Below are 241,175 nucleotides of genomic sequence, written 5' to 3' on the forward strand. Positions count from 1 at the left end.
ACTTAGATAACAGAACTGTAACGCTAGTAAATGTTTGCCAAAAGTATTTCAAGTTTAATTTCCAAATAAATAAGTAAAATCTGATCCAACGCTGAAAAAGTATTAACATTTTAATATTAATAAGCAGCAATTTAAATTGAGCAAGTGGTAATAAAAACGATATCTTACGCAGCATAGCCTGTTTTGAAACTGTCCTCTGGCCAAATATCTCAGAAGACATTAACTTAGAACTGGAGCCTGATTCTTTCAGCCTCCAAGATTGGAAATGAGCATCCCAGAAGCGCTGAAAGCTGCTCAGCATTCAAGGAGCAGAAAGTGAAATGGAAAGTCTGCACCACCTCCTTTTGATTCAACTGTGCAGCAATGCTAACAGACAAAAAAATTCAACAGCTTGCCTGCTTTTATGGATCCTTTGTTTATATGACTGTGTGTGCGCACTTCTGTGTACAGATATTTATATATGCAGATAATGATTGAGAGTGAAAGAAAAAAATGCTCCCCATGGAAACGTCTAGAGCATTCTGGTACAGTCAGGACTTCTAAAAAGAGACACAAATAAGACTCAGCTACCGAGCTGTTGATGTGACTGCAAAAAAGGCAGCTAGGGCTATAACTGGTAAAAAGGAGTGTGATGCCTTTGTAGCTGCATGTAATAATTTATGAGTACTGTATCTTGATTGGGCTATTGTGTTTTGCACTTCATGCACATATTGTGTTAAGTCATTAGCAACATTGTCAGGAAAAGTTGCCTAGGAGGGGGATGGGAAATCCGGATATGCCACTCTTCAAACACTTGAGGGACAATACGGGAGCCGTTGGCCATGATGCACTGGCTAGATCCCCGACTGGGCTTGCTAAACCAGTTTCTCCAGGAATGTCTGAACCCCCGTTGAGGGGGAAGAGATCAGTGCCTAAGAAAGGTTTAAAGACTGCAAGCTGATCTACACTGAAAATGGACATTGGCATAGCTAAATCCATACCGCTCAGAGATGTAACTATGCTGATCTAACCCCTGCTGTAGACAGAGCACAGATGGTGGAAGAATTCATCTGTTGACCTACCACCTCCTGGGGAAGAGAATTAACTACAGTGATGGGAGAACTCCTTCCATTGCTGTAGTGCTTTGGTGTTGACACTCACTATAGCAGTGTAGCTGCAACTATGACCTTGTAACGCTGTAAGTTTAGACATAGTCTAGATAGTCTCCTGAAGATGTTAGATGGTTAAAAAGGAGACTAAGCCAGAGACTGCTGGGAAATAGTCTGACCCCTAGACTCCAGGGAGAAAGAGGTCTGGCGTTAGATATGACTACCTAAATCTTTTAAGTAAGATAGAGAGGCGTACACACTGTTTCATGATTTTAAAAATCCCTTTCTCTTGTTCCTACTGTTAAGATTAAACTATACTTAGTTTTAAGAAGGCTGTTTGGGGTTGCCATTTCTCACGGCTCCCACAGGGAAGAATGATAGGTACTGAGTCCAGTTGGACCTGCTGAGTAATCACAGTTAGTATGCAAGGTACTGTACTACTGGGTCTGGTCTGAGAGTGGGAAAATCCCAGCATTCTGCCCCAGAGACTGAAGACCTGTAGGAGTGTACTCAGAAGAGACCAGAAGAGGGGACAGAGGAGCAGCCAACCCTTAGCTTTGGCAAGGAGCTTAACAAAGAATTGACAAAGCAATTCTCCAGAAAGAAAAACACACCACTCTACATTAATTTGCATTATATCTCCATTGGCTATTTCTTACAGCTTTAGTGACAGGTATGGATCATCAAGTATCGTTTTTCTCATTTCAGTTTATGCTATTTCATTACCTAGTCAAACTGGAGTAATTCATATAAGAATTCACTATATATATAATCTCTTGTGAGCTGTTCAGATTTGAACTAGATTGTACAAACAATCTCCATGTATGCAGTTTTACTGTTTAGATCAATACCAACATCCTACAGAATGCTGCTAGTAGTAATTTAATGTCATTATAAAATTAGGAAGCCCAATTCTGCCCTCTGCTTTTCATGCATAGCTCCCACCTAGATTAATTGGAACCCCACCCCTTGCAAGTTCATGTCAAAGCAGGATTTGGCCAGGAAAGATGATACAGATTTTTAACACTGAAAGCAAAATATCAGTATCACTTGTAGGAAATGAGCTCAGAATTACACCTTAATGTCAGGCTCTCTACCTGTAAAACCATTTTCAATTTTAAGAAAGTGATTCCTACAAAGTGTAAATTTTGTCATAGCAATAATGATGAAAAGAGTTCTGAAATAGAAACATTTGGGTTGGTAGCTACCCCTAGTCATCTAGATAATCTTATAGGATGATGAATACATTTTATTATTTCTAAACTATCTCTAGAAGATGGAAGTCTAGCTTTGGGCCTCGGACCAGCAAACACTTATTCTTGTAAACATTCCTTTTGAACTCAATGAGACTTTGGAGGCATTATCTTGGTCCTACTGAAACCAATGGAAATTTTGCCACTGACTTCAACAGGGCCAGAATTTTACCCCTCGTGCATAAAGTTACTCATGTGTATAAGTATTTGTGGGCTCTAAGCCTTGATAGTTTGTCCCATCATTGCCTAATAGTTCTTGTAGTTAAAGTATATCCAAATTATATTTAATATTTAACTTAGACTTGAGCTGCAGCAGGGAAAACCTAAGTACTTCTTTTTCTGTCCTCTAGACCAGGTGATAGTAACTGATCCCTGTCCCCTTCACAGAGTGACAGTTGTGATTTAGTAAACTGAGCTTGGGATTGGGAGACAGGGGAACCGATTTCCCATTGACCTGCACTTTATGCAGCTATTTAAATCAGTGTGAGGTGGGTATAAAACTCTACCATTCTCACTTGGTAGATTTTATACTGGTGTAAATAGCTATATCTGGTGTCGGGCAAGGGATAATGTTCTAATCCTGGTTCTGTCATTAACTTGCTGGATGCTATTGGAGTGACAAGGTAGGTGCAGGGCAGCCCTAGACTAGCTACCAGCAATTGGCACCCTAGGTGAACCATGCAATCGGCTCCCCCAACCCCCAAATCCCAAGGGAAGTTCTAGGCTGAGGTTTTTGGTAAACTGGGAAACATTTTGCCACTTTTTTCCTTTTAATGTTTAAGCATTTTGTTTTGTTTTTTAAACAGAGGCTTAATTATTCGGTTTGTCCATCCGTCCATGTCCAACTAATGTTTCTGAGATCAGATAAAATAGAGATACGAAATTTTCAGAATAGATTTGTACACAACAGCTAGATGATATTTCAGTCTGATTTCAAATAAAAATGCATTAAAATGTTAATTATAATTTTTATTATTACAAATCCAATCTCATCCATTGTGCTACCCTGCTTTAACTGCCATTACCACCACATCCAATATAGAAAGAAATAAGAAAACTCTTCAATGAACTTTAACCTGTATTTACAAAACACTCCAAATAAAAAACACTCTGTGCTCTTAAAACATGACTTTTCTTGATTTAAGTTTTGAAAATTCAGTCACTAGTTCTTTTAGATCCAGTTTTCCAGCTATTTCATGCTCTATTGACATTGTGGCAAGTCCAACAAGTCTCTCTTGCACCATGGTTGAACACAGATATGTTTTTATCAATTTTAACTTTGAGAAGCTATGTTCCTTACTAGTTATGGAAACTGGCAAAGTTAAAAGAATGCGTAGAGCTATAAAAATGTTGTGAAAATTGTCTATGAGTTTATTTTCACAAACAAACTTCAGTACTTCTTCAGGAGTGGAATGTTTCTTAAGTCATCTTGAAAAAGCCTGAAACTCACTACAAGCCTGAAGCTCACTTTTGCAAGCTGTGGATATCATATAGAAAGCCAAATACTGACTCTAGCTGCTGCATCTATTGAAATCTTTTGTCAACCGCGTGAATAGCAGTATTAAGGACTGTGAAGTAGAAATTCACTTTGAACCTTTATTTTGGGTTCTGAATGGGTGGGTCTCATCCTTCATATGAAAACTGCTGTTTCTTTTGCCGAATGTGAACTGGCTCTGGTTCAAATTTTGTTGGAAAGTCTATTTCTTCAGCAAACTCGAGAGAATCTACCAGTGTTCTTTCGAACCCTTCATCTATTCTGAATTCCTCCAGAATATTTTTAGTTTGCTGAAGTTTTTTGAATAGCACAATGTATATTCAAGTTTTTTCCTGAAGTTGCTTACTAGTGAGGTTAATCTCAAAAAGGATATTATACCTCAAAATGAGTGAAGTCACAAATTTGAACTTGGAAAGGCCATTTGCAAGAGCTTTTGCATCTGAAAGTGCTGTATTGCCAGATGATCCAGTAAAGATAGTATCATCAGAAATTTCAATTAGGGCATCATAAATATTTCCAAGTTCATAGCAAAGAGGCTTCAAAGCATCAGTGCGACTCTCCCATCTTGTCTGACTAAGTGGTTTCACAGTTAGAGAATTCACATGGCAAGTCAGAATCTCTCAACGGCATGTTGAGCCTGAGAAAAACACATAAACACCTTGCTCCAGGTCAAAGAAACTACTTTGCCTCCAAACAGTATCTAGAAGCATCATTGACAACCAAGTTCAGAGAATGCAAGCTGCAAGGAATGAAAAAGGCCCTAGGATTGATTTCCATGATTCTCCTTTGCACACCATTGTCTTCACCCTTCATATGACTCCCATTATATCATAGCCTTGGCCACGTAAGTTTTCAACAGATAATGACATTGTTTCAAGCTCTTGTAGAATAGTTTCATTCATAAATGCTCCAGTTATCTTCTTCAGTGGTATGAAAACCAAAACATGTTCCTTTATGAGCATTTCAACATTATCTTCATCTGCAGACTTTTCCATATCCACAAAATGAATGATCATTGTCATTTGTTCAATGTGACACATCTGGTGTATAGTCCAGTATTATTAAAAAGTATTTTGGGGAATGGGCTGCTTCTATGATTTTCTTTTTAATGGCATTTGCTAGGATTTCATAGAATATCAGGGTTTGAAGGGACCTCAGGAGGTCATCTAGTCCAACCCCCTGCTGAAAGCAGGACCAATCCCCAGGCAGATTTTTGCCCCAGATCCCTAAATGGCCCCTTAAAGGATTGAAGTCATGACCCTGGGTTTAGCAGGCTAATGCTCAAACCACTGAGCTATCCCTCTCCCTTTTGAAGGGCTTCATTTTGCATATTTTTTCTTAAGTAATGAACCTGTGTTTCATGATCAGTTATTTTACATAGATGATCCTTCATGACTGGATCATATAAAGCTAGGTATTCAACAAATTTTAAAAAGTTTCCATTACCTGAAGTGTATAATTTTTCATTTCTACCATGGCCGCTAAATGCTAAATTCTGCCCACTAAGAACTTTCACTAAAGCAATCAGATGCTTTAATATCTGTTGCCAATATTCTTCTTTTTCCTTGATTACATGTAAATTTTCTTTATCAATAGTTTTTCCTTTTTTCAATTGTAATTCAAGTTCTTTCCAATTTTGAAAACATTCCAAACATTCTGTACTTCTTTCAAGTGAAGAGAGAATTGAAGATATGTTTTTTCAGTCCTTCGAACTATTTTCAGTAAGTGATGTACCAATTGCTTGATTTCTAAACCACTTGCAGCAAAAGCAAAACATAGAGTCCTTCGACATTGAATATTGTAACCAGTTTCAATGAATTTCCTCCCCATGAGTTTCCTCTTGTAATGCTGAGCAGAGAATTTTCTTTTATTTCCATCCTTAGGGAAAGGAAATTCATGAACTTGTTCGGGTCCATGTTCCACAAGAATTTGCCGCACATGGTCATCATATATGGGCCATGAAGCTGGGTCCCCATACTATAACTTGTTTGTAACTTCATCCTTTTTCTTTCTACTTCATTTACTTCAATTTCTGCATGTGTCTCTGAAGGTAATAAATTTTCTCCACTTCCATATCAATCTGATGCTGTGAGTGGCCTTCATCTAGAAGTAAGTTTCCATCATCTTGAGTTTCCAAACTCCTTTTTTGTGGATGTGAGCTACTCTCATCTCAAAGTAATATACCTTCATCTTGATGTTCCAAACTGCTTCCATGTAGATGTGAGCTAACCTCCTCTCCAAGTAAAATTCCTTCATCTGGAAACACGGAAACAAAATGACCTTTTTCAACGTTATAATCCAACACTGGTTGTTTGGAAGGCAATCCCCTTCCTCATGGTTATCCAGCTGGAGTGACGTCTTCACTTTCGTAGTCTATTAAGCATTAACACTGTTAATTTTCTTTTATGGGCCTTATTTATTACATGTGAACCAGTTATAACAAAGAGAAGTTAATAATTATATAGCCTGATAATAACACTAAGGTTTAATAACACTTAAAGATACTCACATTTTGGATTTGTAATGCTGAAAGACATTATTCTTTATTCTTTGGCACCAAGAAACAATTTCCCACAGCATTCGCTCAATTGTTAACCATCTACTGCAATGTGTGTTAAAATGACTGTTTGACATGTATCAACTCGCAATATCTCCACTCTACATGAATTTCTGGCTATGCAACCTTGATGTATATTTGAGTTAGATGTTGCTAGCATTGCAGCTCTTGCCGCTGGTGGATGTGTTTCACTGTGGCTGAATTATTGCTTATTAAAATTGCGGAGTGGGCCATCTTGACCCTACATTGCAAATTGAAAGTTTTTTTAGCTAAAATATTATTTTTGCAGTAAATAAAAGATTTGACATAATAAATTCTCAGAAATTTAGAGAAATTATAATTCCTATTCCCTCTGTATGTGCACAGGAATTGAAATAATGACATCTTTGTTATTTTATTTCTATTTTTTTCATCTTTTTCTTTTTTTAAATTTGATTTTTTCCCCTCAAATTTGGCACCCCATTTAATTTGGCACCCTAGGCAACCACCTAGTTCACCTATATGGACGGGTTGCCCCTGGGTAGGTGAGGTAATATCTTTTCACTTATTCTCTTGTCCTTATTTTCCTCATCTATAAAGTGGGGATAATTCTTAGTTACACACTTCACAGGAGTGTTTGGAGACCTAATTAGTTACTGTTTGCATAATGCTTGGAAAATGTAAAGTGCTGTATAAGTGCAAAGTATTTTAATCTCTTTATGTTTGTGCAGACTATGATGGCTGCTCTCAGTTTTCTTTTGTGTAGACAGAAAATACAACCAGTTCTTGTAATTCACAGAATACAGCAGTATTTGAGGAAAATGTTGTTCTCAAAAAGTCTGGAAGGGTCCATGAGATTCTACAAAGGCCCAGAATTTTCTAGGAAGTTAGTGAAAAATGAATCTGCATACAGAATACCTAAAACATTTTACTTCAAACATTCTATTTTCCCTTTTGTCGCAAACAAAAATAACACCCTGAGACCAGCGCACCCCAAGCCTGGCATCCCAGGCGGCTGTCTGGGTTGCCTGCCCCTAAATCCAACCCTGCTTCCAAGTGAAAAATGAGGCCATGCTCATGACTTAACAAGATGAACCTCTCCTACTCTGTTTATCCAGTTCTCTGTACTGACTGGTGACAAGGAGTGATGGGGCCATGACCCTATTTTCTCCCAGCATTTTTTGTGCTGGTTAGCACCTTCAGAACACTAAGAGGAAGTAGCCTGTACACTGCAGGAAGCACAAAGAATTCAATAGTCCCTGATGACTGAGTGGGTTATTCTGATCAATAAGTATGGTAGAACTCACTATGTGCAAGGTGCTTTCCAAACACTCAGAAAGAATGGCCTCTGCTCTGAAGAGCTCCCTCACTGTCTATGAGAAGGAGGGTGTGAAAGGCGGGGGGAGGCTCTTGAAATCACCCTCCTTCCCATGTGCTCAGGAGTAAGGCACAATATAGCCTTAAAACTTCTGGCCAAGATTTTAAAAGATGAGTGCCTAATGTTAAGCTTCTAAATGCATAGTTAGGTGTCTAATGAAGAAGCTCCCAGTTTTTTTGATCAGATGTTCTGAAGGTTAAATATAAAGAACTTATTAAATTTCTTTGGTGTCTATTCCTTTTTCTTGAGACATTTTTATTGGCTCAATTTTGGAGAGGCTATGGAGAAATGGGTTTCCATCTGACTGTTTGGGGGCAGTGTCCACTGATTCAGGACTTTGGGGACAAGTGGTTGCCATTATATGTACTTCTCAGCTCCCCTGCAGACATACACTGCCAATCCCTATGCCCAAAGAGAGTCCGTTATTAATTATAGCTGTTGGAGCAATGGTTGTGAGTGAACCTAGGAAGAGGAGTCTCCTGTTGCGGATCAGTGCGTTTACGGTGGAGTAGGGAGAGGACTGCAAACTTTCTAGACTCTCTCGCAGACTGACATTCACGCTACATAAAGGAAAGGAATAGAGAGATGATACAAGACACCATAAAGTCCCTGTTGGCTCCAGCAGAATCCCTTTCTGTGGGGCATGGGGAGGGAGAGAGGAGCACAGAAGTTTGCCTTGCTTATCCTGTGTGTGTGTGTGAGAGAGAGAGAGAGAGACCATGATCCTGTGCTGATCCATGCATGACTCCCCCAAAGCCAGCTAGCCCCAAAAGTAAATGATTGAGGTTGAAAAATTTGGAGAGGGAGGGGGATTGAAATCCCCAGATAAGACCAACCTACACTGAGACTGGCTTCCCCTCTCAGCCCAAGAAGGAGGGGCAGTCCCTGCAGGGCAGGCTCAAGATCCATTATGGGGGCAGTGTCAGAGCGTGCTGGGGAAAGTAAAGCTTCCATGCCTTTACAGCTTACAGCCCTCCATGGCGGATGCAGTATCTCGCCCCTCCAGGGCAGTGGGTGAGAGAGGCGCAGTGTTGCTGGGCAGCCTGGAATGCTGGGGCTGGCAGTTTAACTGACGGATGTTTGGCAGTTTAACTGATGGATAGAATTGCCTTGTGCACCCCATGCACAGAGAGCAGGAGGACGGAGTGTGGCCAGAGCTGACTCACGTTTCGCTTTCCACCCCCCAACACACAAGCTTAGGAGAGGAGGTGACTATAACCCATTAGTCGGTGTGGAGCCTTAGTGGGTTCTTGAGATTTGCTGAGGCAGGGGTCGCATGACCCAGCCCGCTGACAAGGGAGGGAGGGAGGGAGGGATCTCTGGGGAGACAGGATCAGGGCTGAGCAGCAGTGAGGGAAGAGCCTTTAGGGCAGCTAAGACTAAGGAGAAGCCAGGTTGGGTGCTACCTTGCTGGATATTTCTGAGAGCAGGAGGGGTGAGCGTGGCCAGAGCTGACACACACATCACTCCCCCACCCAGCACAGCCCGGCATTAACATCCTGACATGTTACAGGGGGGGTCCGTCCTCTGTTGGCCTAAAGCAGTGAAACTCACTGGCCCACCAGAGATACCTTGAGATTAACTCCCCTTTTTGCTCCCATTGCTGAGGGGTCCCATCCCTGCAGGGCAGGGCCAGGAGGAAGTGGGATGAAGCTCAGGCGAGAAGCTTCCACTGAGGCCCAGTCTACTCTTAAAACATAGGATGGCCTAGCTCTGCTGCTCAGGGGTGTGAAATATCCACACCCTGAGAGAGATAATTAAACCAACCTTCACCCTGCTGTAGACACTGCTAGACTGATGGAAGAATTCTTCCATCAACCTACCTACCACCTCTGGAGGGGGTGGATTTACCACAATGATGGAAAAATCCCTTCCATTGCTGTAGCAAGTGTCTGCCACTGCGCTATGGCAGCATAGCTGCAGTGCCATAGCTGTGTTGCTGTAGCACCTGTAGTGTAGACATACCCTGAGAGACCACTGTGTGTTTGGAGACCACAGTGTTTGGAAACACTGTGTGTTTGGTCAGTGAGTGACCTGTGTTTGCACTGTATGGCCTCGAAGTGTCCCATTGCAGAAGCAGTTTGGAGGGGTCTGAAAGGGTGACCTGTAACCTGACTCATAAGACCCTAGCTATCATGGGGATGGGTGCCCATTACATACATAATATAAAGGGACAGACTGTAGTCAGATAAAATCAGGTAAATATTCATTTTGGATGCTGTGTACGTAAGAATCCCCAGAGGAGAGGGAGGAATCCTATGGTAATAGCATGATGGACCTGGAAGTGAATCCTAGGAGTGAGGTTCTGTTGAGGGAGCAGGGTGGATGTTGGAAGGATGAAACCCTATCAAATGGGAACCTATTGGGTGATTAGTGTAAAGCCCCTGGAAAATGATGGAAGCAGTGCACGTGCCTGCCCGCAGGGATGAATCAGAAATGGGAGGAGGTCCTATCAGGGGAAAGCCAGGGAGAGGGGGCATCATTTTGGAGTAGCCAGGAGGGTGCTATGAGGATAAAGTCCAGGAAAAGGGGTGTCCACTGGGAGAGAAGTTTTTTGCTCTGTGTTTGTGCAGCACCTAACACAATGGAGTCCTAGTCTGTGTTTAGGCGTCTAGGTGCTATGGTAATACAAATAAAAATAAATCAATTTGAGGAGAGAAATGCTAGTGCTGGGGGTTGAAGATCAGAAAATAATGATTTATCTTAGGGAAGAGTCTGTGTAAGCTGAGGGGAAAAGCAGGTAAGTGAGGTCTTACTGGGCTTGTGCAGTGTATGTTTGTGTGCAGGTATGTGAATGAAGTACAGCTGGGAGATAGCTGGATGTGAACTGTGGTTAATCCAGGAGATGTCTGGGAGAGGCAGTTTTACAGGGAACACATTTTATATGTTATGGGGGAGGGGGAGAAAAGGATGGTGAATTTGAAGCCTAGGACACTGCAGCAGAACAGCTCACCACATATTCAGCCTTTCTTCCTTTGTTTCTCCCAGAAATTGTTCTTCCAAAAGGTTCTACTCCAATTGCCCTAGACCCCTACCACTTCAGCCAATGTGAAGCCAGTTCCACTGAACTCACTCCACTCCATGTCCACAATATGCAGCATGGAGATGATTCTAAAAGCCATTTGGTAGCTCCAGAGCAGCTCGAGGATGAGAATGGGATACCATTTCATATCCACCAGGCAAATGGCATCAGGATCTGTGACCGCTTTCTGCTTGGCCTCTGCAAAGAACGGGAGAGGTGCCAGCTTCACCACACACGCTACCCTTACCACTGGCAGGTGATGCGGAAGAAGAAAGGAGTGTGGCAGAGCGTGAATGAATCAGCTCAGCAGCACCTGGAGAAACTTTACAGCAATGTAAATGACTCACTAGTTACACTGGTGGAAAAGTAAGTGATAGAAAAACCTCCAGACCCAGCTTCTCCCAGAAGGCAACTCTCAGAGGCTCTTGTCCTAGACAACTCCCCCCCTCCCTCACCCCCAACTGGAATAGTAGTGCTTCAGAAGTAGAAAGTTCATAACTACTCCAGTCATACCCAATCCCAGCAGCGGCTGCTTATGGAATAGTGCAGGAGCAATAATTCTAGGGAGATCATAGCTAAGGCTAAGATTTTTTCATAGTTCTTTTTAGTAAAAGTCACAGACAGGTCATGGGCAATAAACAAAAATTCATGGAAACTGTGACCTGTCTGTGACTTTTGGTGCTGCAGCTCCACGGTTACCCCCACCACCATAGTGAGTGGGAGCTGCAGGGTTCCTCCTCCCTCCCCCCACACAAGGCTGTCGCCAGTCACTGGAACCCTGAGGAGGCTGTCGCCTGTGACTGGAACCCTGTGGGGGAACCCTGAGGAGGCTGTCGCCTATCACTGGAACCCTGCCAAAGATCTGCTGGTTGCCAGCTTCAGTCCCACCACGGCCCCAGGGGCTGAGGCAGAAAATGTCACAGAGGTCTCTGGAAGTCACAGATTCTGTGACTTCAGTGACTTCCATGACCTAAATGACATGACATTGATCATTGCTGCTCCAATCTCAGCCTTTCCCAGCTACAGATGCAATATGGTACAGGGCAACTGTCTGTAGACTCAGACCATGTCCACACAACAGCTACAACTGCAATTTTGTTACTGGTTAGAGGCATGCTCCATTTAATCTGTTACAATGTAAACAGTTTGGGTTGATCCATTCAACTACTTTTCTGCCATCACAACTGTGATTTTTTGTTTTTATGAACCTATTCTTGGAAACTACACCACAGTGCCCAAAATGCAACAGGGACACCAAGGCAGTGGGTATTTTTTAACCCACACATACTTTCTGAGTAAGATTATCAGATTTCATATGCAAATCTCATAATCCTACTTCAAAGGTTGCAGTGTTCATTTTCCATCATGGAAACCAACCAAGTATTTCAGTGAGATCTATCTTCCAGCTTCTGGAGATTTTTATTCTTCCAGACTGTCAAGCACCAATGATAACAGAATACAAAACACTCTGAGGTGGTTTCTGAAAAGGAGGCAGAGCTAAATGAATTATATACATTACTTGTGGTTTAGGACTAAGAACAATGAATGTCAGGAAAGTTCTCCATGGTCCCAGATGAATATTTTAAAGAAGCTGCAAACCAGGACATCATTTGTATATTGGCCAAGTCATGAGACTCTAGTAACAGACTCTGCAGCAGCAGCAGTTAGCACTAGTGTTGGCACCCTGACCCCATTACCTAAATAAACTGTAAGCTAACTCATCAATCAACTACATCACATTTTTAAGTGTGACTTGTTTGCAGTATTATGGAGAGATGGGAGTAATGGGCCAGCAGTATCAAAAGGCACATCCATCCTTAACTTGTATTTTGGGTATATGTAAACTGCAGGTATGGAGAGAGAAAAAGTGTTTTCTGTGCTGGACACTTCGGGGTGGGAGGGTGGAGTTTCCATGCTCACATGAGGACAGTTCTGCCAGCACAGTAACAGGACCACTGAACATGCACCAGGAGCCACTGATATGTTACTGCTCTACCCCAAGTGCATCCATACCACAAATTGCATTTACAAACATGCAATAGTAAGGGTGTAAAAATAATACCTGAATCATGTGTTCCCTATCCTCCAATAGTTCCTCTGCTTTGAGTTCCTGGCTGTCCAAAAGTTTCACTAATTCTGTGGGTCAGTCTGGTTAGGAGCACTCACACTAGGGTGACCAGATGTCCCGATTTTATAGGGACAATCCCAATTTTTGGGTCTTTTTCTTATATAGGCTCCTATTACCCCCCACCCCATCCCAATTTTTCACACTTGCTGTCTGGTCACCGTAACTCACACATAGTTGCCAGAAACTGGATTGAGCCTTCAAAGACTTTTTCCCAGCAGTGCATGGCAGTCTGTCAGATATCTACCACTCTCTGCAAGATGATCAAAGATCTACTGTTATATCTTCTGACTGAGTTTTGCTAAATTCAAAATGGGCAAGATGCCCTCCTCTTTCCAATACCTAGATATCCTTGGTCCAAAGTAGGGATCAAGACCTATGTCTTAACTTTTCCACAATAGAGAAGTAGTAGATGCTCTTAGATATTAAGTGAAGGGAGGCAGCAAATAACCCTAATATAGATAGATGCAGTAGTTTTGTAATTCATGAATCTGAATAGTGTGAATTCTATGTCCAGTAAAACAAATTACAAACATTTTTTAAATCAGTCTGTTTCCAGCTGACATAGCCATGGAAGAGGTAATCAGGTAATTAGTGACTTGGACCACACAGCAAACTAACTAGCAAAACTAACATAAATCTAATTAGTAACAGGAAGGAACAGATCCTTCTGCCAGACCAGGAAATTAGCACGGATAGTACCCAGTTCAAATTAACACACTATTAACTAATTATTAACCTTGTGCTGTTTTTAGGCAACTACATCCTCTAACTGGTTAAAAGAAGGGTAAATTTTGTTGTATGAATTAGGGCTGCCAGGTATCTGCTTTTTGACTGGAACGCCCAGTCGAAAAGGGAACCTGGCGGCTCTGGTCAGCACTGTTGACCGGGCCGTTAAAAGTCCAGTCGATGGTGCTGCGGGGCTAAGGCAGGCTAGTCCCTACCTATCCTGTCTCCACACTGCACCCCAGAAGCAGCGAGGCCCTGTGCTGTGCCCCAGAAGCGACCAGCAGGTCCGCCCTAAGCACTGTCTCCACATTCCCATTGGCCAGGAAGAGCTGTGAGGGTGGTGTCTGCAGGCAAGAACAGCGCACTGAGCCTCCTGGCCCCCGCCCTTAGGAGCTGGACCTGTTGGCCGCTTCTGGGGCACAGCACAGGGTATGAGCAGGCAGGGATCCTGCCTTAACCCTGCTGCACCGCCAACCAGGAGCCACCTGAAGTAAGCCCATGCCTCAAGCCCAAGCCCCAAGCCCCGACCCAGCCCTGAGTCCCCCCAAACCTGGAACCCCCTCCCACATCACCAAACCCCTCATCCTGGCCCCACCCCCTCCTGCACCCCAACCCCCTGCTTCAACCCACAGCCCCCTCCTCAGGGCCGGTGCAACCATTTAGGCAAACTAGGCGGCCGCCTAGAGCGCCTAGTGGTTGGGGGCGCCTGAAAGTCCCCTCAGGCGAGGAGGTGGAGTGGATGTGAGCTGGGTGGGGGGGGGTGTGCGGGGAGGGCTGCCCACAGTAATGGGGGCAGGCACACAGAGGAACAGCTCCCCACCCCAGCTCACCTCCACTCTGCCTCCTCCGCTGAGCACACAGCCCCCGCTCTAAGTCTCCGCCAATCAGCGCCGCAAGCCTGGGCGGGGAGGAGAATTAGAGCAGCGCTGGCATGCTCAGTGGAGGAGGCGGAGCTGAGGTGAGCTGGGGAGGGCTACCCAGGCAGGGTTATCTTCCGCGGGGGGGGGGGGGGAGAGGGAGAAGTCTCCCCAGGCAGGGTTAGCTGCTATGGTGAGGGGGTGTGGGAGTCTCCCTGGGCGGGGTTAGTTGCCGTGGGGGGCCATGGGGGGTTAGCTGTCGTGGTGGGGGGGTAGCTGCTGGGGGGGCGCTCCCTGAGTCGGATGTTGAGTTAGCTGCCGTGCGGGGGGGGGTTAGGTGGGTGGGGGGTGCAAGGTGGAAGTTTTGCCTAGGGCATGAAACTTCCTTGCACCAGCCCTGCCCCTCCTGCACTCTGAATCCCTCTGCCCCAACCCCCAGCATGGAGCCCCCTCCTGTGCCCCAAAACTCTCATCACCAGCCCCACCCCAGAGCCTGCATCCCCAGCAGGAGCCCTCATCCTCTCCTGCACCCCAACCCCCTGCCCCAACCTGCAGCTCCCTCCCACACTCTGAGTCCCTTGGCCCCACCCCCAAGCCTCATCCTGCACCCCAAACCCCTCATCCTTGGCCCCACCCCAGAGCCCGCACCCTCAGTTAGAGCCCTCACCCTCCCATACCCCAGTGCCCTGCCCCAGCCCCAGCCCAGTGAAAGTGAGTGAGGGGGGGGGACAGTGAGCCACAAAGGGAGGGGGAATGTAGTGAGTGGGGGCGGGGCCTCGAAGAAGGGGCTGGGCTAGGGTATTCAGTTTTGTGTGATTCGAAAGTTGGCAACCCTAGTATGGATGTGGTTTCAGATAGTCCAACTTTGGTAATATTCAACCATAAAAGCTAGAAACTTAAAAAAGTAGTTTCTATGCTGCAGATTCTGATTGTATTGATGTGTGAGAGCAGCTTGTCCCACTACCCCAGCCTGAAATCTTTTACTGGTTGTACATAGTCCTATAAGAGCATATTCTTTTTGGATTGCTGTAGGAAGCAATGCAGGAGCACTGGCTGAATGGGGAACTCCAAGCTACTCTGTTCTCAGCATCTCTCAGCAGGAGGTGCTGTGGCAGATGGTGCAAGAGTAATGATGCTTGCTCATGCTTCAACACCAGTTTCTTTCAGCAGGAAAATCTCTTGCAAGTTCTGTTTCTTCCACAGGGATGGTTCAAAAGGCAAAGTCAACCTAAATGCGATGGAACTGTACTCCTTTGGTCCTTATGGCAAAATACGGAGACTCTCCAACACCCATGATCCACAGCATAACCCACATCTCCACACAGAGTGGCACATGTATTGGCTTGATGAAACCAATTGGAAGGAATATGAGGAGGTCAGGAAAGAAAGAGGCAAAGGTGATGCCCTCCGGGGCAGAGCTGGGAGTTGCAAAGTGGGAAGTAGTGTGTACAAGAGTAGAACTGGATTATTATAGGCCAAGTGTCAGAAAGGAAAACTGGCTTCTTCCTTATTGTATTCTGATTCCATCTCTTCTCCCCCTACCCCCAATTTCTCTCTCTGCACAGCCAATTTCCCAAGAAATAATTAATGCCTTTGAGAGTGGCTTACAGAGCTACAGCTTCAGTCATGAAGGGCAACAGTACACTCTAGATTTGAAGAACCTTATACAAACTAACTCAACAACAGAACAAAAGTCATCCATTCAGCGCCGTCCTGCCTACCACACACCTATCGACATGGTACCACATCTGCAGTAAGCAACTCCACCTGCAATACTCCCTCTAAAAAAAAATGTAAATGCCATTCAGATAATTGTATAGGGAACTGGTGAGTGCACCAATATATTTAAATTGCTTAACACTTTCTATTGTAAAGGATTATTGTGATGTTTTGAGAAAAGTTCTCACATATCCATTGTTTTCAGCAGGCCTTTGATAGAAAGCAGGGAGAAAGCCCTTGGGCTAGAGAAGTTCCTTTCTTTTCTCTCTCAAATTTCTATTCAGGTTTAGCTTATTTACAGACTGTCTGCCATTTCCCTTCTCTCGCTTGCCTTCCTAAGGAAAATGTTGGCAGTATGCCATGATAACACCACAAATATTCCAAGGACAGGCCCATGCCACTGGTAAAGTAGCAGCATCATAAGCTCCTCTGGGAGCTACTGGAGGAGCAAGAGGTGGGAAGAAGGCAAGGCTAGGCTTCCCCCCACAGCCATCTCTCTCCCTGGACTCAGTGTGAATGACTGTACATGACAATGAATGGTTACTGTGTGAAGGAACAAGGGTGACAATGGTTTTCCCAGTGGCTAGGACACTCACCTTGGATATGGAAAGCTTACGTTAAAGTCCCTGCTCCAATGACTAATCAATTATACAAAGTGGAACAGCTTCAACAGAAGAGCTTGACAGAGACCTATCCTGGAATACCTATAGCCCATTTGTTAGGGTGCTCCAAATTCCTTCCCCACATCAGGCAAACCCAGTCTCCCACATCTGGGCTAAAAGTCATAAGGTATTGTAGTGCATTGTTGTGTTGAATCTCACCCTTTAAAAATGCCCAGAAACAAAACACTTTGGACCAAAGAAGATGTTTAATTGGACCCAAAACGTCTTTATGATTCACCAAAATTTTTCACAATTTTTAGATTTGGTTCAACCAAACCAACTTTTTTGGGAGGGAGTGGAAGGGTAATGCCAGCAAACTGAAAAAATCAGTTTTTTGCCCAGCTCTAGTTGCAAAGTCAAGAATTTGAAAGTTATGAAAGCCTGTGCAACCTTAATTCATCCTCTTTGTACATATGCATTACGATCAGGTTCTTTATTTAACTTTTTATTAAGGCAGTTTTTACATGATCACATACTATTTTTTTCACAGGAACCTGTGTCACTCAGTGCACAGGTTGAATGCACCAAGAGACAAAATTAGGTTTGCATGGCAACTGTAAATCTATATTTCTTAACTTTTAAGTGCTTGATTTTGCAACTTAACTAACTTTGTGAATTAGTTTTTTTGTAAGTAATTATCATATATAATACAGTAGTGCCGAGATCAAGATTTGGGCCCCTGTGCTAAGCACTCTACAAACACAGTAAGACAGTCTCTGCCTCAAAGATCTTATAGTCTAAATTAAAACAAGATGGAACATGTAGTTATGGGTATAGGATAGGAAAATGAAGGTAACCAGAACATATTAAAACCAAATAAATATTTGTTCTGTTCTCTTCTTAGGACACTTCCAAATGGTTGTAAGGGACATCTCAATCCTTATGCTTCCAACATCCCTGGGGAGGATCCCACTGATGGGTACTTTGGACCATATCCTGCATCATGGATCTCATGCTCCCCAGAAGGACTCACTTATGTGCAACGTGAAATAGCACCATCAGAAGCAGTGTACCGCACAGTTTATACTCTCTTCCACAAATCTCTCTCAGAGGATACATTTCTGGTGTTAGGGATTTACAGGATCAGGCAGGAGTATCTTTGGCAAAAATACAGCAGGTATAAAGAGGAATACAGAGATGATGATAGGCATAAGCAGACTAAGCAATTGCTTAGGGCTCTGAGCAGCTCAACGAGGCCCCCCGTTAATTATTAGTATGTGTTGGGTGGGAAAGGGGGATATTTCTGCTTAGGGCCCCCAGTGGGCTAGCCTCTGCACTGAAGGAATACATGAGGTTATAGAATGTACCATGGGATCTAGGTTGGGAATAGTGCATTGCAGATCCTGGTGCCCTCAAAAATCTTGGAACCTGAATCTCAGATGTGCTAGTACCCTAGAATGAAGATCCTGCTGTGCTTGGTGGCAAACCATAGATCTTATCATTAATGAACTGAATGCAGATCCCACTGTACTAGAGTGAACATATTTGTCAGTGGGTGAATCTTAATGCACTGGTGAGTGCATCATGGTTTTTGATGGGCGATCTTTGAGCTTGGGTGGAGTAGAACTTGTGCACAACAGTGATCACACACAGGTGTGGGTGTGATTAGTTGTGTGGGGTATCCTGTACTCTCTCAAATTATAGGTAACTGAACCCTTGGTGCTTCGAATTCAGGATTGAGTATTTTAGATATTGAGTAAGCAGAGAGGAATGAGAACACAAAAGTAGGACTAGGTCTCCAATTCTCTCCCAGCCCCTTAGCAAATGTTCCCTCACAGCAGTAACCCTAACTCCCCTGTTTCTGTGTTCTTTTCTCTGCTCAGTCAGAAGGAAATAATGTCCCGAGGACTCTCAACAGAAGAGAAAAAACAGCTAGAACGCCATCTCTTCCATGGCACCTCAGCAGACAGCAAGAACTCCATTTGTCAGATGGGCTTTGACCCTCGTCTCTCAGGACAGCATCTTGCAGCCTTTGGCAAAGGCAGCTATTTTGCCAAGAATGCCCAGTACTCAAATGGATTTTGTACAGCATGCAAGGCTGGGCTGCGCTATATGTTTCTGGCAAAGGTCCTGGTGGGAAAGTCTGCTGTAGGGAATGCTAGTTATTGTCAACCCCCAACAATAAGGTCTAATGGCCCACCCTTTGATTCATGTGTTGATTCCACTTACAGTATCTACGTGATCTTTAACAGTAGCCAGTCCTACCCATATTTCCTGATCCGCTACAAGCTGTTTTCCGACCCTGTTGCAATAGATGGTTCATAATTAGAGCTGGCCAAAAAATTTTGTGCACAACCTTTTTTTTCCACTGAAAAATGCAGATTCAGGTCAACTGAAACAATTTGCAAATTCAGGTCAGTTTCAGTGAATTGTTTCAGTCACGAAAAAAGAATTTCAGAAACGTCAGAACAGTTCATTTCTGGAATGAAACTTTTCAACTTTTCTTTTTTGGAAAGATGTTTCATTTCAGGTTTTTCCTCAATGGTATTTAAAAACACTTCAAACCCCTCAAAAACAAAATGAAACATTGACATTTTGGTTCATAGAAACATAGAAGCAATTCCCGCCCCCCATTTTTTTGGTTTGGCCACTGAATCAAAAATCAGTTATTTATACTGTTCTATTCATAAAGCATTTGATACAAAGAACAACCGTCATGGTGGCTTTGCTGATCAGAACAACCACCCCAGGGGTCTAGGGATCTGTTCTGTGTCCTCCACACTCCTCCCATTAAAGCATACTCCTAAAATGTTCAGTAAAATATCCCAGGGGCATACACAGCAAGGGTTTGCTACTGGTGCATGTGATCTTTCCAATATACATTATCAGAAAGTCTCCCTTTGTTCCTCTTAGAATCCTGACAGTCTACTCCACCCCTTCCCACCCTGACTTCCACTTCATTGTTGGTATCTCTTTGGGTATGTCTACACAACAGCTGTTTAAAATAACAGTTTAATTCCCAGCTCAGGTATAGATACATGAGCTAGCACACTAAAAACAGCAGCATAGTTGCCGTGGCACAGGTGGCAGCTTGGCCTAGCCGCCCGAGTACACGCTCAGGAGGTTGGATGGGATTGTATTTGGACAGCTAGCCCAAGCCGCTGCCTGTGTCACCATGCCACGCTGTTAGTTTTAGGCACTAGTTCAAGCAGAGCTAGCCCATGTATGTCTACCCACACTGAGAATCACACCTCCCAGCTACTGTGTAGACATACACTTTCTGTGTTAGCTACATTCAGATGAGAACACCTGCACAGGACCCACCACCAGAAGCCATTCAAATGCTGTTTTATTCACAGGCCAGAAGAAGGAACCCTTCCCTCCTGGATTTCTTGTGGGTTTTAAAGAATATATTTTCCCCAACAATTGCAACATAGAAGAGTTCTGGCTTATAAAATACTATTCTCCTTCCCTCCCACACATGCTCCAAAATACTCCCTTGCCCTGCTCTTTACTGAACACAGTTACACGTTGTCATTTTGCTTGCTAAGGTCTCCTGTTTCAGTGGTTGTTTTAAAAATACTGCTACTCTGGTATTTAGAACTGTTTGCATTTTTTTAGCTTTTAAAACAAGTAGATGTGTGATATTTATTTAAGGAATTGTGTGAGAGAGAGTGAGAAAGAGAAAGAGAGACGGTGTGAGGACAAATACAAGAGATTATGTAGGAGTGGATGTTAAGTGATTTCCTGTATCTGGTGGATCACATGGAGAGCACAGGCTGGACCTTTGGCTTTTTTCCAGCAGCCATAGGAACAGGCAGGTCATGACTAGCTCTAGCCAAGTGCTCCCTCTCACAATTTCTGGAACTTTCCCTTGTGCTAGTTCCCTCTACCTGAGCCACAAAACCTCTTGCAAACAGCCAGAGCCTGACTGTTAGGAACTGGCCAGTGTCCTGTGGGTTACTCTATTCATTTTTAAACACTATCTCTAATTGTAAAGAATTGTTCATTGATACTGTGTATTGTAAGTCTAAACATTATCATATGTTATACTGGTTTCTGGTATTTAAAAATAGCTTTCAAAATAGTATTAGTTTGATGCTTAGAATTGTGGGTGACAATTTAAACATAAAAACATATTTTAAACAGATAAAAACAGCTTGATCTGATGAAAACAAAGCATGCCTTCCACTCACCACCAGACTGGCACCTCCTCCTGGTAGCTCTGGGGATTAGCTCAAGGCCGATGCACCTGTCCATGGTCTGCACACCATCCCTCCATCTCTGCATCTGCAAGCCCCTCTCGCAGCTTCAGGAACTGCAGTGCTCTCTTCGCGACTCAGCCCTCCAGCTGTGCCATCATCTGTGTTTCCCCCTTCCAGGGATTAGTGTCACAGTCCAATAATAATGCCACTTCCCTGTTGCAAGTGGCAGGGACCCAGGCCTGCCCACCACTCCGGGTTCCAGCCCAGTGAATCTGTGAGATAGCAGCCTCCTGCTGAGCATCTAGATCCTCTCAATGTTGCTATGATCCCCTGGGCTACTTCCCCATGGCCCCAGCACCTTCTTCACCCTTGCCTCAGGGCATTCAGTTGCTCAACCCCTGCAGCTCACCAGGAGCTCCCCCAAGTCCCTGCCACCAACTGCTCTGTCCAAGGTGCTTCCTATTGTCTCAGTCTCTCAGGAACACAGTACCCACTCCCTGAGCACCCAGGAACCACTGACCTCAACTCTGACCTACAGCTCCTTTTATGTAAGCCTGCTGGGCCTTGACTGGCAGCTCCTTACAGCCTCTCTCCTATTGGCTGTACCCCAGGCAGCCTCTCTAGGCCACTCAAAGGATTCATCTCAACTGCTGCCTGTTGAGGTTGACCGTTTTTACTCCTTTGTTGGACAGATGCCCCATCACAGGCTGGAAGAGAAAGTCTCCTGCAGCCAACAAGGGAGATATTATTATTGGATTTCCAGACCAAAAATAAATAAACAATAAAAAAAACCCAAAACCTAGAATTATTTCTTATAATTTTAGCATGCGATTTCCCTGCCAACAAAAATGCATTTTTGAATCTTGACTAACAGCAAACTGGGAGGATTTCAAAGCACTGTATAAATTAGCATAAATATTATTATAACATGAATACTAACAACAAAAAGGACAAATTGAAAAAGTACTGTAATGCTATATCCACTCTCCTTCAAAATATAGCAACCACCTCAGCCAACAACAGACCCCAAGAACTTTAATACACAGAAAACAAGGTAATTATACAGCTAAATACAGCACAATAATATCCCCTCAGTAGATTATTCTCATTAGAGCTTTGTCCCAAGTAGTGAAACTTCCACCTTTTCCTAAGAATCTCACTGATATTTCACCTCAATTTTGCTTTGCAGAATTTCCATAGTTATTGTCTCAAGTAGCTTATTTCCCCCCTCTTATTTGTTTTTATCAGGTTATCTCTATAAATGTGTAGAGACTGTGGGAAACTGTGTGAGACTGAGGTCCAGGAAGCAAGCATTCAAGAAGCAATAGAAGAGCCAGACTGTTTTCTGCCCAGAATAATACCTTAATACAGGAAAAACCAGAGTTCAAGCATGTTCACCAAATAGGTGTTCCTAAACTCCACTAACAATAATTACAGTGAGTGCTGAGAGAATGTATAGTTTTGCCATTGCAAACCAGAGCCATCTTTTTTTTCTTCCTCACTGTCAAATTACAATATCTGTGTTCACAACACAAGAATATAGACAGCAAAAGTGTATGATATGCCATCTATTGCAGGGCTTTAGCTACCCATAAAATTTGGAGAGTAGCATCAGATTTGTCACAGCAAATGGCTCCAGCTGTTCTGTGAAGATTTTGTTTTTAAATCCTAAGAGGTGTTCCTAAAGAAACCCTGGATTTGAATCCTTTTGCCCAGGGGAATATTTACAAATATGCAGTTGGTAAAAGTGTTTTGAATACTTTGCTTATGCACTGTGCATAATGACTGGCTTTTCTATTTTCCTCTTTGTTCCCTGCATAAATAGATCTAGCATTTTCTAACTATCCTTGCTGAAAATCTCACAGGCCATTTGATACTGTTGAAAAGCATTAGAGGTAGTATGGTTTTTCTTTAAAGGAAAGGGAAGTCTCAGCTGAAATAATGATAATTAATTGTTAGATTAGCAGGCACTAGACATGATCTTTTTCAGGCCTAAACAAGTTATTAGAGTTTCATAAAACACTCCAATATGTTATTTTACCTTATTAAAATATTGAGAGAGACCAAGGGGGCAGAGGGAGGGAGGTAACGCAGAGCTGGAAAACAGAATGTACATGTTCCTGGGTGCTCTGAATTTCAACTTACTTTTTCACTTTTTTTAACTTTATTGTTTCTTTTAGCTGAGAATGCAGGGACAGTAATGTGCCTAAAAGGGGAGTGGTTACAAATTGCCGTATAATTAGGCTTAGCAGAATTCAGTTTTTGTTATACTTTTGACAGATGATATCAATGCTTATTTTTAAGCAATTTTTTTTTTAGATTTTTATCAATTTATATTTTCATAGTTGCAGGAAATTATGGGGGAGGAGGGTCAGATAATTAAGGATAGAAGAGGTTGAAATTCAAAAAGTCAAAGCTTTATAAACGATTAACACACAAATTGTCAACATCACATGTCAAAATATACAAAGTAAATATCCTTAAATCAACAAATACCTTTTTTAAATTATTCATTTGCTTGTCCATTTGTAAGAAGCCTAATACAAAAGTCTAAGTCACTGGATTTTGACTCTAAGAAGTTCTCAAGTTCTTCCTTTGTCCATCTATAAATTTCAGTTACTATCAATAGAAATATTTTTCGTCAGTTATGAGAGTATAGGGAGAGCAACATTTACCGATAATTTATTCCAAGCCTACATATAATACAGATAAGTAAAATTCAGTTTGGTTTTGTTTTGAATTAAAGCACTCAACTTTCACTGTATTTTGTGTGCCTCCCCCTTCCCATGTTTCCTGTGTGCTCACACCTGTACTGGCTTTACCTTTTATTGCTGAAGCCTAAGCCCCAGAAACAGGAAAGGATGAGAGGTCTTTCAGGCTACTCCCCTTAAAGGAAAGTCCACTGGTTCATAATCCGCCTGTTGAAATTTTCACCTTCAAAAGAGGACCAGAAAACCTGACAAAGTCCATCTTTTGTAGCTGGTCAATAGTTTTCTAACAGAATAGTTTTCTATTGGAATTTGCTGATTCCATGAATCAGAAATGTTTGGGGAACTATGACATTCTGGGGTGCAATCCAGACCAGTGAGGGGCTGTGTCACCCCTACTCAGCAACCTGGGGTGCCTCACAATGATTTTCTGTTGTAGCGTCCAACTTGGGTCTCTCACAAACAGGCAAAGAGCATTCAGGTCACACCCTGAGAGTCTGTGTATTGCTACAGCTCTGGTCCAGTAACTCTGACCCCAGCAGCCTGTCAGCAGCACACCAGCCACACTCTGGCTTCCAGCAGCCTTGATTACTACCTGCAGGGTGCCCCCAACACATTCCTAGTCCCACATTTTTTTAAAAAAGTGTGTCCTGCACTGTCCAGCCCACTCCTGGGCAGTTCAGATATTTTTAAGTTCATTGTCCTTTTAAAGGGATTAATATACAACAGTTTGCTTCCTTAAATTGACTTACCCCCAAAATTCAGTTTAAACACAATATTGGATTAGTTTATTTAACTACAAAGAGATAGGTTTTAAGTGAGTACAAGTACAAGGCATTAAAGTTAGAAATGGTTACAAGAGAAATAAAAATAAAATGCTTCTTAATATTTAGCTTAACAAACTAGACTTGGTTCAAGATAAAATTCCTACCATGTGCTCCCAGCAACAAAGCTGACCAATTTTCAGGCCAGGATCTCTCCCAAAGTCAAATGGGCCTGTTTCTTTTGTCTTCTTAGGTGAAGGTGCAAGAGATGGATAGAGAGAGATACCTTGAAGTGTTTTTGCCCTGCATGTTATAGTCCTTTGAAACACATTTTCCTGAGGGTTACCCCTAGATAAAGTTCATTCCCATTTTGAGATTGTAGTGATGGAGTCTCATGGTGAAAGAGGTTTCATACTGTTGTTTGCTAAGATGCAGATCTGTTTGTTCCTGACCATCTTCCTTGCCAAAGAATGACCACTTGATAGGTGATTACCCATCAACTTTCATGACATCTGGCTGGAGCACCAGCTTATCCTTTGTCTTTGAGAAACAGATTTACCCACTCCCCAGACTTGTCTGATAAACACACTTCAGTCATGACTTCAGATTATATACATAACGTTACATATACTGTTGCTACACACATTTGATCAAGATATTGACTAGTGATTATTATTGTTCAAATGATACCTCACAAGGCATATTTAGTATAAAGATTATTACAATAATGTATGGGGTGTGAATACAGGGGTGCATTCAGTCACAGAAATGTATTGAATGTCAAAATGTTCACAGAAAATTATCAAAACATTTAATGTTGATGTTATCATTACAACTTTTTTACATTATAAATGTAATATAATATAAAAGTTGAGATGATAGAGTTAAAAGAAAATGTTTCAACCTGAACAAAGCATTTCATTCTTATTGTTTTGATAAGATTGAAATGCAATATTTTTTGAATATTTCCTTCCTCTAAAAATTCCAAGATTTTGAATTTTTGTCCCAATTCAAGACAAAAACAATTTTTGAAATCTTGGAACTAGTTTTAGGGAAAGCATCAAATCCCAGTGGAACAACGTGGAGTATAGGGAGGCACTTGCTAGCTGTTGGCATTATTTTACAGAGGTACCAACCTCTTCCCATCTCAGAGTGTATACCATACCATGCCATAAAATCCATGATCCATACCTTGCAACCTTTGATGGTACCTGATGGGGTTGAAGGAGTGGTACACATAAGACTTATTGAAATATTTTACATCACATCACACCAACAAAAGGCTGTGAAATCTCCAGTTAGTCCATTGGGTGTTATTGGAGCAGTTTCCTTTAAGCAATTTTATTTTTTTTAAATGCATAATCTTTTCTCTTGCCTGTCTTCTTTCGGATGAAGAAACCTCAAAGTCTCAGCTTGTTTTATCTTTCCTACCTCAAGTGCTTCTATATGTTTAAAGCTCTCTGCTAATGATCAGTATCAAGGGAGAGCTGTCATTCAGCCTTGGAGATTCTGCCCTCAACTGTATATATAAACTCCCTGAGCCTTCCTTGGAGGAGGCATATTTAGAAGTCTGGAGATAGGAATTGCACAGGTTGAACTATTAGATGGTTAAAACACTGTCTGATATGAATGAGATACAGTTTTTCACCTTCCTCTGCAGCGTGGGGCACGGGTCACTTGCTGGATGATTCTCTGCACCTTGAAGTCTTTAAACCACGATTTGAGGACTTCAATAACTCACACATAGGTTAGGGGTTTGTTACAGGAGTGGGTGGGTGAGATTCTGTGGCCTGCATTGTGCAGGAGGTCAGACTAGATGACCATAATGGTCGCTTCTGACCTTAAGTCTGTGAATCTATGAATCTATGTGAATTTTCCAAATGTTCACTCTGCAAAACTTAATTTTTCACATTTATCAGAAGTGTAAGTAATAATCTAATGATCAGAAGTGTGAACTAATGACCCACACACCAGTGTGTCAATTAGGTATTCCTAAATTTTACCCCAACCTTTGCCACTGACTTCCTTTGTGACCTTGGGCAAATTACTTCCAGACAAGTTTTCAAAAATGGCCATTGATTTTGAAAGCTGAAACTGAGAGACTTTGGGCCTGGTTTTCATACTAGCAGAGCACTCACAACCTCCATTATCTTAAAATGACATCAAAGTGGAAGATATAATGGTAAGTTTTGGCTGATTCTAGGATATTTTAAAAATATGTTATATCTGAAGTACATATAGTTTTCTGCTGATTGAAAGCATTCAACCAGGATCACACTGCTCCTGCTTCATGATCCCAGATGCTCAGAGTCAATGTAAAGACCCCAAACTATTGTGCTGCTTCTTTCTGAGCATGATTGATTCAAGCAAAATTGCTTTTGTCTTTGTGCAACATTGGGTGTCAGGTGAGATCAGTGTCTTGCGCATACTATTAACTAAGGCTTTCACAGCCTGTCGGTTTCAGAGTCTCCTCAGATGTTTGTGCTCTTTAATAATTATACACAGCAATAAAAATCAGTACAGAACTCAAATGAGACAACTGAAATATATGGGAGGTTGAAATGAATGCAGACTCTGATTGTGAGCAATATCCACTGCATATATCTTTCCTGTGATTTATACAATGGAAGAGCATCTTATAGGGGAAAAAAATTGTAAAAAAATAAAACCTAAACGGCAACTTTGTAACTTTACCGTCTGGACCTGTTGTAATAAGGTACATCCTGGGCAAAATTCAGTTCTAATTTAAGTAAAGACAATCCCAATGAAGTCACTGGAATTCCGTGGAATCACACCTTCTTACACCAGAGCTGAATTTAGCCCCTGGTGATCTACTGTCTAGTTTGTATTTTTCTCAATTACAAGATCAGCACCATTATAAAAGAAATGTGTAGAAGACAGTACGGTTTCACTATGTTGCCATTAGAAGAGCAGCACATACATACCATTTCCTTCTGTTCAGCTACTCCCAAGGGATCCCTTTAATGCTTAAAGTTACTTACAGTTGTAGTTTTTTTCCCCTGGGGAAGGTCAAGGAGGTCATAGTAGCTCTGTGTTCTCTCTTGTATCTTAACGGAATGCATTAACAATGAAGTACTGTATTCCTTCCAACCGGAATTTGACAAGGGTGTTTTAAATCATGATGTGTTACACCCCTTCAGAAACAAATGTGTTAATTCCTTTGATACAAGCTGTAGCCATACAATTTGGAGTTCTATACAATGCAGTAAGAGAGAGAGAAAAGAAAAAAACCCTGCTGTAGTCCTAACACAAGGTGAGAAGCCGTATTCTTATAGGACTTTGTTACCACTCCTGGCACGTACAAAGTTTCTTCCAAAAATCATGCATGTTACACATTTTTAAAGGATTTACCATCAGTATCAAATTCTTTGTCTCAGCCCACAGACTGTGTATTAAGAGACATAACTGCACCAGTAAATTCATGACAGGGAGGTGCTTCCAAGTATGATTATCATACCATGCCTTCTGTTCAGACAGTCCTGTTTGTTCAGCATTTATTGTATTTTTCAACTCCTTCCCATACCACGGTATGTGTTCAGATACAGGTTTTCCTTCCTCTTTAGTGTTTTGTTCAGTATTCCCCTCAGTAAAGGTTCTTAATTCATGTATGTCTTTGGGGTTCTGGAAAGGAAAGGGTGTAAGTAGACCTTGCATGTTACTAGCCCTCCCCCGTGGAGTTGCATTTCATCTTCAGGGCTAAGCCCATGTGAAGAATCCCGCCTCCCTCAGTGTTCTTTTGTGTTTCTCACTCCCATTATCCATGCTTAGCTGTTGGGAGGAGTTTACCTACCTGGTAAATGGTTGCCTCCTCCCCTTTGTCAGATGGGTTATTAGCCTTTTCACTGACACACAAGTCATTAGAAAGACCCTCATTCTGCCTTTAAGAGACAGAGTTAGTTTTCACAAGTACATCAGGAACAACATTGTGTAAAAGTGGGAACTGGATTGGGGTACCCTCTGTCTCCCCTCTTTCTGTTCCTGAGAGGTCTGTTGTATGACTGCTCCCCTCCGGGATACCAGTTACACAGTTCCTCTTAAAACCTGAGCCACCGGTAGGGTGCCTGGAAACCCAGATACCAATCCAGCAAATTTCTACTGGTAAATCCTCCCATGTAATCAGTGAGGAGACATTCCCGCACTCTTCCACATCCCTTTCTAACTTGCTTCTCTGGGTCCCCTTCTAAGGCACACACCTCTGTGTTCTCTAGAGTGGGATCTATCCCCTGTTCAACTGTGCGCTCACAGCTAACAGTCAGAACAGTTCTTTCACTAGTAAGCACTACGCCCTCCTCCCACTTTTAATTGAGTTTGCTTCCAGTTACAGGGCCAATGGAACCCTCACCTACTTCAGCAGTCCCTAGGATTCCATCCCTCTCCTCTGGGCTTCCCTCTGGGTGACATCTCCCTAAGCATTCTAGAGTGAGGTCCATCCCTTTCTTATTTGCAACCTGGACAGGTAGGCAAAACTTTCCCTTTCCCCTGGAGAAAAACCTGTCTGTAGCCACCAGGTAGGAGCTGGTCTCAACCACACCCACCCATGGCAGCAGGCTATTTTCCACTACTGCAGAGGAATTAAAGAGACACTCTCCCATTTCCCCAGAAGTTTCTGTAACTTCAGTCTTTCCCTCTGGGGCTTTAGCACAAGATTCCTTCTTGTTTCTGACAGAGCCCTGGATAGTCTGAGCCACATTGAAAAAGTCATTTCCCATTAATATTTGGGCTGGGTTAGGGGGAACAGCAGCAACTGTAAATTTAGCTTGCAAATTCTGTTTCCATATGCACTTTAGCCAAAGGCACAAGGATTTTGTGACCCCCGCTACTAACAAAAGCTCTACCATCTGTCCTGTCAGTATGTTTTTCCTCCTGAACAAGATCTCTCCTGACTACAGAAATTTCTGCACTACTATCTTTCCAAAGGAACATAAACTCTGGCAAGTCAAGTATAAAAGTATAATTAGTTGGCCAAAAAAGAATTTGAAGAGCAACAAGTCAAAGATTGAAAAAGTAACAACAGTTTTTTTTAAGTATATCAGAAGCGGGAAGCCTGCTAAGCAACCAGTGGGGCCACTGGATGACCAAGATGCTAAAGGAGCATTCAAGGAAGATAATGCCATTGCATAGAAACTAAGTGAATTCTTTGCATCAGTCTTCACTGCAGAGGATGTGAGGGAGATTCCCACACCTAAGCCATTCTTTTTAGGTGATAAATATGAGGAACTGTCCCAGATTGAGGTATCTTTAGAGGAGGTTTTGGAACAAATTGATAAATTAAACAGTAAAAAGTCACCAGGACAAGATGATATTCACTTAAGCGCTTGAAGGAACTCAAATATGAAATTGCAGAAATACTGAATGTGATATACCTATCATTTAAATCAGTTTCTGTACCAGATGACTGGAGGACAGCTAATGTTATGCCAATTTTTTAAAGAGGCCCCAGATGTGATCCCAGCAATTACAGGCTAGTAAGCCTAACTACAGTATGAGGCAAATTGGTTGAAACTATAGCAAAGAACAGAATTATCAAATACATAGATTAACACAATTTGTTGGGGAAGAGTCAACATGGCTTTTGTAAAGAGAAATCATGTCTCACCAATCTGCTAGAATTTCTTGAGGGGGTCAACAAACATGTGGACAAGCCTTTGACAAGGCCCCTCGCCAGACACTCTTAAGCAAAGTAAGGTGTTGTGGGATAAGAGTGAAGGTCTCTCATAGATCAGTAAATGGTTAAAAGATAGAAAGGAGAGAGGTAAACAGTGGCATCCCCAGCGGTCTGTACTGGGACTAGTACTGTTCAACATACTGATAAATGATCTAGAAAAAGGAGTAAACAGTGAGGTGGCAAAATTTACAGATGATACAAAATTACTTAAAATAGTTAAGTCCAAAGCATACAGCAAAGAATTACAAAGGGCTATCACTAAACTGGGTGACTGAGCAATAAAATGGCAGATGAAATTCAATGTTGATAAATGCAAAGTAATGCATATTAGAAAACATAATTCCAACCATATATACAAAACGATGGGGTCTAAATTAGCTGTTACAACTGCAGGAAGGGATCTTGGAGTCATTGTGGATCGTTCTCTGAAAACATCTGCTCAGTGTGCAGCAACACTTAAAAAAGCTAACAGAATGTTAGAACTCATTAGGAAATGGATAGATAATAAAACAGAAAATATCATAAGGCCACTATATAAATCCGTGGTATGCCCAGATCATGAATACTGCATGCAGATCTGGTCATCCCATCTCAAAGGATATATTGGAATTGGAAAAGGTTCAGAGAAGGAAAACAAAAATGATTAGGGGTCTGGAATAGCTTCTGTATGAGGAGAGATTAAAAAGATGGAGACTTTTCAGCTTGGAAAAGAGACGACTAAGGGGGGATATGATAGAGGCCTATAAAATCTTGATTGGTGTGAAGAAAATGAATAAGGAAATGTTTACTCCTTTACATAAAACAAAAACTATGGGTCACTAATGATATTACTAGGCAGCAGGTTTAAAATAAAACAAAAACTAGGGGTCACCAATCATATTACTAGGCAGCAGGTTTAAAACAAACAAAAGGAAGTATTTCTTCACAAAACACACAGTCAACCTGTGGAACTCTGTCAGGGGACATTGTGAAAGCCAAACGTATAACAGAATTCTAAAAAGAACTAGTTAATTTCCTGGAGGATAGGTACATCAATGATTATTTTCCAGGAAGGGCAGGGATGCAACACCATACTCTGAGTGCCGCTAGCCTTTGTTTGCTAGAAGCTAGGAGTCGACTACAGGTGAAGGATTACATGATGATTATCTGTTCTGTTCATTCCCTCTGAAGTACTTGGCACCGACCACTGTGGGAAGATCGGATATTGAGCTAGATAGACCATTGGTCTAACAAACTATGGATGTTCTTATGTTCTGTTATGTGTGGGGAGTTATATGTGTGAGCTGTGGGAAAGGAATTGACAAACAAGTGACTTTATATATATATATAGAAGTAAAAACTGCAAACTAGACAAGAAATAACTAACTGCACCTTAAACAGTCTGAGGAGCAAAACATTTTCTGCCTTTCTGTGCCTCTGATAGGCAGCTGGAGTTGTGTGAGTGAGGGAGAGTGTGTGGTCACTTTTTATGTTCATGACTCTTGTAATTGTCTCTTTTGAAAAATAAACAAATACAGAGTTTCTCTTTACGGGGCTTTGAGTTTAGTGCAGATACCACCAACCTCTCTACTGTTAAATTAGAAACAACAACAGCAACAAAAATTACCCCACTCTTTAATGTCCAATTACAATGACACTAAAAACAAATAAGCCTAGAGTCACACTGTTACATTCATTTGCTGTTGTTTGTTTAATCTTTTCGCTGAGTCTTTGATTGCAGTTCTGCTAATGGAGTTTATTGCGCTGACAAAATAAGCAGTGGTGCTGGAAGAATGAATATAATCTCCCTGGTTTTCTTTTCCCTTGGAGGCAACTGGTCAAATAGACAAGCCTGTTGTACTGCAACTTCCTGTAGCTATTGTGAATTGCATTTTCCACTCTGGTGCTACAGTAAGAATTAAACTGCTGTCTCTGGAGCAGAGTTCAAATGCTCTCCTGAAGCACAGTGAGCCTCTGAAACACACAGAATGACACACACAGCTGTGATATTTCATGTCTAGTGGAATCATTATTGGAGTGAATTTTTAGTGTTCATGAAAGTGAGGGCCTCGTAAACTTAGTAGGAGGCAGATTATGATGCTGCTACACTTGCCTCCTTCAGCTCAGACCTCAAGACCAAATGCTTCTGTAACACCTTGTGACCCTAAGGACACCCCTATTCTAGATGCCAGTGGGCTCCCTGGTGTGGAACAGTAAATCTCAGCTGGCCTGGCCAGCTCAGTACTTACTTGTCATATTTATTTAAAAGATGTCTTGTAATATACCATTTGAAAACTAATAGCACACTCGTAATTACTGTCACCATGAAATGTATGTGAAATTATTATGTGTATATTATGTTTGAGTTAGTAAAAAGACAAAGCAGGCATGGGATCAGGGGCGGCAGGTTATATAGGCCAGTGGTGCCCGAGCACTAGGAATATTCAAGGCTGGGGGCTGTGCTCCACCAATATTTGAAGCTGGGTTTCTCCCCTGGCCCTGCCTGGAGCGGCCCTGCTCCCCTGCCTCAAAGCTTCCCTGCCTGAAAAAAAACAGCCCCTGTCCCTCCCTTGCTTTTGCTACCTGCTTCCTGCCGCTGCTTCTGCCTAAGGCTATAAAGAGCAGAGGGGCAGACTGTTGGAGCTCCTCAGGAGGGGGAGGGGGAGAGGGAGAGAGAAGGGCGGAAGAGGCACGCACGTGCTTGGGAGCCCTCTCTCCCGTCCGCCAGCACCCACCTGGAGGAGACGCCAGGGGGACTTCCGGCCAGGAGATGGACATCTGGAGTGGACCTCACTCACCTGAGCAGCTGCTGGGGCTTCGGTGAGGTTTGACCCTGTGATCCACCCCTCCCCCCCTGCAGCCCCCACTCCTGCCCCACGTTGGGCAAGGAGCAGCCTTATCCCCCATCCCCAGTGAGGCTAGGGTGAGGGGCAGCAGCAAGGGAGGCCACACATGATGGCAACCCCTCCCCCCGGTACCCACCAGGCAAGTGGGCTTTCGAGACCTGAGAGAGGCCCTAGGAGCATGTGCAGTGACCATGGTGCAGAGTGAGTGTGCTGCCGGGGGGAGGGGGAGAGGGAAAAGGAGGGGTTCCTCCCCTGAAGCTTGCTGCTGCCAGTGGCGTGGGGGGGGGGGGGGAAGAGTCCTCTCTGGCCCTAGCCCTGGGGCAGCCCCCAGCACCCCAACCCTGAGCACCCTCCTGCACTGTGAACCCCTCATCCCCAGCCCCACCCCAGAGCCCTCACCTGAGGGGGGAAAACATGCAACTTAAATTTGCTGGTCAGTTTGGAGTATCATTGTGTTTAGCATAGTACTTGATTATTTTACACCCTTTAAAGTATATAACTAGTCGTATACAGGTGTTACGAAGTGGGAATGTTCTTAATGTTTTCTCTGAATACTGTCTGGGTGCCTCAGTTTCCCCTGTGCATTTCTCAAGGATCTAGATGGTGGGATAAGGGTGTGTGATTGTTGTAGAGCCCTAGAGGGCCAGTGTGATGCCATCTGCACAGAGAATGGCTGAAACCCTGTCTCAGGGCAACTGATGGCCTGGGCTGCTCTCCTGCAAGGTGCCAACTGAAGATGTTGGAGAACAAAGAGATCAGGTGGCCTCCTAATGCCTGGAAAAGAGACAAAGGCCAGAGGAGGGAGTGTCAGTGCCTGTGCAGACTTCCGCGAAGTGCATGGTGTAGAAGGGGATGCTGGGATTCTTTGGAACTACTCCATACAAAGCCAGTTAGGACTCTGGGGGAGCTTTCTCTCTCTGAGCATACTGTCTCCAGAGCAAGAAGCTTACACCTTCCTGGATCTGACCTCGGAGCATTCAGCATACCCTTCCACACCGTGCGCTTTCCTCAGTGAGTCTGCCCAGGCAGATCTTCGGGCAACCAGAGGTCCCTGCACCCCAACTCTGCAGTCAGACTTGACTCTCAGCCAGCCAGTACAACAGAAGGTTTATTAGACGACAGGAACACAGTCTAAAACAGAGCTTGCAGGTACAGAAAACAGGACCCCTCAGTCAGGACCAAGTTCTGGGCCTCTCCCTATTTCCCCAGCCAGCTCAAAACTGGCAGTCCCTCCTGTGGCCTTTATGTCTCTTCTGGACAAGAAGGACACCTTATCTCTTTGTCCCCAACACCTTCAGTTGGCACCTTGCAGGGGAAACTGAGGCACCCACACAGTATTCAGAGAAAACATAAAGAACATTCTCACTTTGTCACAACAGGTGCAACAAAATATAATACCATATATTGAAGCAGGCAAGTGCTGCTTTTGACTTTCCACTTTTAATTGACCCTTGTAATCTTGTGGTGCCCATGCATTGTAGCTTCATTTTATATCGGCTTACAGGGCAGGAGCGGGGGGACACCACCATTTTGAGCACCATCAAAAATTATACAAACCTGCCACCTATGCATGGGATGGGAGGGATTAGCAAGGAAAGCTACTTTATTGAGGTCAGAACATGTAGGGATAAAGTGAGAAAGACCAAAAGCCATGTAGAGTTAGACCTTGCCAAGGGAATTAAAACCAATAGTAAAAGGTTCTATAGCCATATAAATAAGAAGAAAACAAAGAAAGAAGAAGTGGGACCGCTAAACACTGAGGATGGAATGGAAGTTAAGGATAATCTAGGCATGGCCCAATATCTAAACAAACACTTTGCCTCAATCTTTAATGAGCCTAATGAGGAGCTTAGGGATAATGGTAGGATGACAAATGAGAATGAGGCTATGGAGGTAGATATTACCACATCTGAGGTAGACGTCAAACTCAAACAGCTTAATGGGATGAAATCGGAGGGCCCAGATAATCTTCATCCAAGAATATTAAAGGAACTGGCACATGAAATTGCAAGCCCATTAGCAAGAATTTTTAATGAATCAGTACTGTACGACTGGAGAATTGCTAACATAGTTCCTATTTTTAAGAAAGGGAAAAATGGTGATTTGAGTAACTATAGGCCTGTTTGACATCTGTAGTATGTAAGGTCTTGGAAAAAATTTTGAAAGAGAAAGTAGTTAAGGACATTGAGGTCAATTGTAATTGGGACAAAATACAACATGGTTTTACAAAAGGTGGATCGGTCCAAACCAACCTGATCTCCTTCTTTGAGAAGGTAACAGATTTTTTAGACAAAGGAAATGCAGTGGATCTAATTTACCTCGATTTCAGTAAGGAATATGATACAGTTCCACATGGGGAATTATTAGTTAAATTGGAAAAGATGGGGATCAATATGAAAATTGAAAGGTGGATAAGGAACTGGTTAAAGGGGAGACTACAACGGGTCGTATTGAAAGATGAATTGTCAGGCTGGAAGGATGTTACTAGTGGAGTTCCTCAGGGATCGGTTTTGGGACCAATCTTATTTAATCTTTCTATTACTGACCTTGGCACAAAAAGTGGGAATGTACTAATAAAATTTGCGGATGACACAAAACTGGGAGGTATTGTCAATACAGAGAAGGACTGGGATATCATACAGGAAGATCTGGATGACCTTGTAAACTGGAGTAATAGTACTAGGATGAAAAGTACAAGGTCATGCATTTAGGGATTAACAACAAGAACTATTGTTATAAGCTGGGGAGGCATCAGATGGAAGCAGGGCCGGCTCTACTGTTTTTGCCACCCCAAGCAGCACGCCAAATTGCCACCGTGGACTGCGGGGGCAGTCCGTGTGCAGTTAGGGCGGCACGCGTTTCCCTGAGGAACTCCACTAGTAACCTCCCTCCAGCATGACAATTCACCTTTCAGTACAACCCTTTGTAGTCTCCCCTTTAACCAGTTCCTTGTCCACCTTTCAATTTTCATATTGATCCCCATCTTTTCCAATTTAGCTAATAATTCCCCATGTGGAACTGTATCAAATGCCTTACTGAAATTGAGGTAAATTAAATTCACTGCATCTCCTTTGTCTAAAAAAATCCATCACCTTCTCAAAGGAGGAGATCAGGTTGGTTTGGTACGATCCACCTTTTGTAAAACCATGTTGTGTTTTGTCCCAATTACAATTGACCTCAATGTCCTTAACTACTTTTTCCTTCAAAAATTTTTCCAAGACTTCACATACTACAGATGTCAAACTGACAGGCCTGTAGTTGACCGGATCACATTTTTTCCCTCTCTTAAAAATAGGAACTATGTTAGCAATTTTCCAGTTATACGGTACAATCCCCAAATTTACAGATTCATTAAAAATTCTTGCTAATGGGCTTGCAATTTCATGTGCCAGTTCCTTTAATATTCTTGGATGAAGATTATCTGGGCCCCCTGATTTCGTCCCATTAAGCTGTTTGAGTTTGGCGTCTACCTCAGATGTGGTAATATCTACTCCATAGCCTCATTCCTATTTGTCATCCTACCATTATCCCTAAGCTCCTCATTAGGCTCATTAAAGATTGAGGCAAAGTATTTGTTTAGATATTGGGCCATGCCTAGATTATCCTTAACCTCCACTCCATCCTCAGTGTTTAGCGATCCCACTTCTTCTTTCTTTGTTTTCTTCTTATTTATATGGCTATAGAACCTTTTACTATTGGTTTGAATTCCCTTTACAAGGGAACTCTACATGGCTTTTGGCCTTTCTCACTTTATCCCTACATGTTCTGACCTCAATAAAGTAGCTTTCCTTGCTGATCACTCCCAGCTTCCATTCCTTGTAGGCTTTCCGCTTTTTCTTAATCACCTCTCTGAGATGCTTGCTCATCCAACTTGGTCTACAACTCCTGCCTATGATTTTTTCCCCTTTTCTTGGGATGCAGGCTTCTGATAGTTTCTGCAACTTTGACTTGAAGTAATTCCAGGCTTCCGCCACTTTGAGTTCCCCAAGTTCTTCAGTCCAATCCACTTCCCTAATTAATTTCCTTAATTCTTTAAAATTAGCCCTTTTGAAATTAAAAAACCCTAGTCACAGATCTATTTTTGTTTATTCTTCCATTTAGTTTAAACTGAATTAGCTCATGATCGCTCAAAGCAAGGTTGTCCCCTACACCCATTTCTTCTATGAGGTTCTAATTACTCACCAAAACCAAATATAAAATGGCATCCCCTCTTCTTGGTGCAGCAACTACTTGGTGAAGGAATTCATCAGCTATTGCATCTAGGAAAATCTGAGCCCTATTATTATTACTAGCACTTGTCCTCCAGTCTATATCTGGGAAGTTAAAGTCTCTCATGATCACACAATTCCCATTAGTATTTACTTCATTAAGAACATTAAAGAGGTCTCTATCCATATCCAAATCAGATTCCAGCGGTCTGTAGCACACCCCAAGCGCTATCTCAGGGGAGGCTCTAGTAGCTTTCTTCTCCAATGTGATTTTTGCCCAGATAGACTCTGTCTTATCCATTCCATCCCTTCTTATTTCTTTACAGTCTACCTCATCACTGATATACAATGCTACTCCACCACCTTTGCCTTTATTTCTGTCTTCCTAAACAGCACATACCCTTCAATACCTGTACTCCAGTCCTGACTACTATTCCACATGTTTCTATTATCCCTATAATATCCGGTTTCACTTCCTGCACCAGTACCTCTAGTTCCTCCGTTTTGTTACCTAGGCTCCTCACATTAGTGTACAAACATCTTAATTCTTGCTGTTTGGCTTCCCTCACATTCTTTACCTGATTAGGCCCAGACATTCTACTGCCAGTATCACCTATTAGAATTGTATCTACAGTACCTTCCTTTGTATGTCCATTCTCCTACCCACGACAGTATCCTTTCTTGCTTCGTTTTCTTCCCTCTCAATGTTAAAATCCGGCGTAGAGATTATCTGGACATCTCCCAACCATCTCCCCCCAATTCCTAGTTTAAAGCTCTCTTAATCAATTGTGCCAGCCTCCATCCTAAACTCTGGTCTATCCCCTGTTCCCTCTGGCTGCAAGTCCTCTCGATTCCTATTCACTCTTGCAATTCTCTGCAACCCATCCCGTATCCTCCTGGGGCTGATGTTTGGTGTCATCTCCATTGACTCGTCCCCTCTCCTTATAGGGCTAGCTGCTCTTCTCTTCTTCCTTGCCCTCTCACCTTCAGCGACCACCTGCTGTGTCCTTTCATTTTCCAACTCCGCAAACCTGTTCCTGAGCTCTATTGCTCCATCACTAGCCTGTCTTTTCCTCTGCCTGGTTCCCTTAGTGACATGCTTCCACCGTCCACTTTCCTCACCCAGCAGTCTCCCCTCAGAGTTCTTTGGTCCTGCTTCTATCTGCAAGTCTGAGCTTTCCCTTCAGCCTCATCAGGTCTTTGCTCCATCATCCACTCGAACCCCCTTCTAAACTCGACCAGAGTTTCCACCTGCATCTCCAATCCTCGGATCTTTTCTTCCATCAGCTCTTTCAGGTGGCACTTCATGCAGACAAAACTCTTCAGGTACACTCCCCAGGATCACGTACATGCCACAGCTTCCACATCCAGACACAATCTTCATTGTGTCTTCCACTGCTTGGGTCACTACAACTGCTGCCTCTGTATCTGTCATAGGTTTCCCACCTAAATCCTGTAAATCTGGGAAACACAAACCAACTCAAAACACCACCACCCACAGCAAAACAAACCCCCAACAAGCACCAAGACACTGCTAGAACACTGCACACTCCCTTCAGTAGCCTGTGTGTTCCTCTGCCTGCCTCTCTTAGTCTTCCCCCAAACTCCTCCTGTAAAGTCCCACTCAAACTCCCCTGTTTACAATTCTATTTGCTGGCTCCTGTACCACTGCAGCTGTCTATGCTGCTGCCTAACTACCTTTATAGGACCCCTATTCAGAGAAGCCCCACCCCCTAATCAGGGCTCAGCTTCTCCTCCAGCACACTGCCCCTACCAGACTCCACACATACAAATACAACACGTCACACATTTTGTTTTCACGTGTCCCACAGCAGTAGGTTTGAAGGTTGAGCCATACACCGCACAGTGGCTGGGAGGGGGGAACCCAGAGGCAGAGGGAACACAGTAGATAGAGACCTGCTTGCAGAGTGCAGGCAAGCACTTTGCTGCTGAAGCCATTCCTGGCTATATCCAGTTTCCAGGCGTGTAGGAGAGGCTGTAGTGTTCTTTGGAAAGTGAGTGCAGACTCATTCATGGTCCTTCAGCCGCTGGGCTATGTTATCACTGATAAATATGGCAGGTTGCTCTTGTGGTACTTCCTTTCTGTAACTTGTAAATGGTGATAAAATGTTATACATGCACAGACCTTCTTAAGGCACAACACAGCCTCTCTCACCCTTCAAGGCAGTGGATACAGCCAGCAGTGGGATTGGCTGTGCAGTTTCCTTCTGATTCCCTTCTAACTCAGTAGGATCCTGGTTCCTGCATGCCCCTCAGCTGAGACTTAGCCCTCAACAGGTTCCTGCCCCACCAGATCCTTCTGCTCAGGAGCTCTGGACAATTGCTACCTTCCCTCTACCTAGTAAGCTCCCTTCCCAAACTCACCCTGGGTCAGCTCAGGCTGTCTTTATAGTCCCTCAAAAGCCTATTTTCTACTCACAGGCTCGTCTTTGTCACGTGATTGCTGCTGTCATTTCTTTTACCTGAGGAGAAAGGCTAAGCCTGGTACAAGTGAAACTGAGCCCCAACCCCTATAGAGGGCCCGCTCCCCTGTGACAACACCTTTTAATTTAATTGAATGATCCCTTGTTCTTGTGTTATGAGATAGAGAGAATAAAGTTCTCTGTCTGCCTTATCTACACCAGTCATTATGTTACACGCTTTATCCTGAGAGGGACAAGATTCCACAGAGCTCTTCTTCAGGTCTGGAAAAGTGTGACAGCTAAATAGAAGGATGGGACTGATAAAGAGTTAACACATGTTGCAAGAGAGTGGGCAGTTAACACCTCTATAGTGGCAGGACAGAAGAGGCGTAGTGGGTTACAGATTGCTGTAATGATCCATAAAACCAGTATCTTTATTAAATCCATGATTTTTAAGGCTCAGGCCTGGTCCACACTACAGCGTTAAATCGATTTAAACAGCGTTAAATCGATTTAACGCTGTACCCGTCCACACTATAAGGCACTTTAAATCGATTTTAAAGGCTCTTAAAATCGATTTCTGTACTCCTGCCCAACGAGAGGAGTAACCCTAAAATCGATATTACTAAATCTATTTAGGGTTAGTGTGGATGGAAATTGAAGTTATTGGCCTCCGGGAGGTATCCCACAGTGCACCAGTGACCGCTCTGGACAGGTAAATGAACTCTACTATACTGGCCAGGTATACAGGAAAAGCCCCGCGAACTTTTGAATTGCATTTCCTGTTTGGCCAGTGTGGAGCTCTCAGCAGCACAGGTAACAATGCAGTCTCCTGAGAATAGGAAAAGAGCTCCAGCGTGGACCACACGGGAGTTATTGGATCTGATCGCTGTATGGGGAGAAGATTCTGTGCTATCAGAACTGCGTTCCAGAAGACGAAATGAAAAAACTTTTGAAAAAATTTCTAATGCCATGAGGCAGAGAGGCCATATCGGGGACTCAGTGCAGTGCAGAGTTAAAGTGAAGGAGCTCAGACAAGCCTACCAGAAAACCAAAGCAGCAAATGGCAGATCCGGATCTGGGCCAAAAAACATGCCGCTTCTACGCTGAGCTGCATAAAATTTAAGGGGGCTGCGCCACGACAAGCCCCCCCTTGTCTGTGGATTCCGAAGTGGGGGTAATAATCTCACCCATGGCTGAGGATTCAGCGGAGGGGGAAGATTACGAGGAGGAAGAGGAGGAAGACCTTGCTGAAAGCACACAGCACTCCATTCTCCCCAACAGCCAGGAGCTTTTCGTGACCCAGACAGAATTAAACTCCCAGCCCTCCCAAGCCACTAGCCCAGACAGTGAAGCCATGGAAGCGACCTCTGGTGAGTGTACCTTTTTAAATATAAAACATAGTTTAAAAGCAAGCGTTTTTTAATGATTGATTTGCCATGAGGGCTTGCATGCATTAGCTGGCATTAAAGTTACTGGAAAAGTCTGTTAACATGTCTGGGGATGGAGCGGAAATCCTCCAGGGACATCTCTATGAAGCACTCCTGGAGGTACTCCAAAAGCCTTTGCAGAAGGTTTCTGGGCAGGGCAGCCTTATTCCGTCCACCATGGTACGAAACTTTACCATGCCATGCCTGGAGCACAGAATTGAGTATCATTGCATGACAAAGCCTAGCTGCGTATGGTCCCGGGGATTGCTGGCATTCAAGAAGCATAATTTCTTTCTCTCTGTCTGTAATCCTCAGGAGATTGATATCGTTCATGGTCACCTAGTAAAAATTAATGTATTTTATTAAGGGGACAGAGATGACCATTCCTATGGTGATGCTTTCGTGAGGCTTAAAAGAAATCCTTCCCTTGCAGGTAACCATGCGGGGAGAAGGGAAAAAGCTGCCCATTTCTACAGGGAGGTGTCTTTAATGGAGCTGAGCTTTTTAGCATTTGGCCAGCAGGAATTTTCCCTGCTAATAGCCACGCGGTGGGGGGGGGGGAAGGAGGAGGGGAGAGGGTTTCAGTGATCTGCCATTATAGCAGACATGCGGAGTGGGGGGAACACAATTCACAGTATTTCCTCTGCTGCTCCTTCTGAAGGCATAAGAAAAAAAACAAAAGATGTGCTTTTTAGCAGTTGGCCGGCCAGCAGGAATTTTACCTGCTAATAGCCACGCGGGGGGGGTGGGGGGTTGCAGGGGGAAGGGAGAGGGTGATCTGCCATTTTAGATGTAGGCCTTACCATGACCGCCTGCAAGCTGAATTGTAATCCACGGACCTGTGTCTGTGTTGATCTGTTACACCACAGCCGCAGGCACTAAATACTAAAAGAATCCAAAGGCGACCTTGTAGTGAAGTGACATGTGCTATGTATGGTGAATAGTGTAGTTAACTGTGAAAGAGAGTAACCATTGTTCTGTGAAATGTATCTCTTATGATCCTTCTATCACTCTTTTCCCCTACTCATGCAGCTGCAAATTTTTCAAGCCTCCCTACTCCAGCCCGAAGGCTAGCTCAGATAAGGAGGAGGAAGAAGAGAACACGGGATGAAATGTTCACAGAAATCATGGCAGTAACCCGCAATGAAAGAGCTCATCTGGGGGAGTGGAAGGACATGGTAGCAAACTACAGGAAAGATGCCAGTTGAATGTGACGACAGGAGGGACGCTCGAGATGAGATGTGGCGGCAGCAAGATCAGCGGTGGCGGGATGCAATGCTGCAGCTGCTGAGCGATCAAACTGACATCCTCCGAAGTCTGGTGGAAGAGCTGCGGGGTCACAGAGTGCCACTCCAGCCCATGTTTAGCCTCCCTCAGTACTCACCATGTTCCATATCTTCCACACCCAGACGTGTAAGAACGCGTGGGGGAAGGCTTTCTGCACCCGCCCACTCCACCCCCTTGGACAATCCAACCAAAAGGCTGTCATTACATTGAAATGTCCTTAATGGCCTTTTTCTTCCCTCCTGTCCTCCTCCCAAACCACTCCTGGGGTACCTTGTTATTTCTCTTACTCTTCTTATAATTACATGCTTTTCAAAGCAAGTGGGAGGGTGGGTTGGTTACAGGGAATGACTTTATTTCCATAAGCAAGCTGTAATGGAAGTGGGGGGTAGGTTGCTTGCAGCAGGAGTCAATACAGGGGGGAGGTTCATGAAGGGGAAACAAACACAGAAGTCACACCGTACCCTGGGCCATGATGAAACTCGTTTTCAAGGCTTCCTTAATGGCCTTTTTCTTCCCTCCTATCCTCTTCCCAAACCACTCCCGGGGTACCTTGTTATTTCTCTTACTCTTTTTATAATTACATGCTTTTTAAAGCAAGTGGGAGGGTAGGTTGCTTACAGGGAATGACTTTTAATAAAGAATACAAGCTTTTTAAACGATAGTAACTTTATTTCCATAAGCAAGCTGTAATGGAAGGGGGAGGTAGGTTGCTTGCAGCAGGAGTCAAAACAGGGGGGAGGTTCATGAAGGGGAAACAAACACAGCAGTCACATCGTACCCTGGCCCATGATGAAACTCGTTTTCAAGGCTTCTCTGATGCGCACCACTTCCTGGTGTAATCTTCTAATCGCCCTGGTGTCTGGCTGCGTGTAATCAGCGGCCAGGTGATTTGCCTCAGCCTCCCACCCCGCCATAAAGGTCTCCCCCTTACTCTCACAGAGATTGTGGAGCACACAGCAAGCAGCAATAATAAAGGGGACATTGGTTTGGTTGAGGTCTGAGCGAGTAAGTAAAGTTCTCCAGCGCCCTTTTAGACGGCCAAATGCACATTCTACCACCATTCTGCACTTGCTTAGCCTGTAGTTAAACAACTCCTGACCACTGTCCAGGCTGCCTGTGTATGGCTTCATGAGCCATGGCATCCAGGGGTAGGCTGGGTCCCCCAGGATAACTACAGGCATTTCAACATCCCCAACTGTTATTTTCTGGTCTGGGAAGTAAGTCCCTTGCGGCAGCCGTTTAAACAGAGTAGTGCTTCTGAAGACACGAGCGTCATGAACCCTTCCTGGCCATCCCACGTGGATGTTGGTGAAACGTCCCTTGTGATCCACCAGTGCTTGCAGCACCCTTGAAAAGTACCCCTTGCGGTTTATGTACTGGGTGCCCTGGTGCTCCGGTGCCAAGATAGGGATATGGGTTCCATCTATGGCCCCCCCACAGTTAGGGAATCCCATTGCAGCAAAGCCATCCACTATGACCTGCACGTTTCCCAGAGTCACAACCTTTCGTAGCAACAGCTTAATGATTGCTTTGGCTACTTGCAACACAGCAGCCCCCGCAGTAGATTTTCCCACTCCAAATTGATTCCCAACTGACCGGTAGCTGTCTGGCGTTGCAAGCTTCTAGAGGGCTATTGCCATTCGCTTCTCCACTGTGAGGGCTGCTCTCATCCTGGTATTATGGCGTTTCATGACAGGGGAAAGCAAGTCACAAAGTTCAAAGAAAGTGCTCTTACGCATGCGAAAGTTCCGCAGCCACTGCGAATCGTCCCACACCTGCAAAACTATGCGGTCCCACCAGTCTGTGCTTGTTTCCCAGGCCCAAAATCGGCGAGCAATGAGTAGAACTTCCCCCATTACCATCAGGAGCTCCAAAGCGCGAGTGCCCGTGATTAGGGAGAAATCAGTCTCCAGGTCCTCATCACTCTCGCCCCCGCACTGCCATAGCTGCCTCCTCCTCTCCTGCGTTTGCAGTTCATGGTTCACCATAGACAGCACGAGAATGCGTGAGCTGTTTACAATGTCCATGATCGCAGTACTGATCAGAGCAGGGAACATGCTTGATGTGCTATGGCATTTGCTCTCAGTACACTCAGTAAAAAAAGGTGCGAAATGGCTGTCTGCTGCTTTCAGGAAGGGAGGGGGTGAGACTGTACCCAGAACCATCCACGACAGTGATTTTTGCCCCATCAGGCACTGGGGTAGTAACCCATAATTCCAAGGGTCAGGGAAGACTGTAGGAACTATGGGATAGGTACCCACAGTGCAACGCTCCGGAAATCGATGGTAGCCTGGGACCATGGACGCACACCACCGAAGTAATGTGCCCTAGTGTGGACGCGCAAAATCGATTTTATAAAACCTGTTTTATAAAATCGATTTTAATAATTTCGATTTTATTCTGTAGTGTGGACGTGGCCACAGCTACACTAGAGAGCTCACAGCAGCACCAATGAGCCACTGTAAGCTCTCTAATGTAGCCACTCTAAACTGATGGGAGAGAGCTCTCCCATTGGCTTAACTACTCCAGCCTCCATGAGCGAGAGAAGCTATGTCAGTGGGAGAAGCTCTCCTGCTGCCATAAGGCTGTCCACAGCCACACTTATGGCGGTGTAACTCATGTCGCAACATAAGTTATACCAACATAAGCTGTAGTGTAGACATAGCCTTAGTGTTTTGCAGTATCATGAATTTAAGCTCATAGGTTTGTTTTTTGAAGGTGTCATGGAGGTTTCCTTCGAGGATGAGGACTGAGGGGTCAGATATAGAGCGGTCATTTTGTACCTCTGTCTAGATTATTGTGTTGTGAGTGCCTGCTTTGTCACAGCTGTAAAGTCCACACTTGAATGGCCTACTAATAAATAAAAAGTAATAAAAACCACAATGAGTTAGCCAAGCAGTTTGGCAGAGCCAAGCAGCAGTCTGAATGCTAATGGGAGGGAGCTGGGTTCAGCACGAAGTCACTTCAGGTCTCTTTCTCTCAGGGCCTGGAGGAAATATTTCTCACACATACATATGAAAGATCACAAGTATTTACAGGAGCCTGCAAAAACATTCATTTACATAAACCTTGCAATGTGAGATTCACTGAGAACCAAACAGCCATGCAAATACCTGTATGCCATTAGGCACCGCAGTAAGCAGTCCACTTCCTGTGGATCATGAAGTATCTATCTGTAACTTTGAACCAGAAAGTCTGGGTTCTGTGTACATTAGGCAGCTAGTTGATTAGCCCTGGCCAAATAATTAAACAAGTTTTATTTTAATACATTAATCCACCGATTAATTGAATGATGGGAAAGAGCAGTAGAAAGAAGCCTTTCCTTTTGCACTTCTTGAGGCATCTCCCCAAAATTTTTCGAAGCTGAACCCCACTTACGGAAAATGAAACTAATCACAATCTCTCCACATCCAGCTACCCAGCAGTCAACTCACAGTACATTGTGTAGATCTTCATAATAGGATACTTTCTCTCAGGTTTGTAGTTAACCATATTGACATTTAAAGGATCATTGCTGGCATTTGGGTTAGCACCTATTGAAATGATTGGGGTGGTTCACGCTTCAGAGCTATTGGTTCAGTCTCTGTGTAAATTCAGGATGATATTGCTGCATCAGTTCCATTTCAGTCATGTCTTGTAGGTTTTCTTCACAACCATAACAGCTGGAGCATAGGAAAAGCATAGGAACACGCTGCCACAGTGGGTATTCTTAGTAGGCCATCTGAATCCTCTTCATCTTACTCAATTTACTTTTATTTTACTTCAGTTTAATTTAGCCAAATTCATTTCCAAAAAGCTCTCCTCAAGCTGCAAGCCCAAAATGGAGGTTAAGAGATGCACCACTTGACCAGCAATGTAGCCCGAGTCCAGCGCACGCAGTGGATGTTTGATGTGCCTAGGGGAGGCTTATATGTCCTTGTGATGCTCACTTTGTTGGGTGTTCACCCCTAGAGCATCAGCAACTGGGGCTACAGGCCTGTCTTTTCGTTGCTATATCTACAGAGAAAAAGCTATATGCCACCTAGCCTACCTGCATCGGCTTGAATCCAGCTAGCACAAATAACAAGAGCAGCGAAGGCAGAACAACGCAGGTGTAATGGTCCTCACTTGGGATCTGGTTGGGGAGCATGGCCTAGTGGTCTTTGCCGCAACCCGACTGCCAAGGGGGTTGACGGGATGGAAGCCCAGGCCCTCCCACTCCACCAGGCTCCAACCCAGGGTCCTTTGGGCTACCAGTAGTTTGGCAACCAAGGCTGCTTGAGGCTGTCCTCCTCCCTCTCCTCCAGGGTCAGCTCAGTCCAAAGCCTTCCCCTGGTGGGGAAAGCCAAACCAAAAGAAGTAAGAGAGAGTTACCAACATCCAAGGTCACAGGATACTTCTCTCTCTGGTTGTCTCTGGGATGAGTCCTCCCTCCTCAAAGGGAGGGCCCCTTTGGGCAGTTATGTCAGAGCCTTTAGGCTTCCCTCGGCTCTGCTCTGTTGGATCTGTGGGCTGCAGGTCTGTTCTCCTCCAGCTCTGAGCAAATGAACTGAGCAAACTGCACCCTCTGCTGAATTAGTCCCTACAGTATATTGTAATGAACTGGCTAGAGTGTATGTGCCCCTTTGGTCTCTAATGGAATCAGAACCACTTGACTATGTATCATTAGGGTGACCAGACATCCTGTTTTTAAAGGGACAGTCCCATATTTAACCCCCACTGCAAGTGTCCCAACCTTTTCTTAAAAATGGGCAAATTGTCCCATATTTTCTGTCTTCCACACCATCAGTATTGGCTGGATCCCTGCTTGCTAGCCGCTCACTCACCAGTGATGAATGGGGGGGTCCAGTGACCAATGATAGGGCTGGTGGCAAGGCAAAGATGCAGCACACTGGGCTGGCCGCTCGTCCTGCTGGTCTGTCAGCACAGCCCCTGTTGTGTGCCAGCTCTCAGCCAACAGAGCGCTGTCCTGTTTCTGCCGCACTGGCTCTGTACTGCGAGCTGCGGTGGTTGGTGAGTGCGGACAGGCAGCAGGGCCGGTGCAATTACTAGGTGAACTAGCTGGCCGCCTAGGGCGCCTCGTGTTTGCAGGGCCGGCTTTAGGCCGATTCGACCGATTCCGGGGAATCGGGCCCGGCACCTAAGAGGATCCCACGCCTTTGGCACCTTTTTAATTTTTTTTTTAACTTACCCTGGTCCCCGGCTGCGGTCTGCTCCGGGGTCTTCCATGGTCCCGCTCCTTTGAGCGAAGCGCCGGCGGAAGTGCGGCGCGGCCCCGCTCTTCCAGCTAGGACTCCAGCTGGGGCGGCGGGGCTTGCCGCACTCCGGTCGGGGCTCCAGCCAGGAGAGCGGGGTGGCGGGGCTTTGCCGCGCTCCAGCCGGGGCTCCAGCCGGGAGAGCGGGGCGGTGGGGCTTTGCCGCTCTCTGGCCGGGAAAGCGAGGCCACGGGGCTTGCCATACTCCAGCTGGAGTGCGGCAATCCTGGTGGCTTCGGCTGGAGTGTGACAAGCCCTGCGACCCCGGCTGGAGCTCCAGCCAGAGCGTGGCAAGCCCCACGACCCCGGCTGGAGCTCTGGGCCCTTTAAATATTCCCCAGAGCCCTGGGGCAGTGAGGGGCTCCGAGGGCTATTTAAAGGGCCCGGGGCTCCAGCTGCCTTTGCCACCCCGGTCCTTTAAATAGCCGCCGGAGCCCCGCCTCCCCCATGCATTCCCCAGCGCTCCCGCAGCTATTTAAAAGGTCTGGGGTGGGATAGAAGGGGGTTTGGGGGCTACTTAAAGGGCTGGGGTTCCAGCTGCCTCTGCTGCACCCCCTGACCTGCCCACACCAGTCCGGCCCCCCTTGCCTGCAGCCAGTCTGCACCCCGTGCCCACAGCCAGCCCCTGCCAAACCCCTGTCCTGTCTCCAGCCAACCCCTGCCACACACCTCTGTGGCCCTGCTCAAAGCCAGCCAGACCCACACACAGTCCTGCCCACACCAGCCCTGCACACGCTGCCCGTCCTGCCCACACCCATCCCCGCACCCCCGTCCTGTCTCCAGCCAACCCCTGCCACACACCCCTGCAGCCCTGCCCAAAGCCAGCCAGTCACACACACACTGCTGCCTGCACCAGCCCTGCACACCCTGCCCAGCCCGCACCCTCTGCGCTGTCTCCAGTCAACCCCTGCTGCACCCCACTGCCTGAAGCCAGCCAGTTCCACACTCCGCTGTCTCCAGACCTGCCAACCCCTGCTGCACCCCGCTGCGGCCCTGCCTGAAGCCAGCCCGCCCCACACCCCCTGTCTCCAAATAGCCCCACACCCCTTGCCCTGCCTGCAGCCAGACCCTACCACCAGTCAGCCCCTGCCCTGCCTCCAGCCAGCCCCATGTCCACTGCTGCCCTGCAGTTTCCAGGGCAGTAACCCTGCACACTTGCTTCAATGATGGGGGCAGGGAGCAGCTGGGACCAACACGTGCACACCACCAGGGAGTGGCAGGGACCCACACATGTGAAATGGCGGTGATTAATAGCCAATCAACAGCATATATGATGCAACGTATATAATATATAATTTTATTATTCATATAGTTATGGAAAGTAAATAATACATGAAAGAAATGAAAGGCTTTTTTTTCACTTTTTTTTTTAAGTCATCTCTGCCAGGGCCCTGCCGAAAATATTCGAATAGGGCCCCGCACTTCCTAAAGCTGGCCCTGTGTGGTTGAGGGTGCTTAAAAACCCGCTCAGGCGAGGAGGTGGAGTGGAGGTGAGCTGGGGCGGGGGGGGTGTGCGTGGGGAGAGCTGCCCGCAGTAACTGGGTGGATGCACAGGGGAACCGAACCGCTCCCCACCCCATATCACCTCCACTTGGCCTCCTCTGCTGAGCACACAGCCCCCGCTCTAAGTCTCCTTCGATCAGCCCACAAGCCTGGGAGAGGAGAAGAATTAGAGCAGCGCCAGTGTGCTCAGTGGAGGAAAGCTGGGGCGGCTCCCCAGGTGGTGTTAGCTGCCGTGGAGGGGGCGATGTTAGCTACTATGGATGGGGGGACTCCCCGGGCAGGGTTAGCTGCGGGGGTAGGTAGCTGCTGCAGAGAGGGTTCCCTGGGTGGGGGGTGGCGGGCTCCTCTGGTGGGAGGGGCGGGTGGGCATGGTTAGCTGCCGTGGGGTGGGCAGTGGGTGGAGTTAGCTGGGTGGATGGGTGGCATAAGGTGGAAGTTTTGCCTAGGGCGCGCCGGCCCTGGCAGGCAGGAGACAGTGACCAGTTACATGTCGCCTCTGCTATCCACCCATTAGCCCTTTACATGCTCCCCCTTTCATTGTCCTCTCCCTACTTTGCCCCTTCATTTCTGCCCTGCCCCCCACCCGCCCCAGCCATGCTGGTCCTCCATATCGCACACAGCAGGGCATGTCCCGCACCCAACACTGTGCAGAGATCCAGCCACTGGTTGGAGTGCCCAGATCACCAAGAGACTGGCCCATGGGTGGCAGGTGAACACTCCTGTGGGGGAGGCTAGCCGCCAGCCCCTCCCCCTCTAACTGAGGCCCCGCCTCTTCTGATCCCCTGCTGGAGGCCAGAGTGCCCCACCCCCCACGGCCACTGCTCCTCCTCCCTCCGTGCATCCCCAGCCCCAGTACTGGGCAGGTGGGCAGCGCTGTTGGAGCCCCCCCCAGCCCCAGTGTGGTCCCAGCGCTGGGAGGATGGGTGGCACGGCGTGGTTTGGTCTTGAGCACCATGGTGCCTAGCCTTCCTGCCCCAGACTCTCGGCCACAGAAGGTAGCAGCAGGAAGGAGGAGGCCTGGTGGAGCATGGGCAGGGCCACACTAGGCTGTTTGGGGACTTCCACATTTTTGTAAATTCCAACTCGTCTAGGAGCTGGTTTAAAAAAAAAGAGAGAGAGAGAAATTTGGGAAAAGGTTTGAAAACATTTTGTGCAAAGTTTTCATTGAAATTTCAAAAATTCACAACCAACCTACAGTTGTCACAAACTTCTGTTTACTACCAAAAGGAATTAACTGTATGCATGCCACACATCACTGCTAGATGAAACCTAGCAAACTCCCACCGTGAAGCAACATTCACTTAGAATCCCCTCACCTTTGCTTTTTGCCACAGAGAGTATGAAAAAAATGGAGGACTTGCTTCATTGGCCAGAATTCTGTCCAGATGGATGACGGAGCGGGGCAGGGAAGTATAGTGAGCCAATACTTCTTAGCCATCTTTCTTCTCCCATACCCAACCCTGTGGCAATCCCTCTGTGTGAACCACATCACTATTCTCCAGCTAGCCCTCAGGAATTTTCCTGATTCCTCTACAGTCTCAAACCCAGATTGAGGTCGGGTTACAAGGTGGCCAGGGTGCAGCTAGGGAAATTGTACTAAGAAGGGAATGTTGAGGTCCCAGAATATAGTAGGAAGGTGCTAGTTCTCTGAGCATGTGCCCCGAGATCAGCAAGAAAATCCAGTAGATTTAGGGGCAGCTGCACAGTGGTTATACAATAGATTTGGAAGTTTACAACACTAGTTCTACCACAACATACATAAACCACTGCTTATGACACTGCTGGATCCATTCGCTAAACTACAGCTTTAGAAAACTTAAGAGACATGAATTGATACAAAAGCTACAGAACTTAAAGCATCTAGGAAAAGCACTACTATTGCAATGCTGTGCTGTTTAATTCACATCGTCTCCAAAGTTTTCATGAGTGCAAAGCAATATTATACAGTTCAGCGGAGCCAACCTATGCAGTTTTATTTAAGGATTCATTCATTGCTTTGGTCCTGTATGAAAGACAGCTATATATTTGCAGACTAGAATATTCTGCTGGTGAGGAATATTTTCTCTTGGCAGGAACCCAAGCATCAAAATGTAGGTTTTTGCAGCTGTGGTGAGTAATCTGTCAGCAGGGAAACCATGACAGCCTAGAGGGGGAGAGAAAAAAAACCCAATCATATTGGAAACAGACACTGCCAACAAAATAAACAGAGAAAAATATTTTTGAGTTCCAAGGGTTAGTGCTATAAACAATTTTTCCCAGCAGAAACTGTATGCTTAGATTTATTTTCTAGAATTTCCAATGGCGAAACATCAAAAAGTCTAAATATTAGAGTGCTCTGTTTGTATTCAATTGGTTTCCTCTGTGCACACCATACATGAATGCACAGTAGCGGAGGAGTTCAGAAAAACAATGCTAGAACCAGTATCAATACTGGACCAAATCCTGAAGTCTTTTAAACTGAATTCCGTCTGCAGTTACTCCTGATTCGTGCTTGAGTATGTGGGAGCAAAATTTGACCCCCCCCCAATGAAGACATGAGCAAAATTTCCATTGACATCAATAGGAGTTTTACTTGAGTAAGGACCTCAAGATTTGACCCAGTTTAACCGCAGTTGTTGTTGCCCCATAAAATAGAAAACCCTGGCTGTATTGTGTGTCATGCAACTTTCTTGTGCTTCGTACTTGCTGACAATTTTTAGGTATATCAACCGTAGAATGAGACTATTGGAAAGTGACAATCAGAAGTAAGATTGTATCTCATCAGATTTGTTTTTATCTACGTGTTTGTATACACAGACCCTGCACTTCTGTTTTTTATCTATTTTTGTCCAGGAATTACTCTAGTTTATATTGCCACAGTTTTACAGTAATATTTGATTGGAAAGGTGTGCTTAGAACAAATGCAAGTTCCTCTGAGAGTGCTGGTGACTCCATTTCTGTTTTCTCACTTCGGGGAGGTCAATGTTTGTCAGCATGACTGTTCTCAATCCTACAGTAAATAGTAGTTGTGAAAAATATGACACTGGTAGGAATATTGAGGATGGAGTTACAATTTGTGTTTAATTCTGAATATATTCTTGTAGCTCGCATGGTACACTTAGTGTTATCCAGGCCATAGCCCAATATGTAAGTAAAGAGCACATACTTTTACTTCAAAGGCTTCATTTTGCAATCTTTCTTCAAACAAAATTCCCACTACCTTCTGTGGCAGCTCTGATAGCCATCTCTGATGCCATCTGCTATAAACATTTTGAAAACTGTAGCCTCTGTAGCACCATTCTTGGGATTGGTATTTGGAGTGTTTGAAAGAGGTGTATCTAAGGGATTGTCCACACTACTGAGGTTATAGCAGCATAGTTATGGTGCCGGTGCCGTAACCCTACAATGCAGGCACACACTACAGTGACAGAAAGGTTCTTCCATTGCAGTAGTAACTACACCTCCTCAAGCGATGGTAGCTAGGTCAATGGAAGCATTCTTCCATTGACCTACCAGCATCTGCACTGGAAGTTTAGATCAGCATAGCTGCAGCACTCAGGGGTGTGGATTTTTTAGACTTGAGTGCCAAAGGTGTGTCAACCTAAGTTTTACACGTAGACAAGGCTCAAGCTAATTGCTAGTGTAACTCAATGATTTCCATATAATAAATTGCAGTTAAAAGAGTAGATCTCACTCGATTAAAACAATCTGGGTCAAGTAGGAGCAGATTAAGATACAAACAGGAAAGAGTTGACATTTAATGCACTTAAGGGTGGGGTTTTGAAACATTTATATTAAGGCATGTGCTTTCCTGGGGAGTCATGTTAAATCCAAATCTGGATTGAAGAGTAGAACAATAGTCAACTACTGCTTAACCCCAAACTCATGGGCGGCAGGTATCGTAGGCAGGGATAGGCTGTGCCTCCCCAAACAGCCTAGCATGGCCCTGCTCACTCTCCACCCCCAGGCCAGGCTCCCTCTCTGAGATTCCCAGTGCCCTGGCTGGCCGTCTTGCCTCCTGTAGGGACTCAGAGTGGCTGGGACTGGGGCTGCTCCGCTCGGCACACTGGGCTGGGGGCGCTGCCACCCCGTGCACCAGGGCTGGCTGCGCTGCCGCCTGGAGCACTGGGGCTGAGGCCTTGCCCCCCAGCTGCCGGGAGTTGGGGCCGGGGTCCACGGTGGGGGTGCTCTGGGCTCCTGCAGGGGAGGGGGGCAGAAGGGGAGAGGAGAGATGGGGCCTTGGGCACAAGGGGAGGGCCTGGGGACTAGCATCCCCCAACACCTGGGTCACCGGCCACCCATGCCCAAACTGTTCTTATTTGCTTTTCATACCATAATTGTCCATTTTCTGTTTTCAGCCTCCTGGAAAACCAGTGATCGTGGAGAATAAAATACTTCATCATCAACTTCTTCTGGCTTTCTTGGTAAACAGTGTAAAAAGGTCCAGTCAGAGGCCGCTTGTTTTCCCATCTACAGATAAAAAAGCGTGAAAAAGTTGAGTGATGTGATGGTACATTAGCAAGATCTTTAAGTGGTGAGAAACTGGTTTGGGCCAGATTCTGATCTCATCTACACTTGGTGTGAACCCGAAGTAATTCCACTGACATTAGCAGAGTTAGTCCAGATTGATACCAGTGCAAATGAAATAAGAATCCAGGGTGAAATCCTGGGCCCATTCAAGTCAATGGGAATTTTACCACTGATTTCAGTGGGGCCAGGATTTCACCCCTAGACTTTTGTCTTTGAAAGGAGAGTCTGAATTGTGATGAAGCAGCAGATCAATCAATAAGTACACTCTGGACAGTAACGCCACATGCCAGCAAAATATATGGACAATGGCAATAACTGCATATTAAGAGATGTATAAAAAGGCCTTGGTCAATTCTTTTGATATGAGTAACTCATAATACGTCAACCTAATAGATGAACAAAGGATTATAACATGGGTCGGCGACCTTTCAGCAGTGGTGTGCCGTGTGTTCATTTATTCACCCTAATATAAGGTTTCGCGTGCCAGTAATACATTTTAACATTTTAAGAAGGTCTCTTTCTATAAGTCTATAATATATAACTAAACTATTGTTGCATGTAAAGTAAATAAAGTTTTTAAAATGTTTAAGAAGCTTCATTTAAAATTAAATTAAAATGCAGAGCCCCCAGACTGGTGGCCAGGACCCGGGCAGTGTGAGTGCCACTGAAAATCAGCTCGCTTGCCGCCGCCGCCTTCAGCACACGTGCCATAGGTTGCCTACCCCTGGATTACAGAATTTTAAGCAAGTTGAGCCATGTCTTCTACTAGCATTCTGGGGACCTAGAGTTAATATATGGTCAGTGAGATCACCGATGCTAACAGAGACTAAAATGTCATTATTTATATTCTAATCATTAATATTTTGTTTCCATTTTCTCTAGCAGTTGTTGCTCTGATAACTATTTCAGCTAAATGGGTTTTTAAAGATATTTATTTAAAGCTTTGCCCATTTACAGATACATGCAAATCTGCCCAAAATGGTGCCCTGGTCATGTTCTCTATGAATGGCAATATGCGCATTATTGCGATTTAGCCTGAGAACCATTCAAAAGATCTTCTCTTGCAGTGTGGCTATAACAAGGTGGGCTGGGCTGGGAGGAACAAAAAGTTAAATACAGAGTCCTTGAGAAGGAGAAAGCAAAACCTTCCCTCTGTTTGTGCCCTAGATTTGTGTGTCCAGTAAGGACCCATCCAGAAAGGCCAGACTGAAGGAGAAAGTTTGGCAGGGTAAGCCTCAGGTAACTCAGACAGCAATTGTGTTGGTTAGGGGGCTTTGCATTGGTGTGGAGTGTACACCAATACCGGTGACCCTTCCTCATAAGAGCTATCAAATGAATGCTTTGATGGTGTTGATCTTTAAAAATGGAATCTACAGAAGTGGACCAGAACAAATAAACTCAGTACTGCCAACCACAGGAGATAAAAAATCATGAGTCTGACACCTCTTCTGCTGCCCCCAAAAAATCAGGAGATATTTTTAAAAAAAATATTATATTATGGTTTTTGGTCTTTTCTTTTGATTTTTGAACAACCCCCTGCCCATCCCCAGTGTGTTTGTGCATGGCCACTAGTGTCCACTCTCCCAGATGTATTGAGTAAGATGATTCTGGCTTCTGCTGCAGGAACTCTCACCCCTAATCTTCCCACCCTCTACCCAGCAATTAATCCTGTCCCCTTCCCCCCTCAGTTTTGCCCTCACCCAGCCCCTGCTCCATCAGCCTCCACCCCGCTCAGTCCAGCCCACCCCGCCCCTCAGCCTCAGCTCTGCTTCTCCTGGTGTTCTTCATTCCTTTTTCACAGACCTGCGGGGGTAGGGGTGGGGAAGGGGCTTCTTCCCTTACCAGGCTGGAGGGGGCAGCTCTTGGGACTCTTCACCCCCACCCCCCCGTGCCCCTTCCCAGGCCAGGTACTACAGGGGAGAGAAGTAGAGGCACATCCTGTCTGTGTTTCTTGTGGGAGGAGGGAGCGGAGCTTTCTGAGCTACTGGGCACTTTGCTCTCCCCTTCCCTCTCCCATGAGAACAGCAAGGGAAGGGGAGAGAGTCAGTCAGCTTCTGTCAGGGCTGAACTTTACAAGCGGGGAGGAGCTTCTTACATCATCACAAGACCAGCTCCAAAGCCCTCTGAAACCCCATTACTCACAAAGCATTCACAAGAGTTGGAACTTGATCTTTACCTGCATTGTGATCTGGTAACCTTGGAATGCCTTCATTCGCTCTGCCTTCTCCTTTTCTTGTCCCATGCTTATCCATGTGTCTGTAACTAGGACATTGGTTCCACTTGCAGCTTCCAAGGGATCAGTCGTGAAAAACAATTCGGTGCTATACTAATGTGAGTAAGGCAAGGGAGGTCAGACAACTTCATTCAAAACGTAAAGTAAACCATATTTAACATATTGGCTCATACCTCTTTAGAGTACTCTTCAGCTACCTTAACTACGTTGGGGTCCGGTTCAAAGCCCTGTCAAAAAGACGATAACATTACAATGCACATTTACATTATTATTTTATTGAGCTGGTTGGAAAAACTTTGATGGAACCATTTCCCATGGGAGAATGCTATTCTGTCAAAATCAAAATGCTCCACAAAACTGTGTCGACTTTTACTGAAATTTAATTTTGGAGAAAAACTGGAGAAAGGTGTGTTGGAATTCCCTTTGAGAACACTTTCCACCTGGCCTCCCAAGAACTCTGTTCTACTCCAGACTTTGTCACTCAGATATTTTTACTTGGCATACAGTAATGCAAAGCTGAGTTGATCAGACTCAAATGCAAAGGGTGCATAAGGCATACCACACACTCAAAATTACCCAACAAACCACTTCTTTTATATACAGTTACACATTACATTGCATTTACTTGCATTACACGTTTTGAGATTGGTTTGGCTACGTTGCATATTCTGTCCATATATTGTTATTCTTGTTCCTAGTAAATGGTTCTCCCTCTTATCTTATCTGGCTCAGACATTCTGTCTTTTTAGCCTACTGACCTATTTACTTATCTTATTTAGCACAAATGTTCTGTTTTCAGCCTATTGATCTCTTTAGCGCCCTAATCCTATCCTCCAAGAAATGTTGAGATCTCCCTCCAGGAGTTAGTTACTCATGCTAGGCCAGGCCTCATCAACAAGGTGTTCCAACAATGTTAAAACATTCCATTCTGACACTTTTGAAATAGATTTATTTCAATTTTTCATTTTGAAATAACTTTGTCTTGATTTTTTTATTCTGTATTATTCTATATGTTATCAGATTTTTAAGTCAAAATTAAAACAAAACAATTTTGTCTTAATGAAACATTTCAGTCAACGCAAAGTAAGAAGTTCTTTGCAATTTTCCTTTCCAGAGAATTTTGAAACTTTCAAGTTTCATTCCAATTTGGAACAAAATGAAATTTTGAATTCTTTTGGGAAGCCCAATGTCCATCCCCTGCACAGTTCTATTATTCATATTTAAGTAGGTGCTGAAAGGCCCCAGTCAGGATCAGGACCTTATTAAGTAGAGTGCTGCACAAACACATTGTAGAAGGGCAGTCCCTGCCCCAGTGAGTCATTTTATATTTTAATTATTTTTATATATAAGCAAATCTATGTAAAAAGTCTACCAAACAAAACATGCATATCCATTGAGATTAAGGCAACTATGATACCAAATAGCAAAGGTCAGGAGATTTATATTCCAGCTTGACACCCTCTTCCTCTGCATCTGCTGTGCCTAAACCAGTGTTTCTGAACTGATTAATCAGAAAGGAAATCAGGGGCATCATGAGATGTTGAAAATTTTATTATAATCTAAAGCAAAGAAAATCTCGCTCCTCCACTCCCCACACACCCTTACCCTTCAGGGGAAGCATTCTCTGTCAGCCTTTCAGGACACACACAAATAAATTATATTGGCTTAGCATTGTTCTCATGGATATACTTTAAGGTAAATATAAAGTGGTTTGGTGTTTGTTTGTTTTCTTTGAATAAGTGGTTGCCAACTTGAAAAGGTTGTGAAACACTGGTTTAGCCTATGTGCTATTGTAATCCACACACTGTCTGGGTGTGGTGTTCTGTCCCATCCAGTGGCACCAAGACCATTTAGAGATAATTAAATGAGTCTGGTCTACTGCCTTAGTTAAGAGCCAGTTGGATTTTCGCTTATGCTGTAGACAGGGCCAGCTTTAGGCCAATTCAACCAATTCCCCTGAATCGGGCCCTGCCCCTAAGAGGGCCCCACGCCCAAGCCCCAGTACGGCATACCGGCAAAAGCCAGTGTGCTGTACCAGTGTGGCCCAGCTTCCCCAGGGGGCAATTTAAAAGGCCTGGGGCTCCCAGCAGGGGCTGGAGCCTCAGGCCCTTTAAATTGCCACCAGAGCACCACTGCTGGAGCCCTGGGGTGGGGCTGTGGGGCTCTGGGGGCTATTTAAAAAGTCCGGGGCTCCCGTCGCTTCTACCTCCCCGGCCCTTTAAATAGCCACCGGAGCCTCACCACTTCCCCAGGTTTCCCATGGCTATTTAAAGGGCTGGGGCGGTAGAAGGAAGGGAGCCCTGGGCCCTTTAAATACCCCCAGAGCCCTGAGGTAGCGGGGGGCTCCGGGGGCTATTTAAAGAGCCGGGGCTCCAGCTGCCTCTGCCGCCCCGGTCCTTTAAATAGCCACCGAAGCCACATCGCTTCCCCAGGGCTCCCTCAGCTATTTAAAGGGCTGGAGCAGTAGAAGCAGGGGAGCCCCGGGCTCTTTAAATAGCCCCCAGAGCCCTGGGGTAGCGAGGGGGAGGAGAGCTCCAGCTGCCTCTGCTGCTCTGGTCCTTTAAATAGCCCCCGGAGCCCCGCCACTTCCGCGCTCCTGCGGCTATTTACAGGGCTGGGGCAGTGGAAGCAGGGGAGCCCCAGGCCCTTTAAATAGTCCCTGAGCCCTAGGCTGCTGCTGCTACCCTGATAGGGGAGGGAGGGGGAGGGGGCACTCACCATGCAGGATGAGCTGTACCCCCTGTACCTGCACCAGCTGCCTGCAGCCAACCCCTGCTGCACCCTCTGCCTGCACCAGCCCCGCCGCTTCGCCCTGCCTGCACCAGTTCCTGTCTGCAGCCATCCCTGCACCCGCTGCCCGCAGCCAGCCCGTCTCCAGCCAGCCGCATACATCCTGCCCGGCCCGCACCAGCCCCTGTCTTCAGCCAGCCCCGCACCCCCTGCCTTGCCTCCAGCCCTGCACCCCCTGCCCTGTCTCCAGCCAGCCCTTGCCGCACCGCCTGCCCTGCCCGCACCAGCCCTGCACCCCCTGCCCTGTCTCCAGCCAACCCCTGCAGCATCCCCATGCCTGAAGCCAGCCAGTCCTGCACTCCTTTGTCTCCAGCCCTGCCAACCCATGCCGCACCCCCTCTGTGGCCCTGCCTGAAGCCAGCCAGCCCACCCATGCCCTGTCTCCAGCCTGCCCCACACCCCTTGCCCAGCCTGCAGCCAGACCCTACCTCCTGCCCCCTCCCCCCTCACCTCCAGCCAGCCCCATGTCCACTGGTGCCCTGCAGTTCCCAGGGAAGTAACCCTGCACACCTGCTTTAATGAGGTGGGCAGGGAGCAGCTGGGACCCACACATGTGCACCCTAGCACACCCTCAGGAAGTGGCGGAGCTTATTTCTAGTTCAGGCCCATCTTTTTAAAAAAGAACTTTAGGCAGGGTTAACATACATCTGTATTTTCCTGGACATATCAGGCTTTTTGGTTCTTAAATCGCCATCTGGGAGGAAAATATGGATGTATGGTAACCCTATTGGTACAAAAAATACATACGGTGGCAGAACTTTTTATAGGGAACCAGTTGCTAAGAAATGAAAGGCTTTTTTTTACTTTTTTTTTTTTCAGGCATCCCTGCCGGGGCCCTGCCGAAAGTGTTCGAATTGGGCCCTGCACTTTCTAAAACCGGCCCTGACTGTAGAGGCTGATGCACTAAGCTCCAAAAGTCCCAGGTTCAATCCCCCACCGACGAGTGGGGTCCATTGGTTTTACACTACATCTTCCTAGGGATCTCCTTAAATCAAAATACTAAGACCCAATAGTGAAGCACATAAATGGGGTTCTTTGTTAGACTACAAGCAACGTGGGGTAGAAAGCTTATCTCTGTCTTTGCATGAAACTGCACTTTAGCCCATCTAGAAATAAATAACAATTCATCATGTTTTCACTGTGGGCTACATTGTGGTGGCAAAGGAGGGGGGAGGAACCTCTTCACGCTTGCGTGGCCTGTGTACAGGCTAGCCAGATTCACAGCTTCTGGGAGGCATGCAAGTGTCTGAGAATAGAACTTGAGCCTTGGTTAGTTTTACTTCCCTTCCTCCAAGTGCAGGGCTCTCTTACCTTTGGAGTAGCAACACGCAGATGCATCCCAAATTTAGCAGCACTCATCAGGATGGAATTCAGGACATTGTTTCCATCACCAATCCAGCTTATTGTGAGCCCCTTCAGATAGCCATAGTGTTCCTGACAAACAAATAACAGTACCACAGTGAGGATTTTGGAGATTTGGTAAACAAGTGGCAATAGGTGCCAGGAGTGGTGACAACACTAGGCTGAGTCAGTGTAACTTTGCCACCTTCAGTTATGAGTAGCTGTCATGTGTGGAGCATTGCTTTGATCAAACCTGTAGCAGACACAGAAACAAGCAATAAGACTTTACAAAGCTGAGCAGAAAAAAAAGCATCTTACAGCTGAACTTAAATCCAAGAAAAGACAACTGAATGAATGTACCTCCTTGTCTTACACCAGCAGTTCTCAAACTCTGGGTTAGGACCCCAAAGTGGGTCATGATGGGGCTGGCATTAGACTCTCTGGGGCCCAGGAGCCCAAAGCCAAAGCCTGAGCCCCACTGCCTAGGGCCAAAGCAAAGAGCTTCAGCCCTGAGCAGTGGGGCTCAGGCTTTGGCTTCAGCACTAGGCGATGGGGCTCAGATTACAGGTCTCAAGCGCAGGGCTGAAGCCCGTGGGCTTTGGCTTTGCCCCCAGGTTGTGTAGTAATTTTTGTTATCAGAAGAAGGTCATGGTGCAGTGAAGTTTGAGAACCCCTTCTTACACTATAGCAGAGTGTTATTGATTCACCTTGACTTAAACTTTGATTGTAGAATTTTCAAAGCAGAAATATATGTCTCTATCAAAAGGTAAAGGGCAGGATTTTCAAAAGCTCTTAGGTGATTTTGAAAGAGAAGTTGTATTGAAAGCCAAGAAGAATTGTGCTCCTATGACACTTAGATGCTTTGAAAATCCCACTCCAAGTCTATTGGGATTCAAGTGGGGTGAAATTCCTATTTCTTTTTTTAACTTTGCTAAAACTTTTGATACAATGTGCAAACATCAATATTTTAAAACCAGCTATGGGCATTCACTGTTAGGCCTGGTCTGCACTGAGGATTTGCCCCAGTTACGGTCATTGGTGTAGCTGCAACAGTAAACATTTGTATAGTTAAGGAAAGCCACATTTAGCAGTGGTAAAGGTTTCAAACTGGGGTAAATGCCACAAATACAGAGTCTAGTGGCACCTTAAAGACTAACAGATTTATTTGGGCATAAGCTTTCGTGGGTAAAAAACCCATCTCTTCAGATGCATGTAATTTTCACTCCATGCATCTGAAGAAGTGGGTTTTTTACCCACAAAAGCTTGTGCCCAAATAAATCTGTTAGTCTTTAAGGTGCCACTGGACTCCTCATTGTTTTTATGGATACACACTAACTTGACTACCCCTCAGATACTTGACACCAGTGCAAATAGTGGCTTTGCCTGTTTACACTTGGGGTTTGTACCAGGGCAGCTATACCAGTAGCTGGCCATTAATGGCTGAAAATGTGGGCAACTACTCAGTATAGGCAAGACCCAAGAAGGAGCAATTGGAAATGAGCTCCACTTCTCTGCTGATCAGACCAATTGAAGGTCCTTTTCAAAAAGGGGCTTGTTTAAAATAAGCATATCTAGATGTACCACAGTAACTACTGGGCAATGTGCTTTTTAAACAAAGATAAAACCAAATATGTTCACTCTTTTCCCTGGGCCCCCAGTATAGCTGAGAGGACTTGACACATGATCTAGAGCCCTTTATTCCTAGGTCACCAGTTCAGGCCCAGCTTGCTGCTGTATTATAGCAGCCAAAAGGCCTTGCCACTGAACAATTGTTTGTCATTAAATTAAAAGACTTGGGGTTTGGCACAGTGGATAAGCATCCATTCAGCTAATTAGTATCCATGTGGACAATCTCAGCAGAGACCACAGAGGCCTGAACAAGAATAGGGAAGGAGCTCCCCTTTCTCTCCCAGAGATGGCCTCTCCAAAGCAAATTTTTGTGGACTTGCTCCAGGGTAAAAATATCATAATTTCTGCCAGTGACCACAGTTTTCTGGGTCAAAAAATAGCAACATTTGGGATATTTAATGTATTTCAAAGAAAAGTACTTGAGAGCCAATTTCTGGTGCCTGATTTCACCCCTGGCCCCATATTGTCCTTTGAGGGGCTTCACAAATCTTCAGTAGTAAGCCCAGCATTGTCAATTCTGTTTGTCCTTGTAGCTGGCAGGCAATTGCATCTCCTCCCAGAACAGCTACAACCATTTCACCAGCTGGAATCATAATGCAAATAACGCCTATGCAGAGCACTGGTTGAAAGGATATTTCTGGCATACTATTAGGTGTTTACAAAAGAACAGGATAGGACTTGGTGGATACAGAGTATTGGAGAATAACAGCTAGACAGATTTTCCAGCATCCCCAAAAGCCCCATTGTATCCCATTCTAGTGGGGTCCTTGGAGGAGGCCATGCCAAGCCTGTAATTTCAGGGGTTAATTCTCATCTAGGGTACAGCAGCAGCAGGATGGAAGTACCAGCTGGGAGCTAATTAGTTGCAACTGAGCCTGTTTGGGCTCATTACTTTAAAACAGAAGTTACAAATTGTAGAGTGTGAGGCACTTGCTGATGGGCCATGGAAAGCTGGCCATTCCTATGGTGCCTGCAACTTGTTATTTCCAGATGCTAAACTGCATTCAAAGAAGCAAACATATATTAAATACTTTCCCATGTGATATTCCCATGTAGCCAGTTTGCCAAAGAGATGCTATGAGATGGCAAATAGGAGTGGAGATGGTCCACACAGCCATCTTTATATTAAAATGTGGCCCATGCTAAAACATTGAGAAATGCAGCCTTAAAAGATGGTTGTGAGATACAAGGGGGTTGTGCTGACCCAAACCCAGAGGAAAGGAGCTCCGAGGAAGCTTAGGAGCTACCCTATATGGTTTGTACTTCTCCTTTTTCTATTTTAGAGGTCACTGCCTGCTTGTAAAACTGCACAGAAGGAATACAGCGAGAGACTTTTGCTGTAATGGTAACAATCTAGGTTAAATCAGAACCATGACAGCGAAGCCAGAGAGAGTGACACGTTCATACCTGAACCTCAGGTGACTTTTCTCCTGTCATTCTGCCCCCAACCCTAGTACGCTGCCTTAGGCATTTTATCCAGTTGGCTAAGATTGCACTACAGTTTCTCTTCACATTTTAGGTATGACAACCAAGTATTTTGGTTTTTAGTATAACCAGAAAAACTGAATGTTGTTAAAGTCTGGAGCCCTTTTCCCCCACATGATTGCCTCCTGTTGGCAGTCTGGGAGTGCTCTGAAATGCAACAAAACTTGGCTTCTGCTCTTTACTGAAAGACTCACCTAAATGATTAAAGTTGCCCATGCAATCTATTTCTTTTCATGTCGATACTTAGTTTCCAGGTTTCATTCAGTCCCTACCCTGGCCTGCAGTTTATCAGAAAATTTCAGAAAAAACACGAACTGAAATAAGCTTGCTTATTTTAAAGAAGGCCAGGCTGCAAGTCTCTCCTTCTGAAAGTAGAAGAGGCTAGTTTAATTAATTAGGAAGTTTCAGGTCTAACTCATCATCTGATCTTATTTCTAGCCAACCACAAAATGTGACACCATCTTGAGTTGATACTGTAAATTATTGACAATATTAACCATACAGGATTCAATTATAGCATGCATTAGAATAATGAGTCAATATTTTGGCATAATTTAAAAAGTAAATCCAGGGGGGTAGCCAGAAAACATATTTGCACAGGAGGTAGTGTGGTTCAATGAATAGTGCTTCAGAGTGGGAGTGAAGAGACCTGTCTTCTATTCCTGGCTCTGCCACTGACTTGCTGTGACACCCTGGGCCGGTCACTTCACCTCTGTTTCCCATCTTGTCTGTTTAAATTGTAAAGTCTCCAGGGCAGGGACTGTCTTTTACTATGTGTATGTACCACACCTAGAACAATATGGACTTGGTTTTGTTGGGATCTCTAGGCAGGGGTGGCTCCAGGCCCTAGCATGCCAAGCACGTGCTTGGGGTGGCATGCCACTGGGGGTGCTCTGCCGGTCGCCGGGAGGGTGGCAGGCAGGGTCCCTGTGCAGGCATGCCTGCGGGAGGTCCACTGGAGCCGCGGGACCAGCAAGCAGCAGAGCGCCCCCCGTGGCATGATGCCATGCTTGGGGTGGCAAAATGTCTAGAGCCGCCCCTGTCTCTAGGTGCTAACATAATATAAGCACTCATCATTTGATAGATCCATCAGTGGCTATTAGCCAGGATGGGCAGGGATGGTGTCCCTCTAGCCTCTGTTTGCCAGAAGCTGGGAATGGGAGACGAGGGTGGATCACTTGATGATTACCTGTTTTGTTCATTCCCTCTGGGGCACCTGGCACTGGCCACTGACAGAAGACAGGATACTGGGATATATGGACCTTTGGTCTGACCCTGTACAGCCCTTCTTATGTTTTTATGAGGTGAGTGACAAGAATCTCGTAGTTTGAGTTCTGTGGGCCACATAGTTTATGGCAAAAGAAGCTAACTGGGACCATATGGCAGCTGTCTTTGATTGGCACTACAGTGCAACAACTCATGCTATTGAAAATACTTAAAGAGGAGCTTCTCATAAAGTCTACAATAACAAAGGTATAGAAAACTTAAAGGGGGAGAAGGACCATGTTATGTAAGGTTCTGAAAGAAAACAAAGTCAAAACTAGGAAGATAATAGAGTGATAACAAACAAAAATTAAAAAGCAGCATGGTATTTGTATTTCCTGACGTGCCCAGCATTCACTATCTATGAGGATAGAGCAGTCACTCAGCAATGGCAGAAATAGACAAGCAGGCTCCGAAATCTGTCAGCTGTACTTGATATTGAAATTCCAAGTTTCACTTCTGCTACTCTGTGGACAAAGAGGTCAATGACATTTATGTATCTGGTCAACTAACCAGCTAGCAAAGGTGAGGATCGCTTTGAGAAAGAGTGAGCTTTGTGCCTGACCACCTCTCTCCAAAAAGGATTGAGGTATAGGAAACATTTAACTTCAGACGAGAGATAAAAGAACCAAGTGAGGCATTGACAAACTGACCCACACATATGTCAGCTGACCTGGACAGAGTGATCAAGATCTAAATTGTGCAAAATTGTTCATCGGTCAAGCATCACAGAACAACCCTTAATAAGCCAGAGCTTATATTTAAGAGTGTTAAGCATTGGCTGAACTATGGAAGTGACAATCATGGGCCTTAAGCATGAAAAAGAATGGAAAATCTGTGTGTACGCTAAAGGCATACAAGCTGATAGTCCTAAAAGGCCAGGTCTCAAGAACACCCAAAATTGGGTCTCAAAACACTTGCAGAAGATCTGGTGGGTCATAACTATATCTAGGAGCAGTGGTGAGCTCCAGCCGGTTCTCACCGGTTCACAGGAACCGGTTGTTAAATTTAGAAACCTGTTTAGAACCGGTTGTTCCAGGACAACCGGTTCTAAAAAGCTTTTAAATTTAACAAAGGCTTGGGCAGCTGTCCACTGGGCCCCAGCTCACCTCCCTCTCTCCCCTGAATGCTCCACCCTCCTTCTCCTCCCCCTCCCCTGCTTCCCACGAATCAGATGTTCACGGGAAGCCTGAAACAAGAGACAGGCAGGTAAGCAGCCGGGGGGGCATGACGGCGCGCACGTAGCCCAGTCCAGCTCCCCCTGGCCCCAGCTGAGCGCCCCAGCCTGGTCCCGGCTAAGCACCCCTGGCTCGGGCTGGTCCCAGCCGAGCAGCTCCGGGTCGACTCGGGGAATCGGATACTGCGGTGCTGGTCCCGGTGCCAGCTGAGTGGCTCCAGCCCGACCCGGCCCAGGGAGTCGGATCCTGTGGCGCTGGTCCCGGGGCCAGCTGAGCGGCTCTGGCCCTGCCTGGGGAGTTGGGTCCCACGGCGCCAGTCGCGGTCCCGGCAGAGCAGACCCAGTCCCAGCCCCAGACAGTGTGATAAGGGGGCAGGGAGCGGGTGTTCGGTGGGTTGTGGGGGGATGGATAGGGGTTGGGGCAGTCAGAGGGCAGGGTACAGGGGGATTGAATGGGGGCAAGGGTCCTGGGGGGCAGTCAGGAAGGAGCAGGGGTTGGATGAGGTGGTGGGGGCAGTCAGGGACAGAGAAAAGGGGTGGTTGGATGGGGCAGAGGTCCCGGGGGGGCATCAAGAATGAGAGGAGGGGTTGGATGGGGCTGCAAGGGGCAGTCAGGGGACAGGGAAAGGGGGGGATGGATCAGGGGTCCCGGGGGGGGTGTCAAGGAACGTGGGGGGTTGGATGGGGCATGACCCCCAAGGGGGGCACAACCCCCTCGTGAGGTGAGGAGGAGGGAAATTGTTGTTAATATTTTGGCAGCTCATCACTGCCTAGGAGGATACTCAGCTCACCAACTGATTGGAAAAGAAGGTCATAGTTGTGGCAAGAAAAAAACCACTTCATTGCACAATGCCTATTCTAGGTGACAGAGTTAAAGCTGAGCACTGGAAAAGGGAAAGCTGTCTCACAGAGTCAATGTGTGAGAACTCCAGGTTAGTCAGGCAATGGCTAGAGAATAAGAAGACACTGAATCGGAGGCACCTGAACACAGTCTTCGTAACTGGAGAACAACTCAGCCTGTCAGAAATGCAGTGCTCTGTACACAGGACAGGAATAGAGAAAGCTCTAAAAGTAAACAAGAAGCATTGTCTGGAGTATGTGTGCTTAAATGAGTATAGCAAAAGTGTAAAAAAGAAGAACAAATTAACTGGAATTATAACAGAGAAGAGTAAAATGATGTTAAAGCATGCAGAGATTTGGGGAAAATGGAGATCCACTGGCACACACAGAAAAAAGAAAAGTCAGTCCTCTGTTGGAGGAATTCTGATGGCATACTGACAAAGGAGAAATTGCAGAAAAATATTTATAAAGCTGAGGTAATAGATGTTATTAAACAAAAAACCTTCCTGAAGTTAGACTTGTTTAGATACGCACTTACTTTAATGTTTCTCTGTTTCTATTGCATTTTGCGTGTACATCTGTCCAACAAATTTCATATGTACACAGCCTATCAATTCAGATATCACAAAAATGCCATTTTAGCTGATTTTAAAAATAACTAGGAGCATGCTAGGTGTGATATCCTACCGCTATTCTTGGAACTGGTGAAATTCATAGAGTTATTAAAATACTGTTTTTTGCAACCACAACACGGTACACAATATGCCAATATGTTCCCCGCTACTGTCTGGTGCATGAGAGAACAAAACCAAGGAAATTCCACAGCAGAAGTGCCAGACAGAGAAGAAAAGAGGCTATGTGGGTAGCCACCACCAATAGTCTGTGGGTGAGATTTTTATCCATGCTCCACCTCTTTTATTCTGGGTAAAAGGGCCAGAGCAATATAAGGGGAGGAGGCCAAAAGTCCCCGGTCTGGCTGGGGGAAGATTCACCTGCCACAGGCAATGTGGGAGACAGTGGTGAGTCTGCCTTCTGAAGAACCTCTTGCAAACCTTGGTATGGAGGAAGTGGTGGAGAGGTTGGGGTTGGCAGGGGTGTATCAAGGTGGGTCTACATTTTGGGCAGCCCAGTAAGGGTGAAGTAACATAAGCAGGCCTCCAGACTTGTTTAAAAAATGTGGATGGATGCAGAACAGTCCAGAATCAGGAGAGTACTAAAATGGCTTAGCTCACACTCCCCCTAGGCTGCAAGCTGTGTACTACACCGCTTAGAGGCAAAACACAAAATCTCATCTCATCTATCTACCTCTAACCCAGGGATGGGCAAACTTTTTGCCCCGAGCGCCACACTGGGGTAGCAAAACTGTATGGAGGGCCAGGTAGGGAAGGCTGTGCCCCCCAAACAGCCCCCTCCCACTTCCCACCCCGTCATAACATTTTTTCCCTGATCTGGACCTTAGCGTCCAAAATAAGGGTGTTAACATGAAAACCTCCAAGCTTAGTTACCAGCTTGGACCTGGTAAAGCTGCCACCAGCCTAGCTCACTGTGGTCTCCCCAAAACCTTCCCTGGGGGACCCCCAGACTCAGATGCCTTGAGTCTTACAACAAAGGGAAATAACCTCCTCCCCTTGTTTCCTTGTTACTTCCTCCCAGGCTCCCCTCCCTGGACGACCCTAAGAGATTCCCTGCTTCCAGTCCTGGAAACACAAGTACCGAGAGAGCTAATCTCTCTCCCTCCCTCACCCAGAGGGTATGCAAAGTCAGGCTTAGTAAATCTAACACAAAGAGATTTTCCCCCTGACTTCTTCCTCCCACCAATTCCCTGGTGAGCTGCAGACTCAATTCCTTGAAGTCCCCACTAAAGAAAAACTCCAACAGGTCTTAAAAGAAAGCTTTATAAAAAGAAAGAAAAATAGATTAAAAATAGTCTCTGTATAAGGTGAAAATATACAGGGTCAATTGCTTAAGAAAAAAAAGTGAATAAACAGCCTTATTCCAAAAGAATACAATTTAACACATTCCAGCAACTACACACATGTAAATACAAAAGAAAACAATATAAACCTATTGTCTTGCTATCCTTGTACTTACAACTTGGAAACAGAAGATTAGAAAGCCAGGAGATAGAAAAATCACTCTCAGAGTCGAGAGGGTCAGACCCAAGACAAAGAACAAAGAACTCGCACCCAAAACTTCCCTCCACCCAGATTTGAAAAAGTCTTGTTTCCTGATTGGTCCTCTGGTCAGGTGTTTTTTGTTACCCCTTTCCAGGTGAAAGAGACATTAACCCTTAGCTATCTGTTTATGACACTCCCTCACTGCCCCCCTCAGAACCTCCAACCCATCCAACTCCCCCAGCTCCTTGTCCCCTAACTGCCCCCTACTGAGACCCCCGCCCCTAACCACCCCCCGAGGCCCCAGCCCCTATCCAATCCCTCTGCTCCCAGTCACCCAACTCCTATCCACACCCCCTGCCCAGCCTTCCAGGACCCCACGCCTATCCAACCCCCCCATTCCCCATCCCCTGACTGCCCTCCCCCCCGGCAGAACCTCTGCCCCATCCAACCACCCCCTTGCTCCCTGACGGCCCACTGGGACTCACCTCTTATCCAACCCCACCCCCCACCCCCAGCCCCAGCCACCTTACCATGCTGCTCAGAGCAGCATGTCTGGCAGGCGTGCTGCCAGGCCAGAGCTAGACATGCTGCTGTGCTGCTCAGCAGGAGCTCGCAGCCCCAGTGCCCAAAGCGCTGCCCACACGGCAGCATAGCTGTGGGGGAGGGGCCAGGAGCTCAAGGGTCGGACAGGACGATCCCGCAGGCAGGACGTGGCCCACGGGCCATAGTTTTCCCACCTCTGCTCTAACCTCTCCCAGAAAAACTCGGCAGGGCTGTGCAGAGCGATGGAAGTCAGGAACCAGCTACCTATGTGTCATATTTTTCTCTCCAAACCACAGACCTGAAGTCAGAAAGAAACATGGAAGTTAATACTGCGTGCTCTCTAAGCTCCATCAGAAAGGCATCCCAGAGTACAGGTGACAGTGTAGTAGTGAGTGGCAGCGTAGCTGGTAAGTAGGGAATATAAATACCGTTACATAAAACATATGAGTCATATATGACTATTGAAAATTTGCTAATCTCTGGTGGGAAAATAAGTGCTAATAGGTAGAGTGTTTATAAGACAAAAAATAAGAGCCCGGATGAAACTGTTTTACAATTACACTCAGCATTTAAATGAAACAAATGACTTTTTATCATTTCCAAAGTTCTAGTTATGACTCACTGCCTTACATAAATTAAGCTGCACACAAAGGCCAGCTGAATGCATCTCTCTCAAGTGTTCCTCATTCTGAGGATGACTCATTTCCGTCCCAAGGTTACCTCTGTTCCATAAAGACTTGGTGTCCCCTCACTTTTATAGCTGAAGATGACTTCCAACAAAAACAGGGTCATCAAATGTAGAAGGAATCATTTATGCTAAAGCAGTGATACTCAGACTGAGGCTCCTGAGTTGTAAACAGCACATAACATGTCTCCTGTGGATCTTTGCAGCACATATTAAAACAGTGTGACTTAATTATTAACCAGGCAGAATGCTTTTACTATGTTATTAACCAATTGTAGTTGATAAAATAGTAATACTTGATCAGTCAATTTGCTGTGAGAATAATATACATCAATATAAAAATGAAATATTTCCCCTGTCATACTGTTTAAATATGAATACATAGTACCATAGTAAATGTAACAATGAATTCACACTACTGGGGCTTTTTTGGGTAATGTTGATTACTAACTTGGCTCCTGAACTACTGAGGTCCGAGTATCACTGCACTAAAGGAATGAGCCTGACAGCATGTAAAGTTTCCTGCATGAATAATTTTTTCTCCCTCTCATTCAGGGTATTTGCCACATACTCTCCTACAGTTAGGCCTTCACAGACTGAGAGATGACTGAATGATCTAGGAAATGGATAAGAACATAAGAAGGGCCTTACTGGGTCAGACCAAAGGTCCATATAGCCCAGTATCTTGTCTGCCAACAGTGGCTAAAGCCAGGTGCCCCAGAGGGAATGAACAGAACAGGTAAGCATCAAGTGATCCATCCCATCGCCCATTCCCCACTTCTGGCAAACAGAGGCTAGGGACACCATCCATGCCCATCCTGGCTAAAACCACTGATGAGCCTATCCTCCATGAACTTATCTAGTTCTTTTTTGAACCCTGTTATAGTCTTGGCATTCACAACATCCTTTGGCAAGGTGTTCCACAGGTGAATTGTGCATTGCGTGAAGAAATACTTCCTTTTGTTTATTTTAAACTTGTTGCCTATTAATTTCATTTAGTGACCCCTCGTTCTTGTGTTATGAGAAGGAGTAAATGACATTTCCTTATTTACTTTCTCCACACCAGTCATGATTTTATAGATTTCTATCATATTCCCCCCTTAGTTGTCTCTCAATCACATCCATACAAAGTAGTTTCTATTAATTCAGAAAGTAAGGAAGCATTTGCCAAAATTTTCATCCAGCCCTACAATGTACTAATGAATTTTATAAGCCAGTTCTTTACCTGTTTGTAAATTGGCATAGCTCTATTAACTTCAGTAAATGTACATTGATTTGCATCGGCTGAGGATCTGGCCCTGTATGTGTACAATGTTATTTAGTTGTCACATAAAATACCATATTAAAATCAGAACAACAAAATATGATCCTAATTCATTCCCTCTCAATATATGGGGGAAGGGATATCTCAGTGGTTTGAGCATTGGTCTGCTAAACCCAAGGTTGTGAGTTCAGTCCTTGAGGGGGTCACTTAGGGATCTGGGGCATAAATCAGTACTTGGTCCTGCTAGTGAAGGCAGGGGGCTGGACTCAATGACCTTTCAAGGTCCCTTCCAGTTCTAGGAGATAGGTATATCTCCAATTATTAAATATAAGCAAGATTTAATGTATCCTCATTAAGGATTTACCTTTCTAATATAGACAAGGTCTCAGTCTCAACTATAAACAGGTTAGGGCAAGGACTTCAGAATGAAACACTGGCTCCATGGCAAATCTCTCATTGACTTCAATGGGGACAGGACCTCACCATTATCTTAATCTGTAAAGCACCCTGCACATTTTTTTTTTGCATCATGGGCTCAATTCAGCATGTAATTTAATTATAATCTTAACTTCATTCCTACATAAACTGATGGGACTACTCAGCTGCTTAAAGTGTATTGTCTGATGGAGGCCTCTATAATCAACACATATTCCAAATTACTTATCAGTTCCATCTCAAAATATCTAAGGATAAACTGCTTGGAATAGGACTTTTCCCAATATTTAGCAAGACTGATTAGTTTTCTAAGAGCTGTGTTATTATAAAGAGAAGGGTATTATTACCTGGAGTGTAAGGTAATCAGCTAAAATCTGGATAGGATGGTATGAATCAGACAATCCATTGACTATTGGGATTGAGGCTTCTTTTGCCAACAGGTCCAAATCAGATTGTTTATAAACCCGGGCCAAGACTGCATTTGTCAAGCTAGACAGCACCCTAAGGTAAAGCAAAAGATATCAAAGTCAAACATCATAAATATATTGCTACTTTATTCTTCAATGTGCAATGTATAAATATTAATAAGTGGTGGTAATGAATAAATTTTTTCCAGTTGCCTGAATAATATACTATGCCTGCATAATCCACTAAAATGCAGACATTTAACAAGCTGTAAGAAGTGAAAGGAAATTCTTGCTCCACACACAACCCCATTCAATGATTTTCTATTTCATTTTTGATTGTCACTAAAGCAGAACTAATGATGCAACATTAATAAATGTGCAGGTAACAGAGGCGATTGTTTGATAATATAAAATTATAGGGATTCGATAACTCAAAAGGAATAAAGAACAACAGTACCATCCTAATGTGTAACATATATAAATAATTATATTTTGTGACACACACAGTAACACTATTAAAGTGGCATCAAGGTTCTAAATTAAATGATAAGGATAAAGACATTTGGCATTCATTACTGGCACTCTAGCTACAGCTCATGGTTTTGTGCCTTGGAAGTAGGGATTCAGGGATGTGTCTACTATGAGAGCACTGCATTTTCTATATCATATGGATATTTTTAGGCAAATCTAGCATGAAATCGGAGGCTTAGCTTTGCAATTCTGTGCTTTTGTGGAAGTAATCAGGCCTCAAGTATTATTCTTTTGAATTATTTTGTATGTTTTAATGTTCTCTAGTAGCATCTTAAACCAAATAGGCAAAACTGTGAACAGAAGGGTATGGAACTGTGACACAGAGGCCACTGGTGGTTCATTACTCTGTCAGCAACTCTTGTCAGGCCTGGCATACTCACTGCATCTCCCACAGTTGTCATAATCTGTACCTAAAAAGTGTCATGTAAGGTATCATACACAAATTAGTTTCACACTGGTCCCGAAAATCATTGTGTGGTGTATGTGCAGGATGTGTACAAATAGTTATAAATATGCACTAGAATTAGTTCTTAAAACGTGTTTGGCAAGCAGTGCATATGCCCAGTCTGCCCTAAAAAGAGGAATGTGTATTTGCTTGTCTGCCCAGCCTGGTCGTCTGTCAGAGACAATGAAGCTACATTTACAGAAGAGGGAAACAAAGCCATCAAACTAGTGAGCTGGGGAGATAGCCTCTTAACTATCACAACTGGGGCAGGAGACTGCAAAAATGAATATGGTGTCAGCTCCCTGATGGACACAGCAAGCTGAGCTCCCAACAAGGCTCCCTGGCTCCTGAAGCAGCCCCATTGAACTCTGGGAGGATATAAAGAGAGAGAAAAGGCCATTCTGGCATCTTTCACCTAAGAAACAAAGGAACTGAGCTCTGTAAAGGGTTCTGGTCAGCTATGCTGGAAAAGAGACTTAGTGAGAAACACTTCTTTGAACAAGAGAGTCTAATTAGATAAATAAGGTTTTAGTCATAGAAGCATATTTTTATTTTTGTTTGCATGTAACCTATCTTTATTCGTTATACTTGGTATCACTTAAACCTATGTCCTTTTCTTAAATAAACTTGTTTTACTTTTACTATAAACCAATTCGGTGCAGGGTGTGTTAACCCAAGTTAAATTAAAAGGCTGCAGTGTATTGTCACTTTAAAGGAGCAACAAACTTTAACAACTTCTGTAAGGGTTCAGTGAGAGGGCTGGACACTGCAGGGCAGATGTTATTGGGGAAATTCAGGTCTGGGAGGGTGTTGGAGTCACTCTGCAAAAAGGAACTGAGCAGTGGGAGCCAGGGTGTTACCTGTTGGCATCAGATCTGGGAACCCCAGCAGCATAGCATGTAAGGCACCCACAGTTGCAAGGCAGGCCCTACAGTGTCACAGGAATGCTCTTACAATTGGTGGATTGCTGACTTGCCATGATGGATTCTTACATCTCCTCTGGAAAGATAGGTCCCAGTGTCAGAGTCCTTACACCAGCGGGTCTCTCATTGAAGTCAATTATATTGTTGTTCCAACTGAAGTCAAACATTCCTTATTCAGATAAGATTCCCATTAAGGGAAATCATTGATGCCACCTATACAGGTAAAGAGGAAGAACTGAACAGGATAATCTGTAAGGTTGACGTCTGTGCCATTATTTTTTTCTAGCTACAAGTTATAAAGGCGTTACTTTTGTTTAATCTACCTTGGATGTGTATTTAGGGGAAATGTGGTTTTATCCAAACTAGTCATCATATGACTGATAAAGAGCTTCCAAAAGATGGATCCCTTTCAATGTAAGGTAGTTACAGGGAACTCAGCCATAACATGGCCTGATGCTAGATTTCTTGCCTAACCTGTTGAAAAGATAGCTACTGCAGTGAGTACTGGAATCAGTGAATACTGACCATGTGCCTTACGATTAAGGTATCACCTTTTGTAACCCTGACTCATGTCACAGAACTGGAGCCAGGAAATAAAGGTCAGTCTCTTACCAACATTATGGTGTCAAACAAACCTTTATTATACTGCTAGAAAGCCCAACTGAGAACTGAAGGTCCTGTTAGAATCTAGACCAGAGTGAAGTCACCAGGAAGCTGGAGCCAGCCTGAGAGAAGACCAGGTTCACTCATAGCTGAATCAGACTGAAGCTAATTTGAAAGAAAGAAATAGCAGACAGCTGGGTTTGCCCAGAAAGAGAGACTTGGACTGAATCGGAATCATCTTGAGAGAAGCTTGGGCCAATTAGGGTATCTGAGTTTCTGAAGACAATTGGAGGAACAAGGTCCGTGACTCTGGGGCTGACTATCAGTGGTTACCCTGTATCTGGGGAAGTAACCAGGATTCCTATGTTGATACTAACTCAATGTAACTCTTATGATTTTTGTGAGTTTTGAGATGTCTGGTGTTTTTCTTAGCCTCCAGATACGTGATTATGTGTGAACCTCAACTTTATTTTAAACTTTAAGTTTCTAGCCCTGATGGGTGTGGAGGAAAGCTTGAAAATGTGACCCAAGTGCACCTTGAAGGATTAAAAACCAAAAGGCAAAGAAAAAAAACTCCACAGTTATTTTTTTAAAATCTTGTGATTTTGAAGCTAATCTGCACTGGGTCTGGCAATAGTGCAGACTCATGTAACAGCTCCCAAAGAACCAAGGAGATAGGGAATAGTTTCTATCCAAAATGTATATCCCTATTATTTAAAAATGCTTATTGAATAAATGGTTTAATCTTCTAATTCAATGCTACCACGTCACTAGTGGGGTTGTTAATATGGCTTTGGGGTATATTTGTTCTTGTATAAGTGGTGGGTAGGTCAAGGGCGCAAGCCTATCCCTTACAAATGTAGGAATTGACCCCTGATAATATCTGTGGACTATCAAGTTTAAAGACTGACTGCTTCAATGCCACTGCCACAGCTCAGCATCTGTGCTGCCGTGATGTGTGCTGGCATGCACTGATGTCACAGTAGAAGAATATGGCATAGCAGGTACATGCTGCCAGTGTTTCAGTTTGCCTGATACCCAGACACACTAAGCAGCAGTGAAAGTGTTAAAGACCCTTCATAGGCTAGAACTCTGTTATTGTGTAAGTGTATGTCTTTAAGAGCTATTACACAGCACAGAGGAGCTTTGTTATGGCCAAATTACAAGTCACTAAAATGTGTTCTCAGTGGAAACACTGACAAACCCCGACCTGCACCGGGGCTGTATTTCAACTATAATAAAACCTGTGGGCCTTTTATAGCCCTCTATCCCCCTTTACATTAAGCCTCAGCCTCCACTATTTCTAAGCCTTTGGAGCCATAGGTATGAAGCTGTAATTATTTGAAATACTCTCCAGACTTGTTAAAACTCCAGTAGTCCTTGTTTTTTATTGTCTGTTTATTTTCATGCTCCTTGAACTAGGCTTCTATATTGGTACCTACCTATATGCTAATAAAACATGCAAAAGCATTACTAGGGAGGTGACTCGCAATTTTTCATTTGTTCTTTGTGTGAATGGCTCAGTCCTGCTTCTGGGGAAGTCAAAAAGGACTTTGCTATTGACTTCATTCAGAGCAGTAGCAGGCCCACTGTATCTATCAGAACATCTTTGTTATGTAGAGTAGGGTGACCAGACAGCAAATGTGAAAAATCGGGATGGGGGTGGTGGGGTTAAAGGACCCTATGTAAGAAAAAGACCCCAAAATCGGGACATCTGGTCTCCCTAATGTAGAGCAGCCTGCCTGTGAGGTCAGTAAATGACCAACAGCCTCCAAATTAAATACAAGGTCTGTGTTTTTCTGGTGCGGTATTGCCTGGGGATGGCTCTCTTAAGTGGGGGGGGGTACTCTCACCCTTTCCCCCACCTCATCCCTGGAACCAGTTGCTAACAGCAAAGTCTATACTCCTCATCTTCCCTGCCAAACCATCCTCTCTTCCTCCCTCTATCACGTTCGCCAGCTTCCCTACCCTCCCTATCAGTTTGGTTTGCAGGCTGGAGCCATCTTCCACTTCTCTCTTTCCTTTGACCCCCTACCTTCATGCTGCCACCACATCTTGCTCTTCTCCAAAATCCATCCATTCCTTAAGCAAAAAACTTTAGCCCCACTGTAAACAATTCTCACTTGAATTACTGCAATCTTTCTTCTCTGCCATCATGGACCCTCACCTCAGTCCATCCACAGTGCAGCTGCAAATACCTTTGCTCTGACCACATCCAGTCCCTCTTTAAATTCCCCCACCTTTGCCTCAATCAAATTGGTCTTCACGTTCCAGCTTTGGCAAATATCTCCCGGCTGCCACTGTGATTTTTGTGTCCATCTGATCCCCTTTCCCTCTCCCAAGCCTCTTAACTATCTCCTACTCCTTGCTTTTCAAACCCTCTTAAAGGATGTTTCTCACTTTACTGCTAAACAGTGAGAAAACAGCAGGTAGGAAGGGGCTGGGAGAACAGTGCTCTCTTGAGCTGGGGGAGGAGCTCTTCATCTGCCTTTAATAGAGCAGAGGAAGCTGTCCCCCTTCTATTGTAATACTTCCCTGTTCCTAATGTCACTGGAGTTACAGTAGGGATGAATGTGGTCTGGTGAGTGTGAATGGCCTACCTGCATATAACAATAACTCCTTTAGCAGCTTCATTTGAGGCAACATTCTTAGGTGCAGAAAGAAAGTGACTTTGGGGGAATGAGGCTGAATCCCATTGTAGCATTGGCATTCAAATAGAAGGAAGATGAAGTAGGACAAAGGAACAACCCAGAGATGGAATCTGAGACTGTACTGTGTCTCACTGACAGCTTAGGCTGCCTCTCTCTGCAGCTCTTATCATTCAATGGGTGCTAGAGACCTACACCTATAGCTACCAAAGCAAGCCATTGGGTGGTGCTTTAACTAAAGCAAGTTAACATTAATTACAATTAATGTATATTCTGGTGTCTTCAATATTGTGCGTTTAGTGGGACATAGGAGGAGAGTGAGCTAAGTATCCAGCCTGAAGAGACTGCAAGCCTGACTTTCTTTCATCACTGCCCCATATCCACTCTCCTTCAACAGATGAAGGTGGAAAAGGACACTCTAAAATGTCCAAAAGTTTGGTCTTTTTCTTATGTTTTCCTTGGATTTCATTGCAGAGGGGAAAGCAATGCAGTATTGAGAAACCATCACTCTAGTTAATGACCACAAAGAACATAGTCAGCAGAAGAGAAAAAACCACAGCTCGCTGATTGTGTTTCTTGAATTGAGCTTGACAAGCCTGAGGTTCTGTGTCTTTCGACGGAGCAGAAAGGACCTTTTGAAAGGTACTAACCTTGGAGCATCTGAGCCCTGACATATTAATCTTAAACTACAGAGGGGCTTCTTAGAAAGCAGCACAAGACTCCAGACTGGTTGAATCATTAATAAAGGCTTAATGAGGAGTGAGGCAAAGTGACAGCATCTGCAAGAAATAGCCTCACACTTCGGTGGTTTTTAAAGCTCCGGTCAACTTCCCATAGAATGGGGGTGGGGAGGGGAGATCCAAGGGCTCAATTCACCTCCACTGGATGGAAAAAATGCAAAAAGGTGACAAGTGAATTTTGCAAACTGGAAAATGTGGAGAATTTTGGGTGCCTTTGAAATTTCATGGAAAATAAATACTTGGGGAGTCTAAAATCATGCAAAAAGTTATCACCAACCTGGTGTGTTTATTCCACAACATTTTCTCACCAATTTCAGCCAGATCTAGCACTTTCACATATATAAAACAATTCTATGATATTTTACCAACCATGCTGTATCTGTGAGACTCTCGTTAACGCCCAAATGTATATCCTGGGTTGTAAGGAAACAAGGATGTCCCCCAAGGAGAGCAAACCCTGCAAAGATTAAAAACAAAACACAATCTGAATGGTTACAACTTGAGATTTAAAAATAAATCCCGGAGAACAGGTATTTGCAACAACAACAGCAGTAAGGGAGGCACCCTCTTGTTTGGGACATTTAATGCCAGACTTCACAAAACACTGGTAAATGCACTCTAGGGTGAAATCCGTTCAAGTACAGTCAGCCCTCCTAAAGGCCTTTAGACATCACTTCAGACCTATGTTCAAGGCAAAACCCATGCAAGTTCATGCATGGTAATAACCATCACTGAATCCCCACATTAAGGGCTGGGTTATTCTTTTCTCACACTAGTTTATAGCCACTGATACTAGTGAAGGTACACATCTGTATAAATCTAATTTAAGGAAGATTAGGATCAGGCCCTAAGGATGAAGTTCACCCCTGTGCAGGCATGAGACCTATGCACCATTTTAAGTGGGACTTAAGTACTGGGCCTCTGTACTGATGTGAATTTTACCTTATGGGCCTGTCATAAACAGATGGTTAAGGGGTAATGTCTCTTTTACCTGTAAAGGGTTAACTAGCTCAGTAAACCTGGAACACCTGACCAGAGGACCAATCAGAAGACAAGGTACTTTCAAATCTCCGTGGAGGAAAGCCTTTGTTTGTGCTTTTTGGGTTTTTTCTTTGTTCTTTCTGGGGTCTGGGAGGGACCAGACATGTATACAGACTCTCCAATCTTCTGAAAAAGTCTCTTCTATTCAAATAGTAAGTAATAGGTAGAAAGTGGATTAGATTTGTTTGTTTTCTTTATTTGCAAATGTGTATTTTGCTGGAAGGATTGTATCTCTGTTTGCTGCAACTTGTATTTGTGCTGGGGGGAGGTTTCTCTCTAGTGTCTATAAGCTGAAAGACCCTGTAACATTTTCCATCGTGATTTTACAAAGATAATTTTTATTTTTTTTCTTTCTTTAATTAATAGCTTTTCCTTTTTAAGAATCTGATTTTTTTTTATTCTTATGTGAGACCCAAGGGGAGAGGGTCTGCACTCACCAGGGAATTGGTGGGAGAAAGGAGAGAAGGGGGAGAGAAAAAGCCTGATTTCTCTCTGTGTTAGGATTACTGTCTCTCTCTCAGGGAGTGTCTGGGAGCGGAAGAGAAGGAGGGGGAAGGTGAATTTCCTCTCTGTTTTAAGATTCAAGGAGTTTGAATCACAGTGATCTCCCAGTGTAACCCAGGGAGGGGAGAATCTGGAAGGAAGAAAGGAGGGGAATGGTTTATTTCCCTTTGTTTGGAGATCCAAGGGGTTTGGGTCTGGGGGTCCCCAGGGAAGGGTTTGGGGGCCAGAAGGTGTCCCAAAACACTATATTTTTGGGTGGTGGCAGCTCTATCATTTCTAAGCTAGTAATTAAGTTTAGAAGGGTTCATGCAGGTATCCCATCTTTTGGACCCTAAGGTTCAGAGTGGGGAAATCATACCCTGACAGGGCCAGATCCTGGCCTCTGTTCTGCCTGCTTTTCACTGCTCCAACTATCTTAAAGAACTGGTTGAAAATTATCCCTGTGGCGGGTTGGATCACCGAAACTCCCTTGGGAGCTGCCAACTTATGTGCCAAGACTAATTCTGCCCCTGCTTTCGCTGCCCACTCATGACCCCAGCACCCTGTCTTGCTGAGCCAGACATACTTGTCTGCTCCAACACAGACCCAGTGTCTGAATTACTTGCTCTAAAGCTGCAGACTTGACTGAAAGCAGCTTACAGAAGTGTTCTTGCCTTTAAAACTCAGATGCCCAACTCCCAGTGGGGTCTAAACCCAAATAAATCCGTTTTACCCTGTATAAAGCTTATACAGGGTAAACTCCTAAATTGTTTGCCTTCTATAACACTGATAGAGAGAGATGCACAGCTGTTTCCCCCCCTTCCCCCCCGTATTAATACATACTCTGGGTTAATTAATAAGTAAAAAGTGATTTTATTAAATACAGAAAGTAGGATTTAAGTGGTTCCATGTAGTAACAGACAGAACAAAGTGAATTACCAAGCAAAATAAAATAAAACACGCAAATCTAAGCCTAATACAGTAAAACAATTGAGCACAGATAAAATCTCACCCTGAGAGATCTTTCAATAAGTTTCTTTCACAGACTGGACGCCTTCCAAGTCTGGGCACGGTCCTCTCCCCTAGTACAGCCCTTGTTCCCAGCTCAGGTGGTAACTAGGGGATTCCTCATGATGGCTGCCTCTCTTTGTGCTGTTCCACCAATTTATATACCTTTTGCATAAGCCGGGAATCCTGTGTCCCTCTCTTGGTTCCCACCCCCTCTTTCTCAATGGAAAGACACCAGCTTAAAGATGGATTCCAGTTCAGGTGACATGATCATGTCACTGTAAAACTTCATTACCCACTTGCCAACACACACATCTACAGGAAGACTTACAGGTAAAACAGCCATCTGCAGTCAATTGTCCTGGTTAACGGGAGTCATCAAGATTCCAAGCCACCATTAATGGCCCACACTTTGCAAAATGATAATAGGGCCTCAGAGTTATATTTCATATTTCTAGTTTCTGATACAAGAGCGATAAATTTATACAAATAGGATGACCACACACCATAGATTATAAGCTTTGTAATGATACCTTACAAGAGACCTATTGCATGAAGCTTATTCCAGTTACATTAGCATATTTTCATAAAATCATATAGAGTGCAATGTCACAATCCCACCATAAGGGAAAATCATCACCCTGGGCATAATTTAGCACCACTCTGACAATGTTCTAAATGATATGCTTGAGAGAGCACAAGGCTGGTTTAAAGCCATATTTATGCCTCATCTGTTCAGATGCAATGACTCTAGCTCTAGTGCAGCTGAAGGTCTGGGCCTAAGGGTTTAAGTTGGGCTTAAGTGGCCCTGTGAGGCTCCTGCTGCACTGGGGTAAATTTCATTCACTAGAGAACAGATCTTCCCTGGCAGGAGAATCGACTGGGTGATCTAGCAAGTCTTCCCATCTCCTGTTTTGATTACAGGAAGTAACCAAACAAACCCTAGTATTATCATAGCATCCCACAGGCAGATCAGCATTATCACAGTAATTTGCTATCCTCTGGAGCAGAAAACACTTCTTCAGTAGTTTAGAGGGGAGCATGGATCAGTGTTCATGTCACAATCCCGGTCAGTACCTGGCCCCGGGCAGAGGAAGCTAAGGATCCAACCAGTGGACCAAATTCGGTGATGAATTCTGGTCACATGCCACTTGAGGCACATTTCACATATGCTAAGAAGTAGTTTAAACAGCATTTTTTGGAAATAAGCTGACATTATTTTTCATTTGGGGTGAAGACAGGGCCACATAAAGTGTAGAAGAGTTTAAACCCTCTTGTCTCGGAAGCTGTGATCCAAAAGGTGCTGGGAAACTGTTGCTTTGTTAAACCTCAAGGAAGTTTAAAGTAGATCAGCTTTGTTCTCACCAGCAGATAGCAATGCAGGCACCGCCATTACTACAGCTTTTTGCATATGCTTTTGCAAGCATATTAAATATTAAAAGGATAACACCACAACTATTGTTCTTCACAAATGACTGATCTTGGGGTGAATATCAGTATTTAAAACAAAACAACTATCATGAGGCTCCGAGTTCACACTGGAAAGTAGAGACAGGTAATGAAGCCATGCATATGCTTCTCACTGTGGCCAGTTTTAAAAAGGAAGCAAAGACGTGTGTAGGAGGCAAAGCATATGTCCACAGAGCAACATGTGTGGCTTTTGTAAAATATACACTTAGGTGAGATTTCATGGAGCATAAGTCAGAGCAGAACGTGTCCTTCTCCTTAATACCACTCAACATCTAGCAGAGTGGTTTGCCCCTTTAAGGGTTGGAAGGCCTGGGGCTACCCAACCCTGATTACTAAAGATGCAGCTCTTTGTGGAATCAGGTAGTTCCCTATAAAGGACAGCAGGTGGATAGTGTGAACGGGAGAAAGTTCATGAAATAAGAAAGATGCTTGTAGGAAAGTACAGGCTAGTGCTGACAGAAGAATGAAGATGGGGATTGGCAGCTTTGAGTGGAGTAGACTGGGACAGAGGAAGAGTTCTGTGTGTGGCAGAAGAACAAGGATAAATACTGTATTGACTTTTATGTTATGGCTATGGACTTTATTTGGGGGATTTTGAAGACAGCTTGAACTATTTCTGTTATTAAACCAGCCCTAGGGGGAGGTGCTGTTAACCAAAAGAGAGATTATGTGGTGTTCTTAAGGGACCTGTGAGAAGGGGCTTACAGAGTAGGGTGCCTGCAAAGTGACCCCTGCCTATGAGGGGGCACTCAGTAAAATGACCACTTGGTTACAGTCTCCTATAAGAAGTTATCTCGGGGCTTGTTACAAAATGAGAAGTCAAGGCTGGACATCCATGGACCACATTCCAGTACACATGGTGGAAGAGGTACGAATACTCCCCAGCCTGGTGCAAATATACTGCAAAAACAGTGATTGTTTTTGTTACTTTATACAGAGTCCACCTATGCAATCCATTTCTACTAAGATTATGAATAATTGGTGCAAAGAGTTGTGCATGCCTATCATTGTTGAGTCATGGGCTGAGATCCTCACCCACAGACCCCAACAGCTTACTCCTCTCATGGAGGGCCTGAGGAATAGTCTCTCTGAGTGACCAATTCCCTCATTGCTCTTCCACTTCTGACTGTGAGTTGGCTGCCACTGCCTGACAGAATTTGGCATGTAGCGTAAAAAATGCATTTTAAAGATTTAAAAATTAAAAGCTCTACTTAACAGCAATTAGGGGAACATTCCTAAGGGCTGCAGTCTGAAACCTAATGACTGTTTTTTAAGGATAGCTTTGGAAGAGGATAATAAGGTATCAGAGTAATCTACCTTGGTAGTATAGCCAGTTTAGACAGTATCCACTACTTGGCACTCTAAATGCCAAGTAGTGTATTCCCTGATATGTTTCACTCAGCCATTAGGATGATATAAAATGATGTAACTTGTGTGAATATATGTACATGGTGTGTGTTTATACCATTATGGACCTCACTTTTCTTTCACAGTGGTGTGAACTGGGAGTAACGGCTTTGTAGTCAATAGTGGAATTCCACTATAGAGGAATCAGGCCCTGGGTCTCATGACATGAAAGAATATATCTGAAGTTACCATCAACTTTGAGTATTATTTGTGTATCCCTCCCCTATTTCAAACTTGCAGCATATTGTCCACATTTCAGTGTCTGTAGAATGGCCTTATTTACTATCAATACCTCATTGATATTTAAGTGCAGTTACAACTGGGGAGGCAAGGCATGATTGAGAGGTGGCATGATTTATGCCAGATATAATGGAAACATAGAATGGCATTCACCTTTATATCACGACAGAGGGGAAACTTTATTTTACGGACAATATATGACCATGTGGAATGCCCTTTTTTCAACATACACGGATGATGTGTATGTTTACATAGAATGAGCATGGGACTGTGACGGCAAACAGATGACATTTCCCACAGTAATAGGAAGTTATAGTAATACATTTGGTAGGCTCTGAAAAAATAGGTTTATTTTACAAACGCTGAAAGTTACTGACGATTCTTAACTTACACTAATAGTTTTAATCTTAATAACATGCTAAAATAATACATGTACTAGAAATCTTCCATATCAAATTAACGTCAAGATTGTATTTGTTCAAAAGAACACCATTTCTCCATTACATTTCAAATCCTATCAGAATATTGAGTTAGAAATAATACATGTTGGAAGAACTACAAATATAAAATATGCTCTCATACAGCACTGCAAATTAACATGTATTTATTTTTCAAGAACTGAGTTCTTTAAAAATATGAGAATGGAAGAATTTTTATTTTATTTTATTTTTTTAACAATTCCACAATGTTAACACACCAGTTTTCTCTTAGATATTGCACTGTGCAATAGTGAAACACAGTCATTTCCAGCTCAATTGTCTACCAACTTCATGGAGTGTTGCAATGTTTGCTTATGCAAATCCATGAGGACAGATTATCAAAGACTTGGGACACACGTGACCTTTTCCAAGACCTCAGGGTGATTTGTGCCTGAGAAATGCCATTAGAGATAATGTGTGCCTCTGAAGTCTTGCAAATAACCATTGTAGGACTCACTTATGCTTTAGAAAATTGTTAGGAAATGAATTTATTTCACAACACAGGAGTGTGAGGCATTTTGTTATGATTTCAGAGGAAGCTGCTTTTTCACCTTAAATAGCAGCTGGGATGTACAGAATTACTGTGGAGGTGGAGGGAGGGGGAATACTTGAATCTGCTGTAGAAGCCAGATCTTAGAAGCAAAGGACAACACGATGCCTGTATCTGTGCTAGATGGAGGAGGGAGTGCAGAGAACAGTCTGAAACATGCCTGGTGCACGAGTGCAGGAGACCAACACTAGATGGCTCTAGCAGGTCTGATGTATAAGGGGGACGGCTGACCTTAAAGGGAGTTGTCGGTACATTGGTCAGGGGCTGAAACCCCTCTGAAGCTATGCTGATCATGATCTGGAAGGAGGATTAGAGAGGGGCATGGAGCCAGCAGGAAGACACAGGACCTCCATGTGGACACCTGTGGCACCACAAATTACTTAAGGGTCATATGTATATTGGGGCAATCTTCAGACTTGAGAGCAGAACAGTCTGTTCCTTCTTCCTGTGTTCTCCCTTGCTTCTTACAGAGAATCTGGATGAAACTCAGTGAGAGAGGCCTCACAAAGTTACCTGTCCCTTACATGGGACAATTCTACTTGAGGGAGGTTGGGCCTGGTACAGTTTACTTCAGTGTAAATGTGGGAAGAGAAAAGATTTCCCCACCTAGTGGGTATAAATGTCTTCATAAAGAGGACACCAATCCTAAATGATTTCTTGGATGCAAAGATAGAATGGTTGGGTCTGTGCAAAAATATTATGGTCCCAATCCTGCAAACATGTAAGCATCTTCTACGTATATGAACAGAATTATGTAGATGTTTATTCTTTTAGCATCCACGTCTACAGTGCCTGGTATTATTAGACCAATATCCCCATTTTTCCATCCCATCCCAAGCTTGTTTCTCTAGAGGTAGTCATGGGTTTTTTCTTTTTTCTCTAATTTAAATCAAGATGTTGTTATGATTCTCGGTCTAAATACATACTCTGAGGGCTTGTCTAAATGGATCCTGAGTGTGCAGCAAGCCAGTGTGTGAATGGACAGTGCACTAGCTTTCTGCACACTAACTAGTTGTAGGGACCTTGCTGCCACTCACTAAAAATTCCATATTGTGCTCTGGCATACCGCTGTGTCAAACAACAGTATGTCAAAGCACACTACAGAACCTGTAGTGCACAAGAGCAGGGTCTACATGGCGACTTAACATATGGCAGGCTTGCGTTCACATCCTGGCTTACTGCATACTAAGTTTCCATGTAGACAAGCCTTGAGATTGACGACAGTCATGCATAATAAATTAGAAAGATGTTAGTTATGACAGCCTGTGCAGAATTCAATTGGTGTTACTTGCTAAAATGAGTGAGGGGAAAGTGTACAGCTAGCTAATATGGCATGAAACTTACATCCGAAAGCAGAAGGTTTTCATGTTGTTTTATTTCAGTTCTAACTTGTTTAGAGTTCACCCTGGGGGATTTTAGTGGTCAAAGAGCTGTGCCTGTAGTATTAATGAGGCATAATGGAACAAGATACAGCTCACACTGTCGAGTAAACTGCCATTCTCCTCAGACTTGACTTTCATCCTTGCTGCTTTCCAACCTCCCATGTCTCTACGTAGAAACTGCTAACTACATGATTAAGTAATGGTTTCATGATATGGACAAATGTACTCTGCAGAGAAAATATTTATTATAACATGGTTTTGTCTAGATTTACCTGTTTCTGTGGATAATCTTGTTCGGGTACTTCTTTTCTCAAAAATCATGGCTAAAGATTTTCCTTGCAACAAAGGCAAATACTGAAAAATAAGAACAGAAAGGGATTTGGAAAATTGTTCACTCATTATCCATCATCTAACATTTGCTTCACAGTTTAATGGTCGCAGGAAATTAATAATAAAAGCACTCACTGTATCGTTTCTAATCCCCTGGCCCTCCAAAGCCGTCATTAGCATTGGGAAGCGTTTGGGAGAAACAGAAAGTTCTAGGGGCAAAAAGCATCTTCATTTTTGTTTTTGTTTTGTTGTTTTAAATAAATGAAAGAGATCTCCGATTCTTATCTTGCTCCTACACTACATACAGAATAATGCTCCTATTCCTGTAAACCTTTACTTCTGCATGTAGCCCAAGTGAAATCATTGGGACTACCCAATAACTGGGAATTAGATAAGGGGTATACACTTTTGAACAGCATAAATCCCCTACTGCATCCAAAAAACAACATTTTGCCTTTTACTGGCTGGCCCTTCATTTGATGTATACAATTTACACTAATTAAGGGTTGAAGTGGTTGTTTAGGACAAGCCAGTTTAGTTGCTGATTCACGTTATCTTGTATGAGAATCTTGATTTGGTGAGCTGAGTGACTGAACAAGCAAAGTGGATTTTAATTGAAATTTTACATACCTCTCCCTTGTCCTTTATTCTTTGTTTCAAATCTGATGCTGTCCATAGCAAATACTTTATTTCTTCTGCTGTGTAATTTTGCAGAGTTAGGAGGTCACGACCTTTCAGATTAACATTAGTTTGAGTTGGTTGCCCAGACCTACACCAAAAACAGGCTCTTTGTCATTGGGTATTAATTTGTTACGCATGCTAAAGCTAACATACAACCAGCTAACCTTCTTTCACTACCATCATTTGATGCAGCAAGATAACCTTCATGGCCTGTGATAATTAGTTTGTGACTTTTCATCTCACACTAGGGTGACCAGATAGCAAGTGTAAAAAATCGGGATGAGGGTGGAGGGTAATAGGTGCCTACATAAGAAAAAGCCCCCAAAATCGGGACTGTCTCTATAAAATTAGAACATCTGCTCACCCTATCTCCCACAGCCACAACACTGCACTGTTCGCTATATTGCTCACCATTGTAACCATCTCTCTTATTATCATCCATGAAACTGATTTTTTGTCCTTGTAACTTCTAATATTTGAATCTGGGTTATATAATCAAATAAACTCTAATGTAGAAAACCACTCAGGGTCTGGTTAAACACTTAAGGCTGCATTGTAGCTTGTTTTGAACAGGAGTGCAAAGAATCGGGGCAAGATGGCTCCCTGTGCTCTTTTTCCCAATCCCAACTCTGGGGTGCTGGCCCAGGACTGCTCCTATGGATATAAATAATGTTTGCTTTGTGACCCACTCATACACATTTCAAATTCATTTCCAGAAACTGATATTGCCAATTAAAGAATCCAGCAGCTCATTGCTCAATATTTGATGAGGGGGTAGGACTGAGGGCTCATTGATGAAATGGAATGTTTATAGTCTCCCACCGAAGTGACACTGCAAAGTTCATGTTATCTTAAATGGCATATGACTTGATCAAACAGCCAAGTTAAGCCAATATTTCTTTAACCTTAAACCAAATAATGGAGACTGATATGTAATTTAACTCTTTCTCTGCTAAACAGAGACTGATTATATCTGCAACTCTCTTTATTGTAACACAACTTGCATTTCACTAGTACTAAAGTTTAGAAGGTCCTAAGCCAAGTATGTCTTTCTCATTAACTGCAGTGACTTTAATTAGATCAGAGTCAAAACACCAAGAAGAATAAAGTAATAAATGAATGGAGTTGGTGGGGTTTTATTTGCAAATACCTCCAACTCCAGTTCATTCCTGAGTTCAGCTTCAAGCCAATGCTCAGTTGCAACTGCTTCCAGCTGACAAGTCTTTGAGGCTAGGAATTGCAGAAAAAAAATTCCCAGGAGTGCTACTAGCAGTTGAGCTGAGTGGGAGCACCAGTGCCTAATGAAGCTGTGGTGGCTTCTGCTGCCTTTACCATCATGTCAAAATGGTGGGACTCTTTTTCTACAATCCCCCTGGCATAGGCAGGACATGGAACACACAAGTAGCCTTATGACAGTATTTACCAAAGAAAAAATGGGACTCCATGTGGGGTTAGCCTGAGTGCCCTCCAACCCCCATGGGTCTGTCCTGAGCCATTCGCCCAAGTCCCCGTACTCCCTCCACATGGGGCTGGCCCGAGCACCCATACCCACACAAGGCTGGCATCTCTGTTTGCAAGCCCTGTCTGCCCCCTCTGTGCAAGGCTGGGGCTGGTGTGGCTGCTCGCTTGAGCCCTGCCTCCCCCATATATAGGGCTGGCATCACCGCTTGTCCCCTCACACGTTCAGGTGCACCCCACTTTTTTGGCAAAACGGGGCATTTGTCCCATTTGCTCTTGCCAACTGACAGGGCTTAAAAAAGGAACTGTCCCAGCCTAAACAGGACGTATGGTCACCCTAGAGTAGCCCATATTATTTTTTAAATCTGACACTGACGGGTTGTATAGGATGGAATTTTCATAAGCATTGGTATAACTGTGCAAAGTCAATGGTAAAACACTAACTGACTTCCGTGGGAGCAGAGAAAGGCCAACCTGGAGCACTTTTGGAAACCTCACCCATAATTATTTTACATTTTCTTAGTAACAAACATCTATTAGCTGTATTTTAGTAGCTCTGAGCCAGGTTTACAAAGATGGTTCCTAAAGACATGTGTAGTAGAGCCGGTTGAAAATTTTCTGACAGAACTTTTCCTCCAGAAAATGCTGCTTTGTACAAACATTCTGTGGGAGGTACTAAGCCCATTGAAACTTTCCATAGAAACCAGCCTGCCTAGTTTCCTGCTAGCCCAGGCTCCCCAGCCTGATGGGCAGCTGCCACCTGGAGCGTCCTAACTCTGCAAGCCGACAGCTCTCTGAGTAGTCAGGAAACTGTAAAAGAGGCAGCTGCCCTGGCAGTCATGCAGCCAGGAGCAGGCTGAAAGCTCCCATTTCTGGTTCTCCCAGAAAGGAATTTTTTAGAATTATCCTCTCCAGAATATTTTTTATTTTTTTGACATTGCCCTGACTTGGAACAATTTTGTTCACTCCAAAACATGGAAATTTCCCACTCAGAGAGAAATTCCATTTTCCTGCTAGCTCTAATAGTCATCTAGTGCAATATACAAAAGCACCTAACTCTCATGGTTAGGAGATTTTGTAAATCCCACTAGATGCCTAGCCATATATCTAGATGCTTAAATCCCTTTGGAAATCTGGCTCTTTGAAGTTCACAGTATTTGTTAACAGACTAGTAGATCCTAATTTTTAAATCTATATGTTCTGTTGGTCTTAGTGAGATATTTCTGAAGGGATAGGTTTTGTGAGCTAACAAGATCTATTTATAACTTTGTCTAGCAAAACTTAAAAATAAAATACTATAACAATAAAACAATAAAATAAAATTTCAAATTGAACAACTGAGAAAACAACTAAAACTCACACAAAGCACTCAGTGCTATCTTTGCAACCAATACAGGTTATGGTATAACCAGCAAAATCCCTGACTTGCATGTATGTTCAAGTGCTCTAGCTGATTTTACAAGATACACACTGATATATACCCTGATGCTGAAGAGCAGATTTGACTTTTTGAAAACTATCCAATGAAGGCTCAGTCTCATGAAAAATAAAATAGCAAGGCAGATAAATAACAGCTTAAATGTGATTCTGCTTCTAACTTTTATGGATATATACTGTAAGGAAACTTTGTTTCTTAATTGTTTCTCTTTTTTTAGATTAGGGCAGGGTGAGCAGGTCACTGAGCTGATTGGAACATAAAGAGATAGCATGGGTTTTGTTTGTTTGTTTGCTTTTTTCTGAATGGCTCTGGGGAGCAAATGGAAATATTCAAATATTTAACTCCCAGATCTTCTTAAGCCTAATGTTAAATGTCACCAGACTTTGGGGCCCATGCATTAGTTCTACTTCAATGGCTCTGCAACCTCTTGCTGCTCAGTCACTCCACTCTCCCTCACTGAGTTGTCTCTAACATTTTATTGTTTCCAGCCCTAAATAAATTTCATTCAAATTCTGCATGACCCAATACTGCTTTCCGAGATTTATTAGCTATGGTCTTCAGCAATGTGTAGTGTTCCTTTCAGGGCTGCCAATGTCTTTTCAAATGAGGCATTACTGACCAAATAAATACTAGTGGCAGTTGGTATACAGGGAAGCAAAATTAAAGTGTAATGTGAAAAATCATAAGCCAAATAGTTTTTCTCTCTTCAAATGGTAATGGCAATTTCCTTCAATCATTATAATAACTGGTTGACTTCCTTGCGCTCTAAACCATCATTTGGTTAGCTGGCATTGATCCGAGCTTATGGTGATATCTTATGTTTGTAATGGTTGTGTTAACATAGTCTCCCTTATAATCCGATTTAGAAGGTAGTTATGGCTCAAAAAGTGAGTCTGTAAAAATAGCATAGAGAGCCCAATTAAGATAGGTGGCCACATTTAAGAAAGGGGAGCCACTATAGTTATTTCCCCATAATGACTTCCATATCAAGTTTGCTAACCAAAGCAAAATTTTGCTAGTCACCAGCAATGCATATGCAAAGCTGGACTACTACATGGCATCCTTCATATGAGGGGACGAATAAATCAGAGAGCTCAGAAAATATTTTCAAACTGGTCCAAAGGAGAAAGAAGACAAATGAAAATGTCTTTTATGGTTTAATAGGATCTGTGCATATGTAACCCTTGCATACAGTTTTTGAACACTTAAAACTTGTTACAGCCTGTTCCCATTGGAGTCAATGTCAAAACACCCAAAGATCTCAATGATTCAGAGTTAAGCCCTGTCTCTAATTTTAACTTGTTCCTCAGGTTGTGACAATGATTGAAAACAGTGTAATTAAATATTGTCATAGATGTATTTTTCAGAGGCCCACACGAGATGCCAAATCTACACTGTTGAAACAATTACAGCAAAGTGCTGCTCTCAGCTCTCCAGATTTAGTCTTGACCCTGGTATTATGCTCTTCCTGCATGCATGGATTATATGGAGAGAGAGCAGAACACTAAAGCTGAAATTCACCCTGAAGCTGTGAAAGGAGAATTTTCCCCTTCAGTATTTGATCAAAATACTTGTCTGTAGAAATTACAGTCCCTTACATTATATTCAGATATGTGATTGGATGTTAATGATACATGATGATGGTACGTCCAGAGATTAATTGAATTTAAGAAAAAAAATATTTCAGTGTGTGCTGCTAACTATTTGCAAAGAATGTAACCTGATTCCACAAGGACTGAAAAGTGAAAGGATAAAAACCCTCCAGTCTCATGTGCAATTACAGTCTGCTGCCTGAAAACAAAGGGCAAAACAGCTCTAAGAACGCTGAAGGAGGCCTTTAGCTGAGGTACTGATTTCTCTACAGAACTCATTACTTTAGTTTCCAGGTTTATGATTCAATGTTGCTAACGGAAGGACAAATATAAATGATACACTTACCGAAAATGTTGCACCAGTTGCTTGCTGCTCTTTCTTAAAGTTGCAGCATTGAGCAGGTTCCTCAAATTGAAGAGCATTTTCTTTTAGAATGAAAGTTGCCTTAATCCTGGAAGTCAACTGATCTGAAGTTACACGAAGCAGAGAATGCCTTATGCTTCAGAGAGAGAGCAAAGGTAGTATTATGATGAGGCGACCTTATCTTGCATTTTCCTAGTTGTGAAATTTGAGCCAGCTCAGAGCTGAGGTTGAATCTCCCCTTATTCAGATTCTACAGATAGATGTTTCTCACAAGGTCAGTTGCCCAACTCATTGTGTATTTGCATGAGGGAGCATTACATTATGGCAGTATGTATCAATATTATTTCTTAACAATACCATGCTATTAGAAATTTGTACATGAGAGTAAGATGGCAGATAAAACTAAGAAGAATGTGGAGGAGCTAAATTTCTTTTTATGTATTCTAAAATTGTTTGCCTTTTAGGAGTAAACTTTTCAGTTGTGCCACGGCGATACTCTACATGTAAGATTCCCAATGAGGTTAAAGAGTTTAATCATTTTGTTTGTCTCTAGAAATTTACCCCTTCATCTTAAGCTGCTTACAATATTTGGTTAGGGTAACCATATTTCCTAAAGGGAAAATGGGACACTGCATGGGGCTAGCCCAAGGTGCCCCCCTCCCCACCTGCATGGCTGGCCCAAGCTGCTCACCTGAGCCCTGGCCGCCACCCTCTCACCCCTCATGAGGCTGGGGCATGATCATCACTAGTTTGAGCCCTGCCTGGATGGAGCTGGCATTGCCACTCACCTCCCCTCACCCCGCACATTCCTCCACACCATACTTTTTTGGCAAAAGTGGGCATTCTGTTTGCTCTTGCCAGCTGATCAAGTTGGCAAAAGCAAATGGGACAAATGCCCACTTTTGCCAAAAAAAGTTGGGATGGTCGGGACAGGGCTTAAAAAATGGACCGTCCTGACCAAAAACGGGATATATGGTCCCCCTATACTTGGTGAATTATGGTACTGAAAAATGTGCTCCTCTGATCACATTTTTTTATCTGCTACATTCAGAAATTCACCTAGAAGCTTCATATATTCTTGGCAACTTTGGTTTTATCCTGACTCAACTGAAAATAATGGGCATTTTTCCATTGACTTTAGAAGAAGAATTGATCCTCATTTCTTTGTTTTTTAATCTTGTTCCAATTTTCTGTTTTTCATGATCACATTTGTTTATTATTTTGTAATGATCCCATAAACTAGTCCAAACCTTTCTAAAGCTTCCTAAGTAATCAACAAGAAAAATGTCTTTTTATTTAATGGCCTATAGGTTTCTTTATGTACAGTGTTGTTCTAGCCTGTTGGTCCCAGAATATTAGAGAAACAAGGTGAGTGAAATAAATCTTTTATTGGACCAACTTCTGTTGGAGGGTAAAATGCTGAAGAAGCTCTGTGTAGCTCAAAAGCTCGTCCTTAAACAACAGAAGTTGGGCCAATAAAAGATATCACCTCACCAACCTTGTCTCTCACTGTTTCTTTGATATTCTCTATAGAGGAGGCAAGTGGACATGTCATATGCCCAACCTAGTTGGGGCAATGCTCTATAAATTGCTAAAGTGTTTTTGCAAGGAAAATCTGCTTTATTTCTTTGCCCTATCATAGTGAAGTATTGCTGACAGCAGAGAAAATAATTTAATGAAAGAGGCAGAATGGTGCAGTGGTTAGGGGGGTTAGGCTGGGACTTGAGAGACCTGCTGGATTCAATTGCCTACTCTGCTACTGATCTCCTGTGTGACCTTGGCAACCCAATTTGGGGCTAGATGTTCAAAGTACCTAAGCTGATTAGGTGCTTAACTCCTATTGAAATAAAATGAGAGTTAGACACCCAACCTTCTTAAGAATTTCTAAAAATCCCATTAGACACCTCTCTCTGTCATTAGGCACCTAAATACCTTTGAAAATCTGGCCATTAATTTCTCAGATCCTCATCTGGGAAGTGGAGATAATAATACTTCTCTACCTCATAAGGGTGTTGTGAGGCTAAATAAAGACTTTAATGATTATGAAGTACTCAGATGCTACAGTGATGGAGGTTGGGGGGAGGGTGTATTAATACCACAGACGGAAAATTAAGGCTCGTATACATACAGTCATTTGTTCCCTCAGCATTTGGCAGCAGTATTTTACAGCTATAGAATGCAATGTGAACTGGCAATAAAAGGGCCCAGTCCAAAGTTCACTGAAATCAATGGCAGGACTACAGCTGCACCAGTTCCAAGCTCAATAGTGACAAGAGTATTTCAGTTTGGCCTTGAATACAAATATAGCAGCTGAAGGGTATGCTCGTGTTCATTTTAAATAAAATGTGATTTACTAGGTATGTATGGAGAAAGAAGCATGCTGTGGCTCACCACCCTAGGAACATTCTAGAAAAGGCCCAGGGGAGAGGGGTGCGATCAACATGTGGAGTGAAGATGTATAAGCATGTGATGAACAAATCCATGTATGGAAAGGTTAAATATGATTGGTTAGAGGTTTGTGTTATGTAGCTTGTTATGTAAGTGCCATGTGCTATCAAATAGCAATGGGAGGGGCTCCTCGCTGGAGGGACTCTGGCTGATTTTTGTACCAGGGGCTCTCCCTTTGTGCACATTGAATAAAGCCTTGTTGAATTGAATCTAACTGAATCGAAGACCCTTGATTCTGCCCAGAATCTGACTCATTTGGGAACCACAAAATCCTTAGGTGCAATCAGGTAATGTGTAATAATAAAATATAATAATTAATAATATAATAAAGTATAAAAATATTTGTTTCCTTGACAAAACTACTTTGTCACTAGGCTTCCCCTTTAACTATTACTTTTTAAAAAATACTGAAATGAAAGCAGAATGACCAGCAAACACATCTTTTTATTATATTATTTATATTGCAGTAGAATCTAGCAGCCTTAGTTACGGGCCAGGACCTGCTTGTTCCAGATACTGTACACGCACTTTTAGAGTACAGATTACTATATTTTTCTTTAAGCAAGGCACCGTACTAGTTACAGCTGAATACAATATGCACTGTTGCCAACTCCCATGATTTTATTGCAAATTTCATGATAGTTAGTCTTTTACTTAAAGCCCAGCTCCTGGAGTCAGGAGATTATGTGAAAATTTCAGCATTCATTTTTTTTAAAGTAAGATTGTAACCCACATGACTATGGAGAAAAGCTTAAAAATATGCCCTAGGTACACCGTGAAAGTTCAGGAATTATAAAGCAAGTAAAAAGAATGTGAAAATATAAATATATATATTTTGCAATCTCATGCTTTTGGGATACCTCATGATTAGTGAATACTAGGGTTTGGCAGTGCTGAGTATGTGCGTACATATTATGCACTAGTCAGCTATGAACAAGAACCAGTCTGGATTCTGATCACTCCAGAAACCACTGAAACTTAGTTCTTTGTACCCTGTCATCTGACCTCTTTGATGATCAGGCAACGTTATAGACTCATAGACTCATAGACTTTAGGACTGGAAGGGACATCGAAAGGTCATCGAGTCCAGTCCCCTGCCCTCATGGCAGGACCAAATACTGTCTAGACCATCCCTAATAGACATTTATCTAACCTACTCTTAAATATCTCCAGAGATGGAGATTCCACAACTTCCCTAGGCAATCTATTCCAGTGTTTAACTACCCTGACAGTTAGGAACTTTTTCCTAATGTCCAACCTAAATCTCCCTTGCTGCAGTTTAAGCCCATTGCTTCTTGTTTTATCATTGGAGGCTAAGGTGAACAAGTTTTCTCCCTCCTCCTGATGACACCCTTTTAGATACCTGAAAACTGCTATCATGTTCCCTCTCAGTCTTCTCTTTTCCAAACTAAACAAACCCAGTTCCTTCAGCCTTCCTTCATAGGTCATGTTCTCAAGACCTTTAATCATTCTTGTTGCTCTTCTCTGGACCCTCTCCAATTTCTCCACATCTTTCTTGAAATGCGGTGCCCAGAACTGGACACAATACTCCAGTTGAGGCCTAACCAGCGCAGAGTAAAGCGGAAGAATGACTTCTCGTGTCTTGTTTACAACACACCTGTTAATGCATCCCAGAATCACGTTTGCTTTTTTTGCAACAGTATCACACTGTTGACTCATATTAAGCTTGTGGTCCACTATGACCCCTAGATCTCTTTCTGCCATACTCCTTCCTACACAGTCTCTTCTCATTCTGTATGTGTGAAACTGATTGTTCCTTCCTAAGTGGAGCACTTTGCATTTATCTTTATTGAACTTCATCCGGTTTACCTCAGACCATTTCTCCAATTTGTCCAGATCATTTTGAATTTTGATCCTGTCCTCCAAAGCAGTTGCAATCCCTCCCAGTTTGGTATCATCCGCAAACTTAATAAGCATACTTTCTATGCCAACATCTAAATCGTTGATGAAGATATTGAACAGAGCCGGTTATGAGTCGCATTATTTACCATGTGTGTCTGCTCCCTATCTCTTTTTGTCTACAGTAACATGTGATAATGTATGAAGTTTTCCTTGATGACCCAGAGTGCGTTCTGAGGCACGAGGCCCAAGCTGGATGGTGTCTGTTTTATTAAAAAATTCTTTCACATTTTAAAATGAAGTGTAATTTTAAAAAGTGACTTAGAAATTGGGTTTTAAGTTAGGAACTATATTTTGAGTACCATAATTGTATTTTTATTTACAAACACATTTGTATTAAAAACTGTTTTTTAAAACAAAATCACTGCAAAATGTAAGAGCCAAGGCAAACATCCACAAAGTTATTTAGGTTCCTAACTTCTAGAAAACAGCATTTTCAAGTTTCAGCCTAAACTGAAGTTGGCAAGGTTTCTAATTTATCTTCAGGATCTCACATATCTTTTCAATTTTCCTCCTTCTTTTACATCTGATCTGACCACTCTCAAATGACCCCTCTATGAAAACTTTTTTTCAACTTAGGCAAGCTGGACACTGCTCCTTCTAGGGCCTTTTAATATTGCCCCATACATCATCAAAAAGAGCTGCTGTTGTCGTCCTTTTCAGCCTGTTTGCCCAGAAAACAAGGGCTAGCCCTGAGACTGTTTTAAAAAATGTTTTCTTTTATTCATTCAACCTTGGAATCAAAAGCTACTTCCTTTTAATGTTCCCAATTTCATCCCTTTCATAAGCTGTATTTGGCATCTGACGTACCCTCTTTACTTTGTTAAGTAAGTCAAGTTGCAAAGTAACTTGTGTTCGTTTATTTGCTTAGTTGAACCTTTGATTCATGGGCGGTGGGTATAGTAGGCCAGGGGAAGCCTCCCCTGGAGCTGCTGCAGCTGTTGGACCCTCAATTGTGAGGTTTTGGGGGGATGTTTTTGATTTATTATGCCCCATGAACTCCCAGGAGATTACTGATGAACCCAGGAAGCTGAATAGCAAATACTGCATCCTCAGCCACCCTGGAACCTGCATGGGACATATCAAAAGCTTCTTCCAGACATTAGAGACACTTTCCCTCAGGCAGCTTGGGGTCTGGGGAGGGCAGGAAGGTAGGTGCGGCTGCAGCTGGCCCGGGATTCCTCCAGGGGGAGGGGAAGGTTCAGGGCTTCGGCTGGCCCGGGGCTCCCCTGGACAGGGGGGCTCTGACCGTGGGGTAAGGGTGCAGGGGGTCTCAGGGCTCTAGCCGTGGGGAGGGCGGCATGTGGGCAGAAGGAGCCGAGCGAGGACTAGCCTCCCAGAAGGGGGACTCCACCCACCGCCCATGCTTTGATTGCTTTTTCTCATTTCACCAATGCATCCCATATGTTTTAATCAAGAAATTCCACACCCTAAAAATATTCAAAATGTTATGAGATGTGGCATGTTTCAGGTGTCTCTGAGGATATTTGTACTGTTTCTTTAAAATGTGGAGTCTGTGTGAGGTGCAGGAGTGGGAATGATTCTAGGCAGAAGCTTGAGAGAGAGAAAATACTGTGTTCCATATTCTAATAATTCTTCTGGTTCACGGAGGCTGTGGAAAAAGACTCCTTCTCTGTTTCTGTACCATTGTTGCATGACGTTTATGGTCATGGAGCTGTTCTGTAATAATTTATAAATACTGTATGTTGACCTGGTCATTGTGATGTTTACTATATGAATAGATTGGTTCAGTTTATTGGGGGCTGTAAGGAAAAACAAGCAGAAAGGAAAAAGAATGACTCAAGATAAGCCACCCCTCAGCAAACACTTGAGAGGTAAAAGACAACACCTGGCTTTTTAGCTTTAAAGATTTTACTTCTGCCTAGTCAACCTGCAAAACTATGTTTGTCCTGAAGGACCAAAGCTCTGGAATTCAGAAGAACAAAAAAAAACCTCTGACAGTTTACAAAGGATCTCTCTCTCTCTCTCTCTCTCTCTCTCTCTCTCTCTCTCTCTCTCTCTCTCTCTCTCTCTCTCTCTCTCTCAAAAGAAGGGAATAGTTGTTTAATGAGTTGTTTGGAGACCAGACTAAGGTGCAGGAGTGTCTGAAGAAGTTAGGCTTTCCTAGGCTACCGTCAGGATAGCAGGGGTTTAGGGCAAGGCAGATGTGTGTATACTGAAAAGCCTTTATCTCTATATACAGTATTTTGTTCCTACACATAAAATAAACACTACTTTGGTTTTTAGAAGACTGCCTGATCATTGTGTACCACTGATCACACACTCTCAAAGTGTGCCAAACCCTGCTGGATCTGCTGAGCAAGAAGAGTTGATAAACAAGGTAATGTAGCCCAGGTCAGAGGCTAAGAGAGGGAGAATTATGGAATTCCCTCTGGGATAGGTAAAGGCATAAGGCCTGACAACTGAGGGGGAGCACTCAGAGACCAGGGAAGGGAAAGAGGTGCAGCTAGCCCTGCAAATGTGACTATATCCACAACTTCATGAAGCAGATATCTGGATTTAGCAGGCCTAATTCTCTTCTCACAGCATTGACTTCAGTGGTGTTACAATTGATTTACACTGGTGTTAGAGGAGGAGAATCAAGCCAGGTGATTCCAGAAGATGACTAAAGAAAGCTTTACATACTCTACACATTTTCTCACTTGTGATAGGTTTGTGAAATGCAATATTTTATTACTCACAGATTATACTACTCTCTTTACAATCACCAGTAAGAGAGCTAGAGTTACCATCATATTACTCTAAATGTCTTCTGCCAAAGGTTACATTGTATGTTATGGGAATGTCCCCTTATTCATATCTTCTGGACTCAAATCCACAAACACTATTTGGCCATAGATTGAGAAATTCTGTCATGCTCTAGAGGGACAAAGCAGCCCTAAAGTTGACTTATTTGGCCTCTGGAGGATTGCTCCTCACAGCAGAATTCTCAGGTGTTTCAGAACCACCACAGGAGCTTCTATGCCACACTCATCCTGGCCACCAATTCAGAGAGTGCATCTTGGGGAAAAGAGGCCTGGCTAGGGTACCCCTGCTTTCTGGTGATCCTCAGATACCAAAATAGCCCTGTGTACCATTGGGAGTGACATACTTTAGAGCAGTCCTGGGACTGGTCTAATTTATTTTGTGATCTGGACTGGTGGTCTGATGGCCCCAGGATTAGACGTGAACCCAAGGGACCATTGTGTCCCTTCTGCTTGGCAGAGCTGAGTGCTCCTCAGCTGCGGTTTAGAATCTGATCCTATAGTTCAGAAACACTCAAGCTAAGGAAATATTTCAGTAAACAGAAATGGAGGCTGAGACGCAGAGCCAACCCTCAACATTTTGGCACCTGAAGCAGGGAGCTCAAATGACACCTTCATGCCCCCTCGCTTGGGCCAAAGCTTTGAAAGATGTCAATTCTGCCTTCTTCCTGTTCTACTCCTCTCAAGGTACTGCTCTGCTACCTACTCCAATAAAGGAGAACTAACAACCCAGGGACAGTTTGGGAAGGGAGCTTACTAGGTAATGGGAGGGTAACAATTGTGCAGAGCTCTTGGGCAGAAGGATCTGGTGGGACAGAAACCTGTTGAGGGCTAAGTCTCAGCTGAGGGGCATGCAGGAACCAGGAGCCTACTGGGTAAGAAGCCCCAGCTAAGAGGATTGTAAAGGATTGTGAGCCTGGAGGGAAAGCTTTGAAAGGGGAAACTGAGGCAGCACCTGAGCCTGAAGCTGGACAAGGGAAGCCTTGCTATAGATGTTAAATTCAAAACTAATAAAAAGAAAAAAAATCAGCACAATGCATCATTAGATTGTGGAACTCATTGCCACAAGAAACCACTGAGGCCAAGCACTTAGCGAATTTCAAAATGGATTTGGTACTTCTATGGGCACCAAGTATATCCAGTTATGGTTGCTGCTGCAAACAAATTTGGGAAGAGGTATTAAACCTTATCCTTCAGGGTTGAAACCAATCCCAACTATTAGCAATTAGGATGAAACTTAATGTATGGGACAGACTATCCTACTATGAGGTTCTTGCACCTATTTCTGAAGCATCTGGTGCTGACTGCTGTTGGATACAGGATAGGGTACTAGACAGACCTAAGGCTTGATCCAGTCTTCCAGTTCCTATGTAGGAGAGTGGGAGGACTCATTAGGTTTCTATCTGCATTGTTTGACCACTGGAAGTTATGGGGGAGCTCAGTGATGTAGGGAAATCCCTGGATTAGTGGCTTTCAGAATTTGTTGATCACTAACTAAATGACTTACCAAACAACTTTACCAGTTAAAGCACAAACACACATGCAGGTCAAATTGGCAATCATAATGGCAATGAGCCTTTTCAGAACATTTTGCCAGTAAAGAGACTCTGACGCAATCTTCTCTTGATGCTGATCATCTATGGTGGCCTTTAACCTTACTCTCATCTCAAGCTCTTTCCACCTATGGAATGCTCTCTGGTGATTTGCTACCTTCTCATGGCATGCCAGATTTCTAGCCAGATTTTTCCAGTCCTTTGTTCCTGTAGAACCCAATGTGGCTGGAACATTAGACCGGAAGAGTTTGCAACAAAAACAGTATGCAGCATTCTGGGTTTTTTGAGTACATAAGCCACGGCCTCTCCACTTTGTCACCATTAGGGATTTCATGCCAGTAATATGTTGTATGGAAACTTCAATTTTCATTGTCTTTGGGGAACATGAAGTTTTTCACTTGCTATGGCCCTTGCAGTACAAGGAAGTCCCTCAGTCTATTGCTCAAGTGGGTCCACAGTCCTGGATCATCTAGACTTAAGGAACTAAACTCAGCAGTGGCTGTTTCTTGCACCTCCACCACACTCTTCTCTGATCTACACTTTTCTTCAGGAATGTGCATGGTTACATCCATCTGAGATGGAGATATGGATGCTGTAGTTGCTGTCAGGCCATGTGCACTCTGATTAACTGGAAGATCAGGCATCTCCTCACCACTGACATCCTCACTGGGGCTGGAAGGCTCACTGAGAACATTTGTGTCTATGTATCTCAGGAAGGCTCCTTCCTGCTTAGATGGAAAAGCTTCCTGTGCTTGCTTTCTTTTTCTGAATGCTCCCCCAGAGGGGAGTTTTCTTCTCTCACTCATGACTGCTGTTCTGTGCGAGCTATAGTGGCTCTCAACACTCAGTTGAAGGGGACAAATAAGCAGGCTGGTAGCAGGGTCTGAGTGAGGGAAGATCTCAGCATCTTAAAGGCCTAACTGGCTCCTACTACTTCATTTGACTGCCTGTTCTCCTCAAGTGGGTTAAGGGAAGCAGCAGGAAACAGGAAGCTCCCTGAGAATCTGGTGTTAATCAGTTCAGGCTCATGGGTGTGCTAGAGAGGTACATAAGAGGCTCCTCCTCCTCTAATCCCTATAGCTCCTGCTGCTTTCTGTCATTCTCTCTTACCTTTTCTCCTGCCTGCCTGTTGTGTCTCTTGTGCCCTCCTTCCTCCAGCACAGCACTCCACATTTCTGTGCATCTAGGGTAGAGAGAATACATATGCACCAGCAGCAGACACAATTTTCCACACTCTGGGTCCTAGTGGCATGCCCCCCGCACAGTCTGGCACCTGAGGCCTCAGTTCACCTCATGGTAAGGTCAGCCTTGCTGAGACTCATCAACAGAAGTAGCATTGACTGATACAATAATAACTTAATTAGAGACCGAGTGACAATGATGAATGAAATATGGGAAGTTGGCCTCAATGGAAAATGTCTTTGCTTTAAAGCTTGAGTCATATGTAAAAGTAGCTCAGCTGCCATCAAAAGTCATGGAGCATGGAAAAGGGCAAGACAACCTCATCAACTGCTTCCCCTTCTCCTTGCTTGTTGACTTCTTGCTGTAAGTAATCTTGTTCCAAGAAAACTGCTAATTCTACAGCTGTCATACATGTCAGGGGGAAGCTGATGATTGAAGAACGTGGGCAACTCTGTGAAAGTGTTCAGAGACTCTTCTGATGCATGTGATGGAGCTATTTAATTAAAATCAAAAGTGGGAGAGAGTATTTGTTAAAAATGTATGTGTTGGGAAAAAACCCTATCATAACCTATTCTGCTACAAGTTGTCTCTAAAGTACCTTTTCCATTTTGTTTTCACTCAATTTTTAGTGTTGCTGAGATTGAAAATTGACATCTTAACAGTTGGAAAAGTAAATCTTTCTCACTTAATGTACAAGCTCAATATTTGAGAATAACAGGAAAATAAATCTTCAAATGAGCAATCTGGCTAGATTGGAAACACCTTTTATAAAATATGAGCTCAGAACCAATGGGCAAAACTAAGGCTACGTCTTCATTGTGCACCTTACAACAGCACAGGAGAGCTCTAAATAAAACCATCCCCAATGAGAGGTAGTAGCGTGCTTGGCAGGAGACCGTCTCCTGCTAACATAACGCTGTCCACACTGATGCTTTTTGTCAGTAAAACTTTTGTCAGTCAGAAGTGTGTTTTTTCACACCCTTGACCGACAAAAGTTTTACTGACGAAAGTGCAGTGTAGACATAGCCTCAGATGCATCTAGCTACTACAACCTGAAAACACGTTTGGTTAGTGTTAGTGATTGGACTAGCAATTTATTATGATTTGGTAGTGCATTGTGCTCACTTTGCATAAGGATGAAATAACTGCTCAGTCTGCAAAACACTGGAGAATCAGGCCCAATGATTCCAAATTAAGCCATTGACCCAGCAATAACTTATATGTACATGAGCACTCAATTGAATTCAAAGGGATTACTCATATGTGTAAAGAAGTTAAGCATGTGTGTAAACTTTGCAGGGTTGGACCTATGACTGTAAAAAAATACTTATTGTGAATCTAAAACCTATGGAAATCTGAAACATTTGTGAAATGTCAGGGAGGGAGAGGGAAGCGAAGCATTCCATAAATGTGACCAAAACCTGTCCTTGTGTTTGAGCAAAACCTTCACATTTGTGAAATTTCAAATGCTGAAATTTTCTTACAAAGAAGATCAAATGATTGGACAAAAGTGTGCAATTGTGCATGTGCCAAAATGGCTATATTGCAAATGTTTTTCAAAAAGGAACTTATGACATGCAACCCATAAATTTTACAAGTACTTTTTTGAAAGACTGTCAAAATCATTGGCTATCTTCACTCAGCCCTCCTGTCTTCAAATTCTGTTTCTCCAGTACCAGGTCTTGAATTGGGCCAAGCCATGCAAAGTTGGCAACTGCATTTTTCCTTTTTGGGGGGTAACCTCTTACTTACTGTTTTTTATAAAATAAAAGCTGGAAAATGTTATTAGCCCATACAGTTGCAGAGAAATGATGCAGTGAAGTCTGCCTACAGCTCCAGAGATACCGAAACACTAGCTATGAGAGTTGTAAACTACTAAATGAGATGTCAACTCAGATGCCCAAGCTTGAAGATGTAAATGTCCACATGCTTAACTCTTCCACTGCTGTCCAAGCATACATGAAAGCAGAGGGAGGATCATATTATGAATCTACTATAGCTCAGTTTGGTGCCAAAAACGGTGAGTGTGTGGGAAAATACCACCTCCCTTTTTATACCAATCTGACTAGACATCTGAAAAAAGCCATATGGGAAGGATAAAACCAAGGAGTGCATCCCATCAGTGGGAGATAATCTCTTAGGATTTGTCTACACAGCAAAGAAAAACCCAGAACTGCCACGACTTGGGCTCAGGCTGTGGGGCTGTTTCATTGCTGTGTAGACTTCTGGACTGGTGGGAGGGTCCCCAGAGCTCAGGACTCAGCCTGGAAATCTATACAGTGTAAGCAGAGTCAGGATGAGCTCTACCCTGACATCTGCTGGAAAGAATTTCAGAGAGTGTATTTGCATAGGCACGCCTACCCCATCCCAGGCTGCCGAGCTGTGGGACTGCTTTGTGACAGAAATGACTCAACCTCAGTTGGGTGGTACTTACTAGACAAGGGACATGGGTTCCAAAACCCAGTGAATTGAGAGGGGCTGGGGACAGGTATCTGTGCCTGGTGGTGTAGGCTCCTTGTGGAGCCAGAAGCACCAGTTCCACCCCCTCCTCTCTCCAGTGTGGAATGCCAGAGTTGATTTTTTATTCCCTTAAGAATCTCGATATAGGTTACTGAGCTGAACTCACTTTGGGCTAATGGTGCACTAGCACTGGGGCTCCCCTACTATGAGCTGAGATCACTAAGAGTTGAAATCACTAAAGAGCTGAAATTACTGAGCTGAGAGCACTAAGTACTGTGCTAACTAGTGGGGGGGCCTGAAGCTATACTGCAGAACAGAGCAGCTGGCGGAATGGAGCAGTTTGTGGGGATGGCTGGAGCGGATCACGGGACAGCTGGTGGAGCAGAGCGGAGTAGCTGTGGGATGGGTGGAGCGGCCCACGGAGCGAGCAGAGCCGAGCAGTTTGCAGGGACAACTGGAGCAGCTCATGGGACAGCCGGTGGAGCAGAGCAGCTGGTGGAGCGGAGCAGTTTGTGAGGATGGCTGGAGGAGCAGAGTGGAGCAGCTGGTAAAGCAGAGCAGTTCGTGGAGAAGGCGGAAGCAGAATCCCACGGAGAGGCAAGGCAGTTGGCCCCAGACCACGTAAGGGCCCCTTTCTACCCAGGCTGGGGGGAGGGACCTCTGCAGATAGACTCTCAAACTTTGGGGCTGCACTGACCAAGGACAGAGACTTTTGGATTGTGGGACTTTTGGGACTGTGGGTGATTTGGGGGTTGCTGGACTCAAGAGCCCAGGGAAAAGGACACAGCCCAATTTCCTGGGGTGGGTCTTTGCTCACGGTTTGGTCTAGGAACTCTAGTTGAGGTGTTTTCCCAATTTAGTGCTTGTTGTTTATCTCATGTAATTAAACCTTTTCTGCTACACCGAGACTCTGTGCTTGTGAGAGGGGAAGCATTGCCTCTCTGAGGCACCTAGGGGTGTGTGTAAGATTTTCCCAGGTCACTGGGTGGGGGCTCGAGCCGGTTCTGCATTGTGTCATTGAAACGGAACCCCTGGATACTGAACCTGGCCCTTGTTGCTGCCAACTCAGAGGGGCAGAAGGGTTACATTTTGGGGGGCTCGTCCGGAATCCCTGGGTCAGTACCCCTCGCAAGCACCTGTTGAGTGTTCCACTGTATTGGGAAATAATTGTGTTTATATTTTGAGGAAACTACTGTTTGCATAATGGCTAATATGTCGGGTGTGTTGGGCCCCAGTCCTGCAGCCTCTAGTTCAGGGGCAGCAGATGCAGCCTATGATTGGGCAAAAGCACTGGGGCATATATTGGAAAAGATTGTGTTGGCCTATGCTACATCAGACTCTTGTCGTAAGTTAAGGTTATTTGCTGGGGAAGAGGAGTTTGAACCCTGGTTGGAGCACACTACTGAAATGCTGCGGGAGTGGGCCGTACTCGATGTAGAAAAATGGCAATGTCTAATAGAGAGCCTTAGTGGCCCAGCATTAGATGTAATTCGCACCCTGAAGCTCATTGACCCTGGGGTCAGTGTGAAGGACTGCCTAGAGGCCCTTGATAATACCTTTGGGAGCGTAAAGGGCCCTGAGGACAGTTACTGTAAATTCCCTAATTCCTGACAGCAAAGGGTGAGAAAATTTCAACCTATATACAGAGGCTGGAGAGACTACTTCAGAGAGCTGTTATGACGGGAGTAGTGACTGCTGAGCAGATGGATCAGAGCAGACTGGCTCAAGTCGTAAGAGGGACTCAGTATCAGAACCCGATCCTACTTCATCTCCGACTAAGAGAACGGCAGGAACATCCCCCAAGTTACTCCCAGCTGATAAAGGAAGTCAGGAAGTCAGGGAAGAGGAAGAAAGGCAGGCGGCCAGCGAGTGTTGGGAAGCCCAAACATTGGAACCAGCCAGCACAACGCCACTGCCAATGGACAGCACCACAGAGGAACTTGCCCAACAAATGCAGGTCCTGATGGAACGGATAGCTGAGCTGCAAAAGATCATTGACCGAGCTAAGATTTCCAGGAATAAGGAGCCTCAGACTGTGACGAGGGAGAAGTCAGTATCTAGAGTCACCGTCCCACCTCGGCAAAGAGGGAAAAGACAATTCTTTTGCTACCGGTGTGGTCAAGATGGGCACAGTGCTGCTAACTGCAATAAGGAAGAGAACCCCTCCTTAGTGTATGAAAAGCTGAGGATTAGTTGGAAGAGATCCAGTAGCTGCCAGAAGGTCCGGGGACGGAGACCACCTAGGCCTACAGGATTTGAAGATTCCCCCAGAAGAGACCATCCAGCTGGGATCCCTGCAGGACTGATAGGGCCTCGAGCAGAGGTCATGGTGAGGATTGAAGGGGCGGAGTGTAAAGCCGTGCTTGACACTGGATCTCAAGTGACTATTATATTTCAGTCATTCTACCAACAGCTGCTTAGGCTCCTGCCTATACAGCCACTGACTGGCATTGGTCTGTGTGGCCTCAGCATGGATGAATACCCCTATCAAGGGTATGTTATAGTGCACCTGGAATTCCCAGAGAAGGTTGCTGGGGTAAAGCAAGAGGTAGACACAGCTGCCTTAATATGCCTGGACCCGAAAGGGACCTCTGATGTGTCTTTGCTGATAGGGACCAACTCCAGCCTCTTCAAGGTGCTCACGGATTACTGCAGACAACGGGCTGGGGACCAGTACCTGAGTACCCTGATGATCCATACGCTTTGTGCTGAAGCCTATAGGAAGATTGAGAGTGCTAAAAAGGAGACATCCGAGCTACCAGTTGGGGCACTGAAGTACATGGGTACAACCCCTTTAGTAGTGCCTGCAAGGACGGAGCAAGAAGTACTTGTCATGAGTACCAGGCTGAAAGGCAGTAAAGGGGCATTAGCAATGACAGAGCAGCCGGCTGAAGGAGAGCTCCTGGAAGGAGTGCTGGTCCCCAGTGGAGTCATAACCCTATCTGCTGAAGCCCAGGAAAAGGAAACTATACTGATTGCTAATGAAACAAGTAGAGATGTTGTTGTGAGGCAAGGACAAAAGATAGCAGACCTCTTTGAGTCTGAATCAATTGTAAAACCCCAGTGTGAGACTCAAGTGCCAACAATAGACCCAGCAAAGTTTGACTTTGGAGATTCACCATTGTCCGAGGAGTGGAAAGATCGCCTAAGAAGGAAACTTTGTGAAAGATCCAAGGTGTTCTCATTGCATGAGTGGGATGTGGGATGTGCAAAAGGAGTAGAGCACAACATCAGACTACATGACTCTCGACCTTTCAGAGAGAGATCTAGGAGGCTTGCTCTCTCCGAGATGGAAGATGTGCGACAACATCTTCAAGAGCTGGCTGCAAATGGCATCATTACAGAGTCCCGCAGCTCATACGCCTCACCCATTGTGGTGGTCCGTAAAAAGAATGGGAAAATTCGGATGTGTATTGACTACCGCACCCTAAACCGCCATACTGTGGTTGACCAGTACACAATGCCTCAAGTCCAAGATGCCTTAGACTGTTTGCTGGGAAGCCAGTGGTTCTCTGTGTTGGATCTTCGGAGTGGATACTACCAGATCCCGCTGGGTGAAGGAGATAAGGAAAAGACAGCCTTCATGTGCCCATTAGGGTTTTATCAGTTCGAACGCATGCCCCAAGGGATTTCTGGAGCACCTGCCACATTTCAATGTCTTATGGAGAAAGTTGTGGGAGACATGAATTTATTGCAAGTGTTAGTTTATTTGGATGACCTGATTGTGTTTGGAAGAACTTTGGAGGAGCATGAAGAAAGACTACTTGATAGGCTGGAGGATTATGGTTTGAAGCTTTCAATTGACAAATGCCAGTTCTGCAGGACCGCGGTGAAGTATATGGGTCACATCGTGTCCCAAGAGGGTGTGAGTACTGATCCTGATAAAATAGAAGCACTCACTACATGGCCACGTCCAAGCAACTACAGAGAACTCAAGACCTTCCTTGGGTTTAGTGGCTACTACCATAGATTTGTGAAAAACTATGCTACAATTGTAAAACACCTCAATGATCTTACCAGGGGATATCAGTCCAGCAAGGACAAATCTAAGACCAAGAATAAAGGGCCTTCCATGCAGACACACTATGGCCCCTACGAACCCTTTGGGCCACGGTGGGATGAGAGATGTGAAAGGGCTTTTTGAGAAATCATTACTTGCCTAACTCATGCCCCAGTCCTAGTCTTTGCTGACCCAAGCAAGCCATTTATCCTGCATACTGATGCCAGTTTGGAGGGTCTGGGGGCAGTACTGTACCAGGGGTGGAAGGCAAGCGTAAACCTGTAGCTTTTGCCAGCCAAGGACTGTCTGATAGTGAAACCCGCTATCCCACCCACAAGCTGGAGTTCTTGGCCTTGAAATGGGCCATCACTGAGAAATTTCGAGACTACTTGTATGGGGCACCATTCCAGGTGTGGACAGACAACAACCCACTGACTTATGTGTTAACAAGTGCTAAACTGGATGCTACAGGGCAAAGATGGGTGGCCGCTTTGGCTAGCTATGACTTCAGCATTCAATACCGATCAGGGAGAAGCAATGTAGATGCAGATGCATTGTCCAGGCGTCCACACGCACCAGAAGTTGCTGTGATACCCACGGATGGAGTGAGAGCTATTTGCAGTGTGAGTCGCCGAGAGCCAGAGGCCCATGATGTTGTACCAATTATATTGGACCAGTAAAAACCAGCAGGATCTTATTAAAGGGGACAAGGCAAAGATGCCACATTTATTATGATAACAATTTATGACTAACTAATATCTTAATTCTTATACACACACATTATACCTATTACCTATACACACACACATTCACATTATACCTAATACCTACACACACACACACATTCATCAGGTGTTCTGCAGCTGCTGCATAGTTACCAGTCCTGAAGATAGCTTAAGTTCATGGCTTGATTTTGCAGCTTAGGTTCGTAGCTTGTGGCAGCTAACTGGCCAGGAAAGCTGGGCACAAGGCTGAGCTGGATCTCTGTTGGGCAGGCACCGATGTTCTTCCATGTTGGCAGCAGAATGTTACCCAGAGTCTCTCATCTCACCCTTCTTTTTTATAGGCTTTTAGTTTGGATTCAAAGTCTATAGGTCTTGCTGTGTCACGCTGCCTCTGGGTTTAGATTGATCACCCATCAATTGCAGGCGTGACTTTCAGCCTTGGACCTGGCTTTGATCTTCCTTCTGTTGTTCTGTTGTCCTTTTCTTTTTAGGGTGGATGCTTCTTACTTTGTTTAGGGCTGTTGTCTAGGTCTTCAGCCGTTGGTATTTGAACTTTATCTCATCAGGACAGGCTGGGGCTGGAGGTTGATTCCATCATTCATACATACCTCATTCACACATTTAAACTAAACTAATAAGATTACAGCAGGGTTTCCAAAAATGAAGGTTGGAGGAAGCTTTTACAAAATGGATTGAGTGTTTTAAAATGGGGTTTGAATTACACTATAGAACAGAAGTTACATGAACAATTGAAAACAATTTCATTTATCAGTTCTACATTGTCCCTCTTTTGACCCTTCAATCCAGGGGCATTGAATGGGTCACACTTTATGTAATTGTTTTAAGGCAGAACCAACATAACAGTTAGGATTACTAATAGGACAATGAGGGGATGAAAAATTATGTTTAGAACTGCTGACCAGGTGGGCTGCTTCTACAACACTTTGCCCCTTGATTTATGACCATTACAGTAGTTGTTGACATTGTAGGGCAAGGTGATCTGTTGCAAACAAACCAAATAATTATAACTAGGTGAATATAACTAAACCTATTACAATTGACTAAACACCAGATATAACCTACACATAAATGAAAACAATTATAGTTATAATAATTGGGAATACAATAAAACCATTACAATCATTGGGTACATTGACAAATAAAATGAGGACCAAGTTTGATGCTGCAATAGCCATTAAACAATAAAAGTTACTGAGTTCAGGACCTCCTTAAGCACACACAACAAATAAGATTTTGTAGGAGGACCACAGTTGTTATGCAAGGTTAAGCTGATTTGGACTTAAACTAACATTTTATTGCTAAAATGTTGCAGAATCCCCTATTTTTAACAGTTGTTTTTAAGAGGTTTTTGGGGACCTGAAAGATGGGGCCTTACAATTATGGGCCAAGGTCTTACAGGTTATGGGGGCCCAAGAACTACCCTTTAGGGCTTGGGGGAGTAGAACCAGAGTGCATAGAGGAAAGTGTGGAATTAACAATATAAGCAAATGTAACTAACAATACAAATGTATTAATAACAAAAATTAACAGCAAAATGACTATTAGATAACCTAACAAAAAATAAACCTGATGCACTAGGGACCAAAGTTTTTTGGACACAAGTGGTGATTGCTAAGTTGGATGGACTGGGGGAAAGTAGAGAGAGGAAAAGACATTTGTCCTGTCTAGTGTAGTATTTCTTCTTTCTTTTCTGGACCCAATGCTAGCACAGGACACCACTAGAGACAGACACAGAACATGCAACACAGAACACTGAACACACACCACTAGAGACAGACACAGAACTTGCAACACAGAACACTGAACACAGACTTTGTCGCGACACTATAACCATGGTATTTTATAACTCTTCAGCTGGTACCAGCTCTCCTGATGTTCTGGTTCAGAGCCTGAAAAATAGAAGCTTAGAAACAAATTAGCACAGTGCTCCCACATGGCAGACCCTGCTCAGTCTTTGCCACAGTGTGTTTGGTACTTGGGGCTGCACAAATGCTAATTAAGTGGTGCATTTTTTTTTAGTTTAAATTTTTTATTTTAAAATCCGCAGCCACTTTGCCATGGCCTGTAGGTTTGAGGCAGAAGCAGGCACTGTTGTTACTGTTGCAATGGCATTTTGGCCCTGGGAGGAGGAATCTACCCAAATATCCCCCTTCCCACTCTCCAGAGGGGTCCCAAAAGTCTGCCCCTTCTGGGGTCTTTAATGTTTCTTTTTTTTTTTTTTTTATTAGTTGGAATAGTTTCTCTTTTAGAGATATTTTTTTCTTTTTACAGGCTGTTAGGTGGAGGTAGCTGTTATTACAAGCCTCCCACAGCAGCCAGATCCCTGCAGCGTCTTTTTTTGTTGCATTTGGGGGTTTACATATGAGGATATATTGGGCCAAGCTATTCTTTAGATTCAAAATGGTGCAGATATTTGCAAGGGCTTGTTCAGTCTGACTGTGCCCGTATCTTTGCAGGATTTGTTTAGAAGGCATTATTTTTTTAATAAAAGGTGAGGTAGAAGCTACTTTTGACTCCATTCCTTCCTTTGAGACTGTTTTTCCTTGCCTTTTTTTAAACATTTTTAATTTTGTTTAGCAAGCAGCACTGCTAGCCCCTGGGACCCTCTTGCTGCCCCTGATTTTTCTTGCTTTCTTTCTGCTACCTCTTCGGAGACCAGCAGGTTTTGTTAACAAAATTTTTTTTTTCTACTACCTCTTCGGAGGCCAGCAGATTTTGTTAACAATTTTATGTTTTCTGCTACCTACGCGGAGGCCAGCAGGTATTTGTTAACAATTTTATGTTTTCTGCTACCTATGCGGAGGCCAGCAGGTTTTGTTAACAATTTTATGTTTTCTGCTACCTACGTGGAGGCCAGCAGGTTTTGTTAACAATTTTAAGAGCTCTTTATTTTCCTGCTACCAACACGGGGGCCAGCAGGTTTTGGTTAACCAAGAATAGAACCGTGCTCTGTAGAGCCGGTTGTGTGCACACAGATTGGTTTACAATAAGTGAGGCAAAAATACCAATAATCCCCCTTTCGCTATTCTCCACCAAAATGTTGTACCAATTATATTAGACCAGTAAAAACCAGCAGGATCTTATTAAAGGGGACAAGGCAAAGATGCCACATTTATTATGATAACAATTTATGACTAACTAATATCTTAATTCTTATACACACACATTATACCTATTACCTATACACACACACATTCACATTATACCTAATACCTACACACACACACACACACACACACACACACACACACACATTCATCAGGTGTTCTGCAGCTGCTGCATAGTTACCAGTCCTGAAGATAGCTTAAGTTCATGGCTTGATTTTGCAGCTTAGGTTCGTAGCTTGTGGCAGCTAACTGGCCAGGAAAGCTGGGCACAAGGCTGAGCTAGATCTCTGTTGGGCAGGCACTGATGTTCTTCCATGTTGGCAGCAGAATGTTACCCAGAGTCTCTCATCTCACCCTTCTTTTTTATAGGCTTTTAGTTTGGATTCAAAGTCTATAGGTCTTGCTGTGTCACGCTGCCTCTGGGTTTAGATTGATCACCCATCAATTGCAGGCGTGACTTTCAGCCTTGGACCTGGCTTTGATCTTCCTTCTGTTGTTCTGTTGTCCTTTTCTTTTTAGGGTGGATGCTTCTTACTTTGTTTAGGGCTGTTGTCTAGGTCTTCAGCCGTTGGTATTTGAACTTTATCTCATCAGGACAGGCTGGGGCTGGAGGTTGATTCCATCATTCATACATACCTCATTCACACATTTAAACTAAACTAATAAGATTACAGCAAGGTTTCCAAAAATGAAGGTTGGAGGAAGCTTTTACAAAATGGAGTGAGTGTTTTAAAATGGGGTTTGAATTACAATATGGAACAGAAGTTACAGTATAGGCAAGTGTAGTGAACGGGGAACAGAAGTTACATTAATAAAGTGAACAATTGAAAACAATTTCATTTATCAGTTCTACAATGAGAGCCTTCATGGATGTGTTGCTGAAACTTTGGGCCGACCCCCTGAATGCGTGCCTTCTGCTTCAGTAAACTATATTGCTTTGGACCAATCTCCCTTGCCCATGCTCAATGCGGCTGACTGGCAGGAAGCCCAGCTGCAAGATATTGATATTAGTGATACACTACTTGCCAAAAGCGAGGGGCAAGGCCCAGCTGCGGTTGTCCCACCTACCCCAGAGGGCAAACTACTATTGAGAGAATGGAACAAACTAAAACTGATTCAGGGAGTGCTACACCGCACGACCACAGACCCTCTACAAAAGCAACGGAATCAACTAGTGCTGCTGAAAGATTACAGAGCCCTGGCCATGAGGGCTCTGCATGATGACTTTGGACATTTAGGTATGGAGAGGACCCTGGAACTTATCTGCAGTAGATTCTATTGGCCACGGATGGCTGAAGATGTTCGCAGGAAATGTGAGACCTGCGCGCGATGTGTTCAAAGGAAACCTCTGCCCATGAGGGCTGCATATCTGAAGAACATCACCAGCAACAAACCTCTGGAGCTGGTTTGCATTGATTTCTTGTCTTTAGAAGTGGACAAGAGGAATATTGGGAACATCCTAGTAGTGACCGACCATTATACGCGATATGCGCAGGCATATCCCACACGTGATCAGAGGGCTACCACTGTCGCTCGAGTACCGTGGGAAAAATATTTCTCAGTTTATGGATTCCCAGCCCGGATACACTCGGATCAGGGACGAGACTTTGAGAGTCACCTTCTGAAGGAGGTGCTGAGGATAGCAGGTATTAAAAAGTCGAGGACAACGCCTTACCACCTGCAAGGTGACCCTCAGCCAGAGAGGTTCAACCGAACCCTATTAGACATGTTAGGGACTTTGCGGTCAGAGCAGAAGGCAACCTGGAGCCAACATGTTGCATTTTTGGTGCACGCCTACAAAGCCACAAAGAACGATGCTATGGGAGTCACCCCATATCTCTTGATGTTTGGGCGAGAACCAAGACTGCACATAGATCTGTGCTTTGGTGTATCAGAGGATGGCGATAGCTATAAAACCCATCAGCAATATGTATCCCGACTATGCGAAAAGCTGCGGGATGCTTATCACTTAGCTACGTCTGCAGCTCGGAAGAACGCAGACCGCAACAAACATAGATATGATGCTAGGGTGCGCCTGCAAGAGCTCCAGCCAGGGGACAGAGTCCTGCTGCGAAATTTGGGTATTGCTGGCAAACACAAGATAGCTGACAGATGGAAGGCAATACCTTACTTGGCGATGGAAAAGCTAGGAGACCTGCCGGTCTACAAGATGAAACCTGAAGAGGGTCCAGGGCAGACCAAAACCGTGCATAGAAACCTTTTGCTCCCTGTGGGGGAATTGGTAGGCAGCCCTTATGAGATGGGCCACAACAGGGCAACTGGGCAGAACGAAGGTGCTGTACCAAAGCCGCCTTCCAACCTGGACAGCCGGCTCCCTGCAGCTAACCTACCCCTACTCAGCACATCTGAGAGTGAGTCTGAGGAGGAAGACACAACCATGGTGTATCCTGGGATGAAGACAAGATTTCAGTCTCGATCAGCTGAATCAAAAGAGAGCACATCCTCTTCTGCCCTAAACCCTATGGCAGAAGTATTTAGGCCCATTCCTGACACTCCTGAGCCACTGGTGGGACCCCCGTGTAATGACATACACAAGCTATTAGACAGTGGCGACATACAGATGGAGGATGTCCAGAGACCTGCGACCCTCCACTGTTAGAACTAGAAAGGCAGGGGCCTATGCCAGTATCCGAGGGGAACTCACAGGAAACCTCCCCATCTGTCACTCAAGAGGATGACCCCTCTACCACAGCAACAGAGATTCTCAGTAGGCGAGACAGGGTAATAAAACCAGTGAAACGGTTAACTTACGATGCACCTGGGGTGATTAGTGAGGAGCCTATATATTTAGCACACAGGTTTGTAGAAGCTAAAGTGGGCTATCTAAGGCCCTTTGGAGGGGACCAATAAGTTGGTATAGTAGGGAATGTGATTTGTCGGGACGACAAATTCTCGGCTGGGGGGAGGATGGAGTAGAAACCAGAGTAACGGGTGATGCTGGTGGCAGACAGTTTGTGCACGACGGGGGAAAGAATGTCACTGACGCCAAACGCCGAAAATTAAAAGGTTTGTACACTAACGCGAGGAGCCTAGGTAACAAGATGGAGGAACTGGAGTTACTCGTGCAGGAAGTGAAGCCGGATATTATAGGGATTACCGAAACCTGGTGGAATAGTACTCATGACTGGAGCACGGGTATTGAAGGCTATGTGCTGTTCAGAAAAGACAGGAAGAAAGGCAAAGGTGGGGGAGTAGCCTTGTACATCAATGATGAAATTAAATGTAGCGAAATAAGATGCGATGGAATGGATAAGACGGAGTCCGTCTGGGCAAAAATCACGCTGGGTAAAAAAGCAACTAGAGCTTCCCCTGAGATAGTGCTTGGGGTGTGCTACAGACCGCCGGGATCGGATTGGGATATGGATAGAGACCTCTTTAATGTCTTTAGTGAAGTAAACACAAAGGGGAACTGTGTGATTATGGGGGACTTCAACTTCCCGGATATAGACTGGAGGACGAGTACTTGCACGAATAATAGGGGTCAGATTTTTCTGGATGTGATTGCGGATGGATTTCTTCATCAAGTAGTTGAAGCACCTACTAGAGGGGATGCCATTTTAGACTTGGTGTTGGTGAGCAGTGAGGACCTTGTAGAAGAAATGGTGGTAGGGGACAACCTTGGTTCGAGTGATCATGAGCTGATTCAGTTCAAACTAGATGGAAGGATAAACAAATGTAGATCTGCGATTAGGGTTTTCGACTTCTCGAGGGCTAATTTTAAAGAGTTAAGGAAATTAGTTAGGGAAGTGGATTGGACGGAGGAATTAGTGGATTTAAATGTGGAGGAGGCCTGGAATTACTTTAAGTCGCAGCTGCGGAGACTGTCGGAAGCCTGCATCCCGAGAAAGGGGAAAAGAACCATGGGCGGGAGTTGCAGGCCAAACTGGATGAGCAAGCAACTCAGAGAGGGGATTAGACAAAAGCGGAAAGCTTACAGGGAGTGGAAGGAAGGCAGGATCAGTAAAGAAAGCTACCTTGCTGAGGTCAGAACATGTAGGGATAAGGTGAGGAAGGCTAAAAGCCGCATTGAACTGGAACTTGCAAAGGGAATCAAAACCAATAGTAAAAGGTTCTACAGCCACATAAATAAGAAGAAAACAAAGAAAGAAGAAGTGGGGCCGCTATACACTGAGGATGGAATGGAGGTTAAGGATAACCTAGGCATGGCCCAACATCTAAACAAGTACTTTGCCTCGGTTTTTAATAAGACTAGTGAGGAACCTTGCGATGATGGAGGGATGATAAACGGGAATGTGGATATGGAAGTGGATATTACTGCAACTGAGGTAGAGGCCGTACTTGAACAGCTCGATGGGTCGAAGTCGGAGGGCCCGGACAATCTCCACCCGAGGATATTAAAGGAACTGGCGCGTGAAATTGCGAGCCCGTTAGCGAGAATTTTTAAGCAATCGATAATCTCGGGTGTTGTGCCGTATGACTGGAGGATTGCTAATGTAGTTCCTATTTTTAAGAAAGGGAAAAAGAGTGATCCGGGTAATTATAGGCCTGTTAGCTTGACGTCTGTAGTATGTAAGGTCTTGGAAAAAATTTTAAGAGAGAAAGTAGTTAAGGACATAGAGGTCAATGGTAATTGTGACGAATTGCAACACGGATTTACTAAAGGCAGATCGTGCCAAACCAATCTGATCTCCTTCTTTGAGAAGGTGACGGATTACTTAGATAAAGGAAATGCGGTAGATATAATTTACCTAGATTTCAGTAAGGCGTTCGACACGGTTCCGCACGGGGAGCTGTTAGTTAAATTGGAAAAGCTGGGAGTGAATATGAAAGTTGTAAGGTGGATAAGGAACTGGTTAAAGGGGAGACTCCAGAGGGTCGTATTGAAAGGTGAACTGTCGGACTGGAAGGAGGTCACCAGTGGAGTCCCTCAAGGATCGGTTTTGGGACCGATCTTATTTAACCTTTTTATTACTGACCTTGGCACAAAGAGCGGGAATGTGCTAATAAAGTTCGCGGATGACACGAAGCTGGGGGGTATTGCTAACACGGAGAAGGACAGGGATGCTATTCAAGAAGATCTGAACCACCTTGTAAACTGGAGTAATAGAAATAGGATGAAATACAATAGTGAGAAGTGCAAGGTCATGCATTTAGGAACTAATAATAAGAATTTTGGATATACGTTGGGGGCGCATCAGTTGGAAGCGACGGAAGAAGAGAAGGACCTTGGGGTACTGGTTGATAGCAGGATGACTATGAGTCGCCAATGTGATACGGCTGTTAAAAAAGCAAATGCGATTTTGGGATGCATCAGGCGGGGTATTTCCTGCAAGGATAAGGAGGTGTTAGTACCGTTGTATACGGCGTTGGTGAGACCCCATCTGGAATACTGTGTGCAGTTCTGGTGTCCCATGTTCAAGAAGGATGAATTCAAACTGGAACAGGTTCAGAGACGGGCTACGAGGATGATCCGAGGAATGGAAAAACTGCCTTATGAAAGGAGACTCAAAGAGCTTGGCTTGTTTAGCCTGGCCAAAAGAAGGCTGAGGGGGGATATGCTCGCCCTATATAAATATATCAAGGGGGTTAACGTTAGGGAGGGAGAGGAATTATTTAAGTTTAGTACTAATGTAACCACGAGGACGAATGGGTATAAACTGGATATTAGGAAGTTTAGGCTTGAAATTAGACGAAGGTTTCTGACCATTAGGGGAGTGAAGTTCTGGAATAGCCTTCCGAGGGAAGTAGTAGGGGCAAAAGACTTTCCTGGCTTTAAGACAAAGCTTGATAAATATATGGAGGGGATGTTATGATAGGATCGTTAATTTGGGCAATTGATCTTGAATTACCACCAGACAGGTCTGCTCAATGGTCTGCGGGGAGATGTTGCATGCGATGGGTACTGAGTTGCTGCGGAGAACTCCTTCTTGGGTGCTGGCTGGTGACTCTTGCCCACATGCTCAGGGTTTAGCTGATCGCCATATTTGGGGTCGGGAAGGAATTTTCCTCCAGGGCGGATTGGCAGGTGCCCTGGAGGTTTTTCGCCTTCCCCTGCAGCGTGGGGCACGGGTCGCTTGCTGGTGGTGTCTCTGCAGCTTGAGGTCTTCAAACCATTTTTGAGGATTTCAAAAACTCAATCCTGGGATAGGGGTTGTATAAAATTGGATGGGTGGGGTTCTGTGGCCTGCCTTGTGCAGGAGGTCAGACTAGATGATCAGATTGGTCCCTTCTGACCTATGAGTCTATGAGTCTATGAGTCTATGATGTAAGCAGAGTCAGGGTGAGCTCTACCCTGACATCTGCTGGAAAGAATTTCAGAGAGTGTATTTGCATAGGCACGCCTACCCCATCCCAGGCTGCTGAGCTGTGGGACTGCTTTGTGACAGAAATGACTCAACCTCAGTTGGGTGGTACTTGCTAGACAAGGGACATGGGTTCCAAAACCCAGTGAATTGAGAGGGGCTGGGGACAGGTATCTGTGCCTGGTGGTGCAGTCTCCTTGTGGAGCCAGAAGCACCAGTTCCACCCCCTCCTCTCTCCAGTGTGGAATGCCAGAGTTGATTTTTTATTCCCTTAAGAATCTTGATATAGGTTACTGAGCTGAACTCACTTTGGGCTAATGGTGCACTAGCACTGGGGCTCCCCTACGATCTGAGATCACTAAGAGTTGAAATCACTAAAGAGCTGAAATTACTGAGCTGAGAGCACTAAGTACTGTACTAACTAGTGGGGGAGCCTGAAGCTATACTACGGAACAGAGCAGCTGGCGGAATGGAGCAGTTTGTGGGGATGACTGGAGCGGATCACGGGACAGCTGGTGGAGCAGAGCGGAGTAGCTGTGGGACGGGTGGAGCAGCCCACGGAGCAAGTGGAGCCGAGCAGTTTGCGGGGACAAATGGAGCAGCTCACGGGACAGCTGGTGGAGCAGAGCAGCTGGTGAAGCAGAGCGGCTGGTGGAGCAGAGTGGAGCAGTTTGTGAGGATGGCTGGAGGAGCAGAGTGGAGTGGCTGGTAGAGCGGAGCAGTTTGTGGAGAAGGCGGAAGCAGAACCCCACGGAGAGGCAAGGCAGTTGGCCCCAGACCACGTAAGGTGCCCCTTTCTACCCAGGCTGGGGGGAGGGACCTCTGCAGATAGACTCTCAAACTTTGGGGCTGCACTGACCCAGGACAGAGACTTTTGGATTGTGGGACTTTTGGGACTGTGGGTGATTTGGGGGTTGCTGGACTCAAGAGCCCAGGGAGAAGGACACAGCCCAATTCCCTGGGGTGGGTCTTTGCTCACGGTTTGGTCTAGGAACTCTAGTTGAGGTGTTTTCCCAATTTAGTGCTTGTTGTTTATCTCATGTAATTAAACCTTTTCTGCTACACCGAGACTCTGTGCTTGCGAGAGGGGAAGCATTGCCTCTCTGAGGCACCTAGGGATGTGTGTAAGATTTTCCCAGGTCACTGGGTGGGGGCTTGAGCTGGTTATGCATTGTGTCATTGAAACGGAACCCCTGGATACTGAATCCGGCCCTTGTTGCTGTCAACTCAGAGGGGCAGAAGGGTTACAACAGTAATGAAACTGCCCAAACTGTTAGCCCAAGTTGGTTGACACAGCATGGGCCAGCTGCAGGTTTTTCTTTGCTCTCTGCACAGTTAATATGGGTGATGGTACCTGGGTCTGATCATCTGGTAACACGTGTTACTGTGCCATCCCTGTTTCTGCACTGCCCCAGTGTGTGGCTGGGACTATGTGCCAGGGCTCTGTGTACAGAGATGTTCTGAGTGGGATTCTTTCCCAGTTGATAGGCCCCCCTCCATTTTTTTTTGGGCTCCACCAGCAGATCCCTCTCCCCATGTGTCCCGATATTTTCTCCCTCTTATCTGGTCACCCTAATCAGCTCTGGCATTATCCCTCTGCACGCGTACAGCACAAGGGCAGGCCGCAGTCCCAGTTAAAATGGAGCCTGGCTCCTAACTGCCCTGCGGGGTGACTAAGCCAGCCAGGGCTGCACCACGGCAGCTCAGGGCCCGGGGCTGCTGTGTGCAGACAGGAGCGAGGTTCGGGCAGGCACGTGGCTGGGAGCCGGGGTTCACGGGGCAGCCAAGACCTCCCCTGAGAGCCCAGCACGGCAGAAAACCTGCAGCCAGCCCCGCCTCATCCCCCGCCCCGAGCCAGGGGCTGGGCCGGTGACAAAAGCCGGACAATCCGGGAGCCCCCGGCCCGAGCCCAGCGCTGCCTGCAAGGGGCGCGCGCGGCTCTCCGTGGCCGGGCCCGCCTCCCGTTGCTAGTGGCAGGAGATTTGTTTACTTCCGGGCCCCCCTCCCACCCGCAGCGCCGGAGCCCGAGCCGCCATGGGGGAGGCGGAGGAGCCGGTGCCCGGTGAGTGTCCCTGGGAGGTGGGGGTCCCTCGCCCGCCCGCTGTGACCCAGGCGGGGGCGCCGCGGGCTGTGCGTGTCCCCCGGCGGGGCACGGGCGAGCTGCCCCCTCGGAACCCGGGCAGCCTCCGGGTGAACAAAGTGCCCGGGCCCCAAATTTCTCCTGCAGGCGGGGCTGCCCCGTCCCGTGCCCGGTGTGTGTGTCGCGCCCCTCCCGCCCGGGTGCCTTCGCCGCTGGGCTTCAAACTCCCCTACCCCGCTCCCCGGCTTCCCCGGGGCCGCGGTGTCTGAGTATTTCTGCGGAAGGATCCCGACTCCCGTGTACGGGCTGCCCGGGGGCTGCGGGGCGGGTACAACAATCACACACACACCCCGGGGCGCGCCCGGCTCAGGCCCAGCTGTTCTCCCGCCCGGGGCGTTCGCGGGTGGAACGCTGGTACTTTTCTTTGGCCAACCTGCAGGCTGTTGTTAGAAGTTAGTGATACCTCATTGCTGCATGTTTGGTTTTTACCTTTTGCAATTTGGGCCATACAGTGTCCTCTTGAGAGCTAGTAAGAATTGCAGCCCCTATTATAGGTGGTTCATTTTTATCCTAACTAGTGATATCCTTCTAGGTTTATCGGTTTTAATGCTACAGATCATAAGATAACTTCTGGCTGAGGTTACATGCAAGTGCCCCTCCCCCCATCATAGTAGCACACAATTATATGGATTTAGTCTTCTAATGCTTTTTTCTGAAATGCATCACACTCACCTCTGTTGAAGAAAGGTATCCGCCCCGGCTGACCATTGGGCCCTCCGGGTATGGTGTTCCTTATGTAATTCCATATAAAGCTGTTTATTCTATGTTTTTTTCCCCCAAGTAAATAAAATAGTGTTGATTGCAGAGCAAACTGCTGTCATGTACAAAATGTGCTTAGGAAAGAAAAAAATAATTTAGGCAAAGAAAATATTGTCCTAGGAAACTAATAAAACATATTTAAAATCTTATCCTGGCAATTTTCCAGCTGGTAAAGAATGTGGCTTAGTCTATGACATTTTATAATAATGTCAATTGGAGCTAAAATATCTGAGTATTCTTGCTATGTGTTGAGAACATAAGAACGGCCCTACTGGGTCAGACCAATGGTCCATCTAGCTCAATAGTCTGTCTTCTGACAGTGGCCAGTGCCAGGTGCCCCAGAGGGAATGAACAGAACAGGTAATCATCAATTGATCCATCCCCTGTTGCCCATTCCCAGCTTCTGGCAAAGAGGCTAGGCACACGTCAGAGCATGGTTTTGCATCCCTGCCCATGCTGTCTAATAGCTATTGATGGACTTTTCCTCCATGAACTCATCTAGTTATTTTTTGAACCCTGTTTTAGTATTACAAGTTGTATTGTTATCCTGGGAAATATTATGAAGATATTTACTAAATTGCTAAATTTAGCATCAAATAAGTTTTCGAAGTATATGTGTTTCATGATGTGATTACCTGATGCTGTGCCAATTGTGACTACCTCTGCCATTTTTGTGTGTATTTAATTGAGAATACAGTGAAAGTTGTTTTATCTGGTGCATCACCAACCGGAAAGCTCTATAAACCGACATTTCCAATCTTCATTGAAATTCCAGTTTATAGTCTGGTTGGTTTGGGGCCGGTAGTGGGTGGTTGGGGTGTGGAATGCGGGCTCTGGGAGGGATTTTGGGTGTGAGAGGGGGCTCAGGGCGGCAGGTTGGGGCACGGAGAGAGTACGGGGTGCCAGATCTGGGGAGCACTCACCTTAGGTGCTCCCTGCAAATGGCGATCTGTCCTGGTTGTTCCTAGGCAGAGGCATAGCAGGTGGCTCCGTCCACTGCCCCCACCCTGAGTGTTAGCTCCGCAGCTCCCATTGACTGGGAACCGTGGCCAGTGGGAGCTGCGGAGGCAGCGCATGCGGACAGAGGCAGCATGCGGAGCTGTCTGCCACACCTCCTTCTAGGAGCAGCTGAGACAGGTTGTCATTTGCAGGGAGCCGCCTGAGAGGAGCACCCCCTCGGATCCAGCACCCTGCATCCTCTCCCGTATCCCAACCTGCTGTGCCGAGCCCCCTTCTGCACCCAAACTCCCTCCCAGAGCCTGCGCCTCGCACCCCCGCTTGCACCCAAACTCCCTCCCTCTTAGTTAACCAGCATTTTTCACTTACTGGCACCTCCTGTTCTCCCAGCATGCCGGAAAAAAAACACCTTTTACTAACAGAACAAAATATGCTACTAGTCAGTTTGGCAAACACCTGTACCTTGGTATTAATGTCAAGGGAATCACTCTAAGCCAGGGGTGGCCAATCTGTTTCTCCTGAGCCACATGCGGCTCTTCAGAAGTTAATATGCGACTCCTTGTATACGCACCGACTTTGGGGCTGAAGCTACAGGCACCAATTTCCAATGGGCCAGGGGGTGCTCACTGCTCAACCCCTGGCTCTGCCACAGGCCCTGCCCTCACTCCACCCCTTCCTATCTCCTCTCCTGAGCCTGCGGTGCCCTCGCTCCTCTCTCTCTCTCCCAGAGCCTCCTGCACCAAGGAAACAGCTGATCAGGAGGTGCTGGGAGGGAGGGGAGGCACTAATTGGTGGGGCTGCTGATGAGTGTGAGGCGCTGGGAGCAGGAGGGCAGGGAGCTGATGTGGGACTGCTGACATATTACTATGGCTGTTTGGCAATGTACATTGGTAAATTCTGGCTCTTCTCAGGCTCGGTTGGCCACCCCTGGTCTAAGCATATCGAAATGACATGGAAAATGGACACCTCTCTGTAGGGGTACAAAGGCAAAAATTAAGACCACACTTTTGGTTAATATTTATTAGTTCAAGAGTAGCACTGTGGATATAGTGAAAAAAGATACTTTTAATAGATTCCAAGGCCTGAAGGGGCTGTTGTGATCATCTTATCTGATTTCCTGTATAACACACACCACAGAACTTCCCCAAAATAGTTCCTAGACCAGGGGTCGGCAACCTTTCAGAAGTGGTGTGCCGAGTCTTCATTTATTCATTCTAATTTAAGGTTTCACGTGCCAGTAACACATTTTAACGTTTTTAGAAGATCTCTTTCTATAAGTCTATAATATATAACTAAACTATAGTTGCATGTAAAGTAAAGAAGGTTTTTAAAATGTTTAAGCAGCTTCATTTAAAATAAAATTAAAATGCAGAGCCGCCAGGACCCGGGCAGTGTGAGTGCCGCTGAAAATCAGCTCACGTGCTACCTTTGGCACTTGTGCCATAGGTTGCCTACCCCTGTCCTAGAGCATATCTTTTAGAAAAACAGTCAGTCTTGATTTAAAAATGGCAAGTGATGGAGAGTCCACCAGGACCCAGGGTGAATAGTTTCAATGGTTAATTACTCTCACTGTTAAATTTATTCCAACCTGAATTTGTCTAGCTTCAACTTCCAACCATTAATCATGTTATCTCTTTCTCTGCTAGATTGAAGAGCCCATTATAAAATGTTTATTCCCCAGATAGATACTTATCGACTGTAATCAAATCACCCTTAGCCTTTTCTTTGTTAAGTTAAACAAAGTGAGCTCTTTGAGTCTATCACTATAAGGCATAATTTCTGATCCTTTGATCATTCTTGTGGTTCTTCTCAAAACCCTCTCCAATTCATCAACATCCTTCTTGAATTGTGGGCACCAGAAATGGACATAGTATTCCAGCAGCAGTCGAACCAGTGCCAAAAATAGAGGTAAAATAACCTCTCTGTTCCTACTCAAAATTCCCTTATTTATGCATGCTAAAATTGCATTAGCCGTTTTGGACACATCATCATCCTGGGAGCTCACATTCTGCTGGTTGTCCACCAGAACCCCCACATCTTTTTCAGAGTCATTGCTTCCCAGGATAGAGCCCCCCATTCTGTACCTGCGGCCTATGTTCTTTGTTCCTGGGGATATACATTAGTTGTATTAAAATGCATATTGTTTGCTTGTCCCCAGTTGACCAAGCGCTCCAGATTGCTCATCTTTATACTTACCAGTGACAATTTTATGGTTTCTTCCAGGTCATTGATAGAAATGTTAAATAGCACAAGGCCAACAACCGATCCCACTAGAAACACACCCGCTCTGTGATGATTCCCGTTTACAATCACATTTTGAGACCTAGTAGTTAGCCATTTTTAATCCATTTAATGTGTTTTGTTAATTTTATATCATTCTATTTTTTAATCAAAATTTTGTGTTGTACCAAGTCAAACACCTTACAGAAATCTGTCTGTTACACCAAAACTATTTTTATCAACCAAATTTGTAATCTCATAAAGAAAATCTCAAATTAGTCTAACAGGATCTGTTTTCCATAAGCCCATATTGATTTGCATTAAGTATGTTACCCTCCTTATTTCTTTATTAGAGACCTGTATCAGCCATTTCACTATCATGCCTGGGATTGATGTCATGTTGACAGGCCTATAATTACTCGGGTAATCCCGTTTGTTTTTAAAATCCGACATATTAACTTTCTTCCAGTCTTCTGGAACTTCCCCAGAGCTCCAAGATGTATTAAAAGTCAACATTAACAGTTCAGCAAGTTCCTCAGCCAACTCTTGGATACAAGTTATCTAGACCTGCTGTTTTAAAAATGTATGATTTTAGTAGGTTCTGTCTAACATCCTCCAGAGATACTAGTGGAATGGGGAGAGTGTTGTCATGATACGATGAAACTATATCATCTGTTTTTTCTTCAAATACAGAGCAGAAATATTTATTGAACACTTCTGCCTTTTTTGCATTATTGATAATTCTACTGTTTCCATCTTGTAATGGACCAATACCATTGTCAGAATTCTTTTTGTTCCTAATATAGTTTTAAAAAACTCCTTATTAGCCTTAACTCTGCAGGCCATAGATTTCTCCATGTGTACCTTTGCTTCCCTTATCAGTTTTATGCAGTTCCTTACTTCTGATTTATATTTATTACCATCAACTTCCCAATTCTTCCATTTGTTTTATACTTAATTTTTTTTTATAGCTGCCTTCACTTCCTGTCTAAACTTGGTCATTTTTTAAATCAGTATGTCCCTCTTCCTCAATTGGTGGCTTTTTTGGGCCTCTTGTAAAATGTTCTTAAATGATTCCCAATTATCATTCACATTTTTTTGATTACATTCATCCTCCCAATTGATTTGGCTCATAATTATTTTCAACTTTGTGAAACTGGCCCTATTAAAGCACCAAGTATATATATTACTGGTCTGGACTTTATTCTGTTGGAACATTATCATTGTGATCAAGTCATGATCACTTGTATCTAAGCTACCATACATTTTTAGTTCTGCGATCAGTTTCTCTTTATTCTATTTAGACAAAGACTAATAAAGAATTCCTCCGTGTTGAGTGCAACAGTTTTTGAATTAGGAAATTGTCATCTATAATTAAGGCTAAGATTATGTCATGGAAGTCAGGTATTCTATGACATTTTCTGCTTCTGTCCCAGGGCAGTTGGGGCTGAAGATGTCAGCTGGTGGGGGCCCTGGAGCTCTGAGCTGCTATGGGTGGTGGTGGGGCCCCTGCAGATCCCAGCTGTCAGGGGGACCGGACTCAGAGCTCCAATCTACTGCAGGTAATGGGGCCGCTGGAGCTCTGAGCTGCCAGCGGTAGCTGCAGTGGAGGTGGATACTGGACCCCCTTCCCCCTTTTTTCATTCTCCTGCACTAATGCTAGTTTTCAGTAGAGAAAGCTATGAAAATCTCAAAGCTCTGTGGGCAGCAGATGCAGTTCTGGAACGTATCCTGAACAAAATGATGTGTAAAATAAGCACATTCTTCCTAAATGCAGGGAAAACTTCTTTAAGAAGACTTTAAATGTTGAGCATTAGAAATTGAAGCTAAGAAACAAAGTTGGGAATGTTGGGAGGAAATAGCACAATAGGAAGAAATGCAGCTTTACAGATGTCTATTAATTTTCAGTGTAACCAATATCTCTAGGACTATATGACAGTATTTTACAGGAAAAGTCATGAATATTACTTCATCCATTACTGTATGTATATGTGTGTATAGGCATGAGGGGTGTGTGGTTTTGTATGTATAGGGCTTTCACCTTTCAAAACAATGAAAATTCTTTTTGTGGAAGAATGGCGTAATGGTTAAAGCACAGGACTCACAGTTAGGAGATCTGAGTTCTGGTCCTGGTTCTGGCTTTGTCACAGTCTTCCTGCATGATGTTGGGCAAATGCTTCAATTTAAATGTCCATTTCCCCACCTATGCTATGATGATAACATATTTATTTCACATTCAAAGGTTATGGTAAGAGCTTAATTCATAAATGTTTGTAAAGCCTTTTGAGATACTCTAATATTTTGCACTTAGAGAGTGCATTCTAATTATTTAAAAGGTTTAAAAAAGCACTTATGCTACATGATTTTAACACAATAAACTTGAGACTTTTGCTCTTCGAAGTGGGAAGAACTGAGAGTGTTAGAAATAAAGATCTCTAGGGTTGGATTTTTTTTTTTAAGATCATAATTTTAAAATGCAAGTGGGTTTTGGCAGCCCTTGTTTTCAAGGGCTGAGAGACTTGCTTTTAGGGGGCAATTTTTAGAGCAAATGTATCTTTTCAGATGAGTGAGGAAGAGTGGTCAGATTTGGAGCCTGTCAACCTTTTCAGTCTCTGTCTAATCCAATTTGGAAAACCTGTTTGAATTCAAGTGTAAACGTAAGTGAGATTTTTTTTTTTCTCAACCTGCTTCCAGGATGAGCTTTTTGTGTTTTACTTTTTTGTGTCAAATTTTTCATTTTTTTTAAGCCCTCTTACATGTGGCAATATTGCTGTATTTCTTAGAGGATAGTGGTAAAGGACAAAAGAACTTGGTTATATTCTTAAAGCAAAATATATCTACATCTGTGGATCTAATCTATTAGCAAAGCCCATGTGACTAGGAAGGAATGGAGGGAAGAAAATGTGATCCGAAAAATGGTAGCCTTGAGGAAGCTGACTGAGACAAACCACCAGAGCTTGAAGAGAATTAAAGAATTATAAAAAGACAGTGGAAAATAAAAAGGATGCTTGGATTAATGGGAAGTTACTATTTTGGATAAATGAGGTAGAACTAATTTGCACTAATACTGAAACTGTTTTATTTATGTTTTAGAATCAGGTGCTGTTTTCACATTTGGAAAAAGCAAATTTGCAGAAAATATTCCTAGCAAGTTTTGGTTTAAAAATGACAAGCCTTTGTATATATCATGTGGAGATGAACATACTGCTATTGTTACAGGTTAGTATCTACACAGCTTAAGGAACATGTTTTGTAATACACAGCTTGTAAATGTATGGTTTAGTATCATGTCTGTGGTAGTATTATAAACAAACAATCCCCTCCCCCCATTCTTTGAAGGAGTGCCTTCATTCCCATTGAAGTCACTGGGAGTTAAATTCTGAGCACACTAAACAGGAGATGCTTGGTGCCCCACGTGAGTGCGTCTTTAGTGCAAAATGACAGCATCGGATCAAAATAAGAACATAAGAATGGCCATACTGGGTCAGTCCAATGTTCCATCTAGCCTGGTATCCTGAGCAGATTTTTTCGGAGAACTGTCCACAATGTTCCCAAGATCTCTTTCGTGAGCGGTAACAACTGATTTATACCTCCTTATTTTGTATGTATAGCTGGGATTATGTTTTCCAATGTGCATTATTTTGCATTTATCAACACTGAATTTCCTCTGCCATTTTGTTTCCCAGTCACCCATTTAATGAGATCTCTTTGTAACTCTTTGGTCAACTTTGGACTTAACTGTCTTGAGTAATTTTGTATCGTCTGCAAATTTTGCCATCTCACTGTTTACCCCTTTTTCCAGATCAATTATGAATATTTTGAACAGCACAGGTCCCAGTGTGTATCCTTGGGGGACCAGCTGTTTATCTCTTTCCACCATGAAAACATACCATTTATTCCGACCCTTTGTATCCTGGCTTTTAACCGGTTACTGATCAATGAGAAGACCTTCCCCCCAGCTATCAAAATGATTTTGATCAACTTGAAAAAGAACACTGAGACTGACAGTATCTAATAACTATTCTTAAATAGAGAAAATTTATGTAGTGGAAATAATCAGGGCTTGAAATGAAAATGAACCTGGAGAGTTCTTAGTTATTTGAGAAGCAATGCTGAATGCAACTAGTAAAGGTCAATAGGAATCCTTGTCTGAAACTTAAGTATCAGAGGGGTAGCCATGTTAGTCTGAATCCAAGAATCCTATGGCACCTTATAGACTAACAGACGTTTTGGAGCATGACCTTTCGTGGGTGAATACCCACTTCATCAGATGCATGTAGTGGAAATTTCCAGGGGCAGGTGTGTGTGTGTGTGTGTGTGTGTGTGTATATATATATATGCAGGCAAAACTAGAGATAACGAGGTTAGTTCAATCAGGGAGGATGAGGCCCTGTTCTAGCAGTTGAGGTGTGAAAACCAAGGGAGGAGAAACTGATTTTGTAGTTGGCAAGCCATTCACAGTCTTTGTTTAATCCTGAGCTGATGGTGTCAAATTTGCAGATGAACTGAAGCTCAGCAGTTTCTCTTTGAAGTCTGGTCCTGAAGTTCTTTTGCTGCAGGATGGCCACCTTAAGGTCAGCTATAGTGTGGCCAGGGAGGTTGAAGCATTCTCCTACAGGTTTTTGTATATTGCCATTCCTAATATCTGATTTGTGTCCGTTTATCCTTTTCCGTAGCGAGTGTCCAGTCTGGCCGATGTGCATAGCAGAGGGGCATTGCTGGCATATGATGGCATATATTACATTGGTGGACGTGCAGGTGAATGAACCGGTGATGGTATGGCTGATCTGGTTAGGTCCTGTGATGGTGTCGCTGGTGTAGATATGTGGGCAGAGTTGGCATCGAGGTTTGTTGCATGGATTGGTTCCTGAGCTAGAGTTACTATGGTGCGGTGTGCAGTTACTGGTGAGAATATGTTTCAGGTTGGCGGGTTGCCTGTGGGCGAGGACTGGCCTGCCACCCAAGGCCTGTGAAAGTGTGGGATCATTGTCCAGGATGGGTTGTAGATCCCTGATGATGCGTTGGAGGGGTTTTAGCTGGGGACTGTATGTGATGGCCAGTGGAGTCCTGTTGGTTTCTTTCTTGGGTTTGTCATGCAGTAGGAGGCTTCTGGGTACACGTCTGGCTCTGTTGATCTGTTTCCTTATTTCCTCGTGCGGATATTGTAGTTTTGAGAATGCTTGGTGGAGATTTTGTAGGTGTTGGTCTCTGTCTGAGGGGTTAGAGCAGATGCGATGGTACCTCAGTGCTTGGCTGTAGACAATGGATCGTGTGATGTGCCCGGGATGGAAGCTGGAGGCATGAAGGTAGGCATAGCGGTCAGTAGGTTTTCGGTATAGGGTGGTGTTAATGTGACCATCACTTATTTGCACCGTGGTGTCCAGGAAGTGGACCTCCCGTGTAGATTGGTCCAGGCTGAGGTTGATGGTGGGGTGGAAGCTGTTGAAATCGTGGTGGAATTTTTCCAGAGTCTCCTTCCCATGGATCTAGATGATGAAGATGTCATCAATGTAGCGTAGGTAGAGAAGGGGTGTGAGTGGACGAGAGCCGAGGAAGTGTTGTTACAGGTCGGCCATAAAAATATTGGCATATTGTGGGGCTATGTGGGTGCCCATAGCAGTGCCACTGATCTGGAGATACATATTGTCATCAAATTTGAAATAGTTGTGTGTAAGGATAAAGGCACAGAGCTCAGCAGCCAGTTGTGCTGTGGCATCATCAGGGATACTGTTCCTGACAGCTTGTATTCCATCTGTGTGTGGGATGTTCGTGTAGAGAGCCTCTACGTCCATGGTGGCTAGGATGGTGTTTTCTGGAAGGTCACCAATGCTTTGTAGTTTCCTCAGGAAATCAGTGGTGTCACGGAGATAGCTGGGAGTGCTGATGGCATAGGATCTGAGTAGAGAGTCCACATATCCAGACAGTCCTTCAGTGAGAGTGCCAATGCCCGAGATGATGGGGCATCCAGGATTTCCAGGTTTGTGGATCTTGGATAGTAGATAGAATAACCCTGGTCGGGGCTCTAAGGGTATGTTGATTTGTTCCAGTGTTAGTGTAGTGTTGATGACATCTTCATCATCTGGACCCATGGGAAGGAGACTCTGGAAAAATTCCGCCACGATTTCAACAGCTTCCACCCCACCATCAACCTCAGCCTGGACCAATCTACACGGGAGGTCCACTTCCTGGACACCACGGTGCAAATAAGTGATGGTCACATTAACACCACCCTATACCGAAAACCTACCGACCGCTATGTCTACCTTCATGCCTCCAGCTTCCATCCCGGGCACATCACACGATCCATTGTCTACAGCTGAGCACTGAGGTACCATCGCATCTGCTCTAACCCCTCAGACAGAGACCAACACCTACAAAATCTCCACCAAGCATTCTCAAAACTACAATATCCGCACGAGGAAATAAGGAAACAGATCAACAGAGCCAGACGTGTACCCAGAAGCCTCCTACTGCATGACAAACCCAAGAAAGAAACCAACAGGACTCCACTGGCCATCACATACAGTCCCCAGCTAAAACCCCTCCAACGCATCATCAGGGATCTACAACCCATCCTGGACAATGATCCCACACTTTCACAGGCCTTGGGTGGCAGGCCAGTCCTCGCCCACAGGCAACCCGCCAACCTGAAACATATTCTCACCAGTAACTGCACACCGCACCATAGTAACTCTAGCTCAGGAACCAATCCATGCAACAAACCTCGATGCCAACTCTGCCCACATATCTACACCAGCGACACCATCACAGGACCTAACCAGATCAGCCATACCATCACCGGTTCATTCACCTGCACGTCCACCAATGTAATATATGCCATCATATGCCAGCAATGCCCCTCTGCTATGCACATCGGCCAGACTGGACACTCGCTACGGAAAAGGATAAACGGACACAAATCAGATATTAGGAATGGCAATATACAAAAACCTGTAGGAGAATGCTTCAACCTCCCTGGCCACACTATAGCTGACCTTAAGGTGGCCATCCTGCAGCAAAAGAACTTCAGGACCAGACTTCAAAGAGAAACTGCTGAGCTTCAGTTCATCTGCAAATTTGACACCATCAGCTCAGGATTAAACAAAGACTGTGAATGGCTTGCCAACTACAAAACCAGTTTCTCCTCCCTTGGTTTTCACACCTCAACTGCTAGAACAGGGCCTCATCCTCCCTGATTGAACTAACCTCATTATCTCTAGTTTTGCCTGCATATATATATATATATATATATATATATATACACACACACACCTGCCCCTGGAAATTTCCACTACATGCATCTGACGAAGTGGGTATTCACCCCCACGAAAGCTCATGCTCCAAAACGTTTGTTAGTCTATAAGGTGCCACAGGATTCTTTGTTGCTTTGTCTGAAACTTAATGTTCAAGATGGTATATGTCTAAAATTAAAACTTTTTGGAGTTATAAATTATGTTTGAATGGAAAATAGCCCTACAAATCAATCCCAAAACATTTTAATAAATGCTACTACTGTACAGTAAATTACAACAACCACACAGAAGTTTTGATGGCACATAGTAAACACACTTTTAATAAAAATCTCATTTTTGTTTCTTTGAAATGCTAGTAGCAGTAACCAAAAAAGAATTAGAGTCTTGTTTGAACTAATGCAAAAGAGACTAGTTTAGTTGATGATCATGTCATTAAATACATTGGCAGTTCATCTCATGTAAATGCCAGCATTAAAAAAATAGGAAATGGAATTTTGATACAAAAAGTTCATGAGGTATTTTCAGAGTGGGTTTTTATTCTGAGGTAGAATTCTCCCCATCTGCCACCCTAGGACATTTGAAATAGGTGTTCCCCCTTTTTACTTCTGTGTTGCTTAAATGTTTACTTGTTATATAGGTGTTTGAGGATATCCTGTCAGTCCCCTGCTAGACTGCTTATAGTTTGCATGTGGGGAAATTGGGATTTGTGAAAAACAAGTGTTTTAATGATTAAAATGCTTTTATGCTTTTATAACAGACTGCAAAATATGTTGTAGTGAAAAACCAAAGCGTTTACTGCACAGCAGGGTTTTTCCAGTCTAACTTCAGAGAAAGTGATACTGCAATTTAATTATACTTGACCAAAACTTCAAAGTATTTTTTCAGGTTGTAGAAGTTTTATTAAATAATTTCTATTTACTACTTAACATTTCTGATAAGCTAAACTTTTATTTTTATTCTTCTCTAACTTTATTGGCAAGACATTACATTAGGAAAGGGTGGCCATTACCAAAAAAAATCCCTTCCCAACAGTTGTTTTTGGAGTTTGTATGTTAAGAATTATGTAGGTTTTAAAACGCTACAGTGACGTTAAATTTTTTTTAAAAACTAAATGTTTGTAATATAGAATAAGTGCTTTTTCTATGGTATTTAAAAAATGAAAACGGACTGACTTATGCACTTACGAAATAGTCAGAGTTTCTGTAACCCAAACTTAGAACCTTGACTGGGGAACCAGATCGTTGAAGCACAAAACAGCTATAAGTTAGGTGGGTGTACGTGCGGGATCATGGGTGTGAGCAGTGCTGGTTTTAACAGTCAAGGCGGCTAAGGCAGCTGAAAAATCAGTTGACGTGGCCATTCTCTGATGAACCCCCAGCTGTAAGAGCTTTGTGGTGCTTCAGCAGGAGTGCACTCTGCTCCTCCCCTTGGGAAGCACTGTGAATGAGTTGAGGAAAAGGCAGTGCTTCCACATGGGAGTGAACTTCTTCTGGAGGGTATGTCTACACAGCAGCTAGAAGGTATGATTCGCAGCTCAGATAGACATACATTCACTAGCTCTGCTTGAGCCAGCATGCTAAAAATAGCACTGTGGCTGCGGTGGCAAGGATAGCAGCTTGGTCTAGCCACCTGATTACAGTCCTCCCTGACCTCTGGATATGTACTCATGCAGCTAGCAAGAGCCACTGTCGGTGCCATCAGAGCCACACTGCTATTCTAAGCATGCTAGCTCCAGCAGAGCTTGTACATGTATGTCCACTTGAGAGGACATACATGCTGTGTAAACATACCCTCGCAGCTGCTGTGTAGACATACCCTCGTATACAAGGAACTTTGCTAGAGCAGGTATTGCAATTTACACCTTGCTATGCCAGCTTAGCTAAATTTGGTCCATGGTATTACACAAGATCACCATTTAAAAAAAATAAATGTTATAAGCACTGAGAAAACAGTCAAATGCAGCTGTTTTATCTTCTGTGTGTCTGAAAAGGATGATGTTAGGTTTTTCAAATTGTTGATCTGCTACACTTCTACCCTCAATCTGTGGATCTCCTGTATGAAAACACTTGTGTATTTGTAATGATTGAGCCCATAAAGTTAATCAGAAACTCATTCTTGAAAAATGTGATTCTGGCATTACTTCTTAGCTAAGTTTTGTAGTATAGCTTTTACATTGTAGGCTTACAGAACTGTCTGATTGTATGAGGTTTTTAATGTATCCCACCGTAAATATTACATCCAGATGCTAAATCTAATTCACAGGAGAATGCATTCTTCTGGGAACAAGGTATACAGCAGACACATGTTCAAGGAGAAAGTCACACAATATGTGAACATATTTATATAAGTTAAATACAAACAATGTTCTGCAGAAGTTCACATTTGGAAAATCCCTCCCACAGGCCAAATTGTGCACATACATCTGTAGAAATCGCAGGGAAAATTTTGATACACACACAAAACCAAACCCAAACAAAACAAACAACACTTCATCTCCAAACAACTTCTTCCAGTGCTTTAATAGGGCCAGAATCTGGACATTGTATAAAATATACAAAATGCAGGCATGCAAATGTGGAGGGAGTATTTGCACCCTATTCTGATTTACGTCAGTCACTTGCACAGATTACTCATTTTCCTATCTAGAATTATCTGGTTGTTCATGTGTCCATACTGTTGCTGTGTAAATAGATGCAGGGAGACCATGTTTCCTGATCCATAGATCCTCTTATGTGCCCTCTTCTGAATGCAGGTTTTCTGGCAGATCTCTGTGTACAGTGCCTTTTAAAATTTGGCTGATATTACTGAAGATATCTGCCAAAAAATAATCATAAAAAGTGTAGAATATGGCCTCAAAAATGCTTTCACAACTGCCAATTTGTCTCAATTGTCCATATCCTAAAAAGTGTCTGAGACTGTTTTGTTATGGATGACAAAGTAAGCTGTTATGGATAACAAAGCAAACTGTTTTGTTATGGAGAAAGCTGTTCTTTTGTTTTTGTTTTTTTTTATTTAAGCTATTCTCACTACTAGCTGTGGCTGACCAACTACAGAGCAAGCCTGCGATATTAATTTGTAGAAAAAAAATCAATTCCATCTATGTGTATTGTAATTGACTATATTTTTGAAAATAGTCTGTTAGTTAAGTATTAAATAGTATTAAACAATTTCATTGTAAAATAAAGAATATTTAACTTCTCTCATAATTTTCCTTACAAAAAGCTTTAATAATTAATGTATTGTGTGCCATGAGTTGATGGCCATCCTTAATTATGATCTGCTGTAAAGTTGCTCTATATTCAAACATTTTTATGCGTTCCCATTGATGTCTTTATTTTGCAGAAAATGGTAAACTTTACATGTTTGGCAGCAATAACTGGGGCCAGTTAGGACTAGGAACAAAGAATACTATCAACAAGCCAACTTGTGTAAAAGGTTTGTCTATTTTTCTTCTTTGGCTTTTTGATAGATGGCTTGAATGAAAAAGTGATTTATAGTATCAATTTCCAAATTAAATACAAGGTCCCTATTTGATCTTCTGTCACCTCACGATTCTAGGTCTTGGGGAGTTTGAGGACTACTCAAGATACACAGAATCTGATCTTTTTGGAGACCCATTAAGAATTCCCATTCAGTGTCCTCTCTTTCTGTCCAACTTCATTCCATATGCAGGGAAGTTATTGGACTGTTGATCACTGAAGTGCTGTTTGGTGCTTAGACAGCAAGAGAAAGTATCATTATATGTATGCATTGTTGTTGTAGCCATGTTGGTCCCAGGATATTAGAGGGACAAGGCAAGTAAGGTAATATTTTCATGGGACCAACTTCTGTTGGTGAGAGAGGCAAGCTTTCAACCTTACGTAGTGCTCTTCCTCAGGTCTGAAGTTGGTCCAATAAAAGATATTACCTTACCCACCTTGTATCTCTAATATCATTATGTGTAACCTTCTGCCAATGCAGCAAAGAGTCCTGTGGCACCTTGTAGACTAACAGACGTATAGGAGCATGAGCTTTTGTGGGTGAATACCCACTTCATCGGATGCATGTAGTGGCAATGCAACCCCTAGCAGAGAGTTTGTCTCACTATCCATCCTACTAGTTTTTGAGTAAATACCTGAAGGTGTCCAAAAAAAGCAGAGCCATTAATGGTTTCACCCACATCCACTACACACATCATTAAATAAAGAAGGAATGAAATAAGTACCCATGCTTGTTTACAGATTATGGAATTTGTCATTCCATTATAAACTCTTACAGTTCTCCCAGCCAGCTCTACCTTCTCTAACAGATCAATAATTCTTTCCCCATCAAAAAATTTATTCTCTCAGTTCACCCCATTATTATCAGTACATCATTCTCAACCATCAAATAAATTAACTCTCTTGCTCTCTGTCATCAGATTTGTTCAGTTGCCCATCATCAAATACAGATTATTCAGCCTGTTCAAACCCGTTTCATCCAGGAATAAATTAATTTCTGCCCCAAACATCTTTCCAGAGCCCTTTGCTGCTTCTGTTCTCTCCTTCTACCTGTTTCAGGCTGATGACAGAGGGGAGAGCAGGATCACTGGGATCTTCACCTCCTTGGTCAACAGCCATGTGAGGATATGGGGTTGATTCTTGCCTTGGGTAAGATAGAGTGGGAGCTCTCCCTTTGCTGCTTCTCTCAGACTATGGCAGGCAATGGAGAGAGCCAGGAGATCCTAGAACAAAGCTCCTCCTTTCAGGAAGTGGGGAGGGCTGGGAGTAGGGCTGGGCCGGACAGTTTTTTCACTCTCCTTGGTAGTGGCCAGCTGTGGAAAGGACAGATGTGACTCCAACATGGTGATAGTTGGCTGTGGAATGGGATGGCAACAATTCCCTGCTCAAGTCCTGCTTGGGGCCAAGCAGCAGTAGTAGCATGTTGCTGTTGCAATTCTGAGAGAGTGCCTTCCTGGGCTTGCTGAGGACCAGATGATCCTTGTGGGGCAGTGAGGGTAAACTCTATCAGTAATGCCAAAACCGTCAGCTATGTTATGCATCATGCATCTGATGAAATGGGTTCTAGCCCACAAAAGCTTATGCCCAGATAAATTTGTTAGTCTCTAAGGTGCCACAAGAACTCCTCATTGTTTTAGCTATGTTACAGGCACATGTTTTAGCTATGTTACAGGTAAGGTGCCATACACCTGGTTGCCATGGGGATACTCCTGGCCTTACAGGCTATAGATGGCACGCAGCAGAGGGAGGAGGTACATATGGGGAGAATCCAGGCTTCTCAGGAGCTAATTCAGGTAATCTCCATATCTAAAAGAGGCAGAATCTAGGGTTCTCTGCATATGCTCTGTGATCCCACAATACAGTACTTCCATTTTTTTCCAGGTGCAGCAGCAAGTAAAAGGGCTCGGAAGAGCATGGTGGTTTTTGAGTACAGTAGAACCTCAGAATTACGAGCACCTTAGGAATGGAGGTTGTTTGTAACTCTGAAATGTTCATAATTCTGAACAAAACATTGTTCTTTCAAAAGTTTACAACTGAATATTGGGTTAATACAGCTTGAAACTTTACTAGACAGATGAAAAATGCTGCTTTCCCTTTTTTATTAGTAGTTTACTTTGAACGCAGTACTGTACTGTATTTGCATGTTTGGTTTTTTTTGGTCTCTGCTGCTGCCTGATTGTGTACTCCCAGTTCAAAATGAGGTTGTATGGTTGACCTGTCAGTTCGTAACTCTGAGGTTCTACTGTATGGTGTTGGTGGGTGTTGGGCAGGATGGAAAAGGGTCCAGAGCAGGGAGGATTTGTTTGTGTGGGACAGTTCTAAGCCTGGGTGACTGGTGGGAAAGGGTTCTGAGTTGAGGGGGTAAGTCTGAGCGGTGGAGTGACTGGGTAGAAAGTGGAACGGCTGTCAGTCTGGCAGGATGGGGATGTTTTGGAGTTGGTGGAGGTTGAGAAGGGTCTGAAAAAGGAGGGAGATGCCCTAGGTTGGTAGGTTTGAGGTCTGCGGGAAATAAAATCAATTTGTGAATGGGGTGTGTGGACAAGGTAGAGAGAAACAGTAAGAAGGATAGTAGGGTAAGTGGTAAATAGGTTGTAGGGGCAGAGATTGGGAAATAGAAGGTGAGAGGTCACAGGGGGATAAATATTTTTCTCTATTTCTGAAACAGGGAGGAGTTACTAAAGGAGAGTGAATGCCCCTTTTTCTTCCCTCTTTTCTACCAAAACACTTCCCCATGACAAGCTGCCTCCCCCCACCCCCCGGTTCAGTTTTTCACTTCAAAAGCACTAGGGACGGAGAGAGGAGGAATGTGGGTGTGCGTGGGTGCACGCGGACGATGGTGAGTGTAGAAGGAGGTTGCTACCTGCAGCCACACTGCTTATTCTGGGCACCAGCCCACAATATGCTTGCTGCTAACAGCTGGTGATTACACTGGTTAATGTGACCAGTTGAGAGGGTGATGTAGAACGTGACAGCCAGGGGGAGAAAAAAACAATAGAGAATTAGTATGTGGGGGTGAAAAGGTAGGGTAGTAGGAGGCAACAGAATTGGGTGATTATAAGGACACAAAATGGCGGGAGAAGGAAAATAATGAGGTAGTAACATCATTTAAGTACTGAAAATTGGAGCAAGTGCCACCCATATCGTTGCCAGTTCAACTTGCTGCAGTCTACTAAGGGTTATCTTACCATGGTAAAATGTGGTATCTGGTTGACTGTGGTATATCAGCGCTCATGCAGTTAATATAAATGGCAGCTACAAACATTTGAGGAATCTTTCTATTTTTGTTTACCCGGGGTGATTTTGATTGACACATTCTTATGAAATAAAGATAAATGTTAGGTTAGAGTGTTCAGTTTATAATGTAACTTTACCTGCTTCTGGTAAAAATATGAAAAGAGCAGATGACTATATGCAGATTGCAAAGTGTTGTTTAACAAATGTAACTATCAACTTGTTTGTAAACTTATTCTCTGACTTTAATTCATAGCTTTAAAACCAGAAAAAGTTAAACTTGCTGCTTGCGGGAGAAACCACACTTTAGTTTACACAGGTATGTAATCTACATTATTTACATACTAGGGAAATATTTAAGGGAAAATTCTGCCCTGGGTTTCATGCATAGTTCTAATTCTATAATGGGAGCCCCCTATGTATATCTAGGGGAAAAACATAGCAGTGAAAATTCAACCAATTGTCATGTATTCTCTGCTCTGAATTCCTGAAATAGCTTTTCCATGCCATGGTGTTTATAAAGGAATTGTATATAGGAATTGGCAAACAACAGCCGGCTTGAAGAATTTCCTCCTACCCGATTTTGATGTGAGGATAACGCTTTCATATAACTTCAGAAAAGGTCTGGATATACAGCACATAATCTTTAGAACCCTCTTCTAGTCTTCCTAAAAGGCAATATGCTCTATCTCCCACTATTGGGTTTGAGAAATTAGTTTGCTAAGCTTTAGAAGTTGGCACTTTCATTTTACAGACATAATATGCAAGGATTGATATGTTTTTAACATTTGTAGAAAGGAACTACCCTCTATATGGCACCAGTGTTTGGAGCCTACAGTGATATGAAGAGAGTGGTTGATTTACTAAGGTTTTAATATATGTGTGAACTCAGGCTATAGTAAATTATTCTTACAATATAACAGAACACTTTAATAAGGACTGACTATATCAAATTGAACAAGGTACAGATTTACAACTTGAAACAGGTACTGTGGCTGGATAATTTTTATGACCACCATTAACATTTGTTGTTACGCATGTTAAAATAACATTAAGGGTATTTAAAATTCATGCTTCAGGGCACAAGCTAATTAACCCTGGGTTGAGAAAGAAATTCTTTCCCCTGCCCTTTTTGTGGTGTTGTACACCTGGAAGCATCTATTTATCTATCCTGGGTACTTATATGGCCCCATCACCATAGTACCTGAGTACCTCACGAACTTTAATGTATTTATCCATCACAACACCCCTGTGAGATAGGGAAGTGTGCTTATCTCCGTTTGACAGCTGGGGAAATGAGACACTGCGAGGCTAAATGACTTGCCCAAGGTGTCACAGGAAGTCATAGTAGAGCAAGGAATTGAACCCATGTTTCAAGTTCTAGCCTAGTGCCTTAACCACTAGACCATCCTCCCTCTTCTGGAGCTTCTTTGCCGCCTTTTGAAGTATAAGGTGTTGTTGACGTCCAGTGGAAAGATACTGAACTAGATGGACTGTTGGTTCAGACTGGTATGACAGATCTTATATACTGTAACTGTTTTGTGATGTATTTGAAAGAAGTGAGAACTATAATCGAAAACCTTCTTGTTACAATTCTCATTTGATAAAGTGTTAGAACATGTACAGTAACTGTACATGAGATTTTATTTTTTTGAAATTTTACAATACAGAAAAAATTTGCAACACTAGAAGTACAATACATACTGTAGCTATGACTATAGTAATTGATTAAAAGTGCTGTGTATGAGCTAAGTAGTATTAAAGCAAGAATATATCTATACAGTATTTTTTCCAAGGTAGTGGTGTAGTGAGGGATAACCTAGAGATTCCATCTCTCACCTCCTTCAGAACCACCTTCAAGAGTCTCTTCTGCTGTGATGCTTACCAGAAATCAGCTAGATTGGCTAAGTCAGAAACAAAATCAATGGGACTTGTGTTCCTAAGATACGTGGCTGCTTTTGAAAATTCCACGTATGCGTACCTAAATTTGGGTTTAGGAACCTAACATTAGGGTCCAGATTTTTAAGAATTTTGGTCTCTAAATGCATAACAATTCATAATAACAAAACAAAAAGCCTCGCAAACCCCATCACCTATTACTTTTAAATTATTCAGATCCAGGGTAAAGCAATTAAAGAAAACACTTTTAAAAAAATTATTAATTTGGATTGAATATTTGTACAACTAATTTGAAAAATTGTGCTATTGTAACTTTACATTAACGTTTATAATGAACTAAATTAAGCTTTTTAAACAAAATACCACTACTAGTGGGCTCTCATTTGAATTTTATAAAACTGCTATATGCACAAAAAAAAAGCCTGACAAAAATTTCAAAATTGTAAGGCTTTGATCCTGCAAATCCTTAAGTGTGTATATTACTTTGCTTTATGAATTGTCCCTCTGACTTCATTTGGACTACTCACATGCTTAAAGTTAAGCACAGGCATAAATGTTGCAACATCAGGGGCTAAAACTGTATTTTTAATAATTTCTCTTAGTGGTATTAAATCTTTGTCACTTCAAGACAAAATTGCAACATTGTTAACCCTGGCACAAGTTATTTAGTCTTTCAGTACGTTAATGGTGTTTATTAACTGTTATGTGCACAGAGATCAAAATTCTTAAAAAGTAGGAGCCATATGTAGGCACATATGTGTGGGATTTTCTAAAGCACCAAAGTGCCTTAGGAGATCAAGTCATGTTGACTTCAAACAGCAAACCCCGATGGATGAGTGCAGCCTGGTAAAGCATTTCAGCTGTCTTGTCTTGTGGAGGCTCGCCATATTGGAAGAGGGTGCCTGGAAATATAGCCTGGGCTATCTGCTTGTCGATTTTGTGGTGTTCTTCCACTAAAAGTGTTTGTGAGGCCCTGGGCTAATCTCTTTCGTCACACGTGAGCATTTTAAATTTTAAACTCTTTAGTAGAAGAAACATAAAATCTGAAATTATTTTAATTAGGAAGCTAAAGAAACAAGTACACCTCTACCCTGCTATAACGCGACCTGATATAACACGGGTTTGTGTATAGCGCGGTAGCAGCAGGGCTCCGGCAACGCTTTAAAGAGTCTGGGGTTCCGGCTGCTGCAAGGAGCCCCGGGCCCTTTAAATCACTGCTGGAACCCTGCCGCCCCTACCTTGGGGCTGTGGCAGCGGGGCTTCACCTGTGATTTAAAGGGCCTGGGGCTCCCCGCAGCGGCTGGAGCGTGGAGCTCTTTAAATCATCGCCGGAGCCCTGCCGCCCCATCCCGATATAACGGGGTTTCAGCTATAATGTGGTAGGGATTTTTGGCTCTCCATGATGGCGTTATAGCGGGGTAGAGTTGTACAAAACATCAGCTTTGCCAATTTTAAAACTATATTGAGAAAAAAAATACAGAACTAGCAACAAATAAATAAAAATCTGATTGAAATAATAGTACCTAGGTCTTATAGCACTTTTCATCAGTAGATGTCAAAGCATTTTAGAAGGAGGTCAGTATAAAAAAATTAAGAATGATTTAAATAAAAAGTTTTTTAAATTAAGATATTATTTTTATCCACCCTGTTCAAAACCATCAAGCTATGTACATAACTAATTTAGGTGATTTTAATATAGTTACCCTGGCCATGCCTCCCCCTTTGCCTCCAGTTTTGTCACACTTGCTTGTTATGTTTTGTCTTAAAGTAGCTTGTAAGCTATTGAGGCAAAGACTGCATTTCTATGTGTGCACATAGCACCTACTCCAATGGGCCCCCAAGACTGAAGTGTTTTATTATGACAATGCAAATTAATAAGAAACCAGTCATACAACTTAATTCATTAACTAAATAGCATATATTTTGATAGCATATATTTTCCCAGTTATTTGTAAATGCACTGACCAGTAGTCCATGGCTGTATACCAAGTGATATGTTAAACATCTTTGTAATGCTGCTTCTATATACAAACATAATTTTATTAAATTTTAAAATCCAATAAAAATTGTTTAGGTGAAGTTCAGCTGCAGGAAGAGTCCAACATAAAGCCTGTGCACCACATAAGCCCTTGAAATAGAGTTTATCTGGGACTTAAGGCTGGCAAAGGTCTTGAATAGCTCTCTGCATAAAGCTGAATTTTACCTATAGTGATTTGTAGTCTTCAGAGGAACTTGGCCTGCTGCAAAATTAGGGTAAAACATTTATCTTGTGTTACTCAATTGGAATATTCCTTGGGATTCCTGTGTAACACCTAAGTTATTTTCATATACTTTGTAACATCAGAGTTTTTCAGTTTTTTTTCAGAGCAGATCAGATTCTTTTGATATCCTTCATGTATTTTACATTTTTAATGTAGTGTGTCTTGAGGGAGAACTAAATTATAAACTCTTTTTTTTAACCTTTATGTACAAGCAGCAGTCCAACTGGGAAATGTAAAACTTTCTTTTTATGTACATATATGATAGAGAAACAAAATCAGATTACCAGAATTGAAGAAAACATTCAGAGGTGACAAACTTCACCCTAATTTTAGCTAGTTACTAAAAGGCTTTTTTTTTTTTTTTTAGTTTTCCATTTATCTATAAGCTGCCTTTGGTAACCTGGACTTTCCAGCAATTACTCAGTCTGCAGATATTTTTAAGTCAAGGCTCTTCCAAGGTGCTTTCATGTCTCTTGAGCTCTAAAAGAACTATGGAGTATGTAGAGTTCCTTCACTTTTGACATCTCTCCTCAAGCTGAGGGAAAACCCAGTCTTCTCTAGATGCATGTGTATTCTAAAATGGAAAGGAAGACAGTTAGAGCCTCCCCATCCAAAAATGCCTAGGAAAACTTTCTCGGGATATACCGCAGCAACCCTTAATATCAATGTTAGAATATTTTAGGACAGGTTAGCACAGTTTTTTTGCAATACTTTTTCTATAGGAAGAAATTGAGCTCAAACTTTCTGATTTGCTTTCACTTACTCTACATATTACATATGCTTTTCTATGTGCAGAACGAGGACATGTATATGCTGCTGGAGGTAACAGTGAAGGGCAGTTGGGATTAGGTGACACAGAGGAAAGAAGCACGTTTCATCTAATTAGTTTTTTTACCAACCAGTACAAGATCAAACAGCTGGCAGCTGGATCTTACACATCAGCAGCACTAACCGGTGAGAGCAACAGCTAATAACAAATCCCTATACCGTGAAAAGGTAACAAACATGTTAACAACATAGTTTATCCTTTGACAGCCCCATTGACCCTAATGGAAGCCTTACACCATGATCATTTGCTTTTGAAAAGCAGTAATTAGCAGTGGAGACTTGATAAGTCCATGTGGTGGTAGAAAGGCTCTTCTTAGATTTGCAAAGCAGCCCTATGTAGTTTTAGTTCCAAATACTGCCCCCCAGGAACTGCTGTAGCTAGGGAGGTTTTATGCAGAGCTAGCTTCCCACAACTTGGAATTGCTGTACAGAGAAGGCTGGATGGTGGCTGAAGATTATTGTATCGTTTCTTTGCCTCAGCCACTCCTTGTTGCTGACATGGGTCTCTGTACAGATGAGACTATGTCTGAGACAAATAGGAGAACAGCTTCTCTATTCATCATGAGGGAGACAAATTCAGTTGGGGTGAGTGGGAGAGGGATAGGAGAAAGCAGGAGGAAAAGAAGAGAATCAGTGGGGTGAGTGGAAAAGCTGGGATAGAGAATCTGTTTGGAGGAAGGAGAAATGGGAATTCTGTTGATGAAGCAAGTGGAGACATGCCATCCTGAAGTTACTAATAGGATAGTGGTACGGGTTTTTGCATCCACTTTGCCTGTCTTTAAATCACGATTTGAGGAATTCAATCGTTCTGACATAGGTTAGGGGTTTGTTACAGGAGTGAGTGGGTGAGATTCTGTGACCTGTGTTGTGCAGGAGGTCAGACTAGATGATCATAACGGTCCCTTCTGACCTTAAAGTCTATGACTCTATGATAGGAATAAGCCTAACATCCATAACATTCCCCAGAATGTGTGTACACAAACCACCAGCAACTTGGGAGTCTGTCATCCTCCAGTCATATTGCTTACTGGAGAAATGTGTCTGGAAATAAATGTTAAATATTGCCATCTCTGGTCTAATATTACCTGGTCACTAAATATTCCATGGCACTTTTCAGAAGATTGTGAGGGATGGGATGCTTTGGTATCCCTGGCTCCATGCTTTGCTGTGTGTTGAGTGCAAGTTGATAGCTGTTCTCATACTTCAGCAATGGCTATGTTTTAGCAGTGTCATATAACAGAGTGTGTGAACTGCCTCTGGATGGAAGCTACAAGTAAATGTAAATATTATTGTTAGCCCAGTTTTGGTTTTAAATCTGACTTTCTGCTCCTTTATTTTAGAGGATGGACAGCTTTTCATGTGGGGTGACAATTCTGAAGGCCAGATTGGCCTGGCTGGTGAAGCCAGTGTGTGTGTACCTTGTCAAGTGGATGTTGGAAAGCCTGTTTCATGGGTCTCCTGTGGATATTACCATTCTGCTTTGGTAACAAGTAAGATAATGATATACTGTGTAATAGAGCGAACTAAACCAATGGGCCTCAAATTGTGGTCCTTATTTTCATCTGCTAAATTGCATTAAAAATAGCTAACACCACATTAAATACTTCCCTAATGATATATGCCACGGGTACATTATATGATCACAAATATAAAGGAAAATTGTCTGTACACTTGTGAATTAGAGGTAAGTCTCGCAGGCACAATCTCTCTAAAATTTGCTCCATGATGTGAAATGATTTGGGAAACTGATGTATTCTGTTCCATGATTCTTTATTGTACCTGAATTAATACTACAATGGGAAAACAAATTACAGTGAATGTTAGTGTGTGGACAGTGTTATGGAAAAGAGTATAATGCTGAATGAATGTCTTATCACACTGATTTTGTTTTAGTGAGACATACGACAAATGCCTTAGGCGAATTCGATTTCTATTTTGTACAATAATCCAACATCTCAGAGACTATTCATATTTGCTCATGTGAACTGACCCTCTTCTCTTCTGCCTTTACCTCCCTTCCCCCCAAAATGCAAATCTTGAATAGGCACCTGTCACACATTTTTCAGGAAAATGCATCTTTCCTGCTATTTGATGCTATATATTTGAATTTCTGGGGCAAACTGAACATATGCTGTATAAAGTGGAAATGTCTTGAGGGAAAGAGTTCTGTGTATGGCTGTTTACAGCTATATGATAAAAAACGTTAAATATTTTTAGAAAGCATGCTGAAAATAGACATCTGGAATTTTGTCAAAGCACCATCAAAAGATTTAACAGGGAACATAATGTATGAAAAGCAATAATCCATCCATGAAAACCCATGACCTTGCAGAGAATTATGAAGACATGCAGTTCAAAGGAGGCAAAGAAGGGCGGAATCTGCAAAGACTGTTAAGATCTGTGTTTTCTTCAGGGAAATAATGACAGTTAATATACACATAATTTTTACTGTGCAGGATTTGGGCTAGGAGGCACTCTGACATTTCTATAGCTCATTTCCCCTCTCCCCTCCCCTCCCCAAAATCACATTTCCTGATTTGAGTGAATTAAAATTAAGATGATATTAAAGGCATGGGCAACTATTTATTCTCATCAAAGGTGTGGACCCCAAATAATACTAAGTCTTTAATCTTACCTCAGTCCCAGTAGAGTACTAAAGACTTCAATAGATAAGGATTACAGATCTTTTAACAGGCATCCAGAAACTACATCTGGTGCTTTACTCAACCTGCTTGATAAACAACAGATTTCTACAGATAACATCTGTGTGGGTCCCTGAGAGTATGCCACGAACAAAATGAAAGCATTCAGTGACTATAAAGTATATGTAGTAGGGTGTTTTGCCTATAGTATACAACTTTGTATTAATGATGCTTTCTTAAAATAAATAAGTTAAATGCTTATGATTGACCAAGAAGTTTAGCAGCCATTAAATATTCTTCAGCTTCTGAGCACCACAATCTACAAGTAGATGTGTACGTCAAAAAAACCCAGCTCTTCCGGGCCATAGCGAGAAGGTAGTATACTAAAAACTTGGTGAACAAATGGTTTTTGATAGCTTACTATGATATGGAGCCAAAAATTGAGTTGCTAATTTGGCCACAGTAGAACTTAGTAGCAACTATAATCCAATTTTTTTAGCCTTGTGACAACTTAACCCAGGAGAGAGGTTTGAGAGATACTTGCACATACTTAATAGTCCTAGCTGTCAGACTTCATAGACTTTCTCAGCGTGAAAGTACTGTATCAAGGTATTGGGCCCATGGAAAAATATGTAACTTTTTTTTTCTTGAGTGTTTTAGCAATTAGATTTTTGAAGAGGGATATAGTGTATCTGGTGTCAAAGAAGGTTCATGTTAACTTAATGGATTAAATTCTACCATGTGGGTAAGTGGGCCCTACTGAAGTCAAGAAGAGCTTTGTGCACATTTGTGAGAGCAGAATATGGCCAAAAGTGTGTGGTAATAAATCTTTTGAGCTTTGGTCTAGCCACTAGTACTGATAGGTGGTCTCCATATGCAGATCAGGCAGAAAGATGGCCAGTTACTTTCTTTGTAGTCTTTGGTCATTAACTGCTCTCCTTTTCTCCCACTCTCAATTTTTTCTCTCTTTTCACTGAGGAGAAGCAGCAAAGATGGCTTTTAGTCCTATTTGGACTTTTTCTGTAGTGTGTTTGCTGGCTTTTCTTTTTCTTTCTTTCTGCCCTTTCAGCGGTAGTACTAAAATTTCATATATATTTTTGTGGTGACACTGTTCAGGTTTATATCTATTGGGTTATCTTGCCAAATCTATAACCAGGACTTTTGTCAAGGAAGTGCTTCTGGGAATAGATGGAAGACATGACCTATCTCTGCAGTGCAGATACTCCCTCTGCACAAGAATGGGCTGAGGGGAATGATGTACCTGCCCACTGCCCTGGTCCCCAGTGCAGAAATGGATCCTCTGAGTCAAAGGAGAATTTGAATGATGTTTTGGATTAGAACTCCCCTTGTGCTTTTCGCTTGCTAGAAGCAGGTAAGACAGACTCTCAAGCCCCCACAATGGCATCCTTTCTACAAATGATTATTTGATTGACATAGATAGAAACCTTTGGAGAAGCCCCTCTAAAGAGTGCTTTGCAGGTTCCCATGGGTCCCTTTCATGTGTATTCCTTATTTTCATGGAACTGTTTTCAGCGAAGCTTGGAAGCCCTCACTTCACCAAGCTCCTTCATAGATCTCTGCTGTGTGAGAGGTGCTATTATTTGTTCCAGAGGTACAGCCTTCAGAATCACTTAGGAAGTTCAGAGGAAAGGAATGTTCATGTCATGTCACATATCCCTTAAAGTTGTGCCAATAGTGGAAGTAGAAGTGGATCAAATGATTCCAAAAAGGAAGAGAGTATTCTTAACTGCAAATGATACAGGAGATAAATTCCTGAAGGGAGTCCCCAGGTACATCCCTGGCTAGATCTGTGAGCACTATCTTGGCTACAGAAATGTGGGAAGCTTGACCGTTGTTGCTCTCTCCCCCTGTCCCTGCCACATGAATGTCTCTGTAGCAGCATGCACCAAATCTTTTTCTGTTCCATTAGGGCCACTAACTTCCCAAAAGCTTGTTGAGGGGAAGAGTCAAGACATGTCATCAGTTTTCCCCCCAGTTATTATCCAAATGTTGGAATTTGAGAAGTTTTGACCAGCTCTGTTTGAACAAAAATATAGAAGGGTCATTAGTATGTAGACTGCCTCGTCTCCTTCCAGACCATGCATGGAATGGCTCTCCGCATAAGAATATTCCCTGTGTAAAAGCTCAGCTTCCCAAAGAATTCTGAAACTTCGCTAACAATTTTCTGGTTGCTCTTGGGCACATAGGGTTTGCTTATGCTCACAGCAAATGTTGTTGATTCCTCTGTCATAATGCAAGAGACCTCTCTAGCCACATCAGAGCCTTAGCACATACCTCAAGGTCCATCCTTTCCAAATACACTTTCAGATACTGAGTTCCTTTCCTTCTAGCTATTTCAGCTGATTTGGGCTGCAGTAAATGCTTCAGCTCCTCTGGATCAACATGTCATAAACAGATAGCTAAGGGTTAATGTCTCTTTCACCTGAAGCACCTGACCAGAGGACCAATCAGGAAACTGGATTTTTTCAACTTTGGGTGGAGGGAATTTTGTGTCTGAGGTCTTTTGTCTTTGTTTTCTGGCTGCCTGCTTTCTCTGAGCTTTGGAGAAGTAGTTCTACTTTCTAGTCTTCTGTTTCTAAGTGTAAGGACAAAGAGATCAGATAGTAAGTTATATGGTTTCTTTTCTTTGGTATTTGCATGAATATAAGTGCTGGAGTGCTTTGATTTGTATTCTTTTGGAATAAGGCTGTTTATTCAATATTCTTTTAAGCAATTGACCCTGTGTTGTATCATCTAATACAGAGAGAACATTTGTACTTATTTTTCTTTCTTTTTATATAAAGTTTTCTTTTAAGACCTGTTGGAGTTTTTCTTTACTTCAGGGAAATTGAGTCTGTACTCACCAGGGAATTGGTGGGAGGAAGAAATCAAGGGGAGATCTGTGTGTTGGATTGCTAGCCTGATGTTGCATTCCCTCTGGGGGAATAGGAAAGTACTTTTTGTTTCCAGGATTGGGAACAGAGAGGGAGATTCACTCTGTTTGGATTCACAGAGCTTGTGTCTGTGTATCTCTCCAGGAGCACCTGGAGGGGGGAAGGGAAAAAGGATTATTTCCCTTTGTTGTGAGACTCAAGGGATTTGGGTCTTGGGGTCCCCAGGGAAGGTTTTTCAGAGGGACCAGAGTGCCCCAAAACACTCTAATTTTTTGGGTGGTGGCAGCAGGTACCAGGTCCAAGCTGGTAACTAAGCTTGGAGGTTTTCATGCTAACCCCCATATTTTGGACGCTAAGGTCCAAATCTGGGACTAAGGTTATTACATGAGTGGCAGCCGGTGGGATGATATAGACAGAATCCAGAAGCCAGTGGAAATAGTTTATTTTTCTCTTCTCTGCTAAGGGCTTTTTAGCAGAGAGAAGCAGTTGGTTTTAAAAGGGAACCAGAGAGAATTTTTTTTTTCTGCTCTCTCTGGCAGTTTGTGGCTTGCATGTTAAGGGTCTTTTGTCATGCAATAGCCCTCCCATTAGGAGGCAAGTACCAGCACTTATAGGCATGCAAATAAAGTGGTTTTTCTGGTTTCCCTTCATTGAACATTAGCTAGAGAGAGAAAAGGAAAATTAGCTAAAGGCACTGTTGCTAGGCAGACTTCAGGAGGCAACAGAGAACCTGCAGTTCAGAAGATAAACACCGGAGGGCACCCCAACACAAGAAAACAGGAACCATGACTTCTAAGGCAAAAATTGGCGCCGAAGAACAAATCAAAGAAGCTGAACACAGGCGACAGATGGAGATGAAAGAAAGAGAAGAACAGATCAAAGAGGCAGCCTACCAAAGAGAACAGGCAGCCAAAGAGGCAGCCAAAGAGGCAGCACACAAAAGAAAACTAGAAGAAGAAGAGGTGGCCTACCGAAGGAAACAAGCAGAAGATGAGTTGGCCCACAGAAGGAAGCAAGAAGAAGAGGAGGCGGCCCACCGCCGAGACATGGAAAAACACCAAAAAGAAATGGAAAAACAACAAAAAGAGAATGAAGAGAAGGAAAAACAGAGAAAACATGAACTGGAGATGGCAAAAGCTGGGCTGCCTGTGCCAGCCAACCCTAACAACCCGGCGCCAAATATTGCTCCACAGCACAGGAAATTTCCCACCTACAAGGCAGGTGATGACACCGAGGCCTTCTTGGAAAACTTTGAAAGAGCCTGTCTTGGGTACAGCATCCCCAAAGACCAGTACATGGTAGAATTGAGGTCACAGCTCAGTGGACCTTGAGCAGAGGTGGCAGCTGAAATGCCTAAGCACCAAATGAATGACTATAAACTTTTTCTAACCAAGGCCAGATACAGGATGGGGATAACCCCAGATCATGCCCGTCGGCGCTTCAGAACCCAAAAGTGGAAACCAGAGGTGTCATTTCCCAAACACGCCTACTACATTGCAAAAAACTATGAGGCCTGGCTAACAGGAAACAACATTCAAACCTTGGAAGAACTGAACCTCCTCATACAAATGGAGCAGTTCTTGGATGGTGTTCCTGAAGACATCACGCGGTACATACAAGATGGAAACCCCAAGAATATCGCTGAGGCGGGGGAGATTGGAGCCAAATGGATGGAACTGGCAGAAAGCAAGAAAGCTACTGTCAAGGGGAACGATTACCCCAGGGGGCACACAGACCATAAACCCTACAACCGAGGACAGCCAAAGACCCCACATACCACCCAAGTAAAGCCACAGATACCCTACCCTTCAACCTCACCAGTCTCCAGTAACTCACCTCGGCCCAGTGACCCATCAGATGGAAGATGCTTTAAGTGTAATGAACTGGGACATATCAAGGCCAAGTGTCCCAAGAACACCATGCGAGTGCAATTCATTACACCACCATCACACCAAAGATCCCCAGGCCCGGATGCCTCTCAAATACCCTTGGAGCGAAGGGAAAATTTGAGAGTGGGCGGAAAGAAGGTTACTGCGTGGAGAGACACGGGGGCACAAGTGTCAGCTATCCACCAATCCTTCGTTGACCCCAAATTCATCAACCCAAAGGCCAAAGTTACAATTTACCCCTTCATGTCACAAGCTGTAGACTTGCCTACAGCTCAACTGCCTGTCCAGTACAAAGGCTGGTCAGGAATGTGGACTTTTGCAGTCTATGACAATTATCCTATCCCCATGCTACTGGGGGAAGACTTGGCCAACCAGGTGAGGCGGGCCAAGAGAGTGGGAATGGTTACACGTAGCCAAACCAGGCAAGCTTCCAGACCCATTCCTGTTCCTGAGCCGTCCACAGAGGCCCCGTCTGTGTTACCAGAGACCCAGACAGAGGTAGTGGACCCGGATTCCATGCCTACCACTGAAACAGCCACAGCATCTCCAGTCCCAGGCCCGGAACTGGAACAGCAACCAGCACCAGCAAGTGCAACTACATCTTCAAACTCAACGCCAGAGGGCGCCAGCGAGCCAAAACTGGCAGAAGCAACAGACAGCCATACCCAAAAGGCTCAGCCAGAGCCTGAAATACCCTCAGGTGCACCAGCGGAGAGCGGTTCACCAGCAACGGAAACAACCCCATCACCTACATCGCTTCCAGAGGGACCAAGCCCAAGTCCACAGTCTGAGGAAGAACTGGTGACCCCAGACTCAAGGGAACAGTTCCAGACTGAGCAGGAAGCGGATGAAAGCCTTCAGAAAGCTTGGGCGGCGGCACGGAGCACCCCACCGCCTCTCAGCTCTTCTAATCGATCCCGGTTTGTTATAGACCAAGGACTTTTATACAAGGAAATTCTTTCTGGTGGACACCGGGAAGAATGGCAGCCGCAAAAACAGTTGGTGGTTCCAACTAAGTACCGGGGGAAGCTCTTAAGCTTAGCCCATGATCATCCCAGTGGCCATGCTGGGGTGAACCGAACCAAGGACCGGTTGGGGAAGTCCTTCCACTGGGAGGGGATGGGCAAGGACGTTGCCAAGTATGTCCGGTCTTGTGAGGTATGCCAAAGAGTGGGTAAGCCTCAAGACCAGGTCAAGGCCCCTCTCCAGCCACTCCCCATAATTGAGGTCCCATTTCAGCGAGTAGCTGTGGATATTCTGGGCCCTTTCCCAAAAAAGACGCCCAGAGGAAAGCAGTACGTACTGACTTTAGTGGACTTTGCTACCCGATGGCCAGAAGCAGTCGCTCTAGGCAACACCAGGGCTAACACTGTGTGCCTGGCCCTAACAGACATCTTTGCCAGAGTAGGTTGGCCCTCTGACATCCTTACAGATTCAGGGTCTAATTTCCTGGCAGGGACCATGGAAAAACTGTGGGAAACTCATGGGGTGAATCACTTGGTTGCCACCCCGTACCACCATCAAACCAATGGCCTGGTGGAAAGGTTCAATGGAACTTTGGGGGCCATGATACGAAAATTCATCAACGAATTCTCCAATAATTGGGACCTAGTGTTGCAGCAGTTGCTGTTTGCCTACAGGGCTGTACCACATCCCAGTTTAGGGTTTTCACCATTTGAACTTGTGTATGGTCACGAGGTTAAGGGGCCATTACAGTTGGTGAAGCAGCAATGGGAGGGGTTTACGCCTTCTCCAGGAACTAACATTCTGGACTTTGTAAGCAACCTACAAAGCACCCTCCGACACTCTTTAGCCCTTGCTAGAGAGAACCTAAAGGATGCTCAAGAAGCGCAAAAGGCCTGGTATGACAGACATGCCAGAGATCGGTCCTTCAAGGTAGGAGACCAGGTTATGGTCTTGAAGGCGCAACAGGCCCATAAGATGGAAGCATCATGGGAAGGGCCATTCACGGTCCAAGAGCGCCTGGGAGCTGTAAACTACCTCATAGCATTTCCCAATTCCTCACTAAAGCCTAAAGTGTACCTTGTTAATTCTCTCAAGCCTTTCTATTCCAGAGACTTACAGGTTTGTCAGTTTACAGTCCAGGGAGAGGATGCTGAGTGGCCTGACGGTGTCTACTACGACGGGAAAAAAGACGGTGGCGTGGAAGAGGTGAACCTCTCAACCACCCTGGAACGTCTGCAGCGGCAACAAATCAAGGAGCTGTGCACTAGCTTCGCCCCATTGTTCTCAGCCACCCCAGGACGGACTGAACGGGCATACCACTCCATTGATACAGGTAATGCTCACCCAATCAGAACCCCACCGTACCGGGTGTCTCCTCATGCCCAAGCTGCCATAGAACGGGAGATCCAAAACATGCTACAGATGGGTATAATCCGCTCATCTACCAGTGCATGGGCATCTCCACTGGTTCTGGTACCCAAACCAGATGGGGAAATACGCTTTTGCGTGGACTACCGTAAGCTAAATGCTGTAACTCGTCCGGACAACTGTCCAATGCCACGTACCGATGAGCTATTGGAAAAGTTGGGACGTGCCCAGTTCATCTCTACAATAGACTTAACCAAGGGGTACTGGCAAGTACCGCTAGATGACCCTGCCAAGGAGAGGTCAGCATTCGTCACCCATGCGGGGGTGTATGAATTCAATGTCCTTCCTTTCGGCCTTCGAAATGCACCCGCCACCTTCCAGAGGCTGGTAGATGGTCTACTAGCTGGACTGGGAGAATTTGCAGTTGCCTACCTCGATGATGTGGCCATTTTTTCAGACTCCTGGCCCGAACACCTACTACACCTGGAAAAGGTCTTTGAGCGCATCAGGCAGGCAGGACTAACTGTTAAGGCCAAAAAGTGTCAAATAGGCCAAAACAGAGTGACTTACCTGGGGCACCAGGTGGGTCGAGGAACCATAAACCCCCTACAGGCCAAGGTGGATGCTATCCAAAAGTGGCCTGTCCCACGGTCCAAGAAGCAGGTCCAATCCTTCTTAGGCTTGGCCGGATACTACAGGCGATTTGTACCACATTACAGCCAAATCGCTGCCCCACTGACCGACCTGACCAAAAAGACCCAGCCAAATGCAGTTAAGTGGACTGATGAGTGTCAAAAGGCCTTTACCCAACTTAAGGCAACGCTCATGTCTGACCCTGTGCTCAGGGCCCCGGATTTTGACAAGCCATTCCTAGTAACCACCGATGCATCTGAGCGTGGTATAGGAGCAGTGCTCATGCAGGAAGCAACAGATCACAACTTCCATCCTGTCGTGTTTCTCAGCAAGAAACTGTCTGAGAGGGAAAGTCACTGGTCAGTCAGTGAAAAGGAATGCTATGCCATTGTGTACGCCCTGGAAAAGCTACGCCCATATGTTTGGGGACGGCGGTTCCAACTACAAACTGACCATGCTGCACTAAAGTGGCTTCATACTGCCAAGGGGAACAACAAGAAACTTCTTCGTTGGAGTTTAGCTCTCCAAGATTTTGATTTTGAAATTCAACACATCACAGGAGCTTCTAACAAAGTAGCTGATGCACTCTCCCATGAGAGTTTCCCAGAATTCAGTAGTTAAAAAGTTTTCTTAAAATGTAGAAGTCTGTTAGTTATATACTTAGTAGTATATGTAAAGGTGCATGTGTTGTATTAATCTGTTTATTTTCAAGTTCTAGAAGGAAATCGCCGCCAGTGAGCTTCCCCACTGTCTGCAATTTGGGGGGCGTGTCATAAACAGATAGCTAAGGGTTAATGTCTCTTTCACCTGAAGCACCTGACCAGAGGACCAATCAGGAAACTGGATTTTTTCAACTTTGGGTGGAGGGAATTTTGTGTCTGAGGTCTTTTGTCTTTGTTTTCTGGCTGCCTGCTTTCTCTGAGCTTTGGAGAAGTAGTTCTACTTTCTAGTCTTCTGTTTCTAAGTGTAAGGACAAAGAGATCAGATAGTAAGTTATATGGTTTCTTTTCTTTGGTATTTGCATGAATATAAGTGCTGGAGTGCTTTGATTTGTATTCTTTTGGAATAAGGCTGTTTATTCAATATTCTTTTAAGCAATTGACCCTGTGTTGTATCATCTAATACAGAGAGAACATTTGTACTTATTTTTCTTTCTTTTTATATAAAGTTTTCTTTTAAGACCTGTTGGAGTTTTTCTTTACTTCAGGGAAATTGAGTCTGTACTCACCAGGGAATTGGTGGGAGGAAGAAATCAAGGGGAGATCTGTGTGTTGGATTGCTAGCCTGATGTTGCATTCCCTCTGGGGGAATAGGAAAGTACTTTTTGTTTCCAGGATTGGGAACAGAGAGGGAGATTCACTCTGTTTGGATTCACAGAGCTTGTGTCTGTGTATCTCTCCAGGAGCACCTGGAGGGGGGAAGGGAAAAAGGATTATTTCCCTTTGTTGTGAGACTCAAGGGATTTGGGTCTTGGGGTCCCCAGGGAAGGTTTTTCAGAGGGACCAGAGTGCCCCAAAACACTCTAATTTTTTGGGTGGTGGCAGCAGGTACCAGGTCCAAGCTGGTAACTAAGCTTGGAGGTTTTCATGCTAACCCCCATATTTTGGACGCTAAGGTCCAAATCTGGGACTAAGGTTATTACACAACATGTGTGGAATCCTGGGGCTACTGGCTCTGTAAACATAATTCCTATGTTGTCTTCCCTGGCCTATCTTCCTGGTGCCTACTCTATTGGCTTATGTGGGTTGGCATGAAGATCCCCCTCCTAACCTCTCTCAGTGAGCGAGAGAGAGAGAGAGGTTTTCCCTTTTCATATCTCTGATGGGCCCCTCTGGGCTAGGGTTTGGTAGCACAGAGGGCAGTTCACATTAGGGAGAATTTTACCTTTTGGGGAAAAACTGAGAGATTTGATGTTGGAAAAGCTGAGTAAATAATCATATTAGATGGAAGCATTATGGATTGGACTTGCTGAATATCTAAACTTAATATGTTTGTAAAACTGTACTCAAATCACCTGACTTTGGAGCCTTGTCGGACTTCTTGTGTTTATTTGAAAGTTATGCTTCAGCATTTCCTAAACTGCTTTTTCCCAAGAGGGTCTCCTTAATGTATTCACAAATTTAGTGTAGTAATTGGGGCTGTCTTTCTTAGCTGGATTATGACGTTTAGAAAAGAAATTGAATAAGCTTCGTTAGTTTGGGAAGTCAATGGAAGACTGACCACTTGAATCTATAACCCCATTAATTAGGATTGTGAGCAGGTTAATAGATATGGTGCACTGGTATTTTTCAAGATTTATGAAAAATGGATGCTGAATTTTAAAAAGAATGCTTTAGCTTCTTTTGAGAGAGAATCTCATGTGCAGCTCTGACAGTCAGTAGCTCACTGACTTGATTGTAGAAATAAATGAGAGATGCTTAAATATACATGCATAAAAATGATGAATCTTGTTTTGCAACATTTGCAGCCATTGATTTACTCTTTTCTTTCTCTTCTTTCACCCCAAAACACTGAGGCCTCTCTGAGAGTTCTTAACAGAATCCCAAAGTAAGATCCTGGTGCTGCAGCCTCTTTTGTATCAATCTGACCTGTTGCAAAAAGTGTTAGATAATCTAATGGATTTACAGAAACTTTAGAATGGTATGCTATCAAGGTTACAGCTTTCACATTATCTTTGTTATGGAGGCACTGGTTGTGATTCCATAGTTAAGGTAGTAATCCATTTTGCACTTAACGCAGGGATTCAACTCTGTTTTACATGTGTTCTCCTCAAACTTACAACACTTACTTTTTGAGTACCAAATTTTCTGAGGATATACAAATAAATCCATTAGTTTTTTGATTCAGATTAATTAAACTGGGTTCTTTATGAAATTTAGCATCTGGCCCTGTTTTTTTTCTCCCAAAGGATCTTAGCAACAGAATAACACACACTTCAAACTTTTCATATAGTTAAAATTAATTGATATCTTGTGCATAGGCTGTATTTGAAGAAATTAGATTGTAACTAAGTTATTAATGATAGCTACAGACAGTCCCAAGTAAACAGCCCAGGTAACTCTTAAGTGGAGTTGTTGTGACATCAATGATAACTCAACCAGTTGCCACCCTTCCTCTACAGCTAATTTACAGTCAGCGTTTTTACTGGCGGTAATTACTCAGTAGTGTGAAGGAGGCTGAGAGAGTTGTATAAAATTGGCAGATTTAGTCCAGTGATCATTGCTCTTTAAAGGTTCTGTAGCTGCCAGCTGGTTTATATGTCAGTTGGTTGGTCTGATAGCGCTGCTGCCTTGTCTCCACTGCACATTGAGGAAGCGCTGCTGAGGAAGCGGGAGGCAGCCGTGTAGGAGAAGCCATTAAAGCAGAGTGTCATCGGGAATTGATCTAGCGCTGATTTTTGTTAACACAGCCTTCCTAATACCTAAATCAGTTGCACATTAAGGGCCAGATTCACCAGTACACTTCAGCTGCATTGTGCTGCTCTGGGGAGACAAACTTAACTGGTCAGTGCAGTCTGGCTGCTTTGCTGTACCAATGAATGTGTCCTAAGTTAAATGATTTAAGCTTAAAGCTACATATGTTCAGATCATTAGAAATATTGAATATTAGCATTGTTTGGGGATTTCTTTTTTAGTACTCGTGTGGACAATCTTCAGGGAAATTGCCAGACAAAAAACTGTTTTAAAATGGAACGAAGATTGAGAAGAAATAGCAGTAATTTAGGGGTAAACAGTATTTCAGTATGTTGTAATTATCCCTTAAATCAGCAATATAAACCAGGAATTTCAGTGTTAACTGTATTTTTTTTAAGTGTGCCCTTATGTTAAAGTAAGAAATTCCCAGTTAAGGCATGCAAACAACCTTATATTGGCCCTGTACCAGCACTATAAAGGAGGAAAAAAGTGAAGAAAAAAACATGCCTTGAAAAATCATTTGTGTATCCCGTGCAAGATCCAGGCAGATTTGCAGTTGGAGAAGTGCATGGACTGTTCCCCAATTACTTCCTCCAAGGAGGTGGTGGCAGGAAGAAATGCTGCATATTGTATGAGCTTCTGGTGACATTCAGCTTCTCTGGCTAATCTTCTACTTCTCCTGGGATAGGAGGCTCTGTGCTACCCTTTGCCATCCACTCACTGCTGTTGACACAATCTAGCCCCAAATAACTAAAAACCAAAATTCCACAAAATTAAACATTGGCTCAGCAGAAAAACACAATGGGCCAAATTCAGCCCTGAGCAATTCAGATGATTTAAATAGAATTACCTCAGCAATTAATTTGAGCCACAGCTCTATACACTCAGTGCGTGTTTTACCGGACTAAAAGCTGAATAAGGATTTGATAAAGGGAAGAGGGAAATGGAATGCATGCAACACAAATGGTGCATTTCTTTTGAACTCTGAATGGCGGCTACTTTTCATTTTTCAAAATAAAAAACCGTTTTAATTCCTTTTGCCTATTCTGCCCATTTAGGTTTCATTGACTTCAGTAGGCTTTGGAACTGGTTTGATTTTATTTACCTTGCTTTTTAATGATTTTATTCACACCTATTTGCTTTGGACAAGTGTGTGTGTAGGCTTAACTACCTGTTTCTATTTTGAGTTTGAGTATGTGATTATTTTTAATTCCTTCTTATTTTCAGTTTCTGTCCTCTAGACTTATTTGGTTTTGGCATGGTTGTTGCCCTTAGGACCTCAAAATCCAAATGACAGAGATGGGGAAAGGGATAAACATGAAGGAAGGATTCTAATGTAAAATTACTTGGGCCATATAAGGAAATACAGTGTTATATACTATGCAGTTACTTATGGGCTTCCATTCTGGAGTCTGATTTGTGTGTATCAAGAGCGTTTAAAATGTAGTTTTAGGAAAGTGTGTTTGAATTCATAGCATTTGGATATGATCCTTTAAACATTTGCTGTGTGTATTAGTACTGCCTCTTAATTCTATAAATGTGGTTTGTTAATGCTTAAGTTTATTCGGCTATAATTATGGAAAATTAGTATATCTCAGAAATGTATTCTAGATAGATATCTAGAATTATGCTTCAATAGTGGGACAGTTGCCCAGTGTTTTAAGTAATGGCTACAGCCACATAATTAACACGTTTCCTTGAGCATCCAGCCCTTAGTCTAAACATTTTTTGTCTTGGATTTGTTTCATATGAGAGATTTACTTATCCTTTTGCTTTGGTAAATCCAGCTGTGATTTAAAAAACAAAATCAAATTGTTTCTTAGAGGATGTATGGAGATGTAAGTAATTCTTATGGTGATTCTTTCTGCTTCATTGGAAAGTTTTTCCTTTTGACTTAAATAGGTTTTGGGTCAAACCCCTGGTCAGTAAACACCTTTTCATAATACTTAGCTGTTATATAGCATTTTTATCCATAGAAATCCATAGAAATGCTTTAAAAAGGGGAAAGTAAGTTTCATTTTCCCCACTTTACGGTTGCAGAAACAGCCACAGAGTGCTGAATAACCCAGCTGGTCAGTGCAGAGCTGGGAACAGAACCCAGGCCTCTTGATTCCTGTTATTTACAACTGGCTTAATGCCTATTGCTTTTACAGTTTGCCAGAGCACCATCATGGAGTAATTCTAACTGTGGCTTTAAAAAAAAAAGATTGCTGCATTCAGCTGCTTCAGGTATTGAGGGAGTTTCAGTGTGAACATCAGTTCTAAGGAGCAACTCAAGTACTATGGAAAATGTTTCTACAGACCTCTTTCAGGCTTGGTGGAGACCCATAGCTATGTCCTTGGAGCTTCACCCAGGCCACGTCCAGACTACCCGCCGTATCGGTGGGTTAAAATCGATTGCTCGGGGATCGATATATCACGTCTAATCTAGACGCGATATATCGATGCCCGAGCGCGCTTATATCGATTCCGGAACTCCATCAACCCCACGGAGTTCCGGAATCGACACGGAGAGCCGCGAACGTCGATCCCGCGTGGTGTGGACGGGTGAGTAATCCGATCTTAGATATTCGACTTCAGCTACGTTATTCACGTAGCTGAAGTTGCGTATCTAAGATTGATTTCCCCTCCCTAGTGTGGACCAGCCCTCAGAAACCAAAGTTCTCTCCTACTTGACCTAGCCTTTACTTAGGATAGCAGAATGCTAACAGAGCTTTTGGAACAGAAAATCAGATCGGAATTTAAAGCCTGGCACATCAGTAGACAGTAACTTGAAATGTTTAACTCTTCTATCAGTATAATAGAAGGGTAAACAGATGGCCAGATTAGATAATTCAGACTGATGTAAAAAACAAAGGTGGAAACTGAAAAGTGTTAAAACAAAGGAAAGTCTTTTGTAAAAGAATGGATTGCTGTATTTAGGATTGAACAGATTGAGAACCTGGTGCCCGTAAAACTGAGTCTGGGTGCCTGGGAAGGATTTTCTTTTATTTAACTGCTGGGCTGACCTGAAAGCTGTTATGTGATACTGAGGTGGAGAAATCTCTTCTGATGGAGATAATGCCATGGTGAACCTTGGAGCACCTGATATAGTGCCATGTATTTCTAGTTTTCAGAACAATGGTTCTTTTCTTGTTATGTAGCTCATTAACAAACCTTTTTACAATACTTGCACTGCTTTCCTATTTTTCCCCTCACTCACCATCAGAGGAGAGCATGGACTTTCAAACAAAACATGTATCCCATTAGTAGGGCCAGTCTTTATTAAGACCCCTGCAAGCAACTCCAATTGACTTAAATAGTGACTAGAATGGGAATTGTGATGCATTGACACCTCTCAGAATCACGTATTGTTTTGGTTTTCTTTTTGACAGACTCCTCATATAGGGAAATGTTAAAACTCTCATTTTGTTTGATTTATAATTTAAAACAAAAGTCCAAAAAGCAATGGGTACTTTGCAAATCATAAAAGAATGAGAAAATAACTTGGCCCAGCTCTGCCCTTTAGTGAAGTACTATGAATTCTGCTCTGTTTTGTATTTCCTCAGGAGATGGTGAGCTCTACACTTTTGGAGAGCCTGAGAATGGGAAGCTAGGTTTGTCGCCTGAACAACTGAAAAACAATAGGGTTCCACAGCTTGTTCCTGGAATTTTGGAAAGGGTTAATAAGGTAGCTTGTGGTGGAGGACATACAGTGGCACTTACAGGTATGAAAATGAGTTGGCTTTTCTCAGATCCTGTAATTAAAAGAATCACTTTGCTTGATAGAGCAAACACTCTTATGAAATGTCAGACAATGCTTAGACAAACTTTTCTTCTGTCATATTACATTGAAAATGAAATCTGTTTTTTTCCATGAGTTCTACAAGAAAGCCTCCCCTTGTGAAATTTTAAATGACCTTGAATATGTGTTAATTAGTCACTTTTCTGACTATAACCACTCTTTATTGGCTATAAAGAAAAATGTGTGATCTGTTGGGAAAAATACAGGACTGGGATCCATGAGCTGATTATTTCTAATCTACTCCTGCAGGAATTCTGCACATCTGCAGATATTCAGAATTCACGTATCCTGCAGAGTCTTTTTTCCTGCAGAAAATACGTCTGCCAAAGTGCTGCAGTTCCACCTTTCATCACCCACCAGAGGCCATTGTGGTGCCACAACAGCTAGCAGCATGCTGGCACCACAGCAGCCTCTGGTGGAAAAAAGGTGGAACTTCAGCACTTCTTTGGCAGAAAAAAAATTCTTCAGGATACACGAATTCTGAATATCTGCAGATGTGCAGAATTCCTGCAGGAGTAGATTAGAAATAATGAGTTCATGGATCCCAGTTCTGTATTTTTCCCAATAGATGATACATTTTTCTTTATAGCCATTAAAGAGTGGTTATAGTCAGAAAAGTGACTTGCCCAGAACTGCAGCACTTCTGGGGCAGAATTCTGTGCATGCCCAGTATTGAAGAATTCACCCAGTAGCAGAACTTCATCACAGCACACTGCCTGCAGAACCAGGTTAGGACAGAGTGAGTGACATGGGCGTGCTTGGGGGGGGGGGTCTGTGTGTGTCACAGACTGGGGTTCAGAATAGCTAGTGGGGGGGCAAGACTGGGGACTTAGTGGGCTGGCAGAATTGAACCTGGCGACAGGCAGGAGGGGTGCAGGGACAAAGGAGGATGGGGGAGGCTGCAGAGACCCATGCAGATTTGCCTGTCTGAACGGGAGAGGCTTGGGTTCAGCCAGGGTCTCATGGGAGAGGCTCCCCAACTCCCTAACAATCCCGCCCCACCCCAAAAAGCCCTGTTCCATATTTCTTACACCCATACCCAGCAATCCTTCAGGTTCACTCCAGACTCCTTCCCTTTCTCTCAGCTCCTCCGTTAGCCCTGACTCTCCCAAACCTTTGCACTGCTTCTGACAGTTCTATAATGTAATTTAAATGAATTACTCAAAGTTCTATATTAATATGCCTAGTAAGGAATCTATTTGTCAAAAAAAAATATCAGAATCTTTTTTGGTCTGTATTGTTACAGACATACTTGATGACATATATTTTGAAATAAATTACCAAAATAATTGAAACTGGCATGATTATATTGTGTTGTTTTGACAAAATGTGCAGAATTTTAAAATATTGTGCGCAGAATTTTAAAATGTTGGGCACAGAATTCCCCCAGGAATACCAATCCTAGCTCCAATACTGTGGCTTTAGGCAAGGTACTTAATGTCTCTGCCTCCATATATCTGATACTAATATATAATACCTCATAGGGATTTTGTGAGAATGTATTAGTTGTTTGTGCAGTGCTATATAGTCTAATAAACCATTAGAGTGGGCTATTGCTAAGCTAGCTTTTCAAAGAGAAAAATGACACTACTAGCTCTTCACTTTCATATTTCTAACTTGGCATTTTTATTATTTTTGCTTACTGGGTTTATCTCTCTTTATTACTGATCTTTTAAATTAGATTGGTTAATGATTCTTGTATTTATACTTTAGCTCAATCCTGCAGATATTCCATCACCTGGGTGGAGCAGGAAGCTTCTTGAGTGAATAGGACCAATGCCATCAGTTTACGCAGAATCTAAGCTTTTAGCTAAAAAAAAGAAAAGTAATATTCTGTCTCACAAACTCATCGACTTTAAGGTCAGACGGGACCACTGTGATCTAGTCTAACCCACCCATTCCTGTAATACATCTCTATCCTCTGACTGAGTTACTGAAGTCCTCAAATCATGGTTTGACTTCAGGTTACAGAGAATCCACCATTTACACTAGTTTAAACCTGCAAGTGACTCATGCCCCAAGCCGCAGAGAAAGGCTGAACTCCCCCAGGGTCTCTGCCAATCTGACCCAGGCGGAAATTCCTTTCCAACCCCAAATATGGCAACTAGTTAGATACTGAGCACATGGGCAAAACCCATCAGACAGATACTTGGGAAAGAATTGTCTGTAGTAACTCAGAGCTCTCCCCATCTAGTGTCCCATCACCAGTCACTGAAGATATTTGCTGCTAGCAGTTGCAGATGGGCTACATGTCCTTGTAGGCAGTCTCATCATACCATCGCTTCCATATATTTATCAAGCTCAGTCTTGAAGCCAGTTAGGGTTTTGTTCTCACTGCTTCTCTTGGAAGGCTGTTTCAGAACTTCACTTCACTTCTCTGATGGTTAGAAACCTTCGCCTAATTTCGAGCCTAAGCTTGTTGATAGCCAGTTTATATCCATTTGTTCTTGTGTCCATATTGATGCTTGACTTAGATAACTCTTCTCCCTCCCTCTTATTCATCCCTCTGATGTATTTATAGAGAGCAATCATATCTCCTCTTAACCTTCTTTTGGTTAGGCTAAACAAGCCAAGCTCTTTTAGTCTCCTCTCATAAGGTAGGTTTTCCATTCCTTGGATCATCCTAGTAGCCCTTCTCTGGACCTTTTCCAGTTTGAATTAATCTTTCCTAAATGATCTGGGAAACCTGGAATATCGTGTGCAATTCTGATGGGGTCTCACCAGTGCCTTGTACAATGGTACTAACACTTCCCCATCTCTACTGGAAATACCTCACCTGATGCATTCTAAGACTGCATTAGCCTTTTTCATGGCCGCATCACACTGATGGCTCATAGTCATCCTGTGATCAACCAGTGACCCAGGTCTTTCTCCTCTGTCACATCTAATTGGTGTGCCCCCAGCTTATAACAAAAATTTTTGTTGCTTAGTCTCCAAAGGCAGGATGTTGCACTTTGCACTATTAAATTTTGTCCCATTTCTATTAGTTCAGTTTACAAGGTCATCCAGATCTTCTTGTGTAAGTCATCTGTCTCTTAGAATTGTGATAAAAAAGCTTTAAGAACATGAAGCAAGAATAACAGGCATAGCAGCTGTGAGACTGTGTGTGAGCAGATACTATTGATGCACTGTTTGGCATGAAGGGACAGATTCTGAGTATATCCTGTTCTCTCACCCCACTGGCAGGCTAAGTAAGGCCCAGATCACTCCTCATACTCCATGAATGCAGATAACTGCCTTTTACTACCTATTTCTGAGGGCTGCCTCCTCAGGGTCAGGATGGGGAGAGCAGAAGTGACCAAATTCCTTATTCTCTACTCTTATTGTCAACTGTGATGCTGTTCTTCTTAGAAGTTGAGCAAATAGAACAGATTTTATTGAAGTTCTTACTACCTATAGATGATACCCAATCAAACAAACAAAACATTGTATGAAGCCAGAATATACTATGGTGCAAGAAGCAAGCAAGGAAAAACGGAATTGGGCAATATAATTGAATTAACTGAAGCTCAGCTGCCCAAAATGATCTGGGAAAAATTAGTTTTCCTGAAGAAAGGAGGAAATTAAGGCAATATGCAGAGCTCATTTTCAAAGGTCTCCTGAAATTCAAAGATGAGGAGGCAAATGGGAATTATAGGCTAATCTGGATAGGGAAGGGATATTTGTAATATTTGAGCTCTCTCATTATGTAATCACACTCTTGAAATGGGCCTGCATGCTTCACACCAAACCTGGATCCTTCTAGAAATCTCTAGCCATCGGGGAATGCATGGAGCTCACCTTGAGCCGCGGAGCACTCCTATAAGGAATCACGTTCTCCCCTACACCGTTATTTCCTCTATTCACCATCACAGCAAATCAAAAATGTGAAAGCTATCTGGACTCTTTGGCTACAGCTGCTTCATCTGTAATCGCAGCTACCACTTTGAGGTGAGGAGGAAGTGTTCTGCTCTATCTATTGACATATATACAAAGGTGGAGATATCATGAATAAGGTGATAGAGAAGAAGAAAGATTGAAGTCCTTGGTCATTTGCCAAACTGCTCCCCTTTTTAAAGAAAAGTATTTCATATATCACAAATCCTGTCAACTTGCTCCAAAGCCAAACTGACAAGAAGAAATCTTAAACCTTATTTTGGCTCGAAAAAATCTAAAACCCTATTGTTAGAAGCACAGTTACACTGCTTGTACCTTTGGGCCTTTTTCTGCTGGCAAAGAGAATGCTTGAGTCCTAACTCAAATTATCTTGAACTTATCCCATTTTACTAAGTTTTGGAGGGGGCCATCTTTATTCTGTTGTGGTGGCATGGAATGGAATCATGTCCAACAGTAAGTGCTCAAGATATTTGGAACAGTTTTGCTATGCCTTTGCACTCTTGCCACCAAAACTTTGTCCCTTTCTCATCCCTTTACAGGGAGCCCTTTCATGAGAAACTGCTGAGAGGGATGTAGTTATAACCCTTCTCTATCTCGAGCAGAGTAACAGAAGTGGTTCCTCAGTAGTATCAGAAACAGAGATGCTGTTCTCAATACTTCCTGAGCCCTAATGGTTTTTGTTTGGTTGGAGTTTTTGAGAGGTATCTTCTATTATAGGCTCAAGCACTCTAAAAATTCAGAATAGTGGCCTTGGCCTCAATAATTGCATTACAAATCTAAGGGATGGTTTGCCTAACCCTCTTGTTTCTATGTATTCCATAAAGACTGCTCATTGAAAATGCCTTCTTTTCTGTGTTGGAGAGGATCATTACCTGTATTTGATTTTTCTTTTGCATCCTTAGTCTTTAGCAAATGTCTTACTGTGTTGGCAACTCACTTGAGAAAGCTGTGCATTCTTTTTTTCTCATTCCATGGCAACTGACTACTGAAAGAACAGATGTTCAGAGAGGCTTAAATTGCCTTAGAGAAGAGTATGTTCCATACCTTGGTTTAGACTTAGCAAACAATATGATAAACATCCAACTTCACTTAAACTCATTATGTTCATCAGAAGCAAGAATGACAAAGGTCTGTTTGTCTCTAGAGAAATTTCAAGACATATTTGAATGTTCCTAAGGCTATTAGAATTTATGACGTCATGCATCCTGGGAAATCCATTTGCCAATTTGAGGGTGAGACTTCAGTTCTGGCTAAAGAAAATATCTGCTTCAAGAACAATATGTATTCATATATTCATATCTGGGAAGTCTAGGTATCTGTCAGTTATTCTTCTGTTAATTGGAATTAAGGGATCTCTTTCTGATTTCTTACTTTATTTTACTTGTTAGCAATCCCTTTCTGGATTTTTTTCCTAGCACTGAATCTTCCAGCAGAGGGAGCTTTTAATATTACATTTAGTAGGAAGATAATTTTACAAAATGTTTTGCATACTTAAAAAAAAGTCTTACTCTTTATATTTCACAGTCTTTTGATTTTGCAGAAGTGACCCTTAAAACTGTTTTAAAAGAGCGATGATGGGTAAAAGATATCCTGTAAGCAGAAATATTTTTTTTTCAGCTTTTTGTTACAAGGCCTGATCCTGTATTTTTTGTTGACCTGAAGTTGCAATTAAAGTCAGTGAATATGTTGGGCTAGTAATGCTGGGTCTGCTCCACTTCTATTTTCTTCCCATCCCTTTTCTTCTCCCACAAGAGAAACAAGATAAAGGTGGGAGAGTGGTTGGGAGAGAGCGCTGGAGTAAATGTAATGTGTGATTTGTGTTTAAATGTGCTACCAGTTTATTGCTCCTCAGAGAATGCAGCAAAAAAGCATTCAGTTACTGTACGTTGATGGCTGGTGTGATGGCCTGGCATCCTCCCCAGGGGTGGGAGGAGCTTGTGCTTCTCCTGCTTCTAGTGCTATGGTGTGGTGTCTACCTCCATAGGTAGGAAGCATTCCTGCCCCGGTGCTGCAGTCTGGCTTCTACCCCACAAGTGGGAGGAGCACCTACTCGTCCTGCTGGTGTACAGTGTGACTTCTTCTACTTAAGTTTGATTTCCTGTGGGAGTACAATGTACATTCAGACATATTCACTTCCATTCAGAAGTCTTGAGTTCTCTCTTCCTTTTGGTAGCGAGATGTGGAGCTCCTTTACTTCCACTTAAAAAATCATCAGATATTTTCAACATATGTAAACATAAAAGTATTTAAAAATACTTTTATTTAGCTGCTGAATGTAACCTTGCCATCTGAATGACCTTGATTCTTGAACAGAGAGAAATGTTATAAAAGCAAATATTCCTGATGCCTGCTGGTGGTTGTATGGATAATGAATATGAAGAAGAAAATTTGAGCTAGGAGTTTCCAGATACATTGCAATAACAACATTGTCAGTGTTTTTTTAATATTTCAGCAATACTAGACCTGCAAAGGTTTGGATCATCATACATAATAGATTTTTATGTGTGGCAAGAAGTTCAAGACTTGGTCATTGAAGAAGAAAATATACATAATGATTTTTTTTAATAATTGTGGGCTTGTATTCATCTCAGCTGTAATATATAACATTGTGTAATTTTCATTGGCTGATTTTCACATGTGCATTTAGTCAATAGCTTATTTTGAAAATACGCCGTAAAACAAAATATGTAGCAGCTTGTACCAGTTTTTCTGTATGTTTAGTTAAATCTTTCGGAGGGAGAATGGCTTTTCATTTCATGTTCCTTTTGATTTTTCTCTTTCGTTGTGATTGCACTTTATGAATTAATAAAACATAAAACTTTTTTCATAAAGTTGGAGTGTGATTTGATTTCTGTTTTACCAGTAGTGAGGAGATTATAATTATAACTAATTTTTTGTTTACTTTCCATGTACAATTTTCAGAAACTAATTTATATACCTTTGGCCTTGGACAATATGGGCAACTTGGACATGGTACATTTATTTTTGAAACCTCGGTACCAAAGGCAGTGGAACATCTGAAGAGGCATAAAATATGTAACATTGCATGTGGGGAAAATCATACAGCTATAATAGCAGGTATGATGCTGAAACTTCTGAATGTACTTAAAATGATAATGTATTATCATTTATTATATGGATTTTTTTATTATAAAATGAGCACAGTGAGGAACAAACATGCAGATTTAATTTAAGGTCAAGTGACTACCCAAGGCCATCCAGCGGTCAGCGGAAGAGCCAGACTGGAATTTAGGAATTCTATTTTTGACTTTCCATATATACTTATTCCTGTAGACCACACCACCTCTTAAGGAAGTTGTAGCCTCACAAACTCCTGCCTGACACTCTTGCATGAGTCTCAGTTTTGCTATACAATTGTATTGTATTTTTTCTTAGTATTTTATTTTTTGGTTACCTAGACTAACAATCTCAGTCAATACTTTTGTCTGAAAATGTATTTGTCTTCTGGACCATATTCAGCAGTTTAAAAATCATACAAATCTTTGTTCAGATTTGATTTTTGAAAATGAAATATACCTTGCTTTCAAAATATATTTAATTCTACTCTTATGTTATAACAATTTTGTCATGTGCTTTTAATGCACCTTCTACATGTTTCTTTTTCCATGTAGACAATGGCCTTATGTTTACTTTTGGAGATGGACGACATGGCAAGTTAGGTCTTGGAGAAGAGAATTTTACTAATCAGTTCATACCCACCTTATGTTCTAATTTCTTGAAGTTTGCAGTCTATTTGGTAAGGCTTTGCTTTGTTCTCTTTTTTCAAACTTTGAAATGCTTATACTTTATAAATGTATCTTATTAAGGGAAATCTGACAGTTTAAAATCATATTTATAATATTTCCTTATAGTATTTTATTAATACTGTAGATTAATACTGAAAGAATGTTAAAATGTTTTGCTTTATTTACTGCTTCCCATTCTGCTGCTTCACTTCCTGCTCTATAATCACTTTGGACCATAAAAATAGACTAGTCAGTTTTTCTTTCAGATTGTTGTGCACTTCCACAACACTGCAATGTTTAAGTTGCAAACATTTCAAAGGAATCTATACATTTCAACCAAAAAACCTTTTAACATTTTGGTAGTTTTAGTTTTAGGAATAGCCTTCCATCCCAATGTGTGGACCTAAACCACCTAGTGTATATTGCTTTAATATCAAAGATTATTTATAATGTAGGTTATTTACAGAAGTTTAATAAAATGAAAATGTATTAGTTTTTTAATCTAAACATGATGAGAAAAGAGAGGCAATATTGTTCTTTTAGGTTATTGTTTTAGTCTTCCTGCTGATATTGAAGAAAATTGCAGTAATGCTAGCTCCAAGCATTCAGAAATTGAGTCAGGCCCCAAAAGATCAATTAAACAAAACAAAACAAAAAAACCCATTTTGGGTTCTTTTTATTTGCTTCTGTTTTTAACTTGGGTCATATTTTCAAGCTTTGCTGTACAACTATGAGGGATAGAAACTTTTTTTAAAAAAAGAAAGCTGAGATTCTCATGTAATAACTTGTCTCCCAGACTGGCTAGAGCTCTAGATAAAACATCAGATATTATGAGACTTGTGGTAGTTTGCAAGAGATGGTAACATTGTGTATATGTCATATTGGCTAACATCAAAATGATTTACTAAACTCCTTTGAAAATTGATGCAGAATTTGTTGCTTGCTTCTAGAGAGTTGGCTAGTTTTATTCTGTTTTACAATATATTGTACTTAAAAAGTTTCAATCCATTATATATTTTATAAACATCAGTGATTAAAGTTTGTACTTTAACATACTGAAGTCTGTAACTAAGTGCGGAGCAAAACATTTGGAGCTTCTAACATGTTTCTTAGTCCTTGGTCCAGAAGATGAATGCAGGTCTATGAGATCCTTTTGTGTTTGCACTGTAGGTTGCTTGTGGTGGCTGTCACATGCTTGTTTTTGCCACTCCAAGGCCTAAAGGGTCTGAAGAAATACACGAAGATTTACGTGAAAACTGTTTGGCTGCTACCATCTCTAAACTGGGTGGTGATTCATTAGTAACTAACACCTTGCAGAGAACGTTATCGGCTCGAATGCGACGGAGAGAGAGGGTAAATTCAGAGCTAACTATTTCTGACATTTATTAAGTTTCCATGATTTTTTACAGGAAAAGAGACTTTTAAAAAAATATAAATTATAGCTTACACTCACCAGATAAATATCCCTCTTTGAAATAAATGTTTGTATTTCAAGGTTCTTCTTTGAGTAATGTGCCTGTGAGTGCTCCACTTCAGATGTGCCTTCACCCTGTACCTATAATTGGAGATTTTGGTAACAGTGCCTATTCAGGTGCCCCACACATCCTTGTGCCTTGCACTATATGGGGCTATATGGGGCTGTGCAGACAAACTGCCCTCAGTTCCTTCTCAACTGCCTTCAGCCTGAGACAGTGTCTACTGTGTGCCTGTTCTCTTTATTATTCAGCAGTTAGTTAGTATAGTTAGTTATTTTATAGTGTTTGTAGTTCCCTTTTTTCTTTTCCTTTCTCTTAAAAAAATATTGATGTAAAATCTTTCTCTATTTAGGGATCATTTTTTGGTTATTTTGCTTGGGTAATCCAGGTTCCACAGGATTTAAAAGGTGACTCTCTTGCTGCGAGGCTGTCCCAATCAGGCATTCTCAGTGCCTTTGTTGTTTGTGAGATACCCATATTCTCAGTAAGTGCATAATCTACACTTCCTTCAACAATAGATCCTGAAAAAATAGGGAGATCAAGTTTAAGCTCCTGATGATGGAGCAAGCCTTAAAACTGGCTTCAGATCCAGGGCGGAAGACCACCCTGTATACAGATCTCCGAGAACAGCTTGTGCCCCATCCACATCAATATCCTGGTCACTGGAGGGCGATAGAGATGGAGGCATTATCATTGCACTGATTGCATCTATGGCACCAAAGACCTCAGCGAAGGTAGCTTTACATCTGCCTCTATTCAGAAAGAGGTAAAGAGTAAATGTCTGAGAGAGCCTTCTTGTGCACCAGTGGCCGAGACTATGTAGACTTCAGGTCCCCAGGGGAGTATCATGCGGGGTCCAAGTGATTCTAATACTGCAAAGACAGGGCAGACAGCTTCAAGGAGTCAGTCCTCGAAGACAGACTCAGTACCGAACTCAGGTATCATACCCAGAGCTATAGACACTCTTCCGAGAAGAATTTTAGTCTGATCCTTGAACATCAGTTAGTACTGGCCACTTGGAAGTCTGTGGTACTAAAGACTGCTTGACTGGTGCAATTAGATTCCACTCATTCCCATGCCAAGCACTTGGTGCCAGCTACATCAGTACCAAAGCCATCCTCCACAGGTTCTTGCTTGTGCCTGTCGTTGATGCCATAGGTAGCTCAAGAATTTAGATACTCTAAGGATCTTCTCGTATCTTCAGAGTCACAATTTCCTCTGCTAACTGGTTTACCCTCATCAAGATTTAGTTGGTAACTGACCCCATCCATCATCTAGAATATCGTATTCACCCTCATTTACAACACAAGCAGAACAGTTATTTTCCCTCCTCCCCCACTTGGATATGTTGAAGAGAACTCCTCAGACTCTCTAATTTCAGAACAGGCTTCCCCCATCTACTCTAGAACACATTGCTGCCTCTTCTCCACTGAGGCATTGGAGGAGGATAGACCTCAAAGGACACCCATGTGGCAAGAAGAGAGGTGGTTGCCTCCACCTATCCCATATGCCCCCCCACCAGTGGCCTTGTTGGGAGCTATGGGCATTCTGTCAACAATTTTGTGATGAAGTTATCACACCACCGAAGGAAGCAAAGAAGAGTACATTCCCCAACTACCTGTGGCACCATGAATGCCAGAGGAGGGAACCTTCATGGAGTTGGAATCAAGGGCAGACAAGGAGGTAACACCTCTTACAAATATTTTCTTCTCATCTGAAGAAGTTGTGATGCCTCCACCATCTTCTCTGGCAGATGACTTCAGGTAGTTACAGGAACTGATTAAATTGTTGACACACAGTTCAGGAGTCACACCTTAAACTCCTACATATTTTACCTATGTCAAAATTCTTGAAGATTGCCATTCCGGTCAACAAAGCTCTTATGGAACCCGCGAAGACCGTTTTGACAAACACCAGCTACTGCACTGCTTATCCACAAGAAAGTGGATTAAAAAGTATTATGTCCCTTCCAGGAAATCATAATTTCTATTTTCTCACCTAGTGCCAAATTCTCTGGTAATGAAGTCTGTTAATGAATGGGGCGAACAATATATCTCAAAGTCCACCCCATACAGCAAGGACCACAAGAAGTGCTATCTTTTCGGCCATAAATCTTGAGCCACACTTCATTTTAGAATAGTAAACCATCAGGTGCTCATGGCAAAGTATGCCTATTTGAATTACAACAAATTTAATTCCTTTATTGATCATCTGCCAAAGAAACAAACATCATGACCAGTTTAAGGTTATTATTCAAGAGGTTCAGCTCCTGGCAAAGACATTGCTCTAGGTCTCCTTGGATGCTTCAATACTGCAGCACAGTCTGAGAAAAGTGTCTTTGGCTGCAGCTGTTGTAAGGCTTCCAAGAGAGGTCCAGAGTACCATTGAGGAGAATACTTTGATATTCACAAGCTCTTTTCAGACTCAATGGATACATCTTTCCACCTTTTAAAGGACTCAAAAGCCATGCTGAGATCCTGATTTATTCGCTTGTAAATAAGAGGAGATTTAGTAGGTCTCAGAGGGCACAAAGATCATTCCCAGCCCCCAATTCAACTTACCCTAGATCATCTGAGCCCCTATCCAGGAAACCAAGATTTGTGACTCTTGACCTACAAGACATGTTTTCTTGTCACTATTCACCTTTCATACAAGAAGTTTCTTCATTTTCTAATCAACAACAAACACGTACCAATATCACATGCTCCCTTTCAGGCTATCTTCTGCTTAAGGGTATTCTCAAAGATTTTGGTGGTAGTTACCACACACCTACATCGTCCGGGTATAATCATTTCCCGGTATCTGGACGATTTGTTGATTGGGGTAGATCTCATCAGGAAGTGTTGATGGCTATAAAAATGATGTGTTTTCTGTTCCACAGCCTGGGCCTTCAACTCAACCTCAAAGTCTGTTTTGACTCCAGTACAGTATCTAGACATCATAGGAGTTTGCCTGGATGCACTGGCAGGCAGAACATGCATTTCTTCCAGCAGATATCTCGCACTGAGTCTTATCTCAAGGATTCACAGCAGTCCTCAAGTAACAGTAAGAGATTGTCATCAACTGCTGGGGCACACATCAGTTTGTGTCTTTGTAATGCAACATGCCAGATTACATTTCCAAGGTCTCTCTGGATGGCTTTGAATGGTTTACAAATCAAGCAAGCACATTTTAGGCAGGTTAGTGTCTGTTCCCCAATCGGTTCTATGATCACTCAACTGATTGAAGGACCTGACCAAAACCTGCACAGATGTTGCATTCTTTCAGCACCCTCCTACCATAATGATAATGTCAGATGATTCAGTGTTGGGTAAGGGGATACATCTGGGACCTCAGAAGATACAGGGCAAGTGGTCACTACACGAGCAGCTCCTCCTCATCAGTTGTCTGGAATTGAGAATGGTCAAAATTTACACCTCTAATCAGAGCCAGGTCAGTAAAGATAATGACAGACAGTATGGAATACGTGTACTATATCAACCGTCAGGGAGGAGCACATTCCCCATCTCTGTGCTGAAGTGATCAAAACTCTGGCGTTCGTGCATAGCCAACCAGATAGTCATTGCAGTTTCTTTCCTCCCTGGTATTCAGAATACCATGGCAGATGACTTCAGCAGAGATTTCTTCCTAAATTACCATTAGTAACTGGACTCTTGAGTCCTTAACACAGCATTCATAGCTTGAGAGTTCCCAGAGGTTCATCTGTTTGCAACAGCAGCCAATGCAAAATGCATCAAGTATTGCTCCAGAGGGGTCTCAGTCCCCAGTCCATAGGAGACACTTTTTTCATTTCATGGACAAGAGGTCTTCTTCTCTACGCTTATCCACGGACACTGTTGTTATTGAAGGTTCTCAACAAGGTCACACAAGATCAGGCCAGGTTAATAGTGCTTGCACCAGCGTTATTGAGACAAGTTTGGGATCCCTGTCTAATTAGACTCAGCTCTGGCGCTCCATAGCATCTTCTGGTCAGTTCTCGTCTGCTGACTCAGCATGCCAGTTAAACACTTCACCCCAGCCTGCAGATTCTGAGGTTTCAAGTATGGTTCCTCAAAGGTTCTCTGAGGTAGAGAGATCCTGTTCATCATAAGTACAACATGTTTTATTAGATCAGTGTTCTTCATTGCAAGGCCTGTGAGCCAGTGGTGGCTCCCATCGACCCTAAGTTCAGCTTGCTAAATTCCATTAAGCTGCATGGCCGCGCAGCAGGCTATAAAGGGCCATGCAGCAGGGACCTGGAGAGGAGGGAGGTGGGGGTGGGCAGGAACTGGGGAGGGGAGCAAGTTGGGGCTTTCAGGGCTGCTGTGGGCCTCTCTCCCGGCCCTGGAGCTCCCTGCTGCCAGAAGAGAGAGAGTCCCCCTCCCCCAGAGCTCTGGGCTGCCTGCCGGCAGGGAGAGAAAGACCCCTTCCCCTGGAGCTCTGTGCTGCCTGCTGGCAGGGGGGAGAGAGGCCCCTTCCCCAGAGCTAGGTGCTTTTGGAAGGAAGAGGGCTGGGGGGAGTCCTCTGGCCCCAGACCCGGGGCAGTCTACCCGCGCCTCAAACTCCTCATCCCCAGCCCTGCCTCAGAGCCTGTACCCCCAGCCAGAGCCCTCAGACCCCCAGCCCTGAGCCCCCTCCTGCACCCTGAACACCTTATCCCCAGCCCCACCCTGCAGCCGTCACCCCCCGCCAGAGGGGTGAAAAGAAAACAGAGGAATAAATTGACCAACAAACATTTGGACTGCCTTATTAGGATTGTGATGGCAGTTTACAAATACTGCATAAACAAAGTCAAGGAGAAACAGGCACATTTTCGCTCATCCAGTTTTTAAAGCAAGTTTTGCATTATTCTGCTCTTTAAAAGTTTACTCAAGTGGCTCTGTAAGATTACATCATCAAGGAGTAGGAAGCAATGTGTTAATTTAGTAGTTGATGTGGCTCTCACATTGAAGATTTTTTGCCAAAGTGGCCCCAACTTCAAAAATAGTGAGGAGCACTGTATTAGATAGTAGAAAAAAATCTACAAGAAATACTTACCTCCTGAAATGAAAATAGCATCTTTGGTGTAACATTAAGATCTCACTGACTCACTCTTCTCTTCCCATGGTATTGGATTACCGGTTTGAATTGAAAACATCAGGATTTTCTGTGAATTCCATTAGGGTCCACTTAGCTTCAATAACAGCTTTTCACTTTATCCATAGGGGTTTTTTTTGGTCTTCACTCCCCCAATCATGGCAAGATTCTTAGAAGGTCTATCAGATCTTTCTCCCTCAAATCAGAGACATTAGTCCCTGCTGGGACCTGAATCTAGTTCTTAACTGCCTCATGAAACATCCTTTTGAGCTACTAGGTGTGTTTTTTTATTAAATTTATCAGTTAAGGTACTTTTCTGGTGGCCATCATATCTGCCTTCAGGGTTGGAGAATTGAGGGCTTTAATGGCAGACTCCCTGTTTATGGTCTTCACCAGAGACAAAGTGTGCTGTGGCCCCTTCCAAGATTTTTACCAAAGGTGTCATCAGAATTTCATATTAAACTATTTATCTCCTGTTCCCCGCCCTCCCCCCCCCCAAAAAAAAAAAAAAAAAAAACCACATCAGAGTCAGGAAGCTATATTCTATATCCTAAATGTTAGGGGGATATTAGCCTTTTATCTAGCTAGGACTGGGCTGTTTAGATCTAGATTGTTTGTATCCACTTCAGACAGAAACAGGACATTGGTAATTTTGAAACAGAAGGTTATCAAAGTGGATCTCCGGCTGTATTAAGGTCTGTTACAACCAAACTCAGGTTCAGCCTCCTTCGAGAGTGATAGCACATTCCATAAGAGCACTATATAAAATCTGTAGCCTTTCTTAAAGTCATACCAGTTGCAGAGATCTGTGGAACATCAACATAGTCCTTTGTTCATACTTTTTCTAACCATTATGCCTTCATTCCTGCTGCAGGATCAGATGCTGCAGTAGACAATGGAGTTCTTTCCTCTGCTGTTAACCTCCCACCTCCTTACGGGGTGCTGCTTCGGAATCACCCGAAGTGGAGCATTCACAGGAATACTAACTGAAGGAAGAGAGGTTATTTACCCTGTGTAGTAACTGGAATTCTTTGAGATGTGTGTCCCTGTAAGTGCTCCGCTAGCTGCCCTCCTTCCCTTCTGCTTCGGCGTCTCCCTGATGGGACTTTATGGTAGAGAAGGAACTGAGGGTGATTCTCTTGTGCAGCCCCATATATCCTGCATGTGGGGCAGAAGGATGTGTAGGACACATATACAGGCTGAATGGGCATTACAACCAAAATCTCCAGTCAAAGGTGCAGGGTGCAGGCACACCTGACATGGAGCACCCACAGTGACACATATCTGAAAGAACTCCAGTTACTGCACAAGATGGGTAACCTCTCCTTACTTGATGATGGGGAAAAAATGGGTAATTGTCCTGTTTTGCTTTTTTATGATCTGTAGAGGCCTGAAATTTAACAATGTGTAAGAGCCTGCTGCTTTTTGTTCCTCTCTTTAGAGTTATCAGGAATGTCGAATCTCACCGCCCTGTTTTTCCAGAGGCTTCCTTTTGGAGGCCCCTGAGAAGTAAATTAGGAAATCTTGGCTGTTTATCTAATGTGTGAGTTAAATTGGTGTTTGGTTTTTGTTTTGATCATCTTAAGTAATAAGGTTTGGCTTCCTTGATATCTGTGGTGTCATAAAACCACCAGTTCTCCAGTTGTCCACAGTGTCTTATGGGGGGGTGGAGAATCAGTGTAGAGAACATATGAATTTATAATGTAAAAACCAGGAAAAGAAAAAGGAGATGACTTTAGCATTGGGGAGGAGAAACTTTTCAGGCCTTCTTTATACATCATGAAGAAACAGGAAATCACACAAGCCCATTTTTCTTCAGAAACCAGCTTCCAAGCTTTGTTTATGCTAAGCTCTGATGCTATTATTATGTATCATGTAATGAAACATACTATAATATTTCTACAGATTCTTACATTTGAAATGAGTGTAGAAATGTGCAAACTTTTGAATTTTGATCTGTTCAAATAACGGTTAGTTTAATGTTAAAAAGATATATCCCTTGACGGCCATTGTGCCCTTTTGATACCTTCCGAATTTTGAAATCTAGTTTCCATTCTACAGAATGTAGATAAATACAGAATAAAGAGAAAATATTCTATGTACCTAAATTGTGGATTAAATAAACTCTCATTCTTTTAAAATCATAATAGAAGCTCTTTTTTATTGTTGCTGATTTTAAGATATTGAATAATTATTTGAATATTGTGTGGAACGCATCAGCTTAATATACTTGTCCATTTTTTTAGGACTGTAAATAACTGAAGAGTACAAACAGCTTTTATCATACTTAATTACTGTATTTTCCTCTAGCAAATACTGTAATTAAAGTATGAGAAGGTGATTTTCTCTTATCGGTCTCAGAATGTTCTCAACACTTTCTTTAAAATATTTTCTTAAGGAAAAATCTCCAGAACAGTTTTGTCGAATGGTGCGAACTTTACCTCCGTTGGGAGAAGGCTCCCTAAAACCTTCTTTACGTGCTGCCAGCAACACTGTCCCACTCAGTTTACCAACAACAAACCATCCTGATGTAACGGAAGTGAATACAAATAAAGCTATTGACTCTACTGTGGACTGTAAAACAGGTGAAACATAATGTTTCTGTTCGTTGCTGTCTTCCAAGCGCTACATATATACTGTTTGTATTTATGTGAGAGAACCACTCATTTGAAGATTGAGGACCTTCACGACTTGCAACTGAGCACTACACCTGGGTCTCAACCCAGTGTTTGCTGGCCAGACTCAGAGCACAAAAACAAAGGCTGGAAAGTAGTGCTGGGGAATGTGTTCCTCCCCAGCCCTTTCATGGAAAAGATGTTTAAGGATTTTGCAAGGAGGGTTAATTGAAAGAAAAAACAACGGCTATTTTGTTTACCTATAGTTCCTGCTATCTAAAGACCTCAAACTTGCATGCATTTAGCCTCACAACAGCCCTGTAAAGTGGGTAATTGTTATCCTCATTTTATAAATAAGGACTCTGCCGCACAGAATGATTAAGTGACACTACAAGTGTCTGTGACAGAACTAGGAAGAGAACCTGGGTCTTTCCCAATTCTGTATCTTAACCACAAGACTGTTTCTTCCTTGGAAATTAAAAAGTACAATATTACTACAAGGCTCACCCAAAAGGAACTTTACTCCAGATGACTCTTTTGCATTGAAAATCTGCAAATACGAGCTGAGACGTGCAATGCCCTAGGATGCATTGTTCTGCTAGACTTCATCCTGGTCTTAAACTAAACTAACATGGAGGAGCTGCCACCTGGGGTTAGGGGATGGGGCATGTCAAGAGAGCTAAGGCACCATCTGTATAAGGAGAATAATACTTCCCTACCACATAAGGGTGACATTTGGCTTACTATATATCACCTGCTCCAATTTATTGTACTTATTGTTTATATTTTATATTTTCTTGTTTTTATTTTTAAGAGGATCGGAAGCAGGAAAAAGATAAACCTGAAGAAAGTACCACGGAGGAAGATTCAGATAAGGAAAGTGATGACAGAAACCTTGGAAACACAACTGATGTTCTAAATATGGTAAAATCCCCACTACTAAAATTGTGGCTTAGCAGTCATTTTGAGGGAAAACATAGCAGTCACATTTTTTTGTGATATGGCTGTAATAAAAGTAGTCACCATACCTTGGTACCCCCAAGTTCTAGGGGCTCCCTTTATGCCAGCACAGACCCCAGTCTGGGCATCTGTTATTGTAAGGACCTTTATGTCCTTGGCATGTTTGAGTAAGTGGACTCCACCTCTTTGTATTTCCTCCTCAGATAATAGGACTTTTCATGTCTCCAAGGATGGACAATAGGTATTTTTTCTTGAATATTAATAATCACAATCTAAAATTATAATTGTGTTGAAACCAGATATCATTAATTCAAGAAAGAGAGAGAAGAAATAGACAAAAAGAAAAAATAAAATGGTAGCATGAATTTTATTCTCATCTAAGCAAGAACTGCACAGAGTCCTGTTAAAATGTACTAGCCATCTTAGTTGCAAAGGTTGAAGGTTGATAGTGATAACCATACTCACTGATGTCTGTACGTGCACCTCTTGCTTTTTCTTTGTTCCTAATTGATTCATCATAGGAGCCTGTCACGGGGCGTGGCCCTCATAGCTAGACTGCTACCTCCTCCTGGTCATGCTGGGGATTAGCTCAAGGCCAACACCCACGTCCCCACCCAGGTCTGCACACTGGCATCTGTCTGTGCTCCTGCCTACGGCTCCTTTCTTAGCTTCCAGACCTGCAGCATCTTCTTTGCAACTCAGCCCTCCAGCCATGTCATCCCCTTTCACCGGGGGGGGGGGGGGTATCTCTGTCCAGTAGTCCAACCACTTCCCCAGTGGCAAGTGAGGGGGACAGAAGCCTGTCCGCTACTCCAGGAGCCCAGTGAATAGCAGCCTCCTGCTGCTCCTCTGTAACCTCTGTCAATGCTGCTCTATTTCCCTGGTCAGTTTCCCCATGGCCCCAGCACTTTCTTCGCCCTCATGTCTGGGCACTGAGCTGCTCAGGGCTTGGCTGCACTTGAGAGTTACAGCGCTGGTGGTGGCTTTACAGCGCTGTAACTTACTCCCTGTCCACACTGGCAAGGCACATACAGCGCTGTATCTCCCTGGCTACAGCGCTGGTTGTACTCCACATGGACAAAAGGAATAAAGAGAACAGCGCTGCTGCTGCAGCGCCAGTGTAAACAGTGATTAATCTTACTACGCTGTAACTGACCTCTGGAATTTTCCCATAATGCTTTTAACTAAAGAACTCTCTTTGTTTTGTTGTGAACTCGGGGCTCCCGGAGCTGCTTATCTAAAACACAAACACAGCTACTGTTTGCTCGAGCAGAGGCAGGCAGGGAATGTCCACAGCTAGTGTTTGCTTGAGGAGAAAAACAGCAGGGCGGGAGTCCCTCGGAGCAACTGCTTATCTTGTCTGAAGGCTATTTGCATTTAAGAGTGAATGAGAGAGGGGTAGGGGAAGTGGTCAGAATTTGCAAGGCAGGGAGCTGACACAGTGTTGGCTCCAAAAATCCACTCACTCTCTCCCCCCCACGCTCCCTGTCACACTCCACCCCACCCTGCTCTTTTGAAAAGCACGTTGCAGCCACTTGAACACTTGGATAGCTGCCCACAATGCACCACACCCAACACTGCTGCAAATGCTGCAAATGTGGCCATACTGCAGCCCTGGTAGCTGTCAGTGTGGCCACACTGCAGCGCCTTCCCTACACAGCTGTACAAAGACAGCTTTAACTCCCAGCGCTGTACAGCTGCAAGTGTAGCCAAACCCTCAGTCCCAGTAGCCAGCCACTGCTGTGTCCAAGGTGCTTTCAGTTCTCTCAGCCTTCCAGGGATGCAGTCCTTACTCCCTGGGCTCCCAGCACCAACTGCTCCTCTTCTGTCCTGCAGCTCCTTTTTATCTGAGCCTGCCAGGCCTGGATTGGTTACTCCCGTCAGCTCCTCCCTGATTGGCCTTGCTTCATGCAGTCTCTCTGGGCCACTCAGAGGACCCCTCCATTGCTCTGCCCCAGGCAGGACCTGGTTAACCCCTTCTATGCCTGTGTGAGGTAGGCACCCCATCACGGCGCCCATAAGGCTGTTGCTTTTGCATATATCTGAAAAATTTTGTGACCCTGATGATAGGAAGAAACTGTTTTATAGTCAGCTCGTCATTCTTCTTGTTCAAACACTCCCACCTTATCAAGATACCTAACTATCCCTCTTTTACCAGGACAGTCTTGATTTTTCATATGAAGTCCCTTAATCCTGAGGACTACTGTAGAGATGCTTGAAATGTGCTGATCTCTCATTTCATCATTGAAAATATCTGGATATTTTTATTGCAAAAAGTTTGTTCAAGTGGTATTGGTATAAAATATTTTGTGTACCACTAATTCTCATCACACAGTGTGTGTTTCATGCTGCCATTGTTCAAGGCTACAGCTTGTCATAATTTGTCATGTGATAACATTACTATGCAGAGGGAAGACTCAGAGGATTCTACGTTTTTTATTATTTATTTATATAATTATATATATATGCTTCTGGCACAGCTTTTTTGATACAGGTGGAGGAGATTAAAGAAAGGATCTCAAATGTGGAGCATTTGAGTATTTCCCAACCCTAAAATGTTGCTATAATTTTTTTTTTTGGGGGGGGGGTGTTAAACAATTTTTAATGCATCACCGACATATCTTTCCTATCCTATCCAGGCATGCTACAGCATTTCTCAGCCCCATCCATTGTTTAGGAACTGGTGAATCCAGATCAGCATTATGGAGAGGCAATAGTGTTGTTCTTTTACTTCAGTGGGACTTAAGCACATGTTTAAGTGCTGTGTTCAATTGGTGCCATAGTGAACATATAATGTATCTGTGTTCCCAAATGTGCTTTGGTTGATGCAGTGTTTTGCAGGAGCCATCATTAGTTTGGCCAGAGTTCCTTGCTAATTTAATCATTTACATTTTTAAAAAACGTGTCATGTTTTCTTTTTTGTATGTAAATGATATTTAAAAAATAAAATAAAAAATGTTCCCCAAAGTGATCCACAGATAATATTTTGGGAATTTCTTCTCTAAAAGCAAATTAGATATAGTAGCAATGGAATAAGAGAGAGAGCTTTATTTTTTTTAAAATGAAACAAAAAACTTCTCTGAAATATACCATATTTGTAAAAGAATGGTGCAAATACTCCATACATATTTGGTGTAAAAATTGCCAAATATACAAATTAAAATAGGTCTTGAAGAATTTACTAACACATGAAAAAATCTGTTTTTAATATCTTGCATTCATCATGTACTGTCTGTATGCCAGGCATATTTTCACTTTTTTTGTGTTTTTTATTTTAGTTTTTTGCATACTGGGTTATGACAAATTCAGAAGTGCCTTTCTGTTAATAGACTGATACAGAAATAGTAGAAATATATTTTTAAATAGCTGTTTGAAAAGATGTCTGTTTCAGGAAAATGTATCAACATGGAAATAGAAGTGATTATTCTTCCTGGCACTAAATTGTCTGTTTATAGAACAGCTACTCCAATTCTAAATGGCAGCAGTGACTGTTTTTTGTAGACTTTGGTGGTGTTTTTTTGATGGTGTTAGTAGAAAGAATATGTGAGTACTTATATTCAGGGGAAAATCAGCAGTTCTGTGCATAGTTCTGATCATGGGATTAGGTGTTAGTTACTGCCATTCAGTTGGAGATTGATCTTATTGCAGCGGTGACAGATTTTCTTTCTAAAAGAGAATTGATTGTGACCATGGGAGAAACTGAGGATCCTCTTCCCTCCACTTTCATATTTAAGTGAAAAAGGCACTACACTAGTAGTCAGAACTCTGTGATGCATGGAGCGGGCCTTCAAAGTGTACTTGTAGATGGTTACAGAATGGTGAACTGTTGGCTCATTAAAAGCTGAATTGAACTGTTTGCTAAAAATGGTAATTTTACAGTCTTTTTCCTCAAGCTGTGTGCGTGGTGGTAGTAAAATGTTCACATATTTCATGATATCATGCTGTAGCTGTTTTGGACCCTGACACTGCCTCAGTTTCCCCTTTGTGGTGTTCTCAAAACTGCATCGTGACTCTTGGAAATCAAATAAATGTGCGGGTTAATTTAGTAAAACATCACAGTTGAAATTGCAGCTTTCATCTTAAATGAAAACATGTCTTTCCCTGACTCAGCTGTTTCTCCAGATCCTTGTTAGTCTCAACAGTTCTTTAGCAAAACCCAGGTCTTGCTGCCTGGCATTTCCTCACACCTTTTTTATTATTAATTTTTTTATTATTATTTTATTATTCTTATTATCTCAGAAAGTGCTATCTTACTACTGTCTGCAAGACAGTGTAGTGTTATAAGCTCCCATAGATTAATCTTTGCTCTTCTTTTAGCTGCATTAGAATTTTGAATGACTGTGAAATTAATATCCTATTCTGTAGTTTCTTAGATGTATAGGACTGTCAGAACATTTTTTCCCAGATCTGGACCTTAGCATCCAAAATATGGGTGTTAGCATGAAAACCTCCAAACTTAGTTACCAGCTTGGACCTGGTAAAGCTGCCATCAGCCAGGAATTATACAGTGCCTAGCTCACTGTGGTCTCCCCAAAACCTTCCCTGGGGGACCCCCAGACTCAGATGCCTTGAGTCTCACAACAAAGGGAAATAACCCCCTCCCCTTGTTTCCTTGTTACTTCCTCCCAGGCTCCCCTCCCTGGACGACCCTAGGAGATTACCTGCTTCCAGTCCTGGAAACACAAGTACCGAGAGAGCTAATCTCTCTCCCCCCCTCACCCAGAGGGTATGCAAAGTCAGGCTTAGTAAATCTAACACAAAGAGATTTCCCCCCTGACTTCTTCTTCCCACCAATTCCCTGGTGAGCTGCAGACTCAATTCCCTGGAGTCCCCACTAAAGAAAAACTCCAAAAGGTCTTAAAAAGAAAGCTTTATATAAAAAAGAAAGAAAAAGACATTAAACATAGTCTCTATATCCAGGTGACACTATACAGGGTCAATTGCTTAAAAGAAAAATGAATAAACAGCATTATCCAAAAAGAATACAATTTAAAACATTCCAGCAACTACACACATGTAAATACAAAAGAAAACAATATAAACCTATTGTCTTACTATCCTTGTACTTACAAATTGGAAACAGAAGATTAGAAAGCCAGGAGATAGAAAAATCACTCTCAGAGCCGAGAGGGTCAGACCCAAGACAAAGAACAAAGCACTCACACCCAAAACTTCCCTCCACCCAGATTTGAAAAAGTCTTGTTTCCTGATTGGTCCTCTGGTCAGGTGTTTCAGGTTCCCTGTGTTAACCCTTTACAGGTAAAAAAGAACATTAACCCTTAGCTATCTGTTTATGACAAGGACTTGAGTGTTTCCTGGCCAAGATTTTAAAAAGTATATGTCTGAAATTAAGTCCTAAGTCAGTGGCCTGAATTTTCAAATATGCTTAGCATCCAGGAATTCACAGTGAAAAACAGTGGGAGCTGTTGGGTGCACAGGTCATTTAAAATTAAGCCACTGATTTGGAAGCCTAGCATTAGGCACCCTTTTTTTTTTTTTTTAATACAAAAGATGTCCCCTCGATCCTAGGATCACTTGAATGAGCTCAGTGTGAATATACTGGAGACCTGTTAAATATCATCTTGTAGCTTATTATTTTTAAATGGTCTGAAGAATTTAATTTACATAATTGAACAATAGAATGACAGGCTTAATGTTCGGGAAGTATTTTTAGATCCTGTGAAGAAACCTATTAAATGTAAATAAGGTATGATTCTTATTTAACTCACGTTTATTAATTAGCTTACATTTCATTCTTTAATTTGTATCCCGATTCTTTTCAGACACATATGATGAGGCTGAATCCCAGTGACCAGTCCTTAAAATTATCACCAGTTCAGAAACAAAAGGTACTGTCATTAATCATGTTTGAAATGTAGAAGATGTATGACTCTTTTCATAGGGCGTCATCTTTCTTTCCTTTCTCTTTTTTGCTCCGAATTCTCCTAAAATAAACCTCAATTTCTATAGACTACTTCCCACATGAAACTTTTAGGCCTTGATCCTGCAAACAGCTCCACTGGGTAGATCCCTGAGTTTACAAGGAAATCACTGGGGCTCTGTGCAGATGCAAGGGTCTATCTGCTTGGAGCAGTTTGAGATGAGACATTATAATACTACTGCTATTGAAGGGGCAGTATACTGTAACTTACATTATACATTTTGTAATGTATAGTAATGATAACTTGCCATTTACTTGATTGCTGATACTAGAATATTTGGATTAAAATCCAGGTCAAAATATATGTAAAGTAACCATGTTTACAAAATGCTGGATGTAATTTTATAGTAAAATGTAATGATTCACTGGGCAATAATACTTTGATCCCATTATAAAGTTGAAACTTCTGTCTTACCATCCTGTATTAATTTTAAAGTGAGAATTTTGGTATTAGGGGTACATTAATATCAGCTCATAATCTTATATTTCAAAATTGATTACACAAAATATGATTGATAAATGGAGTATATAAAAAGAAAAATTTAAATTTAAGCCAAAAAAGACAAAGTAGCTTTAGATCAGTAGTAAATACACTGACCCCAGAATCAGGAGAGTGCATTTAGCCTGCTCAATAAGTGTTTCATTCTTTAAACAGTTATGTATTATTTACATTAATTTTATTTGAAATAATCCGTATTTTATGCCATTTTTTAGTTCTATCAAACAAATCTTTTCTTACTCAGATGTGTCTGTAGTCTTTTCCATTTGTTCTCATTTAATTTGTTCTTAATGCTTTCCTTCTTTCTTTTTAATTTTCTGCTTCTCATGTGGAATAGAAGAACAGTAAAAATGTGAAACTGAAAAATGATGGTAAGGGTGGGTTGAAAAAGACTGATCTTAATTTCATGCAGGAGGGTTCAAAATCAACTGATGGTTCTTTGCAAAAGCAGTCTTTAAATTCAGTGTCTCTTGGAAATGGTTCAGATCTAGAATGCAATGATTATGATGCCTTTGTGGAGAAAATTAAGGCTAATAAAAAGCATATAAAAGATAAACTAGAACAGGCATACACCATTAGCAAACTGAAGTCTGATGTTCAGCAAACTGTTAAACATCAACTCAAATTAGTGAAAAGGAAGAAAGACTATGCAGAAAATCTTAAACCTAGAAAACAAGACACATCTTATGGTCTTTCCAGTGATAAGACTAAAGAATTATTTTTTTCCACTGAAAAGTTAAAAAAAGCTATTAAATCTAAGCACCCCCCTAAAACAGATATATCGCCTGCTGCAGCCAGTAACAAACCAGTGACCATTTCAGTAACTGCACAAAACCAAAAACCTGTTAAACAAGAAAGTAAAGATGCAGTGGATGAAGTTATGACATCTGACAAATATGGAGAAATATATGTCAGGGGGGAGGAAAGTAATGAAGAACAGAGAGAACTTAAGAAAAAGGAGAGATTCATTAAACAAATAGCAGTATCTGTGTCGTCATCTTCAAGTGAGGAAAGTAGTAATGATTTTGCAAAATATGTACTTCAGAGGAGAAAAATGCACAAGGATCATTATAAAGACACAGGAAAACAGAAGCAAATAGAAGTAGTAGAAAATGTGAATGATTTAGAAGAAAGAGATACTGAGACAGAAGAAGAGCAGGATACAAATAAACAAAGAGAGAGTGCAGAAGAGACCAATATAAAAAGCCTGAGTGAAGAGGAAACAAAAGTGAAGAGATTTGATGATAAACCTGATGAGGCCTCACAGCGAGATGCTAAGTATGAAAAATTTAATCTGGCAGAGAAGAGTGAAGAAAGTGAAATGGGAGTGAAAGAGGGTGAAAGTGAAAAGGAGAACCAGGATGAAAAAACTAATAGTGAAGTAGAATCTGGAGAGGAGGAAGATGAAAATGAGGTTAGAAAAGATGATGATGATGATACCTCAATAGTAAGAGATGGAGATGAAGAGGAGAAAGGTAATGGAGAAGAAAGTGAAAAAGCTGAATCACAGTATGAAGCGGAAGGTGATCATGAGAGAAAGGCAACGGCTGAAGAGAATCATCGCAGAAGAGGCACAGAAGAGAGACGTCAAGAGGGTAATTTTAAAGAGGAAGAAACAGTGAGCCAGGGAGAAGTGGAGAAGAAAGATGAAGAAATGGTAGAAGGAGGAAAGAAGGGTAAATCTAAGGAGGAGCAGAGTGAAGACACAGAAGTGGAGGCTGAGAGTGAGGGTGGAGAGGAGGATGAAGAGGAAGAGGATGAAGACGGTGAAAGAGAGGAAGAGGGTGGTGAAGAGGAGAGAGAAGAGGAAGAAGCAGAGGAGGATGAAGAAGAGAGGGAAGTGGAATGGGAATATGAGGGGGAAGGTGAAGAAGAGGGAGAGGATGAAGATGAGGGAGAAGAGGGAGAGGATGAAGATGAGGGAGAGGAGGGGGAGGAAGGGGAGGATGAAGAAGAGGGGGAGGATGAAGATGAGAGAGAAGAAGAGGGAGAGGATGAAGATGAGGGAGAAGAGGGGGAGGAAGGGGAGGATGAAGAAGAGGGGGAGGATGAAGATGAGAGAGAAGAAGAGGGAGAGGATGAAGATGAGGGAGAAGAGGGGGAGGAAGGGGAGGATGAAGATGAGGGGGAGGATGAGGATGAAGATGAGGGGGAGGATGAGGGAAAAGAGGGGGAGGATGAGGATGAAGATGAGGGGGAGGATGAAGAAGAAGAAGAGAGGGAGGATGAAGATGATGAAGAGGGGGAGGAGGGAAATGAAGAAGAGAGGGAGGATGAGGAGGAAGAAGGGGACAAAGAAGAGAAAGTTGGAGAAAAAATAAAAGAATATAAGCATCTGCAAAGACATAATAAAAACAGAAAGCAGGAGAAGAAAGGAAGTGCTGTACAGAGCTCTAAACAGAAAGTAAAGACAAAACATGTAGTGAATGGATTACACAATTCAGAACAATTTTGGAACAATGTGCTACCTCATTATTTGACACTAAAATAGTACAGAATTTTGGAGATTTACTTCAAACAGATTCATTCAGAATATTGTTGTGCCATACCAAGTTTATTTAGCTATAATCCTCTTTTTTTAAAGTGATTTAAAAAAAAATTCGTCACAATAAATGTATTATACTAACACCAAGTGCCAGTTTCCTAAAGGGCTACAGAAAACATTAAGAGTTTGGTGATTTTTATCAGACCAAATTATCAGATATAAATTCTGGTGAAATCTTTCATCTTTATGGTGTACAACACTATTAAAGTTGCAGAAAGTGATTCCCTGGGAGACAAAGCATTTGCTTGACACAAATTTTGTCATAATTTTAGGATGATGGCATGAATTATGTGTTGTAACAATGTAATTTTAATTGCCTTTTTAATCAGATTTCTGGAGCTGAAACATTTAGTTTTGATTATGGGGTAACTAACATGTTGATGTGCCTTTACATGAATGGAATATCAATAAATCATAAAAATTCAGTTTTGAGAACTATATCACCACTGTGTTCTTTTCTTCTTAATTTCTGCTAGGCCAATGTATTCATTTGTTCTTATAGATGAATAGTTTGTTAGAAAATGCCAGATAAGTCTAAGACAGGACAGTGTGCCAGTATTTGGTCAGTACTTGGTTTCTGTAAACTGAGACCTTGATGTTTCAAAACGACTTCAGCTTAGTCTCTGATTCTGGTGCCAACATACAGTCGTGTGCTAAAAAATATGAACACAAAATCAGGGGCCTCTGAAAATCTGGCCCCAAATGTATTGTGGTTAGAGTACATTCAGGTAGGGACTATTTAATTATTAGAGGCAATTCACCTCAGATCCATACAGAGCCATGAAATGTTTCCTCATTCTTATTTACTCGTTGAGCATTGTTAATGTACTCTGGGCCACACAATACAGAGAAGACATGGTCTCTGCCTCACGGAGCTCATCAGATAGGCACCCAATACCCTTAAGTAACAAAGGACTGGGAATTTAGATCGCAAAGGTCTTGATCCTGAAAACACACACATGTTTAATTTTACTGCCATGAGTAATTCCAAGTGGGACTTCTCACGGTACTAAAGTTAAGCATGTGTGTAACTGTTTGCAGGATCGGGGTCTAAGTGATGAAAGGAAGATGTAGTAAGTCAAGAATCTAGATGAAATAGAATGGAAATTGGCATAAAAGATTTAAATGGCTGAAAAGACAATTTTTTGGAATTTCTAAAAGTTTTGGTGTTCCCCTAAACTCTAAATAACCAAAGTTCCCCCTTTTTCAATTTTTAAAACTCTTAGCAAAGAATTTTTAAAGGATTTGCACTATGTTTATCATGGTGTGTCTGGTGAGGGGGAGGGAAAAATGGGTGATTTTTGTCATCCAGGATTTTTGTTAGTACTTGCATACCATATTGGTGGCTGCTATAGGAAACCCTAAAGCAGACAAATCTCTGTTGACCAACCTGTGGAGTAGTCTTGACAGTCTCTGAAGAGAGTTCCTTCAACCTCTCTTTCAAAATAAGAACAAGAGGAGAAAGAGGAAATTAAGGGGAGGGGTAGCTCAGTGCTTTGAGCATTGGCCTGCTAAACCCAGGGTTGTGAGTTTAGTCCTTGAGGGGGCCATTTAGGGATCTGGGGCAAAATCAGTACTTGGTCCTGCTAGTGAAGGCAGGGGGCTGGACTCAACAACCAGTTCTAGGAGATAGAATATCTCCATTAATGTATTTATTATTATTATTTATAAAATGTGTGGGGAGAAATTAACTGATGTCAAGCAGTAAAAATGTTAATTAGTACTTGTATTGAGGTTATGAAACTTTTTTTTTAAATGTTGTTTTGTAACGTCTTGGTATTAAAATATTTTAATTCATTGTCTCCAGAATTTATTTCCAAAAAAGACTGTAGTAAGTTATTAGTAAGAACATAAGAACGGCCATACTGGGTCAGACCAAAGGTCCATCTAGCCCAGTATCCTGTCTTCTGACAGTGGCCAATGCCAGGTGCCCCAGAGGGAATGAACAGAACAGGTAATCATCAAGTGATCTATTCCCTGTTGCCCATTCCCAGCTTCTGGCAAACAAGGACTAGGGATACCATCCCTGCCATTCTGACTAATAGCCATTGATTGACCTGTCCTTCATGAAAATTACCAAACACCATAGATCTTAATCAGCTATACTATTTGTTCTCCTGTTTTTCAGTCATTCATTCATTCCTTTTCACAAGCTTCAGAAGATATTTTCACTAGCAGAGATGTGAGTTTGTCCGATGACTTTCACAACCTAATTCATTTTATGGCTTAGACTTTTGCCTCTGAAAACATAACTCTTGTACATTTCTGAATTTTCTAGATTGTGCTGTTCAAGGTAGTCCTCAAAATGAAATGAAATTCAAATGCCACTGTTTCTAGCTCAGGTGCATACATAATGTTGATCTGTAGACTTTATTGGTTTGATATTAGTGTGTGTAAGTCTTGGAAAAGGGGTGCATGTATGCATTCTGACACCAAAGCAGAGTGGCCTGTGTAAACAGTATGTATGTTGCACAACAGAACTGGTTGAGGAACTGAAAACAGACTTTTCTATTGATGAAGTTTAATTTATATGGCTTAAGTGCTGCAAAAGAACTGAACTGTTATGAAAATATTTAGATACATTACTAAGTTGATCTCCAGTGATGCATTATCAGTCCTAGGGCTCCTGGAGTATTGCTGTGATTTAATTTAGGGTAATACTGAAAAGAGATTTGTATAGGTCTGAAACTGTTGTCCTTAGACTGAACACCTGGCATAGTTATGACAAGCCCTTATCATTTCCTTTCAGGCCGATAACTATATGTGCTGTTTCTGGTGATAGATACAAGTCTTCTTTAGTTTAGGTGACGAGCTATTGCTTTTGAGACCAATGATCTCTAGTCCAAATCCAAGCAGGGACCGATTCTTCACTGACAGCTGGAACATTGCTTTCAAGCCACAGCCTGTATAAGTGGAGTCCCCTTGTTGAAGTGGGGAGCACAGTTCTTAACATCCATTAGGAATGAGTTGTGCTTGGCCCCGCCCCTTCCCAAGGCTTCTAGCGGGAGAAGGGAAGCTAAGTCATGGCCTCATCTCCTCCCTGGTTTGGGGAACTGCAAGAGCAAACAGTCTCTCTTCTCCTTGGAGTGCAGGGATTACTATTGGGAATGGCCTTTGTACAGCCATGTGGTGGGAGGGTAAGCTTCTTTTTGACCAACCGTCATATGGGCCTGACTGGATAAGGATGCATAGAGCGAAGGGACTGATTTAATATTGCTATGTGGGTCACTCCTTTTGTGGGGGGATAAGCACATTACAGCTGCAGCACTACTAAGGGTTTTCTAAGGAATTGTTTCATAAACTGCATAATACACCAACATTACTGGGCACTTGTGGGACATCTAACTTCATTAACATAACTGGAACTGACACCTATTCAGCCCTGCTCACATTGTCATGCCATCATTCAGTTGTATAGTACTTCCCTGGCAATACTATGATCGTTCAGTCTGGGTTAAATATTCCTTAGTAGATGCACAAAGATTTATGTGCGGGACTTAAGCAGCACTGGAACAGTACTTCTGAAATCCTCTTTAATAGACTGAACATTTTGAAATAAATGTCACCCCTTCACACTTGCAAACTTCTTTGAATTCAACGAAAGTAAGTTTTGGCATGACTTTATCTGAAAATGCCAATATACATAAACATAGTCATTTATTCAGAAAGTTCTACCTTTTAGTAAACTTTTCAGTCAATGCTGATTACCAAAAACATGGAGAATGTCTTGCAGACTAGAGAAGATGTTTATATATTTTACTCTTTTCAGCTTTTCTCATTTATGGAGGCAAATCGCTATCCCTTAGGAAAGCAGTTCTCAACCAGGGGCCCACTGGCGGGGCTGCAAGCAGGTTTAAGGGAGTCCCCCAAAATAAACCAAAGAGCAGGGCCAGCATTAGACTCGGGGTAGAAAGCTGAAGCCCAAGACACAGGGGGCTGAAGCCAAAGCTCAAGCAACTCAGCTTTGCAGGGCTCCTGTGGTGTGGGGCCACAGACAATTGCCCTGCTTGCTACCCCTTAACACCAGCCCTGGCTTTTAATCTACTGGATGTACAGAAAAACAGCTGTTGTGGCACAGGCGGGCCATGGAGGTTTTTACAGCATGTTGGGGGGGCCTCATAAAGAAAAAGGTTGAGAACCCCTGCCATAGAAGGCATTTTAAAATATCAACTTCCTCATTTTTGGTGGCTGTAGAATGCCATATTGGGGCCCTCTGTGCTGCTGTCCTTTTCAACATAAACTCCATGGTCCAGTTTATGTGCTGTGCCAGGCAATGGGGCTGTCTTGGGTTTCTCTACACTGCAGCGGGGAGTGAGTCTCTCAGCCCGGGTAGACGGGCTTATGCTATTGGGGCTCTAGCTAGCATGCTAAAAGTAGCAGTTTGGGCATTGCCACTCGGGCTTTCAGGACTGAGATTGAGCCCCACCCTTAACAGCCACATTGCCATTTTTAATGTGCTTGCTCAGCTCATACATTAGGCTGGGGAGGTATGCTTCCAACTCCAATGTGGACATACCCTAACTACAACCCCTCCACCAGGTCTGAGGGGAATTCATAGGGACTGGCTATACCAGCTGTGTGCCAACTGAGAGCTCGCACATGACTGGGGAATTCTTAGCTGGCCAGATCTGATTGCTCTCTGGCCTTTTCACATTGTTTAGGTAGTGCAAATGAGCAAGAACACAACCAAGTTTCTAGCTCCTTAAGTCCATCCAGACCCCTTTTTTATATTCCCAGACAAAAATCTACATTAACGTAGAGTTGAGGTGGGGAGTACATATCAGTAACTTAAGAGTAAAAAGATTACAGAGATGTTTTAATTCACTGCAAATCAAGCATTGCATATCCAGAAAATTCAGATTTTAATATAAACTTAAAAGAAATCCAACCTTCGTAAAGAATGGTAATGCACAGTTAAGGAACCCAGGCAGGGTTAATTTTGCCCTGTATTGATGCCATGAAGTAACCATAGAGTTATGATTAGTGTATAATAGTGTTTGTAGTCTTAGACTAGATTAAATTGATTTTTAATGAGACAGTACATTTTTTCCTCATGGCATCACTTCAGGGTGGAATTAAAAAGACATAGGGTGCTAAACTTTTTAAAGGAACCATTTTAAAATTAATTTTAACTCCTGAACTAATAGATTAACTTGTAAATTCTTAAAAAAATGATTTTGTGCCCAAAGAGTAAATGCTGTAATTTTGAAGAGGATATGCTGTATTTTTCATATGTAACAAAGTACTTTAATTCCCATTCTTAAGAGAAAAACTCACCCTTTACTATGGAATCATGAGCTGTGCTTCTGTAATGTGTCACTTGGACAACTGTCACTGACACAGGATAGACTCCACTGAGTATGCTCAAGGTATTGTTTATTGAGGAACATAAACAAGTTTGTGTGTAAAATTGTTAGTAAATGGCCCAAGAAGGTTCTTAACTTTTTCTCTTTTCTCTATTAATTTAACAAAAAAAAAATTGGTCATAAATGGGCCTTTAAGAATAAACTTTTAAAAAAAGATAATTGTTTTTCTGAGTTTTTTTAGTTTCTTTCTTTCTTTTTAAAAAAATTGCTCTTGGCTGAAAAATTGTAGCTAGCTTTAGTTTCTGTTTCAATCAGGAATTTAAAATAACTCTTTGGGCTCCTCAGCCCACATAACACAACATTCCTCACCCTCAGAATTGCTGACAGTTTATACATTTATAAACTTTTAATTTTTAAATTAAACAGAACTTTATTTTTGTTGGTTCAACATATGAATAAAACTTAGTTATTCTTGGATAAGCACATAAGAATAGTAAGTACATTTTGTACTTTTTGTTTTTCCTACTGCAAGAATATTTTGAGAACCATTATTTAAATACAAAAGAGAGAGAACAAATGCTGAGCATCTTATTAACTCACTTTGCTTTTTTTCTGGGGCTGTCAAGTAATTACAAAAATTAAACCGAGTTAATCACGCAATAAAAAAAAAGTTAATCATGAGATTAATTGCACTGTTAAACAATGATAGAAAACCATTTATTTCAATATTTTGGATGTTTTCTACATTTTCAAATATATTGATTTGAATTATAACACAAATGCGAAATGTACAGTGCTCACATTATTTTTTATTACAAATATTTGCACAGTAAAAACAAATATTTTTCAATTCACTTAATAAAAGTACTGTAGTGCAATTTCTTTATCATGAAAATTGAACGTACAAATGTAGAATTACGTACCCAAAAACCTGCATTCAAAAATAAAACAATGTAAAACTTTAGAGCCTACAAGTCTACTCAGTCCTATTTCTTATTCAGCCAATTTCTCAGACAAACAAGTTTGTTTACATTTGGAGGCGATAATACTGCCCACTTCTTGCTCGCAATGTCCCCTGAAAATGAGAACAAGTGTTCTCAGGGCACTGTTGTAGCCGGCGTCGCAAGATATTTCCATGCCAGATGTGCTAAAGATTTGTATGTCCCTTCATGCTTCAACCACCATTTTAGAGGACTTGTGTCCATGCTGATGACGGATTCTGCTCAATAACAATACAAAGTAGTGCAGACCAACGCATGTTCATTTTCATCATCTGAGACAGATGCCACCAGCAGATTTTCTTTTTTGGTGGTTCGGTGGTTCCTTTTTGGTGGCAGTTTCTGCATTGGAGTGTTGCTCTTTTAAGACTTCTGAAAGCATGCTCCACATCTCATCCCTCTCAGATTTTGGAAGGCACTTCAGATTTTTAAACCTTGGGTTGAGTGCTGTAGCTATCTTTAGAAAACTCACATTGGTACTTTCTTTGCATTTTGTCAAATCTGCGGTGAAAGTCTTCTTAAAATGAACAGCATGTGCTGGGTCATCATCCAAGACTGCTATAACATGAAATATATGGCAGAATGAGGGTAAAACACAGAGCAGGAGACATACAATTCTCCCTCAGGAGTTCAGTCACAAATATATTTAATGCATTCTTTTTTTAATGAGTGTCATCAGCACGGAAGCATGTCCTCTGGAATGGTGGCTGAAGCATGAAGGGGCATATGAATGTTTAGTATATCTGACATGTAAATACCTTGCAATACTGGCTACAAAAATCCCATGCGAATGCCTGTTCTCACTTTCAGGTGACATTGTAAATAAGAAGTGGGCAGCATTATCTCCCATAAATGTAAACACACTTGTTTGTGTTAGCGATTGGCTGATCAAGAAGCAGGACTGAGTGGACTTGTAGGATCTTAAGTTTTTCATTGTTTTTTGAGTGCAGTTACGTACCAAAAAAACCTCTACATTTACATGATAAAGAGATTGCACTACAATACTTGTATGAGGTGAATTGAAAAATACTGTTTGTTTATCATTGTTTATCATTTTTACAGTGCAAATATTTGTAATAAAAAAATTACGACAAGCAGTGTTAACTTTGTATTCTGTGTTGTAATTGAAAACAATATATTTTTGGTATTCTATTTAACAATGTGGTTAAAACTGTGATTAATCACGATTAATATTTTTGAGTTAATCACATGAGTTAACTGCGATTGACAACTGTACTTTTCTCATTACTTTAATTTTCATAAACAAGCCAGATAATTGTCTTAGACATGATGACCTTACATCTGTCTTTTAAAGTAATCATGATATCCCACTTCTTAGCCTTGTGTAGTCTACTCCAACCTCTTTCTGGGTTGCTTTACTCACGAGAAGTCTGTAGATAAAGTTGCTTTTTCTTTTAAAGAAATAAATCAGTCAAAGACTGGGTAATTTTCACAGTAAATGACACTGTTAACCAATGACAGACAAACCCACAATAAAAACTTCTAAAATGGCATATGCAAGCATTTATATATATCAAGGTTAATGTGACTGATAGTGCTTTAGTTAGATTAAAGTTGGGATTTCCAAAGGGGCCTCAGGGAGCCCAATCCCCATTATCTCTCATTGAAGCTCCTTTGAAATCCCAGTCTGAATAAGCTTCACTTTCCATAGAGATTTTTACTTGAAACCACAACCTGCATTTGAGGGGTTTGAAGAACATGCTGCTTCAAAATCCTCTGGAGGTATGGTGGCTGACTCTCCCAGAATTCTTCATGAGGCTTTAGGAAGAGTACATGATGGAATGGCAGCTTGATCACCTTTTGCAAACATTCCATGTATACAGTCCCCCGACTTTGTGTCAGGTGAACTCCACGGGCCAGAACTATCCTGGAGCAGTCTTTATGGCTGATTACTGTCACCTTCTTCCCTTCCTAACTTATGCAGGCCCATACTCTGGCCCACAGTCCTCCCCTTTGGTGCAGTAGGAGGACTTCAAATGATGTAATGTTACATGCAAAGTATTCTATTTCTGTGACGCAACAAGAAAGAATTTCAACATTTCGTTTGGCTTTGTGCCAAGATTTAAGATGTCAGCACTGAAATGGCGTTTTATCATGTATAGCTTGATGTTTGCTGTATATTGATGGTTATATGTAGGAAACCTAAGTAAGAAGGGATTGTGGTAATATGAAAATATGTAATTTGAAGCTGTAAATATGTTTTGAACTATTCATTCTGATTTCAACAGAATTTGTGGCATTATTTCTAATTTTAGAATAAATATCAAAGACAAGTATCCTGACATCTATTTGCCATACTGCTGGTACACTGGAAATGCACCTAGAGTCTGATTCTGCATCCACTGAAGTCAATGACAACATTGCCATTGACTTAATTTGGTACAGGATCGACCCCCATATATAGCAAATCACGTGAACATCTAACAATCTGGTCAGTTGTGAGACCTCTACATTTTAATGGAATGTGCCGAAGCTGATGTACGCTAACAGACTCTCTTTTGAAACTCATTTCTAGCAGTGCAGTGCAAATATATGAACGTTTGGGATCGTGGCAGTATGTAAGCAACTGAGCCAAATGTTTCGATTGTGCAATTTGGAAATCTCCAGAGTCATCCTGAGTTACATTTTGCAATATGTTCTTGATTTGGAGACGCTTGCTGAGCCCAGAATATGATTGTACACTTAAACCTAGGCTTTTATATGTGAAAATATTTGGATGAGGTATGGGTATTTTTGTTTCAGAAAAACTAATTTGTACTGCTGAGAACTTCATAGACTATTATTAGTCTATATAGCAAAAAGACAAAACAAGTATTCTTGATCATTGTTTCATTTAGAAGTTTGTAACTGTGCTCATTGCATCCTTATTTAGGAAGCTTATGCTCAGGATCCCAAGGCTGAGTCCATTGTCTTTTATATCCTGGGAACCGTTTAGAGTAAAGAACCCTTAGGTAAAATCCAGGGATCTGGAGTGGAATTTTCAAACACACCTCAGATACTTAACAACAAAAAAAAGCACAAGAACCCATTCCTTGTGGTTGGAGATCTAGATATCAGACTTCTGAATAACCAGAATCTTATACTGAACTCTGATGATCGGCATACTCTCTCATGGAGAAAGATCAGGCATGTTTGCCCTCAGTTGTGATTGCTTTTCCACCTATGAGCCCTCCACTGCCATACTGTGTCCCAGCTTATGTAAGGCTTTATAGACTAGCCAATATCCTGAACTGCACCTGGAAATGGACAAGTAGCAAATGCAGAGCATAAAGTATTCATTACATACTCAATATGTAACTGATACCCTACTAAAGTGATGATCCTCTGTGGTCCACACTTCTAGCTTCCAGGTGCTTATTAAAGGTAGCTTCAAATAGGACACATTGTATTAATCCAAAAAATCCTGTGGTTGGAAGGGCATGGATCTTTATGACGTTGGAGAGGAATGTTCACCACTTCCAGGTCAACTGTGGGTAATAAAAGGCACTTTGTAATAATGTCACTTGGCAATCCAGGCACAGCATGGATCCTGTATGAGCTCAGAATTGTGAACCATCGTGGCAGAGGTTGGATATTTTTTAAAAAAAAATTATTAGAGGTTTAAAGAATGTACTTGGGTTTTATCAAGTAGCTGCCTCAGGCTCGACTCATGTGACACATCTTAAAACAACAGAATTTAAAATTGGATACATTTATTGTCCTCTCTGCAATAAAATCGGAGTGTATCCTGAATGGCAGAGTGCAGAGGGAAGGCAGACTAGATTTTAGAGTAGTCTATTTAAACATCCAGGGTAGAATTTTTAAAGGTGCCTGTGTGACTTTGGAACTTGCATCCAGTTGGAAGTCAATAGGACTTGTGCTCCTAAGTATCTGAGGTGTGTTTGAAAATTCCACTCCAGATCCCTGGATTTTACCTAAGGGTTCTTTACTCTAAACGGTTCCCAGGATATAAAAGACAATGGACTCAGCCTTGGGATCCTGAGCCTGCCTTTTGTGTCACAGTAATATCAGACGAGGAATCATCTCCAAGAAAGTCAGCCTGGTGAGAAAGATGTTTAGGAGTGATCTGAAGGAACTGTGGCATCCCTTCTGCTGTGTTTGGAGGTCTGTGAGTCTGTAGAATCTGCATTTGGAAGAAGGACCCTCTTAAAGGATAGAGGCAAAAGTTGCCCAGATCATATCTTTGGGCTCAGACAGGGTAGCACCTGCACAGCTTGTGGGGTGGAGGGATGACACTAGAAAGAGGAAACTAGGGCTATGGCTACAAAGGCCAAACAAAGTGGATGTCTGGGAATGCGGGGGGACTTGGAAGGTACCACGTGACTGGTGCCATGTGAGCTGTTCAGTGGGATCCCACAAAGCACAACGTGAGAAAAGGCACAATTCAAGTTTATTTAAAAATGCCAGCAGGAGCATAGAAAGAAATCACCAATAGAGAAGAACTGTGTGTGCGCACGCGCATGTGCGACAAAAGGTATAGCAATGAAGTAGTTCAGCAGGAGGACAGGCTCACTATAATACGGCTCACTGCTGTAGGAGCAGCTTGGGGAATCTACACTATAGGCTGGCTGGAGGAGGAAATGTGGCTGTGGCAGGAATTGAGTTGAAAGCACAGAGTCTTGAGGGGCTTGCAGTATTCCAAGCAGAGAAGGAAAAGAGTCCCAGCCTTATCTCCATGACAGATTGGAGGGGATGCTACTAGACTGCTGGTTGTTGGGGTCTCTACTTGAAGCAAGGATTTATTGGGAGAGCTTGTATCTCTGCTGCCTGCTCTCTTCTCCTTTTCCTTTCAGAGTGGCTCTTTCATCCTTCTTGTCTTCCATGTCTATTGTTGGAGAGTTGGAATAAAAGAAAGACAAAGAAAAATGAGAGAGTTGGATATGACTAATGTGGCAAAATGTCTGTTTCCAGGCCCAAAGAGCAGGGAGGGAGAAAACTGGTGGAAAATGCATGGACTGGGGTTTACATACAGAGCTGCCAGATCTTCCGCCCAGTTTCTTGGTGGGCAAAATCATGAAGGAATTTGTCCTATACTGGCAGTCTCTGTCTATAGGATAGAAGATGAGGGATGTACAATAATATTATCACCTCTTCAAGCAATTCACAGGACTCAGGGCTGGCGCTACCATTTAGGCGACCTAGGCAATGGCCTAGGGCACCAGAATTTTTGGGGCGCGCTATTTTGCAGGGGGGGGCGGCACGCAGGTCCGGTGGACCTACCGCAGTCACGCCGGCAGACGGTCTGCTACTCGAAAGGCTCCAGTGGAGCTGCCGCAGTCGTTTCGGCGGATGATGTGCTGGTCCAAAGGCTCTGGCAGACCTACCGCAGTCATGCCAGCGGCAGCTCCACCGGAGCCTTTAGAGCAGCGAACCGCCCGCCGGCATCACTGCGGCAGCTCCACCAGAGCCTTTCGAGCACCGGACCGTCCGCTGGCGTGACTGCGGTAGGTCCACCGGGGCCGCAGGGGGCGGCAACATGCCCCTCTGCCTAGGGTGTCAGAAACCCTGGCGCCGCTCCTGACAGGACTAGTCAATTTACTGCAAAAATTGCAATGATTGCATTGTTGGAGATAAAGACTGCTCAATCTTGCTCTGAATTACCATAAAAAGAAGGAGAAGTGCTTGGATACAGATCCAGGCACTCAACCAGAAAGAAAAACACAAGTTTTTTCTTTACATTAAAAGCACTTCTAGTTTGGAAGAGTCAGATTGTCCCACATAGCCGGGGTGCTCAGAAGAGGATTTAATCTCATCTCGGGAAGCAAATATAGAAACTAAAACCCTAAAGGTTTTTAGCTACACTGAATGGGTTGATCAGATGCTTTAAAAATGCACCTGACCTCTAGTAGCCAGCTGAAAGAATAACTAATTATTTGGTTCGTCCACTCAGCACTTGAAACACCATAAAGAGGCCTCACATTCATAAAGTGTTGAGCACTCATCCATTGAAAATCAGACCTTTAAGAGGTTTCATCTTAGATTAAAAAAAAACAACAGGGGCACCCAAAATCACTAATCACTTTGAAAATTTAGTCCATAATATCTAATGTTTAGAAAAAAGTGAAAGGAATAATAACTTCTCTGTTTCCAAGGCATGATACCAGTGAAAACATTTCATCTGTCCACTACTCAGTTGAGAAATTTGTGGAAGCTGCATGGCATACACTTGATGTTTAAAGCTTTCTTCTTTAAGCATTTGGAAAAGGTATACAAATTACAGCCAGAAACCTGGGCTAATGTTCCTAAGCTAGTCTCTCCAGTGTCTATTAGCATTCATAATTAATTTCCTTTGCATCATATTTTTCAGAGATTCACTAAGTGGTTGATATCATAAGTGTACTGTGATTTGATAGTCAAACTTGGATAGACTATCTATTTATTTTTGTGTCTGAGGCTGCTTTTGGTATGACTTTTCCAAATGACTGAAGATTAAAAGATATTTACATTACTACCTAACGTGGTCTGGAAGAAGTGAGAGTGTTAAATTTGTTGTATGATGCTTTGCAAAACTCCTTAAAACTGACTTTAGATTCTACAGTTTTCCATTTTAGCGAGAAGATTAGTTAAGCCTGAGCCCATCTAAGTTGTATCTGTTTGCTTTCTCCAAACAGCCTGCTTCCTTTCAGAAGATGCAGTTTTGTATATTAAGGACATAGCCTACCTGACCTATTTCTGATGCTAACTTGCCCTGGGAATATGTAAATAAAAATCTTTCAGACTTGATGGTAATCCTCTGGATCCATTGTTGGCAGAAAAGATGTTAATGTTCACTTAGATTGCTTGTAAAATAAAAGAGATTAAGCAGATACTTAAACACTAATACAAACAACAATAATTATTAAACAATTATAAAGTACAGTAGTTGTTTAATCTTTGCTTGGACAAGATGGCAAAGACTTGGCCTTCGTTGTGGAGAGTCACAGCAGCAATCGTCGTAGGAGGAACTGTATTACCATATAGCAACAGCTTGGTCCAATACATATGTTCCTGCTCCCCACCCAGAGTAAAAGCTCAAGACAAAGCACTGATATAAGGAATAATTACCCATTTCAGATTTGTCAATCAGTTCCAAAGGTTACTTTAATCTGAGACCCACGGTAAAAGAAGAGACACTGCAGGATAAATGTTTCCAGATACTAAAAAAATCTGATATTAGAAGGAAGTAAAAAGTAGATGGATAGGTATTGTAAAACACAAAAGTACAATTAAAATGTAGATAGAATAGTGCTGGATTATTTATCAAATTAGTATTTAGTGTTAAGTATAATATGTGTTAAAGGAGTTAGTTTCCAGTAAGGGAGGTGAATAGTAGATGATACTTATGAATTTACTGTATCCTTAGCTGTATCTCTGAGGGGACAGCAGACAGGTTAATATACTTTGTAATTAGCATGATTTGTGTTTCTCCATGTATTAATGTTATGGGTAAAATTTTCAGAAGTGCCTAAGATTTAAGATCCTAAGTCCCATATTCAGAAGTGACATAGGAACATAAATCCCACTGAGTGACTTTTGAAAATGGGACTTATGTTCCTATGTTTCTTAGGCAATTTTGGAATTTTATCCTATGGCTAGTATATGTTTGTATGTAACAGATACCATCTATGCCAGGCAGCCTTGACTGGTGGTCTGACAACTTGTCTGTCTCCTTTACCGCAGTTGTCCTGGGCACTGCAACTGTAAGTCTACCAAACTGTATGGCATTAGCACCCAGATGCCCCAAACAAATCAAAGCTCCAGTGTGCTGCCTACTGTAGAGAAACATAAGGAGAAATATGCCTTGAAGAGTTTATTATACTATAATGTTGGACAAGTTGTGATAAGTGGGCATTCCAAACAGTTGGAGGGAATGGAGAAAGAATAACAAGAATAACAGAGATCGGAACATGTAGTTTGGACTGTGGGGGCATGAATAGCAGCGTGCACCCAAAGTGCTGTGGTGTAATTGCCGTATGTGGATGCTCTGGGCATGAACGAAAAGGTTCCTAGTTTGCATTAATGTAGTCCTGTTTGAAGAGGACTGTGTTAATGCGAACTAGGAGCCTTTTCATTCCCTCAGGTGAACACTGCGGGCATGAGTTACAGCACAGCACTTGGGTGCAACACTGCTGCCCCCATAGTCCAAACTGCATGGAAACGTAAACATAGCATTTAATAAAACATTGCGAGCACAATCAGCAGGTTTCAGATAATGCTTTATATAATCTTTTAGTAAAATAAAACGAGTCATTTGAATAAAAGTGATTAATTTTACTCAAAGTTTCTCTCTTAAGCAAGAATTAGTAATTGTTCCCTAAATTTTACTGTCAGAACTCTTTTTAAAGTACGCAGTGGGGCTTTTGCATCCATAAAAACATAGAAGGAAGTCCTAGCTTGACAGCTATCTTAATAACTTATATCTGAAAGAATAAGCTGTTAAATCCATCAGAGTGCTTAACTCATGCTTTTACATAGTTTTGTCATCAGACTCTGTGAACAGCTTTTTCTGTGGTGGATGCTGAAACTGTGGTGAATAGCTGAAACTAACAAAGTTACTATATTAATAGTTAGAAATTTAAATTAGGCTCTCAATTTTAAGATGTTAAGCTTGCACTGTTGCTCAGTAAGAGATTACCAGATGTATTTATTAGCACTGCTTAGAGCTTAGGAAAGCAGTACCTCCAGTCATCACATTAAGTAATCCAAGGTCAGAGCAATGAGCACAATAGTATTCAAGAAATGTTTTACAGATCAAGATATCCACACATATCTAACCCCCTGAGGGTTAACTGTGGTCATATAAATATTTTTTAAATGGCTGTCCTTGTCCACACTCAAGGCAAAGTCATATTTAATTACTCTTGGAAGGATTAGATTTTTATGTGTAAATGTCAGTAAATGTTAATTTCACCATACTTACACAAACTGATGAAAAAATACTTCCATCAATAATAATAATAGAAATTTACAAATAGGAAAAGTAAGAAGAATGCTGCTTGAGAGCTTACCAGTGTTTGAGTTAAGGATATTTACTTTGTATATTTTGACATGATATTTGTTTTGACAGTTATAAAGCTTTCACTTTTTGAATCTCAAAATCGCCATAATTTCCCACAACTGTGAAATTTTCAACTGATAAACAGTGAAACCTATAATTTTGCACAACTATGAAAATTTAAATGGATAAAAATTAAAAATGCTTAAAAATAAACATTGATACTATCTGTCAAAATTATTTTAAAAATGAATTCTACCAAACTTCTATTTAATAGTCTTAGAACATGTGTTATCACATTTTAATTAGCATGATGCATTTTCCCCATAGAGACAGGGCCCCAGACGGCAAAATCCTGTCCTTGCCATCTCTGAGGTGCACTGGAGATAACAACAAAATGTTCGCGAAGTGGAAGATTCCTGTGAAGACCTGCCTCAGCAGGGTCAGATGGTCTATGGCAGGAGTCCTCAACGTGGTGCCCGCGGGTGCCATGGCATCTAAATGTGCCTGCGTACTGGCCGGCGGACGAGCATCCGCCGAAGTGCTGCCAAATTTTGGCGGCATTTCGGTGGATGCTTGTCCGCTGCCATGGTCTTTGGTCTGGCACCCGCCAGACGAAGAAGGTTGGGGACCACTGGTCTATGGCAATGCACTCTGTGGCACCCCTCACCGCTGCTCATAAAACGATTAGTGTTCATTTTCCTTCATACCTTATGATGAAGGCAGCATTCACCCTGGCTGTGCGTCCATGTCAGCTTGTACCCATGGGGCCTATCAGCTGCTCTGTCTGGGTACCCCACCAAGTACTTAAGGTCTTACTAGGAATATATTCTGCCCAGCTGCTGCATGAGAGTGTCTCTCTAAAACTCTCAACCCGTTCATGCTCAACTCACAATGCACCTGTGCAAGAGGCCATGACTTCTCAGTATTTATGAAGCTTTAAAAGAGGTTTATTGCCCTGCAAATCTGGGGGAGGGGGGATCTGACCTGTAAAAGTCTCTCAGGAACCATGAGCCTGTTGGCCACATCCTAACGATTATAGCATAAGCCCAAATCCTTCAGTTTGCTTGAGCTGTACTCTGCACAGGACCCAAGGTGTGTGTGTTAGGGGGTGGAAAGAGCAACGGTAGCTTTATACCACTACTCACCTGCCCTGTCCCAAGGGCTGCTGGGTTGGTTTGGCTCCTTGATGTAATGTAGAGCAGCGAGCTTTAAATATGCTGCTCGTAAAGACCTATTTGGGTCTGTTACATTGGACTGTGAATCTCAGATTGTTGGGAGATGTTCTGGCTGCATCCCCTCCTACCACACACGCTTGGAAGACAGGGAGCTGCTCTGCCAGCTCTACATTCACCCACAGTTTGGTAATCCCCAACCACCTATTATGGGAAACTTTCTGGCCCTTTTTGCCCCACCCAGGTAGCTCACAGGGGGGCCCTATTGCAAGGCAGGGTCTGACCCATTGTATCTAGCTTCTGATTTCTTTAAAAGATGAAACCTTAATTTAAAAGCCTTATATTAAAAAGGTGACATTTGAGTTTGCAGATCATTCTTAATAAACTGGAGGTAAACAATGACTAATTTATCTGCTATGTGAAATTGTAAAACAAATACAGCTGCATAAACATCTCTAAAGAACAATCTTTAAAACTGCAGAGTAGCCAAAACATTTAGAACTAACTTGACTAGTTTTCAAACATTTCACCCAGGGATAGTGTGCATGACAAAGCAGAATCCACTGTATACTTCTGCATTTTAGAAATTTTGCAGGCACAGATGATTTTCTGTTTGCAAAGCCTTTTGCTTCATATAATGCTGGGAATCTGTATCCACAACTATACTTGCTTTTCCTTCGATTGACTTGTGTCCTTAAGTGTGAAATAGCACAGTAATTGGTAAACTTTTCTGAATTGTTGACTTTGAAGGTAACGTTGGAGATTGTTGGTATTTAGCCTGTACAGCACAGGCAGAGTGTTGCACGCCTTAGGTGATGAGCTGGACAGTAGTGAGGGAACCTGTACCTGCATTATTGAGAGGGTGGCTGAGTAGCTGTCAACTTATTCCTGCTTATTAGGAGGAGCGGCGCCATAGAAAGACACATAGCTAAGTGCCTCATTCTCAATCTCCTTTGTCAGTCTTCTCCATGGTAATTGTGAAGAGACCAGATCTTTGCTCTGAGCCGAAGCTTAGGACCAGCCGCCAGGAAGAAATTCCTAGAATTTTCTGCGTCTAGGTGGCACACAAAACAAACTTTGGGGCCCCTTTGTAGCAGAGCTTTCACAGGATTTTAAAAAGATTTTCAACTAAATGTCTCAGTTTCCTCATTGATTTCAACGTTTTTCTTCTTAAAACTGTAAACTTAAAAAAAAGATCTTGACTTTCCGAGGAGGATTTGAAGGATAGCACCTCTCCTCCTGCTTCAGAAATGGTAGGCACATACAGCAGGTCCCAGGAATTGAGCTCTCACCTGGTGTATGGCAAAGGCCATGTGCAGACAGTTCAGCAGGCTGCATTAAAACTTGGCTTCTAGTCAATGTGTGGGTGAGGCCTATGCAAAGAGAGAGAAACAACCACATGAAAATTCCCTTCACTGAGAACAAACCAGAATCAGTGGCATGGAACTAGGGCTAAATTTTATTTCAAAGTCCCTCTGCATTTTCTCTAGGCATGAGACCCCATTCCCACAGCTTTCAGGGCAAGCAGGATAGTTTCACCTGAGCCTCCTGAATCTTGGCAGAAGGCAAAAGTTCTCCCTGTAGTGAGCAGGATAAAGAAATTGCTGCTCCCAGCCTGGCAAGGTCCACACTTAGGTGGTTGAGAAGGTATTTTCCCTTCCCACAAGCTGTTTTACTAGATGACCTTAGCTGCTATAAAAGGTGCTGAAGAGTCGTTTGTCACCAGGAGATCCAGATCACTCCCCACTTAACCTAGACCCTGCAGCAGGGAATATAGAGTGTAGCATTTTAGATCACCTTTCCTGGAAGATGGACCTACCACCTTTCCTTCCAACCTCCAGAGGTGTGACATGAGGTCATAAAGTGGCTACTCTTTTCCTTTAGGGAGACATGCAGGATATATGCCTACAGACTGTCCTTTCAATCTCCTTGGTAACTCTTCTCCTCACAGCCCCACCTCCCTTTTCATGGTTTTGGCTCAGGGACTGGTGAAGAATGTTGTTCACAGTCTTAAAACCTCCCATGAGAGAGTCTGCCCTCTAGAGCCTCTGAAGAGAAGGACACATCTCTAGAGTTGGGGTTATGAACAAGATATCTCAGTGCCTTAACTAAGCTTCCCAGAAGTAAGCATAAATGGGAGGCCTAACTTTGTAGTTTAAGCCAAATTAAATTAAAACACAAAAATTAAAAAACCCACTTTGCAAAGTTGAAGAACAGTGTAATTCTTCACTTGGTTTATGAGGGTGTCATTGAGACCTATTTATAGGTAAGGACGAAGAGGTCTTCATTAATCTGCCTAAGATTAAGCCTGCTGCAGCCTTCTTAGTAAAGGGCACGGTCATACCAGCCAAGAGAGTACTTCTGTCAAACCCACATACCGGAGAATAAGATCATCACTCAGGCTAAACTTGGATACAGTAGCCTGAGAATATTGGCTGTAATGTCTTATTGTGGAGGTCTGTGCTCAACTGGAAGGCCGTTGTGGGCGTGCATAAACACCTGCCCCCCATCCCAACTGTTCCAAAACCCACCACAAATAATGTGCTTTAAACTATGCTTCCCTAGCAACTTTTTCAGTGCATGATGTCTCACTTGGTTCTGACTTGCTGTATATTCAGAACTTCCAAAGATGTGTCTCAGGAACAACTGTGGCTCTGCTTGCTGAAATTGGAATTTTGTGCTAGCATCTAGTATCCTTTCAAATATTTTGTTGGTAAGCTCTTTGGGAAGCAGTGAGATGAAGCAGTCTCTGGGGCTTTAGAGAAGGGGAAAAGTCTCTCCTTTCTTCCAGTGAGAGACTCTTCAAACTATCTTTTTTTCAACAGGTTTTCCCTTTGAGGCTGCTGTCATTCTAGGTTCTAGCGTAGAGATTACAAAATAGGAGGAGGTCACTGCTGCTTTTCCTGAGAGTTGGAAGACCCTATCTGGGATTCTCTGGAAAACCATCCAATCCCAACAGCTTCCCTTGGTTTTTTGGTTTCCCATGTTTGAGTAGACCCCCCTGTCTGAGGGGCACCTCCCTGTAAGTCCTTATCTGGGAGTGAACTGCCTCAGAAAATGGAGGTTGAGGTAATCAGGGAAGGCTATTCAGTTGAACTCACTCAATGTCCTACAGACAAGTTTATTCTTTTCCCCACAGTAAATTAAAATAAACCAAAACTATCAACAGGACCCTCCATGGCATCAGAAGATGAAGGATACAGTGATTCATCTCCTAGCTGTGGAACAATAGAATCAATTTGGTGGAGGGACAGATATTTTGGAAAGGGCACAAGATTCTTTGTGGTACAAAGAGAAATAGAGACATGCAGACCACTTTAGATCTCAGGTCTCTCAATGAGTCCATAAGGAGAGTAATATTCTAGGTGGAAATACTAAAATTAATTATATATTATTTTCCCAAAACCTCAGAATATGAAAATAAACCTCCTGGAGAGATACTGGAGATACTTCAGCATCTACTATAAGAAGTATTTTCAATAGAGTACTCCCTTTTGGTTTGTAACTTCTACGTGGGTATTCATAAATACCATATCATCTCTCCCTTCAAATGAAAGAGATATCCTTGTCTGAACTGCCTTTTCATCATGTTACACAGAGCTCAGCAGCCATCACTAGAAGCCTTCAGAAACATTACTTAGCGCGAACAAGTGGAAGGGCCAATTATGGCCTTTACAAAACTCTAGTATCTAAGTTATTGTCCAAAGCAATAGTTATTTCAAAAGAGAGAGGGAGGAAGATAGTGTCTGATTTGCCAACATGAGCATATCCTCTCCTCAGAGAAACTCTCTGACTTGGCTCCTGAGCTAGTTGGTCTCATATGTATACCCAGCACAATTCTTGCAATTCTTACTGTTACTTAACAGCTGTGTGGTATTAGGTCCAGAGAAACATAGAAGCAAAATATAGATACCAGACTCCATGTAGGGGGAGCATATCTGGACACTTATATGACTTGGAGGGTGGGATGTGGCTCAGGGAGGTGACAAGAAGTATAACTTGTCTCATGCTATGGACCATCAAGCACCATTTCCATTTTCAGCTGATGATTCTTCAGAAACATAGCGTGTACTTGCCTGCTAGGAAGGCAGAAAACCTTCAGGACTGCTGAGAGAAGTAGTCTAGTTCATATCCTATGCAGAAGCTGTTGCTCTACTCCTCAAGATTCTACACCAAGAATGAAAGTCATGGTCAGTTGACTCAGGAAGACAAGCTTAGAACCTTTCGGTGCATCACATGCCAGGTTGGAAGCCTATTGATGAACCTATTTGCATGCTAAAACCAAAAAAGATAATACATGAAGAAGAGACACTCAAAAGTAGAGGCTATGGTTCCCTTATCTCAGAGGAGTGAAGTTCTAGAACAGGCTTCAAGACTGATATTGATAAGTTTATGGAGGCAGTGGTATGATGAGACTGCCAACAATAGCATGTAGCTGATCTGCGACTGCTAGCAGCAAATATCTCCAGTGGCTGGTGACAGGGGAGGGCTCTGATTTACTACCGATAATTCTTTCCTAGGTGTCTGGATGGTGGGTCTTGTCCACATGCTCAGGGTCTAACTGATCGCCATATTTGGGGTTGGGAAGGAATTTTCCCCCAGTCAGATTGGCAGAGACCCTTTGGGGTTTTTGCCTTCCTCTGTAGCATGGGGGCACAGGTCACTTGCAGGTTTAAACTCGTGTAAATGGAGGATTCTCTGTAACTTGAAGTCTTTAAATCATGATTTGAGCACTTCAGTAACTCAGCCAGAAGCTAGGGGTCTAATACAGAAGTGGATGGGTGAGGTTCAGTGGCCTGTAACATGCAGGAGACCGGACTAGATAAATGATCATGATGGTCCCTTCTGACCTTAAAGTCTATGATCTATAAGTCTATAGCACAGACTCTATGCCATCCCCACTCTACCCTCTACTGAGAGTAATGATTTTAAAGAATTTTGTGAAGGAACAGACCTTGGTGATCATAATCACCTTCCCATTAACTTTCAGGTCTTGGTTCACAGACCTGATTTAGATGCAATTGGAATCTCCTCTCAGATTCCTAACACAGACATAAGAACGGCCGTACTCGGTCAGACCAAAGGTCCATCCAGCCCAGCATCCTGTCTACCGACAGTGGGCAATGCCAGGTGCCCCAGAGGGAGCGAACCCAACAGGCAATGATCAGGTGATCTCAAAGCATAGTGCAACATGGACCTATCCTGAAACTTAGAGGAAAGAATTACAGTCACTCATTCTAGGAAGGTGAATAAACACCCTCCTAGCCATTTGGAGGAAATTCTTAAATGATGTCTGCGTCTCACTTGAGGTTTAGATGTTGGAGTTATAAGGAGTATACATCAGAGCAAAGTCAGCTGAAGCAAATAATGTTCTGGTGTTTTTACATGATGGTCTGACCATGGGGTTCAAGGGCAACACATTTTGGAAAGACAGGTCACAGACTGCAGGAATGTTGCCCTGTAATAAACCCATGGGAATCTCTCATCACCGTCACATAACAGAGCTCTGAGGACCATTACTCTTATCAGTCCTCTGGCAATATGCAGATTCTGGTCTTGATCTGTGGGCTACAAGTCCTAATAAAACCACTTTTCAGCTTCACAGTTGGTAGGTGTCTCTCTCTTCTCTATGAAAGTATTTTGCCTATGCATTGCCACCTTCTTGTCCAAGTGGGTTTTGGAGCTTGGCATGCTGTCAATGAAACCCCAGTTACATGTTCTGCCAAAGGCAGTAGTCCTGTGAACTAACCAGGCATCCATCCCCAAGACCACACCAATCTTTTGCATTCAATAGGAAGTGGTATTGTTGCCTTTCTGATTGAATACAAACATCCTGAAGAAGTAGAAATGCATAAGTTAGATGTAAACAGAGCCTACAGAGGAATAAAGGTATATATAGCAAAGGCATTCAAAGCATCAGGTACAGCTCCTCTCATTACTATGCACTCTGAAAAAAGCAGCAATTTTGTGGACAAAGAGATTACACATTTTATGAGATGGAGCGTCCATAAGGCTACTGCAGGGTCATCTGTTCACAATTGCTCCAACACTCTCGGGATGACATCCTCACCTGTGCTGGTGCAGTGTTTGGTAGAAGATTGTTACTGAATGGGATGCCCCAACAATCTTGGAAGTTTCTTCTCAGTTCTGTATGGGTAAATTGAATCCTCCCTTCCTTACTACAGATGATTTACTGCTTTCTGCGTGCCGTTGTGAAGAGTGAAGTCCCCTCCATGTCCCCTGACATGGAGGGGAGTGAGAAGGGAAAATTCTGTCTTACCTGTGAATTTTTGTCCTAGGACCCTTTATGGGAGATAGTACAATCCTCTGAGTGTGGGTCTGACTGTGTCCGGGGTTGCACCCCCCTCCCCTCTGGCTATTGCTCACTTGCTAAGTAGTTTGAAAGGAAAGGGGGTTCCTCCAGGAAATCTCTCAATTTCACGTCAAGGCTGACATGTTGAGCTAAATAATAATTTTAAACTTTTACATAATTTAGTATTTGGAAGTTAGGAGTCTGGAGAGTTCTTCCTGAGGACTGGTCCTAAGCCTAGACTCAGAGCAAGGTCTGGCCTGCCTCTGGTTTCCATGGAGACTGGGAACACCCCAGTGTGAAATCTGTCTGACATGGAGTGTCCTAGAATGAAAATTCAGAGGTAAGACAGAATTTTCCCGTTTGAGTGCTGAGGATCACACTGTGACACTCCCCAGGGGTGCCCAGGGTTTTGAGGCACCTCAGCACCACCTGCCCTTAGCATGAGGGCATTTTATCTGTGCCTGCTGTGTGGCTCAGCTCCCTGAAACCACAAGCCTGTGGTGGCTTCTGCAGTGTGCCCTCTCTCTCTGTCTGTGGACAAGTTAGCGAAAGGCACACGTCAACTCCCAAGCCCTCCGAGCATTCCTGGTAGTGTCCAGCCCCTTGTCCACTGGACACTCACAGTACTACCTGGCCCACTGTTCGCAAAGGAACAGTATGCAGCAGCTCATAAGATTCAACTCAACCACTTTGTTTAACACCACAGCACTCTGACATATTCAGTATGAACAAGGATATGTTTATTGTCAAAGAATAATGATTCAAGTGGTAGCAAGTAAGAATACTGGAAACAAACAGTTACATATAAAACAAAATCATAACATACTTCCTGGATACTAACCTTAATTAACAGGTTTCCCTTCTGTCGAAAGAAGCTATGTCACCCACAGTTACTATCCAACGTTTTCATCCAAGCTTATTTGAAGCCCCTCTTTCATTAAGAAATGTGCTGTCCATTTATTTCCTAGATGAAGGATTATAGGTGTCTTCTTTTGTACTTTAAAGAGAGTCCAACAACCTTCGATGTGCACTTCAAGATAGGATTCCGTCCCCAGCTGTTTGCTTCTTGTTACTTGTCTCTCTTATGTAAACAGCTACCTAGATAAACTTTGCTTGTCTGACAGCAAACTTGTTTTTCACCAGTCCCAAGACACAGAGTTTAAGAACATAATTTTCTGAGTGTGTAGATGATCCCTTACACAACATCCACACATGCATTTTGCAATTATATTAATGATCAGCGTGACACTGACTTTTATTTGAGACTTCACATGACAAACTTTGGTGAACTAGAATGTAAATGCCAGACCCAAGAGATCCCCATAATCCTTGTGCACCCTCTTGCTAGTTAGAATTAAGAGGTTGGTGGGTCACGCACACTTAATACAGTAACTCCGGAGACATGCCCATTTTCCACCTATGACTCACCCTTCTTTTTTAAAAAAAGAAAAACAAAAACGTTGTGCTCTGAAGACCAAGGGAGTAGGCCCATCAGGGCTTTAATCTTCTATGCAGTTTGAAGAGGACTAGGTTTATTTGAAGAAATTTACCCTTGTGAAATGGACCAGCACAAGACCTATGAACCACTTAATTCCTCAAAATAGCACTAAAGTGGGACTTAAGTGCTGCATAGGCCTTTTGCTGGCCCATTGCACAGTGATGTATTTCATCCTTACTGATGTATAGATTCATAGATTTTTAAGGCCAAAAGAGACCATTATGACCATCTAGTCATACCTTCCACACAAGGCATGGAATTTCACTCATGAAGTTCTGCATCAAATCCATAACATCTGGTTGAGGTGGAGCATACCTTTTAGAAAACCATCTAGTCTTGTGCATATGTGTAATCTCCTCTCACATATGCACTGGAGTACAATCTCTGAGGTACACTTATGCAGTGTACAAGCACTTGCAGATCCAGGCCTGCATGTGTACCATACTAAAGATAAATAACATAGCAATTTTACAGAACTGTGAGATGAAAACATTTCCAGTATTTTATCTGTAAATTCTCCCCCCCCACCCACCCACCCACCCCAGAGCTGGCCTGAAAAAGGCAGCTTTTGCTGAACCCTTAGTATTTTTTTCCATTGCTTTATAAATGCTTGAATAAATAAGTATATAGAAATTAAGCTGGTGTGTAAGAGACTGTTATTTGTAACTTGATGATTAATAAAAAGCAACAAAGAGTCCTGTGGCCCCTTATAGACTAAGGCCACGTCCACACTACAGAGTAAAATCGAAATTAATAAAATCGATTTTATAAAACAGGTTTTATAAAATCGATTTTACGTGTCCACACTAGGGCACATTACTTCGGTGGTGTGCGTCAATGGTCCCAGGCTACCATCGATTTCCGGAGCGGTGCACTCTGGGTAGCTCAGTAAAAGAATGGGACCAATAACTTCGATTTCCGTCCACACTAACCCTAAATCTATATAGTAATATCGATTTTAGGGTTACTCCTTTCGTTGAGCAGGAGTACAGAAATCGATTTTAAGACCCCTTAAAATCGATTTTAAGTGCCCTGTAGTGTGGACGGGTACAGCGTTAAATCAATTTAACGCTGTTTAAATCGATTTAACGCTGTAGTGTGGACCAGGCCTAACAGATGTACTGAAGCATAAACTTTTGTGGGTGAATACCTACTTCATCAGACGCACATTCCTCAGTAAAGACAAAAAAATTCAACAACAAAATCATACCCTTCTGAAACCTCTTGTCACTCTTCCCATATTTGTTCCAAAAGCCAGCAGGCATGATTCTTGCTGGCAGCGTGTCAACATTCTCAAACTGATGACTGCCCACTATGTAAGTCTCCTGTGGAATTCAGAGTTGGCTTTCCATTTGCAATCTGCACAGGAAACCTGACAATGATATGTGAGTTTGCAAGACCCAATAGTAATATAAAAATATTACTTGGGGTCGGTCCTGCTTTGAGCAGGGGTTTGGACTAGATGACCTCCTGAGATCTCTTCCAACCCTAATCTTATATGATTCTATTATTATTTAGGCAAAACAAAGTATTGCATCTGTGGGCAATGGCTTTCACAGTAATTGATGGATAGGTGAACTATAGCAAATCACTTGGGTTGCTTGTGATTCCTTTTCTTTTTTCAAGGTTGTGTATGGGGATGTTTTTTCATTGCCTGCAGTGAAGACTGTTCTTATAGAACTAAATAAAACTGCAGTGAAATTTGCTGGAGGGAGCAAACAGGGAGGGAATCTCAGTGAAGGCAACACTGCAGATTTTATGTTGGCAGAGTGAGCTGCATTGCCCATTACAAATTCCATAGATCCCCAAAGGTGAGGTCCATCCACATCAGCAGAAGCTCCCCTGCATTTCCCCTGTGTTCCTAGTAGTACACTTACAATACTGCTGTACTACCAAGGATTCTTCCTGGCCGTGACTTCCCATGACCACTGCTTAAATTTCATTCCTCAAACAGAGATGGGGCTCAGTAGGAAAGTTAATACACTCCCAAGCTGCATTTCCCTTTCCAGCTGATCTCTGTGGGATCAGTGTGGGGATGATGTGTGTCCATACAGTCCAGCTTCCACCCTATACTCACTCCCTGCTCAGAAGGCAAAGCGCCATCTGCATGGTCTAGAGACTGAGGGGGTTGCTGCTACAGAAGTGACTCCTGCCCCTCTCACCCCCTCAATGTGAAAGTGGAGAGATCCATGTATGGATCATGGGGGCACAGTCTAGGCCATAGACATTAAGTTGACAAGCTCTGTCAGGCCATGAACACCACCACTTTAAAAAAGGCAGAATTATGCTGCTGGAAACTTACATTTCCTCTGCTTTGAAATAGTGAAACATGCAATTAGATAACATGTAAACTTTTGGCATATCCAAGCTTAGGATTTTATCATTGTTTAAAGGGAGCTGGCCTGTTTCTGCCCTTAGATACATATGCATGCATTGACTTAAGTGCAAGCTGCATATGTGTATGGAAGGTAGTGTTTTCAGCCTGGGGACAAGTCTCTGGGGGCGGGAGGGCACTAGACTAGCCCATAAAAAGTGAAGCAGTGGAAGTGTGGAAAGCTGCATGAAGTTGGATCCACTGATTGCTCTCTGCAAACATGCTGCTGTGGGTAAAGTGGTGGGCAGCTTCCTGAAATCTGCCTACCCTTCCTGCTCCTGCAGCAGCCTCAAATACACCTGCTCATAAGAGCAACTCATCCAGGAAGGCGCTCATCAGCTCAAGCATTTGTGTCCGACTTCATGAAATACAGCATGGCTGCAGGATCCCGTGCCCCAGCCCCACAAAACCACCGATGAATGACCTTTGCTCTGAGCAGCAAGTATCCTGAGTGGGCACAGTGAGCTACTACCAGGGTGTAGCCAAAAAGGAGAGGAGGAAAAAAACAGAGAGAATGGACAGAAAGTAGCAGAGACAACAACTATGCCTATGCATGAAGTGAGGGGCTACCAGGTGAGGAGTGCCCATCCACCAACCAATCAAAACAAGGCATTTAAAAAAAAATCATAAAAGCTAGGAACCACTGATTTGAGTTACCATTGGGATCATTCTGTTATGTTCAATAGCTCAATGAATGTTTCTGTGAAATGTTGCTTGGAATTTCTAAATGTACTATAACAATGGTAGCTAAACAACCATACAGTACAAGGATGTAATACCATCTATGTTCTTTGGTGAAATGATAAACTGAGGGCAGAGCTCCGCTGATTTGTCATTAGAAATCCAAGCTAGAATTTTAGATTAGGCTGTTATATGTTCATTGTAGATTTGCAGTAGGAGAGACAATGTTTCTGGGTTTTTTTTTTTAAAGTTACATTTCATGTTACCAAAACTGTATAACTAGCACAGCAAAGGTGATTGGACTAAATGATGTCATGTAAATCATACAATTTACTCTGTTGCTTTCTTTGTAACAGATTTCACAGAGACATGTTCTTTGATGCAGATTGGTTTCTCATAATACTCCATGGTTATCGCAAAAACAAAAATGGTATTTGTAGAAAAGCCTAGATATATTAAGGTGCTATACTGGGTTGAGATCAAATATAGGGAATCAGAGCATTCCATTTGCTGTGACTTTAGTGTTTGAATCAACCTGAGAGAGGAGGTGACCCTGTTTACAAGAGGTTTGAAGAGTTTCTTAAGAAAACTACTGAACAACTAGCAGAGCAGGCTTCTGTGTCTCAGAAGGAGAGCTGAGCAAAGATCCCAGAAAAACTGCAGCAGTAGCAGGACCAACTTCTCCACCGTTTCCCTGGAGAGGAGCAGCAGACTGAAAGTCCACATTCTACAGTATGCAGTGCAACAGTTGCACCAGCCCAAAAGGCTTAGTTTTCCAGAGGCTCTGAGTACTCACCACTCAAACTGAAGTCAACAGGAGCTGAGGGAACCCAACATTTCTGGAAATCAGGTCCTGATAATTCTGGGAATAGAACACAGATCATTTGACTCTGTCCTGCACCTTAACTACTGCACCTGGTTCATTAGCACTGTAATTACTTCTCAGCTCTTCAGCTGTTAACTGCTAACTAGCCATCAATAATTTGTATAATTAAGGACATGTTTGAATCAACTCTCTGAAAAATAAACCTGGTATTTAACAAGTTCCTTTTGTTAAAGTGTTGGAAGCATTACCCATGTCATTATTCACACAGATATCAAATAAAAAGAGTTAACCAGGATTTCCAAAAAAGCGTTCACATTCATTGTTTTTCTGTTATAAGGGGACATGTTGTTCGTTAGAAAAAGGCTATTACTGGCCACAGCTCCAGAATTAAGGCTGAGCTGAGTTTGTACTTAAAGCAGGTATTAAAGTAAGACTCCAAGGTCAGAGCCTAAATAAGGACTCATAATACTCTGAAATAAAATGCTTTTGTCTTTTCAAATTTTCAGCTGCCTGTGAAGGGAACAGTTAGATCCAGAGTATCCAAATCCATTCCAGTATGAGGCATAGAGCTGTTGTAGGGTACTGTTTACTAGTGCTGCAGAAAAACGTTTTACATTTTTTTTTCCATTTTGTCACAGGGTCAAAAAACTTCTGAAGATGAAGAGACTGATGATGATGAGGAGGATGAAGAAATAACAGACAAAGAGGAGGAGGAGGAGGAGGGGGAAGAGGAGGAAAGTAGCAGGGATGATGGGAAAGTGCATGAAACGGAGGAACATGACAGTAAAACACCTGAGGGAGAAAGAAGCAATAACACCACTGCAGAAACTACAGAGGTAAAGCATGCACTTTTTTTAAATTGTTGTACTGTGAATTAACTGTATAATTCCTTATAACATGCATGCTGTTAAATTGAAAACTTACCCCCTATGTTTGAGTCCAAGTTAGGTTTTCATTCGTATGTGGTTTTAATAGCAATAGGGGTGCAGTTATAATTCAGTTATTTTATTTCGTAGCCAAAAGAAATATTCTGGAATGCTTTGTCTAAATAAATATATTTCCTATTTTTTTAAGATTAGCTACTTAGATGAACAGGCATGTTATTTTTTTTATCTTATTTCTTCTTTTACCAGTTAAGTAATACCTACAATGGTACTATATTTTTTCAGGAATTATACTAATATAATAATGTATTTTTTAAAAAAAATACAATGAATTTCACATGCTGCGGTTAAATATAGTTTTTTTTAAAGGCTTTGAAAGTACAGTATACAGATTTAATTATTTTATGTATTATTTATAGGAAGAGAAGACCACCGAAGAAAAGAAAATACTTCATCAAGGTACAAAAACCATCCATTCAGAATCTATCCATTACAGCTCTTCTAAATACAAACTACATATTTTACCTGGCAACATTTATATATGTATCTAGGTTATATAAATGTTAAATGATGCAGATGCTTTGTAAGACATACAAAGCAATGCTCTAAAGCCAGAAACACAGCAAAGTTATCAATTTTATTTGCTTCCAAAAAAGAAATTTCCCCCCCCCAAGATATTTTCGGGTGTGTAGAAGGGGAAGCTTATCATAGTGGTATGCTCCCTGCAGGAATATTCTGTATTTTTTTACATGCTTGTTGCCAGAGGCAGACCATTAAAGGAGAAACCATTGAAGTTCTAGCTCACTGGTGGCAAACTCATTGTAGTGGCCGGTATCTGTGCTGATTGTTTGGCACAGGGAACTTGTTGCCATATGTTTCCTTGTCTCACCTTCTGGGGATCCTGTGTCAGACAGACAGATATCTTCTCCTCATTTCCTTAGCCTACTGTATACTTTTGATGGGAGGGAGCACTAGAGAACTTCACACCCTGCCTTCTTCAGGTGTCCTTCTAGTAACTAGTATGCATGAAACTATATGGGGAATACTCAGAAACAAAGGAAGAAATGAAATCTGTATGGTTATGAAAACTGTAGGGTCTGATTAGCTGCCTGCCTTCATTACCACACTAGGGAAAAAGACAGGCTGCCTGTCATGGATTAATTAAAATGTTATTTCAAAATTCTTGAAAAGATTATGGATAACATTTTCAAAAGCACCTGAATGACCTAGGAACCTGAGTTCCACTTTCAAGAGTAAAATTTTTCAAAAGCCCCTGTATGCTTTTGCACTCTTAAGTCTAGCATACCATCAGTTTCCTTATCTGAGGGGAGTTATTCCACTTCTACTGTCTGCTGAAATAGTAACTGTGAACACTGCCAATTTTAAGTCTGCAAGAGACATTATTGAAGCCAAATCTATTAGTTGTGCAGTGTTCTGGGCCAACTACAGGGAACTGATTGCAGAGATAGCAGTTAGGACTGGGGGTTGCTGCATTGTTGTAATTGTTCAGCTGGAAAAAAGCAACAGGAAGGAAATTACAGTTCCACTTGACATTTTGCCCATCTCTGGGAATTCTGGGAAATTCCACTTGCAATAGTGCCCACCTCCACTTTACAATAGTAGTGAAGAGAGAATCCATGAGTAGTTCAGAAGACTAACCAGTGTAAGTTTATTACCCAGTCCCTCAATGTGGAGAGGACAACACACATGTTCCTGAGCAGATTTCCCTTTACACTTCAGAGAACACACTGTTTAGATAAAAACTGTAAAACAGATTTATTAACCACAGAAAGATAGATTTTAAGTGTTTATAAGTAATAGCATACAGATCAAAGTTGGTAACCTAAGAAATAAAACAAATTTGCAATCTGAGTTCTATTAACTAGACAGGATTTCTAGCAGTGTCTCACCCTGATAGTACAAGCAGTTTACAGATATTCCATACATAGGTTGGAACGCCTTTCCAGCCTGGGACAACCCTCCTCCATTCATGGTCTTTTTCCTCCTGACCTGCTTCCAGATGTTGAGTTGTGGGGGAATGAAGCCAAGTGATGATGTCACTCCCCCCTTTTATGGCTTCTTCCAGCTTGCTGGAAAGATCCTCTGCTGTGATGGGAGCCAAACAGTCTCCATTGTGTATATGCCATCTCAGAGAGGTTTCCATTGTATAGTTCTTGGGGTAATCCTTAAGAGTGCATGTATTCCCCTTAATGGGCCATCAACACTATCTGGATTCTTCATTGTTGTACCTGAAAGGCTGCTTGTGGGTGTTCACAATCTCACAACATATTTCAGTAGCACATACATAGTAAACTTCACAACTTCACATACAATGATAGCACATACAATGCAACAGGATATTAATGCCCAGCAGATCAAGACTTTTAAAATGATACCCCACAAGGCATACTTTGTGCAAAACACATCATAATTATATCACCATGGTAGATGGGGGGTGCTAAGGTATTAAGCACAAAACCTTGTGTGGAGGGATCCTTATCTCCTGATTGCTTAACATCATCTTTGAATCATAAGGCTCCCCTTCCAGCTGGTTCTCAGGCTCCAGGACACACTCCTTTAAGTTCTTGGTGCGTTGGCTGTTCTCACCTTCCTGGCAGACATTAATAAACCAAGAAATTGACTTAATTGGTATACCTCATCAGGTGAAATCCTAGCCCCATTTAAGTCAATGGCAATACTCCCATTGACTTCAGTGGGACCAGGATTTCCCCTAAGTCTTCAAGAAAGGGGCAGACAATGCTGCAGCATTCCAGATGCACTTTTCCTGCACCTTATTGTACCAGACCACCCGCCCCTTCATCACCAGCCCCTAGCATTGCATGGCATTTTGCAAAAGGGCCAATTCATAAGCCTTTTCACCACTTGGATGTAGCCCACTATAAGTAGGAATCTATTTTCCTCCATCACCACTGAAACAGATAACCATCTCAGATGAAATTTGGAATTGTTGGTTAGTATGCAGCAACGTTGATATAGTGAGCTGTGGCAAACCTGGGACAAATGGCTACAAAGGGAGGGGTAGTAAGTAGTCCCGGGGGTTAAAAGGCCTCTCCCAATCCACTGAGGAGAGATAACCAGGGGGAAATAAGGTTCAGCTGGAACAGGGGTTACCAGGGAATTAATTAGGTTCAGCTGGCTCCAACTGCTGGAAACCTTTTTAAACCCTCCCTGGCATAGAAGCAGGGGGGAGAGTGAGAGAAGCAGGGAAGCTGTCAGCAAGTTAGATGCAGCAAGGCTCTGAAGCTTTGCAGCAAGGAAGGCTGCGCTATGTCCCCAGAAGGGGAGTAAACAAGCACAAGGGATTGACTGAGGGAAGGATTAGCCAGACCCTGTACTACCTAGAAGGGTTTGCTTTGCCCAAGCCTGTGTCTCCAAGGCTAAAAGGACTGAGCCTGCCGAGGAGAAGAAGGTACTTTGCCACACGTGGTGTCAAAGGTGGGATGTCATAGTGAGTGAGGCTCTGTGGCAAGCCATCTCACGGCAAGGTAAATCACAAACAAAAAGAAAAATATGGAGGATGTAGTGAAGGTGTTGATACAGGCCACTGAGGCTCTACAAGAGGCTACCAGAGTACAGGTGGCGGCCCAGCAAGAGTCAGTACATGTCCAACAGGAGACAAACCAATTGCTGATGAACCAGGCGGCCCAAGATCGAGCCACCCTAAATGAAGTGGTGAACCAGTTGAAAGCCCTGACCATGCTGACGTGCGGGCCCCAGGTGACCCAGCCGCTACGGGCAAGCAACTATTTACAGAAGATGACAACGGATGATGATGTAGAGGCATATCTACTTGCATTAGAGAGGACGGCACTGCAGGAGACCTGACCCCAAGACCAGTGGGCAGGCATCCTGGCTCCAATCCTGTGTGGGGAGGCCCAGAAGGCCTACTTCGACATGACCACGGAAGCAGCTATGGATTACCCCCAGCTGAAGGCAGAAATCCTGGCAAGGTCAGGTGTGATGCCAGCCATACGGGCCCAGCGCTTATACAAGTGGAAGTACTGGGATGACAAAGCGCCGAGGTCCCAGCTATTTGACTTGATCCACCTCGCCCGGAAGTGGCTCCGCCCTGAGACCCATGCGCCAGAGAATGTAATGGAAATCCTGGTGTTGGACAGGTACATGAGTGGGTTGCCGCCTGGACATACGAGGGTGGTTCCGCCAAAATGATCCCTCTTCTTATGATGAACTAGTTGCCCTCATAGAGAGACACTTAGCAGCCCAAGAACTTTCTCGGACCACCGGGGAAGGAAGGTGCCAGAATTGGAGACAAGCCTTTGCACCGAGGCCCCGGTTTGCCCTAGTGCCAGGCCAGACAATAGAGGGGGGGAAGGAGGCGGAAGAGCAGCCGGCAGTTGCGGAGAGACTTGAGGACTGGGGGAGAAAGACTCGAGGAATAAAGCCCAGCAGCCCGAAAAATAGAGGGCTGCCCCAGGCGGGGTACCGTTGTTATGCCTGTAGCAAATTGGGGCATATCGCTGCCCAATGCCTAAATCTAGGAGAGCCTATGCAATGTGAACTGGGAGATATGGGGGGACCATGTGATCTAATAAGTCTAATCGGGGTTGCGATGGTCCCTCATAGATACACTAGGCCTGTTAAGATGAATGGTATAGAGACCACAGCATTAATAGACTCAGGAAGTGCAATCACGTTAGTCTCGGGGAAGCCGGTCAGGCAGGACCAACTATCCCGGGCCAAATGCTCGGGAATATCCTGTGTGCATGGGGATGTCAACTATTATCTAACCATCCCCATAAAAATAGAAGTTCTCGGAAATCCCACTAAGTTGACGGTAGGAGTAGTTCCGAAACTCCCCTACCCTGTCCTTATTGGACGAGACTTCTTGGGGTTTGAAAGCCTACTCCCCGGGGAGGAGGTAGAAGAAAATGATGACTCTGGGACGCAGGGTGTAGACCAGATAGATGACCCTCCCCTGGCCTTCCATGAGTTTAGCCAGAATTTGTTCTCCCCGCCAGGGAAGTCCAGGAAGACCCGGAGGGAACGGAGGGCAGTTAAAAGGAGGAGAAGGATCCTGATCCAGTACCAGAAGTCTACGCTTGTAGGAGAAAGAAGGGGCTCAACCGACAGCGGGACGGGGTCGGCCGTTAACAACCCTGTCGTTGGACCTAGTTCCTCAGGGGCTTTCCCTGAGGTGGAGACAGAGATAGACCCCCAGAATTTGGACAAATGGGGACCGCACTCAGGAGTTTTGGTCAGGATCAGGCCAGTGATCCCATATACCACAATATTCGTAAAGAAGTAGTCGAGGTAAGTGGGTTCTCCATGGAGGGGAGAGTTAAGGGCCTAGGGCCGTATTATATGATTAAGAATGATTTGCTATACAGAGTAGTCTGGGTCCAAGAGCAAGTCATAGAACAACTCTTGGTTCCCCGGAAGCATCAGAGGACTGTAATGGATCTGGCCCACAGCCATCTGTTTGGGGGCCATCTAGGGGTAGTTAAGACCTTTGATCAGATTTTACAGAGGGTTTTTTGGCCTGGCATTTATGTGGCGATCCGACGATATTGTACATCCTGTCCGGAATGCCAGATACATGGGCCCCAACCACGCTTAAGGGCTCCCCTGGTACCTCTGCCAATTATCGAGGTCCCATTTGAGCAAATAGCTATGGACATAGTAGGGCCATTGGAGAAGTCAGCCCGGGGACATCAGTACATTCTAGTACATTCTAGATTATGCCACCCGATACCTCGAGGCCGTACCCCTACGGAATACCCTGTCCAAGACCATAGCCAAAGAATTAGTCCAGATTTTTTTCAGAGTAGGAATACCGAAGGAAATCCTGATGGACCAAGGAATCCCCTTTGTGTCTAAGCTGATGAAAGACCTATGTGCAATGCTCCACATACGGACCCTGAGAACATTGGTCTACCATCCCCAGGCCGATGGCCTTGTTGAACGTTCTAATAGGATATTGAAAAACATGTTATGGAAAGTGATTAGTCGGGATGGGAAAAACTGGGATGCCCTGCTACCTTACGTGCTGTTTGCCATATGGGAGGTTCCTCAGGCTTCCACTGGATTCTCTCCCTTCGAGCTGTTATATGGTCACCACCCCAGGGGCATACTGGACCTGGCTAAAGAAGACTGGGAAGAACAGCCAAACCCTGGGAGAAACGTTGTGGTACATGTGCTACAGATGAAAGACAGAATAGCCTGAGTTGCCCCCCTTGTGCGTGAACACATGGAGAAGGCCCAAGGGGCACAACGGACGTACTACAATCTCCAAGCAATGACCCGGAAGTTCCAGGTGGGGGACCGCGTGATGGTGCTCATACCCACGGTGGAGAGCAAGCTCCTGGCCAGGTGGCAGGGGCTGTACGAGGTAATAGAAGCTATAGGAGAAGTCGACTGTAAGGTCCGACAGCCGGGTCACCAGAAGCTGGAGCAGATCTACCATATAAATCTGCTGAAACCTTGGCAGGATAGAGAAGCTCCAGTGGTGGCTTTGGGGGCACCATCCCCTAAAGGCAACCAGCCTGACCTGGTGGGAATATCCCCGGAGTTGACTTCGGAACAATGATCAGAAGTGATCAGCCTGATCAAACGCAACCAGGATGTGCTCTCAGAAAAGCCAGGCAGGACTACTGAGGTTCATCATCACATCCTCGCAGAGCCTGGAGTGAAGGTGAACGTCAAGCCATACCGGATCCCAGAGGCCAAGAGAGAAGAAATTAGGAAAGAGGTCAGGAAGATGCTGGCCTTAGGAATCATTGAAGAATCTCATAGTCAATGGCCCAGTCCCGTGGTTTTAGTGCCTAAGCCGGACGGCAGTAAGAGGTTCTGCAATGACTTCTGCAAGCTGAATGAGGTGTCCCAATTTGACGCATATCCTATATCCAGGATAGATGAGCTGACTGACAGATTAGGAAAGGCACGGTTTATGTCTACCCTTGACCTTACCACGGGCTATTGGCAGATCCCCCTGGCCAAGGCCGACAAGGAGAAGACAGCCTTTGCAACTCCAGAAGGACTATATCAATACACTGTTCTCCCTTTTGGGTTGCATGGGGCCTCTGCTACTTTCCAACGACTAACGGACAAACTGTTGCGGCCCCATGGAAAGTATGTGGCAGCCTATCTCGATGATGTCATCATATATAGCCCCGACTGGGAGATGCACGTGGAGAAAGTAGAAGCAGTCCTGGACACCCTGAGGAAGGCAGGACTGACTGCAAATCCCTCCAAATGTTCGACTGGGTTAGCTGAGGCCAAGTACCTTGGGTATACAGTGGGGAGGGGCGTGGTGAAGCCCCAGATCAACAAGTTAGAAGCTATACAGAAGTGGCTCCGACCACTCCGGAAGAAACAGATCAGAGCATTCCTGGGACTAGTGGGGTACTATAGGCAGTTCATTCCCCACTTCGCCACCAGGGCATGCCCATTAATGGACCTAACAAAAGCTCGGGTCCCAGACATAGTGAAATGGTCTACTGCAGCCGAAGGTGCTTTTGCAGATCTGAGGACATGCCCTCTGCACAGACCCCGTACTAGTCGCCCCAGACTGGGGGAAGGAGTTTATGTCATAACTTAGTCCCAGATTTGGACCTTAGCATCCAAAATATGGGGGTTAGCATGAAAACCTCCAAGCTTAGTTACCAGCTTGGACCTGGTACTGCTGCCACCACCCAAAAAATTAGAGTGTTTTGGGGCACTCTGGTCCCCACAAAAACCTTCCCTGGGGACCCCAAGACCCAAATCCCTTGAGTCTCACAACAAAGGGAAATAATCCTTTTTCCCTTCCCGCCTCCAGGTGCTCCTGGAGAGATACACAGACACAAGCTCTGTGAATCTAAACAGAGGGACTCCCCCCTCCCCGTTCCCAGTCCTGGAGAACAGAATTACTGAGAGTTAATCTCTCTTTCCCCCCTCACCCAGAGGGTATGCAAAGCCAGGCGAATAAATCTAACACACACAGATCTCCCTCTGACTTCTTCCTCCCACCAATTCCCTGGTGAGGACAGACTCAATTTCCCTGAAGTTCCCCACTAAAGAAAACTCCAACAGGTCTTAAAAGAAAGCTTTATATAAAAAAGAAAGAAAAATACATACAAATGGTCTCTCTGTATTAAGGTGTCAAATACAGGGTCAATTGCTTAAAAGAATATTGAATAAACAGCCTTATTCAAAAAGAATACAAATCAAAGCACTCCAGCCACTATAGACATGTAAATACAAAAACAACAAACCCTTTTTGCACTCACAACTTGGAAACAGAAGATTAGAAAGCAGGAAATAGAAATCACTCCTCCTCCGAGAGAGCATACAGGCAGACAGAAAACAAAGAACTCCGACACACAATTCCCTCCACCCAGAGTTGAAAAAAATCCTGTTTCCTGATTGGTCCTCTGGTCAGGTGGTTCAGATACTTCTTTCCAGGTGAAAGAGACGTTAACCCTTTGCTATCTGTTTATGACAATCCTACAAACCAATGCCTCTGAAATAGGGCTAGGGGCGGTGCTTTCACAAATGGTTGGAGATGACGAACACCCCGTCCTCTTCCTCAGTAGGAAGCTCCTACCTAGGGAATGGAAATATGCCGTAGTGGAGAAGGAATGCCTGGCGGTAAAATGGGCCATAGAAAGTCTCCGCTACTATCTACTTGGATGGAGGTTTACCCTTGTCATGGACCATGCCCCTTTGCAGTGGATGCACCAAAACAAGGACAAAAAAATTAGAGTAACAAGATGGTTCCTGTTGCTTCAGCCCTTCCATTTCAAAGTCTGACATGGGTCTGGAACCCAACATGGCAATGCAGATGGCCTGTCAAGAGTGCACTGCTTTCCGACCCAAGTAGCCCAACCCCATAGTGTTGAGCGGGGGGCGGGTGAGGGATATGTTCCAAACCCAAGACAAGTGGCTACAAAGGGAGGGGTAGTAATTAGTCCTAGGGGGTTAAAAAGCCTCTCCCAATCCACTGAGGAGAGATAACCAGGGGGAAATAAGGTTCAGCTGGAACAGAGGTCACCAGGGAATTAATTAGGTTCAGCTGGCTTCAACTGCTGGAGACCTTTTTAAACCCTCCCTGGCATGAAAGCACGGGGGAGAGTGAGAGAAGCAGGGAAGCTGTCAGCAAGTTGAGCCTGGTCTATTCTACGCGTTTAAATCAAATTTAGCAGTGTTAAACCGATTTAACCCTGCACCCGTCCACACAACGAGGCCCTTTATATCAATATAAAGGGCTCTTTAAACCAGTTTGTGTACTCCTCCCTGACGAGAGGAGTAGCGCTGAAATCGGTATTGCCATGTCGGATTAGGGTTAGTGTGGCTGCAAATCGATGGTATTGGCCTCCGGGCGGTATCCCACAGTGCACCATTGTGACCGGTCTGGAAAGCAATCTGAACTCGGATGCACTGGCCAGATAAACAGGAAAAGCCCCGTGAACTTTTGAATTTCATTTCCTGTTTGCGCAGTGCGGAGCTCCAATCAGCACGGGTGGCGATGCAATCCCAAATCCAAAAAGAGCTCCAACATGGACCATACAGGAGATACCGGATCTGATCGCTGTATAGGGAGACAAATCTGTTCTATCACAGCTCCGTTACAGAAGACGAAATGACAAAGCATTTGAAAAAAATCTCCAGGCTATGATACAGAGTCCACAGCACAGTGCTGTGTGACAAGCGTAACGGAAAGCCAAAGAATCAAATGGACGCTCATGGAGAGAGGGAGGGTGTACTGAGGACTCCAGCTATCCCACAGTCCCTGCAGTCTCCGAAAAGTATTTGCATTCTTGGCTGAGCTCCCAGTGCCTGTAGGGTCAAACACTGGTCATTCCCAGCAGATGGTACAGAATGGCTGGTAACTGTCTTCATCACAGCAACTGGGGGCTGAGCTCCATCAGCCCTCCCGCCCCCTTTCATGTCTAAAGAAAAGATTCTGTACTGCCTGGACTATCACAGCAGCGGGAGACTGTGCTTCTCTCCCCTGCCACCGTGTAATGTCGTGCCTGGATTCTCATAGCAGCTGGAGACTGCCTCCCCCTCATTTTATCTCACTAAAAAGTCAGTGTTTCTTATTCCTGCATTCTTTATTACTTCATCACACAAATGAGGGGACACTGCAATGGTAGCCCAGGAGGGTTGGGGGAGGAGGGAAGCAATGGGTGGGGTTGTTGCAGGGTCATCCCCTAGAATGGCATGCAGCTCATCATTTCTGCGGGATCTGACACGGAGTGGCTGTGCTCTCTGGTACACTGGTTCTCTGGTACACTTGCCCCATATTCTAGGCAGGACTGACTCTATTTTTAGATAAAACATAAAGGAGGGTATGACCCGGGGAGTCATTCCCATTTTTGTTTTTGCGCCCCCGGCCGACCTCACCGAAGGCCAGCCAGGAACACCCATGACAGCAGCAGACGGTACAGAACGACTGATAACTGTCATCTATTCGCCAATTTACAATGGCATAGCAGATGGTACAATAGGGATGGTAACCATCTCTGCTACCTTGCAATGGCAATCGAATGCTGCTGTGTAGCACTGCAGTACCGCCTCTGTCAGCAGCATCCAGTACACATACAGTGACAGTGACAAAAGGCAAAACGGGCTCCTTGGTTGCCATGCTATGGCGTCTGCCTGAGCAATCCAGGGAAAAAAGGCGCGAAATGATTGTCTGCCATTGCTTTCATGGAGGAAGGAATGAGTGACGACATTTACCCAGAATCACCTGTGACACTGTTTTTGCACCATCATGCATTGGGATCTCAACCCAGAATTCCAATGGGCGGGGGAGACTGCAGGAACTATGGGATAGCTGCGGGGTAGCTACCCACAGTGCAATGCTCCAGAAATCGACGCTAGCCTCGGTACATGGACGCACACCGCCGAATTATTGTGCTTTATGTGGCCACATGCACTCGACTTTATACAATCTGTTTTACAAAACCGGTTTATGTAAAATCGGAATAATCCTGTAGTGTAGACGTACCCTTAGGTGCAGCAAGGCTCTGAACCTTTGCAGCAAGGAAGGCTGTGCTCTGTCCCCAGAAGGGGAGTAAACAAGCACAAGGGATTGACTAACGGAAGTATTAGCCGGACCCTGTGCTACCTAGAAGGGTTTGCTTTGCCCAAGCCTGTGTCTCCAAGGCTAAAAAGGACTGAGCCTGCCGAGGAGAAGAAGGTACTTTGCCACAGAGCCTAAAGCTTTCTTGCAGGTTTGAGAACATCAGGGAAGATTATGCTGTTCTTTGGAAAGATACTAGAATGTACAAACTGGAATGCAAAAAAGGCGAGCCTTTTTTTTTTCCTCTCAACTTCTGGAATAAAAAATGATTACTGCCTTGATGGAAATCAGTGATACATCATAAAGTAACACATCACTCCATCTAATTACAAAGAAGCTAGGGCATCTCTGTCCAATATTGTGGACAGTAGGTAGCTCAGAACAGATCTTTAAATATTTTCCCAACCCCCAATAAATCTGAGGTTCTTTGATTTTAGCAGGGGGATTTATATCATTAAGGCTGGCACTAGAGGGCAATTTGGACATACGAAAATCGAGATGAATTCTATCTCTTTCTTTATTGTTGCTACAGAACAAAGACTCATGCTGAAATACAATTCTTGCACGAGGAATCACTCTGTGCTGGTTAGGATATGTTTTCTAAATTCATGTGCAATACACTCTGTCTTCTATTAACCATACACAGTTGTAGGTGGATTAGTCAAAATATTTTACGTATTTGCCAATGCCCTTGGTATTAATTCTGCTTTTGAAAATCAAACATCTGGGGTATGGTAAACCGATATAAATGGAAATGAGAAAAATAAAAACAGAATTGTTCAAGTTTGGCTGGGCATCAAGTTGAACTGAATATTTTATTCTATCTGTTCTATTTTAGATGCAGAACTAATTTGTGTGTCTGAGTGTTAAAAATAATTAAAAGCACAGATCTCTCTTTGCAGTGGTGAAAAAAAGTTTAATATATCTTGTGTTATTTTAGAGAGAGAAAATACCCCCGACACTCATCCTGAGAACAATTCTTCAGGGGCAATTTTGGAAAGTGGTGATGATAGAATATCTGGAGGAATACTTGGAAGGACTAAAAAGGTAAACCACCTGAGTTTTCAGTTCTGTGTAATATGACTAATAAGAATAATAGTGGTGAGCAGTTACTGAAATTTTTGATCCTTGTCCACACAAGTGAGCCCCATCTTCATAATTGACTGAGAAGTCCCAGTGAACATCCCTTTGTATGTGCCGGCTACTGTTGAAGAGTATCCGTTATTGTGGATCATTCTTGGAATTGCAGAGGGCCTGAGAACCTTACCCACATTCAACAGTAACTTATTGCATGAGTGATTCCATTGACTGCAATATGCAGATAGAGAGGATAAGACATCATGTGAAAGCATTATGAGCCACGGCACCATAATGGAAGCAAGGCAAGAGGTTGAGACAGGGGAAATATCCAAACTTGGACTACTGATGTCAGGCTTATCTCTTAAGTGTCCTACATTTCCTGTACATCTCACTTGTTTAGATAGTTCCCTTTTTGTGTCATACCATCTTGTCATGTTTCTATATGTCCCATAGTGTGGCAGTGGTTTATGCTGCTTTCACACCAGGTTTTCCCTCTTCCTCTAGTTATTCCCTACTGTGACCATATTTTTAGTAAAGCAAGGAGTGAACCAGAGGCTAATCATTGGAAGAGTGGACCTGATGGCATGTGAGGAATACTCAGGGTGGAGGTCGGGGTTCAGCACAATACGACTGGTGAAGAGCTTCTGGGTACGTCTACATGTGAGCCCCCCCAACCCGGGTTCAATAGATTCGGACTTGCAGGGCTCATGCTACTGCACTAAAAATAGCTGTGTAGATTGTGCTTGAAGTTGCGGCTTAGGCTGGATCTTGAGCTCTGAAGCCTAGGGAGGGGCCCATGCTCCAACCCAAGACATAACTTCAAAGGGCTGTCTACACAGTTGTTTTTAGTGCAGTAGCATAAGTCGGAGTTGGACCCCAGGCTGGGACTCTGACTGCCATGGGCTATGTAGACACAATCTGTAGGGGAAAGGACAAGTAAAGGGAAAAGAGCTAAGAGACCAAAGAAGGAAGACAAACGTGGTTTGAAGGGTGCAGAGAGAATACTGTCCCCCATTTCAAAGGCCTGTGTCCTGTTTGAAGTGTTGGAAATGTAAAGAAGTCTGAGAAGTAGCCAGCACATTTGACATACAATACCTGTTGCTATGGAAACACCCAGGTGAAATCCTGACCTCACTGAACTCAAATGATGGACAAACACCCATTGACTTAAATGGAGCCAGGATTTTATCCCCCATGTTCAAAAATCTTCTCCAAATTAGAAGACTGTAGAAAACAAGATAATATTATAACCCAGAAATCACATCCTAAAAAGCAGGTATAAAGAAGCATTCTGTTAAAAAGTTATTTGAATAAATGTTGTTGTGTTGTTTCATCAATTTCAACAGCTAGTTTAAATCAGCTACAGGATTGTTTTCTTGTACGACTGACAATGAATAAATTAGAGAATCTGTCTAGGATTTTTAGATTAAATTTTTTTTTTAAAGTGCAAATGACAAGCCTGATCCTGCAAACTCGTACTTACATGATTACTCGTATTGACAGGAATGAGACTGTTCTTTGCATAATTAAGAGCTAATCTTTTTGAGAGTTTGCGGGGTCTATCACAGATTTAGGATCTGATTCAACTCCTGTTAAAGTCATTGGAAGTCTTTCTGATGACTTCAGTGAAAGGCCCATAATTCTTATCTGATCTTATACAATGTACCTCAAGAAGGAAATAATTCACCACTTTGAGTTTTACTAAGATGAAAACATACGGAGTGGATATCCGTAGAGTTCTTTATAGACGGGACCACCTTACATGGAGCCTTGTAGGGCTGGAATTCAAATGCTCAGTCATTCAAGGTACTGAGCACTCTGTCCCCAATCCAGCAAAGCATTTAAATACACACTTAAAATTAAGCACATGAGTAGTCCCATTAACTTCAAAGTCTGTTGTCATTTACTTCATTGGGACTACACACATACTTAAAATTAAGTATATAACTAAATGGTTTGCCTTTGTTCATGACATATGTTTGCAGGATCTGGTTTTAAATTCTTAATAGGGCTGTCAAGTGATTAAAAAAATTAATCACAATTAATCACACTGTTAAACAATAATAGAATACCATTTATTTAAATATTTTTGGATGTTTTCCACATTTTCAAATATATTGATTTCAATTACAACACAGAATGCAAAGTGTACAGTGCTCACTTTATATTTATTTTTATTACCAATATTTGCACTGTAAAAACAAAAGAAATAGTATTTTTCAGTTCACCTAATACAAGTACTGTAGTGCAATCTCTTTATCACAAAAGTTGAACTTACAACTATAGAATTATGTACAAAAAATAACTGGATTCAAAAATAACACAATGTAAAACTTTAGAGCCTACGAGTCCACTCAGTCCTACTTCTTGTTCAGCCACTCGCTCAGACAAACAAGTTAGTTTACATTTGCAGGAGATAATGCTCCTTGTTTACAATGTCACCTGAAAGTGAGGACAGGCATTCACATGGCAGTGTTGTAGCCGGTGTTGCAAGATATTTACATGCCAGATGCGCTAAAGATTCATATGTCCCTCGTGCTTCAACCACCATTCCAGAGGACTTGCATCCATGCTGATGATGGGTTATGCTCAATAATGATCCAAAGCAATGCGGACCGACGCATGTTTATTTTCATCATCTGAGTCAGACACCACCAGCAGAAGGTTGCTTTTCTTTTTTGATGGTTTAGGTTCTGTAGTTTTGGTATTTGAGCGTTGCTCTTTTAAGACTTCTGAAAGCATGCTCCACACCTCATTCCTCTCAGATTCTTAAGCCTTGGGTCGAGTGCTGTAGCTATCTTTAGAAATTTCACATTGGTACCTTCTTCGCTTGTTATCAAATCTGCAATGACAGTGTTCTTAAAACGAACAGCGTCTGCTGGGTCATATTCTGAGACTGCTATAACATGAAATATATGGCAGAATGCAGGTAAAACAGAGCAGGAGACATACAGTTCTCCCTCAAGGAGTTCAGTCACAAATTTAATTAAGGCATTATTTTTTTAACGAGCATCGTCAGCCTGGAAGCATGTCCTCTGGAATGGTGGCTGAAGTGTGAAGGGGCATATGAATGTTTAGCGTATCTGGCGCATAAATATCTTGTAATGCCTGCTACAATAGTTCCATGTGAACGCCTGTTCTCACTTTCAGGTGACATTGTAAATAAGAAGCAGGAAGCATTATCTCCCGTAAAGGTAAATAAACTTGTTTGTCTTAGCAATTGACTGAACAAGAAGTAGGACTGAGTGGGCATGTAGGATCTAAAGTTTTACATTGTTTTGTTCTTGAGTGCAGTTATGTAACAAAAAAAAATCTATATTTATATGTTGCACTTTCACCATAAAGAGATTGCACTACAGTACTTCTATGAGGTGAATTGAAAAAAATAATAATATAAAGTGAGCACTGTACACTTTGTATTCTGCGTTGTAATTGAAATCAATATATTTGAAAATGTAGAAAAACATCCAAAAATATTTAATAAATTTCAATTTTTTTACAGTGCGATTAAAACTCTGATAGCAATTTTTTTTTATCGTGATTAATTTTTTGAGCCCTAATTCTTAAAACTGAAAAAATATTACAAATGTAATTTATTTTTCATCATTTATGCTATTTGTTTACTTCTTGCAATTTGCTGAGTTTGGTCTGTGTAAACAAACTTGTGTTATTCATCAGTATAAGCTCAGTGTCACTTTATGGTGTGTTTTTTATTATTTATTTTACCAAACGTAACTGTGTGGCCTAAGATCATTTGAGAGTGCAACTTTTAACTTGTGTACAGGCTTTTTTGTACATCTTGAAAATCACTATTAATTGTCTAGGGGGGTTAATATATCATCTTTTATTTTAGTTTTCTCTGTTTAAGCGAAAGTCGTTGACAAGTCAGAAAAATGTACATAACACCAATGAAGGTAAATCTGAAAAGCCACTCCAAAGTGAAAAGGATAAAGGAAAGGAAGCAGGTTTATCTGGCGATGACAGGAAAGACGAAAACCAAAATCACACGAGGGAGAATCCTAAGGAAACCACAACTAACCAGGGCAGAAAGACCAAGTCTTCTACTTGTTTAATACTGTAATGCTGTCAGAATATATATTTGACAGGCTGCAAGCACATGTTGCAATTTATACTTGAAAACAATTATGACTTCTTCTTATTACTGATGACAGATTTTAAAAAAATAATTAAGTTGTTTGCCTTGGTTTTGGACTTGAAGACCATGGTTTTGGTATTTATTTCTTTTGATAATTTTAGTAATTGAAACAGATGAGCTTAATAGAATGTTACTGAAGTGTTGTGGCCTTAACTGTTCAGTGTTGTAATAAAAATATATTTTTGTATGTGAAAAGTTGGATTCAGGCATTTTAATAATTTTTGCTAAATAATTGTATCCGATGCTTCAATCTACATGGTACCACTTACAGTCTGATATGGTGCAAAGCTGTAAATAGCTACTGTAGTGTATTATTTGGTTCAGCAAAATAGCTAGGAATATTTAGAAATGAACATTAAGAAGGGTATTGAGCCACTTAGAAATCATCTGTCTTGTTCCATTTTGAAATAGAAAAATAGCAACAAAACTCAAAAGTATTTTAAAATATAGGCTCTGATTCAGCCAGGTACTGTAAGCATGTGTCTAGCTTTATGAATATGTACAGTTCCAGTGAAGTCAATGAGATGCCTAACTGCAAATAATGTGTAATGTGCTTATGTACCTGGCCAAATCAGAGCCTGCAGAAACACCACTCATTTTTGAGGGATGCTGAGTGCCTTCAACTCTTGTTGAAATCAGTGAGAGTTGTTGAGGGAATTGCCTCTACATAGAATCAAGCCAATAGCAGGGCAGAATGAAATCAGTTGTCAATATTCCCATTTTATCATTTCACTGGGAGTCTATTCCTGCATCCTTGAGCACCCAAATCTTCACTGTACTTTAGTGGAGGTTTTGTTAACATACAACATACAGCATCTGAGACTCTTAATTATGATCACATATGGTGGACATCTTGAAGTAAGCAAGACTTTATATTTAGTAAAATAAATAAATTGATCATATAGACAAGGTTACTAAGATATTCATCCTTACAGGGCAGCTGATGCCTTGTGGAAAAACTTTGAAAAGCATTCTATAGTATTAAGAAATCATTTGAGTTTATGTATAATTTTCTGTATTTTTCTTCCTTTTCATTTTATGAAGGACATTTGCAGGAAAACATTTTCATCATTAACAGTTCATGTGTTGCAGCTACCTGCTTTCCACCTGGAGTTAATATCCTCTGTTTGGGACATCTGAATGAATTACTATGGGAAATATTGATGTTGCAAACATATCATTATAGGCTAAATCCCTCTTGTTTTTCTCAGGCAAGTACTTTCAGTAGCTTCAGTGGCTCTGCTCTAAGGGAGGAGAAGGGATTTGGCCTTCTTTCAGGTGGGGATTATGCAGAAGGAGCAAGTGAATGCTTCAGCCAATTTCCAGACCCATGAATGGGATGCAAATGTTTTTTTTCTTTCAGAATTTGTCATTTTTATTTGTTGTTTACATTTCTTATATTTAACACACAGTTCTAATTACCAAATTCATAAAAAGACAAGATTCCTTAAAATTCAGCTGCAAATAAATAAGAAATAAGGATTTAGTTTATTAATAAATGTTAAAACACATCCTGTCCTGTGATTAATCTGATCCCATGATTGTGTTTTCGTGTTCAAAAGTTGTTAGTTATTAAACAAAGATAAACATGTAAAGTACAACATATAATATAAAACCAGAATTGTAGCCAAATTGAATCCTTTTCAAAATATTTCATAAGAGACGAGCTGATCTTTAAAAAACAACTAGGAAAAAGTTATTTAATTTCACTGACTTATGCACACTTTTGAATCTGCCTTTGGCCCAACGTCACCTCTGATTTATCTATTTTTCCTAGTTTCAGGGCGGCTTAGGCTTTATATAACCCTGTCACAAGTAACTAGGGCTGTTCTTAACCTAGAAATTGGTCCAACCGAATGCTTCGTCCGTATAAGTATGGCAAATACCCAAATACTTTAACGGAGCCTCCTCTGGACTGCAGTAAGTAGCATCATATTAAAAGCCATCCTTTTCCAGAGTTAATTAAGATCCTGACCTTTTGTTCTGCTATTTTTCCATGTGACAGCTTTGAGTTCTACAGATGTACATTAAATATGTTATTTTCTTTCCAGCAAAATACATGGTATTTACTGTTTTCCTCTTTTTCTCAGTGGACATTTGACTTCTGTTCTGCTTGGATCCTAGTCTGAATAGGAAAAAATCTTGGAAGAGGAGTGATAAACTAAATGGTTTCCTTCAGTGAGTTAAAATTAGTTTTACATTTTTAAAGGGGGCTGGAATTGATCCCAAAGGAAGGTACCCTAAGGGCTGTTTCTTTTTTTTAAAGTGTGAGTTCAGTTAGTGAAGAGTAATTCTCTTAAATATGATCTTACTCTAGAAGGGGAGGTTTGCTTAAAGCTATTGAGACAGCAAAACACACTTGGAAGCACATTTTATTGTGATCCAATTACTTTGTATAGCATATTTTTTCTGTTCCCTTTTGCCCTTCCAAGTAGTTACATGAAAACGGGATGTTTGCTGCTACAAGTCAAGACTCTAACAGGCAGTGTGCACTGATTAAAAATAAATGATTTTTCATCATTAATAATACCACATATTATATAGTTTACTGCACGATAAAAAGGCTATTGTTCATTAAAAGGTATTTTGTCAGCTAAATAATTGCAGAAGGTTCCATCATAGAAATGATTTGGAGCACTGCTTTTATTTTTTACCATTTACCCTTATTTTCCAAAGCTAAGTATTTCAGCATAAATCACTATTCCTGGATTACATGGTCCTGGTTCATGCCAGTGGGATGGCTCTTTAAACTTCATTTTTTTCTAAAACTTGCCATGGAGGTTGTGTGCTCCGCAAGTATAACTATAGCACCTCAGTCTTTACAGCCAACTCTTTCCTCCCTTTGGCCCTGACCAGCAGTTAAGTTGCTCACTCTTAATCAATACTGTACCTGCTGCTTTAAATAGATCTTTAGAGCTTTTTATCCTTTCAAGAAAATGGCTGAGTGCAGCTATCTTTCACGCTTTGCTTTAAGATGCTCTGCATTAGTTCTTTTATATAATACTTTTTTAAAAGATGGCTTAGCTTATAGAGAGAGATAGTAAATCAGCATTGATGTCAAAAAGCACAGGATCTGGCCCTACATCTACCACACATCAGGGGCGTTCAAAAACCCTGCATGAGCTCAATACAGTCCACACAATAATGTTGGTGATATAATAGCAAAACTCCCATTGACTTTGTTGGTGTAGGATCAGGGCAGTGGGGCATGAACACACATTTCTGATTGTTTTTCATACTCCCAAAGTACATAGTGCTATACCGAGTGGTAATTTTTATTACTTTTTTCCCAGATAGCTTATATACATATATTGTGTCCATCCCTTATCTCTGATTACCCAGGTGAAGTCAATGGAGTTGATGTAAATCAGATCACATTTTGGCATGTTTATCATGTGTACATGAGCCTATCTTCTTCTAAGGCTGTGGGTAACATAAATGTGAGTTCAGGTAGAATTTAAGCCTGAGTATGACATTAAAATGGTTCAGCTAATCACAATTTGGTTTTTGACAAATGATGTCCAAAAAAATGTTAATGTAGTTATAGTTTTAGTGTAGTTATCAGAAACACACGTACAAAAATGCTTGGAATTTGACATGTTCTATTATATTTCTTTTACAAACATCTCTGCGTCGCTTCAGTTGCCCAAAATTGAACAAATATATCCAGACTTGCATTCTCAAGATATGTGTTGATAATATTGCCCAAAGCAAATTCCATTGCCTCCTTTTGTTTACTAAAGGAGAAAAACCCTTCTTATTTCAGTTTTTAATGCTTATGAAAAAGTGTGTTAATAGCCCTAGACAAAGCCATAATGCAGCTATCTGCTTCTTCTTCAACTGATGGAGTAATTGCAGTTTAGTCCTGACCTATAACACCCTTACTTTTCTAGTTGTGGAATCTCCTGAACACAACCCTGCCATAAGTACCAAGTTATGAAGTTAGCAAATATGTTTAAACTGATTGGCAGATGTTAAGGTTAAGTTTTAATAGACAATACAGAATGTTTTCAATCCGTTTGCATATGGAAAAATGGATAAGTTACTAAGGTAATAGATTTAGAAAGCTTTATCATAAATGTATTGAACACAGAGGTCTGTATCTTTTTTAAATCCCTATAAAATTTACTTAAGTAGGTTAGAACTTTCACAGATACAACCAATGAAACTCAGTTATGGAGGGATGCATCTGCCTCTATATTTTAAATGAGAAACCAGCTTCCCACCATGAGCCTCCTTTTTCCGTCCCACAGAAAAAAAATTTTCCCCCTGAAATTTCACGTGCTACATCCAAGGATATTTCCCTGTGAAATTTAAAGGCTGTTATGGCAGCTCTTCATTGAGTACTTTTCAATACTCTGTAATGTGACCCCGTTTTTCAGATTAATAGTCGGGCTGCATACTTCCTACCAATAACAAATGTCAGAGCTGCCAAAATTTAAAACCATCCCGTGATACAAAGTACAAGAATAATACTCCTGCACTTTGGTCCTCCACCTTCTTAACAGAAGAAAGTAATAACTATTTGATGCATTACTCTGTCAACCGCATATGTCCCATTTTATGAAAAATAGGATCTCTCCTAAGGTGGTTATTGCAAACAGCGAAGTGACTCTTAAGTAGCACTAGTAATTTGCAGTCTAAAGAATGAAACTTCCTTAGTTCCATGTCTTTCAGGCAATTTTATCCAGTGATTGAGATAAAAGCCTGGTGATACACTGACCTCTAGTGGTTCCTGTCTGGCAGTAGCTTATGAAAGACAGCTGGCTGCTGCGCCCCCTTCTGCTGAACTTTAAAACTACAATGACACTGACAGAAAAACTACAAAATGAGTAAGTTCTCTTCTGCATATACAGTATAGGGATACATTTGTCCAAGACACAAACTGAAGACACATGGGTCATGTGGAAAAAATAGTATGTAATCATGTAATTAAAGTCTGTATCATAATGCAGATCCACCAGGGGACCGATTTAAGGTTGAAACTGAAAAAAAAAATTCCATTGTACAGTATCATATTGGCACCCGTATGGTTCATTATCCACTACACAGCCCTCTGCCACTTGAACTAATGGAGTAACTGATAGCAGTATTACTTAGGTTGTCATCCTCTGTGTGAACCAGACTTAGAGGGGAATGAGGCGTACACTTTGCCAGAGGGTTTCAAAGATATTTGCAGACAGCAGAGGAATGGTGAGATTCTGGAAGCCTGAGGTCCATCCCAGGCTCCAGAGGGGATTGTGCTCTAGTGGGTATAGACTGTTCTGCCCTGTTTTCCCCCAAGTCTGAATGCTTCTACCCAGCCTGTCCCATCTCTCTCCCCTAAGCTCCTCATCCCAAATCCCCCTCGGTTTCTCATCCCAGTTCCAGTCTCCTCTTCTGATACCCTTGTTCGAGTCTCAGAAACTTTATTTAAAAAAAAAATCAGCTTGGGGCAGACACCCATCATGGAAGACTTCAGCCCAGGCAGTTTACATTTGACAAAGCCATAACCAACTGAAAGCAGGGTCTTATAATGGGAAGTGTTGGGCCACCTGAACTGTTGGCCCCTCTAGCTGTGCTGCCTGTAATAAACTGTTATTTCAGAGTAAAAAAGCAGCTCCTAAGTGTTTGAGCTAAGAATTTTAGCTGGTTTATATTTTTAAAAAATATTTCCTGGATAGTCCTGCTTCTGCGGCAATCTATGGCCTGATCCCACAAACACTTACACCAGTGAGTAACTTTAAACATCTGAGCAACCTATTCACATGAGTAAAATTTCAAGCAGAGACTTTTGCAAGAGTGGACACCAAATTTGTCACCCTCTCACCATGACTACCATCAGCATCATAGCCTGGGCTTCCAAAAGCCAATTATATGCATCTGTATTGTTGCATTTTATCATGCTTCTTTTACTTTTATGGGGAAGACATTAGATCATTAAACATTATTGGCAATTACCTTTTGAAGAAAAAAAATCAGTAATTTTACTGGAGCCACATCTATGTTGATAATGGGCCATGGGAGAAATTTTTTTAAAAGAAAAATTGCATCCTTAAATTAGCTGTAAGCTCTACTGCAGTACAAATAATATAATAAATGACTATCTAGTAGTACTTAACTTTGCTTTGTTCCTTACTGTGTGCAAATCTGATGTATTATGATGTCCTTAACACATATTCCCATTCTATATTTTTGCTTTATTTTGTTTTTAAGACGTTATGTGAATATGTTTGTTTTTAAATTATTCCTGGACCATATTTCATTTGTACCTGAAACAGTCGAGAACTGACAGTCTTCAGTGGAAGTCATGGTGGTAATGTTTTGTGTAATGCAAGTAGTCACTGGAACACTGCATAACCACAGGTTTAAATAGTTCACATTTTTTCTATAACTATTTGAAAGTTAAACAGGAGGAAAAAATGACCAATATTATGCTCTTGGGTCACTAAATCTGACTTTTGTTTGTAATAGAGTTCAAGTGCAAAATGCTTTGGCTATTAAAATATCTCTTGAGAAAGTGCCTGTGCAAGAAGTATAACTTTGATAACTATTATATTATTTGGGTTTTCTAATATGATGAGGAGTTTCCTACTTCCTTTCTTCGAAGGTGCCTTAGACTTGCTTTTGAAATCGTTGTCTGGATTATTTTAGAGATATTGTCCTAACACAGGCGTAGAGCAAGATATGTGCTCTACAATATCTGTGAGGTTTAGTGTCAAATTATAGTGGACTGTATACATGCCTCCAAAACAGGCACACACACAGAGTTAGAATCATTCAATACAAGGGGGGCCCTCTAATACTTGACATAATTGAGCTTGAATCTCCTGCAGAGGCATGGCTTTATTATCAGCATCAAGAAAAGTTCCTTGATTCTATCCACCCAAATAACTCAGTTGGCAGTGGGCACAGACACTTTGATAGCAAGGATATGTCCATCTCTAGAGAGGTACCAGAAGATTCAAGATCTCCTCGCATTTGTTTTGGAGGAGGCCCAGTATTGCACTGGGCTTTCAATTCCTAAGCCTCCTAGTATCATGCTTGGGGATCATTCCATGGGGGTAATCACACATCAGGTGCCTTCAAGGCTTTATCTTAAAGGTGTGTGTGGGATACTTGGAATCTATGACCGATCAAGTGTGGATTCTGACACAGGTGATCAAATGGTGATCAGCCCAGGGCAATGTCTGCAAGGGCACTTCCATGTGCCTTCCAGATCCCCTGATAATTACAACTGATGCCAGCCTGGAGAGCTGGGGAGCACACCTGGGGTCCGAAACAGCTCAAGGCATCTAAAACCTGGAGAAAAGAACCCGCAGAACAAGAACTGAGAGCGGTCAAGCTGACACTATGAAGGTTCCAGTCCAGCCTAGATGGGAACCATACTCTGATTCAGTCAGACAACACTAGCACAGTCACATATTTGAACAACTCAGGAGGGGAAGAAGAAACCCAGCACTGCACAATGAAGCAATGGAAAATGTGCAGTGGGTGGAGCATTCTCTCCTCTCCCTCAGGGTAGTTCACATAAAGGAAGACCTGAACCAGAAGGTGCAAGGTGAACAACTCTTGAGTGGTGCCTGACTCACGTAGTGTTCGAGTTAATCATCTAATTATTCCGCCTATCCTCAACCAATTTATTTGTGAATCATGTTAACATGAAGAGACCAAAGTACTTCACAATAGAAAAGTGGACCCCAGATCCATGGGGACAAATGCCCTATCACACAGATGGCCTTAGGGCCTCCTCTGTGTATTTCCACCTTTCCCATTATTAGGGAAGATGGTCCAGAAAATAAGGCGAGAACAGGAGACAGTAATATTGGTAACCTCACTTTGGCTGAGGAGACCCTGGTTTTCGGACCTGATAGAGCTGAAATTGGGACCACCTCTGTAGTCCCAAAGACGTAGGACATCCTCTCACAAGGTCCTCTGCTTCATCTGGAACTGAACTGGCGGCATCTAACAGCCTGGCTATTGAAAGGGAAACTCTAGTATCGTTGGATCTGTCCTCCAGTGTCATCAGAACACTTCTTTCTCCTCAAAGAATATTTACTTTGAAAACATACTCCTCTCTCTGGACCAAGTTTTGGGGCTAGTGCCAGGAACATGAAGCAAGCCCTAGAAATTCAGGAATTCTGGCTATCTTGGTTTTGGCTTTGATAAAGGTCTCCAACCTAGCACCACAGTAAATCAGGTGTCCGCCCTTAGTAGTATGATGTTCACAGGATCTGCAGGTTTTGTGGCAGAGAACCCCCAGGTAGCCAGATTCTGTAGGACAGTCTGATTAGTCAATTGGACCTCTTTTTCCCAAGTAGGACTTGTACTGAGAGTCCTGACAAACCATCCCTCCAAACTACTGATGTCAGTGTCAGCATTTTATTTGTCTATCAAAACTTGTTATCTGCTGACCATTATGTCAGCCACGTGACTATTGGAGCTGGCAGCGTTCCCTA

General features: G+C 42.8%; 3 protein-coding genes across 7 annotated transcripts; 2 read left to right on the forward strand and 1 right to left on the reverse strand.

Moving 5' to 3' along the window:
- Nucleotides 1-10,842: 10,842 nt before the first annotated feature.
- Nucleotides 10,843-19,129, forward strand: LOC127042999 (protein mono-ADP-ribosyltransferase TIPARP-like). The gene is made up of 5 exons (XM_050936649.1): nt 10,843-11,138; nt 15,687-15,858; nt 16,049-16,236; nt 17,709-17,981; nt 18,688-19,129. The coding sequence occupies exons 1-5, from the start codon at nt 10,843-10,845 to the stop codon at nt 19,127-19,129; spliced, it is 1,371 nt and encodes a 456-aa protein (XP_050792606.1).
- A 31,145-nt stretch (nt 19,130-50,274) lies between these two features.
- OTC (ornithine transcarbamylase) lies at nt 50,275-91,744 on the reverse strand. The gene is made up of 10 exons (XM_050936694.1): nt 91,591-91,744; nt 86,706-86,844; nt 86,018-86,099; nt 78,055-78,142; nt 71,736-71,889; nt 59,921-60,043; nt 55,993-56,046; nt 55,763-55,912; nt 53,389-53,526; nt 50,275-51,220 (listed from the first exon to the last, which is right to left on the reverse strand). Exons 1-10 carry the CDS (start codon nt 91,665-91,667, stop codon nt 51,161-51,163), a joined length of 1,065 nt encoding a protein of 354 aa, XP_050792651.1. The 5' UTR covers nt 91,668-91,744; the 3' UTR covers nt 50,275-51,160.
- Nucleotides 91,745-120,074: 28,330 nt separating this feature from the next.
- Nucleotides 120,075-239,186, forward strand: RPGR (retinitis pigmentosa GTPase regulator). 5 transcript variants are annotated; one of them, XM_050936553.1, is made up of 18 exons: nt 120,076-120,135; nt 126,712-126,806; nt 127,243-127,368; nt 134,745-134,837; nt 138,369-138,431; nt 143,068-143,226; nt 144,441-144,590; nt 160,454-160,612; nt 167,488-167,643; nt 168,198-168,322; nt 169,482-169,664; nt 177,240-177,426; nt 178,271-178,380; nt 184,200-184,265; nt 216,206-216,403; nt 216,871-216,910; nt 228,442-228,548; nt 232,435-239,186. In XM_050936553.1, exons 4-18 carry the CDS (start codon nt 134,762-134,764, stop codon nt 232,660-232,662), a joined length of 2,007 nt encoding a protein of 668 aa, XP_050792510.1. In that variant the 5' UTR covers nt 120,076-120,135; nt 126,712-126,806; nt 127,243-127,368; nt 134,745-134,761; the 3' UTR covers nt 232,663-239,186. The 5 variants fall into 5 exon arrangements, with proteins under 5 accessions (XP_050792509.1, XP_050792510.1, XP_050792511.1 ...); XM_050936554.1 differs by lacking the exon at nt 120,076-120,135 and adding an exon at nt 125,692-125,711; XM_050936552.1 differs by lacking the exon at nt 126,712-126,806 and having other exon boundaries at nt 120,075-120,135.
- The last annotated feature ends 1,989 nt before the right edge of the window (nt 239,187-241,175 follow it).

This window comes from Gopherus flavomarginatus, chromosome 1 (genome assembly GCF_025201925.1).
Source record: "Gopherus flavomarginatus isolate rGopFla2 chromosome 1, rGopFla2.mat.asm, whole genome shotgun sequence".
In the NCBI taxonomy this organism is placed as follows: domain Eukaryota; kingdom Metazoa; phylum Chordata; order Testudines; family Testudinidae; genus Gopherus; species Gopherus flavomarginatus.

Excerpts from the sequence above, each read along its gene's own strand:
- LOC127042999 (XM_050936649.1), top strand. The coding sequence starts at position 10,843 with ATGCAGCATGGAGATGATTCTAAAAGCCATTTGGTAGCTCCAGAGCAG. Across the intron at positions 11,139-15,686 it reads CTAGTTACACTGGTGGAAAA|GGATGGTTCAAAAGGCAAAG; the intron begins GTAAGTGATAGA and ends TTTCTTCCACAG. Across the intron at positions 15,859-16,048 it reads ATTGGAAGGAATATGAGGAG|CCAATTTCCCAAGAAATAAT; the intron begins GTCAGGAAAGAA and ends CTCTCTGCACAG.
- OTC (XM_050936694.1), bottom strand. The coding sequence starts at position 91,667 with ATGCTCTTCAATTTGAGGAACCTGCTCAATGCTGCAACTTTAAGAAAG. Across the intron at positions 86,100-86,705 it reads GAATAAAGGACAAGGGAGAG|TATTTGCCTTTGTTGCAAGG; the intron begins GTATGTAAAATT and ends CTTATTTTTCAG. Across the intron at positions 78,143-86,017 it reads AAGATTATCCACAGAAACAG|GGTTTGCTCTCCTTGGGGGA; the intron begins GTAAATCTAGAC and ends TAATCTTTGCAG.
- RPGR (XM_050936552.1), top strand. The coding sequence starts at position 120,108 with ATGGGGGAGGCGGAGGAGCCGGTGCCCG. Across the intron at positions 134,838-138,368 it reads CAAGCCAACTTGTGTAAAAG|CTTTAAAACCAGAAAAAGTT; the intron begins GTTTGTCTATTT and ends TTTAATTCATAG. Across the intron at positions 216,911-228,441 it reads AAAGAAAATACTTCATCAAG|AGAGAGAAAATACCCCCGAC; the intron begins GTACAAAAACCA and ends GTGTTATTTTAG.